We start from the raw sequence: 279,121 nt of genomic DNA, 5'->3' as shown, positions 1-279,121 counted from the left end.
GGAAAGGGAACACTTAGCTGGCCCAAATGTCTTAGCAGCTGGAGTAAAATTTCCTAACCAAGAACCACAATGGAATAATAACAGTCCTGAACACAGGGTCATACGAGAGATCTCAGGGACCTAATTATAAAAGGGATCAGAGAGTTCCCTGATTCCAAAATGTTACTAAGTCCTTTGATATACAGCAAGGAAAAGATGAAGGGCCAGCTGAATAGATTGAAAGACTAAATAAGAAAATACTCTGGATCGAATTTAGATGATCCTCTTGGCCAACGTATGTTAAAATTCGTTTTGTAACTAACAGTTGGCCATATATGTCTAAGAAATTCCAGAAATTAGACAATTGGAAAGATAAAAGTTTAGAATTATTAAGAGAAGCCCAGAAGTATATGTATGGAGGGATGAAGAAAAACAGAAAACTAAGATTATGCTTACCACCATAGAACAGGTCACTCAGGGAAGAGGTGGCCCCAAGAATCAAAAACAAAGACCACCTCCAGGAAGATTTAATGGAAGCGGGATCCAGGGGAAATCAAGTGCTACAGGTGTGGGAAGGAGGGACATTTCAAGAGGGATGCCTTTGTCCTCAGTCGAGGAAAAAAGAAAAAGTGATACCTCTCATGACTTTGATGAGGAATGGAGGGGTCAGGAGCTCTTATACATTGAAGGGTCCTACCAACAGCTCTTGATAAATTTAGAGGTAGGACCTGAAAAAAAGGAGGTCACCTTCCTGATCGACTCTGGAGTGGCACGTTCCTCTCTGACATGTCACCCTCCTTACCTACCTCTGTCCAATGAGCATTTGTTAGTCTCAGGGGTAAAAGCGGAAGGTTTCAATGTTCCTGTCTTTAAAGAGACTCAAGTATAAGACTATGCAGACTCAGACAGAATTCCAAGGGGACTAATTTAGTCCTAATGACTAAACTAGGAATCAGTTCAGTACAGTCGCTCAGTCGTGTCCGCCTCTTTGCGACCCCATGGTCTGCATCACGCCAGGCTTCCCTGTCCACCACCAACTCCCAGAGCTTACTCAAACTCATGTCCATTGAGTCAGAGATGCCATCCAACCATCTTGTCCTCTGTCGTCCCTCTCCCGCCTTCAGTCTTTCCCAGCGTCAGGGTCTTTTCCAAGGAGTCAGTTCTGCGCATCAGGTGGCCAAAGTATTGGAGTTTCAGCTTCAGCATCAGTCCTTCCAATGAATATTCAGGACTGACTTCCTTTAGGATTGACTGGTTTGATCTCCTTGCAGTCCAAGGGACTTGCGACCGTCTTCTCCAACACCACAGTTCAAAAGGATCAATTCTTTGGTGCTCAGCTTTCTTTAAAGTCCAACTCTCACATCCATACATGACTACTGGAAAAACCATAGCTTTGACTAGACAGACCTTTGCTGGCAAAGTAATGTCTCTGCTTTTGAATATGCTGTTGGTTGGTCATAGGTTGGTCATAGCTTTTCTTCCAAGGATTAAGTGTCTTTTAATTCCATGGCTGCAGTCACCATCTGCAATGATTTTGAAGCCCCCCCAAAATAAAGTCTGCCACTATTTCCCAACTATTTGCCATGAAGTGATGGGACCAGTTGCCATGATCTTAGTTTTCTGAATGCTGAGTTTTAAGCCAACTTTTTCACTCTCCTCTTTCACTTTCATCAAGAGGCTCTTTAGTTCTCCTTCGCTTTCTGCCATAAGTGAATCGTGTTAACAATCACTCACAAGAAAATTCGAGTCTCACTTAACTTTCTATCTGCTCAGGAGGAAAAGAAGATTCTCCCTGACATCTGGACCAGGGAAGAAAACCACAGGGGACTAAATATTCCCCCTATTCACACTGAGCTTAAGGATAAAAGGGAAACAGAAGACAGTATCCTACACCCCTGGAAGGGAGATTCAGATTAGAACCTGTTATAGAAGGCCTGCTCTGTGATGGCCTCCTTGAACCCTGCATGTCCGCATTCAATAGTCCAATACTACTAATAAGAAAACCTGATGGATCCTATAGATTATTTCAGGATTTGAGGGTAGTAAACCGAGAACTACTCTGAAGTAGACACCCTGTGGTTCCCAACCCTTATATACTCCTCAGCAAAATATCTCATAATCATCAGTGGTTTAGTGTTGTAGACCCAGAAGATGCCTTTTGGACTTGACCTTTAGCTGAGAACGGTAGAGACCTATTTGCCTTTGAATGGGAAGATCCTCAAACCCGGAAGGGAGCAACAAGACCACTGGAGAGACCTTTGCTAAGGATTTACCGAGTCACCCAAGTTTTTTGGGTAAGTCCTCGAACAGGTACTAGAAAAACCTGAGGTACCCCCTTCCCTTAAGACTCCTTCAATATGTAGGTGATGGGAAAACAAGGAAGGGGTCACCAGTACTAACACAGGCTTACTTAATTTTCTAGTACAGCAGGGCCTGAGGGTCTCCAACACCAGATTACAGTTTGTTGAAAAAGAAGTCAAGTATTTGGGACATTTGATCAGTGAAGGGAAACGGAGACGGCCCGAAATGACTCTCAGGGAGTACCCATATGCCCCTTTCAAGCACAAAAAGGGAACTCAGGAAGTTCTTAGGATTAACTGGGTACTGTAGGTTACGGACAGATTGCTATACACTCAAAACCAAAGACCTATATCTCAATCTCTTGGAGGAAGAAGCTGACCCTGTCCTCTGGAGGCCTGAGGAAATACAGTTAATCAGTTCAGTTCAGTTTAGTCGCTCAGTCGTGTCCGACTCTTTGCAATCCCATGAATCGCAGCACGCCAGGCCTCCCTGTCCATCACCAACTCCCGGAGTTCACTCAGACTCACGTCCATCGAGTCAGTGATGCCATCCAAGCCATCTCGTCCTCTGTCATCCCCTTCTCCACCTGCCCCCAATCCCTCCCAGCATCAGTCTTTTCCAATGAGTCAACTCTTCCCATGAGGTGGCCAAAGTACTGGAGTTTCAGCTTTAGCATCATTCCTTCCAAAGAGATCCCAGGGTTGATCTCCTTCAGAATGGACTGGTTGGATCTCCTTGCAGTCCAAGGGACTCTCAAGAGTCTTCTCCAACACCACAGTTCAAAAGGATCAATTCTTTGGTGCTCAGCTTTCTTCACAGTCCAACTCTCACATCCATACATGACCACAGGAAAAACCATAGCCTCGACTAGACAGACCTTTGTTGGCAAAGTAATGTCTCTGCTTTTGAATATGCTATCTAGGTTGGTCATAACTCTTCTTCCAAGGAGTAAGCATCTTTTAATTTCATGGCTGCAGTCACCATCTTCAGTGATCCTGGAGCCCCGAAAAATAAAGTCTGACACTCTTTCCACTGTTTCCCCATCTATTTACCATGAAGTGATAGGACCAGATGCCATGATCTTCATTTTCTGAATGTTGAGCTTTAAGCCAAGTTTTTCACTCTCCACTTTCACTTTCATCAAGAGGCTTTTGAGTTCCTCTTCACTTTCTGCCATAAGGATGGTGTCATCTGCATATCTGAGGTTATTGATATTTCTCCCGGCAATCTTGATTCCAGCTTGTGCTTCTTGCAGCCCAGCGTTTCTCATGATGTACTCTGCATAGAAGTTACATAAACAGGGTGACAATATACAGCCTTGATGTACTCCTTTTCCTATTTGGAAGCAGTCTGTTGTTCCATGTCCAGTTCTAACTGTTGCTTCCTGAACTGCATACAAATTTCTCAAGAGGCAGGTCAAGAGGTCTGGTATTCCCATCTCTTTCAGAATTGTCCACAGTTTATTGTGATCCACACAGTCAAAGGCTTTGGCATAGTCAATAAAGTAGAAATAGATGTTTTTCTGGAACTCTCTTGCTTTTTCCATGATCCAGCAGATGTTAGCAATTTGATCTCTGGTTCCTCGGCCTTTTCTAAAACCAGCTTGAACATCAGGAAGTTCACGGTTCACATATTGCTGAAGCCTGGCTTGGAGAATTTTGAGGGTTACTTTACTAGCGTGTGAGATGAGTGCAATTGTGAGGTAGTTTGAGCACTCTTTGGCATTGCCTTTCTTTGGGATTGGAATGAAAACTGACTTTTCCAGTCCTGTGGCCACTGCTGAGTTTTCCAAATTTGCTGGCATATTGAGTGCAGCACTTTCACAGCATCATTTTTCAGGTTTTGAAATAGCTCAACTGGAATTCCATCACCTCCACTAGCTTTGTTCGTAGTGATGCTTTCTAAGGCCCACTTGACTTCACATTCCAGGATGCCTGGCTCTAGGTCAGTGATCACACCATCGTGATTATCTGGGTCGTGAAGATCTTTTTTGTACAGTTCTTGTTAATAGATACCCTCAAACAAGCCTTGATCACTGCCCCTGTGCTGCTACTCCCCTCATTAGAAAAACCTTTCTGTCTATATGTTAATGTAGATAAGGGGACTGCCTAGGAGTCTTGACCCAGGCACACGGAGGTGAGAGGCAACCGGCGGTGTATTTATATAAGTTACTAGACTCAGCAACTGGGGGTCGGCCTAAATGTATTCAATCAGTAGCAGCAACGGTGATATTAACTGAGCAAAGTAGAAAATGGACATTTGGTGGGGCAGTGATTGTCATCACACCACATCCGGGCAGGGAAATTCTCCATCGGAAGGTAGGAAGGTGGCTAACTGATTCCAGGATACTGAAGTATGAAGCTATCCTATTGGAAAGAGATAATCTAGCCCTCACTACTGACACCTGTCGAAACCCAGCCGAATTCTTGACCAGAGTTGAAACATGGGTCCTGTGGAACATCACTGTGTAGATCTCATAGATGACCAGACTAAAGTTCGACCTGACCTCAAGGAAATTCCTTTTTCCACAGCGTTTCAGCTCTCTGTAGATGGCTCCTCCCAGTGCTGGAAGGGAAAAGACACAACGGGTACTCTATTACAGATGGGGAACGATCCACAGTTATTGAATCAGAAAGATTACCTGACACTTGGTCTGCCCAGATATGTGAATTATTTGCCCTTATCCAAGCCTTAAAATTCCTAAAAGAAAAGCGGAAACCATCTACACAGACTCTCAATATGGCTTTGCTGTGGTACATACCTTCAGAAAGATTTGCACTGAATGTGGCCTTATTAATAGCAAGGGATGGGACCTAATTCATAAAGAGTTAATCACCCAGGTGCTGGAAAGCTTAATGTTACTCAAGGGAATAGCAGTAGTACATATACCTGGACACCAGCGGGGACATTCTATGGAGACACAGAGAATCAGATTGGCAGATGGAGTTGCTAAAGAGACGGCCCTCAGGTCAGAGGCCCCGAATTTCCATCCTATCCCCGTCCATCCTCCTCCTTCCATTGCCCCGGTTTTCAAACCCCAGGAAGAAGAACAATTGGCCAAGCTGGGAGCCTCTAAAACCTCTGAAGGGAAATGGCTTCTACCTGACGGAAAAGAGATGCTCTCAAAACTGATTATGAGAGAACTGTTAACTCAAGTTACATAGAGGAAGTCATTGGGACCCACATGCCCTGTGTGAATCTGCCTTAAGAGTTTATGGATAACAAAGGTATATATACCATAGCTAAACAGCTGAATGAAAGTTGTATTACTTGCAGAAAGGTAAATAAACTAGTGTTAAAAAAAAACAGCCCTCGGTGGGGAAAAACCTGAGTCTGAGGCCATTTCAGAGTATCCAGGTCGACTATACAGAGGATGCCTCGAGCTGGTCGCCTCAGGTGCCTCTTAGTAATAGCAGACCATTTAACTAATGGGGTTGAAGCCATCCCGTTGTCAACTGCCATGGCTAGCAACGTAACTAAGATACTATGAGAGGTCATAATTCCCTGCTTTGGATTAATTGAGAACATAGATTCAAATAATGGAAATCATTTTATTTCTACTCCTGTTAAGGAGTACAAAAAGTCTGGGGATAAAATGGGAATAACTTCCTAAGGAAAGGTAGAAAGGATAATCCAGACACTAAAGAAACGAATAACTAAATTAATGTTAGGAACCGAACTTCCCGGACCAAGTGCCTCCCAGTTGCTCTTCTCAGAATCAGAACTGCCCCTTATAAGGATATTCGATGATCCCCGTATGAGATGCTGTATGGGTTACCATATTTGGGTCAAACTGCTGACCTGTCAACCGTGGAAATAAAGACCAATTTCTGAGAAACTATATACTTGGCCTCTCCTCTACTCTGTCTTCTCTTAGGTTGCAGGGCCTCTTGTGTCAGGACCCACCCCTTGGATTTCTGGTGCATCTTCTTTGGCCTGGTGATCATATCCTGATAAAGACCTGGAAGGAAGACAAACTTGAGCCGCCTGGGAAGGACCTTACCAGATGCTGCTGACAACTGAAACAGCTGTTTGCACTGCAGAGAAAGGTTGGACTCATTACATGCAAGTCAAAGGGACTGAATCCCCTAATCAAGAGGAGCAACGGTCCGTGGTCCAACATCCCAATCCTACACAGCTGACTTCGAAAAGACTTTAATACCCGTCTTGGTCATTCTGTATACCAAGATGCAGATTGTTGGGGGCAGCCCTTACCTGATCAACTTAATTATTAATGTGACCACAAGCAGAGATCCCCTAACTGTGAAATCTGATGCTTGCCAGGTCTTCCCTTGTGATAACCTACACAGCTATCTATAGAACATAAGTACCTTTGTCCTGAACCAGTATGGGGCATGTCAGGAAATGATCCACACCAACTCCCCTGCTCTAGTTGGGCCAAAGTATGGTGGATTACCCAGAATGGGGGTTATACGGCTGAGCCACTTAAAGCAGCTCTCACCCTAGCGGAACTAAAAGATAGATTATCCCTGACAAGGAGGGGTACCCAGAGATGATTGTGGGAATCTACAACATAACCCACTCCTATTAATGACGAAACCAGGGAAAACCAGTCCATCTCTTGAGCATTGGTATGGACTGTGCTGTGCTTAGTTGCTCAGTCTTGTCTGACTCTTTGCAACCCCATGGACTATACCCCACCAGGCTCCTCTGTTCATGGGGATTCTCCAGGCAAGAATACTGTAGTGGGTTGCTATGCCCTCCTCCAGGGGATCTTCCCAACCCAGAGATTGCAGGCAGATTCTTTACTGTCTGAGCCACCAGGGAAGCCCTGGTATGGGCTAGGGGCAGACATATCTGGGAGAGATCCACTGGGAAGATTAACTATTAAATTTGTTAAAAATTACCTTCTAATTAGTGCCACAGATGCAAAACTTCTGAAACAATTCAACCCCCAGTTCCCAATGACCCTACTAAGGTCACCATGGTAGAGGTGAAGGATTTACACCAAACCACAGAGATCAAGACTGGATATGGGAAAACAAATGCCTGGTTGGAATGGATTAAATATTCTGTCCAAGCCTTAAACAAGAGCAGTTGTTACACTTTCGTGGCAGGTAAGCCAGAAGCCCAGGTGGTACCATTCCCACTTGAGTGGACTTCAGACCCTATGGGCGTGGGATGCATGATATCCCTTTTTCAGGACAATACAGCTTGGGGCAAGAAATCCTGCAGGACCTTGTCACTGTTGTTCCCAACTGAAAGGTTCCAGTAGGACCCCAAAGACTGTCAGACCCCCATTCCATGACGCTAATCACACCTCGTGCCTCTCTCTGTTGGGGGAGCAATTAGCATTCCCGGGCAATGTATCTGGGTGCAGAGAAAGCCAGTTCTTTGAGAGCAGCAATCCACCCGCATCGTCGTTGGCTCAGATGGATGTCTGGTGGTACTGCGGAGAACCATTGCTCAGGATTCTTTGGCTGACTGGAGTGGGACTTGCACTTTAGTTCAACTGGGGGTCCCTTTCACTCTGACATTTCTACCCCCTGACTCAACCCCTGTACAAACCAGACATGGAAGCAAGAGAGATGTCACCAGCCGTGGTGGGTCATCTGATACACATGTTTACATGGACTCAATTAGAGTTCCCAGGGGTGCCCCTAATGAATTCAAGGCTAGAAACCAGATATCGGAATTTGAATCAATATTATTCTAGCGGTCCACCATCAGTAAAAATGTGGGTTGGATAAACTACATTTATTATAACCAGCAGAGTTTTGTCAACTGTACTAGAGACACTGTCAAGGGAATAGCAGAACAATTAGACTCAACCAGTAAGATGCCCACCTGGGAGAACCGACTGCCTTAGACATGATCCTGGCAGAAAAAGGGGGAGCATGTGTTATGATAGGAAGTCAGTGTTATACTTTCATACCCAACACCACCACCCCTGATGGCACAATAACAAGAGCCCTGCAAGGTCTGACCACCTTGGCTAATAAGTTGGCGAAAAATTCAGGGAAAATGATCCTTTCTCCAGTCTGATGGAACAATGGTTGAGGGGTCAAATGGAAAGGTATAATAATGATCTCTGTCCTGACCTCCCTAATCATTGTATTTGAAGGAATGGCCCTAATAGGATATTTTATAATCCCTTGTATCAGAGGTCTTCTGTTAAGATCAATAGAAACTACCCTTATGAAACAGTTTGCAGAAGCCCTATCAGAACAATCTCTTACTATTAGACATACCAGAACATGAGAGCCATCTCATGCTAACTGAATTTGAAAGAGTAAAAATGTATCATAAAAGAGGGGAAACTTGTAGGAATAATGTAATCTTTTCTATCAAAGAATTATCTTAGCTTCCTTCTTAGGAAACCCAGGCCATTTTGTAGTCTCTAAGTCCTGTGCCTGAAGAATGATGGATGGAGGTTCATGACATTGTACAGGAGGTGGTGATCAAAACCATCCCCAAGAAGAAGAAATGCAAAAAACAAAATGGTCGTCTTAGGAGGCCTTACAAATAGCTGAGAAAAGAAGAGAAGCAAAAGGCAAAGGAGAAAAGGAAAGATATACCCAGCTAAATGCAGAGTTCCAAAGAATAGCAAGGAGAGATAAGAAAGCCTTCCTCAGTGATCAATGCAAAGAAATAGAGGAAAACAATAGAATGGGAAAAACTAGAGATCTCATCAAGAAAATTAGAGATACCAAGGGAACATTTCATGCAAAGGTGGGCACAATAAATGACATAAATGGTATAGACCTAACAGAAGCAGAAGATATTAAGAGGAGAATATTAAGATATTAAGGCAAGAATACACAGAAGAACTATACAAAAAAAAAAAGATCTTAATGACCCAGATAACCACGATGGTGTGATCACTCACCTAGAGCCAGTCATCCTGGAATGTGAAGTCAAGTGGGCCTTAGGAAGCATCACTGCGAACAAAGCTCGTGGGGTTGATGGAATTCCAGCTGAGCTATTTCAAATCCTAAAAGATCATGCTGTGAAAGTGCTGCACTCAATATGCCAGCAAATTTGGAATACTCAGCAGTGGCCACAGGACTGGAAAAGGTCAGTTTTCATTCTAATCCCAAAGAAAGGCAATGCCAAAGAATGCTCAAACTACTGCACAATTGCACTCATCTCACATGTTAGCAAAGTAATGCTCAAAATTCTCCAAGCCAGGCTTCAATAGTACGTGACCCGAGAACTTCCAGATGTTCAAGCTGGTTTTAGAAAAGGCAGAGGAACCAAAGATCAAATTGCCTACATCCGTTGGATCATAGAAAAAGCAAGAGAATTCCAGAAGCATCTACTTCTGCTTCATCAACTACACTAAAGCCTTTGACTGCGTGGATCACAATAAACTGTGGAAAACTCTTAGAGATGGGTATACCAGACCACCTTATCTGCCTCCTGAGAAACCCGTATTCAGGTCAAGAAGCAACAGTTAGAACCAGACATGGAACAACAGACTGGTTCCAAACTGGGAAAGGTGTACGTCAAGGCTGTATATTGTCACCCTGCTTATTTAACTTTTATGCAGAGTACATCATGAGAAATGCTGGGCTGGATGAAGCACAAGATGGAATCAAGATTGCCAGGAGAAACATCAATAACTTCAGATATGCAGATGACACCACCCTTATGGCTGAAAGAGAAGAACTAAAGAACCACTGGTTTTGTTGGAATACCTATGATTATGGACTTCTTTAATATTTTCTCACGATTAGACTGAAGTTGAGCCATTTGGGAAAGAACCCCATAAAAGTGACATAGCATCCTTCTCAATGCATCCTGTATCAGGAGGCACTGGGATGTTGCTGTCTCATTGTTGGTGATGTTGACTTCAATTACTTACTTAAGGCAGCATCTTCTTGTTTCTCAACTGTCAAGTAACTATTTTTTTGCAATTAATAAGTATCCTATGGGGGGATAGGATATGAACCATTTGAACACCCTTGGCTTTTTAGTTGTGTTTTCTGTTGTTGTTTAGTTTTTAACATATTTTTTTGCCTTTTAGTTTTAGCACTCATCCGTCGCTCCTGGAAGCAATAATTATTACCATGGTTGTTTGCATAAAGGTGCCTTTTAATGTAACTCTATTGTAAACAAGTGCTGCCCATTCTTCTTAATTATGTATTTATTCAAGTATTTATATCACCATGACGTCATGAGTATTCTGTGGCTTATAATTAATTTCTATATTATTTATTTTGCTTCCCCTTTAAGTTCGCTCCTGTGTCCTTTTAATATGTTTCAGTGTTTCTTTGAGTATTTCCTTACTTTTGGCACCACAAGATTTTCTGTGCTTACTTTGGAATATCCCTGCTATCAGTCTTCTCTCCAAGGAGCCTAGTTCCTTTTCTTGGAGAATGGTATTTAGACACCAAGATCTAGGCGCTGGGTGTGCTCATTGCTACCCAGGTATTATTGCTTAGAAACTCGCTCATCAGTCAGAGTTAGGAAGTACATGTATGTCTAAAAACCCATGCATGAAAGTGAAAGTGAAGTCTCCCGACTCTTTGCGACCCCATGGACTGTAGCCTACCAGGCTCCTCGGTCCATGGAATTTTCCAGGCAAGAGTACTGGAGTGGGTTGCCATTTCCTTCTCCAGGGGATCTTCCCAACCCAGGGATCAAACCCGGGTCTCCCGCATTGCAGGCAGACACTTTACAATCTGAGCCACCAGGGAAGCCCTGCATACACACACCTATTTTTAGTTTTCTGTCCCCTTGTGTCTCTACCAAAAACCACGATTTATACTGAGATAGGATGCATTCTTAAGGTAGATAACCCAAGTTAAACACATAAACAAAGTAGAGCAAATAGCAATTGCTAGATAAGTGTTGTTGTTTAGTCACTCGGTGGTGTCTGACTCTTTTGCGACCCCCATGGATTGTAGCCCACCAAGCCCCTCTGTCCATGGAATTTCCCAGGCAAGGATACTAGAGTGAGTTGCCATTTCCTTCTCCAGGGGATCTTCCCAACCCAGGGATCAAACCCATGTCTCCTGCATTGGCAGGTGGGTTCTTTACTCTGAGCCACCAGGGAAGCCCTAGATTAAGTGTTAGCAAGTATCATTAGTTATTGAGGTCTTATCATGTGTATGCTCTGTATTACATGTCTAATTTTTCTGGGTCTCAATTTGTTAACTGTGAGTCTGGGTGACACAGCATCTGTCTCTTATGGTTGCTAAGAGCTTGAGAGATACACACATGCCCTTAGGCACAGGGAAGACTCTTTGAGAGCCCTAGAACAGGACATATCTGAGTTAAAATTCCAGCTGTCACACCCTAGCTGACTGTCCTTGAGCAAGTGGCTTAACCTCGTGATTCCTTCAGGATTAATTCCTTGTAACACTTGGCCCATTGTAAACCCTTGATAAACTGAGGGTTATCTGTGGGTAAACTGTATTATTACTCCCATGCTCTCCTGCCTTCATTCATTGAAAAGTTAATGCTGGTGAGGATTCTTATGCATTCTTATAGTTTAACCAACAATTTAAAAAATTATTCAGTAAATTCTAGCCACCCTTTCAGGCTTTGGCCTGTATTCTGAGGATCCAGAAAATACTCAGTCCCTGCCTAGCCTTGGGTAATGAAGCCGAGTCCAACACGGACACTCCCAGCCCTGAAGGAAACAGTGCTGGGCTAAAGGGAGGAGAGACTCAGAGCTGGAGGAGCCTGAAGAATTGGGTGTGAAGACTTTCAAGGCCAGGAAGCAGGTACATCTGAATGTTTGTTTGGCAGCTTTGGGACTTCCCTGTGGTCCTGTGGCTAAGACTCTGTGCTCCCAATGCAGGGGGTCTGGGTTAGATTCCTAGTCAGAGAACTAGATTCTGCATGCTGCAACTAAGACCCAGCGTAGCCAAATAAATATTAAAAAAAAAAAAAAAAGAAAGAAATAGCAGCTTTAATGTGCACATTTTGTTCAGAATAAGAACAAAAAGGAGGCAGACTCTTCAGGAATCTTCCCCTGATTTCCTAGCTGGGGTCTCAAAAAGCCATTTCCAAGCATCTTTATGGGATAGATCTTGGGGGTTGGGGAGGTCAGTATGCAGGTTCTCCAGATGCAGGGGCCTGTGGGGGACACTGGTGGTCCAAGATGGTGAGCCCTGCCTGCAAGCGTGTGCTCACTGCTGTGTCCCATAGAGAGCCTGGTGGCCAGAGCAGCTCTGCCAAGTCTTAGCTGCAGTGCATGAAATCTTCAATCTTCGGAGCAGCATGCAAAATCTTAGTTGCAGCATGTAGAATCTTAGTTGCGGCGTGCAAACTCTTAGTTGTAGCATGTGGGATTTAGTTCCCCAACCAGGGGTTGAACCCAGGCCCTCTGTGTTCAGAATGTGGAGTCTTAGCCACTGGACCACCTGGGAAGTTTCTTGGATGGAGTTTTGAGGTAGGATTAGGAGTTTTCTGGGTGCTGACAATCATCCAGGGCTGAAGGGACCACAGGAACAAAGACAGGATGGTGTGAAAGCATGTAGTGTAGATTGGATCTTTTACGAATATTGGAACTCCATGAGTCAGACAGCAGCCAGTGCTGAGAAGAGTCTGGGTGATGGCTGCTGGGAAAAGTAGAACCATGACTGTGTCTGCAGGCTGTAGCAGAAGAGGTCCAGACTGCAGAAACGTTTCAGTAGGTCTCTTGGGCTTTGTTGGAGGCCAGGAAACATTTACAAGGGTCCTGGAAGGGGTGGGAGCTGCACATTGAGGCCAAAAGGGACTTGCCTGGTTCCAAATGTTCTGCGCACAGTGGAGTAGAGACAAGAAAATATTTTCCTCTTTTGTGTATTTGAGAGAGAGGGTGGGAAGGGGTGGGAATGCTCAGTCAGCTCAGCGATGGTGACATTGGTTGGGGGGAAACCTAAGGCTGGGGACAGGAAACCTTTCTCTGCTACTTTTTTCAGTTTTATTTCCTGCACAGCGCTCACCAAAGCTGCAATTAGATATTTATCTACATTATTGTTTGTGCAATATCTGGCTGCCTGGCTGGAAGAGAAGTTCAATGGGTAAAAAAGACCTGGCCCATCTTATCCTTCATTAATCCGTGCCTCAGTTTCTCTCTCTGTAAAAATGAGGATAATAAAGAGTCTTACCAAAACATTCACATCCTATCTTAAAGAATACAAGAGAGAGAAAAATTAGGTGGCAAAAAACACATAAAAAGGCAGATTTAAGTCCAAATATGTCTATAATTACATTAAGTGTAAACAGACCAAATGCCCTAGTTAAAAGGCAAAGATGGGCAGACCAAATCAAAAAGCAAAACCCAGTTCTTTGCTGCTTACAAGGGGCACATGAATAACACAAGGATACATAAAGGTGGAAGGTAAAAGGTGGAAGAGAATGGAGCATTTAAAACATGCACCAATGGAGAATAGGTGTGTGATTTTTATATCAAAGTCCACTCTAAGGCAAGAAGCATAAAGAGGGGCATGTCATAATAATAAAAAGCTCAGTTCACCGGGAGAATATGACAATTGCAGCTTTATACACAGCCAATGACGTGGCTTCCAAATATCAGAGTATTTGGCTCACAAGGCTGATGTGAGGATTTCACTAAAGTGAAAGTGAAGTCGCCCAGTCGTGTCCAACTCTTTGTGACCCCGTGGACTGTAGCCTGCCAGACTCCTCTGTCCATGGGATTTTCCAGGCAAGAATACCGCAGTGGGTTGCCATTTCCTGAGGATTAAGTACACGTAAGGTGTTTGCCTCTGTGGCACCTGTCAGTCACTATTACATTACCATAATTGATGTTATCACTTTATATTTGTTCATTTTAATTGTTTTTGTATTATTGTTGTTTGCTACAGTTCCTTCTGCCCCTATAACAGAGGTGGGACTGGTTGGGTAAATGACTCCATTATGCAGATGAAACAGATTCAGAGATGAGCAGAGATTAGTCCAAGTCCCTCAGAACCAGGGTTGGCCCAAGGTTTATTTGATATTCCTTCCCAGGCAATTTCACATAATCCTGCTACCTTACCACCTCTTCTGGCTGGCCAGCCTTCCTTCCTTCCACAATGATTTCCCTGAATACCTCTCCCTGTTTTGTGCCAGGCACTATCACTATGTAGGTCTCAGGACTAAAACGATGAGAAACATTATATTCTTCCCAGATTTGGTGGTGGTTTAGTTACTAAGTGGTGTCTGACTCTTGCGACACCATGGACTGTAGCCTGCCAGGCTCCTCTGTCCATGGGATTCTCTAGGCAAGAGTACTGGAGTGGGTTGCCACTTCCTTCTCCAGGGGAATCTTCCTGACCCAGGAATCGAAGCTGGGTCTCCTGCATTGCAGGCAGATTCTTTACTGACTGAGCTATCACTATGTAGGTCTCAGGACTAAAATAATGAGACAACATATTCTTCCCAGATTTGGAGGGTCTTAAGTCAACTGATGGCACAGACAGAAGTGAATCACCAATGAAGTATACCAAGACTGCACCAATCAAAACACCTAGTCTTGCCTTGGGGAGGTCAGGGAGGGCTTCCAGTAGGAGGTGACCTCAGAGCTCCTATCTGACAAATTATCTCCAAAAGTGAGTTACCTCCCACAATCTTAGCTACCTCCAAAAGCCAGCGTTTCATTTATTCATTAATTCAGTTACTCATTCATCTATTGAACTCCCGTAGACCCTAAGCATCATTCAAGAAGGTGGTAAGGATAAAACAGGCAAAATTCGTTGGAGAATGGAGCAGAGTTGGGGGAAGCCAAAGAATTAGCAAGATCATTCTGGAAGGGGGTAACTGCCAGGAAGAAAAAAAAAATAGAGTGAAGGAGGAGTAAGTGCCCCTCCTTTCAAAACACGAGCCATGAAAACCCTTCTAATCAAAGCTGCCACCTTCTCCTTGGGGCCATGGGCACCTTATCATACTCCAGCAGGGGAGGAAGGGAGGCGGGATTCCTCCCAGTGGCCCTGCTCTTTCAGCAGTTAACCTAGCCATTATTGAGTTCCTCCAGTTTGCACCAGGCAACCTTCCCGGGATTAGACAGACCACGTTGCGCCGGGGGTGGGGGTGGGGTGGGGGTGGGGTGGGGGTGGGGTGGGGGTGGGGTGGGGTGGGGTGGGGGAGGGGTACCAAGGTTCCGTGTGCCCTTGGGCACGTCGCTCTTCCTCGGATCCTGTGATCTACAGAAGTAACTAGGGATTCATGGTGGGTTATCCAGCAGTCTCAGAACTGCCCTGACCCGCAAACCTGAGTTCCTTAAGAAAGTACCATTTAATGCTGTCCTCCCAACATCCCTCAAGGTGAGAGTGCGTCGAAAGAGGTGTTTATCCCCATTTCGCAGATGAGCCGAATGTCAGACAAGCGGTTAGTCTGGCCAGGCTGCGCGGTGCTGACCTGTGAACTGACTAGGATCTACAGCACCCCCACCCTAACCCCGCCTCCCGCCCTCGCCCTCTCCCCCGCTCCCGCCCCCGTTCGGGGGGTGGCGCGGCGGCCTCTGCCCCTTTAAGAACGCCCCGCTGATTCAAGCAGGAAGGGGGCGGTGCCTGTACCGGAGACGGATGTGCGCGCAGACCAATGGACGCTGTATTCACTACGGCGGCGTCCAATGGGTGCGGTGAGGGCGGGGCTGGGCGCCAGAGCCTGGTTCCCGAGGCGCGGCGGTCGCGGCTGGGGGCGGGGAGGGGGGCGCAGGACCCCAGGCTGGGGTCCCGGAGCCGGAGGCACGTGTCCCGGGGCGCCAGCGGGGCCGCGTCGGCCCGAAGCACTGCCCGGGCCTGGGCTAGTCCAGGGCCCGGCGCGGCGGGGGCTGCGACTGCTAGGCGGGGTGAAGGGCCGCGGGGGAGGCGAGCTGGGGGGCGCGGGGGGTCGGAGTGCCCGAGGGGGTGCTACCTGGTGGGGGCGACCAGGAGTGGGGGCCACGGAGGGTCAAGAGCAGCGGGTCGGGGCGCTGCCGGCTGAGTCGTGCAGGGCCAGGGGTGCCCGAGGGTTGCGGGGGGTCGGGAGCCCCAGACTGGTGGCGTCAAATAGGCGTGGGGCGTTGGGGACTGGGGTGGGAGGTTGACGGAGGGCCAGGCTGGGGCAGGGGGCGTCTGGAGAGCGTAGGGTGTTATGGGATTGGGAAGGGGGCGTCTGGGGAGATCAAAGTGTTTAGGGGCGACAGACCAGCTGTGGGGGAAGCTGGCCCGGGCTGGGGGCGGTGGTTGGGGTGGGGGGAGGGTTATTTATGCGAGCGCAGGGGATTGTGGGGGTTGGGGCTGGGAGGGTCTCAGAAAATGGGACCCGAGCCCGGAAGGAGCAGGCAGGTGATAGTTAGGGAGGAGATGCTGTGGGCTATCATGACGGCTTTACCACCTCCAGAGCTTGGGGCCTAGGGGAGGGAGTCAGTTCTTGATGGTCCAGGGAAGAAGCCGTGGGGGTCTCGACCACTTCTCTAAGGGGCAGGCTACTTCGAAGGTGGTCAGAAGGCCTGAGGAGAGGAGAAGGGGCTCTAGGGAATGGTTTGGGACACGGTCCCTGGTGTTGGGGGGTGGTTTGCCTTGGGGTTTCTGGGAGGCTCCCCTTAGGAGACGGGACAACTGAAGGTGGGGAGCCCTGGTAAAGATTCACTTTATTTTTCTCTTGGGCTCTAAAAATAGCCTCCCCAAAATCTCGGGGTTGTCCCCCAGAAAAAAATCCCAGCACCCAGTCTGGGCAGATAAAGCCCCAGGTTCCAAATCCTGAATCCTGTGGTTGCCTTGCTCTGTGACCTTGGGCAAATGGCTTTGCCACTCTGGGCCTGAATTTCCTTTTCTGCAAGGGGATGTTCTCTACTTCCCAGGGTGTTTATAAAGATTAAATAATAATTAACTCTAATAATAGCTACCGCTGTTTGAACCTGATGCCAGGGTTTGGTGAGTGGGTTGTTAAATCCTTGGAACAAACCAGGATTGTTACTCTACCCACTGTACAGATGAGGAAACTAAGGCCTGGAGCCCCTGAGTCACACAGCAAGTGATGGGCACTGTGGGGAATGGAGGCAGAGGAGGTTTGAGGGGTGTGGTGGGATTCTTACCCCCATCCATTCCCCCAACCAGGGCCAGTTCCCATCCCCCCAGCAGCATGGCATCCTGTGCTGAGCCCTCTGCTGCAGACCCTGAGCCCACTGCTCCGCCACCTGCTGGGGTCCCACCACTTGAGGACTTCGAGGTGCTGGACGGGGTGGAAGACGCTGAGGGCGAGGAGGAGGAAGAGGAGGACCTGAGTGAACTGCCGCCACTTGAGGATGTGGGGCAGCCCCCACTGGAGGAGGCTGAGCAGCCCGGGGCCCTGGCCCGAGAGTTCCTGGCCGCCATGGAGCCCGAGCCTGAGCCCGCCCCGGCCCCCGACGAGTGGCTGGACATCCTGGGTAAGGAGCAGGGGTGTCTCGGGTTGACCCATGGTGCCCAGACAGCTCAGGTTTGGGAGTGACCTTGGCCTAGGCCTTCTCCTCTCCTTAGCCTCGGGTTTCCCCATCTCTGTCCTGAAGGAGATTGGAAGTAAAACGTGGTAACCACGGTGATCACTAGCCACAGGCAATTGCTTGAGACACTTCATGTTTATAAGCCCTTTTCTTCTCTCTCTCTCTGTCACACACACACACACACACACACACACACACACACACACACACACACACATGACTTGCTTTCTCAGAGCTGCTAACAGGGCTCAGAGACGCTGAATCACCTGCTCAGAGCCACACAGAGCTCTCAACCCCCATTCCTCTTCTTGGCATTTGTCTGACCAGTGCCTGACCCACGCCCCCCAAAACTGTGTTCTAAGGTCAAATAGATCTGTGGAACATCCCATTCATAGTCTTCAGTAGTGTGCTCAGTGTTGAGAAAAGCCCTGGAAGAGGGAAACTAGGAGAACCCATAAGTGCTGCACCCTCCACCTCCACTCCATCACAGCAACTCTGGAAAATAAACAGTACTGCTAGTTCTGCTACCGAGAACACCAAGTAATGCTGATGTCCACACAAATGATGGCACATCGCTGCTATCACTGTTAATGATCCAACGATACAGACACCAGTAAAACCAAGCTGGTACTGATTTCACCTCCACTACAGATACAGACTTCAGTATGCCTAAAAAAACAAATACCAGGTGATGTTTACTAAGCAGTGGTTCCGTGCCAGGCCTGTGCATCCTCTAATTTTATTCTCACAGCAACCCTGTGATGTAATTCCTACCATATCCCTGTTTGACAGTTAGGGAAACAGGCTCAGAGAGGTGAAGGCACTTGTCCAAGGTTGCACAGCCCCCTTGGCTCTGTTAAAGTTTGGGAAGTTCTTCTCTACTGACGGGAAGGACTGCCCTGCTCCCTCTATGAGCATGAAGGTGGCTCTGTTTGTTTATATTCGAGCCAGCCACTCTCTGAGGCCAGAATTCAGGCTTCTAGTCAAGGAAACAGGCCTCGAGAGAAGCTGTGATTTACCCAGAGTTTCCCTGGGCAAGAGACAATGCCTAGTTGAGATCCTACCAATATATCCACTATTAGTGTCCAGAAGCCTCAAGACACGGGATCCCTCGGCATCCACTGGATAAGTGATTCTGAAACTGGATGCAGGTATAAGTGTGGGAGCACTGCAGAAAATTGGAACACTCTAGAATATTCCACAATATGAATAGATCTCCCTGCCCTTTATCTTTAGACTGGGGTCTACTCAGACTCACGGCAGTGTTTTCCAGACGTGGGGACTTACAGAATACAGGTGCTTCTTGTGCACTGGGTGGCTGCAGAGGACGTCAGTCTCTTGTGCCCCATAGGTATAAGCCCTCTATCACCCCAGCAGTTGTAATGACTGTGGGTGTCATCATTGTGGGGGCTCCTTGAGTGGCTTTGTGAGGGTCTGGGGCCTTGTGCCTGGTACTCAGTAGGTGTTGGCTGTGGCCATCTGGCCATCCCTAAAATTGTTTGGGGTATGGGGAGGAACACAGTGGTCTCCTTGGTGGCTGGAGGGGGGAACTAGGGGTTACTTTTGCTTTTAGGTCTTTCCGTGTGATGTGGTGCTTTAGTCGGGACACACTCCTGGCATCACAGGTACTCTACTAACCAAGCAGGCTACTCACTGGGTGTCACCAGGAGAAGCCCCAGCCACCCCATTTCATGGCTGGGTAAACTGAGACCCAGATGTCTCAGGGCTGAGATTGGAACCAAAGGAGAGGGGACAGGGTAGTGCTCCAGAGTCTCTTTTCTGGGCATCCCTGCTGCCTTGATTGTGATAGGCAGGAGGGCTTTTCTCAGCCCTTTGCCCTCACTGAGCCGAGATGTTTTTTCTTCTTCTCCTTTTCTGTTGGCTGCTTGTGGGATCTCAGTTCCCTGACGAGGGATTGAACCTGGGCCCCAGCAGTGAAAGTGCAGAATCCTAACCATTAGGCCACCAGGGAACTCCATTTTCTTTTTAAAAATTATTTTTAATTTAACAATTAACTAGATTTCTTTTTATACCGAAGTTTTCTTTTTAATTAATTTGTTTTTGGCTGTGCTGGGTCTTCATGGCTGCTCTGGCTTTACTCTAGTTTTGGCGAGCAGGGGCTACTCCGCAGTTTTAGTGTGTGGGCTTCTCATTGTTCTGGCTTCTCTTGTTGCTGAGCACAGGCTTCAGCAGTTATAGCTCCCGGGCTCTAGAGCACAGGCTCAATAGTTGTGGCGCACGGGCTTACTTGCTTTGTGGCATGTGGGATCTTCCCAGATCAGGGATTGAGCCCATATTTCCTGCATTGGCAGGTGGATTCTTTACCACTGAGCCACCAGGGAAGCCTCGTTTATTCATTCTTAATTTTTGGCTGTGCTCGATCTTCACTGCTGTGCACAGATTCTTCTTTGTCGTGGACTGTGAGCTTCTCTAGCTGTGGTGAGCCGGCTCAGCAGTGGCAGTCCATGGGCTTCGCTGCCCCGCAGCATGTAGGATCTTAGCTCCCCAACCAGGGATCAAACCCTGCATTGGAAGGTGGATTCTTAACCACTGGACCTACAGGGATGTCCCCTCCCCCGCCCCCGCTTGATTTTCTTAAGATAACAGACCAGCTAGCATTCACTGAGCCCATCCCAGGGCCAGTATTGTCAGTCCCCAAATCAATACTTTCATGCCCAGTGTCCAGCCAGGGACACTGGGGCCCAGAGGCATGGTGTCCCCTGCCCAGTCAGTGGGAGAGGGGCCACTGAAAACTCAGCTTGTGCCCTGGTGCTGTGCCCCGCCAGGAGAGGCAGAGCTGCCGGTGAGGGGAGAGTTTGCCCAGGGGGCAGCCACTCGTCTGAGCTGCTTGGTGACAGGCTGTTTGTTCCCCCTCCTTGGCAGGGAATGGGCTGTTGAGGAAGAAGACGCTGGTTCCAGGCCCACCGGGCTCCAGCCGCCCGACCAAGGGCCAGGTGGTCACTGTGCGGCTGCAGACGTCGCTGGAGAATGGCACGCGGGTACAGGAGGAGCCGGAGCTGGTGTTCACCCTGGGCGACTGCGACGTCATCCAGGTGAGAAGAGGGGCGGGGCGGGGGTGAGCTGGGGGATGCGCTGGTCGTGGTGGGGTGTGCAGGCACTGCTGTGCTGCGCCTCGACCCACTCCACTAGTTCTGCTCCCCCCACCCTCCCAGGCCCTGGATCTCAGTGTCCCGCTCATGGACGTGGGGGAGACGGCTATGGTCACTGCTGACTCCAAGTACTGCTATGGCCCCCAGGGCAGGTGAGAACCTGCTGCTTACAGGGGTCCCTGTGGGGATACAGGAGTGGGTGGGACAGGTTGTTCCCCCATCTCATCCCATCTGCCTGCACACTTTATAGAAAAGGAGTCTGAGGCTCAGGGAGGGGAACTCCTGCCCCAGGTCACGGAGCTCAAGGGGAGCAATAGTTAACTTTCCTTGTGTTTTACTGAGGATGGGGTGACAGCTCTTTCCCGCCCGCTCCTGAGCCAACCCAGTGTGCCTGGGGGTTCAGTCACGGCGGCCGCTGGGTCTGAGTGCTATCCCCACCCCATCCCCCAGCAGGAGCCCATACATCCCCCCACATGCGGCCCTGTGCTTGGAGGTGACTCTGAAGACTGCTGTGGATGGGCCTGACCTGGAGATGCTCACGGGGCAGGAGCGTGTGGCCCTGGCCAACCGGAAGCGGGAGTGTGGCAATGCTCACTATCAGCGGGCCGACTTCGTGCTGGCTGCCAACTCCTACGACCTCGCCATCAAGGCCATCACTTCCAGTGCCAAAGGTGACCACCAGGTCAAATCCCAGCACCTCCCTGCAGAGCCATCCCCACTAGTGCTAGAAACGTCAAGCCACAGAGGGCCCCAGATTCAAAATGTTCTAGAAAATTCTAGAATCTGGGTAGATGTTCAACTATGCCTAGCCTATAGATATCACTGGTGGTGGAGGTTTAGTCCCTCAGTTGTGGCCAACTCTTTTGCGACCCCATAGACTGTGGCCCACCAGGCTCCTCTGTCCATGGAATGTCCTAGGCAAGAATACTGGAATGGGTTGCCATTTCCTTCTCCAGGGGATCTTCCCAAGCCAAGAATCGAACCTGCATCTCCTGCTTGGCAGGCAGATTCTTAACCACTGAGCCACCTGGGTGACTAAGCCTCCTTAGGTATCTCTAGACTTATATCCCAGGTCAGTGGAATGTTATGGAGTGCAGACAGATGTTTAAAATGTGGTTGACTGCAGAAATTGTCAATCCACGTGTCCCGTGATCAGGCCCTTGTTCACTTAGGCTCCATTTTGTAGACTCCTCAGGAGTGCCCTGAGGATGGTGCTGGTCTTGGCCTGTGTTAGGATGGGAAAGCTGAGGCCAGAGAGGCCTGAGTCCCCTCAAGGAGTAGGTGGTAGAGATCCCACGGCATTGGGAGCTTCGAAATCCCTGCCTCCTGTCACTGGGACACTCAGAGACCCTTCCCCTAAGTCTCCTCCACCACCAGGTGCGGAGGAGTGGGCCTGGCCTGGGTCGCTTAGTCCCTCTGCAGCTGGATGGCTGGGGGGAGGGCTGGAGGCATGATCACAGTAGCTGTGGCTGCGTGCTGTCCCCCTCAGTGGACATGACATTCGAGGAGGAGGAGCAGCTCCTGCAGCTGAAGGTGAAGTGTCTGAACAACCTGGCGGCCTCGCAGCTGAAGCTGGATCACTACCGCGCAGCGCTGCGCTCCTGCAGCCTCGTGCTGGAGCACCAGCCTGACAACATCAAGGCTCTCTTCCGCAAGGGCAAGGTGAGCTGCAGTTCACAGGCTCCCAGCGGGCAGGCTGGCTCCCGATCCCAGGGCAGTGAGGCTGGTCTCCCACCCCAGACTTGAGAAGGGCGTAAGCATCAGCCAACCAAGTTCCCCGGGGTACAGATGGGAAAACTGAGGTTCAGATACGTGCACGAATGTGGCTTGGGTCACAGCAGTTCCTTGACTGAGGCCATGTTTGAGCCGAGCCCTGGGTCTTAGGTTCCCTCTGTTCCCCGGCACTGCCACCTGGCCCATCCGTAATTGTTCCTCGCATATAACTCTTTGTGACTGCCATTTCCCTCAGTAAAAGCTGTGTTCTTCTCACGGACTTCAAGGCTGTAAGCCATCTGGTCTTTCGCCCTGCCGTCACCTTCCAGTCTACTCTTGGTTGTTACTGGGCTAGGTCTGCTGCTGCCCCAGTGCCTTTGCATGGGCTGTCCATACCCTATTTACTCCCATGAGTCCTTCCCTCATCTCCTTAAAGCCTTTGCTGTGATGTCACCTCCTCAGGAAGGCCTCCCTACAACCCCTCTGCCCTGTCTTCCTGTGTCCCGTGTCACTGTCAGCATGGGAGGTGTCATACCTCTTGTCCATTTCCCTTCCCAGAAGGCGGGGATTTTGTATGTCGTATGCGTGCGTGCTAAGTCGCTTCAGTCGTGTTCGACTCTTTGTGACCCTATGGACTATAGCCCACCAGGCTCCCCTGTCCTTGGGATTCTCCAGGCAAAAGAATACTGGAGTGGGTTGCCATGCCCTCCTTCAGGGGATCTTCCTGACCTAGGAATTGAACCTGCGTCTCCTGTGGCTCCTGCATTGCAGGGGGATTCTTTACCATTGGGTCATCTGGGAAGCCCTTTGTATGTCTCATTCACTGCTACATCTCTAGTGCTGCAAATAGAGCCAGGCACACAGTAGGTGCTGAGTAAGTGCAGGTGGAGCATGGCGGGGAGCTTGGCCTGAGTGGACCTGACCTGATTGCTTTTGTCTCTATCTCTGTTCATCTTCTGCTGGGAGAGGGGGTGCCTTCAGTATTTCTTAGCAGTAAACTGAGGAAACTAGGCATAAGCAAATGCTGGGTCACTTAGTGGGTTTGTCAGAGACCTGGAGAAGGAAAGGGCAACCCACTCTAGTACTCTTGCCTCGAAAATCCCGTGGACGGAGGAGCCTAGTAGGCTACAGTCCATGGGGTTGCAAAGAGTTGGACACGACTGAGCGACTTCACTTTTACTGAGCAGGCCAGCCAGCGTTTTTAAAGTACTTTCTGGGTATAGAAACGTGAGGAGAGAAAAGATTCTGTCCCTGTTTTTCAGGGTTTAAAAGAATCCTCTTGTGGGAAATGAGACTGTTTGTTCTTGTAGCCTCACACCTGTTTGGGTCTGCTGGTCGAAGGTGATGGAAACCCACTCAGATTCAAGCAGAAGGCATCGATGGCTTGTGGAACTGCCAAGTTTCAGGCCTAGCTGGCTTCAGTCGCGGCTGGATCCAGGTGTTAGCAGTGTTGTGGAGATACCTGTGTCTGCCTGCTGGGTTCATTTCTCAGGCACACCCCTCTCTCCAGATGCTCCCTCCTGCTCTGCCAAAAGTGCCAGGTGTCCATCCTTTCCACTAAGCAACTGGCCTCCCAGTGCTCCCAGCGTAGTTCTGGCTGGATCTCATTGGCTGGCTTGAGTCACACGCCTGGCTCTGAACCATTCAATGTGGCCAAAGCTTTGGCAGCATCCGGTTGGCTTCTCGAGTCAGCCAAGGTGGTGAGGGAGGAGAGAGCAGTGCCTGGGCGCTTGCCCACGGTGAAACCAACATTCATGGGAAGGGGCACCAAGCCTGGCGGGCCGCTCAGGTAGTTGAGGGCTCCGGGGAGCAGTGTAGGGGTGACTGGAGCCCTGGGGCAGTTGCTGGAGATAGATTTGGAACTAGTCAGATGACCGGGAGCCTGGCAGGGCTGGGTCTCTTGAAGGAGAAGGTGGCCCAGCTTGGGTCCAAGTGATAACTCCCCACTTGCTCCCGCAGGTGCTGGCCCAGCAAGGCGAGTATAGTGAGGCCATCCCCATCTTGAGAGCAGCCCTGAAGCTGGAACCTTCCAACAAGGTGAGCAGAATGGGGGCACCCTGAGACTTGCCATGCTGACCTGTCGGTAAGTTCCTCTTGTGGTCTGCCCCTTATCTTTCTTGCTGTGGCTCTCCCCTATAGAGTTTCTGTCTGGGCAGTAGCAGGGGGTACATGACTGAAGGGCCCCAGCCTGCCTGCTGAGACCCTTTTTGACCTCTGCAGAGCCAGTCTGGGCTCTCACCCTCAGCAGGGGTTCCAGAGGTCAAGGGCACTGCCAGCCTGGCCAGTGTCAGTGTTTTCAGCTTCTTTCTCAGAATATTTCTTCTCGGAAACCTTCTTCTGGCCACCCTTGCTCCACCTCATCTTCTGGCTTCCTCGGAGGATGCAGACAGCACCCCCCACTTTGCTAATGCTTGAAGAGTAGTAGACAGCTCCCACGTCCCAGTGGTTCCAGCCTCAACGAGCCCTGGACCCCAGGGAGGCAGGCTGCTAGCAGCAGTGGTTGCCCCTGCTCTCACAAACACCCTTCTCTCACAGACGATCCACGCAGAGCTCTCGAAGCTGGTGAAGAAGCATGCGGCCCAGAGGAGCACGGAGACCGCCCTGTACCGGAAGATGCTGGGCAACCCCAGCCGGCTGCCTGCCAAGTGTCCTGGCAAGGGTGCCTGGGTGAGCAGGGGTGGGCAGGCACAGGGAAGCTCCCAGAGGAGGGCTGTGTGCAGGGTACACCATGCAGAGGGAGTTTCTTCATTTTGCAACGTCAGTGTCTTCCTGAACTGGGTCATGCTGGATCATGCTTGGGACATGGACACAGAGAATCCCCAGCACTGTGTGATCAGAGCCAGAGCAGAAGATACAACACAATCAGGAGGGCTCGGGCAGAGGAGTGCTGGCTCCCTTCAGAGGGGAAGGGGAGGTGTACCAGAGGAGGGGAGACTTGGCTTGAGTTTTGATGCAGGTGTAGGAGTTTTCCAAGAGGCAGGCAAGGCATTTTCAGGCAGTGGTTTCCTGGGAGGCCCGTTGGGACCGTAGTTTTTAGCTGAGGTGCAAGCCATCTGTCTTGACCACTATCTAGCCTTCTTCTCCCTCTCCTTTATCCACAGTCCATCCCATGGAAGTGGCTGTTTGGGGCAACTGCTGTCGCCTTGGGGGGCGTGGCTCTCTCTGTGGTCATTGCTGCCAGGAACTGACCGCCCAGGTGGCCACCATCCCCTCCACTCACCGTGGACCCCCACCCTGTGCTCCCTAACACCCCCAGGCTCCCTGTCCACTGCCCTAACTGGCCTAGCCCCCTCCTCTGGGGCGGGGGCAGTGAGGTTTGGGGGTCACATGGCCCCGCGAGCAGGAGGGACTGAGCCCTATTGGAGGAAAGCAAGGCAGGGCCCTGACCTCACATCCAGCCCGGAGCAAGGGGCCCTCATTGCTCCAGACCCGATTCCCACCCCACCCCCGGGGTGAGGTCCCAGCAGGGATCAGTCCCAGTATCCTCTTCCCAACAGGCCTGGGGGCAGCCCTCCCCCTGCCCAGCCCCTTTCCACCCTCCAGCCCCTCCTGCCCTGCCTGCTGCCCTCTCTCCAGGCCCCTTCCACCCACACACAGTGAAATAAAAGCCTCCCACCCCGCTCCCTGCTCGTTCTGGAACCTTCTTTTAGCGTCACTTGGGGCTGAGCCAGAGGCCTTTTGTGCCACGTCCAGGGTCACAGAGGACAGTGGATGTGGCCAAGCCGGGACTAGAGGGGGCCCGTCTGCTCCCAGGCCACAGCAGACCCTCTGTGCCGAGTGGGAAACAGACCTGGCCTAGCGGGGCCTTGTGCTCAGGGTGCCTGGTCAGACTCCGGAGTTCACCGCTAGGTGTGCTCCTTGCCCCACCTCTCAGTTCTGCCGCCTCATCTGCAATGGGGGACCCTGATGGGACCTCACTGGGGACTGTGCTGAGCCCGCAGTGACCACAGAGGTCTGGCCGTGCAGCAAGCAGACAGACCTGTATCTGGGCAGCAGCATAGCCGGTGCAAAGGCCCCGGAGCAGGATGGAACCCGGTATGTTCAAAGGTGATAAAGGTGGGTGCTCAGCAGAGCCGGACCCTACAGGGCCTCTGGGGAGGGGTGGGGTTGACTCCAGGAGCTGCGTCTCATCTCTTCCCGACAACCCAGGGCTATAGGAGCTTCACCCCAAAACGCTGCCCACCGTCCCAACCAGGATAGCCAAAGCCAGTGTTTGGCATCTTTATCAACCTGAGTTCCTGCTTGCTGCTTTAGCCTGCCTCCAGGAAAGGAGATCTCTGAGGTAGACCACACAAGTGTTTGGCTCATGCCCACCCCCTTACTAGTGCTTCCCAGGTGGCGCTAGTGGTAAAGAACCCACCTGCCAATGCAGGAGGTGTGAAAGAAGCAGGTTTGATCCCTGGGTTCAGAAGATTCTCTGGAGGAGGAAATGGTAACCCATTCAAGTATTCTTGCTTAGAGAACCCCATGGACAGAGGAGCCCAGTGGGCTACAGGCCATAGGATCACAGAGTTGGACGTGAATGCAGCGACTTAGCGCACACCCCCTTACAGTCCAGGAGGAGAAGCCACTGGCCACAGCCACCCAGCTGAAAGTGGCCGTCAGGCCTTGAGACTTGATCTTTGCCCTGCTTGCTCCAGGCCCTCTCGGGGCCACCTGGATTACTCTGAGGGCACATCTGGCCATGGCTTGGAACTGATCCTACTCTGCACCATTCAATCCCCTTGGGTTTCTGCCTTGGCCTCTGACGGGAACGGGGTTCCGTGGGAGGCTCTGGGGTGGGGGCCGTGGGTTGGCCAGGCCTAGGAGGCCTGCATCTCAGGCAGGATGCCCCCTCTCTGCTCGGTCTCTGTGGTTTCAGGCTGGGAAGGTGGCCTGAGGGGGTGGCCAGATGGACTATGGGCTGGCTGGGGCGACTTTATGGCCTGGCTGTGAGGGGTGTCAACCGCTGTCGCTCCTGAGTGCTGGCTGTGCAGCACTGGCGTCCGTCCACCGTGGACCCGCAGCAGCCTTGTTCTGTGCCCGTTTCATCATCATATACTCGGGGCAAGTCTTTCGTCAGGTGTGTTGTGAATATATTTCCCACCTTGTGTCTCACTTTTCATTTTCTTATCATTTATTCATTTGGCTGCACCAGGTCTTAGGCGCAGCATGTAGGATCTCTTGGTTGTGGGATGCTAACTGTGGGTTGTGGCATGTGGGATCTAATTCCCTGACCAGGGATTGAACCTAAGTCCCCTGCACTGGGAGCATGGCAGTTTTTAACCACTGGGCCCTCAGGGCAGTTCCTTACTTTTCATTTTCTGTTCATTCAAAGAACAGACATTTAAACTTTAATGCAGTCCAATTTGTCATTTTTTCCCCCTTCATTCCACATGCTTTTTGTCAAAACTTTTTGAGCCATCTGTAGAGATTTTCTGGGTTTTCTTTTAAACCTCTTATGGCTTTAACTTTTACATTGAGATCCAGGAGCCACTTTGAGTTAACTTTTCTAAGTGGTGTGAGGTTGGGGTTGAGGTTCAAATTTTTCCAAATAGCCATCCAGTTAGGCTTCCCAGTGCAGTTAGTAATGAATCTGCCTGCCAATGCAGGAGATGCAAGAGATACCGGTTCGATCCTTGGGTGGGGAAAATCCCTGGAGTAGGAAATGGCAACCCACTCCAGTATTCTTGCCTGGAAAATACCAGGGCAGAGGAGCCTGGCAGCTACAGTCTACGGGGTCACAAAGAGCTGGGCACAACTGAACACACATGCATGTGTCCAGCTGTTGCAGAAACATCTGTGGGGAAGACTTTGTTTCCTCTAGTGAGTTACTATGATAGCTTTGTCAAATATCAACTGAGGGACTTCCCTGGTGGCCCAGTGGCTAAGACTCTGCATTCCCAATGCAGTGGCCCTCGTCAGTGAACTAGATCCCACAAGCTGCAACTGAGAGTTTGCATACCACAACTAAAGATTCTGCATGCTGCAACTAAGACTGGAGCAGCCGAGTAAATAAATATTAAGAAAAAGCACCTGATCACACACCTGTGAGTCTTTTCTGAGTCTGCTCCATGCTGAGGGTTTCTGTGTCCCCTTGGCAGGTTTCACGTGTCCTGAAGACTAGCTTTTTAGTGATGATGGAGTCAGGCTGGTTGTGCCTCCTTCCTTTGCCCCTCTTGTGCACGGTTACTCTGGTTGTGCCCATTATTAGCCGAGCAGATGAAAGCTCAGAGAGGAGACAGGTCCTGCCCAGGGTCCCACTACCTGGAAGTAACAGGCAGGATTTGGCCCAGGTCAGCCTGCCTCCAGAGTCCAGGCAGCTGTTTCTGCATCTTACTGCAGGTCAAGGCCAAGAGGTGAGAAAGGCCTTGAATGCCAGGGCCAGGTGGGGACTTTAGTGTATCCATCCCCTGGGTCATCCCATCCTCAGTGGTGTGAACAGGGCGGCGGTAGGGAGCCAGAGGGGCAATGAGGTTACCCTAAGGATACAGGAGGCCTGTGGCGGGTGTCAGATGGTGCTTGCTCCCGATTCAGGCATGGTTATGTGCAAAGGTGTGCTGGCTGGACAGCGTGTGCTGTGCTCAGAGATTGGATGGATGGATTTTCTTTCTTATCAAAATGTATACCAGTGCCTTCTGTGTACCCTGTCTTGAGTGATGACTCAGCCTGGCCCTTGCCCTCAAGGGGTGCGACTTGTGGTAGGCCATGAATTGGAAGTGAACACGGAAGAATGAGCTTTGTGTGTGAAAGCTCACGTCTCCTGAACACTTCAACAGGGTGACCTTTACACGCCTCCATCTCACATCTTCCCTAAAGGACAACTTGAGTGCTGGCTGGGGTCACCCAGTGTAGCATCATCAGTGGCTTTGAATGCCTGTTCTCTATTTCTCCTCCTGGTAGAACTCAACTTTACTCCTTACCACACAGATGGGGCTGGTGCCCCACCAGCCTTCAGGGGTGGATCTGCATCTCAGGCCTGACCAATCAGAGCAGTCCAGCGGCCTGGCCACAGTGATTGGCTCCTGGGTGGTCATGTGACCCACAGTGACCCAATCAAGGCCTTCCCTGGTACCTCTGCTGGAGCCATGAGGGCTCTTAGAACCCCATCTGTAGAGCAGTAAAGAAGAAACTAAAGGCATGGGTTGTGCAAACCCTGCACATTTAAAGGACTGGCCCTTGACTGGCACCTGAGAGGTCACTTCTAGACTCTTGGAATGTCCTGACTGATAAGAGTATCAGTTTACCTGAGGCCATCAGTTCAGTTCAGTTCAGTTCAGTCGCTCAGGCATGTCCGACTCTTTGCAACCCCATGAATCGCAGCAGGCCAGGCCTCCCTGTCCATCACCAATTCCTGGAGTTCACCCAGACCCACGTCCATCGAGTCGGTGATGCCATCCAGCCATCTCATCCTCTGTCGTCCCCTTCTCCTGCCCCCAATCCCTCCCAGCATCAGAGTCTTTTCCAATGAGTCAACTCTTCACATGAGGTGGCCAAAGTACTGGAGTTTCAGTTTTAGCATCATTCCTTCCAAAGAAATCCCAGTCCATTCTGAAGGAGATCAGCCCTGGGATTTCTTTGGAAGGAATGACGCTAAAGCTCAAACTCCAGTACTTTGGCCACCTCATGAGAAGAGTTGACTCACTGGAAAAGACTCTGATGCTGGGAGGGGTTGGGGGCAGGCGGAGAAGGGGACAACAGAGGATGAGGTAGCTGGATGGCATCACCGACTCGATGGACGTGAGTCTGGGTGAACTCCGGGAGTTGGTGATGGACAGGGAGGCCTGGCGTGCTGCGATTCATGGGGTTGCAAAGAGTCGGACACGACTGAGCGACTGATCTGATCTGATCTTCTTCAGAATGGACTGGTTGGATCTCCTTGCAGTCCAAGGGACTCTCAAGAGTCTTCTCCAACACCACAGTTCAAAAGCATCAATTCTTTGGCGCTCAGCCTTCTTCACAGTCCAACTCTCACATCCACACATGACCACAGGAAAAACCATAGCCTTGACTAGACGAACCTTTGTTGCCATGGGCCATGCCAAATAGTCCACAATAACAATATGATTTAGGGTGGGGGGGACTTCCCTGATGGTTCAGTGGTTAAGACACCGCACTTCCAATCCGAAGGACACAGGTTCACTTCCTGGTCAGGGAACTAAGATCTCACATGCCATCTGCCCCCGCCCTGCCCCCCCCCCCAAAAAAAAGGGGAGAAAAATAGGGTAGGGGCTTTTGGTCACATGGTATCAGCTCAGTCTCTGGATGGGTGATTGGCCATATTTACATGACTGACCGCTCCTCCTCCACAAAAACCGTGGACAAGGCTTGAGTGTGCTTCCCTGGATGGCCGTATTCTGTGTGTGCTGTCATGATCGTTGCTGGGAGAATTAAGTGCTGTATGCATCCAGAAGCTTGTGCCTGGTTTCTCTTGGCTTCTGCCTTCTGCATCCTTTTCCTTTGCTGATCCTAGACTGTATCCTTTCACTGTGATCAACACAGCCATGAATATAAGAGCTTTTCTGAGTTCTGTGTGTCCTAGTGAATTACCAAACCTGACAATGGTCTTAGGGATTCCTGACAACAGGTGTCTTTGGCCTCATCCCGAGAAGAGATGTGAGTCTCCTATTGCACAAATAAGCTCTGAGGCCCCCGAAGGGGGACTTGCTGGCTCTGAGGTGGCCAGCTAAGAGAGCGGTGGAGCAGACTGCTTGCTGGCCACCCCACCATGCAGAGGGGCCAGCTCCAAACAGAGTTCTCAGGGATCTTCATGTTCCTTCTGTTGCAAAACTGTTTGCTTCAAAATCCCCAAGGTCCACTTGCTCTGACCTAGCAACTCAACTTTCAGGAAGCTGTGGGACAGATGTGCAGCAATGCGTCTCTCAGGGCTGTGTGTTGCAGAAATTTTAAGGCGTTCCTGAGATTTCTCATCCTGCATCATCCCTGGATGGGGAATGCAGTGTATCTCGATCCCATGATTGTGTTGTCACTGGGCACGGTTGACCTTAAGATATGGGGATAATCTGGGTAGGCCCAACCCTGCTGGCTATAGAAGAGGAAGTCAGAGGGATTCAACACAAGGGAGGTTTCTATTACTGAGATGGAGGGGGCCACGTGGCCAGTGCCTGAGATTGCCCCCCAGTGACAGCAAGGAAGTAGGGACCTCAGTCTTACAACCACCAAAAAATGAGTTCTACCAACAGGCTGAAGGAGCTCGGACACAGAGCCTTCTTCAGGTGAGCTTCTGGGTGAGGACATAGCCCACCCAACATCTTGACTACAGCCTCATGGGCCCCTGAGCAGAGAACCAGTTAAAACATACCAGACTTAGCACTCAGAAACTATGAAATAATAACTGCTCCTTTATTAAGCCACTTTGTCATGCCTCAATAGGCAGCAATAGCTAACTAATATATATATTAGCAGTTGCCAGCTAATGAATAGTGGGGTTCCTCCCAGTGTGGCTTAAAATTCCATGAACTGCAAACAACATAGATGTCTAAAGGAAAGGGATTATGTAGATTAAACTCTTGTAAAACCATTAATAATGATCCCCATGATAATGGCATCTTCTTTGGTCTAGGCCTAGGCTCTTGGGTAAATGCTGTTATTGTCCCTCTTTTATGGATGAGCAAAGTGAGGAGAAGAGAGGGCAAGACACATCCCAGGTCCCATAGGGTGAGGGTCAGGCCAGGGTCATTGTTTCCATCACAGAACTAGAACATTTTCAATGGGCTTGCTACATGGACTATATGTTGAGAGACCACCCCAAGGTAATCAACCGGCTTCCAATTTTTTGGGTGACCTAGTTCTTAGAGGCTTTTGGAGAGCATGCCAATGCCTGATGATTTCCTCCATTATTGTTTCCAGGGTCCTCTTGGGAGACACTGGGGCATTCAGTGTAAAATGGAGAAATAATTATTGCCAAGCAGCATAGCCCATAGTTGCAGTGTTCTTAATTCTTTTTAACTTCGCTAAGCCCTCAGTTTCCCATCTGGCAAATGGGACCAAACCACAGTATCCACCCCAAAGGGCAGTGGTGAGTGTCCCTGCGACAGAGCCTGGTGCATTGTAAGCGCTCATCGTGGGGTGGGCGGTATTAGTGCTGTTTTCCGTTTCTCAGCTGAAACCACTTTCAGCTCCAGGAGGGGAAGTGTCTTTCCTAATGGCACACACAAGCTGGTCAGCACTCAGAGCTGGCTCCTCCCATATTTCACTCTGTTCAGCAGTCTGGCTGGCTGTCGCTCTCCATCCTCTAACTCCAGACCACCTGCTTCTCAGTTGCCCTTCCTGACCTTATGTGGCCCTTCTTAGGGGCAGTGCAGCCCTGGCCTGCTCCTATATTTACCTGGCCTAGCCTCCAGATTAACACTTGGGCACAGCAGTGGCCAAACTTGTCAGCATGTCTGATCAGTGATGATGGAAAAAATTTTGGAAATGCAACAATGGTGATGGTTGTATAACAATGTGAATTATTGTTAATGACACAGAATTGTATATTTTTAAATTGTATATTTTAAAATTATGAACTGATCCCAGATGAAGGGTGGAGGATCCCATAACTTCAGCCCTGAACTCAGACAGGCTGGAGTTGGAATCCCTGTAGCAGTATTCATACACAGTATGAATACACAGAACTATACATAAAACATCCCAGATAACCACAATGATGTGATCACTCACCTAGAGCCAGACATCCTGGAATGCTAAGTCAAGGGGGCCTTAGGAAGCATGACCACAAACAAAGCTAGTGGAGGTGATGGAATTCCAGTTGAGCTATTTCAAATCCTAAAAGATGATGCTGTGAAAGTACTGCACTCGATATACCAGCAAATTTGGAAAACTCAGCAGTGGCCATAGGGCTGGAAAAGGTTGCTTCTCATTCGAATCCCAAAGAAAGGCAATGCCAAAGAATATTCAAACTACTACACAATTGCACTCATCTCACATGCTAGCAAAGTAATGCTCAAAATTCTCCAAGCCAGGATTCAACAGTATGTGACCCGAGAACTTCCAGATGTTCAAGCTGGATTTAGAAAAGGCAGAGGAACCAGAGATCAAGTTGCCAACATCTGTTGGATCATTGAAAAAGCAAGAGAGTTCCAGAAAAACATCTAATTCTGTTTTATTGACTATGCCAAAGATTTTGACTGTGTGGATCACAATAAACTGTGCAAAATTCTTCAAGAGATGGGAATACCAGACTGCCTGACCTCCCTCCTGAGAAATCTGTATGCAGGTCAGGAAGCAACAGTTAGAACTGGACGTGGAACAACAGACTGGTTCCAAATTGGGAAAGGAGTACATCAAGGCTGCATATTGTCACCCTGCTTATTTAACTTATATGCAGAGTACATATGCGAAATGCTGGGTTGGATGAAGCACAAGCTGAAATCAAGATTGCCAGGAGAAATATCAATAACCTCAGATATGCAGATGATACCACTCTTATGGCAGAAAGTGAAGAAGAACTAAAGAGCCTCTTGATGAAAATGAAAAAGTTGGCTTAAAACTCAACATTCAGAAAAGTAAAATCATGGTATCTGGTTCCACCACTTCATGGCAATAGATGGGGAGACAATGGGAACAGTGACATAAGTTATTTTTTGGGGCTCCAAAATCACTGGAGACAGTACCCACAGCCATGAAACTAAAAGATGCTTGCTCCTTGGAAGGAAATCTATGATCAGCCTAGACAGCATATTAAAAAGCAGAGACACTACTTTGCCAACACAAGTCCACCTAGTCAAAGCTATGGTTTTTCCAGTAGTCATGTATGGATGTGAGAGTTGGACTATAAAGAAAGGTGAGTGCCCAAGAATTGATGCTTTCGAACTGTGGTGTTGGCGAAGACTCTTAAGAGTTCCTTGGACTGCAAGGAGATCCAACCAGTCCATCCTAAAGGAAATCAGTTCTGAATATTCATTGGAAGGACTGATGCTGAAGCTGAAACTCCAATACTTTGGCCACCTGATGCAAAGAACTGACCCTGATGCTGGGAAAGATTGAAGGCGGGAGGAAAAGGGGATGACAGAGGATGAGATGGTTGGATGGCATCACTGACTCAATGGACATGAGTTTGAGTAAACTCTGGGAGTTGGTGATGGATGGGGAAGCCTGGGGTGATGCAGTCCATGGGGTCACAAAGAGTTGCACTCAACTGAGCGACTGAACTGAACTGAAAGTGTACAATACTATGCCATCTAGTACATTCACACTGCTGTGCAGCCACTCAGCTCAGTTGAGTCCAACTCTTTGTGACCCCATGGACTGCATCACCCCAGGCTTCCCTGTCCATCACCAACTCCTGGAGTTTACTCAAACTCATGTCCATTGGGTCAGTGATGCCATCCAACCATCTCATCCTCTGTTGTCCCCTGCTCCTCCTGCCTTCAATCTTGCCCAGCATCAGTGTCTTTTCCAATGAGTCAGCTCTTTGCATCAGGTGGCCAAAGTATTGGAGCTTCAGCATCAGTCCTTCCAGTGGATATGCAGAAGTGATTTCCTTTAGGATGGACTGGTTGGATCTCCTTGCAGTCCAAGGGACTCTCAAGAGTCTTTGCCAACACCACAGTTCGAAAGCATCAATGCTTTGGGGCTCACCTTTCTTTATAGTCCAACTCTCACATCCATACATGATTACTGGAAAAACCATAGCTTTGACTAGGTGGACCTGTGTTGGCAAGGTAATGTCTCTGCTTTTGAATATGCTGTCTAGGTTGGTCATAACTTTCCTTCCAAGGAGTAAGCATCTTTTAATTTCATGGCTGCAGTCACCATCTGCAGTGATTTTGGAGCCCCTAAAAATAAAGTCTGCCACTGTTTTCCCATCTATTTGCCATGAAGTGATGGGACCAGGTGCCATGACTTTAGTTTTCTGAATGTTGAGTTTTAAGCCAACTTTTTCACTCTCCTCTTTCATTTTCATCAAGAGTCTCTTTAGTTCTTCTTCACTTTCTGCTAAAAGGGTGGTGTCATCTGCGTATCTGAGGATATTGATATTTCTCCCAGCAATCTTGATTCCAGCTTGTGCTTCATCCAGTCCAGCATTTTGCATGATGTATTCTGCATATAAGTTAAATAAGCAGGGTGACAATATGCAGCCTTGATGTACTCCTTTCCCAATTTGGAACCAGTCTGTTGTTCCATGTCCAGTTCTAACTGTTGCTTCCTGACCTGCATACAGATTTCTCAAGAGGCAGGTCTGGCGGTCTGGTATACCCATCTCTTTCAGAATTTTCCACAGTTTATTGTGATTTACACAGTCAAAGCCTTTGGCATAATCAATAAAGCAGAAGTAGAAGTTTTTCTGGAATTCTTTTGCTTTTCGATGATCCAGCAGATGTTGGCAATTTGATCTCTGGTTCTTCTGCCTTTTCCAAAACCAGCTTGAACATCTGGAAGGTCACGGTTCACGTATTGCTGAATCCTGGCTTGGAGAATTTTGAGCATTACTTTGCTAGCATGTGAGATGAGTGCAATTGTGCGGTAGTTTGTGCATTCTTTGGCATTGCCTTTCTTTGTGATTGGAATGAAAACTGACCTTTTCTAGTCCTGTGGCCACTGCTGAGTATTCCAAATTTGCTGGCATATTGACTGCAGCACTTTCACAGCATCATCTTCCAGGATTTGAAATAGCTCAATTGGAATTCCATCACCTCCACTAGCTTGTTCATAGTGATTCTTCCTAAGGCCCACTTGACTTAGCATTCCAGGATGTCTGGCTCTAGGTGGGTGATCACATCATTGTGGTTATCTGGCTTGTGAAGATGTTTTTTGTACAGTTCTTCTGTGTATTCTTGCCACCTCTTCTTAATATCTTCTGCTTCTGTTAGGTCCATACCATTTATGCCCTTCATTGAGCCCATCTTTGCATGAAATGTTCCCTTGGTATCTCTTATTTTTCTTGAAGAGATCTTTAATCTTTCCCATTCTATTGTTTTCCTGTATTTCTTTGCACTGATCATTGAAGAAGGCTTTCTTATCTCTCCTTGCTATTCTTTGGAACTCTGCATTCAAATGGGTATATCTTTCCTTTTTTCCGTTGCTTTTTGCTTCTCTTCTTTTCACAGCTATTTGTAAGGCCTCCTCAGACAGCCATTTTGCTTTTTTGCATTTCTTTTTCTTGGGAATGGTCTTGATCCGTGTCTCCTGTACAATGTCGTGAACTTCCATCCATAGTTCATCAGGCACTCTGTTACCAGATCTAGTCCCTTAAATCTATTTCTCACTTACACTCTATAATCATAAGGGATTTGATTTAGGTCATACCTGAATGGTCTAGTGGTTTTCCCTACTTTTTTCAGTTTAAGTCTGAATTTGGTATTAAAAAAATTGTACACTTTAAATGGGTTAATTTTATGATATGTGACATTTTTTAAATGGGAGAGCTGGATAACCGCCATCTCCTCAAGGTCCTTTGGGAATGTAGGATTTTATTCTATAAAAAGTCTACTCTTAGAGAAGGGCAAAGTTCACTAACCCCCAGGATTCCCCAACAGCCCCGGGCCCACCTTAGGGAAGAGCCACCAGCGCAACCCAGCGTCCAATTCGGGCTCGGTTTGCATAGACACGCCCACTCACCCAGCCAGCCCCTGCTTCCGCGCCCCCACGTGTTTTGCGCAGCCCCGTCCCTCCACGCCCTCGCTGGGGCTCTCCACAGAAGCCAAAGACGGAAGACTTGAAGAGACCTCATAAATAATACATCACGTCAGCGGCTAGTGGGGCGGGGCTTCGACGCGCCTGGCTGAGTCAGGGTTATGAATAATACACATTGAGGCGGGGCCTGAAGGAGTGCGCGTGTCGGGGCGGAGTCCGGGCACGGAAGTGGACGCCTCTGGGGGCCTTGAGAGGTGGGGCCATCCATCCTTATGAATATGCAGAAAACAGGGGCGGTGACTGCGGGCCGTCTTCGGCCTGTAGCGCTGTGCGGCTAGCCGCATTCATGAATAATGCAGCACGTCGGCGGGCAATGCGGCGCCAGCCCAGCCCCTAGGGGGCGTGGCCAGCCGCGTTCATGAATAATGCAGTGCGTCAGCGGGCGGCGGGGTGGGGCGTGGCCGGCGCGCCGCTGGCCCAGGAGCCGGGAAGCGGGGGGCGGGGGAGCGATGGTCGCAAGATGGCGGCGCTGAAGGAGGATCGGAGCTACGGGCTGTCGTGCGGGCGGGTGAGCGACGGCAGCAAGGTGTCCGTGTTCCATGTGAAGCTCACCGACAGTGCCCTGAGGGCCTTCGAGAGCTACCGCGCCAGCCAGGTGAGCGTCGGACTCGGCGCGGGCGTCGGGGCGCAGGTCGGCCTCGCGCGCCCCTCTCCGCGGCGTCCTGGCTTGGGGGTGCGGGGTCCGGCGTCTGAGGTGTTGCTCGCGGGTTTCTGGGCCAGCGGGCCGCGGGGTGGGCGCATGTCCCACTCGGAGAGCGGGGAACCTCGGCTCGGGAGGCGACCCTGGCTGGCGGCCGAGGGCGGCCGAAGGGCCAGAACTCGCGCGCCTGATCCGGGGGGCGTCTTTGTCGGCACCTGGAGGCGTCCGGGGCCTTTCCGGACTCACCCGGCACCTGGGCAGGAACTAGTTTTCTCACCTGACCAGGGGAGCGGGTGGAGGTAGCGCTGTCCGAGCACAGGAGGTCGGGGGTTAGGACTTCTCTGTCTGGCTGCTTGGCAGGGAGACTGGTAAGGATGGCTGACTGCGTTCCCGGGAACAGCTTTTCCGTCTAGGTCACTGGCAGGGTGGGTCAGTGGGTCACCGCTGTCGGGGCGCCTCTAGGGTCCTGTTCACTTTGTGTGGGGAGGTTCTGTCTGCGCTTGGGAGCCGTCTTTGACGCTTTCCAGGGAGGCTCCTGGAGTTGGGTTCACTCTTATTTCTTGGGAAGGGAAGTTTGGGCAGAGCCTGACAGCGTTTCCCCAGTTCCTCAGGTGACCCTGAACCGCTGGACACCTTTAGGAAGAGGGAGTCTTTCTAAGGGGGTGTTGCTGGGGGTGGGAGTTGCTGGCTTGGAGTCTTTCCTAGGCTGGGAGCCTGGGGTGGGCACCTGGGGAGGCACTCTGGCCACTGCACCTGCCCGCTGACTCTCACACTTCACAGGGGCCGATTTGGGCCCTTCTGGGGAAGTTGGAGGCGTTTCAGTTCTGCCACCTGGCCCACCGGGGGAGGGGGTGTTGGGGATGGGCTTCTGTGCACCATCTCTCTAGGCCTGACTGGGGAGCACATCTGGGCCCGTGGTCAGAAGCTGCTTCTTCCCATTTCTGTTTGTGTCATGGCGCCCTCCTCCTGTGTTGGGACAGAAGTTGCAGGTGTCCAATGGTCAGGTCCTGAGGGGAAATGGTTGGGGGGGGTCCTTTTCCTCTTTGCCTGGAAAGTAGGGGCTTCATAGCCCGTGGTTAGGGGGTTGGGTCTGGTGTCAGGTTCAGGGAGGCCCTGCCCTGTGTGTACGTGTGTGTGTGTGTGTGTGTGTGTGTGTGTGTGTGTGTGTATACTGGGGATGGGGGGGCCTCGGGCGGGTTAGGAGAGAGACTAACTAGGAAGGAATGCGGCTTTCTTCCTGCCCTGGGCTTGTTCGGCACCATTAGCTAAGCCCGGAATTTCTTTCCCTGTTTTGTTCCCAGTGCCCACCCTTCCCGCCCTTCTTCCCACTTTGGGGGGCAGTTTCCTTCCTGTCCTCGTGTCTCGGTTTCCCCTTCATTGAACTGGGAATTCGTCTATTTTGGAAGAGCGAGTGCCCACCTTGTCCAAAAGGGATTCCCCCAGGTGAGGCTGGGGTGCCTCTGCAGGTGAGGAGGGGGCCGGATGGCCAGCTGGAGCCTCCCTTCCTTGTGGAATCCCAGCCCAAAGTCTTTTCCCCCTGGGCAATTCCGACTCGTTCTGCGGGAAGGTGGGCTTTCCTCGAAACAGCTGGGGGAGAGCTCCTGCGCCGTGTAAATAAGGTGAACTTGGCACCTGGTCACGGTGGCTTGGGAGCCCCGCCTTCCCTGCCATGCTGCCCTCCCTGGCTCCAGTCGCCCGGAAGGCCCGCCTGTGCGTCCACCTCATGCTGTCACGCTGCTATTTTTAATTTAGGGTGTTGGTTACATCCCTTAAGCTGGATCTTCCTCCTGTGAGGGTGAAGGTATAACTGCAGACTCCAGTTCGTCCCACACAGAGCCCAGCTGTGTACGTCAGTATTGGTCAGCCAGAAGGGGCTCCCTCGCAGAGCTGCTCCTGCAAGTCGGTCGTGTTAACCTGACAGGTGGGGCTGAGTTTTGGGGGTGACTCAAACTTCCATTTTTCTCAGAGGCTGACAGGTGATTTAAGTTTCTTGGCAATTTCGTAGTTAATCCTACCAGACGGGCAGTGTCGTGGCCTGAGGTAAGCCCGGGGCAGCGCGGTCATTCGGTGTTCCTGGGTGGTGGGCACGGGAAGGTGACCTGATGAACCTGTGTGCCTAGAGCTGCGTATTGGCTCTTAGCACAATACATGTTTTGTTGCATCCCCATTTGTACGACCGTCACAGTTCAGCGTTTTCTCTTTTCTAGCACTGCGACTACGTGGTTTAGCAACTGCAACCGGTGGAGAGGGAGGGTTTTCACTCTTACTTTATGTTGTCTGTGTTGTACTTTATGTTGTTACTTTATGTTTATGTTTTACTTTAAGTTGCCCCTTGGACAGCACAAGTTTGAAGTGCCCACTTATACATGGGTTTCTTTTTTTCACCAAACACATACGATAGTACTAGGTTGGTTGACTCTGCAGATGTGGAACTCAGGATATGGAGAGCCGACTGTAAAGTTTATTCAGGATTTTTGACTGCTAGGGGCTTGGTGTCCCTAACCCTGGTGTTGTTCAAGGGTGAGCTGTAATGGCAAAGAGGTCTTACAAACTCAGATGTGGCAGGGGACTGGCGAGGAGCTTCCTTCCAAACTTTCTCTGTGGCTTCCAGGAGCCTGTAATCCTAGCTGTTGGACTAGCCCAAGTAGGAGTCCCTGACAGCTTCCGTCTCTCGAGGGGTCTGGAGTCTGAGCTGCCTTTGTGTAGACCCGGTGACCAGCCTGGAACGTGGTGGAAGGTAAAGGTGAAGTCACGTGTGGCTGCCACTGTCCACACTGGGGTGTCGGGCAGTCTAGCGTGTGTCCCAAGGCACTCCCGTGGCTCTCCCTTTTTGCTGTGATGGGTTACTTCCGGGAGAGAAGAGAGAGGACGTGTAAACACAGCACATCACTCCAAGGTCACATCATGGGTCTGTTCAGAGAAGTGTCCCTGACAGTGACTCCGACGATGCTGGGGCACCTTCCTCGATCACCTGGATATTTCATCGTCAGATTTGATGGATCTGTTGCTGAGTGATCCTTTCCTCTGCTGGATTATAAGTTTCTTAATGAAGAGGAAGATGATGTTGTTTAGGGAAAATTGAGGGCTCAGGGAAGGGCCCAAGAGGCCTGCGAATTGGAGCCTGTCTGGGTTTGAATCTCTGCATCTCAGGTGTACCTGCATGAGGCCTTGGTTCTGTGCCTGACCCCTCCCAGTCCAGCTCCTCCTCCTCAGAGCATCCCAGTGGCTGCTCCGGATCCTTCTTCTCTTCAGGATTATGAGTGTCCCAGTACCTGAGCCCTCTTAGCTCCTAATCCCGCCCTCAGGGTTGGGGTGTCTCAGCGCCCAACCCTCTCTGAGCTCTGGATTCTTCTCTCGGGACTGTGAAAGTCCTAGTACCTGAGCCCTCCCAGCGGCCAGTCCTTCTCTCCAGACTCCCAGGATCTCGGGCCCTGCCCTCTCTGAGCTCTGGCTTCTCCTCTTGGGGCTTTTGGGATTCTTTTGGCATGTGCGCAGCCCTGATCCCTCACAGGTTCTCAGCACTTGGTGTGGGGACCCAGGGCCGGTTCCCACCTGGAGGTTTGAGCAAAGACTGTTGCTGCTGCTGCTGCTAAGTCGCTTCAGTCGTGTCCGACTCTGTGTGACCCTGTAGATGGCAGCCCACCAGGCTCCCCTGTCTCTGAGATTCTCCAGGCAAGAACACTTCAGTGGGTTGGCATTTCCTTCTCCAGTGCATGAAAGTGAAAAGTGAAAGTGAAGTCACTCAGTTGTGTCTGACTCTTAGTGACCCCATGGACTGCAGCTCACCAGGCTCCTCTGTCCATGGGATTGTCCAGGCAAGAGTACTGGAGTGGGGTGCCATTGCGTTCTCCGAGCAGAGACTATGGGAGGCTATCTTCCTGAATCTGATTTGAGTGCCTGGTCTGTACAGGGACACCGTTCAGGGGCTAGATGTTTACCAGCAACCAGAATGTGTCCCTAGTCTCTCTAGCTGGAATGCTAGAGGCAGGGGACAGATAATGAACAGGGTGGCACCGAAATCGGCATAAAGAGCTTGTCAGCGGTCAGTGTCAGGAAGGAAATAAAATGGGGCGGCGTGAAAGGCCGCTGATTAAGAGAGGCATGCTTAGGGCATGCCAGAGCTGAGGTCTGCCAGGCGAGGGGTCCCCAGGGAGGAAGGGGTAGGGGTTCCAGGCATGGCACATATACAGGCCTTGAAACATGAGGGGCTGGGGAGGGTGTTTGCTGAGGGTGGGGGCTGGGGGCTAGGTAAAGGGGTGGAGGCGGCTACAGGGCTCTGTCCTGGGACGGGCGTAGGAAGAGGGGCTCTGCAGCAAATACCATAAGACTGTTCTGGACTTACACTGGGGGCTGCTCGCCTGCTGCTAAGGGGCTAGCTGCGTGGGCCTCAGCTTGGACACCAGTGGCAGGAGGAGCCTTAATTTAGCCTCTGCTCCCCTCCGCCTTGGTGAGGCCCCAGGAGGTGGGTTTGTCTCCCCTTCCTGGGGTGGGGCACCCCACTTGGCCCTAACTGGTGGTGGCTTCTTGCCAGCCATGTCTGTCTGTCAGATGGGCTGTCTTTAGGAATAGCGACTGGCTAAATTCGCTGCCCCTCCTGGCTTCCAGCCAGGTCCCTGTAAGCCCTTTGTCCAGGCACATAGTATCTTCTTGACAGTCTTGGCTGGTAGACTAACTTCTTGTTCACACTGTTCTTTGTGGGCAGTTGAGGCTCTGAAGGGCAGTGTTGCTAGCTGAGGTCCCTTGGATTGTCCTCACTGGCCCAGGCTGCCTCTCAAATTAGGAGGGAATTTGAGCCACTGGGACCTAGCTCTGAAAGGGAGTCCCACTGTGGTCTCAAGTCCTTATGAAATGCCAGCATTCTAGGCTCCTGGGAGTGTTGGTGACGTGAGTGGCCATGCAGGTGCCTGAAGTTGCCAGCTTTGGCTGTCCCGTGTCCCCTCTCCTTTGAGAAGACCTGCAGGTGATGACCAGTGCCTATGGATCATGCCCCACGTGCTGGCGCTGGCCTGAGCTGTACACGTGACTTCATCTTGTCTCCTGGCTGTCAGCCCCAGGTGGGGAGTGGTTCCTATTGCTCAGATGAGGACACAGGTCAAGACTCCTGGAGGCTGAGTCTCCTGACGGCATCTCGCAGCTGAGATGGGCCAGGAGTCGGGCACCTGGCTGGAGGGCAGTGACGCGGTGTGTGGCCTTGAGCTTTGCCCCTCTGAAGGGTGGGGAGTCCCTCCCAGAAGGCGCGTGCCTCACAGGTACTGAGGGGTGTGGGGCAAGTGCTGGTCATTTCTGTGGTTAGCCTGTGAGGCTGTGTGTGAGGGGCCAAGCCCCCGTTGGCAGCTGTGACCCTTGACTGGGTTTCCGGCAGCCATTCGCCATGGTGACTGTGTGTAAACAGTCGTCGGCTCTCGGAAACCCATCCTCTGTTGACTCATCGGCAAGGCCAGAGTTCATCACCCTTGAAGTAGTTTTGACATCATACCCGGATTGTGACATCTTGAAAAACAAGACTGCTTCTCCTGGTCCCAGATCAGACTCTGGTTTTGAGAGAGCTGCCTCTTTGTGGCAGCAGCCCTGCTCGATGGGCCCGGCTCTCAGTCCCTCCTGCGCCTTGGGGTTTGCCTCCCCTGGGTTCCTCCTTTGTAGGGCCTCGCTCCCTTGCTCTACCTGTATGACCTTCTTTTTGGTCTTTCTTCTCGGTGGCTCGCGTGACCTGGAGTTGTCTGAGATGTCATCTTTTGCAATCCGTGGCCACTCTGCAGTCACCCAGAGCCCAAAGGGATGTGTTCTAGAACAGTCCCTCCAGAGACAGCCTCTGACCAGTTGTGCAGTAGGTGGCACAGACAGCCGCGATGTGCATTTCTGTCCGAGCAAAGCATCCAGGGGGAGAGCTCCTGTCCCCGCACCAAGTGGCTGCGCTGGAGTCTGATGCTAATTATATCCTCCTAGCTGGGCCCTCCCTGGCCACACTGAGCTGTGGCTCCTGGCTGAGTCACCAGGCCAGAGGGGGGTGTTGGTGACTTGCCACAACCCCTCCAGAGGGGAGGGGGCCCTCACGGGTTTGGGAAGTTTGTGGGGTCACTGAAGTGAAGTGAATGTTGCTCAGTCGTGTCTGACTCTTTACGAACTCGTGAACCACACAGTTCATGGAATCCTCCAGGCCAGAATACCGGAGTGGGTAGCCTTTCCTTCCCCAGGGGATCTTCCCAACCCAGGGATCGAACCCAGGTCTCCCACATTGCCGGCAGATTCTTTACCAGCTGAGCCACAAGGGAAGCCCAAGAATACTGGAGTGGGTAGCCTGTCCCTTCTCCAGTGGATCTTCCCGACCCAGGAATTGAACCGAGGTCTCCTGCATTACAGGCAGATTCTTTACCAACTGAGCTATCAGGGAAGCCTTTTGGGGTCACTGAGCTCCTATTTAAAAGTGACGTGGGTCAGAATTTCTTTCTTTCTACCATAAAGCAGTATAGCTCAGTGATGAATGCTAGTGATTCGCTGTTCCCATGGGCTGTGTTGACACCTTGGTGCCCTCCTCTTTCTTGCATCTAGGCACTGAGGTATCACAGTGGTGTTCTCATGTAGTATTCTTTTAATTTAAAATGTTATTGTTAAAAAATACTTACTTTTAGCTGTGCTGGGTCTTTGTTGCTGGGCACGGGCTGCTCTTTAGTTGCGGCTTGCAGGCTCAGTAGTGAAGAGGAACTAAAGAGCCTCTTGAGGGTGAAAGAGGAGAATGGAAAAAACTGGCTTAAAACGGAACATTAAAAAAACTAAACTAAAAAAACCCCCAAAACTTAAGATCATGGCATCTGGTCCCATCATTTTATGGCAGCTAGAAGGGGAAAAAGTGGAAGCAGTGACAGATTTTAATTTCTTGGACTCCAGAATCACTGCTCAGTAGTTAACCACTCAACCACCAGAGAAGCCCCTTACATAATCTTAGGTCTCAATTCTTCCCCAAAACTGTATGAGCTTTTTTTTCCCCTTTAAATCACAGTGCTAAGCTTTGCTTTTTAGTGGCTGCGTTTTCTCCTGCAGTGCAGACTCTGAACAGGTCTGTAGTCCTCCGGCGTCACACCGACCCTGGGGGTTCCCAGGTGCCTGGAGCCTTGCCCTCTGTCCTGTGCTGAGCAGGGCTGTGCAGAGATGCAGAATTGCAGAGGGGCAGAGCCGAAGCTCGCAGGTGCTGAGCAACTGAACTCTTGTCTGGCGAAACCGAGGCACAGGAGGGACATGGGCTGTTTTGTGGTGTTGGACTGTCAGCTCGGTCAGGCATGGGGCAGGGGAGCCTGGGGGTAGAAACTTGGATGCCTGAGCTGGGGTCCCCTGGGGTCAGGCGGGGGGACACACGTGGAAGTACTGGGGCTGCCGCCTGCGCCTGGTTGGGGAAGGTGCACGTACCTGACCCCTCCTGATTCTGGCCACGGAGCAGAAATGCCTTTGCGGGCCTGGCTCGTTGTCGTGCTTGAGGTAGGTTTGTGAGAGTCAGCTTTTGCAGGGCTTTTAGAGACGCTGGTGGTCACCTCTGGAGTGACTCTTGGCAGGGGAGGAAAGGCAGCTGTGGCCCATCCAAGAGCCGCTGCAGGTCTGCGGAGGGTAAACGATGAGGGGGCGAGGTGGAGGACGTGTGTGTGGCCCTGGCAACGGCTGCTGCAGGGCCTATGTCTTTCTGGGTTGCTGCCTTTGTCTCAGGGTGTGGATGTCATGAGCTTCTTGCCAGAGTCCTACCGAGTGCAATTTAGAGGTGGTTTTGGATGGATGTGACAGCCATGGAAGCCAGCAGCCTTTCTTTTCTGGTTCTTGGATTGTGTTTGTGGCTCGGGGGCAGCTGGGTGGCAGGTTTCCTCGATTGTGCTGGCTTTACCAGCTCCTGGACAGTGGATGTTCTGGATGCTGGGAGAGCCAAGGCTGGGCCCTGGACCTTAGACAGCGTTTGGGGGTCAGTGTCACCTCTAGTCAGCTTCCTGGGCAGACAACAAGTGGGCTATATTGTCCACGCACAGAGAACATTGGGTCAGGGGCCCAAAACCTGCTCAGCACTTCCTAGGGTTCCTAGGCACACTCCTGAACAGGCAGTCCTGGGGTAGTTCAGCCTGCCTTGGCCTGCTCTGCTTTCAAGAAATTAATAAGCTGCTGGTGACTGAGGGCCAAGGTTAATGCTCAGTGTCGTTGGTCCATCATCAGCGTCCTCCTGGTAGGCCTTCAGCAAGGGAAATTGAGGCGCGGCACGGGGACACCTATCCCGAGCGTGTGGTCTCCCAGTACCTCTGGTTTCTACAACCTATGCCTGTCGGGAGGGTGTCAGCTCCTCGTGGTTTGCCTGGCTGCTCTGTGTCCATCTTAGATATGCCGGGAGGATGTCCTCACAAGGAGGTGTCTCTGTTGAAGGAGGCTCCGCGATGGGATCGGGTGGCCTGGCTCCAGCCAGCTCCTGGGCTACTGGCTTCTTCCCCAGCCTCAGGTTCCCTGGTTGAAGCCACCCCTGCAGGTGTACTGGCCTCCCAGATCAGGCAGGTGAGGCACATGGACGCTGAGCACCCCTGCCTCCCCCGCTGTGAGTGTGCATGCTACGAATGACTGAGAACGTGAAGGCCTTCAGAGTATAAAACACTGACTTCTTTGTCTATACAGTCAAAGATTTTTTTGTAAAATGAAGAATGGCAATTAAGTGAATTTCCTCGGTCTTTTTGAGCTATGTTCCTGCGCCTGGAAGTCCACCACACGGTGTTGGAGGGAGCTGGGCCCCCTCGTGCCTCCCTCTTCTTGGTCCCCTCTGTGGTCTCGGTGGACAGTGGTGGTGGAGCAGGCGGCGAGCAGAGCGCAGCTGGAGTTGAGGGGGGCAGGAGGGCATGACCAGGTTTCTGGAGACACGCGGGCTGACTGCCAAGCCCTCTGGGCTAGTGGCTGCTGATGGTGGAGCGTGAGGAGTCAGGCCCAGAGTCCGGGCTGTGGTGGCTCTGTCTTTGCCTTCAGGTTGTGCCCAAGCGTGTGGCTTTGGGGACTCACGCGAGGGCAGCCTCGAGGGGTCACACCTCCCTCCATTCGAAAATGCTGGTCCCCAGGCGTGCTGCAGGGTTGGGGAGTGCTCTCCCCTCCATCGGCAGCTTGGCTGCGTGTGGCCCTGGCAAAGGTGTGTCAGAGCCGAGCAGTGAGGGCCCACCCCTGCCCTTTCCTGGGCCCTTTGGCTTCTTTCTGGGCAGGAGTGGCAGGACACGGGCATGAGGGCCTGAGGAGTCCCTGGCCTACCTCTCTGCCCACCTGGCTGCGTGCCCGTGGCCGCCATGTCCTGTTCATTAGACGGATTGAGTTGGCTTTGCCCTGCAGCCTCCGCATCCCTGTGGGGGAGGCCAGCGGAGGGCTGGGTGAAGACGCGGGAGGGAGGGAGAAACACGGTGGGGATGGGCAGGAGGTGCCCTGGGGGGGGGTGCAGGGCACGCGAAACCCCATGGGGAGTACCAGGAATGTCTGCGTGAGGTCTGAGAGAGCAGCTGAAGTAGGGAGGCTGGGAGTTGGGGGGCAGCTGGAGGAGGTGGGGGTAAGAGGTGCCTGAGCCGGAAGCTGGGGTTAATTTCGTCATCCAGGGAAGCCCTGGGTGAGTTGCTGTGGCTGCTCTTCTTTGTGTGGGTGTAGATGGCTGCCACCCCTTCCTGGGCTCCCTGTGGAAGTCTCAACCCCATGGCTGACTTCACTCTGTGTGTGAACATTTTCCCCCGGGGGCTTCCTCCTGTGACAGGCAGGACTGGGGGCAGGTTGTGGTCAGGGAGGCCTTGCCAGTGCTAAGACGAGTCAACCCCAGTCTTAAACCTGGGACCTCTCAGAGCCTTAAGATTCTTTTTTATTATTGTTCACATAGCATACATTTGCCATCTTAACCATTTGCAAGTATGCAGTTCCGTGCCACGAAGTACATTCACATGACTTTGCAGCCATCACCGTCGTCCATCTCCAGAGCTTGTTCATCTGCCCGTTTTTTCCTCCCTCAGCCCCTGGCGCCACAATTCTGTTTTCTGTCTCTAGGAGCTGCAGTTCTGTTGTCTGTCTCTACAAGTTTGCTAGGCTTCCCAGGAGGTGCCAGTGGTAAAGAACCCATCTGCCAGTGCAGGAGACTTAAGAAACGCTGGTTTGATCCCTGGGTTGGGAAGATCCCCTGGACAAGAAAATGGCAATCGACTCCAGTCTTCTTGCCTGGAGAATCCCCATGGACAGAGGAGCCTGGTGAGTAGACATCCTCACCAGCACTTGCTGTTTTCTCTTGTTGGTAGTAACCATTCTGACGAGTGAGAGGTGGTCTTCGAGCCTTTAAAATGCACTGAGATACTTGTGACTCTTACGAGAGCTGCAGTCTGAAGGGCCTCTGGTGCTTGCTGAACCGTTGATAGGCTTAGGAGTTCCCTGGTTGAGGTGGCAGAGAGCCTGGCCCCAGCAGGACAGGGGCGTGTCGGCACCCACACTTGAGGTAGGCTTGGGCTGGCTTCAAGAGCTGCCCGGGTGGTGCTAGTGGTAAAGAACCCCTCTGCCAGTGCAGGAGACACGAGAGATGTGGGTTTGATCTCTCGGTCGGGAAGATCCTCCCTGGAGGAGGAAATGGCAACCCACTCCAGTATTCTTGCCTGGAGAATCCCATGGACAGAGGAGCCTGGCGGGCTACAGTCCACTGGGTCACAAAAAATTGGACACGACTGAAGTGACTTAATACATACACGACTTCAAGGCCTGCCTGAGGGACGCGCTGGAGCAGGGTCACCCGGGAGCAGATGACAGGAAGGGCAGGGAGAGCAGGTGCGGCCCGCCCTGAATGGGAAGCTGTGGTCAGGTGGTGCTGACAGTGACAAGGCAGGAGAACAGTGGTGCGTGGAGATGGCAGCGACCGTGCGGGAGCCTGGGCCAGTCAGGACCTGCATCACCTAAGTTGGGAGGGCTAGTAAGTACCTTGGGTGATCTTCCCTGGTTGGCTCAGGCAGTAAAAAAATAATCTGCCTGCAATACAGGAGACCCGGGTTTGATCCCTGGGTCGGGAAGACCCCCTGGAGGAGGGTATGGCAACCCACTCCAGTATTCTTGCCTGGAGCATCCCATGGACAGAGGAGCCTGGTGGGCCACAGTCCATGCAGTCGCCAAGAGTCAGACACAGTTGAGCAACTAACACTTACAAGTTTTCAACTCTTTCAACTTAGGTGGTCTAGAAAACCTGTCGGGAGGGGGCAGGCAGGGCGGGGTGAGGGCCAGGGAAGGGTGGGAGTGTGTGTGACATGAGGCAGCCCAGGCAGCTCAGCTCTCGGCCACCCTCTCCACTTCCTGCCCTCCCAGAGGCAAGACTTCTGTGCTACCCCCTCCCCTCAACCCAAATGGAGGTCCTGAGCTCACGTGACAGGGAGGGGCTGGGCACCTCCCTACAGGCACCTGAGGCTGCCGGACCCTTCCCTGGTCCTGAACCTGGATGGGGCAGAATCTGCTGTGCTTTTGTGAGTTTAGCAGTTCGTGACCCATGTTGAATCACAGGGGGAATGCTTTGGAAAATGGGCTGTCTTCCAGGTGGGAAGCGGCCTGGAGACCCCAAGGGCCTGGAACTGCCCTTTGTAGGGCGCTGGGCAGGTGCAGGCTGGGCCTCAGCCTTCAAGACCTCCAGTGCTTTTGTCCCCACTCCTGTGCTTGACCTGACCTCAGGGCCTGGGTGAACGTGCATGGGGAGGGGAAGAGGAGGAACAGGGTGCTTTCCTGCACCCTGTGGGCAAATCCCGCCCGCTTACCTCTGGGTGGTGGGGCTCTCGCAGGGGAAGTTGGGCCCCCTGGCTGGTCCTGCTTCTGCCTCCCCTCCTCTTGCACGGTGTGTGTGTATGTGTGTACATGTGTACGTGTGTATCTGTATACGCGCGCCTTGGCCACACACTTTTGGTTCGCTCGGTCTAGGGAAGGCTGCTCTGAGGGGCCCATGGGCCATGGTTGGGGTGACCACCTTGTCATGTCTCCTTCCTGGTGAGGGTGCCGCTGGGGCCAGATGCACCTTGCCCTGTCCCACTGCCCTGAGGAGGGTAAGTAGGCCAAGAGGTTCCTTTTTCCTTTTCCCTTTAAAAAGGGAACGATTTACTTACTGATTTATGACCGTGCCATGCAGCTTGTAGGATCTTAATTCCTTGACCAGGTTTCTTTTTCCTTTTCCCTTTTTTAAATTGACTGACCGATTGCGACGCCGACAGGCTTGCAGGATCTTAGCTCCCCAACCAGGGATTGAAGCCGAGCCCTGGCAGTGACCAGGTCCTAACTGCTGGTGGTGGTGGGTGATGGTTTCGTTGCTAAATTGTGTCCGACTCTTGGCGACCCCAAGGACTGTGGCCTGCCAGGCTTCTCTGTCCATGAGATTCCCCAGGCAAGAGTATTGCAGTGGACCTCCATTTCCTTCTTTACCACTGGACTGCCAGGAAGTTCTTCCCTTTTAAAAAAATACTGATTTATTTGGCTGCCTTAGTTGTGGCGTGTGGGATCTTTCCTTTCCATTGCAGCTTCTGGGATCTTGAGTAGCAGCGTGTGGCAGTCTGGTTGCTGACCAGGGGTTGAACCGAGGCTCCCTGCATTGGGAACACAGCCTTAGCCACTGGATCAGCAGGGAAATACTCCGCCCGGCTTTTTAAAAAGTGACTTATTTATGTTTTACTTAACTTCTGTGGTTGTGCTGGGTCTTTGTCGCTGAGTGTCAGCTTTCTCTAGTTGCGGTGAGTGGGGGCTACTCTTCTTTGTGGTACCCGAGCTTATCTTGTGGTAGCTTCTCTTGCTGTGGAGCGCAGGCTCTGGGGGAGCGGGCTTCGGCAGTTGCAGCGTGCAGGCTCAGTAGCTGTGGCTGTAGGTCCTAGAGTATGCTGGCTTCAGTAGTTGTGGCCCACGGGCTTAGCTCCCCAGAGGCGTGTGAATCTTCCTGGATCAGGGATTGAACCCATGTCCCCGGCATTGACAGACGGACACCCATCTGCTGCACCACCAGAGCAGTCCCGCGCCGCCCCCCCACCCCGCCGTCTTTCTTCAACAGTGCTTTTTGGGGAAGTGCAGCTTCCTGCTGTGGCCTTTGCTGCTCTCCCTGCACCTGGAGGGAGTGGCTTAAGGGTCCTGGGGCCACGCCTCCACCAAGGGGAACACCCGCTGAGCCGGGTGATGGCAGCCTGCCTCACCCGGGCAGAGTGGGGGCAAGCGCAGCTGGGTCTGGCCCGTGCTGGCTGGTGCCTCCCTGCCACCTTCTCAGGGTCCTGACGGTGAGCCTGTGCCACGCCACCCTTCGGCTGCTCCCTTTGCTGTGGGATTGGTGGTAGAACTCCCGGGGCCCCTTTCTGCCCGTGAAGAAGCTGAGTCTGTTGTGCCCAGTGTTGCAAAACCAAGGTGCCGGCAGTCTGCCACCTTGTTAGGTGAGCAGAATCAGAGGATGCCGAGGACGTACATTGCTACGGCATGTTCCTTTTTCCAGTGCCAGCCTTAGAGTCTGAAAGGAGGGTTTGTAAAGCAAGCTTTATTGGGATGCAGTGGCACTGTCTGTGGCTGCTGTCACACGTGAGAGGCAGTTTTTCCATCAGGGACTGTCTGGCCGTCAGAGCCTGAGATGTTGACCCTCTGGCCCTTTACGGAGGAGGCCTGCAGTGCTGGGTCTGGAGTGCTGGGATGGGTGTGTTAGCGGACTGTGCTGTCCTGGGGCGAAACTCAGGCCTCGGCCCCTGTGCTGTTGGGTGCGGCCCCGTGAGCCCCGGCAGACAGCTTGGTGTTGTCTCAGGGCTAGGCCCGTGCTTCAGAGGGTTCTTTTGGTCCAGCCCCCCCGTGTCATGAATGGGAGTGTCTAGAGAGTGGTGGCAAGCCTCAGACCCGACGGATCCACTCAGGGCCTGCCTGTGCTCCCTGTTTCGCGCAGACTGCGTGCTTTCCGCCCCTCGAGGGAGGCGCTGACTTTCCTGGTGGCAGCTTTCCTCAAGCACAGTGTCAGGCTTGGCACAGCTTCCAGTGGGCCTGGCCTTTTTGTTTGTGACCTTCTGGTGAACTTGGGAAAACATAGCTGCGCAGCCTGGGTGGGAACAGCTGTGCATGAGTCCCTGGGAGTGCGGGGGTCTGCCTCTGATCCGAGTCAGGCTCTGGCGGAGCCCCCGGTCCCTCTGCCTCACCTCCTTGGGTGTAAGGCCGGGTTGGTGTCCAGCAAGGGGTCAGTTGTTCACACTATTTTCGAGCATGTGCTACCCGGCCTGAGGAACAGTCAGGTAACAGTGGTTTCACATGAGTCCCTGGTGTGGAGACGGTGGGCACCAGGCGTCTCCTGCTCTCCAGGAGAGAGCTCTCACCGGCGGGCCCACACTGTGTCTTTGGTGAACCTTCCGAGCTTCCTCAGTTCTGGGCCAGTGCCAGCTGTAGTTAGATTCTGATGGGCGCCATCTGCAGGTGATACTGACCTAGATCCCGGAGAAGGCCTTCTCAGGCAGGCCTTTGCTAAGGGGCTGTGGTTTCTGGGTTCTGTTCACAGAAAAGGCATGATTTTGCCGTTATCTGGTAGTGTCACTTCTTCCTTTTTAGAATTGGATGGGACTGTTGAGCTGCTGCAGGACGTGCAAGGGTGGTGTAGGGGGTAGTTTGAGGGGAGGGGGCTGTCCAGGGGGGGATGATACGGTCCAAGGGGGGACACCCCAGGGTGGAGAGACCGCCGAGAGATGTCTGAGGCGGGGGCAGGCCGCAGCTAGAAGGATGTGTTCCTTCCTCCCCTGGTTGTACTATTTTTGGTATTAGACGCTCACAGATGTCTGCTTGTTCCAACAAAATACGCTCAACTCACAGTAGATCTGGCAAGCGGGACAAGGACAGCCAGCCCTGGTGGCCTGTGTCCAGCTTGTCTCCCGCCTGCTCAGGGGAGGGCACCAGGCCCCTACTTGCTGCCTTTCCGAAGCACAGAGTCCTGCTAGTCCAGGGCCGTGTGTGTAGAGATCTGGCGATCTGGGCCAGCTTCTCCCGACAGGAAGTGGAGCTGTGTTAAGAAGGATTCTGAGGTGGTGTTTGGCTTCGAGTGTGGGATGAATGGTACGTGGCCCCTGGCCCTCCCTGGGCTTAGCCCTGCAGTCTGATGTCTCTGTGGGGAGGGCTCCTTCTGTTATTGAGTGGGTGAGGTTAATAACTGACCCCCCCTCCCCCGCCAGGTGAGCTGGGCCATGAGAGTGGGGCCAAGAGTGGAGTCTCCTAGTGTGTGCATAAGAGCGCAGGGTGAGGCTCACGGGCTGTCTGCAGAAGGCTGTCTGCAGGAATGCAAAAGTACAAGGCTCTGGACTCCTTGTCCCTCATCCTGGGACCTTCACACAGCTCCTGCCACCTGCCTCTGCTGCTCCTGGTTTTGGTCTCTTATAGGAGAGTTCAGAGGCCCAGACATTGTGTGACAGGAATTGCCAAATAGGTGAGCTGCAGGGCATAGCTCAGCCCAGGTGAGTGGCTGGCCTGAGTGCACGTGGTGTCTCTTCGCACCTCCTCCTTGGAGCTCCTGGTGCTGCTGTTTCCCAGAGCTCAGCCGTTGGAGAGGGAGCACCCAGGGTGGTGGCTCTTACTGCATAGCTCAGTGGGGTAGGCGAACTCAGAAGCACTGAAGCAGGTCCCTGGAGGACGCGTGGCCCAGGCCTGGGGCAGGCAGCAGGACGCCTCACACCGGCTGAGCTGGGGCTGCTTCTGAGCCAGCCTGGCGCCCTGGGTTGGCGGCCTCCGGCCCCACGTTCTGGGGGGCAGCCGCAGGGCTAGGTGCAGAGGTTCTGGGTGTCTGAGCGCCGCCCTCCATCAGTGAGGGCCAGGGCAGGAGACCAACTGTAGAGTGCAGTGCCCGAGCCGGCCCAGGAGGAGGGGGCTGACTGGTCCTCAGCTTAGCCCCCTGCAAGATGGGGGTCGTGTTGTGGGGGTCTGTCCCTTCCTTCTGCAGAAGTCAAGGCCTGAGGTATCTGAGACGGAGGCATTTTCTTCTCTGCTGGAGCTCTAGGCCAAGAGTCTCCCACATGCCAGCCTTGTAGACCTCAGGGAGGCCTGGCTGCTGGGCTCCATAGGCCTGGCAAGCTGGCCAGTTCTGGAGGGAAGAGGGTTGCTGCTCCTCTGAAAACCGGATGCTAGGATTGTGGGTTCTGGAGCCTCAAGTTGCTTCCCTTTCCGGCCCAGTCATAGACGAATGTGACAGAAATCAGATGTGCACCTCAGCTTCACGTAGGCGTTCGGGAGGAATCCTGAAGTCTGCGGAAAATTTAGGGGAAATTTAGAACTGCGATCCCCGTGTCATCATTGTCACTCAGGATGTGCTCTGAAACTTGATAACTCGAGAGAGTCACACGACGGCATTGAAAACCAGAACAAGAGTGGCGTTGGCCTGCCCATGCGGGCAGACCCCTCCGCAGGGCGGCTGGCCTCCTGCTTCTCCGTGGCTCCCAGGACTGCCCCTGCGTGTCTGCACAGTGGCCGAGCACCTATCTTCCAGGGCCTGAGGTGAAGCAGTGTGTGTGTGTGTCCTCTGCACACGACAGCCACCTGACAAGCCCTCCCCAGGCTCTGAGACCCAGGGGAGACCCTGACTGCAAGGAATAAACCAGTGGCATATGGACGTGGCGGGTCCTGGTCAGCCCCAGGCATCTGGCCCAGAGCGCCTGTTCTCCACCTTGGGCGGGCTGCGGCCAGGCCCCAGGAGTGGCATCCCCAATTTGGGAGTGCCTGGCCCAGTGCCAGGCTGCATGGGTTCTGAGTGAAGAGCAATAGTCCTGTGGGCTCAGATTCCACCGCAGGTCAGGAGGGCTTGCTGGAGAAGGAATATTTGCTGGGACCTGTTGAAAAGTGGAGTTCCTGGGGTCAGAGCAGGGGGTAAGGAAGAGCCTCCACTCCAGGAGGCTGTGCTGATGGGAAGCCCATCCTCCTCCAGGAGAGCCAAGATCAGGGTGAGAGGCCAGAGTGTTGGGGAGGGTGGCCAGCACACGCCACTGCAAGGCAGAGGCTTCAGGAAATGGCCTGTGTGCCTGTGCCTCAAACCCTTTTCCTCTGGGTTTTTTTTTATTTTATTTTTTTGTTTTGTTTAAACTTTTTATTTTGCATTAGACAGAGGATGAGATGGCTGAATGGCATCACCGACTCGATGGACGTGAGTCTGAGTGAACTCCAGGAGTTGGTGATGGACAGGGAGGCCTGGCGTGCTGCGATTCATGGGGTCGCAAAGAGTCGGACACGACTGAGCGACTGAACTGAACTGAAGGCCGATAAACCATGTTGCCATAGTTTCAGGTGGACAGCAGAGGGACTCGGCCAAACATACATATGCATCCATTCTCCCCCTAACTCCCCTCCCATCCAGGCTGCCACATAACATTGAGCAGAGTTCCCTGTGCTTATACAATAGGACCTTGTTGGTTATCCGTTTTCAATATAGCAGTGTATACATGTCCATCCCAAACCCTGTATCTTTCCCCCAGTTTTTCCCCCAGGCAAGTAAGTCTGTGGTTCCTCTAGGTCTTCCTGGGCTTCTCCCGCCCACCCTGCAGCCTGTATTCAGAGGCCTGCTTCTGCACGTGGCCCTGCGCTCAGGGTGTCCTCTGAGGGGTATGTGCTCCTGTCGCGACGTCTGGGGCCGCGCTGACACTGTAGCAGCAGGGTAAGCTGGGCTCGCGAACTCGGGGTGGGGCCGTGTCGAGGAGGGCCGAGGTCCCGTGTGATCCCCGTGAACGGCTTTCTCGGCACAGTCTGTTCTGTCGTTCCAGGGGCCAGCATCCTGCTCCGGATCCAGGGTGCTGTCAGCTCAGCTCCCTCTGCAGGGAGAGCCCTGCCCTGGAGGCCGCGAGTCTTCCTGGTGGGGGGCTCTCCTCAGTTGCCTGTGTCTGATTCTCTCCCTTCCCCGTCCTTCAGCTCTGCCAGATTCCTTTTCCAAAAATACAAGTCCCTGCCCCTCCTCCTCCCTGGCTTTATCCCAGCTCTCACCCCAGGGTGGTAAAGTGGAGGTAAAGTCCCCACTGGGGTTGCCCAAGGCAGCAGCACGGGGCCCTGGGGTGGCCGCTGCCCTGAGCTCTCAGACCACTGCTCATAGCACTTGCCCTGTGGCGGGCCTGGGCCTGGCCTGTGATGCTGACTGTAACATTTTTCTTTTTTGGCTGGCTTCCCTTTTTACCAAATAAAATCATCTGTTAGTGGTGGCATGCGGGGTCTTGTTGCCTGACCAAGAATCACACCTGGGCCCCCTGCTTTGGGAGCACAGAGTCTTGGTTGCTGGACCACCAGGGCCGTCTCTGTTTATTCATTTTTATGTTTTCATTTTTGTCTGTGCTGGGTCTTCGTTACTGTGCAGGTTTTCCTCTGGTTTTGGTGAGCGGGGGCTGCTCTCTAACTGCAGTGGGGCCCCTCATTACGGTGGTCTCCTGTTACAGGGCCTGGGCTCTAGGGCACTTGGGCTTCAGTAATTGAGGCTTCCGGTCTCCAGAACACAGGCTCAATATTTGTCGCTCATGGGCTTTGTTGCTCTGCGGCATGTAGGATCTTCCCGGATCAGGGATTGGATTCTGAGCCACCAGGGTAGCCCACTGTTTATCTTTATTCATTTATTTGCTCGCGCTGGTCTTGGTTGCAGCCCGTCAGGACCTTGGTTCTTCGCTGGGGCGCATAGGATCTTTAGTTGCAGCACCTGAAGAAACACAAGCTGGAATCAAGATTGCCGGGAGAAATATCAATAACCTCATATATGCAGATGACACCACCCTCACGGCAGAAAGTGAAGAGGAACTCAAAAGCCTCTTGATGAAAGTGAAAGTGGAGAGTGAAAAAGTTGGCTTAAAGCTCAACATTCAGAAAACGAAGATCATGGCATCCGGTCCCACCACTTCATGGGAAATAGATGGGGAAACAGTGGAAACAGCGTCAGACTTTATTTTTCTGGGCTCCAAAATCACTGCAGCCATGAAATTAAAAGGTACTTACTCCTTGGGAGGAAAGTTATGACCAACCTAGATAGCATATTCAAAAGCAGAGACATTACTTTGCCAACAAAGGTTCGTCTAGTCAAGGCTACGGTTTTTCCTGTGGTTATGTATGGATGTGGGAATTGGACTGTGAAGAAGGCTGAGCACCGAAGAATTGATGCTTTTGAACTGTGGTGTTGGAGAAGACTCTTGAGAGTCCCTTGGACTGCAAGGAGATCCAACCAGTCCATTCTGAAGGAGATCAGCCCTGGGATTTCTTTGGAAGGAATGATGCGAAAGCTAGAAACTCCAGTACTTTGGCCACCTCATGCGAAGAGTTGACTCATTGGAAAAGACTCTGATGCTGGGAGGGATTGGGGGCAGGAGGAGAAGGGGACGACGGAGGATGAGATGGCTGGATGGCATCACCGACTCGATGGACGTGAGTCTGAGTGAACTCTGGGAGTTGGTGATGGACAGGGAGGCCTGGCGTGCTGTGATTCATGGGGTTGCAAAGAGTCGGACACGACTGAGCGACCTGATCTGATCTGATCTGAGCTGCGCTAGACGGCCAGGGAGTCCCTCAGACCAGCTTTAACGCGCCACTTTATAAAGCAGGTGATGGGCCACCCTGGCGGGGGCCGGGAAGTCCTGCTGGGTGGCCTGTGCCCTGGGGAGTTGGGGCCAGCTCTGCCCAGGAGCTCGCGGCTGTTGGTGAGATTCTGGCCTCATGGGGTCCCGGGCAGTGTCCTCCCACTGCCAGGGTGCTCCAGCCCCTTCCGCCTGCCTGTGGTGGAGGCACCTCAGATGGCAGCCGTGGGGCGTCTGCGTGGAGCCCGGTATCATTCCCAGTGACCAGGCTCCTCCTTGGGCATCGCAGACCTCACCAGGCTGCTGAGTGCTTTCCCCTACTTTCGGGGCTCTTGGATTCTGCATTTATGGGCCCAGAACCTCTTCCCTCAGTTGGTTCAGAAGCAGTTTCCTTGCGGAGCGTTGACTGCGCCGGGTGCCCTGCATCCGTGCGCCTCTGTCCTGGAGATGTGGGCTTTGGCGGGTAGTGTCACTGCAGTTGGTCTTCCTTCACTGGATGGGTTTTGGGAAACCCCGAAAGCCGCTGTTTAGGGTCCTGACATGTCCTTGATGAGACTACAGGTTTGCACCTAATTTGGCTGGCTGCAGGGTTTTCCGTGGTGGGGGAGTCCCCATTTGCAGGGTTGGCTGAGGCAAGCTCACTGTGGTCCCAGCTGCCCCAGCGGCCTGCAACACCCCTGTCACCAGCATGCCACGGGGCAAGGCTTGCTGCTCACGAGGGCCTCCGTCTGGAGCAGGAGCTGCAGGCCTGCACCCCGCCCTCCCTGGGGGTCTGTGCCCCTTGCCCCTACACCCTGGATGCCCTCTGTTCCCTGCTGACTCCCTCCTGTCACACCACGACTCACGGAAAGCGCTCTGTCAGCATAGATAGCACTGTGGTCATGGCTCCCGGAAGCCTCTCGGCACCCACAGACACAGGGCCTGCCTTGTGTTCCCATGGCCCATCACCCCGGGGTTGCTGTGTCTCTTCTCTGGGTCTGCTGCTTTCCTGGAGCCCCGTACGTCATTGCCATTGGACGGGGTGTGGATCCTTAGCGGGATACCCAGCCGCGTGATGGGCCCCTCCTGTCCTGCAGAGCTCTGGGGTGTTTGGTGGCCTAACGTGGAGTGTCTGCCACCTGTTAACAAACCCCTCATCTTGGGCAGCTGGGGGGTGGTGCCGCTTATGGCTGCTGGGGACCCTTGCGGGCTGCCAGCTGTGAGTCACGGTTCCTGGGGTCCCGCTGCTGAGGCCCCAGCGTTCTCTCCTTGGCTGCCCAAGGCTTTCTTTGAAAATCTCCTGGGGAATTCCCTGGTGGTTCCATGGTTAGGACTCTGAGTGCTCACTTCTGGGGGTGTGGGTTTGATCCCTGATCAAGGAATTAAAATCCCGCAAGCCTGTGCCATGTGCCAAGGAAATGTCTCTCTGGTGGCAGTGCCCTTGCTGCCTCTCCTCCTTGCCCACTGGGAAGTACCCTCCTGCAGCCCTGGGCGCGTCCCAGGGACAGAGTGCATGAGAGGGCCTGGCGCCCACCAGGCCTCTGCCACGAGCCTGTGCATTTGGTTGGGCCCCTCCCCGGATCAGCGGTTCCCACCTCTGTTTGCTCTTCCACGGTGCAGCCAGCCTTTCGACATCAGCCAGGTGTGTCAGACAGACCAGTGGGAAGTGCCTCACTCCCCCGGAGCACACCCTGCTGAGCACTGAGGCCCCTTAGGTCCCACCCCAGGACTCCAGCTGAGCAACTGGCATGTACCCAAGACGTTTGGCCAGCCTGACCACAGACTCGAGGAGGGCTGGGGGGTGCTCTGCCAGCCTGTGGGTTGTACCTTGCTCCCCACCACCCCTCCCCTCCCCCAACAACAGCTGACTTGCCTTAAAATTTTTTTTTAATTAATTTATCTTATATTAATTATTTATTTTTGGCTGTGCCTAGTCTTCATTGCTTTGCATGGGCTTCTTCTAGTTGGGGTGAGCAGGGGCTGCTCTTGATTGAGGGCACTGGGCTTCAGTGGTTGCATCGCGCGGGCTCGGTAGTTGTGGCTCGCCAGCTTTAGAGCTCGGGCTCAGAAGTTGTGGTACATGGGCTTCGTTGCTCCACGGCATGTGGAAGCTTCCTGGACCAGGGATCGAACCCGTGTCCCCTGCATTGGCAGGCAGATTCTTATCACTGCGTCACCAAGGAAGTCCAACAACTGACTTGCCGCCTCTGTGCGTGTGTCCCAGGACATTCCCACGTCCTTTGCACACCAGCTTGTCTTATTCTTCCTAATTTTATGGCAGTGCTGGGCAAAAAAACCTCTCATTGTTTTCTTGCTGACTTCTGTGTTTTAGCTACTTGCACTGTCGTCTCAGCCTGTACCGTATTCATCACCTTTTCCTGTTGGGGTGCGTGTGTCTCTTACTGGGGCTCACTCCAGTGTAGATTGACCTCAGCAGCTCTCTCACAGGGTGGTGTGCTGTCTGCTCACCAGGATGGCATTGTGGCATGGTCACTCCTCCCAGGAGTGACCCATCACATTCTTGACAGAACAAGATCACCTCACCTGCTGTGAGTTTTGGCCTGGCTGTCCCTGCGAGCAGTGTGTACTCATAGGTTTTTCTCTGGCGAGTCAGATGTGTGAGGTTGGAAACCAGCTGGCCATTTGTCACTCTCTTAAGTGTGACCATGGACCCAGCTGGCTGATGACTTTGAAGCACTTAGACTGTGTTGTTAGGCTCGTTTTCAGGGTCTTGGCTTTCCTTGCGTTTATCTCTGTGACATATTAGTGGAAAAAACATGACGGTGGATTGGAAAATACTACATGCTATATGAGTCCTGTTGGTTCCCAAAGTTACTCCATGTATGTAGAGTGTTTGAGCCCATGCCAACCTCAGGAGACGCCAGTGGTCAGTTAAGGGGACTGTGCCAGGCCGTGGGAGGTGTGCTGCCTGTCCCTGGGCATGGTGAGGGCTCTCCGAGAAGCCTGGGCCCTGGTGCCAGGCCAGCCTTGACTGGGATGAGGATACACTATCCATCAGCCCCGACATGTCACCGCTTCCCCGAAGGGAGCCGTGATTTCCTCATCATTTGGTCCTGCAAGGGTGGTTCCTGTTTCTGCCTTTGTCAGAGTTGATTCCTGAGGAGGACTCTGCTAACAGGTCTTGCTTGGAGAGCACTGGATTTAGCCTGCAGGATTTCAGGTGTCACGACCGGAGCGTTGATGAGGGGGCTGTTAAAGGAATCCATGGCAGATGTCTGCGTGGTGAGTGCTTGGTGAGCACCTTCCAAGGGGACGCAGTCAGATGCTGAACGTGCACTGGGGTCCTTGCAGAGTTACCCACCACATGCATGGTAGAGGTGGAGGCAGGAAACAGGAGTGTGGCTAGTGGCCATGTTTTACGTAAATGAGCACTTTTCTCTAAGTTTTTTGGCCATACCATGTGACATGTGGGATCTCAGTTCCCTGACCAGGGATTGAACCTCTGCCGGGCACACCCCCCACCCCCCCCTCGCCCCCCCGCCCCGCTCCGCCTGCATGCATTGGAATTCTTAATCACTGGACCAGCAAGAGAGAGAGAGAGAGGGAAGTCACTTAGTCCTATCCAACTCTGCGATCACATGGACAGCAGCCTACCAGTCTTCTCCGTCTGTGGGATTTTCCAGGCAAGAGTACCGGACTGGGTTGTCATTTTCTTCTCCAGGGGATCTCCCTGACCCAGGGATCCAACCTGGGTCTCCCGCATTGCAGGCAGATGCTTTACCCTCTGAGCCACCAGGGAAGACCCTGGACTGCCAAGGAAGTCCCTAAGTGAGCACTTATTATTGACTCGTCATCACTTTGTTGAGTACTATTTGAGGTCATGAGTACAGTTTGGGGAAAGGTTCTGTGGCTCTGATGTTCTCTTGGTTTGGGGGCGGGGCGCTCCCTTTGTCCTAGTCTGTCTTGTCAGCTGTCCCTGGTGGGGCTCCTAGTGTGCCTAGGGCCCTTAAGTGCCCTTTCTCCCAGCCCGCTTCCCCTGCGGCCAGTCGTTTCCCTGATGGGAGAGCAGACTCAGTGAGATGATATGACCCAGGCTACCCCTGCAGTGCCCTTGCTGCCTTGAAAGGCAGGAACAAGGTCGTTCCCATTTTGCAGATGAGAAAACTGACTAGCTCAGGCATGAAGTCTGTCTCCCAAGACCACACGGCTGGTTAGAGGATGGGCTCCCTCACCCTGAAGGTTCTTGGAGGCCTCTTCCCCTTGCCTTCTTCCTGGTATTCGGGTTGTTGTTGTTTTAAAGAGTGTTGCAGTGGTTTATTTAACAGCATTCAAAAACTGAGAGGTAGGAGCTGGAGCTCACGTGTGGCAGAGCCGGTTTGTGCTGTTCCGTACGCAGTTTCAAGCAGCTGCTGAGTTATTGCCAGCCCCGTGTGACCAAGTCAGAGAGGTTAAATATCTGTCTTAGGTCACGCAGGTTCTAGATGGCAGATCCTGAAGTGGAAGCGAGTTTTCTGATCTTAGTTCTGGGCCCCGAGACTGAAGTTTTGTTTTTGATTCACAGCAGCTGTTGAGCGCCCCAGTGTGTCATTCTGGTTCTGAAGCCTCTGGTTCCAGCTCTCTGGGGACTGGTTGATTGGTGTGGAGGCGGGGCCAGGGCACTGCTCTGATCTCCTATTAGGGAAGGACGGGACCCCTCCCGGTGCTGCCTCAGCTTTCAGGCAGCACCCAGCCCCTCCCTGCACCCCAGCTCTGGCTTGAGTTTGAACGGCTTGGAGTGGTGTGGGTGGGGGTGGGGGTTAGCACCTTTTGCCTGTCCTTCCTGCCATCAGGCTGTGAGTTTCATGTTTTCCTTAGCCCGGACCCCGGGGCAGCGTGTTGGTGATGTGAGGCCACACCAGCCGAGGGCCCCCAAGTCCACCTGACTTCTTACCCTGCTTGATGCTGGGTTCCTAGCTTGCTACTGCTGCTAAGTCGCTTCAGTCGTGTCCGACTCTGTGCGACCCCATAGACGGCAGCCCACCAGGCTCCCCCGTCCCTGGGATTCTCCAGGCAAGAACACTGGAGTGGGTTGCCATTTCCTTCTCCAATGCATGAAAGTGAAAAGTGAAAGTGAAGTCGCTCAGTCGTGTCCAACTCCTAGCGACCCCATGGACTGCAGCCCACCAGGCCCCTCTGTCCATGGGATTTTCCAGGCAAGAGTACTGGAGTGGGGTGCCATCGCCTTCTCCAGGGGTTCCTAGCTTAGACGTTCAGAAAGGGTTTGGATTGTGCTGTGCAGTCACTGCCGCCACACACGACTCTCAGCTCCAGCGGGACCCTTCCGTCTTCCTTTCCTAAATAGACCTTCTGGTCCTGCTTCCGCCGAGGCAGCTGGCCTGGGAGTCCCGCCAGGTTCTACTTCTGTGATGGCGCAGATGGTAAGCTGCGCCCGAATCTAATTTCAGGCCTGAGATAAAATGGTTCTGTCGACCTGGGCTTGATGAGTAGGAAGGCGGGCAGCTTGAGCTTTCCTTCAGGGTGTTCCGTGGTGTGTGCTCACTCGGAATGCTAGGTGTCTGGCCACAGCGAGGGGCCAGCGCACCTCCCGTCACCGAGGCTGGCCTCACGGTGTCTCCTGCACAGACTAACCTGATAGTAACTTGAAAAAAGTTATTTCTCACATCTGACCTGGTTTTATGTATATTCAAGCCCAGGAAGGTGGGCTCTGTCACCCACAAGTGTGGCGTGGGCCTGGGCCTCTCAGGTCTGGCCTGGTGAGCAGCCGAGCAAGGCATGGAGGATCACTCCTTGCCTGGGTCACCCCTCCGGAGGCCCTGCTGCTTCCCGAGTCTGGCAGCGGCTCTGGCTCCAGGGTCTCCAAGATCACAGAATGCAGCAGGAATCTCCTGCTTCATTTGGAATCTCAGCCAGTGCCCGCGCTCAGGCCTCCTGTGGGCGGCGGAGGCGTCCGGGCGAGGTGGGCTCTCCTCCCTCTGCACGGCTTCTACAGCTCGAGGCCATCTCGAGCTGATGTTTGGCTTGGTGATGCTGAAAGGCCCCTGTGGAGGGACCCTGCCAGTCTGGGTTGAGTCCTCCTCCCCCATCATGGGCTGAGGCCTGGCCCGAGCCTCAGTTTCTCCCTGGGTGAGGAGTGAGCAGTCGCCCCTGCCCTGGAGGTAGTAAGGGATTGAGTGGAGCGTCAAATGAAGGGCCAAGTGTAGGAGCGTCCTCCGCTCACCACTGTCGCCCTGAGGAGAGGATGCCCTCGGCCACATCTCCACACCTGTCCCAGCCCTGGATTCATCTGTTGGGGTGTCCAGACCCCCACCATCAGAGCAGGAGAGGCCCCTTCTGGAACGTGCAGGGGACTGTGCTCCTTGGCCCGCCTCCCGAGCCCCACTGGCCCAGGCTTGGATCAGAAGGTCCATGGAGGCGCTGGCTGAGGTGGAATCTTCCTCACAGCCCAGGCTGAGGAGCTTGGGGCCAGCCTGCCTGTCCCCTCCCCTAGTGCAGATCCCCCCGAAGTGCCTGTGCGGGAGACCTGGCTTCTGTCAGCCCAGCCTCGGGCTATGGCCCCCTCTTGCCCTCCCCTGTCACTCTGCTCTGCCTGGCTCAGCCTCCTTAAGACTGTTCTCTCTGTCTAGGGCCCCGCCTCCCTCCCTCTGCTGCAGCGGGGAGCTAATGGGGACACTAGTGAGCAGGAGCTGCAGAGCCCAGCATCTCCCATCTGGGGCCCCCTGCTGCTGCTTATCCACTCCTGCCCTGGGCCCCAGCTGCCCAGAGCCCTGGTTGACATGGACAGGGGACCGAGCACTGCCCCTCTGGGTGCTCGGGCCCTTCTCTCTGTGCTCCCTTTCCCTGGACTGGCCTGCCTTAAGGTCTGCGCGCCTCCTGTCCTTCTGGTCTTGGCTCATCACCACCTCTCAGCTTGTCAGAACAGCCTCTCGCGGTGTCACTCTGTCGTCCGACTCTGAGACTGTGCTGAGGGGTCCTCGGTGGACAGGGCAGCTTCTCTTACTGGCTGCTGGGTCCCGCCTGCTGCCTCTGTCCTTCTGCCTTGCTGTAGTGCTTCCGCTGCTTTCTCTAGCTATTCATATTCAATCCTAGGCGAGTTGGTTCTGAGATCTCACCTGCCTGGAAGTGGCTGGTGTCCAGGTGCTGCCAGCTCAGGAGGTGGAGGAGGGAGCGGGTTCCAGTCTGGCATGGGCAGAGCTGACCCGGCTGTGAAGGTGCAGATGGCGCTGGCAGATGCAGTTAACTGATGTAGCGCTAGAGCGCTGGCAGTGGGTGTGCGGTGCAGGAGGGGTCCAACCGGGCAGAGACAGGGAGTGGGAAATGTTCTCCTGTGGTCTTTAGCACCAGGCAGCGGAGAGGAGGGACGAGGCTAGAAGGTAGAAGACCTGGGGGGCTTCGGGGGGTCTTTGGGGATGCTCTTGCCCTGGGATAGGTTTCTAGTAACGATTTTTGTTTCTGACTCCCTGCTGGGGAGAGAGGCTTTGGTCTGCCCTTGTAGGGCGGATCACTTTCTGGGGGTCTCTGGGTCTGTCTCCTCTGGAGGGCACTTACGTGCTGGGACCAGAGCAGACGAAGCACTGGGAAGAGTAGTCAGTGACCCAGCACAGCTTCCCCGGGCGGCAGGGTAAAGAACGATGTTTCCCAGGGCCCAGGTGGTGGTGGGCCCCTTCCCTTTGTCTGCAGGACTCTCCAGCTGTGGCTTTCCTGCTTGTTGGGTCACCTGGGTAGGTTAGAGATGGGAAAATATGACATATTCTTGTCATTTCGTCCTCTTGAGTGGGGCATTTCGCTCCCATTTAATGGTCTCTGCTTTTGCCCAAGATGAGGCCCCATGTCTTGCGGGTACGGAGCCCAGCTCGCTCTGTTCTGGTCAGCAGCCTCAAGGGACAAAAGCGCCGTTACGCTGCCTAGAACCAGGCGAGCACTGCAGAGCCGCAGTGCAGTGTTTTCCAGAAGATTCTGGGAACTTGAAAAAAAGTTACTTCTTACACCTGACGTGGTTTTATGTTCAAGCCCAGGAAGGTGGGCTCTGTCACCCACAAGTGTGGCGTGGGCCTGGGCCTCTCAGGTCTGGCCTGGTGAGCAGCCGAGCAAGGCGTGGAGGGTCACTCCTTGCCTGGGTCACCCCTCCGGAGGCCCTGCTGCTTCCCGAGTCTGGCAGCGGCTCTGGCTCCAGGGTCTCCAGATCACAGAATGCAGCGGGAATCTCCTGCTTCATTTGGAATCTCAGCCAGTGCCCGCGCTCGAGGGCCTCCTGTGGGCAGCGGAGGCGTCTGGGGGAGGTGGGTTCTCTCTACCCCAGCATGGCCTGCTGGGCAGTTCTGGCGCCAGGGACCCCTTCTCATCACCCTGGCCTCTGAGCTGCCCATTTCAGCCTCCTTTTTAATTCTCCTACACATCTCTGGGCTGACAGAAATGGTTTGTGTTTGGTACGTGTCCCCTCTCCCCCCCGTTACCCTCCTGGTCTGTTCCTGGTGCTGAAGGTGAAGGTAGCCTGCACTCACCTCTGTTTGTCCACGTTGGCTTTAGAAACCACACTGTGGACTTCCTGGGTGGTCCTGTGGTTAAGAATACGCCTGCCAGTGCAGGGGACGTGGGATTGATCCTTGGTCGGGGAACTAAGATCCCACGTGCCGTGTGACAATGAGCCAGAGAGCCACAGCTGAGACCTGACACAGCCAAGGACACAAAAACCAGGGGAGGAAAAGCACGGAAACCCTGTAGACCAGGAGCAGCAGTGTGGCCCCGCAAGCTCTGTGAGGCGCTCAGGGCCCTGCTTTGCATTTGGAGGATGGAGGGGGGTCAGGAACCGCTGGGTGTGGGGGGAGCACAGACTATTCTGGCCTTTCCTGGCATCATCTCAGCCCAGCTGATGCAGGCCAGCACATGGGCTCTTCCTGCCTGGATGCCTGGGGAGATGGGGCAGGAGGGACAGCCGCTCCTTGGAGCAAAGTATACAGGGTGGGGAGAGGCAGCCTGACCCTGCAGAAGAGCACCCTGAGTGAGGGTTTAGAGAGGGGCCCGGTCAGTGGGCGTGCTCCAGACAGGCCCTTGGGGGACGGGCGTTCATTTCCACATGTCCTGTCTGTTGTGTGACCTCCTGGGGCACCTTCGTGCACCTGTGTTCATGAAGTAGTAGTGAGATTTTAAATGACTGGAACCCGATGCTCCAGAACTCAGCCACGTGTTCCCTACTGCATGGAGACGCCCCTGCCTCACCCCGGTGGGCATGGGGCAGCACTGGGGAAGTTAGTCCCCCAGCAGCTCTGGTGTGGGGTGGGGTGCTGACAGTCCGTGCCCGAGTTAGCACTTGACGTGGCTTGTCTGGTGAGTCCTCACCCCCTCCCCAGCTTTCTGAGGCCAGGAGTAAATAGTGTTTTAGAAAGGTAGAGGAGCCTCCCTAGTGGTCCAGTAGCTAAGATTCTGTGCTCCCAATGCAGGGGGCCTGAGTTCGATCCCTGGTCAGGGAAATAGATTCCACATGGCGAACCTAAGACCTAGCACAGCCAAATAACTAAATGAGTTGAATGTTAGAGGAATTTTAAAAGTATAGTAATAGCGACTTCCTAGTAGTCTGGTGATGAGGAATCTGCCTGCCAGTGCAGGGGACACATGTTCGATCCCTGACCCAGGAAGGTTCCACATGCCACAGCAGCTCAGCCCGAGTGCCACAGCGACTGAGCCTGCGTGCGCTAGAGCCGTTCTCTGCAACAAGAGAGGCTGTCAAATGAGAAGCCCGTGCGCTGCAACTAGAGAAAGCCTGTGTGTAGCAAGGAAGACTCAGTGCAGCCAAAAACAAAGAATTAAAAAAACTTTAAAAACAAGGAACTGTGACCTAGTACAAGTTTATTATGGCACCCCACTCCGGTATTCTTGCCTGGAAAATCTGCAGTCCATGGGGTCGCTAAGAGTCAGACACGACTGAGTGACTTCACTTTCACCTTTCACTTTCATGCATTGGAGAGGAAATGGCAACCCACTCCAATGTTCTTGCCTGGAGAATCCCAGGGACGGGGGAGCCTGGTGGGCTGCCGTCTATGGGGTTGCACAGAGTCGGACACAACTGAAGCGACTTAGCAACAGCAACAAGTTTATTATGTCATCATGTTAAGTAATGAGATGAAGCAGAGGATTTTATTGCTATAATTTTGAAATGGTGGTGAGCGAAAGTGGCATTGGAAAACAGCAACATACTATCATTTGATAAAGCATATCAGAGTTGATACTGTTCATAACTGCTGAAGGAAATGCTAAGAAAATTGATGTTTTTGCTTCCCACCCAAATTCAAGGACAGCCCAAATGGGAGCCCTTTTCTGTCCATGTCCTCCGATGCAGGGCCCTCAGTGGCTGTTCCCGGCGTGGACTTTTGTAATCTGCTGTGATGAATGAGGAAGCCTCCCAGCTTCAGTCTCGGAAGCGAGGCTCTTTTGAGAGGTGGTTGACCCCACGGCTCTGGTCAGATCCCTCGTGGTCCTCAGATGTTAGAGAGGGCTCAGAAGAGGGTTGGGATGAGTCGGCAGCCAGCACCAAAGGTCTGGGACCAGCAAGACCATCCGAGTGTCAGGATGTGTGCTTAGTTGCTCAGTCATGTCTGACTCTTTGTGACCTCGTGGACTGTAGCCCGCCAGGCTCCTCTGTCCATGGGATTCTCCAGGCAAGAGTACTTGGGTGGGTTCCCATTCCCTTCTCCATGAGTTTTCCTGATCCAGGGATTGAAGCGGCATCTACGGCGTTGCAGGCAGATTCTTATTGTCTGAGCCACCTGGGAGGCCCCAAGTATCAGGGTGACTAAGGGCTGCGGTGCAAAAGGCAGTCCGTGAGTCTGTCAAGGTTCTCCAGAGAGGCAGAAACCCATAGGAGTGAGAGGGGGAGAGGAGACACGTGTGCATATGTGTGCGTGTGTTCCTTTTTGGCCATGCCGCATGGCTTGCGGGATCTTACTTCCCCCAACAGGGATTTAGTCTGGGCCACGGCAGTGAAAGCGTGGAAACGTGAAAGCGCTGAGTCCTGGGCGCTGGGCCTCCAGGAAACTCCATTGTATGCACGTGTGTGTGTGTTAAGTAAGTTTATTTAGTTCTGTGTGTGCTCTTTGGTGTTGCATGGACGTTTTCCCTAGTTGCGGTGTGCAGGCTTCTTGTTGAGCGGCTTCTGTTGTACGGAGCATGCGCCCTAGCGCGCTTGGGCTTCAGCAGTCGCAGCAGGTGGGCTCAGTGGCTGCACTTCCCAGGCTCCAGGGCACAGCCTCAGCAGTTGTGGTGCCCGAGCTTAAGCTGCTCCAAGGCACGTGGGATCTTCCCGGATCTCCTGCATTGGCAGGCAGACTCTTTATGACTGAGCCACCAGGAAAGCCCCCCTTGTGTGTGTGTGTTTAATTTTAAAGAGTGAAGTATAATTGGTTTACAGTGTTGTGCTAATTTCTGCTGTACAGCAAAGTGATTCTGGGGTGTGTGTGTATGTGTGTACACATTCTTTTTTTTTTTTTTTTTTAATTGATTTGGCTGCATTGGGTCTTAGTTGCAGCACATGGGCTCTCTGATTGTGGTGGGGGGCTCCAGAGTGCCAGGGCTTGGAGTGTGGTATGGGGTCTTAGCTACTCCGTGGCATGTGGGATTCTTTTTCCCTGATCAGGGATCGAACCCACATCCCTTGCTTTGCACGGCAGATTCTTAACCACTGGACCACCAGAGAAATCCCTATATGCTTTGTTTTTAAACTGCATCGTCCATTATGGCTTATCGTAGGATATCGAATATAATCTTCTGCGCTATAGAGTGGGACCTTGTTGCCATCCATTCTGTACGGGGTAGTTTACATCTGTAACCCCAGCCTCCTGCCCCAGCCCTTCCCCGCCCCTTCCCCACCCCTTCCCCTCGGCAAACACAAGCCCTTTTTCTGTTCGTGAGTCTGTTCTGTTCGCAGGTTCATTCGTGTCAGAGCTTAGATGCTACATATAAGGGATGTCATATGGTATTGGTCTTTTTCATTCTGATTTACTTAATACGATAGTCTCTGCTTGCAACCATGTTGCTATAAATGGCATTGATTCATTTTTGATGACTGAGTAGCATTCCGTTGTGTATATGCGCGACATCTCCTTTACCCACTCATCTGTCAGTGGGCATTAAGGCCGTCTCCATGTCTTGCTGTTGTGAATGGTGCTGCTATGAACCTAGGGTGCATGGATCTTTCTGAGTTACAGTTTTGTCTGGTTATGCCCAGGAGTGGGATTGCTGCATCATATGGTAATTCTATTTCTAGTTTTCGGAGGAACCTCCACACTTTTTTCCATAGTGGCTGTCCCAACTTAGATTTGCGCCAGCAGTGTAGGAGGGCTCCCTTTCTCCACCCTCTCAGCACTTGTTTTGGTAGAACTTCTAACGATGGCCGTATGACCAACATATGAGGTGGTGTGCCCCAGTGTGGCTCTGATTTGCATTTCTCTAGTAGTTAATGTTATTGAGCATCTTTCCATGGGTCTGTTGGCCTTTTGTGTTTGAGAAAAGACATTAAAGAATTGGCTCATGCATCTCTGGCGGCTGTCAAGTTCAAAATCTGTAGGGCAGGTTGACAGGCTGGAGACCCAGGGAAGAGCTGAAGTTGGATCTTGAGATACTGATTGGGAGACTAGTGGAAGCTTTTGATTTAAATGTTAATCTAGTCTAAAAAAATGCCTTCACTGCAACTGGTATTTGACCAAACAGCTCAGTTTTGTGACCTAGCCAAGTTGACACATAAAATTCAGCATCACGTTGCTGATGATAGCATGTAAATAAATTGGTGGGGAAACGGGAGAGCTCCTGCTTATGGTGGGATGCCGCAGCTGGCAGAGACAGGAGCTGTGTTTTACAGCTGCTGCCATAAACCTGTGGACGGTGAGGTTGGCTGAACCTGGGCTGTGGGTGGGGAGCAAGCATCTGTTGTGAGTTGCATGGGCAGAAGGCAGGCCAGACAGGTCTGGGGGATCAGAATTCACGGTACCACAAAGGCAGGCAGACACCTCTGGGAGGACCTCTGGGTGGGGCGCCACTGAGAAGGACGGTCCCCTCCAGGCACGTGCCTGGAGCACAGCACAGCACAGCTCATCACACTCACACTAGGTGGACCCACAATACTGGGGAGCACGTTCTAGTAAAGGAGGGTGGGCGGAATCCTCCAAAAACGTCCGCGTCTTAAGCGTCAAAGAACAACCGAGAAGCCTCCAGGAGAAAGGTGGCTGGTGAGACGGGGCAGCTCCTTGCTGTGTGAGGCTCTCTTTGCTGGACGGAGGGCAGTGGGGGGACACCACCGAGCCAGGTGGCGATGCAGAAGGGAGGCAGTGGTGCAGAGCGGCCTGTCGATAATGGACACAGTGCAGCTGGCGGCTGGCGTGTGGCTTACTCCTCAGAAACGCACCACGTGTTTAGGGTGAAGCGTGGTGGTGTGTGCATCTCCCTCTTAACTGGTTTGAGGAAGCAAGTAGATGCACCCCGATCTATATGCTACGGGGTGCATGTGTGGGGCAGAGAGCTTGTGGGTTTAAAGGTACTTGGGTATTCTTCGTGCCGTGGCAGCTTTTCTGCGAGTTTGGGAGAGAGAGCCAGGCAGGGTGTTTATTCCCTGCTCCTGGAAGCAGCACCTCGCCTGCCGTGCGTGTGGTCAGGGCCGGCTCCCGTCTCTGCTCTGCAGGTGGCTGAGCCCCGAATCAGGTGACCTGGTGCACGCCCTGGAGGCCAGCAGTGGTGGGACATCTTCCCTCTCCTGGGACTCAGCTTCCCGTGGGAGAGACCAGCCCAGCATGTCGGTCAAGTCCTCCCCTGGTAGCAGGGGTCCGAGTGAGCATGCCCCCCTGGAGCCTTTCTGAGGAAGCCTCAGTGGAGGAGGCAGCTGGCTGGATCCAGGGAGGAATGCCCTGGACAGTGGCTTGGTGTGGGGAGTGGTCTCACAGTGCTGGTTTGAGTGTTGTAAAGGGGGTCACCATGGGCCCCCGGGCTGTGGGGTGTGATTTGACGGATGCTTGTGAGCGTCCGTGAAGGACTCCTCATTTCCGTCTGCTCTCTGTTCTTGCGGGATCCGCGGTTCTCTCTGCAGCACTCTAGCTCCCTCCTGATTTCTGGGGCACCTCAGCTCCAGGCAGATACACAGTGCTTGATCTTGTCACTCTGAGCCAAGATTAGTCACTTGTTTTTCAGCAGGTGACAAGATGTTCTGTAAAAAGGTGGCTGATGGTTTCAGACTTCTGGCTCATTTGTGCTTTGGGGGCAGCGCAGGCTGGGGAATGAAAACCGACCTGCAGGAGCAGGAGTGAGTGCCCGGCACCGGCAAGGACTGGTCAGCCAGCTGAGGGGGCGGGAGCGCCCACGGCAGCATGACCCCCCATGAACGCTGAAGGAAAGGCAGACTCTGGTCAGCCAGCTGAGGGGACAGGAGCGCCCACGGCAGCAGGACCCCCCATGAACGCTGAAGGAAAGGTGGACTGGGGAGAAGTGCTGTCCTAAAGTAGTAGAGGGCCCCCTGCCTCCTGATTGGGGGGGCAGTGCTGGGTTTGAGTGTGGGCTCTGCCACTTCCTGAGCTGTTGACCTTGAGCAGAGCTACTGGCTTCCCTGAGCCCCAGTTTCCTCATCCACTCCGAGCTGGTCAGGGAAACACGTGCCTTGTCCACGGGAGGTCCCCAGACTCAGGCTCCTGAGGGCCACTGGGACACCAAGGCTCTGGCAGGACACACACTGCTCCCACCCCAGAAGAGACTAGCGTCTCTGCCCTGTCAGCTCTGCAGGACGGGCCGTTTGGTGACATTTCTGATTGCGTGGTTCACTCTGAGGGCCAGTCATGTTTCCAGGGAGCAGTCAGTTGGCAGACCTGGGTGGACACCAAGGTACAACGTAACCCTAGAATGGGGCTGATCCTTGCCTGATGAGAGCCGGGGGCAGCTGATGTGCATGGAGGGCAGCCCGCCAGGTGAGCAGCGGCCCGCAGGCATGTTTCTCAGAGCTCCAGGGCAGGTGGAGGGCAGTCAAAGCCACCCACCTGGCCAGCTCTTTCCAGTTGGCCCATACGTGCCCCGAGAGCGCCGTCCTTATACCTGCTGGGGGCAGCAGAGAGCCCCTTGAGGGCTGGGTCTGAGCCAGTGGCTGGGATGACAGCTGGATGGGCAGCCGGGCCCCCACCCTCCTTGGGCTCCAGCAGCTCGTGAGTGTCCAGAGTTGTTCCAGGAAGGTCCGTTCTGTCTGCTGGCTGATAGAGGACCCTGTTGTTCTGAGAGACTAACACCTGGGTGTGTTGGAGTCCAAGCAAGGATTGGAAGGAAACAGTTCATCCTTGGCTCTGGTAAGGATGAAGCCTGAGCCTCTGACTGCCGCTCGGTTCCTCACCGTGGAGACGCTCTGCGGGTGCAGGACTCCAGGTAGTGTTTGGTTCCTGGGCCTCCCTGTGGGTCCAGCACAGCCAGCCTCAACCAGGTCAGGAGCTGTTTCTCAAAGCAGTTTCCGGTAGCCTTCTCCGTGTCAGACCCTGTGAGGGTGAGGACTTTGTTGGGACAGGTAGCTGGTAACTGGGGACCCACGTCTGAGCCTGCCACCTGGCTGCTCCAAGCACTGTCCTGAGCTGGAGGGCGCTCCCCAGCCTGGCTCTGCACACGGCACCCCCGTGCTCCGCCGGAGAAGAAAGGGCATGGACTGAGCTCAGCCGGCTGGCTTCTTGAGACGTGGCTGCCTTCCACGTGTTTGTCACATTCGTTCTGCTCTTCCCTGCCCCACGCATTTGAGGAGTGGCCAGGCTGGGCCCTGCACCCAGTCAGTGCCCGCTCTGTGCCACAGAAGCGCACCAGTGACCAAGGCTGTGGGAGGGTCCTGAGCCCCGGACCATCTTTTCTCCCACATTAAGTGTGTGTGTGTGTGTGTGTGTGTATGGATGTGCTGGGTCTTAGTTGCAGCATGTGAACTCTTAGTGGCCACACATGGGATCTGGTTCCCTGACCAGGGACCAAACCTGGGGCTCCCCTGCATTGGGAGCTCAGAGTGTTAACCACTGGACCACCAGGGAGGTTCCTTCTCCCAGATTTTGATGGCTCTTTGAAACTTCTGGAGTCTTCTAACTCAAAATATCAGAACTACTTGAAAGAGAAAGGTTACCAGCTCTCTGGGGAGGCTGACTTGTCCAGCCATTTCTCCATGCCTCTGGGATGTCTCTGGAGCCCCCAGGAGGGGTGTCTCAGCCTGTGGTCCAAGGCCATGTCTGTGACCTGACCTTGTGGGGAGGCAGCCTTCACAGCCCAGCTGGTCCAGAGTTGGCTCTGCTCGGAGGCAGTCCCCTTCCCTGGGGTCCCCAACTGGTGAGTGGTGGGGTGTTCAAGGCAGGGTCTGCGTGGTGGGGCCTTCTCTGTTCCTGAGCAGTTAGGATTTATTCCAACGACGTGGTGGCTTCCCAGGGAGCGCAGTGGAAGAACCCACCTGCCAGCGCTGGAGACGAAAGAGACGCTGGTTCAAACCCTGAGTCTGAAAGGTCTCCTGGAGAATGAAATGGCAAGGCACTTCAGTGTTCTTGCCTGGAAAATTCCATGAACGTGAACAGAGGAGCCTAGCAGGCTATAGCCCATGGGGTCACAAAAGGGGCGTGGCCAAGCACAGTGCAGCACTACAGTAACGGCAGCGGGGCGTGCTGAGCATGGCGGAGCCGCCGCCTGCGGCTGCTAGAGGCTACTGGGGCGCAGAGGTGCGGGAGCTTGGAGCGTGTCCAAGGTAACCTCGTGGGACTGATGCTGAGTGAGCTCCTAGGCTGGGCATGCGGGTCCCTGACCCGGCAGCTCCTGGCTTGCTGTGTGTGTGTGTGTGTGCATTAAAAGTGGATGCGAGTGAGTGACCCTGCTGTAGGCACCAGCTGGAGGCTGTGGGGTGGGGTGGGAGGGTCTCATCCTAAAGGGAAGAGAAGGCTGAGTTCTCAGCCACAGCTTTTGTTTTTCTGCGACTTGTGCCTGCATCTCCTGGGACGGATCTGGGGCACTTTGTAGAAGATGAGAAGGGAGAAACTTGAGCTGAGCCCTGTGCTGAGATGCAGAGCATCCGGGCAGCCCACATCCTGGGCTGCACCCCCAGAGGGCCTGGGCCATCTAGGTCAGGCCCTCAGCTTCCTCTGCTGGAAGATTCCATCCTAGTCACTGCTGTCTGGGTGGGGGTGTGTGTGTGTGTTTTTTGTCATGGTGTTCCCAGGCTGTGGGCGAAAGACAGGTTTGGGCAGAGTGAAGTTTGGTATCAAGCTCAGGGCCTGTTGATAAGTTTTATTAAGCAATTAAAAAGGAAAAATAGGGCTTCCCTGGTGGTCCGGTGGTTGAGAATCCTCCTGCCAACGCAGGGGACACGGGTTTGATCCCTGGTGCGGGAAGATTCCACAGACCGAGGGGCGCTAAGCCCATGCACCACAGCTGTTGCAGCCCACCCACCTAGAGCCCGTGCTCCACACCAAGAGAAGCCACCTCAATGAGAAGTCCACATGGCACAGCTAGAGAGGAGCCCCACTCACTGCAGCTAGAGAGAGCCCGCTCACAGCAAGGAAGACCCAGCGTAGCCAAAAATAAATAAACAAGTACAGTTTTTAAAGAAGAGGAAAAACAAGCCCACTCAGCACATAGGCTCCTGGCGAGGCGCATCAGGAGCACGTCGGTGCAGAGCGCCCTGTGCACTGTCCCGCCCACTTGTCCATTTCCCCAGGGCTCCCATTAGCCTCATCGGGGCTCCCAGGGAGAGAGTGGGATGAGGCCAAGGACGCACTCTGGAGTGGGCCTCTGCTGGGAGCAGGGACTCAGGTCCCCGGGGCAGAACCAGGGCGCAGACTGCAAGCCCCAAGACGTGCTGTTGGTGCGCAGCTCACTCTGTGCGCGCAGGGCCCAGGTGGCAGAGGAGACGAGACCCGCGGTTTGGCCGCCTGCACTGCCGTGGGGACCAGGGACCGAGCCCAGCGTGTGGGCCTGGCCCTCCACAGCCAGTGCCCAGTGCTGCAGGCTGCGTGTGCTGGGGGCGTGCAGCAGGTACTGACGTGGGGCGGCTCCTTCATTTTTCTATTTGAGGAAAGGCAGATGGGAAAGATGAAATAGTAATGAGGCAGAGGTGTTGAAAAGAGGGCCTGGCGCAGGCGTGGGTTGCAGAGCTCGGTGCGGTGGCAGGGGTTGGTGGCTCACGACAGCCACACTTCTCTGGGGCCAGGCCTGGGATGGGCTGCCAGCAGCCGTGGATGGAACAGGGCTTGGTGGAATAGAGCCACTTAGAAATGCATGTTTATTTTTATTTATCTGTTACTGGCTGCGCTAGGTCTTCATTGCTGCCTGTGGGCTCTTCTCCAGGTGCAGCAAATGGGGCTGCTCTCTGGTTGTGCCACTTTATCGGAGTCTGTAATTGTTCTTGGAAGGACATTGTTATCAGAACGAAAGGACAAGCCACAGACGGGGAGGAAAGTCCTTGTAAAAGTCATCTGCTAAAGCTTAAGTATCTAGAATACATGAAGAACTCTCAAAATGCAGTAGTGAAAAGTTGACCCAGTTTTTAAAAAATGCATTGGAGATTTGTATAGCTTCTCCATAAAGATGCGGGATGGCAGATTTGTGCATGAGAACGTTCTTCACGACATCAGTCATTAGGGAAATGCAAGTTGAAACCACGGGATGCCACTTCACAGCTAGGAGCATGGCTCAGGTAGACCCGAGAACACTAAGTCCTGGCACGGATGGGGGCAGGTCTCATGAGGTTAAGCATGCACTTGCCACTAAGATCGGCCTGTGCTTCTGGCTGTTCATCAGGCGAAATGAAAACGCATGTCTGCACAGAACCTGCATGTGAATGTTTATAGAAGTTGATTCCATGTCTGTTCTAACTGTTGCTTCTTGACCTGCATACAGGTTTCTGAGGAGGCAGGTAAGGTGGTCTGGTACCCATCTCTTGAAGAATTTTCTTCAGTTTGTTGTGATCCACACAGTCAGAGGCTTTAGCATAAAGTCAGCTGCATAAGAGCCCCCAGTAGATGTCCAAGTCTTAACCCCTGGAACCTGTGAATTTGGTCTTACATGAAAAAAAGAACTTTGCGAATGAGAAAATGTTAAGGATTCTTTAGCTGATTCACAGTTACAGAGAGCACGCTAGTGATTACCAGTGAGGAGAGGGAATGAGAAGGGGCAGATAGGAATAGGGGATTTTACAGAAAGGGTTGTTCTGGGATTATATGAAACCATGGATATGAAGCTTTTGAAAATTGTGAAGCACTATGGGATTTAAAGACTCATTAAGTTTGTTGCATTGTTCAGTCATTAAGTCGTGTCTGACTCTTTGTGACCCCACGGACTGCAGCCCACAAGGCTCCTCTGTTCTCCACTGTCTTAGAGTTTGCTCAAATTCATTCAATAAAGAGCTTTAAAAAGTTAAAAAAGATATGATACATGTAAATCTATATTTAGATGCCAAAAAAAGCCAGGAAAAAATTTTTTTTTTAAAGTTAAGCGTTCAGAGATGGGATTATCCAGGATTCTTGGGCCCTAAATGTGATCACAAGTGATCTTTTGAGAGCAGAGAGAGATTTGAAGCAGTCAGAAGAAAAGGAGGTGATGTGACCCTAAGATTGGAGTGGTGTGTCCAGACGCCACGGATGCCTGGGGCTGTCAGAGTTGGACAAGTCAGGGACGGCGCCTCCTCTGGCGCGCTCAGGGGGAGTGCAGCCCTGCCGGTGACAGCCCGACCTTGGCCTCCAGGACCCAGGGAAGAAATGCATTTCTGTCGGTGTAAACCACCACGTTTGTTGTGGCTTGTTCCATAGCCACAGAAAAACTAATACAGTGTGACCCCATTGGTGTGACCATGTAGAAAAGGTGCGCCCAGAGGTCGCTGGGGGTGAGGGGAGAGTGGCGTCCAGGTGGGCCCATGGAAATTCCAGCAGAAAGGAAGGTGGGCCGTCCAATGCTGGCTGTGCTGATTTGCTCATCCAGGAAGAGCAAAACAGAAACGCACGGCAGGGTCAGGGCCAGTTACGGGTGATCTACATCTGTTTTTCTAATCCCTAAGATGTCTTAAATTATTTTCCCCTAAGCTTTCTGTGTTCTTTGGTGACACATATTTTGACACAAATATTTGTTTGCTGGCAACCAACATGGGTCCTGGCTCCTGTCCAGAATCCCTTTTTTCTTGCCTTAGGTCTCCCTTCACTTAATGATGAATGTTGTGCCCTCCTCCCAGCTAAAGGGAGGAGCTGCTGTGAGCCCTGGTGCTGGCCTGCCACGCCCTTGATCTCTGCCCTCAGCCAGGAAGGGTAGAATCTGTGTGTCCACTCAGGTTTCCCAGCCTGGCCCGGAGCCGGCCTCGCCCACTGCACTGAGCTGGGGCTGCATCCCAGGCCTTTCTTCCTGCCTGTGGTTGCCCCCCTCTTGGTCCCCGACGCCACAGTCTAAACTCTCCACAGCCTTGCCATCCCCTTGGAACCTGCCAGGAAGCCGCAGGAAGGATTCCTGAAAGGCGTTTCCCAATCGTCTCTGCTTTACTGGAAATGGGTGTGTGGGGTGGTGGGCAGTTGCCAGGAGATTAGCAGCCAGGCCTTGTCTCAGGACTTAACCTCCCCCTTTGCTGACCACACACTGCCCAGGGTAAGGGGCATCCCAGCTCTGAAGAATCAGCTCAGGAACTTTGTGCTTCATAGAGTTGGAAAGACAAACTCTTCAAGGAGAGGCAGAAGCCTTCGCCTTCATCACTTTGTGCAGGCACCTCTGAGTTATGAGGGCCTCAGGCCACAGGGAAGGTGCTGCCTGGGCACGGTCAGCACCCCCCGGTGGGCAGTGGAGGACCCGGAGGGTGATGTTGGGTACCGCTCCCCACGCTCAGTCAGCGCTGAGCGTCCTGCCGCTGTGTCCAGATCTGCCCTGAGCGCAGCGCTCCTTCCGCCTCGGCCCCTTTTTCCCTGAGGACACAATGGTCTGTGCTCACAGACAGGACCCTGCCCCCGGCTGCTCTGTGCAGGTGAGGGGTGGGGCAGGTAAACCTTTCACTTGGGAGTGTTCTGAGGTTGATGGGACAGGGCTGAGAAGAACAACTGCCCCCGGGCCGAGATTCGGTCTCACCCTGTGAGCTGTGACCTTCTTCTCTCAGCTTTGCCTTGTGCCCTCGTCTCCCCATTTTTGGTTTCTTTGGTTTTGATAGAACATCTTTAGAACAAGCCCAGGTGTCTTTTCATCTCGCCCGTGGCTTTTTTCAGTCACTGTGTTGAATTTCAAGAGATACAGACGTGTGTGTTTCAGACATCGCCTCTGTGCAGCTCCCTGAGAGCACCCTTGCTGGGACTAGTTCAAGTAGCATCCACACAGAGCCACTCGGGACAGTCCCGCCAGTCTGTGGTGGCTTCAGCACTCTGCTCTTCTTTCCCTGGAGCCTCTCATTGAAGAAGCTAGCTTATTGGTCCCGTGGAATTTCCTATGTTCGGCTCTGCCAATCGCTGTCCTCGTTGCTTTCTGCCCACTCGCTCAGGGCTTCTCGGCCTTGGCTCCACTGGCGTGTGGGGCTGGGTGACTCAGTGGTGGGGCCGCCCTGCGCACTGTAGTCTGCTGGGCAGGGTCTTCTGTCAGATGCCAGGAGCAGTGCCCCACAACCAAGTGCTGACACCCAAACGTGTCTCTGGACGTGGCCAGTGTCTCTGGGCAGTCACCCAGTGAGACCCACAAGCGTAACTGGATGCCTTAGCCACTGCGCTTCCTGCAAACTGGTCGCTAGACCTGGAGGTGGGTTTCGTAAGCCACTTCCTGTTGCTTCACCCTTGAAGCCTTCTTCATGGGGAGAGGAGGGGATTTTGGCCATCAAGTTCCTCCTCACCCTCTCCTTGCTCCATCTTAGGCAAGAGGAGTCTAAGGCCAGTGCCCACGCCTGCCCCCCGCACCCCAGGCCCTCCTGTCTCCCTGCCTGACACTGTCCTCTGCCCACCCTGTATTTTTTACGTCCGTCAACATCTTTATTACATGGGTTTCTTCATCCAAGTTGTACGGAGTACCCTGGGTGCCGAGTGACCTCGGGGTGTGGACACCACCTGCCCTGCCGTGTGGAGGCCTTCCCGCTGCTCAGCCCTGCCAAGCCTCCCAACTTAGCCCTGGCTGTCAGCTGCACCTTGGTATGTGGAGTGCCACTGGCCCCGAGAAGCTCCTGGTCTCATCCCCCCTGCACTGCTCATGGGAAACGGTGTCCTGCCACTCTGGGTGCTGACGGCCCGTGCAGGGGTCGGCGCCTGCTGCTCAGGTGGTGCCGCAGTGGACAGCTTGGCCCCAGAGGGGTGTGTGGCCTGTGAGCCTGCGGTGAGCGGTGTGAGCCCTCAGAGGGTCTGAGGAGACACCACATGTCGTGTGTAATGCTGCCAGCCTGAGGCATCACCCGTGCAAGTGCCAAGAGCGAGAGGCATGGAAATGGGCTGTGTTGAGCCTGGACGGGGGTGTCGCAGGAATTACATTACTTGCCCGCTTGCTGGTCACAGTCTGGGGCTGATCCGAAAGCTGCTCCCAGGGAGACAGGGAAATGAGCAGTCCTGGCCTACAGACCTGCAGGGGTGGTGACAGGGTGGCGGGGCTCCCGAGCAGGCGGTGTGTCCCTGACCCTGTGCGCTGTCTGCCCTGCAGCAGAAAGGAAGGGCCGTGTTTGCCTGGTGAGCCCGCGTGCCCCGGGGGCCAGGCCAGGCTGGGTGGGTCCGGAGGCTGACCCTGATGCTGCTATGAGGACACCACCAAGGCGGGCTCTCCTGCGTCCTCAGAAGAGCCTGGTAGTACAGTTACCTTCTGGGGGCACGAGCCCAGGGGAGCCCTGTCCCCCTTACATTGCGGCTGTGCCCTACACTGTGCATTCTCACTGTGCGGTCTTTGCCCCCTTTGCTGCCTGCATCCAGCTCAGTGTCTCAGCTGTGTCTCCCTATGCTGTGTGCGCTCTCCCCTCAGCCTCAAGGCTTGGGCAGTACCCCTTGGGCGCAGGAACAGGACAATGATCCAGTCAGGCCGGAAGTGTCGCATTTAGCGTGTCCAGCAGGCAAATATTCGAGTGCGTCTGCTCTACATCCCAGAGCCGAGGTGCAGGGAGGTCAGGGTCAGCTCTGGCACCTGGAGACTACGCCCTCCAGTGGATCAGATGGCGTCAGGATCCTGGAACGGCCTGCTGCTACCCCCCACCCCCCATCCTTGCACCCAGTGCCACCCGTTCAATGCTGCACGTGCCAGTCCCGCACGTCGTTCCCGTTATTTACACCTTAACCTGTCAAGCCTTTTACAGAAGCATCACGACGAAGAAGTCTTTCATATTCATACATGCTCACCATAACCCAGCCTTCTTCATCCTCTGTGCAGATCTGCCTGCCCATCTGGTGTCACTGTCCGTTCTTCCTAGAGAGCTTCCAGAACCTTCCTCATAGTGCAGAGGTGCTGCAAGCAGAGTCTGTCCCCCTTTGTCTGAACCAGTCTTGATGTTGCCTTCTCTTCGCACTGTATGTGGGCTGTTAGGCTGGCGGTCTTCTTTCCTCCATAGTTTGCAGGTGTCTTCTGTGGTCTCTGAGCTTGTTTCTCACATTTGATCTTGTGAGTTTTATCTTAGCTTCTCCGATTGTGGGCCTCAGCCAGCTGCTGCACCAATTTGCAAGGTGTGTTGCCATGTGGCTCTTTCTTTCCCTGCTGGAGTTCTTTAGATCTATGGGTTTATAGTCTTTGTCACATTTGGAGGTTTCAGGCCGTTATTTCTTTGGATACCATGGCCTTGGGATTCCAGTTACGTGTATAATGGATTTCTTAGTACTGTCCAGCAGTTGACCAAGGCTTTGTTCCTTTTCCTAATAGATTTTTTTCCCTGTGTGATTCATTTTGGATACATTTCTGTTGCCTTGTCATCAGATTCACTAACCTTTTCTTCAGTGTCTAATATTAATCCCACTCAGTACCTCAAGATACTGTATTTCTCAGCTCAAGGCGTTCTTTGTGACTCTAGAGCTCTGATACTTCATATTCTTCTTTGCATCAGTTCATGTTTCCCTTTAAGCTCACGAGCATTTTAAGTTTAGAATAGTTGCTCTAAGTGAAACACTTGTCTGATAATGCCATCTTCTCTGTCCTTTCTGGGTCTGTTTCCGTTGACCGATGCTTCTCACGTTTTCCTACAGCTTCCCACATCTGAAGGCTTTTGGTCTGGGGTACTGAGTGTTGCAGAGTTTATGGGATCGTGTGCTGGATTTGGTTGTCTTTTCTTAGAGCCTGGTGGTTCTGGCTACTGACAGGCAGTTTGGTTAGCGGTGGATCAGCTGATCTTGGGGAAGCTTGCTTTTGAAATTCCTTAGTAAGAGGAATGAGAGAAGCCCTTAAATGAGGGCTCGTTGAGCTCCACTACTGAACGGGGTACAGGGAGGACTCCTCTGGGCTGGCTGTGGATGGCATCTCCTGACCCCAGGCTTGGGGCCCCACCGCAGCGAGAGTCCTGAAGCCTTCCTCTGCAGCAGCTCAGGCCCCGTGCTGGTGCCAGGAGCAGTCTCTCTGCATCATCTCTCCTTCATGGGCCTCTGCCCGCACTTCCGGTTCCGTCAGCCTTCCCACCACGGTCCAGAGCCTCAGGAGGCTCCCTTGGCCCTTTGGCTTCTTGCAGGGCGTCTGGTCTGTGCTGCCCGTGTTCCCTTTGAGAGCATGCTTGTGTGTCTGTCCAGCACCCTGCTTGTCAGCGGTGGATGGCTTGTCTGGCCCTGACATGGGTGCCTGCTTGGGAAGAATCAGAGAAGATTTAGCAGGACTGCTCTCTGTCCGTTTGCTCTTCATCCACCCAGTGGGTATCTCCTGGGCTTGGGTGGCCCATCGTGGCCTCCCTGAAGTGGAAAGGCCTGCCCCTCGGAGTGGAGGGCGTGCATCACGGACCTAAACACAGCAATCTCCAGGGCATGCACCACCGACCTAAACACAGAAATCTCCAGATAAAAGGTTGGAGGTGACTGCAGCTGTGTCCTCCTGAGGTCAGCTTCCAAGTCCTCCTCTGAGAAAAGGAGGCTGCGAGTGTGTGTACCATCCCTGCAGAGAACCTTGGAGGTGACAGGTAGAGTTGGCTCCTGGCCCTGTGTGGGTTTGGGCAAGTCCTTTGACCTTTTCTGATCCTTGAGGTTTGTGATAGAGTTTAGTGATAACAAGCCTAAAATGCAGCTCTCAGCCTGGGACCCGCAGGCCGTGCTCCCGGGAGCTATGTGCCCTGGTCCCGGCTTGCCCCCCACTCAGGATGGTTCTGGGGGTCCGAGCCGTCACCAGCCATGGAGGCTTAAGTCAAGGGAGGTGCAGGCGGGCTGTTTCTCAGGGATCCTAGGCCTTTGGCTTTCAGTGTCCTGCCTGTAGGAGTTTGGAAGTTGTTGGCCTGGGGCCTTGAGGCTGCTCTGCCCAGGGTTTTCCAGAGCCTTCGGGAATGGCCAGCGTCAGACCTGCACGCAGTCCAAGCAGACCTGCAGCCGCTCCTGCCCCCACTGGCCCAGTGGCCAGCTGCTGGGATCAGGCCCCTGCCTGTGATGGTGGAGTGTGTGTCCTGAGCAAACCCAGTGGACACCCAGCAACCTCCCACCTGAGAGTCCCCTTTGGCACCTACTGCAGCTTGCTGGTTGGTGCAGGAAGAAACCCAGGTGGTCCTGCCCTGCCTGGTATAACAGTGGAGGGAGGAAATGCGGCCACGTTCCCAGGGGCCAGAAGCCCCCTCTGACAGTGTGACCGACCCATGTGGCAGAGGGACCCATGGCACTTGGGGTTCCCCTTGGCCTGCCTGCCCCACTTGGAACGTGACTCAGAGGGAACGGAGAAAGCTGGCAAGTTATCATGCAACCAGCTTCCTTCCAGGAGGTTCTTGGAGGTAATAGGGCTAGATGCACTTTGAGTCATTCAGATGAAGTGTATGTGCTTCACAGTAAATACCTGTAAACTTTGGTTTGACAAAATAAAAGCCTGGAACTTCGCTGGTGGTCCAGTGGCTAAGACTGTGCTTCCAGTGTGGGGGGCCTGGGTTCAACCCCTGGTCAGGGGACTAGACGTGTCACATGCCACAGTGAAGACTGAAGATCCTGAGTGCTGCAGCGGAGAGCTGGTGCAGCCAGATAAATAAACATTCAGAAAAGAAAGGAGAAACCTTACTGTGATCTAAAACAGACCGCATCTTCACAACAAAACAGTACGTGCCAAAGGCCACTTTGGTCGATGTTGAAGACACACAAGTAATTTTAGTACATTTTAGAACTCTTCAGGAAATTCCCTTTTCTTGTAACAATTTTAATTTTGTTGTGGTTCATTAAAATGTCATTGGGCCTCCGAGCCTGAGAGTCCGTGACAGGTGGGATGGTCATGTGCCAGTGCAAAGGGCACTCCAAAAGCAGAGGCTCCTGCAACCCTTGGAGAGGCGCCCCGGCCAGTGCTAGCGCTGCCTCCTGGAAACCTGGTTGGGGGGAGCACAGTGGTGAGCAGGCAGCTTACTGACAGGCACCCCGGGGGGAACAGTCTACACAGAAGGTCAAGGCTATCGCCCCCAAGACCGAGGATGAGAGCCACAGGGTGGACCCTCTGGTGCCAGCAGATGTGTTTTTGACTGCTGTTGAGCGGCAAGGGCTGAGTGCCATTAGAATGCACCTCAGGAGGGGAAATGCCCTGGTGGAACAATGGTTTGAACTCCATGCTTCCACTGCTGAGGGCCCAGCCGCAGCCCCTGGTTGGAGAACTGAGATCTCACAAGCCTCCGGCTGCAGCCGGTCAGTCAGTCAACAAACAGACAGACAAGCACATACCTCAGGGGAATTCCCTGGTGGTCAAGTGGTCATGAAGTGAAAACGTCATGCTTTTACTGCCGAAAGTGTGGGTTCCATCTTCGGTCAGGGAGCTAGGATCCCATAAGCCATGGGGCACGGCCAAAAAAAAGGAATACACCTCAGTCATTGACCAAGTGTTATTGACTCCTCCTTTTGTTCTAAGATCTTCCAAATGGGGCTCCTGTCCTCTCTGCCTGCCACAGGGGCTGGTGTAATTTAGGTTTCCACATGGTGTCTCTTGCTAATGGCTATAGACAGGTGACTTGAGTGTGGGGGTCACTCGTGTGTGTGTTTGTGTATGCACGATGGTATGAGTGAATTGCTCTGTTGTTAACAGGACTGACCTGGCCTGGTCCTCCTGCTGGAGGGAGGAGACACTACGAGAACCTCTGTGGCCCAGAGCCTGGTTCTGCAATGAAAGTCGGGCGACACGGGGACACACACTGGAGACCAGCCCTCTTGGCATCGCGGTCCTTTTAGCTTGAGCTTTAGGCTTGGCCAGCTTCCCTGCAGTATAAAATCTTACTAGCAGTGCCCTTGGTGAGTGAATGACTAGGCGTGCTGCGGTGAGCCCTGGGCTGGGTTCTGGGGGTCTGGGCTGAGGGCGTGAGAACCAGGTGCTGCGAGCCCTTTGCTTCTGTGGCACCCCGTGTCTCTGCTCCAAGTTTACACCTGCTGCTCCCCAGCGAGAGCGGCCTGCCTTCTTGGCTTTGGGGCCAGGTGGGGCGCTAGAGAGCTCCGTAAGGGTGGGGGGCGCCGCTCTGCCCTGCTGTGTCGGCTGCCCTCTCGGCTGCCTTCTCATGCGCCCTGCCCTGCCATCTCCCTTCATTCACTTTGCATCGCTGCTGACTGACACTGGTTAAGAGACAAGAGTCTCCCCCCGCCTATTCAGTAATTCTCTGTATGTTCAGGTGACGTTCCTCAGCACCCACATGAGGCTCCGGAGTGCTCTAGGGGTCGTTGACAGCCCATAGAACTTACGCCCACTTTAGGTGTAGAGTCAAGAGTGTTAACACTCCACCCGAGAAGTTCCCTCCAGCCCGTCTGCAGCCACTCCCCGCTTCAGGCTCTCACAGTTATGCTCTCTCGTTAATTTGGCCTTTTCTGGAGATATACATAGGTGGGGTCATCCGTTGTATGGCGTTCTACATTGGGCTTCTCTCATTTAGCTGGTGGCTTTAAGGTTCGTCCGTGTCCTGTCCACTGGGGAGTTCATTTCTTTTTATTTCTAGGTAGTATTTTGTTTCTCTACCAACTGATGGACATTTGGGTTATTGGCTATTTTTTGAATGTTGTTTAGTCACTAAGTCCTATCCGACTCTTTGCCACCTCATGGACTGTAGCCCATCAGGCTTTTCTGTCCACGGGATTTCCCAGGCAAGAATACTGGAGTGGGTTGCCATTTCCTTCTCCAGGGGATCTTCCCGACCCAGGGATCAAACCTGTGTCTCCTGCATTGGCAGGTGGACTCTTTACTGCTGAGCCACCAGGGAAGTAAAGAGTTATTTCTGCTGTGCACATTTATGTATGTTTTTGTGCATTCCTATGTTTTCATTTCTCTTGGGTATATCCCTAGGAATTGGAATTGGTGGGTCATGTGATAACTGTGTTAAACCTTTTAAGAAACTGCCAGGGGACTCCACCGCCAGGTGGCTCAGTGGTTAAGAATCTGCCTTACTGTGCAGGGGATGTGGGTTCAATCCCTGGTCAGGGGACTGAGATTCCGCATGCTGTGGAACAGCTACGCCCGTGTGTCACAGATACTGAGCCCGTGTACCACAGCTAGAGTCTGTGCCCTGCAACAGAGGTCCTGCGTGCTGCAGCTAGGACCTGACGCAGCCGAGTTAATGGATATTGAAATAACCTGCTGGACTTCTCTACAGGACCTTGTATGCTCCCACCAGTAAGGGACGAGGATTCCGGTGTCATCTTTCTTCCTTTAGCTATCCTAGTAGGCACCTGCGTAGTCTGCACCGCACTGACGAGACACGGCTTCTCCCGTGCTTACTGGCTCCCTGCAGATCTTCTTTTGGGTCTCTGTCTTTAACCTAGTTCCAAGCAAAGGCTGCTTAAATGTTGCATCTCCAAGGGCCCAGCTAGACGGGGCCGCCCTGGTGCTGCCCCTCTAATCCTGTGAACTGCATTCCAGGCAGCAGTCTGACCATGGTTTAGGGGGCAGATCATCTGGTCTCGAGCCTGCCGTGAAGAGAGCCTGGCCCCTGTCTCAGCAACGCAGTAGCCCTTGCACCTGCAGGGGCTGGAGGACATGCTGTGTCTGCCCTTTTGGCAGTGAGGCGTGATGTGCTTTGAAAGTGTGGGGTGGGGACTCCCCCTGGCCCAGTGGTTAAGACTCCATCTTCCAGTGCACAGTACGTGGGCTCGATCCTTACTGTAGGGGGCACGGGTCAGGGGCTAAGGCCCCCAAGATAAAATAAATCCTGACATTCTTTCTCAGATTTAAAAAAAAATTTAAAAATGTTTTCAGTCTTTCTCAAATTAAGGAAAAAAAAGTGTGACTGGCTTCTGGGGTGTCTGATTCTGTGGAGGTGAGTGCCAGAACTGGGTGTGACCGCTCAGGTCTGCTCCAGGTGCGTGAGTGAAGTCTTTGGAGACTCTTGGCCAAAGGGGAGGCTCCTGTAAGCCAAGCAGGGTGAGCGTGTGGCCCCCATGGTCCAGCCTGGCTGAGCGCGGTCCCCCTCACCTGTGGACGCCTGCCCGGCGGTCTGACAGGTCAGAGGCACTGAGAGGCCAGCCTGCCCGCTGCTTGGCTCTCCCCCGTGTGTGCAGCTGCTCTGCCCACCCTGGGCCTGTGGTGGGCCTGACATTCTGGGTGCAGAGCAGACAGACAGTCACTGCAGACTGGACCTGGGGTCCAGGTGGTGGGGCCTCCCTTACACCTGGGGGCGCTGGGGCGGAGGCCTGAGAGGTGGGCTCTATTGAAGACTGGCGAGCCCAAGATCTAGGCTGCCGCGTGGAGGAAAGCTGAGGAGAACTACAGGCCCAGAGGCTGATTTGGGCCCTGTGGGTTTGAAGATGGAGGGGAGGGGGTTGTCGTGACGAACCAGCATCACCCTGTGGGGTGAGGTCTGCTACACAGAAAGTGCCAAGGGCCCAGGATAAATGAGAAAGAGAAGTGTGACCCTCCGTCTGGATCCGTGTTCTTTCTAAAATTCCACCAGAAGGCTGATCTCCGAATAGCTAAAGCTTAAATTAGTAGAGGTTTTGGTGTATTTTTTTCCTGTGACATTTGGAAATTCCGCCTCCCCAAGCATAGGGACAAGCTGCTCTGAAGCTGTGACGTGGGAGCTGGGCAGGCGTTGGGCTGTGTCCTGTCAGGGCCTTGGGGTGGAGGGCATCACCTCATCAGCCTGCCTCCTGGTGGGCGGTGCTCCCCGCGCACAGTTCTGTTCAGCGTGGAGCGCCCCTGGGCGGGGTGGCCTGGGCTGGGGCCGGTTTGCGGGAGGATGGTGAAGTGCTGCGCGTTGCCTCTCATGCACCGTCAGCCCTGGCCCCTGGGCCATCTGAGGAGCTCTTACTGACCGTCAGAACCCTGCTTCGGTGACTCTTCCTGTCATTTTCAACACGTGTAGTTTATTCTTTTCACCTCTCCTGAAAACACTGTCTTTATCCTGCTCCTTATATGACTGGGAAGTGAGTCTTTGGATTTCCAGGTATCTTTTTTTTTTTTTTTTTTTAGACTTTAAACTTTTTATTTAGCCGATTAACAATGTTGTGGTAATTTCAGGTGAACAGTGAAGGGACTCAGCCATACACAAACATGTTCCAGATATCTTCATTGACATTTTCCCATTTTGCTTTTTTGCAGGATTCTGTTTCACTGAGACCTTCGATCCGATTTCAGGGAAGTCAAGGGGTGAGTCTTTTTTTGGTCTTAATCATACTTATTTAGAATTGTGGCTTGCTGGGCACAGCAGCCCGTTGGGAGCAGTGTTTTGGCCCCATCCCCCTCTGTGCCAGGCAGGGCCCTCTGCTGAGCCATGGTCTGCCTCTCGTCGTCTCCAGGCTGGCCCCATGGCTGGGGCCACATCAGTAGGCCCTCTGTGGGCTGAAGGCAGCTCTTCTGTCCAGCAGTTCCCGAGTTTCCCCACTTCCTGTCGTTGCCAAACTCCTGTTCTGACTTGATCTTTGTGCTGTTTGGAAACTATGCCCCCTGAGCCCAAGTGAACCTGGAAATGTGCCCGCCCCCAAGGGTGGGGCGCTTCTCTCTGTCGGTGGACCTAGGACCACAAGTATTTAACTTTTTAGTACCGGGAAGTATACAAACTCAATATTCCAGTTTTTTCGTGAAAGATACTTGATCATAAATGACCATCTTACAGAAAAATTGAGGAATGGGAGAAAGGGCACGTTGTCCATAATCCTTGCCACCCAGGTCCTAGGACCCATATCATCCACCCACTAAAGATGCTTTGCAACACTTTAGTTTTTTTCCTAGTCTTTATTGCAGGTCTTTTTTTTTTTTTTTTCTTTAAATCTGAAGAGTTGCCACACACGTCTAAGTCAGTTTCCACCTGATAGCCTGCTGGCTTCTTTCAGAAGCAGGGAGATCTGTAGGTTTCGCCCCAGGCAGGGTGCTCCAGAGAGATGGAGCCTTGAGGAGATAACATGTCTGCAAGTGCAGATACAGCGATACCAAGAGATATATTGCAAGACGTTGACACAGGTTTGTGGGGCTGATGAGTCTGAATTCCATGGGGCAAGCAGAAGCTGGCCCCGAGGTTCATGGGCGAGCTTCCTCCTCATCAGGAAAGCCTCAGTTTCCCTCTTAAGGCCTTCCACTGATTGTATGAGGCCTGCCCAGACCTGGTCATGGATTTACTGCGTCTACAGAGTACCTGCACAGCACACCCAGGTTACCTTTCATGGAGTCACTAGAGGCTGTGGCCTGGCCAGGGGAACACCATCACACCAAGACCAGTCAAGGTTAACGAGATGCCCTTAAAGGCCCCAGGGCACACGCCCTGCCCTGTGCCTTCTCTGGGGCTTCCATACCTTCTTTGGCCCTGGCCGCCTGCTTCTGCTTTTTCCCCTGAGATGTTTCCCCAAGGGGCAGGGCCGGCTGGGCTTGCTGCCAGACTGGCCCAGTGGCGCCCTCTTGTGGCCCATGGTCACAGTGTGCCCGTAGCAGCTGTGGGAAGATGAGGAAGCCAGGCACAGATTGCCGTTCTTTTATCCGTGAGCAATGCTTTCTAGTCAGCAAGACACCACTGGGATGCTCATAGAAGCGCAGTGAGGGTCTCCTGGGCTTTACGCTCTGTCGCCCAAATTCCTGTGCCAAACTTAAGAGCCACGTCCATTCAAGAAAGGGCCCCTGCCTCTGTATTGAGAATTACGCTTTGCCCACATTTTTTTCCTTCTGGGCATTCTCATGTGTCATGGACTTCCTAGAAGGTTCTGAGGGTGTGGAGGCCGTGTGCTACAGCCAGGAGCAAGCCAGGCCGTGAGTCTCCACTAAGAGGCTCTTCCCTGGGTGGGACCATGTGAGGACTGGAGGAGGCCTGTTCTTTCCCAGTTCGCTGTGAAGGACCACGCGCTCGGTCTGCCCCTCCTGACCTCTGGGCCTTGTCCTGGGTATTAATAGACCATGACCGTTCCTCCACGCCAGGTGTGAGAGGCCTGGCCTGGGGCAGGTGCACAGCAGATGCTGTCGTCGTCACTCGGAGCAGTGGAGGAGGAGGCAAGACCCTTGCATTCTGCTCCCGATTCTCCTGGTCGTGCCCTCCAGTATCGAAGTTGGAGACAGCAGGGGGTGGGCCGGGTGGGTTGGCCCAGCTCGTTCAGCACTCCTGGTGCCTGTGCTGACTCCATGTTCTGGACCCCGGGTAGGTAGGCAGGGCCTGCTTCCCAGAGGCCCGTGAAGCTGGCGGACTGAAGATTGAGACCCTCTTTGCTCCTTCACTCAGGGACCTCGGCCAGGTCTCCCTCTGGTTGTTGGCCTCCCCGCCCAGGAGAGGGGCCGCGCACCTAAGGGCTGGACGCAGGTTAACATGGCCTTAGGAGGGGGCCTTCCTGGCGGCCCAGTGGCTGAGACTCAGCGCTCGCAATGCTGGTGGCCTGGGTTCCATCCCTGGTCGAGGAACTAAATCCCACATGCCTCAACTAAGAGTTTGCATGTCGCAAGTGAAGACCCCACCTGCTGCAGCGCATATCAGAAATCCCAGGTGCCACAGCTGGGCCTGTGAGACCCTGTGCAGCCAACAGAATAAACCATGGCCCAAGGAGCAGCAGAGCCTCCTGCGGCCCAGAACACGCTCACCCGCTTCCTGGTGCTCGTCCCCCCCGGTGTGAATGCAGCCCCCCGGCACAGGGTCTCGTGTCTCCCGGCTCCTGGGGTGGGAGTCAGGTCCGACCTGGCTTCTTCCCCACTTGTGCAGGGAGTGCTGCGGGGCCTGGCCATGGTGGTGTGCGGCCAGGCCCTGGTGCTGGCTGCTTCCTGGGGGCGACCGCATGGCAGCCTGTGGCACGCCCAGCATCGGGGCGGTGGCGGCGGCGGCGGCACAAAGCACTCACCTTTGTTTCGTCTGCTGTGTCTGTGCCTGTGTGTGTGTTCTCTGCTCTCTCTCAGACACTGGAGTGGCTGCCCTGGGCCCCTCTGCCATCAGGGGTCACTGTTGAGCTCTCAATCCCTGACAGCTGGTGAAGCATCAGCCTCGCGAGGGGAAGAGAAAACCCCCTCGCGGGCCGGCCCTACCCCAGAACTCCTCAGTTGATGAGGACAGAAAGGGAGGTGGGGTCCGTGTCCAGGGCTGTGTGAGGCATTTCTGTGTGCTGCAGCGGGGACCCAAAGGCGGTTTCTAGAATGAGGTTTGACGGCCCTGGTCAGAGGCCGTGACCAGCATCTGTCTGCAGTCCAGGCGCCGGCTCTGCAGGAGTTCGTAGGGCCAGCCTGCGCTTGAGCCCAGGGCTGCCTGTTGCTGCGAGGCGGGAGTGACCTGGAAGCCTGGGAAGTGGTGGGCAGGGGGCGGTATGTGCTCCCCCTCCCTGTCCACAGTGCGGGGCAGCTCTCAGAAAGGAAGGAGGTGCTCAGAAAGCACCTGGGTTTGGGGCTGCGGACGTGGGCCGTCCAGTGGGCGGAAGAGGCTGCTTTGCTCTTGGAAGGCCTCTTCAGCCATCCAGGATGTGTGTGCTCACTTGTGTCTGACGCCGTGGGACCCCCTGGGCTGTAGCCCGGCAGCTTTGCTGTCAGTGGGATTTCCTGGGCGAGAATCCTGGAGTGGGTGGCCATTTCCTCCTCCGGAGGATCTTCCCGACTGTGCAGCCGTGCAGTAGTAACTCTTGATCCAAAATATATTTTATGCTGAGGGTTCCCTGAAAATAAAGACAATAAAACAACTGTTCCCTGAAAACCCTCTGGCCAGAGTCTGGCTAGGCAGTGTTTGGTTCCTGGATGCCCTGTTTGGTCTTGCTCTCTCCCAAAGAGGATTCCAGGTGCGTCCTCACTGTTTCTTCCTGCCCACAGCCTGCTCAGGGCTTCATTTGTCTCTCTGAAGCCCTCACTTGCACTGCAGACACATCAGACCCCGCGTACGTGGGATGAGGGCTGCCAGCCTGACTTGGGACGAATTTCAAAGGGGCTTGACCTACCCACGGTGGAACCAGCACGCTCCTTGGCTTCAGGGTTGGATGTCAGCCACTCGGGTCCTCTGGGTGGGACATGGCTGTTTGGAGGGCCAGGGCTGCCTGTGCATCTCCGCGTTCAGGCACATCCATGAGTCTGTGGCACCTCCCTTGGCCTCCCCATCCCAGAAGTTGGGGCTGACATCAGATGCACTAAACCTGCCCTGCCCAGGCCTGCTGTGGCCCCATGGTGGCCCCTAGGAGAGCCAGGACTCAGTCCAGAAGACTGCGGAGTGGAGGCCGAATTTCAGAATGCGGGTTGCGCTCTCTGCCATCACAGAGAAAGCTAGGTGTCCTGGGCCATTCGTGCCCAGCGGACTGGTTTCCCTCACTGGTTCCCAGGGACTGGTAGCCATTAACTAGCATTGTAACAGCCCGTTAACCAGAGGATTCCGTGCACTCTGGTGCCAGAGAGCTGGGGAGGGGCTGAGGCTTCAGGACTGCTGTGTCAGGCTCCACGCAGGCCTTCCCCTCCCTGTCTTGCGGCCCCGGTGGCTGCACAGACCCTCCTCTGGGTGCTGGCCGGTGCCCCCGCCCACCCCGACTCAAGGATTTTGAAAGGGCCAATACATACCTGTGTGGAAAAGTCCTCAATGGGCTGAAGAATCATAGGGAATGGTCCCCCATGCCCCTGCCCAGAGAGGAACACCGTGGTGTCGGGACCTAGGCTGTACCCCTCTCTTTTACTCTCCCCGACGGGGGCTGTGGCAGGCAGTCAGGGCAGCCACTGCCCTCTGAGCAGCCAGAGATGGAAAAACGTCACTGGGGGTGGCTGGGTCTCCGCCGGAGCCAGCACGTGGTGAGGGAGAGGCTCAGGGTCGGGCGTGGGGGGGAGCCGCGTGTAAGGGCTCAGGCTCCATCAGAGGCACTTTTGATTTTGCTGACGTCATGGTGCACACTCCTCCCGCCGTGTCCTGGGTAACTGCGTCAGTGTGTACGTGCCTGCGGTGCCTGTGGGGTCCTCTCCCGCGGTGACCCTCAGGAGTGTCTGGGCGCTGGGTGTCCAGTTACTTCCGTAATGGAGAGCAGAAGTCGCGTCTGCCTGGGAGTGTGTGCGGCCGGCGCAGGGTGGCTGCCAGTGCTGGACAGTGCGATGCTGCACGTGGACTCCAGTGTGTGTGTGTGTGTGCGTGTGTGTGTGTGCATATAGGTGTTTTCCTGCCCAAGGGTAGCAGGCGGTCCAGGTTTATAGTAAAACACACTTGCCAAGTGTGAGCTGCTTCGTCCCATTTTTGACCCTTACAGAAACGTGTGGAGATCAGGGTCTGTGTGGCTGGCCAGGGCTGACATTGGTGCCCTGCTGGTCTCCCTGCCGCTGGCTGTGCATCCTGACCGGGCCCTCCGCCACCTGCTGCGTGCATAGGGGGATGCTGGAGGACCAGGAGATCTCGCTGGGCAGACACCAGCTGTGGGGCGGGGAGCTGGGGGACGGCGTGATCGTCAGCCCAAGGTCATCTGCAGTCCCTGGACAGCCGCTGCAGACTGCCCCTCTCCCCCAGGCCAGGCTCTTCCTGTCCCGAGCAGCTGGGCCTGGGGGCTGCTCTCTGATGCCTTGGCTCTCCCTGTGCGAGGAGGGAGCTTCTCCTTGCAGCAGAGACTGGCTGTGCATGGAGGGGGTTCTGCAGCATTTGGAGCCAATCCTGGGCTGTGTGCCCTCCCAGCTTCCCTCGAGGGTTTCCATACCCCACTGAGGGCTGGGGTGGGAGAGCTGCTGCTCTCGCTGTGGCCGGAGCTTCATGTCCTTGATCACACAGACTCTACTCAGGCAGGCCGAGCTGGCTGTGTTCGCGTGTAACAGCCGGGCACGGGGAAGGAGGCATTCAGCCCAGGGTCGCGTGCTGTCCAGCGCCGATGGAGCATGCTGTGTCCTCACGTCACCTCAGAGGAGGCGGCCTCGGCTCGGCCTGCGGAGGCGGCACGACAGCCCAGGGACAGCTGGCTGCCCCCTTAGCCCTGGTGCTGCCCCTTCTTGACCATTCATGACTCCTCCCGGCATGTCTCCCTAACTCTGACAAGCCCCGGTGGTCCAGCCCAGGGCGGACCTTAAGGCTGGTCTCCTCTGGCGACAGGGCTCTGGAGGCCCGTCCCCGTAGCCCAGGAGCTGGCAGCTGGAGCGTGAGGTTCTCCTGTCTGTGTTTCTCAGTGGCCGCTGGCCGTCGCCCAGGGTAGGCAGGGGGCCAGAGGGTCGGCCTGGAATGAAGCGGCCTCTGGGTTTCCTGCCTTGCGCTGAGCACTGCACCTCAGCCAGGGCTAGTGCCATCTGTCTGTCGGCCTGCCAGGCCGTCTGTCTTTCCTCTCTGGCGGCTGTGGCTTGCCTAGTTAGGCTCCAGCGGTGCCGTCTGCTGTCAGGGTTAGGTGACTGTGTGTACGCATCCCGTGTCGTGGTCGGCGGGGGCACGTGCTGCCCGTCTCTGCACCCCTCGAGGCCCGTGCCTGCCTTCTTCCCAGACACCCAGGTGGACAGTGGCTCTGGCCTGGAGGAGGTGGAGAGGGCCTCGCCATGTGGGAGAAGGGGGAGTGTGCGCCAGGGTATCTCGGCCGAGCGTGCCAGCCTGCTGCTGACGCCCACCTGTCTTGCCCCATTTCAGCTTTCCGGGTTGTCTCAAGCCTGGTCTGCCCAGCTTGGTGGGGGATCTGAGCCGTGGCCCAGGTTGGAGTGGGCCCCTGCCCCCGGCTGTGTGCTGAGGGATCGTGCTCCTTAGCCCACAGTGCCATTGCTGCGGACACGGGAACCCGCACCCCCACCCTGCGCTGTGTGGGGCCCAGGACCCACCAGCAGCCTGGCCATGTTGACAGGCTGGTCTGTCACTGACAGGGAGACCAAGGGGGTGCATTCACATATCGCCAGGGACGGGCCAGGATCGTGTGCTGGCCCTGCCTGTGGGCCCCCCAGTGACACCCCCTCTCCATGCAGCACATCTCCATCCCTCAACCTGACTGCCCCACGGAGGCGCGGACGTTCTCCTTCTACCTCTCCAACATCGGCCGCGACAGCCCCCAGGGCAGCTTCGACTGCATCCAGCAGTACGTGTCCAGGTGAGCCTTGCCCAGACTGCCCCAGCTCTCACGGGGCCAGGCCCACCTCCCTTGACCCCCACCGTGGCGTCCCCCGCGCCAGCCCGCCGTGCGGATGTTTACCCCCACCTCCAGCCCCAGCTCTCCTTCTCAGATGAGCCGTCCTGGCTCTTACAGTGTGTCCAGGGTGCAGGCGTGGGTCCTGGCGTGCCCCCTCTTGCCCAGGAACCTGGGTTCCCTTGCTTCTTTCAGGTCAAGACGTGCCTTGCAGAAACCCTGTTGCCCAAGTCAGCACCAGACCCTGTTTCCTAGCTGGGAGTGTCAGGCAGGGGCGGTGTCGGCCCCGAGGCCACCTCTGTGGTCATCCCAGGAGCTCGCCTCACCTCTGGCCTCTGTCTTGCAGCCATGGGGATGTCCACCTGGACTGCCTGGGCAGCATCCAGGACAAGATCACAGTGTGCGCCACTGACGACTCCTACCAGAAGGCGCGGCAGAGCCTGGCGCAGGCTGAGGAGGAGACGCGCAGTCGAGGAGCCATTGTCATCAAGGCCGGAGGCCGTTACCTGGGTGAGGCTTGGGGGCCGGGGCTTCACCCGCGGGGGTCTTGTGCCTGCTGGGCAGATGTCAGGAGAGCTGGCGCGTCTCAGGGCCCGTCAGGAGCAGGAACAGGAGTGGTGGGCTGACAGAGGCCAGGGGAGCTGGGTCCTTCTTGGGTGGTGTCTGCTGCATTCTGAATCCAGGATGGACTAGAGGGCCTGAGAGTTCCAGGAATTCTGAATCCCAGGGCCCCTTCCCCAGGCTGTAGCCTCAGGCACATCTGCCTCTCACCGTGCATGAAGCCAGAGCTTCAGCCTGTCCCTTCAGTGGCCACCCCTGCCCTCACCTGCCCAGGTGTCTCTTTCCCATGGCTGACCTGGCCAGGGCACAGTGCAGATGGCAAGATGCACTCTGCTGCGGGCAGCCTGCTGCTGTGTTCGGGCCAGCGAGGGACCATGGGATGGAGACCTGGAAGGAAACACGTTGATCCCTGTTTCCTAGGACCTTCCACCCCCTCAGTATCTGCTTGGAAACAATTTCAGAGACACTGAGACACTGACCATATTAAAAGTGCGGAGAAAAGTACTGTTTATTTAGAAAGCTCCATTGCACTGCCTCAGTCTTCCCACCTCTGGGTGTAGACGGAGTCTCCAGTGAATTCATTGTCAGGCAAGAAAGGCCTGAGAGAGGCATGAAGCAAAGGAGAACCTTGATGGGTTTTGGAGTTTTTTTCTTCTTTAAGAAAAAGTCACTCTTTCACATTGCTCTACAGAGCACGCAGTCTCCCTTGCCAAGCGGTGGGGTTGGCTCTGAATGGAACCCTAGATGGTGCTGGTCCTCCTGTCAGCACGGGGCCCCGGTGGGCGTGGCAGTGTGTGCCTGGGGAGCCTGGGCCCCCGGCTGTCAGCCACCCAGGAGGTGCCAGCCAGAATCCCAAAGGGCTGCAGCTGCCTGCTCCTGCCTTACGATGCAAATACAGACATTTGTACACATTTTAATAAGTTTTGGGTGGGTCTCTAGCCAGAATTTATCTTACTGTTCCACTTAAGACACAATGAAGGCTTTTACTGTTTTCTGGCCTCAGAAGCCAGAGACATGCAGTCCTGGCTGTGTCAGGCCTCTCCCCCACTCCATGTCATCAGGGTTCTCTGGGGACGAAGTCTGGCCCTGCAGGTTCTAAAAGCTCTCCTTCTTGTGTTCATTTGACAAGTCAGAGTTGAGGGATATGTGCAAAAGACAGTTGTCATGGAGAGCTTTGTGGCCCAAGGATTTAAGACCTGCACTGACTTTGCTCAGAGGTCCTCCTTCCTGCGGTGGCAGGGGCGTCGTCCAAGGTGGAGTGAGCGACTTTGGATGGAAGCCCCCCTCCGTCAAGAGCACCCCGGGGGGCTCCATGGAGGACCCCCTCACACGTCTCTGTTTGCACCAGGAGGGTGGAGAGAGGCCTGCGGCCCCCGGGGCTCCGAGCACAGGCAGGTCTGCCCAAGTGACCTGACACTTTTTCTTTTCTCCTTGGTCATAAAAGAGCACGGCGGGGCCCAGGGGACCAGCAGAGAGCTGGGGACTGCAGGCTCTGGGCTGCTTCTCCTGCCATTCTGGGACTCGCTTTTAACCATCAGCCCCCTTCCCCATAGGGGCCAGGGGTTTGGATGAAGTTAGTTAAGGCTCGCCGGAGAAGGCAATGGCACCCCACTCTAGTACTCTTGCCTGGAAAATCCCATGGACGGAGGAGCCTGGAAGGCTGCAGTCCATGGGGTCGTTGAGGGTTGGACACAACTGAGCAACTTCACTTTCACTTTTCACTTTCATGCATTGGAGAAGGAAATGGCAACCCACTCCAGTGTTCTTGCCTGGAGAATCCCAGGGATGGGGGAGCCTGGTGGGCTGCCGTCTATGGGGTCGCACAGAGTCGGACGCGACTGAAGTGACTTAGTAGTAGTAGTAGTAGTAGTAGTTAAGGCTCTCAGCCCACTTCTGAGACTGGGGACCCACAAGTGCCCTTTGATCTGCTTGTGGTCAGCAGGTGGCACTCTCACTGGACAAGTGGGCTGCACGAGGCTTAAGGTGCCTTGGGCGTGGTGAGAGCTCGGTGCTGTCGGCCGTGGGCCATCCATGGGTGTCCGTGTGCTCGCTCAGGAACGTGCCATCGCTCCAGGCAGGGGGACACGGCGACCACCCCTCAGCCCTTCCCATCCCTGACACCTGGCTCTTACTGTAGGCAAGAAGGTTCAGTTTCGGAAACCGGCCCCGGGGGCAGTGGATGCCGTGCCCTCCCGGAAGCGGGCAACCCCTATCAACCCGGCCAGCGCCATCAAGAAGTGCAGCGCTGGCAGCGCTGGCGGGGGCAGCGGGGTGTCTCAGCGGCCCTTCCGGGACCGCGTGCTGCACCTGCTGGCGCTGAGGCCCTACCGGAAGGCCGAGCTGCTGCTGCGGCTGCAGAAGGACGGCCTGGCACAGGCGGACAAGGACGCGCTGGACAGCCTCCTCCAGCAGGTGCGTGCTGCCCGGTGCGGGGCGTGGGGCACTTTTACTGTCCAGGGCTCGTCTCCTCATAACTGTAGGCTCGCAGGCAGTGGGTGTAGCATGGGCGACCCAAGACTTGAGATGCACAAGGTTTTTGGAATTGAATGAAGCCTGGGGAATCCACAAGTGCAAGTTAGCAAGAACTCAGGCTTCATATCAGGTGGGTCTCCTTGTGGCTTATCAGTTGTGGCGCTAGGCAAGGGACTTCATGTCTGGACCCTCAGGTTTCTGTCTGTGGCTGGGAAGTGACTGCAGCACCTCTCTTTGGGATCAAGAGGTAATCAGGCAGGAATGTGGGGCCAGCAGGCAGAGCCTGCTGTTAAACAGCCAGGGCTTTGGAGCGACAACGCTGGTCCCAGAGCCGCCCTGAGGGAGGCAGCTCACAGACTCCTGAGAGGGTCGGTGGCTTGCTCCCGATTCACTGCCTTAGCTGGGCCGCGTGCATGCTGCTTGGCCGTGAAGTGGCAACAGGCCACCTCAGAGCACTGCTGCTGTGAGGACCCACAGCCAGCGGCAGTCACTCCAGTGTTCTGGGAGGAGCTGTGGCCTGCCTCAGACACTCTGGGCTCTTGGGTGCTGCCTCCTATGGTCTAAAGTTGATGCCATGACCATCCGGAACTGTGTCTGAGGAGTTTCCACGCATTTCTGAGGATTTCTGATTGACCGAGTTCTCCCGTGGGCACCCTGCTGCCCCTCTGCCCCTCCCTGAGCGCAGTCCGAGGCTGGGGTGACCACACACACCTTTGGTAGGAGAACATTGGCATGGCTTTTGTCCCCCCATTGTCCGACTGGCATCTCTGTGTCGTCATCACCCCCCAGCGAGTTCAGGGCGCAGGGCAGGGGTGAAGAGGGGCCTCTGTGACCAGCCCCGCACTCCGAGCACGAGTGCTGATCTGGGGCTGGGCCTGCCCCACAGGGCAGGTGCCTCCCCTCCCCGTCACCATGCAGAAGCCCCCTGTGTCCTGAGAGAGGAGGTGCTCCCCGGAGCCTTTGTTCCCGTCAGGGGCTCCTCCGTGTACTCACTGGCAGCCTTTGTGCAAACTTGGCCTCCTGAGCATCCGCCCCCCACGTGGAGGTTGTGCTGGCGCTGACTGAGTGGCAGTGTTTCTCCCGGCAAGTTCGGGAGTCGGCTTGGGGCCTGGAGAAGACAGATACGTTACTCTGTAGTCCAGTTTTCTTGGGGCTTGCTAGAGCATCCAGAAAGCTCTGGAACCAAGAACATTTCCCAGGGTGCTCATTTCTTTGGAAAGTCACATGTGTTGGCTCACCCTTGGGAAATTGGGGGAAGCATACGGGAGGCCCTTTCCCTGGGCTCGGGGCCACCCAGAGCTGCCTCTTGCAGCATAGGGTGACTGAGGCAGGGCTAAGGGAGCTGGGCAGGGTCATCAGCCGTGAGCCGAGACAGGGCAGGGGTGACAGCCACGCCTGCCCTGGCCGGTGCCTGGACGCGAATCACCATCCAGCCAGGTCCTTAGCCCCTGGGGTAGCATTCTGAAAAATGCCCTTGCTCCTGCTCTCCAATCTTGTTCTCTTCGGGCCCAGGGTAAAAAAGCAGCACATGCAGAATGTGAACCTTGGCCAACCCAGCACCTGATGGCACCTGAGATTTACCCACTGAGTGACCCCTAGACACCGGTGGCGCCAGGCTTAGTGCTCTGGAGAGAGAGGGGGCTGGCGGTGCTGACCTGGGTCTGCCCGGGGCACCTGCTTCACTTTTAACCGCCAAGGTGTTCTCACCGCTCCTGGTCCTCTCCTGGGGCTAGAGAGGCATCATGCTGGGTGCCAGCTTCCCCAGCCAACTTGGGTTTGGCAGCTCCCCGAGGCGGCCCAGGCAGTGTCTTGCACTAGAGTGCTAGAGCATCCTGGGTGCCCGCTCTGATTTCTCCTATTCTCTGATTTTCTGTCCCATCTGCCTTGAGCTTCTGTGTTTGCTACCAGACTTGTTCTCCCCAGCAATTGTGGGAGGGGCACTGGGACCCCACCAGCGTGAGGATAGGTATAGGGGGCTGCACCTCACAAAGGATGCTCATTTCCCAGCCCTCCCGCCCCTCACCCAGTGACTCTGACGAGCAGCACTGTGCAAAGACACCTCCTCTTTCACTTTTGTGAAAACATCCGGAGAGAAGATTTGAGGCCTTCCACCTTCCTGGTGGGAGTGTGGATGGGTGGATGGCTCTTCTGGAGAGCATTTTAGCGAAGCGTCTCAGAAGCCATAAAAATGTTCAGTCTTTGACCCACTAATCCCACTTCTGGGAAGCCAGCCGAAGAAAACCATCACCAGCGTGGAAAAACCTGCACAAGTGACATGTGTTTATGCTCCAGAGAAGCTGGAAACAGAGTCCACGTCCAGCAAAGGAGAGCGGGCTGAGTGGGTCACAGTGCAGCCTCTGGTGGAGTGTTACTCAACCACTAAAAATGCTCCTTGTGGAGACTGCCGTGACGTGCAGAGTAAAGTCATAGTCTCAGTTGTAGTGAAAAACAGCAGCTGCCGTGCCAATCACCCAGCTCCACACGCGCGTTCTGGAGATCATGGTGCCTGACGAGATGCTTGGGAAAGTGCCCTCTGCGGGTCGGGGGCCTGAATTCCATCAAGCACATTAAGGCAAATGTTCTAAATGCATCTTTGCACAGTCTTGAAGACGAACTCAGCTTGTGTTAACCAGAAGCAGCAGGGTTGGCTGGTTGCAGGGAAGGTGGGCTCAGCTTGGGCCCTGAAGGCACCCCTCCCCCAGCTCCCCCAGATCAGCTAACTCTGCCACAGGAGCTGTGAGTTAGAGAGCGTGTATCTTAGTCCATAGGCTGCTGTCATAGAACACCATGGCCTGGGTGGGTTAGACACCACAGACCCGTCACACAGCTTTGGAGACTGGGAGGCCCAAGGTCAGGGCACCGGGAGATTGGGTGTCTGGTGAGGGCCTGCATTCTGCCTTCTCATGGTCATCCAGGGGAGAGGGGTAAGGAAACTCTGGATTCTCTTTTATAAATAAGACATTTGGGCTTCTCTGGTGGATCAGTGGTAAAGACTCTGCCTGCTATTCCAGAAGACAAGGGTTCAATCCCTGATCCAGGAAGATCCCACATGCTGCAGAGCAGCTAAGCCCCTGTGCCACTGCTGTTGAGCCTGTGCTCTAGCTCCTGGAAGCCACACCTGCTGAGCCCATGCACCACGACTGCTGAAGCCCAAGAGCCCTAGAGTTTGTGCTCTGCAACAGAAGCCACCACGGTGAGAAGCCCGCACACTGCAGCTAGAGAGTGGCCCCCAGCCTGTCACATCGGGAGAAAACTCAGAACAACAAAGACCCAGCACAGCCCCTCCCCCAAAAAGACACTCCCATGGGGGCTTCACCCTCATGACCTCAGCACCTCCCAAAGGCCTCACCTCCTAATACCGTCGCCTTAGGTTAGCAGGAGGTAAGACTTAATGTGCATTTGTAGAGGACAAACATGGTTCAGTCCATAGCAGGGGGATGGGCTGCTGATGGAGTCTTGGGAGTGTAGATGGCAGCACCCCCTTGTGGAGCCAGCCTGGCCTCCAGCAGCATCTGGGCCTGCTGCTCTGACCCTTCGGCACCCCAAGGGCTGCCGTCCTGGCCTGCAGAGGAGTTGGGGGGCCAAGTGTTGGCTTGGGCAGAAGTGTGCTGTCTTCTTTCCCCTTTAATGTCTGTCTCCGCCTCTCCCTGCACCACCCCCCAAAATGCTTTCGTGATCATCTCTGGCTCTGTCTTGCAGGTGGCCAACGTGAATGCCAAGGACGGCACGTGCACGCTGAAGGACTGTGTGTACAAGGATGTGCAGAAGGACTGGCCCGGCTACTCGGAGGGAGACCAGCAGCTGCTGAAGCGGATGCTCGTCCGGTAACACTGCCACCCCATCCGTCAGTGGGTCCCCATCCCCTGGGCCTGGGGCACGTCTCATCTCCAGGAGGCTGGGGGGGCTTCCCGTGGCGCCAAAGCCCACAGGGCCTGCAGGCAGGATGGAGGGGGTCTCTAGAGACTGCTTGGGTGGCCCACCGTGGCCTCCTGTAGGAAAAAGGCGAGCCTTGCTGAGTGGGGTGGAGGGCATGAGTCTCTGCGTTGAACATGAGAACTTCAGGACAGAAGGCCCCAAAGCAGCCGTTCCTGCTGCCCCTGCTGCCCATCCTATCAAGCTCCTTCTGAAATCTGCGTGTCCCCACAGGCTACTGCTGCAGCCGCCTTTCTTAAAAAGGAAGTCTCAAGGACTGGAAGCAGAAAGGAACAAAGCAAAACAAACCTCCCCACAGACACTATTAAGCAACATTAATTAAAAGGATCCCCTCTTGGGTTAATGGGGACCCGAAGTCAGGAGTAGCCAAGGTGGCTCTGGGGAGAAGTGGTTAAGTCGGCCCCTGTCTAAGGCAAGCAGTTAATGATTTCCTTCTCAATTGATGCCTGGGAGCCCCGGCTATGAAGCGCCCTTCAGAGCAGCCTGAGATGCTAATTAGTCCTTAAGTGGTTTCTCAGGGACTTGGAGCAATTTATGAAGGTTTTTTTTTTTTCTTTTTTTTTTAAGTTGTTTAAACCAGTAACTGCATCTGGAGATCAGAGCCAAGTTGGGGCCACTCTAGGTGAACCATGAGTCCCTCCTTGGCCCTGTGGGGTGCTCACCTGCTGTTCCGGGGTCACTGCTGTGGCTCTCTAGACATCTCTAGGTGCTCAGGGAGGCTGAGGGGATGGTTTTGGCAGAAGACGCTCCCCCTCCCCTCTCTGGGCGGCGGCTGCTGCCCACCAAGCATGTCTCAGACACTGTCACCTCCTGCAGGTGTTTGCATCAGCAGTAAAGAATCTGCCTGCAATGCAGGAGACGCAGGTTCAGCCCCTGGGTTGGGAAGATCCCCTGGAGGAGCACATGGCCACCCAGTCCAGTATCCTTGCTTGGAGATGCTCATGGACTCTAGTGGCAGGCTGTAGGGCGTGGAGCTGCAAAGAGTTGGACTTGACTGAAGTAATGGAGCATGTGTGCACGTGTGGCGGTAGTGTTGAAATAGTAATTTACACCCACCTGAGTGCTTTGAGGTTCCAAGGGGCATGTGGGGGTGGGGCGCCTTGAGGCTGCTCCCACCCTTCCTTCCTTCAGAGCCTCTCACTGCCGGCTGATCTCAGGCCCCCAGCCCTTGGCCTCCCAGAGCTATCCAGGAGGGGCATGGCCAGGAGCCAGCAGCCTGTGGGCAGTCTGCCCATGGGTGGGTGCGGTCCCTAGGAAACTGGGCTGAATACTGAGGGGTATCAGGAGGGAGGTTCCTCAGGCTCTTGACTCCCGGCGCTCAGGGCCACGCCAAGCTCTCCTTTCCTCTCTCATGTTTGCCCTGGGCCGTCTTGGCGCTCTGTTCTCGGGCTGCGTGGGCCAGCTGGGGGGTGGCCTGGCCCGATGCCTCTCCAGAAGCTGGCAGCATCTGCTGCTCTTGGGAGCTTGACCTGATTGATGGGCAGAGGTCAGGGTCAATATCACTGATACCCACAACCCAGCGCTGCTCTGCACAGCTTTTTTTTTTCCATGTTTAGGTTGCTCCCTCCCTGAAGAAGGCCCTCATTACAACCGGTCTTCATGCCGTGGGTCTCATGGCAAGAAGGAGAAATGAGGTCTTAGGGTGTTCCTCTTGTTACAGGCTGGGTGTGGGGGCTCGTGTTACCCCAGGGGCTGCAGCTGTCCTTATCCTACAGCTTGTTCTGAACTTGGACCTGAGTTGAGCACGCTTGTGCTTCCAGGGTCTGCCTGGGCCCCCGTGGCTTTGCTCTGCAGACAGGCAGTCAGGCTTCTCGTTGCAGAGTACTGACCCGGGGGCGCGCACCTCACTGGGCGCAGCACTCGGGCTCTGGAGCACGGGCTCGGTGGTTGTGGCACATGGACTTAATTGCCCCTCAGCATGTGAAATCTTCCCGGAGCAGGGAGCAGACCTGTGTCCCCTGCCTTGGCAGGTGGGTTCTTAACCGCTGGCCCACCGGGGAAGCCCTCAGCTGTTTGCTCGGATGCTTCCTCTGTGCTGTCAGTCCCCATGTGTGCGGCTCAGGCCTGGCACGGCCCAGGCAGAGTCTGGATGTCCCAGTGCAGGATGAGGCCTGGACCCCGTTTGGCCTTGAAATCAGTGCCCCGACCTGCCCTGTCCTGGCCTCCCCTCCCCCAGGGCATAGCCTAGACAACCCGAGCCTCCGTCCGTCTCACAGGCAGTGCACTTTCCCTGTAGTTGGTAACCTGCTTGCCAAGTGCTCAGCCTTCTGTGTCCTTCACGTCCAGCCACAAGCTCCCTGTCTTTGTCTCATGGCCTTTCATCACTTTCAGGGGACCAGGGCTTCCACAGGAGCTTCCTCCCTCCCTCGCAGGTCCTCCTGTTTCCGGGTCTGGGATTCTGCCCTGATGCTGAAGGGACCCAGCTCTTGGAGCGTCTCTCCGAGGAGAAGGCTTTGGGACGGCCCTCTGCCACAGCTCCACACCTGGGTGGCCAGCACACAAGCTGGCAATTGACCACATCTAGCCTTTAGATTGGAAGGCGTTTTCCCTCCACACTGAAGGTCTGGCCACAGACGCCTCGTCAGTTCCCTCCCTGGCCTGTGCGTGTCCCCATGGTCACCCGATAGCGTGGAGGGTGGCTGGAGCCGGCAGTCTGCACGCTTGCCTCACCCTCTTCGTCCTCCCGCGGGCTTCCTCAGTCTGCCCCGACGGGCCCTGCCTCTACACCATTCACCGTTGTCCTCCTGGTTGTTTCTTTTTATTTCTTCTACTTTGGGGAGATTTCTTCAGCTTCTCCCATCTGTCTCTCTTTTTGCCATCATTTCTAGTTCCCAAGGTGCAACCACCACCTCCATCTAGTTCCAAACCATTCACCCCCCCAGAAAACCCAACAAGCTGCCTTAGCAGTCGCTCCCACCCCGCCTCCCCAGCGCCTGGCAGCCACTGGCAGCCCCGACCTCTTGGATCCGCCTGTTCTGGACACTGAGTATCAGTGGAGTTGCGTGCTGTGTGGCCTTTTGTGTCTGGCTCCTTCCACTCAGTGTTAGGTTTTCAAGGTTTCTCCACATCATAGCGTGTGGCAGAGCTTCATTCTTTTCTACGGCCAGGTTCTTGGTTCTTTTCTATAGTCTATTGTGTCTGAGTTTTTGCTTATTCTTCTGCCAGTGGACATGTGAACTGTTTCCGCCTTTTCAGGATTGTGTACAGTGATGCCGTGAACATTTGTGTACGAGGACACAAATATAACTGACACAGATTTTCAGTTCTCTCAAATGAGTCCTGAGGAGTGTAATTGCTGGGCCATGTGGTAATCCTGTGTTTAACTTTCTAAAGAACTGCCAGACTCTCTTTCCCAGTGACTGCCCCATTTCACGTTCCCACCAGCAGTGCCCAATTCCATTTTTTCCACAGCCTCACCAACACTTGTTATATTTTCTTTTTCTTTTTTTTAATTCTAGCCAGTGTGAAGTGGTATTTTATAGTGGTATCGATTTGAGTTTCCCTGGATGAGCAGTGAATGATGTTGAGCATCTATTCATGCAGTTATCGGCTATTTGTATATTTTCTTTGGAGAGCTGTGTATTTCAGATCTTTGTCTTTCTGAGGCTGTTAAGGCCGGTGTGTTTCTGGTGGATTTAACATTTTCATCCTCTTAGTCTCTCTTTCCTTTCTTTTTAAAAGTTAATTTATTTGTGGCTGTGCTGGGTCTTCGTTGCTGTGCGGGCTCTTCTCCAATTGCGGCGGGGGGGCTGCTCTCCAGGTGCGGCTCTCAGGGTTCTTGCTGCGGCGGCCTCTCCTGTCGTGGGGCTCAGGCTTCGGTAGTTGTGGCATGCGGGCTCAGTAGTAGTGGCACAGGGGCTTGGTTGCTCTCTGTCCTGTCAAATGCATAGTCTTGTCTGCTTCAGGGCCTGACAGTTGTTGCCTGGAAGCCAGGGTGCCGCCTCCGCAGAACTTTGCTGTTGGCAGTCCAGCCTCCCTGGTAGCCCTGAGGCATCTCTGGGTCCCTCCACAGGCCCCTCTGTTTCCTTTCCTCTGGAGGCCATGCTTCTGTCCATCCTGTGTGGCCCGAGCAGCCTCCTGGCCCCCTGGGGAAGACCTGGGCTCCTTTACTCCCAAACATGCTGGGGGTTCCCTTTGCAGCTGGCCCCAGCAGGCCAGGTCCCAGAGCAGGGCTGCTGGGGGGCAGCCTGGAGGGCCCCTCCACTGAGGTCTCCGAGGCGCACACTGTGGCCTGCGGGCTCTGCAGCCAGGACTCAGTTTCCTTGGCTCCTCCAGGACAGTCACCACTTGTGCTTCTGCTTCCCACGTTAAGTAGCATTGCTGTCTTTTTTTTCCCCTTCTCTTTTATGCTTTTTTAGTGGGGACTTGAGAGAGAATGGATGTGAACACCTGATTCTCTGTCTTTGACTGAAAGTTCTAGATGCTTCCACAGTGCTGGACAGTAGACTTGCCCCACCCACTCTCAGAACCTTCCTTTCATCTCTCCTTGCATTTCAGGCCGCTGTGGGGAGGGCAGCCGCTGGAGTCTGGAGTGCAGCTGAGGCCGGGGAGGTGCTCTGCTGGCCACTGGTTGGAGCAGCGGACGTGGCCCCAGACCTCAGCTCAGCTTCCTGCAAGGCTTGGGGGGCCAGCTGGGTGCCTGGGCTCCCCTGAGACTCTCAGCCTCTAGGAGTTCAAGGGGCCAACCCCACCCAGCCAAGATGACTCTCAGGGCCTCCGTTTTTCTGTCAGGCGTCGGGGCGATTCTTCTCTCGTCCCTGGCTGCGCTGTTGAGCTGATTCCAGTGGTCTGCTGGCTGCTCCTGCCATCCCTGGAGGTCCTGGGGCCTGGCTCCCAGGAAGATGGGAGCTGAATCTGGGGGGGTCCTCCCACCTCAGAGCAGGGCATCTCAGCCCTCTTTTGCATTCTGTTTCTGCAGTGAGTGTTGTTATTGGGATGACAGTTGTTTATAAAAGTAAGGACCAAATGTTTTTTAAAAAAGGGCCAACACCCAATGTCTGTAGCTCCTGTGGGGACACAGCATGGACCCTGAGTGTCTGGTCAGTTTTGCACCAGGAGTCCTTGGTCTCCATGGTCATGAAGGTCGAGATGAGCATCTGGTCACCTGGCCCTTCGCTGGGCACAGAGCATCCAGTGTGGCCGGCCTTCTGGTGGTGAGGCTGAGGCCGTGGCCACGGGGCTGCTGTGGATGCACCCAGGGCTGGGTGTGCTCGACTGCTCTCTGCCTGCCGGGCGTGCCCATCACACCCAGCACTGCCCTGCTTCAGCGGGGAGCCAGGCCCTCCCCCAGACGCTGGGTGCAAAGTATCAGTGCAGAGGTGGTTGGGCCTGGGTGCGCCTCGCAGGGAGGGCATTGTTTCAGGACCCTCCAACCTGCCTTGCTTCTCCTCTGCAGGAAACTGTGCCAGCCACAGAGCACAGGTGGCCTCCCTGGAGACCTTGCTGCCAGCAGTCCTCCGGGTGAGCACGGGAGCTCAGCCTCGCCCCCTCAGGTAGGAGCGGCTGGCGGGGAGGGTGGGCGGGCTTCAACAGAGGCGGTGGGCCTGACCTTGCTTCTCGGGGAGCCTGTTGGGCCTGTCACTCAGGGCTGGCGAGTTTTCTCGAAGGCGTAAGCAGCTGACTGGGTGCTGGGGGTCCCAGGCCTGGAACCTGGATAGGTTCCTTGGGTTGCCTTTCGGGGTAGTGTGGCTGAGGGCGCGCGGGCCGCTGGCCACTCTGGCCACTGGAGCCTCTGATTCCTAGGGCTGCTTTAAAACTCAGTGTGTCCCCAGCAGGCTCTGCCGTGTTAGTAGGCAGGGAGGGCCTTGCTGTTGGGGGCTTGATCTTCAGCAGTGGGGTCCCTCACCGTTGTCGGAGCTGTTTGGTGACAGCTGTCTCTTCCCCCCGCATGCTCTGACCAATGAGTCCCATGTCTCCATCCCCTACTTGGCCAGCCACTCTCCTCCCCGCTTTGCCTGCCCCTGGAGGCATCCGGCCTAGGTCCTGAAGCCTCCCAGGGCACCCCCGTGGCTGTGGCGTGGCGGGCAGGGCCTCATTTCACTCTGGCCCACACTGCCGCACCCTGGGCCCGGGCCGACTGGTCTGATCCTGGCTCCGTTCCTCTACTCTGGCCTTGCCTTCCGGACCTCAGTCTTCTCCTTTGTGAATGGGGATGAGGCCTGCACCATGTGACAGGGTTACCACGGGGATTCAAGGGCCCTTGGGGAGAACGGTCCTGGCCTGTGGGGCCTGCCCTGTGTCACTCAGACTGGGCTCCGTTGCTCTTACTGTCATCAAGGGGGGATGCTGAGCACAGTATTGTTTTAGATCAGTTCCCAGGGGTGGCCCTTATGGGCTGAAGCGGGTCCCCTAATGGCCCAGCCGCCCTTTCTCTGCCCTGCTGGCCCGCGGTCCCACCGGGTCCCTGGGCAGGCAGGCCCCGGAGCTCTGGGCCTCTTGGGCCTGCTGTGGTGTTCGCGCGCCCCCTTGTGGCCGGAGTGGCCCTGCCTGTGGGCGCTGGTCCCCTCAGGGCCTGCGGTGGGGCTCCTGGTCAGCTCAAGTTTGGCCTGTTGCTGCACAGCCTCTCCCTGGGGCACAGAGTGACTCCAGGCACAGGCTCACTCCTGAAATTCTCTCCTCTCCGTCACAGAAACGGCCGCAGCCTCCTGATTTCATTGACCCTCTGGCCAACAAGAAACCCAGGATATCGCACTTCACCCAGAGAGCTCAGCCCACAGTCAACGGGAAGTTGAGCACGACCCTCGGCCGCGAGGGCCTGCTGCCCACCCCGGGCCCTCTGGCTGGTACGGACACCCACCTGCCCCTGCGACTGGAGCCGCCGCGGGCCCACGACCCCTTGGCCGACGTCAGCAACGACCTGGGCCACAGCGGCCGGGACTGTGAGCGTGGGGAAGTGGCCGCCCCAGCCCCTACTGAGCGCCTCAGCATGCCCCTGCTGACAGACTGTGCCCAGCCCAGCAGGCCCCACGGCGGCTCCTTGCACGGCAAATCCAAGAAGAAATCCAAGAAGCACAAAGACAAGGAGAGGGCAGCCGAGGACAGGCCCCGGGACCGGCCACTTAGCCAGACGCCAGGCCCCCCAGCCCCTCCAGTTGCCCCACCAGTCGCCCCGGGTAGGTGTCAGGAGGTTGAGGGGCAGAGGGCTCTGCAGAAGGGGGGTCAGTGGGGGCCTGAGCACTGGCCCTGTGCCTGCGCACCCTCACTCCACAGGATGCCGAGAGGGCTGCCTCCTGAGTCCCCACTTGGGCCCACCCTGCACATTAAGGCCCTCTGCGTCTTCGCACTGGCTCACGTGACTGCCCTGGCGGTGTTGTTCTTGAAGGCTCCTACAGTCAGGTGTGTGCCAGGCCAGCCCTGAGGGCCAGGGGCACGGAGCCTGATGGAGCTGAGGCTCACAGGAGGGGATATTTCACAGGGAGAGGAACAATTCCAGGGCCCGGTTCTGGCTGCAGGGAGACCCCAGACACAGCACACAGCAAGGGTCTGGGGCTCAGGGATGGCTGCGGGGGGCAGGACTTGGTGGGGAGGGGGTCCCTGGATCACTGTGTTCCTGCTGTGACCTGCAGAGCAAACCTTTGAGCCTGCAGAGAGAGGGTCTGAGAGGCAGGTCCAGGAGGAGGTGGGAGACTCGTCTACCGAACAGCAGTTGATAAGAGCCAGAGCAAGGCCTCGCCTGTAGGGAAGCTGGCACTCGGGAGACCCTCAGTGGGATGAGGGGTGTGAGGCTGTCGGGACTCTATGCTGACCAGGGAGACCTTCGAGGACCTGGGGCTTGTAGGGGCGGCGTCCTTACCCCCAGAGCCTCCCCACTCCCAGTTAGAGCCCCGGGCATCTGAGCTGAGCACCCCTTGTGGCTACTGGCAACCCCAGAATAACTCTGGAGGCTGCACATAGGGAAATGGTTTCTGTAGGGTCTTGAGAATTACCATTCGAGAGACATAGGTTCAGGTGACCATGAGAGTTCTCAGGAAGAGCAAGAGTTGGGTTTATGAAGACTGAAAGCCTTTAGTTTGTTAAAGGTTTCTGGTGAGAACGGTTTAACTCTGACGCAAGTCAGACGAGTCAGAAAACATTTGTTTTAGGTTGGGGGCCCAGTAAGTTGACAGTGTCGCGTGGTTTGGGGGTGGGGGTCTGATAAGTCCATCAGCTGGCACGAGTTCTGGCAGACGGGGGTCACAAGGTCAGATGCCATGCAGGCTGAGCCGTGCACAGGTCACACTTCCTTAATGGCTTCTTGATGCCATTTTTAGAGAGCTCTCTGAGCAGTACTGACTCCATTGTGATTTTCCTCTCACGTAATTTAACCTAATCAGCATGTCACAGCAACAGAGGCGCAGCCCTGGCGGCCCTGGGGGCCATTTCATCTGGTGTGGCTTTCAGATTGTTCCCTCAGGAGGATCCCCAGCAGGGGGCATTCCTGGACCAGAGGTGGAGCCCCTGCTCCTTCAGGCTTTTGAATGTGCCTCAGCTGTCCTCCAGAAAGGCCATGCCCGCTCCTCACTCTGCAGCTGGAGACCGGGTCCGGGGTCGGTCTGATGAAGACAGACCTTGCAGCTCCGTCAGTCTTCTGGGGCCCCTCGGCCCTGCCGCATGCTAGGCTTCCCAGAGGGGAAGGGAGCCTGGCTCTCTAAGCACAGGCCGTCTGACCCAGGTCCCACCCAGGGACACAGACCTGAGCAGCTGGGCTCAGGGAGCCCAGACAGCAGAAGTGAGGTTCCATGTGCTCTGGCAGGGTCTGGGGAAGTAGGACCATGGGGCCAGGCAGCAGACCAGGCCAGGAAGATGCTGCCCAGACCGGCCCCCCATGCAGGGCTCAGAAGGCGCTGGCTCCTGCCCAGTGTGTGTCAGCCACAGGCAGCTTGGCCCCAGGCCAGGGTGAGAAGGAGGTCTGGGATCAGGAAAGCCAGGAGAAGGGCCCCAAGGGGGAGGGGAAGGACAAGCGCGCACCAGAAGTTGGGATGGCACCGAGCGAGCCCCCTAGACTGGCCTCTCTGGCAGCTCAGCTGATAGTGATAACTGGTGGGTGGGGGCCTGCCTTGCCTCCTGAGCCCCACCATACACAGCCTCCTGCTGTGGCTCCTTCCTGGGTGGGCGTCTGTGCAGGCTAGAGCTCCCCGCCCGCCTTTAGCAGCAGCATTGTTCTCTGAAGTTTCCCCTGCCTCGCTGGCCAGGGTTCCAGGCCGGCACCCAAGTGCAGAAGTGCCCTCACCCTTGTGTCCCGTGAGGTGGCCCACCCTTCTGCCTGCTGCTGTCCCCCTCGTCTGGCCCGTGGTCCCAGCCCTGCCCTGTGACCCTCATGGGTGTGGCAGCTTCCTCCAGTCGTGCAGACTCCTCAGCCCAGCCCATCTGTGCCCCCCCGCCCCACCCCACCCCTCCAAGGCCCCCCTCCGCCACCTCCCTCCCCCTGTGCTGCGGGGCCACTCCTGGGTCCTAGACCCACCCTCGTGCCTGCCCCCAGCTTTCGCTCAGACTGTGGACCCCACCTGTGGCCCAAGGGTACCTTCCTGGCCAGGCCACGTGCTGGGCATGGGGGTGCTTCGGTTCATCCAGGCCGAACTCAGGCCTACTGACCCCTATGTGGGAACTGGGTCACCCTCTCTCATTGGCACCCAGACCTGGGTCCTGCAGGGTGACCCTACAGACATGTCCCTGCACCCACTGCCCTGGGAGGGAGCACACAAGTGGGAAGCAGCTGGGCTGGTCCAGGGGTGGCCGAGTGCGGGCAGGGGTGGGGCCCACAGAGGGTTGGTTGCCACAGGCAGGACCCCAGTGGTGTCCTGCCAGGTCCATCTGATTCTCAGGCTCAGGGTGAAGCACCCCGGGATGCCTGACGTGGCTGGGCTGTGGGAGGTGGGGTGTAGACTAAATCTGCGTGTGTGTGCCTATTGGGCTGCATCCCAGGGAGGCCACAGCCTTTTCAGAGACAACACCCGGATGGGGGTGTGGGTGGGCTCCATCCACTGGTGGGAATCTCCCCTTGCACTGGATGGAGTATAAAACCGCACGGGGGCTCGTCAAACCACTGATCCCCTGGAGGGCTATTTTCTGCCAAGAGAGGCACCAAAATGGGTGCTCAGCAAATGCTTCAGAGTGATAACATCGGTTGTGTCTCGGGATTACAAAGGTCATCTGGAAGAAGTCCCCGGGGAAAAGGAGCAGACTGTAGCCCGGGCAGGCCTCGGGCACTGTCTCAGGACAGTCTCGGGTCACAGTCCCAGGGCTGACCCTCTGATGTCACAGTCCTGGGTCTGGTGGGAAGAATGGGAGGATGGGTGGGGTGGCGGGGTGGGGGTGGTCAGGCCAGAGACCAGAGCCTGCAGGGCCTGCAGCTCCATCCACAGGGAGAGGAGGGGGAAAACCCTGGCAGCCATCCGGCTTTGTCCTGTAGGGCCCAAGAATGGTATGCCCCTGGGACTCAACTGGCCAGGGGTCACCGGTTTTCATCTTCACGGCTTTTACATGGGGTCAGCAAAGGCTCTGGACAAGCTTCCCAGGCTTTAACCCTGCAGTGAACCCATACTTTTGGGTGCTTGCTGAAGACTGCGCCCACGATGCTGTCTCTGCACGGCTGTGCTCTGGGGATGCACACCGTGCTGGCTCACCACCTCTCCCACTGCGCAGGGGGCACTTCCAGCTCCAGGCAGCCCCCCACGGTGGCCAGATGGTGCTCGCCCTAACTCACGCCTCCTCTGCCCACCCTGGCTCCCTCTGCGTGGCTTCCCCCCTGAGGCCTTCAGACAGTAGGGCATCAACCTTCTGTAGGTCTCATCACAGACACACAAGGTACAGACTCAGGAGGCACGTTTTCTCTTTAAGGTTTAAACGGGACCTGCAGCAGCTCAAGTGTCCCCACGTCGACCTCGGAGACGCCCGACTACTTGCTGTGAGTACTTCCCTTGCCGGCTGCTCCCCACCCCCACCCCTGCAGGTTAGCAGAGGCAGCACGGACCTCGTGGCTGTGTGTGTGTATTCCTGTCTGTGTGCACACGCGTGTGGTGACTTGACTCCGTGGCTGTGTGTGTATTCCTGATGGCCAGTCTGCTCGGAGTTAGGGCTGCTTCCTGGTTGGGGCTGGCCACTTGGCTGTGGACACTTCCAGGCTCTCTGCTGCAGCCCCCTAAGCCCCTCTGGCCCTTCTTTCCCATCTCCCCAGAAAATACGCCACCATCTCCTCCTCGGAGCAGCGCCAGAGCTACAAAAATGACTTCAACGCTGAGTACAGCGAGTACCGAGGCCTGCACGCCCGCATCGAGCGGGTCACGCGGCGCTTCACGCAGCTCGACGCCCAGCTCCGGCAGCTCTCGCAGGGCTCTGAGGAGTACGAGGTAGTGCCCTGCCTGGCTCCTGCGTCCTCAGATGCGTCCCCTCCTGTTCTGGGCGGGGGCGCTGCCCACTCCGAGTGAGTCAGGCCTGTTTAGGGAGCTCTGCCGTCTCAACCATGAGGCTGGGCAAGACCAGCGCTGTAGGTGGGAGGTGACCGTGGGGCTGGGGGTGGCCTCAGCAGTGGAGACAGCCAGGAAACCAGGGGCTGGGGTGCGTGCGTCCCCCCCGACCCCCGAGCACCTGGGGCTTCTCTGCAGCCCACTATTGTGTCACCAGAGAACTCTCAGCGCTGCCTCCCAGCAGGAGGGGCGGGCCCTGGCCACACCGCACAGCCCGTCAGAGCTGTCACAGCCTCCGTGGGAGGGGGAGGGGATGGAGGGTCCCTGGGGCCCCAACCCCTTCCCCCACCTGGGGCACTTGCGTTTCCCCGGCCATCCCGAGTGGGACCTTACCACAGGGGGCTTGGTCCCTGCAGGGGGCCTTGGGATACCAGCCTCCCCCTTGAGACCCCTTTTGGAGCTGGTTACCTGATGACAGGGCCAGCCCTGATGAACTGTGGTGCTGGGCTCTGTCTCCCTGGTGGAGGTCAGGTTGATTTCCCAAGGAGACGGCTTGTGATTGGAGGCACAGTGGGGGTTCTGAGGGTCTAGGACAGGCAAGCACCCCCTGGACTCCCCCATCCTCCCGTCTCGTTGCAACCCCCGCAGGTGGTCAGGGGGCCTCTGTGCTTGGCCTCGACCTGGGCACCAGCCAGCTGGGTGCAAGGGAAGGCGCCTCCCAGCTGCCCCTGCCTCTCCCCGGCCGCTGTGTAGCCTCCTGCGTGTCCCCGAGTCGTCCCCTCTGGCCCAGCCCCTGCTCTGTACACCCTCAGGTGCCATGCCACAGCCGCAGCCATTGTCCCCAAGCATGCAGTGACCTGGCAGGCCACCGTGACTAAGGAGAAGGGGTCACTCCGTTGGGGTATCCTGCAGATAATGTATTGTTGACTTTTTCTTTTGTTTTTCATCCAGACTACTCGTGGGCAGATCCTTCAGGAATATCGAAAAATCAAAAAGGTGAGCCTCCATCCCCTTGTGGTGTTAGGGCGGGGTGGGATCAGGTCAGTAGCGCTGCGGTCTAGAGGAGGCAGGGTGCGCGGGCGGGCCTCCCTGGGTTGGTCTCTGGTCCTCAGAGTAGCTCCTCCCCTGATAGCTGAGGAGCTTAAGTCTGTTCTGGGCACTTGGGTGCCCCCTCCCCTGAGCACCCCACACACTCTCCCGCTATGGGTGAGCACAGCCCAGGCCCTTTGCAGCTCCCTCAAAGGTCCGGGGGAGGAAGCACAGTTCCCCACCCCATCCTGGCCCCGCTGAGTCCTTCAGCGCTCGAGTCAGGGAGGAGCCGCGGTCTCGGCTCCGGCCGCCCCCAGCTCGGGCTCCCTGACCGTCTCCTGGGATGTGGTGCCACTGCAGCAGCTCTCGTTCCCTAGGGCCAAGTGTGCCGGGGCTGGTTCCCGCCGGCCGTGTCCCAGCCCAGCACGGAAGCTGCGTGACCACCTCCTCTCAGCCTCTCACCCTAGCCGTGACCCTGTTTCCCAGGGTGGAGCCTAGGGGCAGCTCAGGGGTCCCTGTCAGGGCTTGAGGGCTCTGGCCTGTGAGTGGGGGCCAGGGGCAGCCAGGTGGGGCGGCTTGGGTTGGCGTTGAGCTCTCCACCCTGGCCCTGTGGGTGAGGCTCACCCCAGCCGCTCTCTCATAGACCAACACCAACTACAGCCAGGAGAAGCACCGCTGCGAGTACCTGCACAGCAAGCTGGCCCACATCAAGAGGCTCATCGCCGAGTACGACCAGCGACAGCTTCAGGCATGGCCTTAGCCCCAGGCCACGGGGCAGGAGGTCCCACTCGACCAGCCAGGCCAGCTCACCTCACCGGGCTGACTGTTCTGGATGGTGGGGGAGCTGGGGGCAAGGGGGAGCTAAAGACAAGAAAACAGAGATTTATTTAACACAATAAACATGAGGAAGAATACAGTCATCTGAGCCAGCAACACCGGCTTTCAGGGGAGCCCACGCAGGCCTGGCCGCCCACAGGTCACACAAACCCAGGTAGAGTGTCCAGCTCCCCCCAGGCCCCCCACACCTCCTGTGCAGGCCCCCTGCCTAGGACGGGCTCCCCAAGAAGCCCCCCTCCTCGCCAGCCACCCCACGGGGGACTTCAACTTTTTGTCAGAGAAAGACTCCCAAGGCCAGCCTGCCTGCTTGCCTTTTCTAGTTTTATACAAAGACAGGCTACTGCTGACGAGACTCGAGTCTATTTTTGTACGAAAGAAAAGCATCTTTTTTCTACACCTGTGCCTCCCCTCCTTGGACACCCGGGGTCTAGACGCTGCCCTGGGCCCTTCCTACAGTATTACAGATGCTCCGGAAGGCTGGCCTTGCCTCTGCGAGCTCGGAGGAGAGAACCGGTGGGGGGCGCCGGGGGCCCCTCTCCTGCACTGGTCTCCCTCGCACACGGCCTCTGCCTGGCTCTGAGTGGGGCGGGCTGGGCAGTGCAAGCCCTGCAGCTCTATTTGGAAAACCCCAGCTGGCCCGGGAGCAGCTGCGGGGAGCACCAGGCCCGCTTGCTATTCCAGGCCCTCAGCTGTCGGGGTCGCCGGGAGCTTCTGTGCTTGTAGCCCGCGCTCTGCAGCGCCGGCGTCGGGTTTTCTCTCTCTTCTCCATTCTCTCCTGCTGCTGCTCCTCACTTTGTACTGCTGAGGCCAAGTGGCCTCCGTGTTCTTGACCTCGCTCCGCCCCTCAGCCCCATGTATGGGTTCTGGGGTCGTCTTTGCAGAGCCACCACGGGGTTTGCACTCAGGGAGGGGCTGGGGGTCGAGGGAGCCAGGGAGCCCCCGGAGAGTGAGCTCAGAAAAGGTGCCTGATCCCCCCTCTCTGGGGGTGCTGGCCCAAGGACACCCCAATTGCTGCTTAGTCACTGTGCCTAGTCTAATGTCCCTGAAAGCGTCAGGGGGCATGTATATGTTTGTGTGTGTGTGTGTGTGTGTGGGGCCCCGCCAGGGCGTGCTGGGGTCTAAAGCGCGTGTTCACGTTAATTCAGAGCCACGTTCAGCGAAGCCACGATGGGGGAAGGCCGTGGGGCTGGTTGCAACCCCCAGCCCAGGGGTCACTGTCGGGGGCGGGGGCAGGGGTTGCTGCCAGGATCCTAGTGAGGCAGGGAGAGTGGAAATGCTCATAGTCATGTCTATTTTTCTAAGCTGTGGGGGTGTCTCCTAATGGCTTCCCAAAGAGCAGTCATGCCTGCAGTGCCCCCACCCCACCCCAACGTCTCCGCGGGACCCCTGGGGTGCCCGGAGCACTGAGGAAGCTGATCCTTTATGTTTCAGTAGCTGTCCTTTTGTTTTTCATTTGGGATGGAGGAAGACAGGCTGAGCAGACCCTGGGGCCCTGAGTTCTGTGGACAGCCATCATGCACTCAGCCTGGACTCGCAGACTCGGATGGTGCGGGATCGCTCAACGGGCCCCACCCGGGAGGGCCCACCTGCCCTCTGCCCTGGGGTCCAGTTCGAGGGACTCTCAGTTGAATTTCCTCTTCCTCCTCACTGTTTTTTGTTGTTGTTTATTTTCTCCTTTTAAGGAATTATGAAGCTAAGAGGAGTTTTGTGCTTGGGGCGGGGTTGATGGACAGAAGCTCTAGCTGATTAAATATGGTCTAACTTATTGATACTGTTTTTTTTTCTTTTAATATTGTACTGTGGAGAAAAACTATTTTGAGCCATGGAGTTGGTGTTTACAAGAACTTTTCACTTTTGCCAAAATGTTACAATTGAAAGACGTCTGCATCTTCAGTTCCTAATATTTTCTTAAAAGAACTAGTGTCCTTTTTGTACACTAAAGAGGTGAATGCTGATTTTTTTTCAACCTACAATAAATTCACTGAACTGAATCTGTGAGCCCAAGCTGGGAGTACATATGTCATTCCCCAGGGGTCAGGGGGACTGGTTCCGTCTTGGGGTGGGCTGGGGTCAGGAGGCCACCTGGCCACGGGGCAACCGTGGTGGTGGGGGGGCATGGGCTGAGCATGGAGAAAGCTTTCTGGGCAGCCTGCCACAGCCGCTGCCCAGGAATGAGGTTGGCAGGTGGAGGGCGGACCTGAGGCAGCAGGCCCTGCAGGTGCCAGAGCAGACCAGCCAGCCTGCTCACGGTGAGGACTGACAGATGGGAGGCGGAGGCACTGGGGAGCCGTGGTCAGCACAGGAGCAGAGCGCCGCTCCTGTGGAGTGCACAGAGTGGGCTGAGCCGGGCAGGGGGACCCCAGGGCTCCCACAGGTGGAGCCGTGTGCAGCACGGGGAGTATCTTATTTGGGCTGAGGAGCTTTGGCTGATGGAAACGGCAGTGAGTAACGGCACTGTTTGATGATTCCTCCCGGACGCACACTGGGGTGGGGGTGGGGTTCCCCTTGCCCCCCAGTGGGGACAGGGGTACCGAACCTGAGGCCTAGTGGAGCCCCATAGGCGCAGGACACCAGCCGGAAAGCCATCCTTGCCCTGGGTTACAGGTGAGGAGCAGAAGGCAGGGGGCAGTTTCTACCCTCCAAGGACACAGTGGAGGGGAATGTTTATTTTAGGAAGGAAAAACAAAGAAGAAGACCAGGATTAAAGGGGTCCAGGGGTCAGGGACTGTGGGCCTTAGCCTCCCTGGTGGCCCTGCTGGCCAGTGGCCTTGGCCTGAGTTCTGAGGCGGCCCAGGAATCTGAGGGGCGCGGGAGGGGAGGTCAGGCAGGCCCTGTGGGGCAGAGTGTACCCTGCTCCCTAGGCAGCCTGGCCACGCTGTTCTAGTGGATAAATCTCTGTCCCCACACCCCTGCCTTCTTCAGCCTCGTCTCGCCTCAGGCTCGCCTTGCCCACCCGCCTCCCCCAGCCTTCCACCGGCCTCCCTCACAGCCCTGTGGCCACAGGCAGTTCCCTGACCATCCTTCCTGAGCCCAAGACACCTTGAGTCCAGGTCTCCAGGGGACTTCCCGCCTTCACAACCCACACCATGGCCACAGGGCTGAGGGGTGCCCAGCAGTCCCTGCCACTTTCTGGACAACATCTGCCAGCGCCTGGATCCGTCAGTGCCTCCCGTGCACCGGGCTCTGGCCGGGTGCTGGCACTCAGCAGTGATGGCGGCGGTTCTGCCCTCGCCCTTGGAAGCCTGCGGTCTGGTGGGATTGGGGATCCCTGGTCATTCAGTACTCACCTGCAGGCAGCACACTCACCCCGTGTCACACCCCCAGCTGGTCCCTACTAGGAGGAGTAGTTAGTATGAGTAGTACTAGTAGTAGCCGGAACTACTCCAACACGGCCCCTCCAGGGAGCCTGCCTGGACCTGCTCAGCCCACACCCCTCCTGCCAGCACCTCCCACAGGCTGCCCTGTGAATGCTGGGCTTCCCCAGGGCTGGGTCTTTTTACACAGTCCTGTGGTATGTATGACATGTGGCCTGGAGGGCTCCAGCTCCTGCAGATTCTCCAATACCAACTAGGGGTCGAACAGTTCCGTTCCCAGGTTATGGGGCTCAGGTCCCCACTTCAGACAGCAGCCTCAAGTCCTTGGCCACCCATACTTCTGAACAACCCGCCATAAATCGGGTTCCCTCCCACCCGCTCAGAGGTTTGCCAGAATGGCTCACAGAGCTAAGCAAACACTCAGCAGCTGAATGGAGGAGAGCAGGGTTTGGGGAAAGGTACAGGGCTGCCACGACTTCTCCAGGTGTCACCCTCCCAGCATCTCCATGTTTTCACCTGCACCCTATTGTTTAGGAGCTTTTACAGAAGTTCCATGATTGAATAAGTCACTGGCCATTGATATTTTTTTTTTCTTCTAATTTCAGGCCACACTGCTGGGCATGTGGGACCTTAGTTTCCTGACCAGGGATCGAACCCCAGCCCCCTGCAGTGGAAGTGCAGAGTCTTAACTACTGGACTGTCAGGGAAGCCCCTGGCAATTAATGATCAAACTCAATCTCCAAGCCAGAAAGCAGGACAAAACCCAAATATTTATTATACTAAATGCCCTGTCCCCAGCCCTGAGGGTCTGCCTTGGTCCCCAAACTGCCTCCCTCCCCCTCGCATCCAGCCCTTTTTCATCTGCCCCTGAAACCAGTCCCCCAGGTTTTTGTCTAGGCAGCTCTTCATATCTTTCTTTGATAAGATGTCTTCATGATCTCAAGACTGTCCAGCAGCCACCTCTTCCAGGCAGCCTGCCCTGTCCACCGCTGCCTCTCAGGTCCCTCTGGTTAGGAGTGCGCCCCTCACTGCTCTTTACTTATTCTTGGCTATGCTGGGACCTCATTGTGGTGCTCAGGCTTTCTCTAGTTGTGGCGAGCCAGGGCTTCTCATTGCAGTGGGGCTCTGAAGCGCAGGCTCCGTAGTTGAGGTGCACAGGCTTAATTGTATTGTGGCATGTAGAATCTTCCTGGACCAGAGATCCAACCCATGTCCCCTGCATTGGCAGGCAGATTCTTAACCCTTGGGCCACCAGAGAAGTCCCCCCAGTTCACTTCTGACTCCCCCACAACTGGAGCCCCTTGAGGGCAAAGTCTGGACTAGTTTTAGAGCCCCCATTCCCCAAGGCCAGACTCTGACCATGTTTCCTGCAAACGTTCCCAACTATCCACCTTTTGGGTCAGTTCCAGGGGTGGAAACTTTCCAGCCGGAGGAGGCCGCTTGTTTTGGAAAGTTCCTGGGGGAGCCGCCCCCGCCCGCCTGCCGGGTTCCCACGCTCCTTTATCACTGGGCGCTTAGAGGGGCTCAGAGCTGTGCAGGCCTAGCTCCTCCCAGCTGGCCGCCTCTGCCCTGCCCATCGCCTTCCCTCGCTTCCCCACGGAGCAGTCTCTCCCCCCGCCCCCACCCCAGGCCTGCCCTTGATAGGCTTGCTAGCCTTCCTGCTACAGGTGGGGGCACCAAGAACTCACAGCCCCCCCTTACTCCCTCTCCTTAGTGGAAAGTGACCGCTGCTCAAGAAGGGGGAAGAGGAGGGAGCCTGAGCTGGAGGAGTGTCACGCTTTGAAATCCGATTCCTCGCTTAGTCTTCTGCCTCAGTTTCCCGTGTCTTAGTTTCTCTAGAGACTCCTCCTCCTCCAACCCACCAAATAATGAGTTTCCCAGCCTAACTCAAACTACTGCCTCTGCCTCCTGGCTGGGGCTTGGCGCTCCCTTAGAGCTTTAAAGTCCTCTTTTGTACAGTGGGGATAGGCGGCCGGGGGTCCTAAGTGACTCACGCGGGCCGAGTTAGGGCCGGGGGCCTGGGGCCCAGGTTATTTGCCCGGCCGGCCAAGAACCAGACAGCGGCGGAGGCTCGGGACCAAAAGGCCTCGAACCCGAGCCCAAGGTCGGTGCGCGCCCTCCCCCCGCCGCGAGCGCCCCTCCTCCCGCGCGCGGGCGGAGCGAGGGGCGGAGAGGGGGTGGAGCCGCGGCTCTTTTCTCTGGAGTTCGCGCGCCCGGAGCCCTAGCCGTCTGCCGCTGCCCCAGCCGACGCTGCATCGGTGAGTGCCGCCCCGGGAGGGGTGCAGGCTCCCTGGGGACCGAAGTCGGCTTGGCCCGGCCAGTTCTTAGGACCCCGCTGACCTCCTGCCAACCCCGCGCTCCCAGACTATCGCGATGGAGGCCGCAACTGAGTTCGTGGTCGAGAGCCCCGACGTTGTCTACAGCCCCGAGACCATCGAGGCGCAGTACGAGTACCGGACGACGAGCGTCAGCCGCGAGGGCGGCGTCCTCAAGGTAGGCGAGGGCCCGTCCGGCGGGCCACAGGGCTGGGGGAGTCAGGGAGCGGGGAGGGAGCGGGAACTGCCCAACGTCTGCGACCCCCGGCCCAGTAGTAGCGAGCGGGGAGGGGCCTGTGGCTCCCGGCTTACCCCGCTGCCCGCCCCCAGGTGCACCCCACGTCCACGCGCTTCACTTTCCGGACCGCCCGGCAGGTGCCCCGGCTCGGGGTCATGCTCGTCGGCTGGGGCGGCAACAACGGCTCCACACTGACCGCTGCCGTGCTGGCTAACCGACTGCGCTTGTCCTGGCCCACGCGCACGGGCCGCAAGGTGGGGGGTCGGGTGGGGCTCGGTCGGAGAGAGGGCTTCGCTGGAATCCCTGCGGCGGGGGAGGGGCTCCAACGGAGGAGTGGGCCCATAGGGGGCGGGGTTTCTGGCTGCGGGCGGACTCCAGGCGGGGCTTCCACGGGGGGCGGGGATTCCTCAGGGGTCTTTCGGGGGCGGAGCCTAAGGTGTGGGAGGGCTTCAGGGTGGGACCTCCCGAACGGAGCGGCTTCCGCCTAGGCTTGGAGCTCCGAGGGGAGGTGCCCAAAGGCAGGGCGGAGCTTTCGGGTGCCGGGCGGGGCCCTGGCCGGCTCGAGGCCCTCCCCACGCCACGCCCACCTTTCACTCAGCTCCCACTGCCGCCCCCCAGGAGGCCAACTACTACGGCTCACTGACGCAGGCAGGCACTGTTAGCCTGGGCCTGGACGCCGAGGGCAAGGAAGTGTTCGTGCCCTTCAGTTCACTGCTGCCCATGGTGGCGCCCGACGACCTCGTGTTCGACGGTGGGCGGAGCCCTGGGCCGGGGGTGGGGCGGGAGGCGGGGCCGAAGCTTGGGGCCGGGCCGAGCTTGAGGGTACCCCCCAGGCTGGGACATATCTTCGCTGAACCTGGCGGAGGCGATGCGGCGTGCACAGGTACTGGACTGGGGACTGCAGGAGCAACTCTGGCCGCACATGGAGGCCATGCGCCCGCGGCCCTCCGTCTACATCCCGGAGTTCATCGCAGCTAACCAGAGTGCGCGCGCCGACAACGTCATCCCGGGCACGCGCGCGCAGCAGGTGCAGCCCCGCCCCGTGCCACTTGTCCTTCCCAGCCACTTGTCCTCCCCACCCCCCGCACCTGCTCTCCCTCTTTTGTCCTCCTGCTCCCATCCCGAGGGTCCAGCGCACTTGGGAAACTGAGTAGCCCAGGCCTCCACAGGTCGGAGGAGCCTGTACAACCTCCCCTTACCTTCCCCATCCCCAGCTGGAGCAGATCCGTAGGGACATCCGCGACTTTCGGTCCAGCGCCGGCCTGGACAAAGTCATCGTGCTGTGGACAGCGAACACGGAGCGCTTCTGCGAAGTGATTCCAGGCCTCAATGACACTGCTGAGAACCTGCTGCGCACCATCCAGGTGGGTGCGCCCAGGGGCGGAGTGGGATCAGGGCCAGCCCCCAAGGACTCCTCTGTGCTGACTGGCCCCCTCTGCCTGCAGCTGGGCCTGGAAGTGTCGCCCTCCACACTCTTTGCCGTGGCCAGCATCTTGGAGGGCTGTGCCTTCCTCAATGGGTCCCCACAGAACACGCTGGTACCCGGTGCCCTCGAGCTCGCGTGGCAGCGCCGCGTTTTTGTGGGTGGAGACGACTTCAAGTCGGGCCAGACCAAGGTCAAATCTGTGCTCGTGGACTTCCTTATCGGCTCTGGCCTCAAGGTGTGTGGGCCTGGGGGACTGCTCAGCTCAGGAGGGGAGGCCTGGACCCCCGAGGGCTGGGCTTGTGTGCTGCGAGGCCTGCAGCTACCGCGGGTCCCCTTGTCCCCCCAGACCATGTCCATCGTGAGCTACAACCACCTGGGCAACAACGACGGGCAGAACTTGTCAGCGCCCCCACAGTTCCGCTCCAAGGAGGTGTCCAAGAGCAGCGTGGTGGACGACATGGTGCACAGCAACCCGGTGCTCTACTCGCCGGGCGAACAGCCCGACCACTGCGTGCGTGGGGCGCGGGAGTGGGGGCAGGGGCCGGGGCGAGGGCGCGCCCAACCGAGGGCCCCGTGTGACCTTGTGCCGCCCCCCAGGTGGTCATCAAGTACGTGCCATACGTGGGCGACAGCAAGCGTGCCCTGGATGAGTACACATCGGAGCTGATGCTGGGTGGTACCAACACGTTGGTGCTGCACAACACGTGCGAGGTGTGGGGCGCGAGGGGGCAGGAGCAGCGGGGCGGCCGCCAGCCCGGCCCACCTCCTGACCCGCTGGCCCCCTAGGACTCGCTCCTGGCCGCACCCATCATGCTGGACCTGGCCCTGCTGACTGAACTATGTCAGCGAGTGAGCTTCTGCACCGACGTCGACCCGGACCCGCAGAGCTTCCATCCGGTGCTGTCACTGCTCGGCTTCCTCTTCAAGGCGCCACTTGCACCACCCGGCAGCCCCGTAGTCAATGCGCTCTTCCGCCAGCGCAGCTGCATCGAGAATATCCTCAGGTGTGCCCCAGCCTTGGGGGTTCCCGTCCACGGCCCGGATGTCCGCTGGCTGGGCTGTGCACAGGGCCTAGGGACTGCACGGCAGTCTCCGGGTCTGGCCCCGCTGAGCCCTGATCATCCCCCAGGGCCTGCGTGGGGCTCCCGCCGCAGAACCACATGCTTCTGGAGCACAAGATGGAACGCCCTGGCCTCAAGAGAGTTGGGCCCTTGGCCACCACCTCTCCGGTGCTTTGCAAGAAAGGATCTGCGCCGACCGCACCCAATGGCTGTACTGGTGATGCCAATGGGCACTCGCAGGCTGAGGCACCCCAGATGCCCACCACCTAAGGCCATGGCCTTAGGAGTTATGGCTCCCCCATAGCTCCTGCCCCCATTGATTCCCAGGACCCGACCCTTCGAGGCCCCCTGAAGACAATAAAGCAAGTACCACTATGAGCCACATCTGTATTCTTGGCGCCTGCAACCCTAAATCGGCCCAACTCCAGCCCCGTCTCCATTTTTTATCAGTAGACTTCTACCTCCCCTTCCCAACTGTTGTCCCTACCCTCCCGAGCTTTCTAGAACCGCCCCCCCCACCCCCACCCCCACCCCGCCCCGTGGGAGGAGGGGAGAGGAGCAGGCGGCTTTGCCTAACCACAACACTTGAAGGCTGGGCTTATAAGTAGGGTGTGGCTGCTGCAAGCCAAAGAAGAAATTTGAGACCAGATACCAAAAACCAAAATCAAGTTACATTTATTGATGGGGCCCACCCCTGCTGTCCAGGGGAAAGGAAGGTTCCCCAAGGAGCGCCCCCCAGGACAAAATAGAAATGACGGGAAGGGCCCAAACAGGAAAGAACATCTCTGAGGTCCTTGTGTGTTTGTTTATATATATATATATATAAAATGAATGAGTCCTTGGCGCGGGGCCTCCCAGCCATCCAAGCCTTGACTGGGAGTCCAGTTGCCCGCGGTGTGACCTCAGACCCTCACCCTGCGGACCACCCGAGCCCCTGGACCGTGGCCCCGGGCAGGGGCGCTGGGCAGAAGCCGAGGCCGGCAGTGGGCAAGGGTCTGCGGCCCCATCACACGCTCATGGTCATCCCGGGGGAGTACTGCGGAAAGACGAGGGGGTGGCGCGCGGGGGCCGGCTCAGTTCCGGCCTAGGCTGGGACCCGCCCCCCGGGGGGAATGGGGGACAGGGCGGTGTGGACAGGGAAGAGGAAAGGATCAGGTGGCGGTGCGTAGGGGAAGCCACGGGTCCCAGGGCTAGGGGTGGTAATGTGGACAGGGTGGTGAGATGGGGCGGGCCGGGGGAAGGGGAGAGGAGGAAGGGAAGGATGCCGCGGCCGCCCCCCCACCTGGCCCGCCGCGGTCACGGTCTTGCTCTGGCCCCCCGGCCGCCCCGCCGGGGTCTGCCCGCCAGGCCCCTCCGGCCCGACGCCGCCGCGGGGGGGGAGTCGACGCAGTCGCTTACGCTTTCGCTCGGGAACGGGTGCAGGAAGGTCCCGGCGGCCGCCATCTCGCCGTCGTCCCGCGGGGTGCCCGGGGTGTTGCTCAGGCCGGCCACGGCGCCGGGGGAGCTCTGGGGGCGGCCGCGGTCAGCGCGAAGACTGGCCGCGCGGCCCCGCCGGGCCTCTGCTTCTCCCACCCGGCCGACCCCGCAGCCCCACCCCCCCCCCCCCCCCCGGAGCGCCGCCCCCTCACCTTCGGCAACCCGTCCAGATCGCCCGAGCCTGTGGACCGACAGACGGCGGACACGCGGCTCAGACGCGCCGGCGCCGGCAAATCCGCTCCCCTCCGCCCACCTCAGACGGCCGTGTCCCCTCCCTCCGCCCAGCCCATTGGGAGGGCCCAGATCGGGGCAGGCATCAGGACTGGCGGCCGGGCCTCCCCACAGTTTAGATGCTGGATCCTCCCCCAGCGCAGCCGGTCACCCAGCAGCCCAGACAAGCAAAGGCGCCTTCAATACCCGGCCAGCACACAGAGGCGGACGGGCTGAAGGAGGCCGCCAGGGGGCGCACGAGGCTCGCGGAGCAGCGGGGCGGGGGCGGGTGTGTGGGTGTCGGTGTCCCCGGACGCCCACTCACCCAGGGATCCGTTTACGTGGTGAGGCTCCATCGCGCTCATGGCGGCCATGGGGCCCTCCGGACCAGGGCCAAGCGGGAACTGCAGGCAGAGAAACAGCCTGGGCCTCGGGCCACCGGCTCTCCGCCCCCCAACCAACCCTCTCCCAAGCCCTACTTACATTAGCCCTGCCGGCGCCCGGCCCGATGGGGTTCATGATGGTGTACATGTTCTCGCTAGAGTTGGTGGAGTCTGAGACAGCATATGAGTGGGCGGGGTGTCAGAGGGGCTTCCCCCACCAAGCACACCCCTCCCTATGCCCTGTTCAGGCTGTCGTACCTCCAGGGCTAGGCATGATGGGGGTTCCAGGGGGCCCGCCTCCTCCTGGGGGTCCCTGCACAGAGGGAGGCACAGACGGTGAGAAAGTCCCCCCTTGTGTCACCCCATAGCCCTTGCGCTCAGGTCCCAGGTGTCCCAGCTTAGGCCCCACTCACCGAGTAGCTGCCGGGGGAGGAGGAGGAGTAGGGGATCTGGGGACAGAGGCAGCTGTGAGCAGTCCGCCCACTCCACCACCCCACCTGCTTTTAATCACCCCACACCCGTCCGGGATACTCACCGAGTTGCCACTGGGGCTGGCCCATGGGCCGCGCACTCCGGGGCCCCTAGAAGAGACAGTGGTGGCCCCGGGTCTAAGCCCGGTGGTACCCTGTCCCCTACCACACTCCCTGACACACCTACTCTGCCCCACGTGCCCTCAGAGCAGCAGATGTTGGCCGGGAAGTAACCAAGCATAGCCTTCAAATTCCAGGCCAGCCTTCAAATCCCAAGCCAGCCATGGCTCACAGATCTTTGAGCCTGAGCTTCCCCACCCAGCAGTGAAGTCAACAGTACCAGGGACTGCCGTGTGGGTCTGCCTCAGTACACCCAGCCCGTGAAGTGGGGTGCTGCCCATCTGGGCTCGCTCCTATGGGTCCCTGAGGGCCTTACATGTTCATGGTGGGCAACCCAGGGCCAGCAAGAGAGTTGGGTGGGGGCCGCATGCCACCTCCTCCGTAGCTCTGCGAAGGCAAAGGGGCCGTGAGTGCAGGCTTAGCGGGGGCAGCCCCTGAAACTCCCCAGTCACCTGGGCCAGCCCTTACCTGGGGCCCAACGCTGGTCATGCCCCGGGGAGGCGTCACCCTCTGCATGGGGCCCATGCTCGAGTGCCCTGGGGGCAGAAGGAAAAGCGGGCTCAGGTCTGGACTATTTCCCAGCGTGGACACGCACTGTGCTGGCGCGGGGGGTGGGGTGGGGGGGGAGGGGGTGGTCCTGGTTCTGGGGTCCTGATTGGCTGGAGCTTCCCTACTTACCCTGAGCTCGCGGGGAGGGCTCCATGGTGCCAGGGAGGAGGGGCTGGGAGCCGGGGAGGCCCACGGGAGGCTGCAGATGGGGAGTGGCAGCACTGAGTGGAGGTGCCCCCACCCCGGCCCAGCTCCTGCCCCCCCTCCCCACATCCCTCTCTCACCTGACTCGGCATCCGCAGGGTGGGCCGGGGGCCCCCTGGGAACCGCGGTGACATGAAGGGCTGGAAGAGGTGGGCCAGGGGTCAGCACCTCCCCCCACCTGCCCAGCCCTCAAAACTACCCGGTTCCTGCTGCCGCCGGGCCCCCAGCCTTCCTCCAGCACCAGCCAGCATACCTCAGCCCGCGGTGCTTGGGTGTGTGGAGCTCAGCGGTACGCGCCCAGGGGCCCTGGGGAGGGGTGTGCGTGCGCGAAGGGGCGGGGCGTTACAGGTCCTTACCTGAACATGAGGCCCCATCATGGGGGCGTTGGGATTGTGGGGGGAAGGCTGGGAGCCGGGGGGGCCCTAGGAGGACAGAACCAGGCAGGTTGGGAGGAGCGAGGTCACGCGAAGTTCCACGGTTTCCTGTGGCTCTGCTGAGCCTGGCAGGGCAAGGGCGGGGACGCCGTGGAGGCAGGAGAAGGGGCCAGCTAGCCCCCTCTACGGGACCCTAAAGGTAGGGTTATGGGCAGGACCCCTGGCTCAGAGAGCCAGGCTTTGTGGCCCTAAGCACCCTGACACAGAAGCAGTCCTAGCGCAGAGCCCCCGCCCTCCTTGGCACTGGGGCCCAGGCAGCTCCGCCCCTCTCTCTGGCCCTACCACGGACCGCACAGTACATACCCACCCTGTCACTGCCCACCCAGGGAGACAGGGGTGCCACCCTGGCTGTACCTGGAAGAAGCTGGGTGCCATGGGGCCTGATGCCATTGCATCACTGGGGGCCATGCTCCCCATCACCGGGCTTGGGGCCGCTGCAGCACTCTGCAGGAGCGGGAGAGATGGCAAGACCCAAGTCAGGTCCCTTTCTGAACCAGTTTCTTCTCTTCTCCCCAGATAGCCAGCCCCACAGAACAAGGAACCCAAGCCATCTAACTACTCAAGCATGGAAGGAGGGGGGCTAACACTGAAGAAAGAGTCCTTGTTCCCCCCCAGGCTTAGCAGCCCCATATGCTGAGTGGCTCTAAGCAAGGGCTCTGCCTCTGTGCTGCACTCATGACCTGCAGGTGATCAGGGCCCCGACCTGCTGAGACCCCAGACTAGGGAGGAGGCCAGGGACCCCAGCCCCCCGAGAGTCTCCACCCTGAGGATTCTAGGGGTCTGAAAATGCCGTCTGCCGAGAACTCCAGTGTGTGCTTCATCCTTCTAGCACAGGCTTGTTCTTTTGGTCTGAATCCAACTTCAGATGGGTGGGGGCACAGTCCCCCACTTCCAGCCCATCTCAACCAGCCCTGAATCCTTCTGGCTGGCAAGGCAGCTTAGCTGGGCCCCCAAGACCCCTCAAACCAACAACAAAAATCAATAGGCAGCTTGGAAATGAACCTCCCTCCCAGAGGGTTCCTTCTTAGAGCAACTGTACAGACCACTCCCCTCCTCCTCCAGGAAGGAGGGAGAAGGAAGAGCAGCACTCCACAGTGCCTCTCTAGGCCCCACCACCACCACCCATCTCTCTTCAGATGGAGGAGGGGACAAGACTGGGAGCCTGAGAAGGGAGTTCTCCTGTCTGCCAAGGGTGGGGATGCTGGTGGCAGGCCCAGAGTTGGCAGGGGGACAGGCTGACAGGCCACTTCCTCTGGCTGGTTCCAAGTCCCAGGCTTGCCTGCCTTTGGGGCCCACAGAGCAGGGGGAGGGGGCAGAAAGAGGCCTAGTCTTCAGGGCAGAGGAGATCCATCAAAGGACAGGGAAGGGGGAGGACGCTGCAGGCACTCAGAGCGCTTCTCCTGAGGCCCCTTGACGCGTGTCTCTCGCTGGCCGGAGGGAAACAGCTCTGGGCCCTGCGTCTGTCTACCCTCCCCAGCCCACAGGGAGGGCAGCCGCACCCCCCCCCACCCCCGCCCCCTTCTGAGCCGCGGCAGGCGGCGCCAGAGCATTTCCTGGTCGGGGAAGGTGGCTGGCGGTGCGGGTGGCTGGCTTTCCAGACCTTGAGGTGTGGGGGTGGGGAAAAGATGGGGCTCCCCAAGTCTAGGCCTTGAAGGGTTAATCCGGGTGGGACGGGTCGGGCCCACTCTTCCCGGTGGGTGACCTGAACTGGACCCCCCACGTCAATCATCCACCCGGAGGCACCAGCCGGGCCCGCGTTGCCATGACGACAGGCTGGGCGCGCTACCGTTTCCTGGAGACGCCGAGGTCGGCCCCCAGCCCAGAGGCGCTAACTGAGCCCCCTCAGAAGCTGGGGGGTGGGAGGGAGGAGGGAGCCCCGACTGCGAGGGGGAGGCGGCAGGACGCCCCTCACCCCACCGCCACTAAGTGCGGAGGTGGGGCAGAACATGCAGCCGGCTCCAGTCTGCTGACACAGGGACCCTGTCACCCCGGAGCCGAGCCGCGGCCGGGGCGCCGCCCCCCTACCTTGACGCGCCCTGCTGCCATGGTAACCAGCGTGCTCCCGGAAGCGCGCTCACTCCTGGGAGACCGCGCACTCTTCCCTCCCCGGGGGACGTGAGGGCGGGGACGAAGCCGGGGGCGGAGAGGGAAGGGCGGGCTGCTCAGCCCGGAGGAGGAACAGAGCCCCAGGGACCCCGCAGAGGCACAGGGAGGAGTGGGGTGCACTGGGGCGAGGGAGTCGGACCCACGCCGAGTCACACGAGCACACAGCTCCAGACACGTCTGTTACCCCCGTTCTGGCCGGACCACAACAAGACCAGTGGAACCTGACAGGGGTGAACAGCAGTGACCGCCCCTCCCGTAAATGCGCATACAGAGTGCCCGGGGCGTCTTCGGGGACACGGTGAACCCCGGCCTTTTCGGATGCACCTTGGCCCTCCTGTCCTGGGGGGGCCCTCTGTCGGGAGGCGGTGCCTGGTGTGGGACTCCCGTTAACTGCAGAGAGGGAGGGTGGAGGAAGGGTGGAGGGGGCACAGCGGAGCGGAGGGCTAAGGACGTGAACGCGCCGGCTGCAGGGGGAGGAGGGAAGGAGGAGGGGGGAAGGAGGAGGGGGGAAGGAGGAGGGGGGAAGGAGGAGGGGGAAGGAGGAGGGGGGAGGACAAGGGGGATGTCTCCGCGGCGCTGGGTGAGCAAGCCCCAGAGACCAGGAGGAAGAGGGTAAACGCAGGGGGCGGCCAACGCCTCCCACGTGACCACACGGTGCCGCCGGCCCCCTCTTGTTACCCAGCCTCTGCTCTGGACGACACTGAATTCAACTTGCACCGAAACCCGAGGCCGAAGAGGTGAAGAGAGCAGCCCCAGTCGCCGAGCAAGGCTGGGAGGTCTGCCAAGCTAGGCCTCTCTAGCGCCAGGGTGCACCCCTGCCTGGGCCCCCACCTCAGAAGGCTAGCGGGGAGGGGGCCAGCTGTGGGGGACGGCCAGCCCCACCCTGCACACAAAGAGGCAGGGAGGCAGAAACTGGGGTTCTGTCTATCGGGTTCCACATGGGGCTCACAGGAGGGGAAGCAAAGGAGGGGCTGGGCTCCGGAGGGTCTCGGGCTTATGGGGACCCGCAGGAGCTGGGTGCAGTGGAGGAGCATAGGACCCCCCACAAAAGCCACAATCTCAGGTCAAACCCCATAGCCCGGCCCACTTGCCCACTGGAGCCCCTCAGAGCACAGGCCCCTGCCCACGCCCACGAGCCCTGGTCCCAGCCCCTGGGGCGGGGACTCACGTAGTCCTGGAAAGCCTTGGCTTCGCTCGAGTGCTCACACGCCTCTCTGCGGTCGGGCGCTGCACAGTACAAGTCCCAGAACACGCTGTGGGCGGCAGGGGGGGGAGATGGTTTCCCCATGCGCCCCCGCCCAGCCCCCCTCCAAGGCCCGCCCGCACTGCCTCGCACGCACCACCACCAGGAATGCAGGAAGCCCGGGGGCTCCCCCAGCGTAATGTTCTTCTCCCATCGGATCTGCAGGGGAGAGGAAAGAAGGTGAGGCACTCACTGCCCAGCTCTGCCTGACACCCTCCCCTCCCAAGAGGCAGCGCCAGCCCCGCTTGGGGGCACAGGGAACAGTGGGGCAGGAAAGCTGGGGGCCAGAGCCAGGGAGCCACAAGGAGGGCAACTTGGTGAGGAGCCCAGTGGAGAAGCGGGAGGCAGATCCTCAGATGGATGGACAGATGCCAGGATGCCCATCTGTGGGCCCAGCCCCAGCCCAGCACTCAGCTTCCAGGGCATGACCTGACCCTACCACCAGAGACCTGATAAAAAATGGGGTAGGGAGGCCCCCAGGGTGTGGGGGCTGAGGAAGGGTCTGGCTGTGGGGGGTCCCTGCCTGGCTGGGCCAGCTTACCTCAGACAGGAAGGTCTGGGCTGACTTCTGGGCACCGACATGTAGCAGGTACTCATACACGTACAACGCCAGCCTGCAGGCGGTCAGGTAGGGGCCAGGTCAGAGGCCTGGGCCAGACTCAGTGCCCCGCCCCAAGGGTCCCTGGGAGGGGCTCTCAGACCAAGTACCTGCGCTTCCAGCCAGCCTCACTCCCTCCCCTTCACTGGTCCCCCGCTGTCCCGCTCCCCCACTCCTCAGAAGAGATAGACGGCCTCCATGCCAGTTGCTCAGCCTGACCACCTCCCACATCAACACCCAGCCTGCAGGCCCCTCGTCTAGGCAGCCCTCCTAGGAGTCCCCAGACCCACTTCCAGGTCAAATTCTGTTCTGTTCAACACCCCCTGATGGACCAAGTCCTGGGCCCATCCCACCAATCCCGAGACCTCCGAGCAGCCTTGACCCCAGAGAGGCCCTCTGCTTGGAGAAGGGCTCGTGGGCTCCATTCCAGACTATGCTCTGGGTAGGGCCTCCCAGCAGGCACCCTGGGCCACGTGGCCAGGGGCCAGCGCCTAGTACATGCCCAGCCTCAGCTGCCGAGAAAAGAGAGGGGCTCTCTGACCTGAGGTCTTCCTCCTCCAGGTCTCCCTGGACCCCTGTCCTTCTCTAGGGTCAGTCTGCACCCACCAGTGGTGGCTATGACACACCCGTGCCAGCCCCCTAGGAGGCTCTGGGGCACGGGACGTAGGGCCAACAGTGCCACTCAGCTGTCACAACACCGCCTTGTCCAAACGCCCATGGCGCCCAGCACCCATGGACACAGCAGCTCGGCTACTGCCCCGGCCAACAGCACGGGCCACGCTCCAACCAGCAGCACCACTCGGCCACACAAGGAAGCCAGCCCATCCATGTTGCCTTCCAGGCCTTCCATCCTTAGCCTCCGCCACCCCTCAGTCTGTCTTCCACACCAGCCAGCAGAGGGACAACTCCCCACCCACTGGGCTCACCCAGTCACCCTCTACCGTCCCAGCCCCTTGGGGTGCCCCCAGGGTCCTCCACTGCCCAACCAGGCCCCAGATGGGCTGAGGGAAGTCTGGGTCCGAGACTGGAGGCTCCCCGAGGGCCGGCCTGAGGTTGCTCTGGTGAAAGCTGGAGCCCTTCCAGATGCCTGCCTTCTCAGCTGGCCGCCCTCCCCTGGCTGGCAGCCCCATCTTAAAATAACCTTGCTTTGACTCATGCTCCTGTTTTCTCTAGATTTTCCTAGCCAGGCTGCTCAATCCTCCCATCCCAGCCCCTTCAGCAGACCACCCAGGCCCCGGACCGCAGCAAGGTCCTTCTGTCCCAGCCCCCGCCCCATGGCTTCCACCCTTGTACTGGACCTTCTTCCTTTCTTCATCCATCCATCCCTTCATTCATTCAACACACGTTCACGCAGCGCCTCCCTGAGTAGTGACCACCACAGACTCCTGTCCTCCCAGAGGCTACCAGCTTGCAGGGAGAGATGGAGGAGCAACAATTCAAAGGAGAAGGTAAGCGACCTGGTGGGCTGGAAGGCGGTACATGCTACAGGAGGACGAGGGGGGCTGTTAGGGAGTCAGGGTGGGCAGCTGGCCCAGGGCAAGGTATGTCCGCAGCTCGCACTGTACCCCGAATGTGACAGCCATGGGAAAGACAGAAGCGGGACGCTGAGAGGTAGGATTTGTGGGGTTCACGTAGTTCTGAGTGTGGGCTTCCCCCAAGACTAGCCAAGGTCCCCGCCTTGTCATCACACTCCTCTCAGTAGCTCCTCAAGGCCCAGGCGACCCCAGGTTCCAACATCGCACCCAGCAGTCCTCAGCATCCTCCTTCCTCCGGCCCAGTGATCTTCCTCACCCTTCAGCCTCGGGGCTCATCTGTCCAACTCACTCCCAGAGCCCGCTCCCTTTCTAGAGGCCCCCTGAGCCTTCACCAGTGGTCTGCATCCGCCTGGTTGCATCCGCCCGGTCCAAGCCCATCAGTACAAGAATGAACACAAAAAGCCGATGGGGCCAGAGCAGAGCTGACCAGCTCCAGCCAGCTCACTTCCTCACCTTGCAGGCAAAGACAGAGGCTGTGAGAGGCCCAGCCGACCCGTCACCTCGGCTGGGCAGTGCAGGGAGCAGGAAAGGCAGGGGCATGAGACACCCAGAGACAGGGAGCAAGACAGGCTGCCCCAGCAGGGAAGCAGGGGGCTGCAGTCTGCTACCCCCAACCCACCCCAAGGGCAGAGGCTCTCCCAGGGCTCTGGAGTCCTCTGAAGAACATGCTGGCTCCCACCAAGGGGTCTACGCCGCCAGCCCACCATGTCCTTCTCCATCGCCTCTCACCCTCCACCCTCAGGGTGGCATGTGACCTAGGACACAGGTCCGGGAACCCACCCCTGCCTGCTCTCCTCCTCTCTCCCTGGGTGGCCTCCCCTCCTGCTCGGATGACTGACTGCTGCAGCTGCCCACAGGCTTGCTCAGAACTCAGTGTCCACTGCCCACTTGGTATCTTAAAGGCCCAGCCCCACCCCAGCTTCTTCTCCTCCCCTTCCCCTCCTATTCCCCAACCTGGGTGGTCTGAACACACAAGTGTGCAGTGCAAGTGTGAAGACCCACCCAGCTATCCCCCAGAGATCACTACGTTTTACCGAATTTAGGGGAAACAACTTGAGGAAAAAGCCCTCTCTCCTCATCCTGAGCCTTCTCCCTGCCTTCCTCCACACACTCTGGGTCCAGGCTGCCACCATCACTTACCTGGACTTCAACAAAGGCTGCTTCCTTCCTTCCCCACCAGCACTCTGCACACAGACCCTCCCCTACTGCCCCCTCCCACATACATACACTGACCACTCACTACTTCTCCACCCCAGGGCCTTTGCATAGGCTGTTTCCCTGCCTGGGGCACTCCAGCTAGAGACCCTCATGGCTCCAATGTCACCTGTAAGAGACGTCATTATCACTTCTAACCCCAGCCCCGCTCCAGTCTCCCCTCGCCCCCCATCATTTTATTTCTCTCTGGTTTGACACTGGGCTCTCCGCTTACTGCCTGCAGCCTCCACTGAATGTGGCTTTGGGCGGGCGGGGACTTCATCTCGCTCTTGAGCTTACCTAGCACTGGGCCCTCAGCCATCCAGAGGAATGGACCCTGAACCCCTTGGGGATGTCGGGAAAGCGTTGCAGAAGGTAAGCACCTACTATTCTGATGTTAAGGATTTGGAGTTTTATCCCAAAAGCACAGAGAAGCCAGAGAAGGTTTTCAGTTTTGCTGAAACCTAAAACCTTACATGCTCTGTACTTTTCATTTTCATCTGGATCAAGTCTCAGAGAACTGGGAGCATTTTGTTTGCCTGAAGCCTTTGGGGGACCTCCAGAGCCCTCCCCTCTGGGGCGCTTCTGGCTTGGGGGGGGGGGTCCCTGTCCAGGCTTTGAGCGGGGTTGTGGGAAAGGGCCAGGGCTCTGGGTTCAAATCCCGGTCCCGCCCCAGCCCTGGTCAGCAAATGACCTACAGAACGAAGAGCCCATCCATCGGGGGATCCCCGCTTCAAGAGGGCAGGGGACGGGAGGGAGCAGGGCCTCCCTCCAGAAGGACCAGTGACCTGGAGCATGCGGGGTGCCTGGACTGGGAGTGCTTATGGGGAGAAGTGCCCATGGGCCTCCCTGCAGCTGAACATGGAGTAGGGGCAGAATGGGGTACTGGAGCCTCCCAGACTGAAACTCAGCAATGCCACCTTCATTATCAAGAACTGCCGTAACTGGCCAAGAATTGAGGTAACAGGTGCCCCCTGCTCAGCTCCCCCTCCCCCAGAGCCCCTGGAGGTGTGTGCCGCTGGGGGCTGGGAGCAGCCCTCTACTCAAGGCCTTCGGTCACCCCTGCACCCTCGCCTAATCCGTCACCAGTCCCACCTTCGCCCTTCAGGGACTCTCACCCACACGTTTCCTCCCGCCTCTCCACCACCCACAGGGCCAGGGCTTCAGCTCTCCAGAGGCCCCCTCCTCACCAGCCTTCATGGTATGGCCTTCCCCCCACCCAGCAGCCAAAGGAACGACCCCCACTCATAAACTCCACCCCAGCATTTGCCCCCAGATACCGCCTTCCCAGAAGGCTCCCCTGTGTGGCTGGCTCCGCTCAGCCTTTCTCAAGAACCTCTTCCCAGGAACTCCTCTCCAACAAGGGTGCCCAGGGCCACACCTGGATGCTCAGCTAGGGATGGGACAGACACACGGTCATTCCCTGATCCACTGGGAAGACGGTCGAACTACTTGAGGTGACATGCTCATATCAAAACAAATTCTGGTGGAAAAACACACAAGATGCCCAGTGACACTGACCACGACTGTCGTTCATGGAACTATTCTAATCCCAGCTGGCAGCGCTCAGAGTGTCCCAGAAGCTAACGTTGTTTAGACGTTGCCCCCCAATTTAGGACAATAGAGCCTCTGGGGCTGGAAGGGGGAAAGGATGCCAAGAGGACATAGGAACCTTCAGCTGTCCCTGTCACCTTCGTCTCCTTATTTAAAAAGACCTGAAACCAATGACTAAACGCAGGTGCTCATTCTGGGTGGGAAGTGCTCCGGGGACCTCCCTGTGGGTTGGTGTTCATCATTTACAGAAGGAGAGGCTGTGTCTCCCTGCAGGCAGCCCACTCAGATCCCACCTCCCTCCGGCCCACCCTGCCCTCCCCTCCCCTGTACCCTCCGGCCCACCCTGCCCTCCCCTCCCCTGTACCCTCTGGACCCTGCAGTTGCCACTGTGTGCCTAGAGCCCCGAGTGCACAATAAGCGTCCGCTCTCTACCCAGCCTTGGGGTCATTTTGGAGAAGAGATTCTTCCGGCCAGAAGATGCCAGACAGATGACTGTCTTTCTGGCCCCCTCTTATCTAGCTGCACAGTTGTGAGGTTGGGCTCCATTTCCAAGCACCCTTAAGCAGGAGACTTTTTAAAATTGACACCTGTCTTCTGCCCAGGTTGGAAGCAGGAGGTGTCTGACCACCCCACTCCTGGAGATCCTGGCACATCTCCAGCCATCCTTGTACCCTGGCTGGGGTCTGGGGGCTACCACTCTCCCGGTGGGAATGGTCTGCTTGTTCAGACATGTGCTGGGCTGAGTCTTGGGGTGTAGTGAAAGGCAGATGCTGGCCGAGAAGAAGCCCACATCCTAGCTAAGAGGTAGGTGAGTTACTCCACAAGCTGGTGGGGGGATCTGGTGCTGTGCGATTAAGAAAGTGAAGTGGAAAAGTGGGTGGTAGTGAGGTGTGGGAGGGATCAGCTATGTGGAAGGTCTAGAGGAAGAGCCGTTTACTAAGGGCACAGCAAGCACAAAGGCGCTGGGGTGAGGCCGGGCCAAAGAGCTGGGGCTGGTACCCAGGGTGGGGGCGTGCCATGTGGGCTGGAGAGGTTTGTGTTTTAAAGTACGCTCCAGCTCCTTTGTGGAGTGGGGCTTCTTGGGGGTCTGCCGGGGGGGGGGGGGGTGGAGGGCCAGGAAACCTGGGGGAGGCAGGCACAGTTATCTGGAACAGAGCTGATTGTGGCAGCTTAGGGGACGGCCGTGGAGATAAGAGAAGGGAAGAGACAGGTTTGTACCATATGTAAAATAGACAGCCAATGGAAATTTGCTGTGTGACTCAGGGAACTCAAACTGGGCTCTGTATCAACCTAGAGGGGTGGGATGGGGTGGGAGGTGGGAAGGAGGTTCAAGAGGAGGGGACATACATATACCTATGGCTACTTCATGTTGATGTATGACAAATCAAACCAATATTATAAAGTAATTAATTATTCTTCAATTAAAAATAAATCAATTAAAAAAAAAAAAAGAAACAGGTTTGAGCTGGGGAGGAGGGCTTTGGAGTTGAGTTTCAACCCCACTGGACAACCCAGGGGAGATTCTGCTTCTTTGAATCCAGCCTCAGTTCTTGGCCAGGGAGGGAAGAGGGGGTTATCTGAGTTCTTGGTCCCCCTCCCCATCATTTTTGGCCCGAGCTACCCTACACTCAGCCATTTCTTGTCAGGAGGGTCCAGCAGAAGTGCTGGCTTGGAGACAAGGTTTTCTGCTGCAAAAAAAGTTAGGAAGACAGCAGATGGTGGCATCTGCTTCACTGACGGGGATGATGGGCTCTAGACAGGAAGGACCCCATCGAAAACTCAAGTTCAGGGGCACAGGAGAGCTCTTTGAAGCGTGGGGCTGATACACTAGGGAGGCAGACTGGGGGCTCTGAGCCCGGTTCCGTCTCCCATTTGAAATGCGGACAGCCTTGCAGGATTCTCACCAGGGCTTGGGGAGAGGCTGCAGGCGGAGCATCTCTCACACACAGGCCACCAGCAACTCAGCTACTTCCATCTCTGGCCTTCGTTTCCTCCTCTGTGTAATGGGGTGAAGGGGGTTCCACTGCTCAGGTCCTTAACTCTCCAGGCCTGTTCTTTTCTCCCTGATTTCACCTTCCTGCCTCCTCCTGCCGTTCTTCTCCTTCCTTCTCTGGCCCCTGTCCTGAGCCCCGTCTGGCTCCCCGTCCCAGAACGACGTCTGGGCCAGCCTGTCCTAGCAATGGACTTAACGTCTGCTGGGTGCACAGATGGTGGGTCCCTGCCCTTGGGGGTTCACAGCACACAGTGGTGACTGCAGGATCCAAGGAATACAGGGGAGGGAAGGCAGGGTGGGCGAGGGGGAGGTAGGGTCTGAGTAGGCTGCCTGCAGGAAGACACAGCCTCTCCTGTAAATGAAGAACGCTCCAGCTTACAGGGAGGCCCCAAGAGCACCTCCCACCAAGACCTAACTAGCGCTTGCATTGGGTCATTAGTTTCAGATCTTTAGATAAGGAGATGAGGGCTTCCCTGGTGGTTCAGTGGTTAAGAATCCACCTTGCAATGCAAGAGACACCGGTCTGATCCCTAGTCTGGGAAGATCCCACATGCTGTGGAGCAATAATCGGTGCACCGCAATGACTGAGCCAGCACTCTCGAGCCCAAAAGCCCCAACTACTGAGCCTTCAAGCTTTGCTTGTCCTCAGCCAAGAGAGAAACGGTTGCCCAACTGTAAGAGATGAAAAGCCTGCATACTGCAATAAAGAGTAGCCCCTGCTTTCCACAACTAGAGAAAGACCCACCACAGCCGAAAAATAAAATAAGTAAATAAAGCTTTAAATAAGGGGATGAAGGTGACAGGGACAGCTGAAGGTCCCAGTGGGGGCGGGAAAGGGTCCCAATGTCAGCCCAGGCAGGAAACACAGGACAGGAGAGGGCCCGTGTTTAGGGTCCCTTTTCACTGCCCAGACTTTCAAATCCTCACTCTTGCTGTGTCCCTTGAAGAGTCATCATGGGACCTCTCCCTGAGAACCCAGTCTCCTAATATCTCCAGCAACTGGTTTCCCACACTAGGTGGCTTGACTTCTACGATCCTGCAAATCGGCCCTCGCAAGCCTTCCGTTTTCCCTGGCACTATAACAATATCACAAACCACCATTGGGCGCCCTTGCTGTGATAGTCACAGGTCCTAGCACTTTTCAAAAGCTCCCTAAACCTAAGAAATGGAACTGTTATTATGTCTGCATTTCTCAGGATAAAGAGTGAGCTTAGGAGGCTGTACTCCCTCACCCAAAGTCACACCACAGGTAAGTGGCAGTGCCAGGAGGCAGGCGCAGCAGCTCAGCTACCACCCCACTCCAAGAAGCTCGAGCGCCCCCAGCCCCTCATCGCAGAGTCTGGGAGTTAGGTTCCTGTCCCTCTAACAGCCAGAAAGCATCTGCCACCCAAAGCCCAGCGCCATGCCCAGAACAAGTGGGCGCCCCAAGACCGTGAGCCCTGCGGCTTCCCTAAGGGCCCCACCCAGCTGCCCCAGGCCCCGCTGGACAGGTGTCTTGTGGGGGTGGGCCCGCCGCCCCTCAAGCTTTCACCAAGGAGCGGAGTAGGGGGCGGGCAGCAGAGTGGCCAGTATCGCCTGCCCGGGAAACTTCCCCCAGAGGAATCGCGAGCGCGCACACCGGTGGCAACCTCGCACACCCAAGTCTCGACGTCGGGGAGGTCTCGCGACCCTTTAGTACCCCTCGGATCTCGCGCGCCCCCGCAAATCTCGCACCCCTCGGGTCTCCTGCACCCCTTCTACTCTCACGACCTCTCGGATCTCGCGTGTCCCCTCAAATCTCGCGACCCCGTAAAGCTCTCATGCCTCTCGGTTGTACCGCGCTCTCACTTAGCTCGCGACTCCCCGAGCCCCTCCGGTCTGGCGCACCCCCACAAACCTCGCTCGGACCCGCACCCACGTGCCCCACGCGATGCCCGCCCGCATTGGGGCCCACGGAAGCGGCGCGGTCGCCGAGCCCCGCCCCCGGCTCCCGACCCACCGACTCACTTCTCTCGTGCCTGGCTGTCGGAGGGCACGGCGGAGCCCTTGCCCCCCTTGGCGTACATGCTGCTCCGCACTGCCGCCGCCGCCGCCGCCGGGGCCCCACACCTGTCAGGCGGCGCCGCGGGCCGCGCTCCCTGTCGCCATAGCTACCCCGCGCCCCGGGCCTCACCGCCCTGAGCCCCGTGCGGGCATCGCGGGCATTGTCCGCGCGGGGGAGCTCCAGACGGCGGCGGCGGCAGCTCCAGCTTTGGCTCCGGCCGCGGGTTTTATTTTCTTCCTCTCTTCCCTCAGCGCGGGCTGTTCCGGGAAGCGCGCGCCCCCTCCTCCTGCCGCGCGCGCCCCCGCCCGCCGCCACCCCGTCGCCCGCGGGCGCCGCTCTTAAAAGGGCGATGGCGGGAGCGCGGGTGGGTCCCGCTGCCGGGACCGTGGGCCGGGCGCGCACGCGCACTGGCCGCCGCGGGGGGAAGGGGCGCGGGGCTACACACTCTGAGGGCGCGAGTAGGGACTGCCACTCGAGGACGAACAACAGGACACAGCTGATAGCTGCTACACACGCAGCGTCCAGATAAGCCCAAATTGCACACAGGAACACAGCCACACACTTAGCTGCGGCTACACTCGCCGAACACAGGACTCGTGAGTCCGTATGGCTGCTGGAGCAACTACCGATAGCCCCATAAAGCTACAGGCAGTCACACTGGGTGTATCGCCCCCGCAGAGCTACCCACACCCAGCACGGGAGGGAACTGCCATACACATAGCCCGCCTTCGGGACACACTGTCATTCACGTAGGTATACACAGCTCAAAGAGTGGCTGTTACAAAACACTGCAACACACTCCACACTCACATAGGTACTGAGCCACACGGAGACACGCATAGGCACCGCTATGCTACAGCTTCCAACAGCTGTGCAAAGAATCCACGCAGCTACCCTGGGGCACACCGTCGCAGCCTCCTGAGGGCTTCACACAGGGACCTGGGGTCTCACCGAGCCAGAGATGACTCAGTCACGTGCAACACACAGTCACACAACACAGATACACGCAACACAGACACCACACGGACAAGATGCTCCTGGGGTATCCAGGCCACCTCCTGGGAACTACCCCGCACTGCCTCACAGTCACACCTGTTGTCAGTAGCAGTGCTGGGTGACTTGACTGGGGCACTTTCGCTGGCTCCACCTCTCAGCCTGTCCCCGCTGTGAATATTCAACCTTAATAGCACCTCTGCAGGAGTCGGGGTGCAGGCAGTAGGCATCCCATTCTCCCTCCTAGGACCTCTCTTCTCTCCCCTGGGGGAGTGCAGAGGAGGTGGAGGCCGACACCCGCAGGACAGGGGCGCCTGGGGTTGGGGGGTGGAGACCTGTGTGCCAGGGTACCCGTGCGCAGTGTGCGCTGGACCTGCTTGCGCTGGGTGGGGGCTCCGTCCAGCTGTGACTGTGGTCTAGATGCTTCTGTGAATGTTTGCCGTGGAGATTCTTTTTCCTTGCTTTGTACAGCCGCGAGTGTGTGTGTAAACACGCGGTTCCTCTGAGTGCACGTGTTCGTCTTTGTGCATGGGGGGTTGGCGGGGACCCAGTCGCTGTCCGGGCAGTTGTTCCTAGCTCTGCGACGGTGGCTGTGTGCGCGGCGGTCATGTGCTGACCGAGTGATGCCTCGTTAGGTTTTGTACACAAGTGTGTGTGCCTCCGCGAGTGGGTGGATTGCTTGCCCCCTGGGACCTGTGTTGTGTGTGGTTGTACGCTCAGATTTCCTGTGTCGTGTGCGTCTTGATCGAAGCTCCTCAGCCGCTGCCGGCCGACCCCCTAATAAGCTTCCCTCTTAGTACCCCTCCCCTCCAGTGGCCTTCCCCCGACCCAGGCCTTCTGGTGGGCGGGAGTCTGGAGCCGCTGGGGTTCAAAACAGGCGAAGAGGAAGGGAAGGGCTAGGCCGGCTCCAGCCCCGCCTCCATCCCGAGGGGCCCAGGCCTGGGGTTGGGGGTGGGGGACGCCAGCCCTTCCCACTTCCTGTCCAGCCGGTCGTCCCCTCCCCCAACTTCCTCTCCCGCGGGCCTCCCGGCCCCCGGCAGGCGCGGAGGAGGGGCCCGCGCTGCGCGCTAATGGGGGCGCGGCCCGCCCGCTTCCGTCACACGGTGAGCTGGCGACTGTTCAATGTCCCGGGGGCCACCGATGGACGTTGGCATCAAGGACACCCTTGTCGTAATACCGGTTCCCATTACTGCTTTCCAGCACCTACTCGCAGCCAGGCACACAGAGGGTGTGACTCACCCAAGTCACACAGTGTATTGGTGACATCTGTGACTCCCAGGTCCCCCAGACTCTCCAGTCGCTACCCTGGACGCCCCCATTTATCTCTTAAAGCTCGGTGGCTCTCCAGAATTCTGTGTGCCCTGGGCAGGTCCCTGGCCTGCTCTGATCTGCGGTTCCTTGAGTCGATGTGAGTCTTTCTTCTCCTCACAAACATTGAGCGCCTGCTGAATGCTGACTCTGTGGAGCCAATCGGGACACACTGCTACAGCTTGTGGAGCACAGGCTTCTGGCGAACAGGAGGATAATTTCAGAGAGTGCCACGTGCTGAGCAGAGGGAAGGGACCCCGGTGAAGAGGACGGGGCGACCGCTGAGGCAGAAGGCGGCGGGAGGGAGGGAGGCTGGGAGGCGGAGGCGCCCGCGGCCGGGCTAGCTGCGGAGGGGGGAGGCGCGGCGGGCTGGAGAGACAAGCACGGTTCTCATGGCAACGGGGACGGATCTGCAAAACAGCCTCGGCGCCGGCGGAAAAGTCCGAGAAGAGCAAGATCTGAGTCCCAAGCGGCATCCGGGAAGCTGAGCCGAGCGCCTCAAGAACCGGATCGCACGCCTTGCAAACGCAGAACCCGTAGAAACCCCCCACCCCCATCCCGCACCCTTGCAAGGGAGGGGCATGAGGAGAAAAGGATTTTTTTTTTTTTTTTTTAAACAGGGGGAGGGTGGATCTGAGAGATCTGGAGGAAGAATATTCGGATTGCAGTGGCGGCAAGTGCAAAGGCCCTGAGGCGGGCACACGGTTAAAGTGCTGGAGGCAGAGCGAGGAGGGCAGCGTGACGAGCCGGCAAGAAAGGAGCAGAGGAGCCGGGCCATTCCCGGTGGGGACGGATTGGGCTTTGTTTTGAAGGGAATTGGGAGGTCGCAAGGGGCGGGGTCTACATCAGGATTTTAAGAAGCTCCAAGGGGCTGGCGGGTGGGTAGGGATGGCGTTGAGGAGGCAGGGAGGTTGTTTCAGGAAGAGGCCCAGGTAAACAGAGCCGACGAGGGAATTGGTTTAGGAGCGGGAGTGGGGGCTGGAGGGACGGTAAGCGAGGAGAGCTAAGGGTCAAGGCTGGGTCCCAGACCTGCGGCCCCTTTGCCGGCTCCCCGTCGCCCCCGTGTGGCTGCGCGGGGACTGCAGCCCTTAGCCCGGTCTCTGACTCGTGGTACCACTGACTCCCCCAAACCCCAGGCCCGCGAGGTCGTGGTCGTTGTCCGCGGGAGCTCGGAGTCGGCTCCGCTGGTACGGCAGGGAGCTTGCCTGGAGGAGGAGCCATCCGTCCCCTCACTTCCTCCCCTCCGGCCCTTGCATTCTGCAGACCCTACTTCACAGGCCCACCTCCTGGCCTTTGCACTAGCCCTTCCTGCCGCCTGCAGCGCGCTTTCTCTGGTTACTAGCCTGGTCAGTTCTGGTCTCCTCCTTCGGCCTTTGGCCGCAGTATTCCTTCTTCTCCCCACCCCCACTTCTCTTCCTCCTCTCTCTCTCTTCCCTCTTCCCCTCCCCTTCTTCTCCTCCTCCGGCTCTCCCTCCCCTTTCCTCCTCGCCTTCCCTGGCCATCTCCTCCAGATTACTGGTTCTGCACTAGCCTTGGTTGGATTTGTCACTGTTGTGATAAAATAATGCCTAAGTCATCTGTTGGCAGCCCTCGCCTCCCTCTGAATCTGCCCTCCCTGCAGACACAGCGGCACGGGTTCATGAATATGTTGCTTGCGTCGTTGGGAAGGCTAGTTTGGGTTTTCCCGTTGGTGGGTTTCCTTTCCACAGGAGGTGGGTGCAGCCCGTTAACGGGATGGGATAGGGGTTCAGGTAGGGTCCAGGATCCGAACCCGAGACCCCTTCAGCCCCTCCCCAGCCGAGCGTGGGAGGCGGCCACAGCTGGGAGCAGGGTCTGCGCCATGAGACGTTTCCTCTTAGAAACTGTAATTATGGGTAATTATCTAACTGCAACACAAAAATTAAAACCCAAACAACATCGGGAGGGAAGAAGCCATAGCAGCTGGTGAGCACCGGGGCAGGCTGAGCGGCGGGTTCTGGCCTAGACCCGGGGGGTGGGGGGAGGATCGAGCACGGGGGAGGGGGGAGGGAGGTGCGAAGGGACACAGGGTGGAGGGTCGCTGAGACAGGCTGAACTCTGGAGAGCCAGCAAGTCCTTGTAGTCTCGGGTTATACCCCAAATCGATCACCTGGAGGCGGAACTCCCCGGATGGAGGGTCTCCACCTAGGGTTGGAAATCTGGCGGTGTCGGGCCAGCTGGAGCCGATTGAAGTTCAGCCCCCAGGCTCTCGGTGTCTTGAGAAACTCCAGGCGAGAGGAGGGACACTGCGGGACCGAGTGGACGCGCCTCAGTCTGACCTACAGACCGCCCCTCCCCCGCCACACCCTGTTCATCTTCCACAAAGCTTAATCTGAGCCAGTACACAGACTGCCCTGCTTCCAGCACTTTCCTTGGCTCCGCAACCCACAAATCAAGACCCCGCCCCTCCGCTCTGCCCTTTCCAGAGTCAGACTAATCAGTAGGAATTGGTGCACCCAGCTCTGATAATCCCGTAAATCCTCCCAGCAGCCTCAGGAGAGAGGCAGCCCTTTGTTTTCCCTCCCCAGGTTACAGAATGGGAAGACTGAGGCTCAGAAAAGCATAGGCAGATACACTGGACGCCCAGAGGCAGCACCTCACTAGCTGGAGCGCCCTCAGCTCCCCGTCCGGATCTAGAACACTCTGGGAAATTGGAGGCATTTTGTGGAGATCTCAAGAGCAAGGAGGGAGAAACCTATAGCAGCTGCAGAGAAAGTTCTGCAGGTAAAACTGAAGCTCAGAGCCAGGAAGCAACTTGCCCGGGACACACAGTAGAGAGTGGAGGCACTGGGTCCCACTTTGGCGTCCCCTGGCAACGCCCCTCCGTCACCTCCTCTTTGAAGCTCCCCCTCTTTTCCTGTGGTGGAGGCGTTTCCATGGCAACCCAAAGGCCCAGGATTCCCAGGCAGTACAAGGAGAATGCTGGGGACGCTGGGCTCTAGACAGGAAGGACCCTGCCGAAGACTCAGGTTCGGTGCACGGGGCTGATACACTAGAGAGGCTTTTCTTCCTTTTTGAGGGGCTTCCCTGGTGGCTCAGCTGGTAGAGAATCCGCCTGCAATGCGGAGACCGGGGTTCGATCCCTGGGTTGGGAAGATCCCCTGGAGAAGGGAACTCCAGTACTCTGGCCTGGAGAATTCCACGGACTGTACAGTCCATGGGGTGGCAAAGAGTCGGATACGACTGAGTGACTTTCATTGTCACTTCACTTTTCTCTGCTGAATAACAGGAGTAGATGCTTGCTAAGTACCAGAAACTGGTCACTTCTGTTCATACTACTGTTGCAAGCACGCAGCTCATTTTCCCACCCCGAAGCCTCAGCAGGGTTTGTGCCCCCCGCCTCCCACACCCTGCCCAGCCCTTCCCCTAGCCGGCCTCTCCTCGTCCTTCCGGTCTCAGAGAGGCCCTCCAACCATCTGGGGCACATTGCTGTGTTGGATTTCCCGAAAATCATGGTTTTGCGCGTTGATTGCCCATGTCCCCAGTAGTCCATGAGTTCTAGGAGGGCAGAGAATTCGATGATTTTGTTCAGTGCTGTGTCCCTAGCACTTAGAACAAGTCTTGGCATACAGGAGGTGTTTGATAAATACCTGTTGCTGAACCAGTGAGTTAAAAATTACCAGTGTCCCCTCTGCCGGGAGTGGGGAGCAACACAGATCGTCACCAAAGGGCGACCTAGACCATCGTGACCTCGCCCCACCCTTCCCGTTTTGGTCGAGGTGGAGTCTGGGGATCAGAGTGGGAGGGACCAGGACATCCCTGGTGGTACAGTGGATAAGAACCCGCCAGCCCATGCAAGGGACACTGGGGATCCCTGATCTGGGAAGATTCTGCATGTCTCAAGCAAGTAAAGCCCGAGGGCCATAACCACTCTAGAGCCCAGGAGCCACAACTTAATAAGCCTCTGTGCTGTAATTACTGAAGCCCCCGCCCCCCCCCGCTCCCCCAGGGTCCACATGCTGCTACTACTGAAGCCCATGTGCCTAGAGCCTGTGCTCCGCAACAAGAGAAGCCTATGCACCACAAGGAAGAGTAATTCTTGCGCCCAGCAACTAGAGAAAGACCTGGTGCAGCAAGGAAGACCCAGCAAAGCCAAAAATAAATAAATTTTTAAAAGAAAAAATAAAAAAGTGGGCGGGACCATTTTTTGCCTCTGTCAAGGCCACCCAGATTGCAATCCCGAGAATAGCCACACGGGGGCAGCAGAGACTCGCAAGTTAGATTCTGGGGGACCTGGCAGGCCCCGCCTTAGCGCCCCTTTGGAGTGGCTCTTGAGACCCCAACTTTCAGGCTTGAAACCTAGTCCACCTCTCTTGATCTAGCCCATGCACCCAAGTAGGTTTCCAAATATATATTTACATATTTATGTGCCAAATTAGTTCATGGCATAAATGAAGAAAAAAATCAACTCTGTTCTTCCATCCCTTCAAAAAAAAAGTTCCCATTTTGAGCTCTTCGCTGCGCATCTTTTGTTTTTTTTCTCGAGAGGCCTTTGATTAACTCTCTTCAAAACTGCAAACCTCCCTGTCTTGCTCTCTGAATCTCTCAAATTCTGCTTAACTTTTCCTCTCCAGGACTATTATTTCCTAACCTCTTTGAAATTTACTAATTTACAGTTCATCGCGTCTTCCCCACCCACCCCCGAATGTCAGCTTTCCAAGGGCGGAAGTTTTGCTGCATCCAGGGGACGCTCAGTAATATTTTTGGAACGAACTAAGAAATCTTACTCAACTGTAAGAAACAGATAAAACCTAGCAGATAAAGCTAAATAACCTTCTTAACCCCTCTCCACGCCCCCCCCCCCCTCCCCCGCAGGCAGTCACTGCCACGAAGTCAAGTCTAAACCCGCACATCCAGGAGCAACTGATTACCATCCTGTGCCATACAGTGGCTCTGCACTCTTCCAGGTAGATTCAGACAAATGAACTTGTCTGAGCACAGTGCAGGCTAATAGTGAACCACACGATTTGGGGGCTGACTCTCAGTTGCTGTAGAGCTTTGGGCAAGCTACTCAAACATGCTGTGGCTCAGTTTCCCCATCTGTAAAATTTTCGTGGGGGGAGGGTGGATAATGACGCTTCCTGCCTCAAGGAGATCATGTGAAGATGACATCATTTCATGGTACTTAAATAGCCAGTGCTTGGCTGCTGCAATTTATAATTCTTAGAATGTTTTAAAAATATGACTGCTTATAGTATTCCTTTATACTCCTCCACCTATTTTTTCTTTTTTTCAATTTTTAAGTATTTATTTGACTACAGTTGGGTCTTTGTTGCAGCACGTGGTTCCCTGACCAGGGACTGAACCTTGGACCTCCTGCTTTGGGAGCGAGAAGCTTTAGTTACTGGACCAGCGGGGAAGTCCCAGTCGTCCACCTATCTTAATTTGGGGTCCCTGGCAGGAGGAAAAGGGGACGACAGAGGATGAGATGGCTGGATAGCATCACCGACTCAATGGACGTGAGTTTGAGTGAACTCCGGGAGTTGGTGATGGACAGGGAGACCTGCGTGCTGCGATTCATGGGGTTGCAAAGAGTCGGACACGACTGAGCGACTGAACTGACTGACTGACGGAGGAGTAGGCCAACGGAGTAGTTGGCCACCCCACTCCAGTACTCTTGCCTGGAAAATCCCATGGATGGAGGAGCCTGGTGGGCTGCAGTCCATGGGGTTGCTAAAAGTCGGACACGACTGAGTGACTTCACTTTCACTTTTCACTTTCATGCATTGGAGAAGGATATGGCATCCCACTCCAGTGTTCTTGCCTGGAGAATTCCAGGGACGGGGGAGCCTGGTGGGCTGCCGTCTATGGGGTCGCACAGAGTCGGACACGACTGAAGCGACTTAGCAGCAGCAGCAGCAGCCGCAGTAGGCGAAAGATCGGAATTAAACAGAAGAATTATTTGGAAAGAAGTCCTGGTCCAAGTGAGAAGTGAGACGGTGGCCTGCAGGGGGCGCCAATGAGCATGCTCCACGCGGCCGCGTTCCCAGGAGGCCCTCAGGGAGCCCGCGCAGAGCACGTGCCTCAGAGACTTCCTACCCGAGGAAGGCAGGGGCTGAGGCGTTTTTAATCAACTCTCCTTCGGTCTGTGGTCAGGGTTGCTCCCAGGAGAGCAATCTGGGCCAACGGCGTGGCCTCTTGTGACCAGAGCAACCTCAGCAAAGAAATACCCCTCTCGCAGGTGGAGCGCGGTTGCTGACCGCAGCTGCCCTGGTGCCACGTTTTGTTTGCCAACCCCTCTCCCAGAGGCATTCTGTGGCTTCTAAATTTTTACTATCACCAGCGAAGCCGTGTGACCTCAAACAAGGTCTTTCCATTTCCTTGAAAATCAAGCTTGGCCTTCTGAATTCGATTTTTGTGCCTGATGGACCCTCAGCTGGTGTACGCGTCACACACGTCCCCGGTACCCGTCACATGCTCACGTCCACCTCTGTCTCCCAGTCCTTTCCTATAGTTGTTTTACAAAGAAGGAAACAGAGGCACAGACAGTTTACTGGCCCCAGGACACACAGCAATGAAGTGGCTGAACGAACCTGTCACTGTTTGCTGAATTAATGCACAGAGATCCGCAGTTGCCCGAGCTTGCTCACACTCCAGGTTTGTCCCTAAGTTGGCTTGGCCATCTTAGCCCAGCACTCGGGCTTCGTACCTGGCTCTGGTCCCAACCTGCCAACTCCATAGCCCCTCTGATACCTCAAGATCCCCAGGGCCTGTAAACAGCTTCCACTGTGCCCCGGCTCCTAGCACCGTGTCCCCCACCCTCCCTGGGGTGAAACTGAACCCTGAGAGTAGCTAGACCAAGGCCAGGGGATAGGGGGGTTGGTGGTTCAAAGGCCGTCACAGGGGACTTCCCTGGTGGTCCAGCGGTTAAGAATCCACCGGCCACCGCAGAAGACAGGTTTGATCCCTGGTCCAGGAAGCCTCCACGTGCGGAGGGGCAACTAAGCCTATGACGCCACAACTCCTGAAGCCCGAGTGCCTAATGCGCATGCTCCACAGCAAAAGCGGTCACCGCGATGAGAAGCCCAAGCCCTGCAACTAGAGAGGCGGCAACCAAGAGCCCGAGCAGCCAGAAATAAATAAATAAGTAAAAGTTTAAAAGCTTAGCTACAAAGGCTGTCACAGGAGGTAAGGAGGTGGCAGGAAGGGGCTGGGGCCAGATATGGGGAGGGCTGGCCCTGGGGAGGCTCGAGGTGGAGAGGGGCTGGTTCTGGATAAGAGTGAGCGCCCTGGGACAGGGCTGGAGCTGGATGTGGGGGAGGGGAAGCCCTTGGCCCCACTCCGGCTCTCCAGACTAGGGGCCTCTGGGAGCAAACCGAGGCCACACCTAGCACGGGGTGGGGGTCGGGGGGGGAGGTACAGGGAGATCAGAAGGTGTCGGGTGCATGTGACCAAATCGAGGGACCACGAGTTGGTGACCCCAAGGCTGGGTTACCCCAGACAACCCCCTGCATCTCTGTTTTTGTCTTTGGGGGAGACCTCTGAATCTAGGTATCTCTGGGGTCTTTGGGATGTCTGAATTTTTGTGGGTATCTGGGAGTTTCTGAGGGGCTTCCCAGGTGGCTCAGTGGTAGAGAATCCACCTGCCAAAGCAGGAGCTGCAGGAGACTCTGATTCGATCCCTGGGTAGGGAAGATGCCCTGAAGGAGGAAATAACAACCCACTCCGGTATTCTTGCCTGGGAAATCCCATAGACAGATGAGCCCGGTAGGCTACAGTCCGTGGGGTTGCAAAGAGTCCGACAGACTAAGCGACTGAGCATGCACACATGGAGGTCTCAGAAAGTCTCTAGAAGTCTTGGAGGCTCTCCGAGGTCTCTGTACTGACAGGCTGGGCTGCGTGGGACTCAGATCAGCAAGAAGGGGAGCATGAAGACGTGTCTTCTGGAAGTTTCTGGTTCCTCTCAGCCAGGGTAGGGGCCGCAGATCCCAGAACCGTCCCTCTTCCCACAGCCTACCCATGGCCTGGGGGGGCGGGGGCTGAAGCAGGAAGGGCCAGGCCCCAGCTCCCCCCGCCCCCCATCTCTAGCACCCACTCTCTCAGGCCGCAAGTCCGCTTGTCCCTCCCCACCCCCCACACCAAGCCCGAGTGCCTTGAACCTTATTTCCTCATTTCCTTCACTTCGTTTCCTCATTTCCTCCTATTCTAAGGGGCCTCAGCATTGGAATCCACCCAGAGCCGCAGTGACTGGTGCCCCTTTGTCTCTCTCCTGAAAGCCCGAGCGCTTGTCTGTGCCTCTTGGCTGATCCCAGTGTTTGGACTGAACCGGCTGCCTGGGATTTGTTCACATGATATGATAAGATTCTAAGGGAAAACATAAAAACGCATATGGGGAGCTTGTCCCTCCCATTCATCTGCCACTAAGAAGTAACCCCAGGTATTTGTTTTTTCTGTTTCATCAGAAGTCTTTTTTAGGAAGCTGCTTTAAAATTATTTATTTATTTGTTCCAATTAACACACTCACTGAGAGGCATTTGCTCTCACCTAGATCCACTCTCTCCCCAGGGCTTTTGCACTGGCTATTCTATCTCCCAGATGCCCTCCCCAATCCCTTTATTTAAACAAGCCCCTTTATTCTTTGCAATAAAGTCTCCTTTGATCATCGGGTTAAAATGTTGTCACCTTCCCTGCTTGCTTCCCAACCTTATTTTCTCTGCCACCTGTTACATATTTTCTTGATAGATTTTTGCATGTTGCCAGCCTCCCTGATTCTGCAAGAACTCCACAGGGACTGGGAGTTGTCTGTTTTGCTCATGGCTTTATCTGCAGCTCTTAGACCAGCGCCTGGCACACAGTAGGAACTCAATAAAGGCTTATGGAGTAAGTGAACGAGTGTTTCCTGATTGTTTCAGAGATCTATAACTTCATTTTCATGACTCTGTGGCATCTCCCAAGGTAAACAGCCGTTACTGATCTAACCAACTCCTTAGGTTGCTTCTGATTTTTTTTTTTTTTTTAATAGAGTACCTCAGTGAATCACCCTGTAGCTATGCTATGCTTTTTGGCTTTTTTTTTTTTAATTTATTGAAGTATAGTTGATTCACAACGTCACGTTAAGTTTCAGGTGCCTTTCTGTTTTTAATTGTGCAAAAGTACATTAACATAAAATTTGTAATTTTCCCACTTTAAAGTGAGCAATGCAGTGATTTTTATTACATTCACAGTGTTGTGCAACCACCACCCCCTGTCTAGTTCCAGAACATTTTTATTACCCCAAAAGGAAATCCTGTGCACACCAGCAGTCACTCCCCATTCCCTTTCCCCAGCCCCTGACAGCCACAAATCTACTATCTGTCTCTGTGGATCTGACTGTTCTAGACATTTCCTACCAGTGAAATCATACACCGTGTGGTCTTGTGTGTGTGGCTTCATTCATCCAGCACAATGTTTTTGAGGTTCATCCACGACATAGCGTATGTCAGAGCATCACTCCTTTTTTAAATAATTGATTTATTTATTTTAATTGGAGGCTAATTACTTTACTATATTGTAGTGGTTTTGCCATACATTGACATGAATCAGCCATGGGTCATCCTGAACCCCCTCCCACTTCCCTCCCCATCCCATCCCTCAGGGTCATCCCAGTGCACCAGCCCTGAGCATCCTGTCTCATGCATTGAACCTGGACTAGTGATCTATTTCACATATGATAATATACATGTTTCGATGCTATCTCTCAAGTCATTCCACCCTCGCCTTCTCCCACAGAATCCAAAAGACTGTTCTTTAAATCTGTGTCTCTTTTGCTGTCTCGCATATACGGTCATCGTTACCATCTTTCTAAATTCCATATATATGCATTAGTATACTGTATTGGTGTTTTTCTTTCTGGCTTACTTCACTGTACAATAGGCTCCAGTTTCATCCACCTCATTAGAACTGATTCAAAGGTGGCTGAATGGTACCTCACTGTGGTTTTGATTTGCATTTCTCTGATAAGGAGTGATGTTGAGCATATTTTCATGTGTTTGTTAGCCATCTGTATGTCTTCTTTGGAAAATGTCTGTTTAGTTCTTTGGCCCATTTTTTGATTGGGTCATTTATTTTTCTGGAATTGAGCTGCATGCTGCTGCTGCTGTTGCTGCTGCTAAGTCACTTCAGTCGTGTCCGACTCTGTGTGACCCCATAGACGGCAGCCCACCAGGCTTCCCCGTCCCTGGGATTCTCCAGGCAAGAACACTGGAGTGGGTTGCCATTTCCTTCTCCAATGCATGAAAGTGAAAAGTGAAAGGGAAGTCGCTCAGTCGTGTCCGATTTTAGCAACCCCAAGGACTGCAGCCTACCAGGCTCCTCCGTCCATGGGATTTTCTAGGCAAAAGTACTGGAGTGGGGTGCCATGAGCTGCTTATATATTTTTGAAATTATTTCTTTGCCAGTTGCTTCATTTGCTATTATTTTCTCCCATTCTGAAGGCTGTCTTTTCACCTTGCTTATAGTTTCCTTCATTGTGCAAAAGCTTTTAAGTTTAATTAGGTCCCATTTGCTTATTTTTGCGTTTATTTCCATTACTCTGGGAGGTGGGTCATAGAGGCTCCTGCTGTGCTTTAGAGCGTCACTCCTTTTTGAAAAGTTTATTCATTTGGCTTCACTGGGTCTTAGTTGCGGCAAGTTGAATCTTCAGCTGAGGCATTCAGGGTCTTCTCTTCGAGGTATGCAAACTCTTAGTTTTGGCATGTGGGATCTAGTTCCTTAACCAGGAATTGAACCCAAGCCCCCTTCATTGGGAGTGCTGCGTCTTAGCCACTGGACCACCAGGGAGGTCCCAGAGCTTCATTCCTTTTAAAAAATGTATTTATTTACTTTTGGCTGTGTGGATCTTCGTTGCTGCATGTGGGCTTTCTCTAGTTGTGGTGAGCGGAGACTACTCTTCATTGCCATGCACAGGTTTCTCATTGCGGTGGCTCTGCTTGTTGAAGAGCGTGGGCTCTAGGACTCTCGGGCTTCCGTAGTTGCGGCTCCCAGGCTCTAGTGCGCAGGCTCAATAGTTGTGGCGCATGGGCTTAGTTGCTTTGCGGCATGTGGGATCTTCCCGGACCAGGGACTGAACCCGTGTTTCCTGAATTGGGAGGTGGATTCTTTACCTCTGAACCACCAGGGAAGCCCCAGCATCATCCCTTTTTATGGCTAAATAATATACACTGTGTGGATGGACCACATTTAGTTTATCCCCTCATCAGTTCGTGCTCCTGTCATTTTGTAAACACGCACCTATTTGAGAGTCCCAAGAGTGGGATGCTGGATCTGAGGGCCCGGGCATTCAAAATTCCCATGACAGGATGCCTTCCATTGCTCTGAGCCACTGATGCTCCCCCAGCAACGTGTGGGGTTGCTTGTCTCCCCACATCCTGGCCAGCACAGGGGGTCATCACACTTTTGAATTTTTGCACATCTGATAAATATGCAAAGCTCCTCAGAGTTTGAAGACAGAAAGGGGCAGAGTCTGAGGAGAGGGGAAAGCATGGGGGAGTAGACTCCAGCCTCCCAGAGTCCAGGAGAAGACTTTTGACATTTATCCCATTTTACAGATGTGGAAACTATGATAAAGAACAGTTAAGGTCAAGCCATGAGCCAGGGGCTGGAAAGGATTTGAACCTGGTCTGCCTAAAGCCAGGACCCCAGTGAGGCAGAGACCCTCTCCCAGCCCACCTGTGCCCATTCCCTCCTCAAGCCCTCATTTTGTTTTTTTCCACACCACAGAGGATGAGACGGTTGGACGGCATCATCAAGTCAATGGACATGAGTTTGAGCAAACTCTGGAAGTTGGTGATGGACAGGGAAGACTGGCGTGCTGCAGTCCTTGGGGTCACAAAGAGTCGGAGACAACTGAGTGACTGAATAACAATGTGGCATGACTAGAGATTGAACCTGTGTCCCTTGCATTGACAGCACTGAGTTTTAACCGCTGGACCACCAGGGCAGTCCCCCCAATCGCTCTTGTGTTATATTCCTGGGCTCTGACTCAGGCTGCCCTCTCCTCCTGAGACTCCAGGCTCCTGGAAGGGTGCCCCACCTCCAGAGCCCAGGCTCCCTTCAGAAGGATCTTTTCACACAGTGGCCCTCCCCTGCTCACACACCTGCCTTGGTCCTGGGAATAAAGCCTGGCTTTGGAGGCCTTCGCTGCCTGGCCCCAACCCATCGCCAGTTCCTCCACTTACCCTCGCCCTCCAGCCACCCCACTCCTAACGAGGCTGTCACTCCTAACCACTCTAGCCCAGGCCGGCGTGGCTTCTCAAGCGACAGCACATGTGCTCCTGCTGTGCCTTCTCGCTGCAGTCTTCGCCACCTTCATTTCTGCCTGCGACTGCAACTCTTGCTTCAAGCCCCAGACCCAAAGTCCTCTTCCCAGCGAGCCGTCCTCTCAATGCCCCCCACAGCATGTTCATACACAACGAGAGCTCTGAGTCTGTGGGAGAGGGTAAGAGCTTGGAAAATCAAAGGCAGGTTCTAGGAATCCTTGGCAAATTCCCATTCATGTGTTGAAACCCCACCTCTAATGCCTCCTTCTCCAGGAAACCTTCCAGTACCCTGACCCTCACTCTGACCTTGACCTGACTCCGTCAGACTGGGGGTGTCTGTGTCTAGCTTTATCTTTTTCCAAGACTGGATGCTCCTAGAGAAACCGACCAGGGGCGGAGCCTCTTGGGGGGCTCAGCATGGATGAAGTTTGTTGAATGAATAAATGAACGCGTGGGTTGGGAGTCAACTGAGCTGAGACTGGGAAGTGAGAGTGAGTTGATGAGGTAGCAGTTAGTTGGGGTGTTATTGGGGGACATATAGTCATTGAGTCTCAGCAAGAAGGAAGCAGGCCTGCCGCCCCTGCCCCTCCCGTGAGAATCCCGATTCTTGAGGCCTTCCGCGGCGGGAGGGGAACGGGGGCGGGTCTCTGGGTCTTCTTTATTCTTCCCCTCTGCACTTCACTCGGCACCAGTTCCTCTTCCCCATGAGTAGCTGGGTGCAGAGTGTGAGGAGCGCCAGGCATCGCAGTGGATCGGAATCCGGGGAGGGTCGGACCCTCTGACCCCCCACGTCCAGGTGAGCCACCACTCCGCCGGCAACTTCCAGCACGACCGAGGCCAAGGCCAGGCAGTAGGACCAGAAAGGTAGGAAGGAGGCATTGGAACTTGGGTCTGTGCAAACCAGAGCCGGGGCGGGGGCGGGGGTGGGGGTGGGGGGGGGGCGGTACTCGTTAGCGCTGCAACCCAAGACTCAGACCCAGACTCCCAGTCCCCTGCAGGTCAGTAGGAAGGCAGAGGGGCGGGGTCGTTTCCGGGGCAACAGCTCATTTGCATATAGTCCTGTCTTGGCCGGCTAGCTCTCCCGAAATATTTGGGGAAATTGGGCAACCTAGCCCGAAGGGGCACATCTGAAAGAAAGGGAAGGGGCTGACTGGGCCAAGTCACCTCTTTGCCTTTCAAGCCCCTGAGGCATCAGGGTTAGGTACCCATTCCCCAGAAGGGGAGACTGAGGCCAGAGCCAAAGAGGAGCAACCAGCGAAAGGCTGCGTTTTAACACTTCAGAAGTGGCCTGAGCTATAAAAATATATACATCTATCTATCTATCTATCTATCTATCTCTCTCTCTCTATATATATATATATACAAGCGGCAAGGGGGAGGGTGACCACAAGCTGAGGTCGGGGCTTGGATTCCCGTGTCTCTGCCTAGGTTGCCTGAATGGGGGGTCCCCTGATGTGGGCGCTCCTGTTGCCACTGCTGCTGCACCAGGCAGGCAGCCAGACGTCGTCATGCAGCGTGCTCTCGGGGTACATGGACTGGACCAAGGAATACTTTGACACTTGCCTCAACTTCAGTGGCAAAATCCTGACCCAGCTACCTCAGAACCAGTCTCTGCGGGCCAGATCCGTGCAGCTCCTCGACCTGTCTGCGAACGGCCTTCAGCGGCTCCCGTGGTCCTTCTTCAGGGACCTGGAGCAGCTGCAGTTGCTGATTGTGACCAACAACTCCTTGGACTTCGTGGACAGGGCGCTGGCCAAGCGCTGCGGCCTCGAACTTCTGGCTGACTGCAGCTGTGCCCTGTTAGACTGGCACACAGATCGGCAGGATAACTGCTCTGGCCCAGAGCTTCCAAGGTGCCTGGATGTGCCCACCGGTGCCTGGCACAACCTCTCTGTCTTCTTGGACGTGAGCTGCCCCTCTGGCCTGACCAAGATAGCCATTGGTGCCCTGGCGGCCAGCGGAAGCCTGCTCCTTGTGCTTGCTATTGCTGGCCCGGTACTGGCCTGGAGATTCTGTAGACATCGGATGGACCAGAACCTGAGCAAAACCTGGGCTTCTCAGGATGGCTCCAGGTCTGGCTCGGGCCGGCAGCCAAGGTACAGTAGCCAAGGCCGCAGGCCTAAGTCCCCAGCCAACACCCCGCCCAGATCTTCCACCCCTGACTACGAGAACATGTTCGTGGGTCCACCGGCTGCCAGACACCAGTGGGATGAACTCAGGTGAGTGACCCACACACGTGTGTCTGTGAGTCTCTGGAGCTGGATGGCCAGGGTCCAACTCCTGGCTCTGCCTCTCATAGGCTGTGTGATCTAAGGCAAGTAGTTTCCCCTCTTTGGGCCTCAGTTTCTTCCTAGATAAAATGGAGTTAATAACAGCCCTCTGCCTCACAGAGCTGGGATAAGAATTAAGTGAGTTCCTGTATAGAAGACACATGTCCCCCCGCATGACCTGCAAACCCAATTTCTGGCTGACAAGGATGTGGAGGGAGGAGGCAGGTGTTCAAGGTGGTGGGGGCTCTGTGGTCGTGGTCAGCAGCCTAGGCTTAGATCTCGTGTGACCCCAGGCTGCCTTTGAACCTCTGTTTCTGTCTCTGTAAAATGAGACCACATCCCCATCTCCCCCTGACACATAGGAGATGCCAAGAAAGCCATCTGTATCTCTCTACCCCCACAAAGCCCTGCCCCCCAAATGGGCTAGGCTTAGACAGATGGGTCTGTTTCCAGGTTGGATGAGAGAGGGGGTTTCTGGGGGGCAGGCACAAGGAGGAACAAAGCCCTGAAGGTGGGAGAGGACAGAGACTGCTATGAATGTGTTTCAAGAAGGCAAGACTTCAGGGCTGAGGTTGGAGGGGGCTGGGAGGACCCAAGCAGGAAGGGAAGAGGGTCACAGCAGAATCCAAAAGATGGGGAGGCCTGTGGGAAGTTATTGATGAGAAATGAGAGCACATGCAAAGCAGATACAAATACGGCTCAAAAGCAGAAGTGGTCTGCGGTAGGGAGTAGAAGGCACCAGACTTCCTAAGGCAGTGTATGTTCTGATGCCCGCCTCTGCTTCGCTGTCCCCAAGATCTCAGGTCCAGGCTCCTCTAAAAACATTGTTTACAACAGAATGTGTCAATCTCACCCTACACCTCACAGTTGCAGAAATAGAGTTTCTGGAAATTCCCTGGTGGCCCAGTGGTTAGGACTCTGTGGTTTCACTGCTGAGGGTACAGGTTCAATTCCTGGTCCAGGAACTAAGATTCCACAAGCTAGGCGGCCCAGCCGGAAAAAAAAGAAAGAAATGGAGGTTCTGGGGGGCAGGAGAATGGCTTGCTCAAGGTCAGAAGCAGACACTAGAACAAACCCTGACTTCCATCCCCATACAACCATTTATGTATTTTGGAGTAATTTATACTAAAGTATAAATGACTGATAGACACCACTTAGTCTATAGGGCCTTTGTTCCAGGAGGAGCCAGGAGTGGGGTTAGGATGTTCTGGAGGCAGGAAAGTTCTTCTCTGGGGTCTTGCCCACCATAGCAAGACATTCCTAGAAGCTACCTCCTCCCCAATCTATTCAATGGGGAAACTGAGCCTCAGAGATTTATTTTTGTATTGAGGCCCAAAGTCAGTTGCTTCAGGAGACCTGGGGGAAAATTTCCCATCTGAAGGGGCACTGATTCAGCTCCAGGCACCAGAGCTTCCAGTTTTTCAAGAGGAAACCAAAAACTAAATTTGAATGTAAAAAAAGGGCAACTATCTCAGCTTTAAGGAAGAAAAAAAAAAAAAAAAAAAAAAACCCTGCCATGACTCAAGGTCCTCGGACCACAGCATTACAGTGCTGAATGCACAGAATCTTCCCCGAATCGCTGCTCCCTGCTTGTTTTCCTCACAGAAAGTTGGGCCAGGCTGGGAGACCACTGCCAGGGTCCTCACTCCTCTCATATGTAATTTCTCCAAGGGATCTTCCCGACTCAGGGATCGAACCCGGGTCTCCCGCATTGCAGGCAGACGCTTTAACCTCTGAGTCACCAGGGAAGCCCCATAGGTAATTAGGAGTGGACTCAATCACCATGAACTACTTTGCCTCTAAAAGCTGATGTGCCTGCTCCCTGAGTCCTGCCTGACCTCCCATCTGTCTTTTCCCCATAGGTCTCCCCCTTCAGAGGGCGGCGACTTCTACATGACCTATGACAGCCTCCAGCATGAATCCCAGCCTGTCTACTGCAACCTGCAGTCGCTGAGCCAGGTCCCATTGGATGACGAGGAGTATGTAGTCCCTGGGCGCTGAGCAACATCTTAACCATCTCAAACTCCAGCCTGTCCCCTTCCAGGTGATGGGGCATTCTGGCTCCTCCCTGACTTCAGTCCTCCCGTCTGAGGAATGGGACCAGGGGAGGGTCATCCTTGAGGCCCCAGAGCGGCTCTAGAGCCCCATCCCTAGCCCACTCTGCCCCCCCAGGCCACTCGGCTGCTAGAAGGGGAGGAGAGACCCCAATGCGGATGGGGATGGGAGAGTCAATTTGTGAACTCTGTTGGCATTCCCTGTCAGTGTGCAAGCATTGCCCAAATAAATTCTTCAGGACAGACGAGGCTTGGTGAGTGGGCTCCTCAGAGTGCGGATTTCTTGAGCTCCCAAGACAAGAACTCTGAGACTCCTCAATTGCTCCCAACCACCCAGTCTCTCCCCTCTGTCTCTTTCAGGCCCCCTTCTCAGATGCCTGGTATCCAGTCTTGGCCCCCAAGGCAGCCCACACCAGCCTCAGAAGGGTCTTTATAACTCAAGAATAGGACTGTGCTCCTCCCCTGCTCACACACCCTCTATGGCTCCCCAGTGCCCCCAGATTCTCAGCCTGGTGGTTGAGACCTGCGTGGACCCAGCCCTGTCCAACTCACCACCCTCTCCCATTCCTCTGACCTTCTGATCTGGGCCTCCTCTCCCATCAAGCTCACTTCCCTCCTGCAGCTTTCATTTCCTGACACCCCTTACGCATGCCATCTGTCTGCCCAGATTGCCATCCCCTTCCACATCTTCTTACTCTTAAGCATCTGTATGCAGGTGTAGAACTCTGGCCTGGGCATCAGGAGGCACGGGTCCAATTCCTGACCCCGTCATGAAATCTCTGGGCGTCGGTTCCCCCACGTGTAAAACAGGGTGATTAGAATTGGTCTCTAAGGTTGCTTTAGCTCTAGTATCTTGAGACACCGTAATCATCCTTCTGGGTCTAGGTACAGAGCCACTGCCACTCCAAGAAGCCGTTCCTGGTTCTTCCTCAGGCGGTTTCATCACTGCCCAGCTCATGCCTCAGCTGGGTTTCCTGTCAGCTGTCCCCAGCCTGGCTTCTGTCAAGCCCTCAAACTACGGGAGACAGAGCTGGACACAGACAGCCCCAGTCCTGGGAGGTCAAGCCTGGACCAGAGGGAAAGTGAGAGCCCAGATCCCCAGAGAGAGATGAATGAAGGCGTTTTTAAAAGGCTGTATGTAAGAGGGGAATCTGGAGTGGGTTTTGAAGGATGCATAGGTGTTTGAGAAGTAGAAAGGACAAGGCACGCTGGGCAGGGGGACCAGCTTGGAGGCATGAAAAGACACAGGGGCAGTGGCGTCCAGCAAAGGCAACACTTGGTGTTTGGGGAAAGACTCAGCGTAGCCTCTGCTGCCTTTGGGTCATCCTGACATTGAGTCTTATTGAATCACACCACCTGGGAGTGATCCAAAGTGGGAGAGGTGACCTATGAGGGTCTTCAGCTTCCTTGCACCCCTGCATCCCGGTCCGACATGGCTCAAGCCCCAACTCCTGCCCCCAATCATCTATCTCCGTCCGTTCACTAATGCATTGCCTGGGTTGACTCCTTGGCGCAGTCCTTACTGCAAATCAGCTGCTCCCCTATGACTGCTCTCTTACTCATCTATCTTGTTCTCATTTGTCTCCTGCACTTGACCGAGCTGGAATGGAGTGGTTTTTGCCTACCTTGTCACTTCCTCTCCTCAGGGTGCAGCCAAGGCCTGGCACAAAGTGGGTACACATTAAATACATTCAGGGGCACCTAGTCATTCCAATCTGCCTCTGGGTGGGGGGCTTCTCGGGACACGTTGCCCTCACTGCTGGAGCTGGAACTGTCTCCTCCAGACCCCTGTTCCAGTTCCTCAGGGTGAACAGGCAAGTGAGGAGGGGGCTGGACTTGGCACATCTCAGCAATTCCACGATCCTAAGTAGAAAAGGATTTAACCTGGGAGATATGACGTGCATGAAAATTTCACACCTTTTATCTCCCTACTCTCTCTTTTTTTTTTTTTGACACTGGCATGAGGCATGAGCCATGCTCAGCTCCCTGACCAGGAGTCGAACCCATGTCCCCTGCAGTGAAAGCATGGAATTTTAACCACTGGACCACCAGGGAAGTCCCTCCATGCATGCTCTTTTTATATGAAAGGATAGACGCACCATTAACATGAAGGGAGGTGCCACAACAGCAGAGGGAAGGGGACTCCTCTGGGTCGGTGGTGGATTCACACACAGTGCACTTGATGGCAGATGGACGTGACTCTGGGCTGCCCATGTTTGGTAGGGGACCCCCATGGGGGGAGAGACTGCAAGATGGTGATCAAGACGGGGCCAGATACCTACAGAGACAGGAGTACCAAGAGAGAAGACATGGAGGGAGAATAAGACCCCAAAGGGTCTCAGAAACAAAAGCAGAGGAACAGGGAGGTAGAGAAACACAGAAACAGCAAGAGGGATGTCCCCGGCTGCCTGTGGGTCCCATGGATGTCCTGACAGTGAAAAGAAAGTGTCAGTTGCTCAGTCGTGTCTGACTCTTTGCCACCCCATGAAATGTACAGCCCACCAGGCTCTTCTGTCTTTGTCTGCAGGCAAGAATACTGGAGTGTTGGGAGTGTTGACAGAAAACAACAAAATTTTATAAAGCAATTATCCTTCAATTAAAAGATAAATTTTAAAAAACAAAATCACACACACAAAGAGTACTGGAGTGGGTAGCTATTCCCTTCTCCAGAGGATCTTCCTGACCCAGGGATCGAACCCCGCCCCCCTCCTGAATTGCAAACAGATTCTTTACCGTCTGAGCCACCAAGGAAGCCCACTGACATCATGAGCATCATCCAGTTTCCCGGCATCCCCAGAGAACGTCCTGCCACCCATTCCCTGGCCTGTTTCAATCATCCCATATCAGATCCCCTGGGGGAACTGAGGCCAACGGGGCTGGGGGTGGGGCTCTTCCCAAGGTCATTGACTCCAGCCTGGACACCACAGAGGGCTGGTCAGACAGCCTCACGTTTATTACCAGGGTTTTTCGTAAACACACACCCTGTCAGACCACCCCTCCCCAGCCCTCTAGTCCCCAGGCAGACGACCCCAATAAATTAATAATAAATAGAAATATAAATACATAGGTTTGGGGGGGGGGAGGGAGCAGACAGCAACGGTTATGAATAGGGTATTTCAGGTTCCAGGAGCCCACTAGACAGGGAAGGACAACTAAAGTCTTTCCAGTGCGTCCATGCCATAAATGAAGGACCAGGGCCGCTCACACGCAGTGACAGTCCTTGGCCACGAGGTCGTCAAAAGGCGTGAGTGACACGCGGCCATCGCTGTCTTGGTGCATGAGCACCACCGGCTCGTAGCTGGCAGGCACGCAGCAGGGCGCCGGCGCAGCATCAGGGTTCAGCCCATGTAAGCGCGCCTGCATCTGCGCGTGCGTGTTAGCGGACCGGAAATGGCTCGGGCACGCGCCGATGCACATGCGCACGTCCAGCTCCCGCGGCGCCAGCACCCAGTCGGCCCAGCCCAGGTCCTCAAGCGACGCGCGCAGGCTCTGCAAATGACAGCAGCGCCCCTCCCCGAGCGGGCAGCCGTCCCGAGTGTGAGCATGCGCGTGACGGCGCCCCCTGGTGGCGCTTGGCCGCCAGTGCAGCTCAAGCTGGGGCGGTGCAGAAGGCAATGCCTCCTGCAACTGGTCCGGTCTTGCTAACAGTCGCAGGCGTATTGAGGGACCCCGGGAGCCTCCGAGTCTGAGCTGTCGCCGTAGTGGCCGCGTCACGTCCCACGAGCTCCACGCCTTCGGGGACAGCCGGAGAAGGGCCCGATGCAGGCGGGAGGCTGCAGGGAGCCCCTCAGTTAAGTTGACCCGGGGGATGCGCAGATGCAGGTGGCCGCCTGGCCCAAGTCGCACTATGGAAAAGAGGAAAGAAAGCTAGTCACTCACAGGCCTACTGTGTGCTGAGCGCGGGACGGTGGTGGTGGTGTTTGTGCCATTTCCTCCAACACCCCAAGCTGGATCCTACCTCAGGGCCTTTGCACAGGCTACTTTGTCTACCGGCCACATTCTTCCCCTGAATCTCAGCGTGGCTGGTAACATACCCCTCCAGCCTGACTGAAATTGGCATCGATCGATTTCATTTGGTTGTCTATCATTTGCCTCCCCCAAATGAGAATCACAGCAGCGACTTCTGTCTCCTTGGTCACCACTGTGCCTGGCACACAGTAGATGCTTAGTATCCGCGGGAATGAATGTATATCTGATCTTTAGAGAGTCTGCGATTCCAACACTGTCTCTGCCTCCTTTCTCCTGGAGTCCCACGGCACAAGTGGGATTAAGGTGGGATAAAAGCTCTAGCTTCTGACTTGACTCCTCCCAGTTCCTAACGCAGCCCAGATCTTGCGCCTGCTCCGCCTGCTGGAGGCTCGGTGGAGAGAGTGAATATACTCCACTCCCTCGCTAAGACACTAGTCACATGCACCTTTAGCAGAGTCTTGGCGCGCGATTGCATCAGATTCGGAACCAGCCCAGGGAGGTTTAGCGCATCTCAGTGCACCGCTCAGTCCTCCCCGCTTCCCTTTCTTCCGCGGGACACCTGGATCTTTCCCCCCCGGGAAATCCCCCGTACAAACAGCCCTTTCCTTATATCCAAGGGCAGGGACCACACCCCCTCGCCCGACCTTGTCTCTGGGTTCTCCTGGGTTCTTTGAGTCTTCAGCGGAGGCGCTGGATTCTCTGGCCTTAGTTTCCCCATGCGACCCCGGGAGGTGTTGTAACATCTCAGATTGGCTAAGCCTCGCCTGGTCCCGCTGCACATCCGGTCTTTTGCTCCCGCAAGGGGCAACTTTCTTGCCTGGTTCACGGATGGGGAAACTGAGGCTCGGCGGTAGGTCTAAGAACCACCAGTTAGATGATTGGAGATGCCCAGGGTGGGGTCTCCGAAATTTTACTCACGTTTTGAAGTCACTATCCGGACTTGAGGAGGGGGGATGAGGTCCGGGTTCGAGTCTTCCCAGGTCTGGTTCGCTCGAAGCCGTGTCAGCAGATCTTCGTAGCGTTTCCGCAACTCCCGGAATCTGGAGATGTCCGGGCTGGAGTGCACGTTTGAAGGTCCCTGGAAAGTCTGGAGGTGCTCCTGGGTCAGAGACAGGGCGCCTCCCGACCGCAGCCAGGAGAACATGAGCAGCATCAGCAACATCCGAGAGCGATGTGGTGCTGCCGGTCTCTGACCAGGCATGGCTATGTTAGTTAAGTTCTAAACTAGGACTGACCGGTCGCTGCTGGACCGGCCTTTATATTCCCTGGACTTTGTCCGCCCCCGCCTGCCTGGTCCCGCCTGCCGTGGGTGCAGAGTAAACACTCCAGGGACCAAAACTGGGCGGGGTCTTCCGCTGCTTTTCAGAAGGCAGTGCTTTTGATGTCGGGGCGTGGGTGGGGGGGGATTGCTCCTAGGTATGCTGGGGAACCCCCCTCAAGAGCCCTCTGAGCCTCAGTATTCTCTACTGTGAAATGGGGTCATCATCCCACCTGGACTGGTGGGAAGAATAATTTTCTCAAAAAATATTTATTATTTACTATGTGCTAAACCCCATAGCAGGGATTTAAGAGGTGGTTTTCTTCTCTGATGAGATTCCCCCTCTCCTCTCTGCTCAAGTCAAAGGCTGAAGATAGTGAAAAGGAAAGAAAAAAGAGGAAAAAAGGGCCAGAAATAGCCAGAAAGTGCAAACTGGGGCAAATCATTCCTATCCATCACACCTCTATTCCTTCACCTGGAAAGTAAAGATTGAGACTTTCACTTGAGAGAAGGTCAAACAAGGTATAAAGGACAGGGCCAGGCACAGAACAGATGCTTGATAAACTGGGTGTTTTTGCAGTTACTCATCCTCAGCTGGGGAACTCCTATCCATTCCTCAAAACCCTACTCAAAAAGCCCCTCCTCCAGGAAGTCTTCTCTGACATTACTTTTCCAGGCTCAGCAGTGTGCTTCCAACCTCATTCCTTCCTCCAGCCCTGCCTTGACCACACAGTACTGGGAGTGCGTGTACTTGGCCCTGTCTGCTCCAGACTGGCAGCTTCTTGAAGGCTTGGACAGGGACAATGGATCTGGGCCCTGATCCTTTGGCTGGGCCTGAAAAGGAGATGGCAGGGAATTAGGGTGGTGAGGCTTGGTGAGGTGGTGAGGGCAGGGAGGGCTGCTGTCAAATCTAGCTGCTAGATAATGGAGGGGCAGCAGGTACTCCAGGAATACCCTTCCTCCTGGGGCACCCAGACCTTGTTCTACTGCTTGGGACTCCTGGCCCCAGGCATCCTTCCCTGTGCGGGCTCCCAGCTCCCTGGCCTCAGAGAGGGTGGGCAGCTGTTCAAAGCAGATCGTGGGGGTGTGTAAAGTGTGAAAAGGATATGTGCAGGGAAGGGGCTCAAGGACTTATTAGGGGTCACACAGAAAGGATCCCCGTGAAAGAATGGAGTCCAAGTCTCTCCCACCCCTGGCACACACCCACTTGCTGTGTGAGCCAAGCTATGCCTCCAGCACCCCCTGAGGCTCAGTCTCAGCCTTTATGCAGGGATTCAGAGGTTCCCCTGGCGATGCTCTGGGCTTAATAAACACACGAGTAAATGCACTACCATCCCGACTGTGGCTGTTCGGGAGGCTGGGTCTTCTGCACCCACATCTTGGCACACAGAGTAAGTCCTCAGTAAAGGGTGCAGGACTGAAGGGACAGGGATGCCCCACAGCCACCGCACCACACCCTCCTCCCGACCCCCACCCCCCCTGCAGAGGCCAAACCCTGGAGGCAAGGCAGAACGCTGAGTAATGCTTAACACGGCAGGGGCTATTCAGCCAGGATCATCATGCCCAGGCTTGACTAGGGGTGGGTGGGGCAGAGGGGGCGCTGTCTGGGATGGCATCACTGCAAGGTCAATATGGTGAGAAGCCAACATTTACTGGACTCCAGGCTGTGGGCACAGTTCACACGCACTCCCGTTAATGGATAAAGGAACTAAGCCCCGGGGGACTGGTGTGTGTCTAGGGCTGAAAGGTTGGACTCCACAATGGGCTTGGACTCATCAAGCCTTCAGCTGGGCCATCTGTTACCTGGTATTTCTAGGCTTGTGAGGGGTTTCTGAGATTCCTCCATTTGTTACTGGTTTTCCTCCCAGTTTAAAAGCCTCATGAAGACTTTGCCCTGATCCTTGATCCAACAGTCTGGACAGCTCTTGGCTTCAGAGAGGTGCGTCTGGGTCCACGTTCCTGTCCCTCTTCTCCCTGACTGTGACACCTGCAACAAAGGATTTCAACCTCAGTTTCCCCATCTGTAAAAGGTGTAAGAGCACAGCCGCGCCCCCGCAACATACACACAGGGTCGTGTGTGAGTGGGAATTTTTGCACACACTGGGTATCAGTGTGTGTGTGTGTGTGTGTGTGTGTGTGCATGCTTAGTCACTCAGTCGTGTCCAACTCTTTACCCCGCCATGGACTGTAGCCTGCCAGGCTCCTCTGTCCATGGAATTTTCCAGCCAAGACTACTGGAGTGGGTTGCCATTTCCTCCTCCAGGGGCTCTTCCCTACCTAGGGATTGAACCCACGTCTCGCATTGCAGGCAGATTCTTTACTGCTGAGCCTTCACGGAACGTAGGGGGTCAGGGTGGCCAGGATTCAAATCTCAGCACCTACCCCCACCCGCACCGCCTTGCTGTGTGACCACAGGCAAGTTACTCAACCTCTCTGGGCATCAGAACCAAGGCAGGGGGTTGGTTGTAGGAGAGAGAACAATCGTTACAGAAACCCTTGTATAGTTTTTACCCATGGCACCCATAGCCGCTGCTATGGGTCACACAGGTCACACACCAAGAAGAAACCCTGGTGATGTGGGCCCCCTCTTCTCACTAATGACCCCAGGCTGAGGATGACCTTGGTGGATGCAAGCTTCTCAAAAAGACGTGCCGGAAAGCTGATATTTCAATGTTTTACTTGCTTTCTGGGGTGTCAAGTTTAGTGTCTCCTGGGGCCCAGCCCCCAGCAAAGTCCGGCAGACCCTTGCCCAGCCTGGGGTCCCAGACATGGGGCTTTCAGACAAGGCACTCAAGGGTGCCCTAGGGTCGGGGAGAGGCCACCCCAAGGCTGCAGGGGCTGGTCTCTCCTTTGGGGATAGGACACAGGGTAACCTCCAGGAGGCAGGGTTCTTCCTGGAGAGAGATTTAGGACAAGACTGAAACCTGAGATGTGGAGGGAGCCCTGGAAACATGCCGGGTACCCCCAAGACCCAGATGGATCTCCTGTGGCCTCCAGCCAGGCCCTGTGAGCAGAGAGCCCTATTCCCCACCAGCTTTCCCTGGGGCTTCCTCAAAGCGTGCAGGACCCAAAAGCCCCTGGCCCAGGTCCCACCCCTGTGAAGGGCTTGGGTGAGCCCCACCCAGAGAAGTGGGAGCCAGGGTCTGGGGGTGTTTGTCTCTTTCCTGTCCTGTCTCCCCTCTTTGAGCCCCATGTGTACTGCGGGGGCAGGCACTTCTGTGGATCTCTGGGCAGCTGAAGGGAAGGCTTGGGTGAGGAGAGGGAGGAGGGGAAACGGATTTCAAGTCAGGGGAGCAGCTCAGGCTGGACTGGAGCCCCTTGAGGTCTGGAAGCTCCTGAAAGTCAGCTGTGACCACTGAGCCTCAGATTCCTCATCAGTAAAAGATGTTAGTTAATGTTACCCGTGACCGGGCTGTGGGAGCTCTCACAGGGACTAAGTCATGGGACAGGGTCTGTTGGAACGTTTACTTGGCATCTGTTAGAATTAAATGTTGGGAATTCTCTAGCGGTCCAGTGGTTAGGACTCTCTGCCTTCCGATGCCAGGACCACAGGTTTGATCCCTGGTTGGGGAACTAAGATCCCACAAGCCTTGAGCCAAAAAAAGAAAAGAAAAGAAAAGAATTAAGCTTCAAGGCGTGGACCCTGGCCAGTATCTCCTCATTTTAAATGCTGCCATTCTGACCTGTGGGCCTAGCATGGACTCAGACTCTTGGCTGGCATCATGGCTGTGGTCAGACAAGGGGCTGACAGGAATCCCAGACTGGGTGACGGGTACCCTCTCTGGCAGATCCAATGCTTCAGGGGCCTGAATACAACCTCTGGATTGGGCGATGAGTGACCCCCACCTGGTGTTGTAGGGACCCTCAGATTCCTGTTGCAGGAAGGGGGACCCCTTCCAGGGGCTGAAAGTGGGCTCTTGTCTAACACTCGGAAATGAATTGTCCGAGGAGATACACGTGCTGACAAAGCAAGAGATTTTATTGGGAAGGGGCGCCCGGTGGAGAACAGGAGGGTAAGGGAGCCCAGGAGGACTGCTGTGCCACGTGGCTCGCAGTCTCGGGTTTTATGTTGATGGGATTAGTTTCCAGGTTGTCTTTAGCCAATCGTTCTGACTCAGAGTCCTTCCTGGTGGCACACAGATCGCTCAGCCAAGATGGATGCCAGCGAGAAGGACTCTGGGAGATGGCTGGGCACATGACCTTTCCCGAACTCTTCCAGCTGGTGGCAGCTTATTAGTTCTGTGTTCCTCACCAGGACCTCTTGTCGTAAAACAACTCCTACAAATGGTTGCTAGGGTGCCTGGCCAGGGTGGGTGATTTTAGTCAGTGAGCTTCCCCTAATACTCCCAGTAGACTTGATGCCACTGGAGACAGAGGAAGCAGGGTCCAGAGAAGGTGGAATTTCTCATGGGCAAGGGGGATGCTGGGCTGGAAGTTCCTGGGGGGACAAAGAGGGAAGCACCCAACAGACCCATTTCCTCCAGCGTCCTGAGCTGGATCCTGCCTCAGGGCCTTTGCACAGGCTGCTTCCTCTGCCAGTTACGCTGCCCCCCTGAACCTGAGCATGGCTGCTTACATGTCCCTCCAACCTTCCTAAAATAGACACAACCCTATTTTCCCTGACTGTCCATCATTTGCCTCCCTCACTAGAGTCACAGCAGGGATTCCTGTCTGCTTAGTTGCCACTGTGCCTGGCACACAGTAGGTGCTTAGTTAATGCTTGCAGGAATATTGAATGTATGTCTGATCTTTAGACAGAGAGATCCCAACACTGGCTGTGCCTCCTTCTGGTAGCCAGAATAATTTTTACTGAAGGTCTACTAAGTGCCTGGGGCTGAGGATGCAGCAAGCAGCTACTGTGTTTTCAGCTCTCTGGGTCTCAGATGCCATAGCTGAGAAACGCTGGGTACCAGACCACACACCTTAGCTGCCATGGATTCTGGAAACTAGGCACCTGTGTGGTCTGCGTGCATGCTAAGTCGCTTCAGTTGTGTCTGACTCTTTGCGACCCCATGGACTGTAGCCCACTGGGCTCCCCCATCCATGAGATTCTCCAGGCAAGAATACTGGAGTGAGTTGCCATGCCCTCCTCCAAGAGATCTTCCCGACTCAGGGACTGACCCCACGTCTCTTACGCCTCCTGGATTGGCAGGCACATTCTTTACCACTAGCACCACCTGGGAAGCTAACTTTACGCTGTGCTAAATTCCATAACAGGAGTTTAAGAGGTGGCTTTCTTCACCCATGGGATTCCCCCTCTCTTCCCTCTGGTTAGGATCAAAGCCTGAAGATGTTAAAAAAAAAAAACAAAAACAAAAACAGGAAACAGAGGGGAAATGACCAGAAAGAGCCAGAAAGGATAACCTGGAGTAAGTCATACTTCTCTATCACACCTCTATTCCTTCACCTGGAAAATAAAGATTGAGACTTTCACTTGAGAGAAGATCAAATGTGGTATAAAGGACAGGGTCACATCACAGGTGCTCAATAGACTGGCTATTTTTGCAGTTACTCATCCTCAGCTGGGGAACTCCTATCCATTCCTCAAAACCCTACTCAAAAAGCCCCTTCCACCTCTGACATTACTTTTCCAGGCTCAGCAGTGTGCTTCCAACCCCATCCCTTTCTCCAGCCCAGCCTTGACCCCACAGCACTGAGAGTGTGTGTGTGTGCTTTGCCCTGTCTCCTCCCAGTTAATGGAGGAGGATACTGAGGCTCTGAGTGGTGCCTCAGCTTCCCCAGGAGCACATCCCTGGTACCAGGCCCAGCTTGGGCCTCTTGAGTATTTATTCTTCACACAAGGGCAAGCAGAAGACCCCGGGCAGGCCAGAGTGGATAAGCTCAGACTATGCAAGAGGTCCGAAGGTGTCAGTTCTGGCTCAGAGCACTCCAAGCACAGACATGCCTGGGCTTATCACCAACCTACTCTCTGATGCTGCTGATGCTCTTGGGGTGATGGCTGGGGTGCACCCAACACTGGCTGATGAGGGTTTTCTGGCTGTCCCAGGACTCTCAGAAGTGCCATCCAGTCCAGACATCCCCAGATTCCAGGAGCTGCAGAAATCATACAAAGATTTGCTGACTAGGCTAAGAATGAAGGGGAACTCAAAAGACTGGAACCCAGACCTCAGACTAAAGCCCAAGCAGAAGTGCTGAGATCCCCCTGGGAAGCCCCCACATCTGACCAGTGGTTCCGTGTCATAGAGAGCTGCCATTCAGCCTCAGTTTCCCCATCTGCGAATCCTGCGGGAACATCCCACTCATCTTTGGGACTGATGGGGAAATCAGCGGTCTCCTTTGTGGCTGGACAGGGTGGGACTTGGCCACTCTAGGATTGTAGTAACCCCTCCTGGGATCACAGATGGGGATACTAAGGCCCAGAAAGCCCAGTGACTCTCCTGAAGGGGCACAGCACCCAAAGAACACAAAGGCGGGGTCTCCAGGAGGGCGCAGTTCCTAGCCCTTGGCTGCGGGGAGGAGGGAATCTAGGAGCAGGGATCTGGGTAAGCTTGTAGGGGGCATGAGGGTGGGCGGGGGGAGGCAGAGCTTGCCCAGACTAGCTCTGGATTTGAAGCAATTGCGTGTCAAACACCACTGAAGCTGCCAGCAGCAGAAACCCTCACAATTTCCCCTAATTCCTTGCATTCCAGGGAGGCTCCAGGGGGGTGGAAGGAGATATGAGCTACACCAAGATCTGGAAGGACTTCCTGTGTGTGTGTGTGTGTGTGCGCACACACGCGCATGTGTATGTGTGTGTATGTGAGCGACTTGGTGGGGGGAAGGGCTGTCACACCTCAGAAAGCGCATTCACCCCTCTCTAACCTCACCTGTTCTGTGTGACTCCAAGCAAACCCCCGTCCTCTCTGAGCCTAGTGACAACACTGAGGGCCCTAGACCCACAGCTCCGCCCCACACTTAACTCCAAGATCTGGACCACTCTGGGAGAGGGGTCCTCGTCAGCCAGTGTTGGGTGCATCCCAGCCATCACCCCAAGAGCATCAGCAGCATCAGAGAGCAGGTTGGTGATAAACCCAGGCATGTCTGTGCTTGGAGTGCTCTGAGCCAGAACTGACACCTTCGGACCTTGTGCATAGTCTGAGCTTATCCACTCTGGCCTGCCCGGGGTCTTCTGCTTGCCCTTGTGTGAAGAATAAATACTCAAGAGGCCCAAGCTGGGCCTGGTACCAGGGATGTGCTCCTGGGGAAGCTGAGGCACCACTCAGAGCCTCAGTATCCTCCTCCATTAACTGAGAACATCATTCCAGCCTGATGGGCTTGGGGAAAGAATGATTTTGTCAAAAAACAAAATAAAAAGCCAACTTTACGCTGTGCTAAATTCCATAACAGGAGTTTAAGAGGTGGCTTTCTTCACCCATGGGATTCCCCCTCTCTTCCCTCTGGTTAGGATCAAAGCCTGAAGATGTTAAAAAACAAACAAACAAACAAAAAAACAAACAGGAAACAGAGGGGAAATGACCAGAAAGAGCCAGAAAGGATAACCTGGAGTAAGTCATACTTCTCTATCACACCTCTATTCCTTCACCTGGAAAATAAAGATTGAGACTTTCACTTGAGAGAAGATCAAATGTGGTATGAAGGACAGGGTCACATTGCAGGTGCTCAATAGACTGGCTATTTTTGCAGTTACTCATCCTCAGCTGGGGAACTCCTATCCATTCCTCAAAACCCTGCTCAAAAAGCCCCTTCCACCTCTGACATTACTTTTCCAGGCTCAGCAGTGTGCTTCCAACCCCATCCCTTTCTCCAGCCCAGTCTTGACCCCACAGCACTGAGAGAGTGTGTGTGTACTTTGCCCTGTCTGCTCCAGACTGGGGGCGTCTTGAAGGCTTAGGGATGAAGTTTCTTTGGTTTTTTGTTTTTAACTTTTTGTTTTGTATTAGGGCATAGCAGATTCACAATGTCATGACAGGCAGACAGCAAAGGGCCATACATATTACATGGATCCATTCTCCCCCTAACTCCCCTCTCATCCAGGCTGCCACATAACATTATCCAGAGTTCCCTGTGCTATATGGTAGGATCTTGTTGGCTATCCATTTTATTTAAAAACTTTAAAACAAAACTTTTTAATTTTGAATTGGAATATAGCCAGTTAGCAATGTTGTGATAATTTATCTATTTTAAATATAGCAGTGTGTACACGTTGATTCCAAGCCCCCTAAGTCTGTGAGTCTGTTTCTTTTTTTTTTAATGTTTTATTTTATTTTTTGGCCACACCATGGCCATAACGTGGCATCTTAGGCACGTGGGATCTTAGTTCCCCGCCAGGGATTGAACCCTGGCCCCCTGCATTAGAAGTGCAGAGTCTCAACCAAGAGACCACCAGGGAAGTCCTTGTGGGTCTGTTTCTGTTTTGTAAATAAGTCCGATGAAGCTACTTTGGACCCTAATCCTTTGGCTGAGACTGAAGAGGAAGTGGCAGAGAATTGGGGTGCTGGAGCCCGGGGCAGGGGAGGCTGGCGTCAGGTCCAGCCACCAGAGGATGGAGGGGTGGAGGGTGCCCCAGGAGCATCCTTTCCCGAGGGATACCCAGTCTGTGCTCTGTTGCTCAGAACTCGGCCCCAGACACCCATCCCTGCACCTGCGCCCAGCTTCTGGGCTTCACAGAGAATGGGCAGCTGTGGGAGGCAGACTGTAGGGGCGTGTAAAATGTGACGGGGTGTGTGCAGGTTACAGCTACAAGGGGCGCACAGCAAGGCTCTCTCACTGGAGGAATGACGTCCAGGCCCTCCCCACCTACAGCTGTGTAAGCACCACCAGACCTCGGGCTCCATTTGGTCTTAGCCTCGGATTGCGTGTGTGGGATTGCACTACGGCAGGGGGCAGTGGAGGGAGGGTTGAGGCTCTCCCTGTGATGCCCCAGGTGCTCAGCACGTGCTCCATAAGACATCTGTCTGCTCACGTCACCATCACGTCCATGTGACTGCAGCTGTTTAGGAGACTGGACCAGTCTTTTTCCCATACGACTCATTCCTTTTCTAGGGATAAGGAAACCAAGACTCTGGGGGAAGTAAGGTGGGTAGAGTTGTCAGGGACAATTCCACTCTGGGATCGTGCACGTGTCCGCACAGGCCACGACTTCATCCAAGTGAGTCTTGTCAGAATGCCTAGGTTCCCTGGGAACCCAGACCTTGGATGCCTGGGAGGAATTTTGGGGAGTTATTTTTGCTCCCCTCCCTACCTCTCCTGGGAAACTTTCACAGGACTTATGCCTCCCAGGTATGCGCCTCCCCAGAAAATTAACAGAAATTCACCTTTTAAAATGAACAGTCGAGGCTGGTTTCCTGGAAGGCAAGCTCTCTCTCTCCCCATTGGTGTTTCTGTCAGGGCCCTTGCCAGAAGTAAGGGCATCCATCAGAGCAAAGTAAAAATCACCCCCTCGAAAAATAGTCTTTGTTTCGTTTGCAGTAACCCTATGGGACTGAACCCCCCCCAAAAAAATTGAACAATCGAGTGACTTTTTGTACATTCACAATGCTGTACTACCATCACCCTATAGTTCTGAAAGATTCCGTCACCATGAAAGGAGACCCCACCCCTGTTAGCCGTCACTCCCCATCCTCCCGCCCCTAGCCCCCAGCAACCCCTAGTCAGCTTTCTATCCCTATGTATTTGCCTGTTCCGGACATTTCACATTAAACATCCTTTCCGCATGTGAACAATTCTCTGATGCCAGCTGGGTGCCTTCTGCTACTGCTAAGTTGCTTCAGTCATGTCCGACTCTGTCTGACCCCATAGACGGAAGCCCACCAGGCTCCCCCATCCCTGGGATTCTCCAGGCAACAACACTGGAGTGGGTTGCCATCTCCTTTTCCAATGCATGAAAGTGAAAAGTGAAAGTGAAGTCGCTCAGCCGTGTCCGACTCAGTGACCCCATGGACTGCAGCCTACCAGGCTCCTCCATCCATGGGATTGTCCAGGCAAGAACACTGGAATGGGGTGCCATTGCCCTCTCTGGGTGCCTTCTAATTCAACTCAATTAGGGTTTCCTGGTGGCTCAGACGGTGAAGAATCTGCTTGTAATGTGGGAGACCTGGGTTTGATCTCTGGGTCAGGAAGATCCCCTTGACAAGGGAATGGCTACCCACTGCAGTATTCTTGCCTGGGAGAATCTCACCGGACAGAGGAGCCTGGCCGGCTACAGTCCGTGGGGTCGTAAAGAGTCAGACACCACGGTTTCACTTTACTTTATGTGACTGTCCACCCAGAGATAGGGCTTCCCTTGTGGCTCGGTGGAAAAGAAACCGCCTGTCAGGAGACGCAGATTCGATCCTTAGGTCGGGAAGATCCCCTGGAGAAGGAAATGGCAACCCACTCCAGTATTCTTGCCTGGGAAATCCCGTGGACAGAGGAGCCTGGCGGGCTACAGTCCACGGGCTGGCAAAAGGGCTGGACACGACTTGGTGGCTAAACAGCAGCAACCCAGACATAACAGCAGACCCCACAGCTTAAGGGCTCGGCCCCACAGACTGCCCTCCATCACCATCTGTCTTCAGATGCCCATCAGAAGTCCAAATTGCCACTGTACGTCTGACCAAATGGCTGTATCAAAGGTTTCCACCATCTCCTTTTTGGGTTTGATTAATTCGCTAGGGCAAGTTAGAGAACTCAAGAAACCCACTTACTCACTAGACCACAGGTTTATTACAAAGGATATTAAAGGAAATGGATCAACCGGCAGATGGAAGAGATGCACAGACCAAGGTGTGCAGGAAGGGCATGGGTTTCTATGCCCCCAAGCGCACTACTCTCCCAGGACCTCCGTATGTTCATCAACCCAGAAACTCTCCAAAGCCCATCTTTTGGGGCTTTATGGAGGCTTCATTCCACAGGCACAGTTGACTAAGGCATTGGTTGGTGACTGAAATCTAGCTTTAGCCCCTCTCCCAGCCCTGAAATTGGCAGGAGGGGGTGGAGCTGAATGTTCCAGGCCTCTGATCACACGGGTTGTGCTCTTAGCAACCAACCCCCACCCTTGGGTTGTTTCCCCAAAGTCACCTCTATGCCGTAACAAAAGACACCTTTGTCTCATCACAGAAGACTCCAAGGACTTTAGGAGTTCTATGCCGGAAATGGGCGGAAGACCAAAAATACCTTATTGTAAGTCACATCGTGAGGTGCTCTGTGCTGTGCTTAGTCGCTCAGTCGTGTCTGACTCTTTGCGACCCCGTGGACTGCAGCGCACCAGGCTCCTCTGTCCATGCGGATTCTCTAGGCAAGAATACTGGCGTGCATTGCCCTGCCCTCCTCCAGGGGGTCTTCCTGACCCAGGGATCTACCTGGGGTCTCCCGCATCGCAGGTGAATTCTTCACCAGCTGAGTCCCAGTGAACACATATAAATAGAGTCACACAGCATGTGACCTTTTGAATCCGGCTTCTTTCACTCAGCGTGTTTTCACGGTTCATCTCTGTTGGACCGTGTGTCTGTGCTTTGTTCCTTTTTATGACTGAATGATATTCCAGTGTGTGAAGACGCCACGCTTTGCTCATCAGTTCATCCACTGAGGATCATTTGGGCTCAGTCCACCTTTTGAACTACTGCTGAGTAGCGCTTTCTTGAGCATTCATACATGAAGATTTGAGGATCTGTTTTTAATTCTTGTGAGGTCGTACCCAGAAATGGAATTGCTGGCTCATATAGTCATCCTGTGTTTAACTTTCTGAGGCATGACCAGAATGTTTTCTATAGCCCTCTGTCTTTTATTATTATTTATTTTTTAGTATTTTTATTTACTGCACCGTGCTAGGTCCTGTTCCCTGACCAGGGATTGAACCCAGGCCCCCTGCCTTGGGAGCGTGGAGTCTTAGCCACTGGACCACCAGGGTAGCTCCCGGATGCCTTTTATTTATCAAGATATAAGTTATGGAAAGAAAAAAGGACTAATCTTAGCTGTTAATCCTGATGACATTTCACATAACCACTTCCCAAAATGAGTTTCCAGGACATTCCCAGCTTCACCACTCTCCCCACCTCCTGTAACAACTGTGCCCACCTCTGTTACCATGGGTGAGCTTTCCCAGTCTCTAACTTGATATAAACAGAACCAGCCAGTGCAGCCTCTTTTCTGTCTGGTGACTTTCACTCAAAACCATGTCTGCGAATGGCTGTGTTCTTCATCTGTCATGGGGCTCATTCTTTTTCCTTGCTATATAGTATTCCACTGGGCATGTCCAGGAGTGGAGCAGATGACTCATGAGTGGGTGTCTGTCACTTTACAAGCAGGACAGTAATTAGTTCCCTTTATTCCTGGAACTTCTCAAGGGGACACAGCCCATGGGTGGTCCCTAGGGACAGGAAAAGGGAACATTAGCTCCATGGTGTTTCCACTTTATCAAATTCTGGAATGCTGGCAACCAGGCCAATTTGGCTCCCCTTCACAGCATCTTTAGCTGATGACCTCACAACCTTGGCCAAGCTGGGAGGACCGATGGGGCAGACTGCAGGAAGCCAGCCAGTGATGAGCTCTGTAATCTTCACTGGCAGCTTCCATGGGTTCCGGAGGCCAAGCCAGGGCAGCGGTATAAACAGGGCACGGCGACCGGTCACGCTGCTCCCTCCACTTGGCTTAGCTCCCAACTGCCTAGAATTTTCCCCACTACCTCCTGCTGGCCATAGACACCTTCCTCAAACACACTCCCCACACAAGGAACAACCCAAATCCAGCTGTTTGTTTCTCATGATGTAAGGCAAACATGGTCATGTCACGAAATCTGGAAGAGGTTAAAAAGCAGGTTATTTAAAAATCTCTGAGTTCAACAGGCAAGGATAATCACTGTCGTATCACTGCAAACATGCCTCCAGGTCAACGTGTGTATGTGTCATCGAGGGGAGTCCATGGGCAGCCTGGGTTCGAATCCTGGCTTAGTCCTTGAAATGCCAAGCAGATTGGGGAACCTCACTTCCTCTCCAAACCTCCTCTCTCAGTGCAACCTGCTTTTCTGCGTTACCGCCTTATAGGGTAGTGCTGGTTAGATTGGTTGAAGTGTGATCCCAATGTTTTAGAACTAATAACTCATTATTTTGGGTAGCTGACCAATCAATAATGTCTCAGCTTCAGCCAGAGCTGGGTTCAGACAAGCCTGGGTAAGTTTGCTTACAAAGAATGGCCCCCACTGGCAAACTCCTATTTATCTCTTCAGCCCCAGCTTTGATGCCCTGTCTTCCCAGAAGTCTTCCTTGTTCTCGTCCCCGGATCCCTCAGGGCCTCCATCTGGCTCCATCCTGACCACACAGAGCAGGAGTGTCTCAGTCTGGTTGTATGTCCTGCCAGACCAGAGCTTTCTCAAGGACCAAGCCCCTCTGTCACTATGTCAGTTTCCTGCAGCTGCCATAACAAATTGCCATAAACCGGGAGGCTTAAAAACAACAGGAATTTACTCTCTCACAGATCTGGAGGCCAGAAGTTTGAAACTAAGGTGTCAGCAGGGCCCTGCTCCCTCCAGAGGCTCTAGGAGAGGAAGCGTCCTTGTCTCTTTCAGCTTCCGGGGCTCCAGGCATCTTGTGCCTCCATCACTTCAGTCTCTACCTCTGATTTCCCACGTCCTTCCCTTCTTCTCTATCTTCCCTCTTTTCTTTTAAAAATAACTTTATTTATCTATTTTTATTGACTTATTTTTATTTTTGGTCGTGCTGGGTCTTCAAAGGCTTTCTCTAGCTGTGGCGAGTGGGGACTACTTTTCGTTGTGATACGCGGACTTCTCATTGCGGTGGCTTCTCGTTGCAGAGCACAGGCTCCAGGTGCGTGGACTTCAGTAGTCGCAGCACGCAGGCTTAGTAGTTATATTACGTGGGCTCAGCTGTTCCTCTGCTTGTGGGATCCTCCTGATCCAGGGATTGAACCCATGTCCCCTGCATTGGCAGGTGGACTCTTGGCCACAGCACCACCAGGGAAGTCCCGTGTTTTCTTTCTTTTTCTTTTTTTTTTTTTAATATTTATTTACTTATTTGGCTATGCCAGGTCTTTAGATTTGGGTTTCAGCATGTGGAATCTACTTGCCTGAGCAGTGATCGGACCTGCACCCCCTGCACCCCGAGCTCGGAGTCTTAACCACTGGACCACCAGGGAAGTCCTTATCTCTCCTCTTTTCTAAGGACAATCTGTCAGTATATTTAGGGCCCAGTGTAAATCCAGAACAAAACAACCTCATTTCAAGATCTTTAATTTAACTACATCTGCAAAGACCTTTTTTTTTTTTTTTTCCTCAAATAAGGTCACATTCACAGGGACTGAGGTTGGGTATGGATCATTAGGATAGGTGTGGTCCAGAGAAGAGCCATGAAATTCCCTAAGAGACATCACAGCAGTGAATGGCAGTGATGGTGTGGGGATACCTAGGTCTGCAGCAGAGTGTGGAGCAAAGAAATAAACACCAGGTGAAAAAGTTTTGAACACCTACTGTTGCCAAAGTGAACTCAGGTCAGTTCACTCTACACGCAACATGGCTGTATTGAAGGGAAGTACAGCATTCATTGCGGGGCTCCAAGCAAGAGAAGGGAAGACAAGCCTCCAAACCACTGCACCTTGGACCTTGAGTTAGGAGTTGATTTGTTGTTTTTTTTTTTAAGGGGGAGAACAAAGAGGCTGAAATTAATCATCTTGTGGCATTGTTGTGACTTTTTAAAAAATTTAAATCTTTTCTTTGTTGGTGAGTGTGGGCTTCTCTTTAGTCGCAGTGCGGGGGCTTAGCTGCCCTGCTGTACGCAGGATCTTAGTTCCCTGATCAGGCATCGAATCTGCATCCTCTGCCTTGGAAGGTGGCTTCCCTGGTAGCTCAGACGATCAAGCATCTGCCTGCAATGCAGGAGACCCGGGTTCGATTCCTGGGTGGGGAAGATCCCCTGGAGAAGAAATGGCAATCCACTCCAGCACTCTTGCCTGGAAAATCCCATGGATGGAAGAGCCTGATAGGCTACAGTCCATGGGGTCGCAAAGAGCCGGACATGACTGAGCGACTCTGTCCTGTCCTGGGCCGCCAGGGAAGTCCCGCTATGACATTTCTTCCTTTCTTTTATTATTTATTTATATTTGTGTGCTCAGTCGCTCAGTCGTGTCTGACTCTTTGCCACCCCATGGACTGTATCCTGCCAGGCTCCTCTGTCCATGGAATTTTCCAAGCAGAATACTGGAGTGGGTTACCAGTTCCTATGCCAGTGATCCTCCCAACTCAGGAATCAAACCTGCGTCCCGTGTGTCTCCTGCACTGGCAGGTGGGTTCTTTACCCCTGCGCCACCTGGGAAGCCCCTATTTATTTTATTCTATTTTTGGTTGCCCTGGGTCTTTGTTGCTGTGCTGGGGCTTTCTCTAGTTGCAGAGAGCAGGGGCTACTCTCTCGTTGTGGAGCACAGACTCTAGGCACGTAGACTTTAGTAGCTGCAGCTTGTGAACGCAGGAGTTATGGTGTACGGGTTTAGTTGCTCCGAGGCATGTGGAATCTTCCTGGACCAAGGATCAAACCCGTGTCCCCTGCGTTGGCAGGCAGATTCTTATCCACTGTATCACCAGGGAAGTTCCGCTATGACATTTCTTAATCATAGTTCCAAGCATCAGATGTTTATGGTTTTCCGGCCAGGTGCTCCATGCCTCCAGGACCTGTGAGTTCACGTTGCCCTGGAGAAACAACCTGAGTTTGTACATTAGCAATATTATCTCCAAAGATCATTTTGGTACATTAATGCTGTTATCGACATCAGCAGTTGTAATCATCTGACTGGTTGATTAGTGTTCAGTTAGCACAGGATTGAGGTCACACGGGACAAGAAAGGGAATAAAGTTTGGGACAGATGAATTAATCACAAACTTGGTAAGGGAACTCTTTTTTTGGGGGGCGGTAAGACATAATCCTTGTAAGACCTGATAAAGTGGAATCAGTGTCTTCGTTTCAAGGGTGACAAATTGAGGCCAGAGAGGTGGGTGTGCCAAGGCCAGAAGTCAGTGAAGCTGGGCTTGGAGCCCAAGGCAGTCAGCTTACTGGAGCCTTTAAAACAGGGGATATGGCTGCCCTCAGGGATGAGCATGTGATGGCGGGTGGGGAGGGAGATGAATTTGCCCTCCTCCCTTCCAAGTTACTGGCTGAGACCCCCTGTAATAAAAATAGACTGGCAAGAGAGAAACACACAGAAGTTTGACATATGTACTTCAGACAGAAATGAGTAAAGCTCCCCAAAAGTGCCTAAGCCACTCCCTTAAACACCGTCTTTCAGTTCGGTGCAGTTGCTCAGTTGTGTCTGACTCTTTGCGACTCCATGGACTGCAACATGCCAGGCTTCCCTGTCCATCACCAACTCCCAGAGCTTGCTCAAACTCATGTCCATCGAGTTGGTGATGCCATCCAACCATCTCATCCTCTGTCGTCCCCTTCTCCTCCTGCCTTCAATCTTTCCCAGCATCAGGGTCTTTCCAATGTGTCAGTTCTTTGCATCAGGTGGCCTAAGGATTGGAGTTTCAGCATTCAGCATCAGTCCTTCCAATCAGTCAGGACTGATTTCCTTTAGGATTGACTGGTTTGATCTCCTTGCAGTCCAAGGGACTCTCAAGAGTTTTTACCTAAAAAACTACTTGGTGTTGGCTACTATATATAAAATAGATAACTAAGGAGAACCTAGTGTATAGCACAGGGGGGAAAATCGTAAGAAGGTATTGCTGAGTCCTGCCCCAAGGCCACAGGTGTGAGGCCTTGTACCCGGGCCTTGGAAGCGGAGCCCAGAACCCAAGTCACCTTTGAAGCTGACTGAGACCCTTTGTAACTGTTGTCAAAAGTCCTTGATGATCACTAACAAGCTTCCTGACTCCCAGTTAGGTGAAGATGGCCACTCCAGCAACACCCTATAGCCCCCCAACCAATTATCTAATGCCAACCATCTGGCAGGAATTTTCTTTGTTTTGAGGCTATAAAAATTGGCTGTTAACCCATGACAATTGTTGACTCTCCCTGGTCAGGAGGTCGGCACTGCACTCGCAGTGCCCACTTTATCTCTGTTCCTTGTTCTTAATAAACTCACTCCCTTCTGAAATGCTCTGTGTCTGGAAATTCTTCTCCAACCTGCGCTCGGACTGCCTCAGCAGGTATGATCTGTTTGCAGGACATATATTAAGTTAACCTTAAAAATGCATTCCAATATACTGTGTGTGTGTGTGTTTAATCATGTCCATCTCTTTGCAACCCCAGGGACTGTAGCCCGCCAGGCCCCTCTGTCCATGAAATTCTCCAGGCAAGAATACTGGAGTGGGTGGGCATTTCCTCCTCCAGGGAATCTTCCAGACCCAGGGATCGAACCCGAGTCTCTTGTGTCTCCTACATTGCAGGCAAATTCCTTACCACTGTGCCACCTGGGATTGATGCCACTTGTGGGAAGTACCTAGAATAGTTAAATTCATAGAGTCAGAAAGTACATTGGTGGATGCCAGGGACTGGCGGGTGGAGGAGGGGAGTTAGTGTTTAACGGGAACAGAGTTTCAGTTTAAGAAGGTAAAAATTTCAGGAGACGGATGATGTTGGACAACACTGTGAATGTATTTAGTGCCACTGAACTGTATGGTTAAATATGGTTAAAATAGTATGTTTTATGTGACTTTCATCAGAATAAAAACACATTTTTTTCTTTTTTTTTTTGAAAGGTGTTGGTGGGGGCTATTGAAGCCAATTCTGGGAAGTGACCAGGAAAAGCAGAGTAATAAGGATTTGTTCTGCAGTTTTTTGGGATTTTGTGTGTGTGTGTTTAATTAAAAAAAAAAAATTTTTTTTTCCACTGCATCATGCAACTTGCAGGATCTTAGTTCCCCAACCAGGGACTGAGCCTGGGTCCCTTGCAGTGAAAGCGTGGGATCCTAACCCCTGGAACTTCAGGTTTTAATTAATGCTTTCTCCGTGCAGAAGAGTCTCCCTTCCTTCGGAGCCGTGCGTCTCCTCCAGGTACACAAAGGGACCCACACTTACAAATGGAGACTTCCTTTATAAACGGAAATGGAGATGTCTCTTACAAAAGCATAACTTCTACTCGGTTTCCAGAGCTTCTCCAGTATCTGCAGTTTTCCAAAAGAATCCTTGTGCTGAAGAGGCGCCTTCTGCTGCCTTCAAATGGGACTGAAACACTGGCGATGTCAGGCATAAAATAGGCTCACAGCACCTGGGCGCTGTGGGGAGAGCCCAGGTGCAGGGAAGGGCGATCCAGGCTCGAATCCTGATTCTGCCAGTTCCTGGCCGTGGGGCCTTGAGCGGGTGGCTCAGCCTCTCTGCGCCACTCTCCCTTCAGCGTCCCGAGCCCTGGACCGGGAGCAGCTGTGAGGATCCACAGGTCCTTCTCCTTGTGCTCACTGGGCGGTGTTTTAAGGGAACACATCCGTTCATTTAGCCATTCACTCCTTCATTTGTTCATTCCACAGATATTTCTTTCACCTCTATTATGTGCCTGGACTCCTTTCAAGTAGCAAAAGAAAGGCTCTAGGCATGGGAGAAGGAGAGGAAAGGGGATCCTGGCAGGGGAACACAGCATATTCAAAGGCCCTGAGGTCAGACAGGCAATGCCAGGCACCAGGCTGGCAAAGGAACTTGAAAGTTGACCCAGGCCCATGAGGCCATTCACAGCAAGCAGGCCTGGTTCGAATCCCAGTTTAACTTCTTGGCTCTGTGACCTGGGCCAGCAAGCACTTCACGTTCTGTAATCTTTTGCTTTTCAAAGGTAGTTTTCCTCACCTGGAGAGGTGTTTTTTAAGCTCTTCATAGTCAAGGTAAGTTTAAAAAAATCTGTGAGTATGTGAATGCACCCCCAAAAGTACCCAATTGATGGCCAGGGCCACGTGAACAAAGTCATAGTTAATAATCAATGTATTATTGATGTATTAATTATTAGTTATATTAATTAATAACTATAGTAATATCAATAATGAAACATAATGGAAAAGAATTTTTTAAAATTACATTGATATTAATATTGAATATCATTCTTTATGCTATACAATAGGACCTTGGTTTTTGGTTTTGTTTGTTTTGGCTTCATTGTAAGGTGTGTGGGATTTTAGTTCCTGGACCAGGGATTGAACTCATGTCCCCCACAGTGGAAGCTCAACATTCAGAAAACTAAGATCATGGCATCTGGTCCCATCACTTCATGGCAAATAGATGGGGAAACAGTGGAAACTGTGGCTGACTTTATAGGCTCCAAAATCACTGCAGATGGTGACTGCAGCCATGAAATTAAAAGATGCTTGCTCCTTGGAAGGAAAGTTATGACCAACCTAGACAGCATATTAAAAAGCAGAGACATTATTTTGTCAACAAAGGTCCATCTAGTCAAGATTATGGTTTTTCCAGTGGTCATGTATGGATGTGAGAGTTGGCCTATAAAGAAAGCTGAGTGCCGAAGAATTGATGCTTTTGAACTGTAGTGTTGGAGAAGACTCTTGAGAGTCCCTTGGACTGCAAGGAGATCCAACCAGTCCATTCTAAAGGAGATCAGTCCTGGGTGTTCATTGGAAGGACTGATGTTGAAGCTGAAACTCCAATACTTTGGCCACCTGATGGGAAGAGCTGACTCATTTGACAAGACCCTGATGCTGGGAAAGATTGAGGGCAGGAGGAGAAGGGGACGATAGAGGATGAGATGGTTGGATGGCATCACAGACTCAATGAACATGGGTTTGGGTAAACTCCAGGAGTTGGTGATGGACACTGAGGCCTGGAGTGCTGTGGTTCATGGGGTCGCAAAGAGTCGGACACAACTGAGCGACTGAACTGAACTAAACTGAACAGTGGAAGCACCGTCTTAACCACTGGACCTCCAGGGAAGTGTCAATAGGACCTTGTCTTTAAAAATTTTTTTTAATTGTGGTAAAGTGCACACAGGGGCTTCCCAGTGGTAAAGAACCTGCCTGCCAATGCAGGAGATGCAAGAGATAAGGGTTTGATCCCTGGGTCAGGAAGATCCCCTGAAGTAAGAAATGGAAACTCACTCCAGTATTCTTGCTGGGAAAATTCCATGGACAGAGGAGTCTGGTGGGCCCCCACAGTCCATGGGGTCGCACACGATCCAACATAACTGAGTGACTGAACACACACACACAAAATACAACATAAAGTGTATCGTTTTAACCATTTAAACATGCACCTTAGTGGCATTTAGTATATCTCAGTGTGGTGTAACCAGCACCATTATCTATCTCCAGAACCTTCCTATCAGCACAAAAAGGAAACCATGTCCCCACTAGCTGTCACTCCCCATGACCCTCCCCCAGCCCTTGGTAACCACTGAAACGGCCTTAGACACTGGAGAGATAAGAGAAGCAGATGAAGAGCAGGGATTCTTGAGTTTGTCTTGCCAAGCAACACATAGGGGAGCAGCTTGTTGAAACCCCGCTGGCTGTAGCCTGCTTTCGCTGATTAAGCTTGCTGTAGCGCTTTCTTCATTTCATTCTTTTCTCCTCTCCGACTGCCTGCCTTCCCGAGTGTCACATAGCCCAGTTGCTTTATAGGAGCTTGCGGTCAGCGCTTGTCCAACTAAGGCTGATGGGGACCACTGACCCTAAAACTGGGCCCGCGTAGGTGTTGGATGAATGACCTTTTGATGTCAGAGGATCAGAAAAGTCCACACTCAGGTCATGCTAAGTACCTCCACGTTTGAAGATGCGGAAGCAGGTAACCCGTATACACCTGTGCAGAACACCAGTTACGTCACCTTTTCTCCTACCTCCAACCTTTCATGCCCAAGGCCACGCCGCTTATCCTATAAATATCCCAGCCCCCTCACCTTGTTCTTCCGTCTCCTCGCTTGACTGCCTGGTGAATAAATTCTTTCTCTGCTGCAAACTTCAGGATTTCAGCATCTGGCTTGCTGCGTGCCAGGCAGTGGACCCAGTTCTGTAACACGGGGATCGACATGCGCGTACAAGTTTCTGTTTGAACACCTGTCTTCAGTTCTCTTGGGAATACACCCAAGCATGGAATTGCTGGGTCACGTAGTAATTTTATGTTTAACTTGTTGAGAAATCACCAAGCCTTCTCTTGTCAGTTTTATTTTTCATTATGAAATATTCCAGGCATACAGCAAGGTATCAATAGTAAAATAACAAACACCCATGTACCTGGTGCCCTGATGAAAAACATTCCCAAGACAGTTGAAGCCACTGTACCCCGCTACCGCTCATCAAGCCCTTGTCTAAAATTGGGATTTGATCATCCCCATATATATGTGTATATATATATAACCTGCATGCTCAGTTGCTTAGTCGTGTCTGACTTTTTTGTGACCCCATGAACTGTAGCCCTCCAGGCTCTTCTGTCCATGGAGTTCTCCTGGCAAGAATACGGGAGTGGGTTGCCATTTCCTTCTCCAGGGGGTCTTCCCAACCCAGAGATGGAACCCACGTCTTCTGAGACTCCTGCACTGGCAGGTGGATCCTTATCTCTGAGCTGCCTGGGAAGTGCGTGTGTACATATAAATATACATGTGTGTATGTATGTATCCATGTATCTGTGTATGTATGTGTGTGTTACTTTGCTTCAGTCACATCTGACTTTTTGCAACTCTACGGACTGTAGCCCACCAGGCTCCTCTGTCCACAGAATTTCCAGGCAAGAAAACTGGAGTGGATTGCCATGCCCTCCTCCAGGAGATTTTCCCAGCCCAGGGTTTGAACCTGAGTTTCTTATGTCTCCTGCATTGGCAGGTGGTTTCTTTACCACTAGCGCCATCTGGGAAGCCTATATATATACACATATACATACATACATATATACAGTAAGTGTATTGAAAACTTTATCAGCAAAATGGTGCAGTGAAAACATGGGAATACCACACCACCTTACCTGCCTCCTGCGAAACCTACATGCAGGTCAAGAAGCAACAGTTAGAACCAGACATGAAACAGTGGACTGGTTCAAAATTGGGAAAGGAGTACATCAAGGCTGTATATTGTTACCCTGCTTATTCAACTTATATGCAGAGTATATCATGAGAAATGCTGAGCTGGTTGAAGTACAAGCTGGAATCAAGATTGCTGGGAGAAATATTAACAACTTCAGATATGCAGCTGACACCACCCTTATGGCAGAAAGCAAAGAGGAACTAAAAAGCCTCTTGATAAAAGGTTAAAGAGTAGAATGAAAAAGCTGGTTTAAAAACTCAATACTCAAAAAACAAAGATCATGGCATCCAGTCCCATCACTTCATGGCAAATAGTTGGGGAAACAATGGAAACAGTGACTGTTTTCTTGGGTTCCGGAATCAATGCAGATGGTAACTGCAGTCATGAAATTAAAAGATTTTTGCTCCTGAACGAAGAGCTATGACCAACCTAGACAGCATATTAAAAAGCAGAGATATCACTTTGCTGACAAAGGTCCATGTAGTCAAAGTTATGAGTTTTCCAGTAGTCATGTGTGGATGTGAGAGTTGGACCATAAAGAAAGCTGAGCGCCAAAGAATTTATGTTTTTGAAATGTGTTGTTGGAGAAGACTCTTGAGAGTCCCTTGGACTGCAAGGAGATCAAACCAGTCAATCCTAAAGGAAATCAACACTGAATATTCATTGGAGGGTCTGATGCTGAAGCTGAAGCTCCAATTCTTTGGCCACTTGATACGAAGAACTGACTCACTGGAAAAGACCGTGATGCTGGGAAAAATTGAAGGCAGGAGGAGAAAGGGACGACAGAGGGTGAGATGGTTGGATGGCGTCACTGACTCAATGGACATGAATTTGAGCAAACTCTGGGAGTTGGTGAAAGACGGGAAGCCTGGCGTGCTGCAGTCCATGGGGTCACAAAGAGTCAGACACGACTGAGCGACTGAAGAACAACAAGGAAGGTCAAACCTCTCCTTCCCCTGCAGGATCATCAGACAAAACCCTCAGAATCCACTTTGTTAGACCTCTGGAAAACAGAAGTTAGCAGCAACAAAGCGAATGTTGAAACAAGAAAGAGGCAACTTGAAAATGGTAGGAAGGCTTTGCAGCATCTCCACTTGCCCTCACCACACCCACCCTGCAGCTCGGCAGCAGTCTCGGTTACCCCCGTTTGCCAGAACAGGAACCTGGTCCCCGGATCTGGAGGGAGCAGTGCAGATCTCATTCACAGACCATTTTGTAGGTCTATTCCAACCTGTCTGGAAACTTCATGAAGGACTGGCAGGGGTGCTCACTTCTGAATTGCCTAACTTGAAGCTCAGGCTGGAAAAGTGGTGGGCGTTGCTCAAAAGCATTGCAAGCTGAACAAACCACATACAGACACCTAGAGTAAAAGGTTATGGCAAAGCATATTAACAGCCACTTAATCCCCGGGAGGAAAAGCTGGGGGGATATTCTTTAGGAAATTAGGCCATTCAAAAGGATATGTATATACAGGATTTCCCTGGTGGCAGAGCGGATAAGAATTCACCTGCCAATGCGGGGGACACAGGTTTGATCCCTGGGCCGGGCTTCCCCGATGGCTCAGTGGTGAAGAATCCACCTGCACACAGAATACTCGGGAAACGCAGGTTTGATCCCTGGGTCCGGAAGATCCCTTGGAGGAGGAAATGGCAACGCACTCCAGTACTCTTGCCCGAAAAATCCCATAGGCAGAGGAGCCTGGCAGGCTACAGTCCATGGGGTCACACCGAGCTGGACACAACTGAGCAACTAAACATACACTGGGATGACCCCACTTGCCACAGGGTAACTAAGTCCCAGCACCACAACTACTGAGCCCACGCTTCCTAGAGCCCACGCTCTGTAACAAGAGAAGCCACCACGAGAAGCTTGTGCAGCACAAAAGGGGAAGTCCAGTTAGCAACGAAGACCCAGTGCGGCCATAAGTGGTGCACGAACAGAATGAGATGATCAACTACTCAGGCATGAAGTTGAGTCTGACTCTCTGCAACCCCATGCACTGCAGCAAGCCAGGCTTCCCTGTCCTTCACTATCTCCTGGAGTTTGCTCAAATTCATGTCCATTGAGTCAATGATACCATCCAACCGTCTCATCCTCTGCCTCCCCTTTCTCCTCCTGCCCTCAATCTTTCCAAACATCAGGGTCTTTTTCCAATGAAAAGATCACCTTTTGCATCAGGTGGCCAAAGTATTGGAGTTTCAGCTTCAGCATCAGTTCTTCCAATGAGTATTCAGGGTTGATTTCCTTTAGGATTGACTTTTTTGATCGCCTTGCTGTCCTTTTAAAAGTCTTCTCTGGCACCACAGTTTGAAAGCATCAATTCTTCGGCGCTCAGTCTTCTATACAGTCCAACTCTCACATTGGTACATCACTACTTGAAAAGCCACAGCTTTGACTATATGGACACTTGATGGCAAAATGATGTCTCTGCTTTTTAATACACTGCCTAGCTTTGTCATGGCTTTTCTTCCAAGGAGCAAGTGTCTTTTAATTTCATGGCTGCAGTCACCATCTACAGTGATTTTGGAGCCCAAGAAAATAAAATCTGTCACTGTTTCCACTTTTCCTCCATCTATTTGCCATGAAGTAAAGGGACTAGATGCCATGATCTTTGTTTTTTGAATGTTGAGTTTCAAGCCAGCTTTTTCACTCTCCTCTTTCACCCTCATCAAGAGACTCTTTAGTTCCTCTTCACTTTCTGCCATTAGAGAGGTATCATGTGCATATTTGAGGTTGTTGATATTTTTCCTGGCAATCTTGAATTCAGCTTGTGATTCATCCAGCCCAGCATTTTGCATGATGTACTTTGCATTATAAGTTAAATAAACAGGGTGACAATATATACTTGATGTACTCTTTCCCCAATTTTGAACCAGTCTGTTGTTCCATGTCCAGTTTTAACTGTTGCTGCTTGCTTGATGTACTCTTTCCCCAATTTTGAACCAGTCTGTTGTTCCATGTCCAGTTTTAACTGTTGCTGCTTGACCTGCATATAGGTTTATCAGGAGACAGGTAAGGTGGTCTGGTAGTCGCATCTCTTTAAGAATTTTCCACAGTCTGTTGTGATCCACACAGTCAAAAGCTTTAGCGTAGTCAATGAAACAGAAGTAGATGTTTTTCTGGAATTCCTTTACATTTTCTATGATCCAGTGGATGCTGGTAATTTGATCTCTGGTTCCTCTGCCTTTTCAAAATCCAGCTTGAACATCTGGAAGTTCTTGGCTCTTGTATTATTAAAGCGTAGCTTGAAGGATTTTGAGCATTATCTTGCTAGCATGTGAAATGAGTGCAATTGTATGGTAGTTGGAACATTCTTTGGCATTGCATTTCCTTGGGATTGAAATGAAAACTGACCTTTTCCAGTCCCGTGGCCATTGCTGAGTCTTCCAAATTTGCCGACACATTGAGTGCAGCACTTTGACAGTACCATCTTTTAGGATTTTAAATAGCTCAGTAGGAATTCCATCACCTTCACTAACTTTGTTCATAGTGATGCTTCCTAAGGCCCACTTGACTTTCACTCCAGAATTTCTAGCTCTAGGTGTGTGACCATACCATCATAGTTATCTGGGTTATTAAGATCTTTTTTTTGTATAGTTCTTCTGTGTATTCTTGCCACCTCTTCTTAATTTTTTCAGCTTCTGTTAGGTCCTTGCCATTTCTGTCCTTTATTGTGCCTATTTTTGCAAGAACTATTCCCTTGGTTTTCTTGAAGAAATCTCTAGTCTTTCCCATTCTACTGTTTTCCTCCATTTCTTTGGTTTGTTCAATTAAGAAGCCTTTTTTTTTTTTTAATCTCTCCTTGCTATTCTCTGGAACTCTGCACTTAGTTGGGTGGGTACATCTTTCCCTTTCTCCTTCGCTTTTTGCTTCTCTTCTTTTCTCAGCTGTTTGTAAGATCTCTTCAGACAACCACTTTGCCTTCTTGCATTTCTTTGGGATGGTTTTGGTCACTGCCTCTTGTACAATATTATGAAACTCCATTCATAGTTCTTCAGACACTCTTGTCTACCAGATCTTATCTCTTGATTCATCACCTCCACTGTATAATCATGAAGGGTTTGACTTAGGTCATACCTGAATGTCCTAGTGGTTTTCCCTACTTCCTTCAATTTAAGTCTGAGTTTTCCAATAAGGAGCTCATGATCTCAGCTCCAGGTCTTGCCCCAACTTGCCCCACTAATGCCAAAGAAGTTGAAGTTCAATGGTTCTGTGAAGACCTACAAGACCTTCTAGAACTAATACCAAAAAAAAAAAAAGATATCCTTTCATCATAGGGAATTGGAATGCAAAAGTACCAAGTCAAGAGATACCTGGAGTAACAGGCAAGTTTGGCCTTGGGGTAACAAATGAAGCAGGGCCAAGGCTAACAGAGTTTTGTCAAGAAAACACACCAGTCACAGCAAACACCCTCTTCTAATAACACAAGAGATGAACTCTACACATGGACATCACAAGATGGTCAATACTGAGATCATCAGTAAAGAGATACAACTTATAAAAAGAAACCAAACAGAAATTCTGAATCTGAAAAGTACAATGACTGAAGTGGAAAATTCACTAGAGGCACTCAGTAGATGATCTGAGCAGATAGAAGACAGAATCAGCAAATCTGATTGAAATGGTCAAGCTGAAGATCAATGATCAATTGAAGAGCAGAAATAAAAAGAATGAGGAAAGGTGAACTGAGTCTAAAAGACCTGTAGGTAAAAAGACAAAAAATAAAAAAAGACCCGTAGGGCACCATCAGGAGGATCAACAAATACACTGTGGGAGCTCCAGAGGGGAGAGAGGAAGGTCAGAAAGAATATTTGAAGAGATAATAGCCCCAACTTCCCAGATTTGATGAAAGATACAAAACCACCCTAGTGAGCTTCCCTGGTGGCTCACTGGGAAAGAATCCTCCCGCCAGTGCAGGAGATGTAAGAGAGCAGGTTCAATCTCTGGGTTGGAAAGATTCCCCTGGAGAAGGAAATGGCAACCTACTCCAGTATTCTTGCCTGGGAAAGAGAAGCCTGGCAGGCTACAGTCCGTGAGCTCACAAACCAGTCGGACACAACTTAGTGACTGAGCAACAAGAAATCTACACATCTCAGAGGCTCAGTGAACTCCAAGCAGAATGCACTCAAACAGACCTACACTGAGACACATTGTAACCAAACTGTTGAAAGCCAAAGAGAAAAGTGAACTCTGAAAGTAGCAAAAGAAAGCTACTTATCAAGTACAAGGGATCCCCTATAAGATCAAAACCAATTTCTCATCAGAAACCCTAGAATACAGAAGGCAATGAAATGAGGTACTTAAACTGCTGATCAAGAATTCTATATCCAGCAAAACTGTTTCTCAAAAATAAGGGAGAGAGAATTCCCTTGTGGTCCAGTGGTTTAGACTTGGTGCTTTCAATGCCAGGGCCTGTGTTCAATTCCTAGTCAGGAAACTAACATTCTGCAAGCCGTGTGGCATGGCCAAAAAATAAGAAAGAAAGAAAGAAAAGGGAGAAATCAAGACATTCTCGGGTCAGCAAAAATTGAGGGAGCTTGTTACCATTATATCTGCAATGCAAGAAATGCTAGAAGGAGTCTGGCTGGTTGAAAGTTACCCTAAATAGTAACTCAGAGCTGTTACTCAATCTAAGAATTGAGGGGAGAAGTAAATAGTTCTATGATAATAGTTGGAGACTTCAATGCCCTACTTTTAATAACGGATAGAACATCTAGACAGAAGATTAAAGATATGAGGATTGATCAACACTCTAACTAGCCCAAATGGACATCTATAGAAAGAACACTCCTTCAACAGCACACACATATCCCTATCAGATGCATCTAGAACATGCTCTAGTACAAATCAGTTATTCAGCAAAAAAAGAAACTCTCAATACACTTTTGGGCATTTAAAATTTTATTTTTATTGAAGTATAGTTGATATAAAATATTATATGTTGCAGGTGTACTCAATACATTTTAAAAGGCTGAAATCATTGCCAACAGCAATAGAAGTCAATAACAGAAGGAAAGGTGGCATGTTCACAAACATGTGGATATGAAACCACATACCATTCAAAGAACAACATATTAAAGAAGAAATCATGAAAGAAATTGGAAAATACTTAAGGATGAATGAAAACAAAAATACCACATGCTAACGAGCCCAACTTGGGTCCACTCACCCTCACGCAGTAAAGTCAATCTATTGACACCTGGTTGTAGGGAAGGAAAAGGCAGCATTTATTGCAGTATACCAAGCTAGTGTTCAATACACCTGAGCTCCCCTGATAGCTTTCAGTGAAAGGTTTTTAAGGACAAGGTGAGGGAAAGGGATTGTGGGTTTGTGATCTGCTCATGGCTGGTGGTGAGGTAATCAGGAGTCAACATCATCGACCTTCTTGTTTCAACTGTTCTGAGGTCTCTGTGCTTGGGGACATCATAAGGTTAACTTCTTCCACCTGGTGGAGGTTTCACTATCTAAAAACCAGCTCAGAGGACGTGACTCAGAATATTATTTATAGCCCTTGAGATGGAACTAAAGATCCTTGACTTTGTTTAATGGCTAAACTATTATTATTTTGTCTTGCTTGGCTATTTTTCCTTCTTTCTGCCTTTTCTCACATCTCTGATTAAATTTATTCTTTGGAACTTGAGGAAGGACGGGGAGGCTAATGTTTTCCTGGAGACAAAATGCAGGCAGAAGGTATGGTGAGGGCGAGTGGGGGGTTCTGTCCCAGGAAGCCCCATAGAGTCCTGATCAATTACAAACTTACTAAAAGTTATGGGGTGCAGCAAAGTCAGTGCTCATAGGGAAACTGACAACTGTAAATGACTACATTGAAAAAGAAAAAAACTCAAATCAATAGCCTAAATTTATACTTTGAGGAAGTAGAAAAAGAAGAATAAACTAAAGTCAAAGCTAGAAGAAGGAAGGAATTATTCTAATCTAAAGATCAGAACAGAGACAAATTAAGTAGAGAATAAAGAAATAATAGAATCACAGGAATTAATGAAACCAAAAAGTGCTTCTTTGAAAAGATTAACAATATCAACAAACTTTTAGCTAGGTTGACAAAGAAAAAAGAGAGAAGACTCAGAAAACTAAAATCAGAAATAAAAGTGGGGAATAACTACTGACTCAAAAGAAATAAAAAAGATAAGGGACTTCCCTGGTGGCCCAGTGGTTAAGACTCCATGCTTCCAATGCAGAGTACACGGATGGGTTCAATCCCTGGTCAGGGAACTAAGATCCCATATGCCATGCCACTCAGCACAGCCAAAATAAATAGAGAAGATAAAAAGGAAAAAAAAAAAAAGGTAAGATAATATCATGAAAAATTGTATGCCAAATTAGATAACCTAGATGAGATGGACAAATTCCCAAGAATATCAAATTACCTAAACTGACTCAAGAAGAACTAGAGGGTGTCCCTGGTGGTCTAGTGGTTAAGAATCTGCCTTGCAATGCAGGGGACACCAGTTCAATCCCTGATCCAGGAAGATCCCACAACCCTTGGAGCAACTAAGCCCAGGAGCCACAACTACTGAGCTCATATTTCTCAAGAGAGTAGCCCCTACTCACCGTAACTAGAACAAGCCTGTGTGTAGCGGCAAAGACCCAGCACAGCCAAAATAAATAAATAATAAAATGTTTTTTTAAAAGGGAAGAAGTGGAAAATCTGGAAAGTGAAAATGTTAGTCCCTCAGTCATGTTCGACTCTTTGTGATCCCATGGACTGTAGCCCTCCAGGCTCTTCTGTCCATGGAACAAGAATGCAGGAGTAGAGAGACCCATAACAAATAAGGAGATGGAATCAAAAGTCAAAAACCTTCTAGGGGGGATCCCGGTGGAGGAGGGACCAGCACGCTGAGCTTCCTCAGCGGTGTGCGGAGCCAAGCGCCCTGGTTAAAAAAAAAAAGAAAAGAAAACCTTCTGGGACTTCCCCGGTGGTCCAGTGGTTAAGACCCAGATTCCAATGCAGGGGACACATGTTTGAGCCCTGGCTGGGGAACTAGGATCCCATATTCCTTGAGATGCAGCCAGTAATAAACTTTCCAACACAGAAGGCCAAGACCAGATGGCTTCACTGGTGAACTCTGAGTCATTTATGGAATAAAACCAATTCTCCCAATTCTTATCATATTCTTCAAAAAAAATGGAAGGGGAAGAAACAGTTCTAACAATGCTAGAATGACTCTAATAATGACAGATAAACATGCCACCAGAAAATAAAATTATACACCATGAGATCATAGAAAATATATATGTGTGTGTATCTATGTTGGTCTCTGCCCCCCAGGTTCCCAGCACAGAACTCCTGAAACTCTTGTAACTTCCTACTATGAGCATTTTTTGTGCTTATATTTGGTCTTTAACCCCCATTCCCCGCACAGATTTCCTAGATCCTCTGGAATTTCTTGGGTGACGGAAGTGTCTCTCATTGTAATGAGGTGACTCTGGCAGGGCATGTGGATGGCTCTTGGATGGGAGCCTGTCACCACAGGGGCCAAGCCATGATTGCTGCCGCTAAGTCGCTTCAGTTGTGTCCGACTCTGTGCGACCCCATAGACGGCAGCCCACCAGGCTCCCCCGTCCCTGGGATTCTCCAGGCAAGAACACTGGAGTGGGTTTCCATTTCCTTCTCGGGAGTTTGGAATTTGCAGCCTCATTCCCTGCCCCCTCCCCCCATTCTCCTGTAAATGGAGTTAATGATTGACCATGCTGATGTGATGATGCCACCATAAAAATCCCCAAAGTACCGGGTTCAGAGAGCGACCATGTGGAGCTGCTGGGAAACGGCATGGAACCCCTGAGCCTCTTCCTGCATGCCTTGCCTTCTACATCTCTGTATCCTTTTTTTTTTGCTTGAAATAGTAGCAATTTCTTTGGAAGGACTAATGCTGAAGCTGAAGCTCCAGTACTTTGGCCACCTGATGGGAAGAACCGACTCATTGGAAAAGACCCCAGTACTGGGAAAGATCGAAGGCAAAAGGAGAAGGGGGCAACAGAAGATGAGATGATCGGACGGCATCACCAACTCAATGGACATGACTTTGAACAAACTTTGGGAGACAGTATAGGACAGGAAAGCCTGGTGTGCTGCAGCCCATGGGGTGGCAAAGAATCAGACCCAACTTAGCAACTGAACAACAACAAGTAACAGCTTATATTTTCATATTTCTGGAGGATACAAGTCTGCAACTATGGCACTGATAGGGCCTTCTGAGAGCTGTAGAGAAGAACCCCTCCTTGTGTCTTCTAACCTCAGGCACTTGCTGCCAATCCTTGGTGTTCCCAGGCTGGTTGCTGCTGCTGCTGCTAAGTCACTTCAGTCGTGTCCGACTCTGTGTGACCCTAGAGACGGCAGCCCACCAGGCTCCCCCGTCCCTGGGATTCTCCAGGCAAGAACACTGGAGTGGCTTGCCATTTCCTTCTCCAATGCATGAAAGTGAAAAGTGAAAGTGAAGTCGCTCAGTCTTGTCCAACTCTTCGTGACCCCATGGACTGCAGCCTACCAGGCTCCTCTGTCCGTGGGATTTTCCAGGCAAGAGTACTGGAGTAGGGTACCATTGCCTTCTCCTCCCAGGCTGGTAGATCAGTTCAGTTCAGTTCAGTGCTCAGTCGTGTCTGACTCTTTGCGACCCCATGGACTGCATCACGCCAGGCTTCCCTGTCCATCATCAACTCCCAGAGCTTGCTCAAACTCATGTCCATTGAGTCGGTTATGTCATCCAACCATCTCACCTCTGTCATCCCCTTCTCCTTCCTCCTTCAATCTTTCCCAGCATCAGGGTCTTTTCCAGCGAGTCAGTTCTTCACATCAGGTGGCCAAAGTATTGGAGCTTCAGCTTCAGCATCAGTCCTTCCAATGAACACCCAGGACTGATCTCCTTTAGGATGGACTGGTTGGATCTCTTTGCAGTCCATGGGACTCTCAAGAGTCTTCTCCAACACCACAGTTCAAAAGCATCAGTTCTTCAGCGTTCAGCTTTCTTTATAGTTCAACTCTCACATCCATACATGACCACTGGAAAAACCATAGCCTTGACTAGACAGACTTTTGTTGGTAAAGTAATGTCTCTGCTTTTTAATGTGTCATCTAGGTTGGTCACAGCTTTTCTTCCAGGGAGCAAGCATCTTTTAATTTCATGGCTGCAGTCACCATCGACAGTGATTTTGAAGCCCCTCAAAATAAAGTCTTTCACTGTTTCCATTGTTTCCCCATCTATCTGCCATGAAGTGATGGAACCAGATGCCATGATCTTAGTTTTCTGAATGTTTAGTTTTAAGCCAACTTTTTCACTCTCCTCTTTCACTTTCATCAAGAGGCTCTTTAGTTCTTCTTCACTTTCTGCCATAAGGGTGGTGTCATCTGCATATCTGAGGTTATTGATATGTCTTCTGGCAATCTTGATTTCAGCTTGTGCTTCATCCAGCCCAGCGTTTCTCATGATATACTCTGCATATAAGTTAAATAAGCAGGGTGACAATACACAGCCTTGATGTACTCCTTTCCCACTTTGTAACTAGTCTGTTGTTCCATGTCTAGTTCTAACTGTTGTTTCCTGACCTGCATACAGATTTCTCAGGAGGCAGGTCAGGTGGTCTGGTATTCCCATCTCTTTCAGAATTTTCCACAGTTTGCTGTGATCCACACAGTCAAAGGCTTTGGCATAGTCAATAAAGTAAAAGTAGATGTTTATCTGGAACTCTTGTTTTTTTTTGATGATCCAGCAGATGTTGGCAATTTGCTCTCTGGTTCCTCTGCCTTTTCTAAAACCAGTTTGAACATCTGGAAATTCACGGTTCACATACTATTGAAGCCTGGCTTGGAGAATTTTGAGCATTACTTTGCTAGCATGTGAGATGAGTGCAATTGTGTGGTACTTTGAACATTCTCTGGCATTGCCTTTCTTTGGTTTTGGAGTGAAAACTGACCTTTTCCAGTCCTGTGGCCACTGCTGAGTTTTCCAGATTTGCTGGCATACTGAGTGCAGCTCTTTCACAGAATCATCTTTTAGGATTTGAAATAGCTCAACTGGAATTGCATCACCTCCACTAGCTCGTTCATAGTGATGCTTCCTAAGCCCACTTGACTTGGCACTCCAGGATGTCTGGCTCTAGGTGAGTGATCACACCATCATGGTTATCTGGGCCATGAAGACCTTTTTTGTATGGTTCTTCTGTGTATTCTTGCCAGGCTGGTAGAGGTATCACTCCAATTTCTGCCTCCAGGAAGTGCCCTGGCTGTCCAGTGGTGAAGATGCCTCACTTCCACTGCAGGGGTTGAAGGCTCGAGCTTTGGTGTAGAAGTCAAGATCCCACATGCCGCAGGGTGCGGTGCCCCCCAGATCGCTTCTGCCTCCATTGTCACATGGCCTTCTTCTTCCCACGTGTACCTATGGCTGAGTCACATTGGACTAGGGGTCCATGCTACTGCAGTATGCCTTCATTATAACTTGACTGCACCTGTCACTCAGCTCTTCAGTGGGTCCTCCCCATGGGGAGGATGCCTTTTCACAAGTACTTCCCAAAAAGAAAAGCGAAGAGCTTAAAGAGCCCGTCTGAGTTACCCTCTGTGAATCTACCATTCCAGTGATGTCATTCCAATTTTTCTCTTATTTTCGCCAAAGGAGTAAGCAATTTACCATGGACTGTGTGGCCTTAGGGTTGCAAATTTTTGTGAGCCTTCAGCTCTTATGGTGTTCTTTTATTAATATAATAAACAGATCTATACTAAGTGAAGTGTTTCCCTGGTGGCTCAGGTGATAAAGAATGTGCCTGCAATGCAGGAGACCCAGGTTCCATCCCTGGGTTGGGAAGATCTCCTGGAGAAGGGAACGGCTACCCACTGCAGTATTCCTGCTTGGAGAATTCCATGGACGGAGAAGCCTGGCCGGCTACAGTTTATGGGGTCACAAAAAGTCAGAGACACTAAGTAACCTGTTGTACTGAGCTCTGTGATCTGCTCTAACTAACACAGCCTGGACGTGGGACTGTGGGAGACTTCAGTTCATGACCAGTGGTCAGAAGCACAGGTGACCACCTGGACCTGCGATTGGCATCTCAAGTGGGGCCCGTCTTGCAAGACTGAGCCCTGTGGAATCTGATGCTATCTCCAGGTAGAAAGTATCAGAATGGAGTTATATTATCACCCAGGTGAGTTGCTTGAGAATTGCTTGTTGTGGGGGAAACACAGAAGCATTTTTCGGGTCAGAGGTGCTCTGAGGGGGACAGCAGTGAGAGTAAAGGAGTGGCGCGGAGGGTCTGCCTGGCGATCCAGTGGTTAGGACTCTGAACTTCCGATATAGGGATGCAGGGCTGTGGGTTTGAGCCCTGGTTGGGGAACTAAGATCCCATGTGCTGGCCCGCTGTGTGGTGTGATGGGAAAAAAAAGAGTGAGAAGCAAAGGAGGAGGACAGAGGTTTTTCTTAAGACGCAGATCAATATCCCTTACAAATAAAGGTGAAATACTGCTAAACCAAATGTTAGCAAACCCAAACGGAATCCAAAAGCATAGTAGAAGAGTTACCTATCATAACCAAGGGGGATTGATCTCAGGAAGGTTAGCATGTCTCAACATAAGGAAACCAATCAATGTAATACATCCTATTAATAAAATGAAGAGAAAAAAACCCACATGATCATCTCAACTGATGCATTTAAGGCACTTGAAAAAATCCAATATCCTTTTATGATAAACACCCTCAGAAGAATAGAAATATCATACATATAATAAAACACATTTATGAAAATGCCACAGCTAGCTTCATCATCAACAGGGAGAGGCTGAAAGCTTTCCCCCTATGACAAGGAACAAGCCAAGAATGTATACTTTTACCCCTGCTATTTCAACGTGACATTTGGAAGTTTCAATGAGAGCAATAAGACAAGAAAAATAAATAATAGACATCTAAATTGGAAAGGAAGAAGTAACACTATCTCTATGCATGACATGACCCTATGTCATAGAAAACCCCAAAGAATTTACAAGAAAGCTATAAAATATTTACATATCATATGTATCATGAGGGTTCATTATCCAAAATATATAAAGAACTCCTACAACTCGACAACAAATATCCAATTTAAAAATGGGCAAAGAATTTTACATCCAAGGAAAATATACAAATGGCCATGAAGTAGGTCAAAAGATGCTCACATCATTAATCCTTAGGGAAATGCAAATCAAAACTACAATGAGATATCACTTTATACCCATTAGCATGGCTGTTAGGAAAATAGCAAGTGTTGGTGTGAAGAAATTGGAACCCTCTTGTGCCTCTGGGGGAATGTGAAATGGTGCAGCTGCTGTGGAAAATGGTTTGGCATTCCTCAAAGTCTAACCATAAGATGACCATATAATCCAGCAATTCCACTTCTGGATATTTTTCTAGAAGAACTGAAAAGCAGGGACTCAAACTGAGCTTGTACACCAATGCCCACAGCAGCATTATTCACAATAGCCAACGGTGGAAGCAACGCTAATGTGCTGCTGCTGCTGCTGCGAAGTCGCTTCAGTCGTGTCCGACTCTGTGCGACCCCAGAGACGGCAGCCCACCAGGCTCCCCCGTCCCTGGGATTCTCCAGGCGAGAACACTGGAGTGGGGTGCCATTTCCTTCTCCAATGCATGAAAGTGAAAAGTGAAAGTGAAGTCACTCAGTCGTGTCCGACTCTTCTTGACCCCATGGACTGCAGCCCACCAGGCTCCTCCGTCCGTGGGATTTTCCAGGCAAGAGGACTGGAGTGGGGTGCTACTGCCTTCTCCATGCAAATGTCCACCAAGAGCCAAATGGGTAAACAAAATTTGGTGTGTCCTCACAATGGAATACTACTCAGCCATAGAAATGGAATGACATTCTGATCTGTGCCACAATGCAAATAAACCTTGAAAATTATGCTGAGTGAAATGTCAGTCACAGAAGGACAAACATTTTACGGTTCCACTGGTATGAAATATCTAGAAAATGCAAATTCATAAGGCAAAGTAGATTTGAGGTTACTGGCAGCTGGAGGAGGGGGAGAAATGAGGGATTATTGCTTAATGGTTACAGAGTGTCTGTTTAGGTGTGACGGAAAAGTTTTGGAAGTAGATAATAGTGATGTTTTGTGCTTTAAAAAAATGTTTATTTATTTGGCTGCAGCAGGTCTTGGCAGGATGTGGAATCTAGTTTCCTGACCCACTGGACACCAGGGAAGTCCCCAGTGGTTATGTATGATGTGTGTGCTCAACATTGGGAACATACTTAAGTCACTAACAGTCCACTTCAAAATGGTTAAAATGGCAAATTCTATGTATATTATATATATTTTTCATAACACAAAAACGCAAATTAAAAAAACTTTATAAAAAGGTATCACACTCTTACAATTATTTTCACTAAATGATCTGAGTTGGACATTTTTGCCTGTAAGTCTGGCTCATCCTTTTTCAGTGCTGTATAGCACTCTGTTCATAGGAACACACTCTAACCTTTCCCTAGTTTCCAGATCCTCCTTATTATGAACCATGCCGCTGGGAAGGCATGCACATGTAGATTTCTCTGGGGTTCACACCAAGACCAGAACGGCCAGGAGGGAGACTCAGCTATACTGGAATGAGCAAATTGTTCTTCTCAATGGTCAATTCAATTCTCAGGCCTAATCACCAGTGACTTTGTCCCCTTCCTAAGAGTGAAGAGACGTCTCAGTGATTTCTGTTCACTGATGACTAGATTGAGTTTCTAGTTATTGGTTGTCCTGGGTTCATCTTCCTGGAATTACCTGTTCATTCCTGCACTGCACTGAATGTGTGTATGTGTGTGCTTAGTCACTCTTTTGTATCTGACTCTTTGTGACCCCATGGATGGTAGCCCGCCAGGATCTTCTGTCCATGGAATTTTCCAGGAGAGAATACTAGAGCAGTCTGCCAGTTCCTATTCCAGGGGATCTCCCCAATTCAAGGCTCAAACCTATGTCTCTTGTGTCTCCTGCATTGGCAGGCGGATTCTTTACCGCTGTGCCCCCCGGGAAGCACAATGAGTCCCCAAATTCATGTCCACCCAGAACCTCAGATTGTGACCATGAGGGTCTTTGTGGATGTAATTATGTTAAGCTGAGGTCATACTGGAGTAGGGTGGGCCCTAAACCCCCACTACAAGACTGATTTCCTTCTAAGAGGTCATATGAAGATGGAAGCAGAGATTGGAGTGATGCAGCTACTAGCCAAGAGACCCTGAGCGGTGCCGGAAGCCATCAGAAGCCAACAGAGAGGCCTGGGACCAGTTCTTTTTCATAGCCTTCAATTGTGCTGACACTTTGATTTGGGACTTCCAGCCTCCAGAACTGTGAAGGAATGAAGTTTCTGCTGTTGTAAGCCACCGAGTTTGTGGTTGTTGTTATGGCAAAAAAATACCATTTGCCCATTTCTCTTTCTTTTCTTTTTTTGGCTGCATCACACAGCTTGTGGGATCTTAGTTCCCTGACCAGGGATCGAACCTGTGCCCTGGCAGAGACAGCACTGAGTCCTAATCACTGGGCTGCCAGGCAATTCCTACCATTTACCCATTTTCCTGTCTGGTGTGTCTTGTGGGGTGGGGGTGGGGCTCACATGTCCTGGAAGTTATTTCTTGGTTAGTTAAATGCATGACAGATATCAACCTCTCCTGGATTATCTTTTCATTTTTTTAAAATGAATTTCTTTGGTCGCTGGAAAGTTTGAAATGGATCCTAATAGACTATCCCTAAAGTATTCATTTTCTTCCTTATCAAGGGCAGGTTTTCATTTGTCAGGCAGTTAAGTCTGGGGTATGGTTCTCCTCTGTGATGCTTCCAGTCAGCCGTGACTTCCCTGCCTTCTGGGTTTGGGGCTCTGCCAGACCCCCCAGATCAGCGCTTAGTCGGGGAAGGATGAGGCCAGCTGAGTATGAGTCAGCAGGGTGCGCCGGACTCAGAAGGAAAGGGGGACGGAAGTGGTCAGCTCAGACCCTGGGACCAGCTGTGTGGGTTCCTGGCCACGGCAGGCAGGGGTCACCAAGACAGCCCAGGCCAGGCAGGAAGTGGGTCAGCTGAGGCCTCGGGCTTGAGGCCCCACATGCTCACTGCCTGGAACCCCAAGCCGCCCCCACACGGCCTGCTGCAGCACCCTGGTGTGCATGCCTGTTCCTGTAATGGTTTCACAGACCATGGGCATTTATGGAGCGCCTGCTGTGTGAGCATGTGGAAGTCAGCTCCCTGATACAGGGGAATCTGAAGCCCAGAACGGGCTTGACTCAGTGTGGAGGTCCAGTCACCCAGTACCCCAGGTCCTCCTCCTTGGCTGGGTGGGGACCTCTCTGTCTCTGGGTGTCCTCACCCTACACATGGCCGCTGAGAAGAAAAAACAGCTAGGAAGTGTCCACATCTCTTCTGCCTCCCTCGCTCCCTCTGCCCCACCTGCACCTCACTGCATTGCTGTTTTTCAGTTTCTCACCACCAACACCACAGTGTGTGTGTGTGTGTGTGTGTGTGTGTGTGTGTGTGTGTGTGCACGCGCATGCGCTGGGGTGTTGGGAGGGCAGCCTGAACCCACCCTTCTTGTCTTCTGGGGGACCAGGACATGTCCAGGCAGGTCTGGGCACTTGCAGAAATTGCTGAATGCCTGGCAAGCTGCCAGGGCAGGAAGGAGCTGGTAGGAAGGTTAGAGAGGGTGTGGGAGAAGGACTAGCTTGGGGTTTCCGGTGTGGTACTTTGCCCTTCTCACCCCTTCCCAGACCCGTCCCACTCAAAGTGTCCCAAGATGACCTCAGCATCTTCCCCCAAAACTTAGGGTTTTGCGGAATGCATAGGAGTTCTCTAGGTATAAATGGAGGAGGGGGCACTTCCAGGAAGAAAAGACAAACTGGGATCAGCAGAGACCAGGAAAAAGGGGTTCAGATGTCCAGCATAAGAGTCTAGCTTCTCCTGTGGGCCAACAGGAGCCACTGAGAGTGTAAGACTTGGAGAGGGGCCCAGGCAGATCGGTAGAACTCGAAGGACGCTAGCCTGAGACCCTCACCTTTAAGATGGAGAATATCCAGGCAAGAGCTGAGGGAAACTCTGTTGAAGGGGGCCAAGCCCTACCCTTGAATGAGCCTCCCTGAATAGTCCCCGGACCCTTCAGCTGCCTGTCTGTCCTTCATCACAGCTGGCACCCCCTGTACTGTACCCCCAGACCAGGAGCTACTGGTTTCCTGGTGTCCAAAGCCCAGCGCACAGTAGGCAATTCTTAGGTGGCTCAGCCAAGAGAAGTCAGGGCTCTAGAGGCAGAGAACTGGCAGGACGGGGCCTGAGCTGGAGGAGGTGCGGACCTTCAGCGTCTGGACATCCTCTCCCCTTCCCTGGGCGCCTACGCCTCTCTGCGCCCCCTGTTGGCGGAGGAGTGGAACACCCAGCACTCCCGCCTCTCCTCTCGCCTAGTCGTGAGTGTGCGCTCCCTCAGCCTGTCCGACTCTGTGCGAGCCCCATGGACTGTAGCCCGCCAGACTCCTCTGACCGTGGAATTTCCCAGGCAAGAATACTGAAGTGGGTTGCCATTTCCTCCTCCAGGGGTTTTTCCCGACCCCAGGATCGAACCTCGCGCGTGGCTCCCCAGGTAGCTCAGTGGTAAAGGATCTGCCTGCCGATGCAGGAGACACAAAAGCGACGCGTGTTGGATCCCTGGATTGGGAAGATCCCCCAGGAGGAGGAAATGGCAACCCAGCGATACCCAGGAAACTGCTGGCAGGGGGTTACCTCTGAGATAAAGACCTGGTTTCCAGAGTGGGAGGTGGGAAAGAGACATTTCATCGGAAAGCCTTCCACACTGTCTGATTTTTGGGGCTTCCCAGGTGTTTATTGTAGGCTAGTACATACCCAGGGCTTCCCTGGTGGCTCAGTCGGTAAAGAATCTGCCTGCAAATGCAGGAGACACAGATTTGATCCCTGGGTAAGGAAGTTCCTCGAGGGAAGGAAATGGCAAGCCACTCCAGTATTCTTGCCTGGAGAATCCCATGGACAGAGGAGCCTGGCGGGCTACAGCCCATGAGTCACACAGAGTCAGACGTGACTGAAGCGACTTAACACACACACATATATACATATACATATGTGTATGGGCTTATATGTACACATGGGCTTCCCAGTTGGCTCAGTGGCACTGGCTCTCCAGTGCAGGAGCCACAGGAGACATGGGTTCCATCTCTGGTTTGGGAAGATCCCCTGAAGAAGGAAATGGCAACCCACTCCCATATTCTTGCTGGGAGAATCTCATGGACAGAAGAGCCTGGAGGGCTACAGTCCATGGGGTCGCAAGAGTCAGACACAACTTAGTGACTAAACCACCACCACCATTACATACCCTGTGCTGTGCTGGGTGCCACACACACAGGGGACCCCAGAGAGATCTGACTGTGCTCAGGGCTCCCACAGGACCTGGTACTACCCAGAGCATATTGGCATGGGGATGGGGTGGGGAGCAGGCAGCTGTGGGAAGCAGAAGAGGTACCTAGACAGTCAGGAGGGCTTCCTAGAGGAGGAAGTAATAATATCTGTACTTATTAAGTAACTACTATGTGCCAGTAACTACCATCTTTCCTGGTGGCTCAGAGGTTAAAGCGTCTGCCTGCAATACGGGAGACCTGGGTTCAATCCCTGGGTCGGGAAGATCCCCTGGAGAAGGAAATGGCAACTCACTCCAGTATTCTTGCCTGGAGAATCCCATGGACGGAGGAGCCTGGCAGGCTACAGTCCACAGGGTCGCGAAGAGTTGCACACAACTGAACGACTTCACTATGTGCCAGAGCTCACTCAAGACGCCTGAGTATGGGGAAACTCAGTGAAGTGGGACTCAGATTGTGCCCTACCTCCCGTACCTTACTTATGCATTGGGAGGTGTATATACCCTGGGACCTCAGGGACTCGGAGCCGGCACCCCCTCTCCTGGGACCCATGTTCCCAAAGACAAGCCATTTCCTTATTGCTGAAGCCCCTTCTTAGAAGGCCATTGATCCTGGAATATCCTCATTCTGCCTGAGGACAGACACAGGGGGATGACTGAATCCTGTTTCTAGAATTTAAGATTCTCAGCTCCAGGGAAGCCAGCTTGGGTTCCCCTTCTCACTCCTCCTCTCCCTGGGATCAGGGTTTCAACTGACAAAGGCTCATTTCCCCATCTGTAAAAAGTGGCAACGGCATCTCCACAGGGGGATTCCACACATCCTGGGGATCAACGTGATCATGATTCAAATTCCTGCACGCCGCGCATGCCCCTTGCTGTGTGACTGTAGGCAAGTTACTCAACCTCTCTGGGCATCAAAACAAAGGCAGGGGGTTGGCTGTAGGAGGAAAAACACTCAGCACAGAAATGCTCTCATCATTATCCATTCGGCACACTCGTAGCAGCCACTACAAACCAAGCACCAGGTCACACGCCAGACAGAAACACTGGTGCTTCGGGGCCCCCTCTGCCAGCCAATAACCCCAGGCTGAGGGTGACCCTAGTGGATGCCAGCTGCTCATAAAGACACACAAGAGATTGCATATTTTAACTGTTTTATTTGCTTTCTGGGATGTCAAGTTTGGGGTGTCCCAGGGCCCAGCTGCCAGCAAAGTCCGGCAGAACCTTGGCTGGCCTGGGGTCCCAGACACAGGGCTTTCAGACAAGGCACTCAAGGGGTCTCCCTGGGGTCAGGGAGAGGCCACCCCAAGGCTGCAGGGGCTGGTCTCTCCTTTGGGGACAGGACACAGGGTCACCTCCAGGAGGCAGGGTTCTTCCTGGAGAGAGATTTAGGACAAGACTGAAACCTGAGATGTGGAGGGAGCCCTGGAAACACGCCGGGTACCCCCAAGACCCAGATGGATCTCCTGTGGCCTCCAGCCAGGCCCTGTGGGCAGAGAGCCCAATTCCCCACCAGCTTTCCCTGGGGCTTCCTCAAAGCGTGCAGGACCCAAAAGCCCCTGGCCCAGATCCCACCCCTGAGAAGGGCTTGGGTGAGCCCCACCCAGGAAAGCGGGGAGCCAGGGTCTGGGGGTGTTTGTCTCTTTCCTGTCCTGTCTCCCTGTCTGTGCCCCATGTGTACTGAGGGGGCAGGCACTTCTGTGGATCTCTGGGATCTCTGGGCAGCTGAAGGGAAGGCTTGGGTGAGGAGAGGGAGGAGGGGAAACGGATTTCAAATCGGGGGAGCAGCTCAGGCTGGACCGGAGCCCTTGGAGGTCTGGGAGCTCCTGAAACTCAGCTGCGACCACTGCCCCCGAATTGGAGGATGGGGTCTCTGAGTGGCGTTCATCCAAGAAGCGACTCACAAGACGTGGAGTCGTGAGGGGGATCCTGGCCTCTAACACACTTTCTACAGAAATGGAGACGCTTCTCCTCCTGGCGGCAGCCCCAGGCCCTTTACCAGGCACTTGTTCCAGGAGAAGAGAAATTTAATTGGGGATATAAAACCAAAGCCCTTTGCGGCTGCACAGAAGCCTGGGGATGAAGGCCACGGGGCTCGTGGCCACGACGGGAGGCACCTCCATCAGTGCCCCATGCCGGCTGCAGGCTCAGGAGAGCGTCCAGTGGTCTCAGGGGGGAGGCTGGGGCCACAGAGAAGAATGAGGCTTTGTTCCACCAACCCCGACAATGACAAGGGACTTCTGGGTTCACACACTCCAAGGGGCGGGGAGGTCAAAGGTCAACAGTCTAGACAGCAGCAGAGAAAAAGGAGGCCTGTGTGGTGGGCCGATTTCCAGGAGCAGCTCCCCTCCCCATCCTGGGTACCCCTGAGTCGGGAAGGGGGCGGGGAGCACAGGCCTGGGGGTGCACAGGCACAGCCTCTGGCCTGGCTTCTTGGCAGAAACTTCCAAGATGACAAAAAGGCATCACACGTGTACTTTCTGAGTCATCCCCCTGAGCAGGTCCTTTCTAATGTTAGAGAAGTTTTCGCACCAGGGCAGCGAAAAACTATCTTCCTTGCCGAAACTATCAGAGAGGTCAGAGTCTGACGTTTCCCCCAGAGACGTGGCACTGATGGGGGTTCCCGCCCCCGCCCCCCGGGCCCTGTGTCTCTCAGTGGCCGGGACCCTGGCTGTTTCTTGACTGGACCACATGAGCCGGGTGGCAGCAAGCCCTCACCCACGGGGGTTGCTGCTGCTTCCCGCCTTGCTTGCTTTCTATCCACTCTTTTAAGTTTCTTTTTCAAACTACTTACGCACAGACCACCGGCCTTCTCTTTGGTGGGAAGTGGGGAAGCAAAGGGGCTGAGAGAAGAATAAAGGTATAAGGGGCCAAGGCTCTGGCATCCTAAGGGAGACGCCATTACCTGACACCACCCCCCACCTCCGCACCCTCCACAGGAGCTTATCAGCGACAGGACCCCCTCCACTTTCCAGCAACACTTTTCACATTTCCTCCACCAGCCTTCCCACGACATCGCTCAGCCCATCTTCCCACCCTTAACACTCACTGCACCCACCCCTTCTGGCATTGCTCACCTTCATAGCTGCCAGGCTGCACCCACTTCACAGAACCATCCCTTTGCCTATTCTGTGCCCCCCACCACCACCCCCACAATCTGAGACTCTGAAATGACAAGGGAGAAGTAATGGGACTTGGCCCGCCTTTCCTACACAAGGACATTTCAGTCCAGGACCCAACAAATGCAGACAGATACGGCATGGAGTGAATGGATGAATTTGCCCAAAAGGAAAAAGATAAAAATAATTAAAACAGGAACATTAAAAAGCTTGCAGGGAGCGAGTGAAATATTTAATGGCTGTCTAATTAAATAAAAACGAGCTATATGCTCTGCATCATGAAAAGGACAAGGTTTTGGCTTGACTCGCTGAGGAAATCTAACACCATCGCAGGAACAGAACAATGACACACACACAGTCGATAATGATCAGATGATAAGTCACATCTCTAAGTGGCTGAATCTCATGGTGCTTTAAACAGAAGAAATAAGGACAAAAGAAAGATGGAAATGCAGAACCTGGGGATGGTGTGTCTGGGTTCCAGTGGGTACCCAGCTTAGCTCAAATCTGACTCACTTCTAGTCCCCTGTCCCCTCTCCAACTTGCCTAGATCCATTTCTTCCTCAGAGTCCCCCAGATCAGACCTTTAGAGAACAGAGCTCATCAGAGTTTAATGCCATTCTGAATGAGACCTCTGGGAGACCCTCATATAAAAGAGCCGCAAGCTCTGCTCACGGAAGCTGGCTGACTGAGTGGATGCAATGGCATCCTATACTCCTGATTCCTCAGGAGACTGCAAACACAGACTTGTTTTTGCAGAGTTGTGGAGGAGGGGTTTCTGGAAGAGGGAGGGCTGGCATGGAGGAGGGAGAAGGTCCTGATCATTTCACCCTGCAGGGCATGCTCCACACACTGCCATATGCTGACCCCACATCACGCTTCCCTTCCAGAGAAAACACAGGACTCAGAAAATGCATTTCACTCAGAAACCCACCAACCTGGTCTCCGAGTGACACAGCAGCTCAGCGGAGGCAGCAACTACCCTGGGCATTGGAACAGGAGGGAAAGAGGGTGAACATATAAGAAAACAAAACAAAAATCTCAGCTGTTTTCAAAAGAAGCGCCTGCTGGGAAACACCAAGATGATCTAACACCACATCAGACACCAGCACGCCTCACACGTAGGGAAGTGATAAAACTGCGTGTTCTCCAAAGAAACAGAAGAATACTTTCCAAACCGTTGTTTTCCTCATGGTTGCTGCTGCCAACCCCCTCTCTCTGATGGGTGTCAAGGTCCAGCTGAATTTAGTTGCCTTCTGGGAGATGTGCATCCCTGGCTGGTCAGTTCAAAGTCATCAGGGAGTAAGATAAAAATTTACCAAGTCCAAGGCATGTCCAAAATCCAGCTACACAAAAGCTCGCTGGCTGCCCCGCAGCCCTTCTGGCCAAACACACCAGCACACACGGAGCTCAGCCCCCAGACTCCAGTCTGTCCCCCTCTTAAGGAAAACAAGAAGCTGGTCCCCAAGACCAAGACTGAAAATCCAGGCCAGATGTGGGGTAGGTTTGTAGTTGCTACACACTTTTCCATATTAAAAAAAAAAGTGTGTGTGTTGAAATGACAGTCTGCTTTCCCACCAGTGGCCTAGCTCCGGAGGTCCTTTGGGTACAGCTCACAGCTCGGTTGTTGAAAGGATTAGCCAACCCTTTTAGTCTCCTGGGGCAGCAGCAACCCCCTCTCCCCGTGGTCTGGCCAAGGGCCTAGCCTCCACCCCCTCTGAACAAGGGGATCTTAATGTCATCCCAAAAACAAAAAATGTAGGTCCAGTGTTCAAAGCCAGAGGCAGAAGCAGCTGCACTCTAGGAAAGAGAAAAGACACTTTTGTGTTCGGCTAAAGCCCTCATTTTAACCAAAGGGAATATAAATAACTCTGTGCCCAAACTGGCGCTATTGCTTTTAAAAACAGAATAAGAAAGAAAGAAAAAGAACCCACGCCAGATCCCAAGCTGGCCCTTGCCGGAGCTATCCAGGCTGTTGGGACATGGATCAGGGCAAAGGGTCTTCATGAGGATTTTCAATTTGGGAAAAAAACAGTCACGGACAGAGGGAATTCTGGAATCCTTCCACCATAGACTCAGAAAAGCAGGTGGCCCCAGCCACAGGATCGCAGAGTAGAGACCCACCTGAATGGGGTTCTTGGTAGAAATCAGGACTTCCCAGCTTCCTGACTGCCCCAGCTGTATCCCCAGGTGCAAAGAGAAATAGAAAAAAAAAACTTCAGTTGCTGCCTTTAAACCAACCAGTGAGTACACAGAGAAAAAGGGAGAGGAGGTGTGCAAGCTGGCATATTTGATCCAAATCAGATCCCCAGCTGGATGGGCTTGTCTTTCCTGGTCAGGGCCTGGAGGGTGGACGTCTCTCTCAGGGTCCTTGGCAGGATGAGGTCTTGGGAGGCCTGAGCAGCAATCAGTGTTCATGGCAACAGTTGATTTTGCCTTCTGACTGCTCTAGGAGGTCCAGCATCTCCTCAATGATGGCCCGAAGTGCCCGGCCCAGCTGGTCTGCATTGTACGGCTTGCCCAGAGGGGGCACGTGAACAAAGGCTGAGCGGCCGTGACTCTGGTACAGAGAGGTATAGTAGGTGAAGTCGCAGAGGTACCTAAGCCACAGGGCGTTGGGGATGGGAGGGAAACCAAAATGGGGTTAGAGAGTGAATGTTCCATCCAAATCCACCATAAGACAGCCCCTCAACCTCACCAGTCATCTGCAAGATGGAATGCTGCTCCTCCCTCCCCAGGCAGCAAAAATGAAAAAAACAAAAGAGTAACTCCCAGGCCTGGTGTACATGTGGAGAAAGAAGCAGTAGGAGATGCTGTTGGTTGGGATGCAAATTGCCCCAGGGGAGGGCCATCTGGCAGGCTAGTAAAATTACAGGTGTAAAGTACTCAATGTCCTGCAATAAACCATGATGCAAAAGAATACAAAAAAGAATATATGTATATATATACCATGTATGTGCACATGCACACAGCTATGGGCTTCCTAGGTGCTCAGATGGGAAAGGACCCACCTGCAATGTGGGAGACCTGGGTTTAATAGTTGGGTTGGAAAGATCCCCTGGAGAAGGAAACGGCTACCCACTCCAGTATTCTGGCCTGCAGAGTTCCATGGACAGAAGAGCCTGGCAGGCTACAGTCCACGGGGTGGCAAAGAGTCAGACATGACCGAGAGACTTTCACACATATGCGCACACACACGTAGATAAGGTATGTACATATATATATATATATATAAAACTGAATCACTTTGCTGTACAGCAGAAATTAATACAATATTGTAAATCAACTATACTTTAATAATTTAAAAAAAAATAATTTTCAAAAAAATTACAAATGCACAGACTTTATGACCTGATGTTTCAAGTTTCTGGAATCTATCTCAGGAACCATGTGCACCAGAGCAGGATGATGAACAAGGTATTTGTTGCAGTGTGATGTGTGAAAACAGAAAAGCAGGAAGCAAATTGGTAGATGTGAGCACTGGTGGCCCCTCCCACACTCCTCCCACCCTGTAGAGGACACAGCCAGTCAGCAGTCTGTGACCTGCAGGGAGGCCTCCATCAGAATGCCACTGGGCTGCCACCTTGATCTTGAACTTCCCTGCCTCCAGAATTATAAGCGATAACTTTCTGGTGTTTACAAGCTACCCAGCTGGGATTTTTTGGTTATAGAGGCCTGAATAGAATAAGATGCCCCCTAAATGTCCACTGACAGAGAAAGTGAAATTCGCTCAGTCGTGTCCGACTCTTTGGGACCATGGACTATAGAGTCCATGGAATTCTCCAGACCAGAATACTGGAGTGGGTAGCCATTCCCTTCAGGGGATCTTCCCAACCCAGGGATCGAACCCAGGTCTCCCATATTGCAGGCAGATTCCTTAACAGCTGACTCACCAGGGAAGCCCGTCCACTGACAGAGGAATGACTTAATAAACTGGTTCATCTGCACAGTGGGATACTATGCAGTGGCTTACACGCATGTGGTGGATCCAGAGGAAGACAGAACTCACCAAGACCCCTAGCACATGCCCACAGATGAAGCCGAGGAAGGGCACTCTCATGAAATCCACACCATATAGCCTCATCCACGTAAAAGCAAAGCAAAAACAGAATGAAATACAAAAGCAGCACACCAAGTGTCCTACACATGTATAGAAACACGTGTGGCTAAGAAGGAAGTGTCACAATTTAAGTCTGATTTAAGAGAGGGATCACTGCCAGGGAATGAGGTGGGGAGAGAGAGTTCAAGAGAATCCTTCACAACGGGAACACATGAAAATATATTTCAGAATTATCTGAGTAACTTAAAATTAGCTTCAGGAGAGTTTCCTGGTTGCCTAGTGGTTAGGGTTCCAGGCTTTCATTGACAGGGTCCGCAAGGTGTGTGGCCCAGTCAAAAAGAAAAAATAGTTTTAAAAAAAGACTAATGGGAGAAGGGAGGGACAATGCAAGAGTAGGGAATTAAGAGGTACAAAATAAGCTATTAGGTATAAAATAAGCTACAAAAATAGAGCATATATTGTACAACACAGGGAATATAACCAATATTTTATAATAACTATAAATGGAGTATGCTGCTGCTGCTGCTGCTAAGTTGCTTCAGTCGTGTCCGACTCTGTGCGACCCCATAGACGGCAGCCCACCAGGCTCCCCCGTCCCTGGGATTCTCCAGGGAAGAACACTGGAGTGGGTTGCCATTTCCTTCTCCAATGCATGAAAGTGAAAAGTGAAAGCGAAGTCGCTCAGTCGTGTCCGACTCCTGCGACCCCATGGACTGCAGCCTACCAGGTTCCTCCGTCCATGGGATTTTCCAGGCAAGAGTACTGGAGTGGGGTGCCATTGCCTTCTCCAATAAATGGAGTATATACACCTTTAAAATTGTGAATCACTGTACTGTACATCTGTAACGTATAATATTATACGTCAACTACACTTCAATTAAAAAAAGAAAAAAAAAAAAGACTGATGGTAAATTCAGTTACTTCTTCATTCTGTCAACTGGATTTGCTCCCTGCTGCCTTTGGGCTGGTGAGGTGTACACGGTGTTGAGAAACTGAGGCACTTGGTGTTGAGAGCACACAGAACAGAGAAGTCTGGGAGGCGGCGGAGGCCTTCCCAAAGAGCCAACACACGGAGTTAAGACCTGACACAGTCTTGCCAGCGGGAAGTGAGTTCTGAGCAGAGGCCGTAGCATGTGCAAAGGCCCTGAGGCCAGACTGAGCTTGCGGTGAGGACAGGAGGAGAGTGGTTTGCGGGTGTGGAGGCAACGGGTGAGGGGAGAAGAGGCAGAGGAGGCTGGAGAGGCGGACAGGGGCCAGGCCACATGGGCCCTGTGGATGGCAGAGAGTTGGGATTTTATTTGCGGTGCGGTGGGAACTGCAGGAAGAATTAAGCAAGTTAGGGACTTCATCTGCCTTAAATTAATAAAAGACTTTCTAATAGGCTGAATAGTTAGTTTCTCCTCCAAATTTCTGTTCACCTAGAACATCAAAATGTGACCTGATATTGGAGATAGAGTTTTGCAGACATAATTGGTTAAGAGGAGGTCACACTGGATGAAGGTAAGTCTTATATCCAATGACTGGTGTCCTTGTAAGAAGGCCATGTGAAGACACATACCAGGAGGAAGCCATGTGGAGATGAAGGCAGCGATCTGGGGTAAAGTGTCTCAAGCCATGGAGCATTCAGGGCTGTCAGAAGCCACCAGAAGCCAGGAGAGGGTCTGAGATTCCCCCTCAGGCCCTTCAGAAGGAACCAGCCCTGCTGACACCTTGATTTTGAACTTCTAGCCTCCAACTGGGAGAGAATAAATGTTTGTTGTTCTAAGCCACCAACATGGTAATTGGTTACAGCAGCCACAGGAAACTAACACAGAAACTGACTGCTTAGGGGAGGAGCCCATCCGGGCTGGAGCAGAGGCGGCGGGAGGAGCAGTAGGGAGGCAGCCGGAGCCACGGCCAGGGGATGCCAGGGGCCTGGGCTGGGAAAAGTGGGCAGAGCCACGCATAATGAGTTGCAGATGGGACCTGTTAGGAATACATACTTAGCTGTGTGCCTTATGCACATGGAGAATTATATACTGTGACATCCCATGTAAAGTTTACTGTGTAAAATACCATGTGTGTGTGCTGGGCTTGCCTGGCGGCTCCATGGCAAAGAATCTACCTGCCAATGCAGGAGATGTAAGAGATGCTGGTTTGATCCCTGGGTCGGGAAGAAACCTGGAGGAGGCCATGGCAACCCACTCCAGTAATCTTGCCTGGAGAATCCCATGGATGGAAGAGCCTGGTGGGCCTCAGTCCAGGGGGTCACAAAGAGTTGGGCATGACCGAAGCGACTTAGCACGTGTGTATATTAAGTCACTTCAGTCATGTCAGACTCTTCTCGACCATACTGTTTAAATAGTCTGTGCTTTGATTTCAATACCTTTAGACCATGAAATTTTTGTACCTTGTTTTACATCCCTGGATATGTCCCAATGTCTCCTAGTTTACAGTCTATGGGAACTTGAATGGAATTTGTATCCTACTGCTCTGTGCAAATTGTATAAATCTTAATTATGTTGAATTGGTTCACAGTGCTTTTCAGGTCTACTATATCCTTCTACTTCTCTGTACATTTACTCTATTAATTTTTGAAGATTTTATATTAAAATTCCAACTAAAAAAATCTTAATTTATCTACTTAAAAAATAATTGTAATATATAGAGGACCTGGGCTTCTCTAGTGGCTCAGGTGGTAAAGAATCTGCCTGCAATGCAGGAGACCTGGGTTCGATCCTTGGATTGGGAAAACCCCCTGGAGAAGGGAATGGCAAGCCACTCCAGTAATGTTGCCTGGAGAATTCCATGGACAAAGGAGCCTACAGTCCATGAAGATCCCAAAGAGTCAGACGCAAATGAGCGACTAACAGGTAGCGGAACTATATGTAACCTTGTTCTGTATCTTCCAAGTCTCCTGTAAATGCGTTATTGCACTTTCATAATTAAAAATTAAAAATAAATAAATAGTCCATCAAGTGGTAAATCAATGACCTTTCCAAAAGTAAAAATAAATAAATAAACAAGTTAGCACTTGGCCCAAAGAGGTCACAGTCAAACACACTTGGCTTATTCAACACTCAGCCTGGGCTGATAGGAGGGAAACCCCATTCACACCTACACCACAGGAGCCCCATGGTGCCTTACCTGCCTGCATCTTGTGAAATGGTCACTGACACATCTAAGCCCAGTGTAGTGACCCTCTTACACACAGCATCCATGTCGATGATGGAGTCAATGCTTTCCGGCCCGTCCTCCACACAGCACTGGGAGCCGGGGCAGAATCGGCAGTTGTCCAGGCCCTTGTAACCCTTGTTGTGTCCACACTTCTCCAGTGTGACTGCGGTTGCCATGCCTGACACGCCTACGTGCACCACCAGCTGCAGACAGATGGGTACAGCTTAATAAGGTGTGTCAGGGGGCTGGGGAATCCCCCCAGGCCAAGGAGAGGACAGTGGCCTCACAGAGCCCTGCTGGCGGTTATGTGCTTTCTGACATCTTGCTGCTGGAATAGATCCTGCAATCACTCTTACAGAAAGGTGTGCCAGTCGAAACACGCAAGAATGTGAAATACGCCAGGATGTTCATAGCAGCGTTGTCATTACAATACTGGAAACAACCTAATTGGCCATTCATGGGGAGGGGGGTTGACTAAATAAATTATGAGCTACTGTGCTCACGGCAAGTTTGTATGGAATAATCTTCAAGACATATTGCCAGATGCAAAAGGCAAGGTATAATTTCCAAGGATCTAACCTAAAAATAGTCAAAGAGATAATAATCTGCCAATGGTCACTTCAGTGTAATTTATAAAAATGAGAAAAAAAAAACATGGAAATGAAGAGCAAGCCCCAAAATAGAAGAATGGCCATATTAATTACTAAATATAAAACCCAGCTATTAAAATAATGTTGAGGGAGAATTTTTAATGACCTGTGCGATTACAAGCTCCTGGGCTGCTTTATCTGCTACTGGCTGCCTGGCACTAACACTGTTACCTGGTGCTCCATAACCAGCAGGACAGATGACACAGTGATCTCCTGTGAACGTAAAAACACACTAGCAGCTGCAGTGTGTACTTTATAGGGCTGAGTGGGGACTCTGCCACCATCCCACACACACGAAAAAGGTATGTCCCTCTGCTAATACCTAGAAATTGTGACTGGGACCTTATTTGGGAAAAGGGTCATGCCAGATGCAATGAAGTAAAGGATCTTAAGATGAAGTACTCCTGGATTATCTGGATAGACCCGAAATCCGTTGACAAATGCCCTTAAAAGAGACACACAGAGGAGGGACAGAGGGAGAGGGAAGGAGAAAGTCATGTGAAGACAGTGACAGAGGATAGAGTGACACAATCACAAGCCAAGGAATGCTTGGAGCCCCCAGGAGCTGGAAGAGACAGGCAGGATCCTCCCCTAGAGCCTTTGGAAGGAGCCACAGCTCCAGTCATCGTGGACTTCTGCCCTAAAGGACCGTGTGCAGATAAATTTCTGCTGCTTTAAAATACCTCGTCGGCAGTCAACTGTTAGAGCAGCCACACTAATCCATGTAGCGCATGCTCAGTTGCTCAGTGGCATCCGACTCTTTTCGATCCCATAGACTGTAGCCCACCAGGCTCCTATGTCCGAGGAGTTTTCCAGGCAAGAATACCAGAGTGGGTTGCCGTTTTCTACTCCAGGGGATCTTCCTGACCCAGGAATCAAACCCGCATCTCTTGCATCTCCTGCGCTACAGGAGGACTCTTTACCACTGTGCCACCCGAAAGCCCTAGTCGAGAAGGACCCTGCTTAAGTACTACTTGCAGGCGGGCACATTTGTATGCGCAGATACGTGCGAGAAGAAGATGCGAGTGATGGCAACAACCCTGGTATCAGTCAACCATTATTGAGAGCCTACTGTAGGCCAGGAGTTCTCAACCAGTGGTTTGGCAATATCTAGAGACATTACGGGGTATCAGACTGGAGACAGAGACCTCCTGGCATGTGATGGGTGGCGGCCAGGTAAGGTGCTTAGCCCCACTCACAGTGCACAGCACGGCCCATCCCAGGGAAGGCTCTGGCCCCAGCAAGGCTGAGAAATCCTGGGGTAGGCTAAGGAACCGTTTATCGCCCTTCTGGCTTCATCTCCCTCATCACCACCACAAACTCAGGATGTTGGTACTGGTGATATTCTGATCTATAATAAGAAATATAGGGACTTCCCCGGCGATCCAGTGGTTAAGACTTCGACTTCCAATGCAGGGGGTGCGGGTCTGATCCCTGTTCCAGGAGCTAAGATCCTACATGCCTTGTGGCCACAAAGCCAAGCATAAAACAGAAACCATATTGTAACAAATTCAATAAAGCTTTTAAAAATGGTCTACATCCAAAAGAAAATCTTAAAAGAAATATTTATTTGTTCTTAGTCCACTATTTCAGGCACAGAGCTCTTAAAACTCCTAGAGTTCCCTAAGTGATGAAAGCAATAAAGGTGTCCTGCTGTGTTTTCTGGGGGGTCGCGTGGCATCGAGATCTTAGTTTCCCAACCAGGGATCAAACCCATCCCTCATGCAAAATCTTAACCACTGGACTGCCAAGGAAATTCCCTGTTTTGTTAATGAGGTAATTAAAAATATATTTTAAAAATTTATTTCTGGTTGCACTGGGTCTTCATTGCTGTGGGCCTCTTCCCTAATTGCAGACAGCAGGGGCTCCCCTCTGGTTGTAGCGCTCAGGCTTCTCACTGCAGAGGCTTCTCTGGTGGAGCACAGGCTCCAGGTGGACGGGCCTCAGTGGTCGCGTGCACGAGATTAGCTGCTCTGCCGCCTGTGAAATCTTCCTGGACCAAGGATCGAACCCGTGTCCCTGCACTTGCAGGCAGATTCCTACCCACTGAGCCACCAAGGAAGCCCAATGAGATAACTTCTGGAAAGCACCTTAGAATGGGGGCTAGTTGCCAGGGGAACCAGCCACATGATTAGAACACTGAAACTTTCAACTCCAACCCCTGTCCCCCAAACCTCAGAGGAAGGGAGAGGCCCCGGACGGAAAGTCCAGATGTCAGTGGCTAAAGAATTAATCAGTCATGCCTATGTCATGAAGCCTCCATAAAACCCTTAAACAACAGGGTTGGGAAAGCTTCTCACTTAGTGAACAAATGAAGATTTGGGGAGAGTGGGGCACTCAGAGAGGGCATGGAAGCTCTACACACCTCCCCCCATACTTTGCCCTAGGCATCTCTTTCATCTGAGTGGTTATTCCTGAGTTACGTGCTCTTATGATAAACTGGTAATCCAGTGAGTAAATGGGTTCCTGAGTAGTGAGCTGCTTCAGCAAAATTAACTGAACCCAAAGAAGGGATCTGATTTATAGTCAATTGGACAGAAGCACAGGTAACAGCCTGGACTTAAGACTGCCATCTGCAAACTATTCTATATAAAATGGACAAGCAGCAAGGTCTATATTCAATATCTTATAATAAACCATAATGGAAAACAGCTTTAAAAAGAAGTGTGTGTATGTGTGTGTGTGTATAACTGAACCACTTTGCTATACAGCAGAAATTAACACAACATTGTCAATCAACTGTACTTCAATAAAAAAAAGATTGGAATCTGGAGGGCAGTCCTCAACCTGTGGAATTTGATTCTTTTTATTTTTTATATTTGTGGCCACACCCAAGGCATGTGGGATCCGTTTCCTAACCAGGAATCTAACCCACAGCCCCTGCGGTGGAAGGGCGGACTCTTAACCGCTAGAGAGCCAGGGAAGTCCTGGAGTGTGAGAACTGAGCTGAATTTTAGGACTCCCAGCTGCTGTCCAGGAATTTCATGGTGTGTGGATAATCCCCTACACACACTGAACTGGGTGGTAGAATTTCAGTACTACAGTCACCCCTTGGCTTGGTATCTACCAGTGATAGCTTCCGGGTTGCCTCTCCTCCCTTGGATACCAAAATCTGGGGGTGCTCGAGTTCCTTATCTAAAATGGCCTAGAATTTGCATAACCTACTCATATCTTCCTGTATACATGACATCACCTCCAGATTACGTATAATACCTAACAGAAGGTAAGCACTATGTAAATAAATAGCTTCCTAGTCAAGGAAATTCAAATTTTGCTTTTTGGAACTTTCAGGAATTTTTCTTTTTTCTGCACTGCACTGCTTGTAGGATCTTAGTTCCTCAACCAGGGATGGAACCCAGGGTGTGGAAGCATAGAGTCCTAACCACTGGATTACCAGGAAATTCCCTGGAATTTTTTTTTTTTGAAATATTTTTGATCTGTGCTGGGTTGAATCTTGACTATCTTGACTTATTTCCACCTGTAACAGAAGGAAACTGAGGCATGTGGAAGGCTTTCTGTATGGTGAGAAGTTTCCTAAAAACATTTTCATGCATGAGGTTTTCTTTTTAACTAGGATAAGGCAGGGCTGCCTAGACACAGCAGAGGAAAAAGCTCATTCAAAGAAACTTCAGCCAATTCTCACTAAGCCTCCAGGCCTGCCCCAGTAAAAACAGGCAAATTCCACTTGAGGGGCAATGAGAGGGCTCCTTAAAAAGGAAGATGCCTCTAGCCAGCCCTGGAGAATCTGAAGTAACAGGCTAGAGTGGAGAACTGGGGCCCCCATAGGAGACTGGGACCCCACTTGTCAGAGACACCAGCCAAGCTCCTGCCCAGCTTGTGCCCAGGGTCTTGACTGGGCCACCACTACCTCTGGTAGGACGGTGTGATCCCTGCCTGTCCGGCCTCCAATCCATCACATGTGGTTAAAAACCATAGCTCCCTCCCACAGCCATTCTCCCTTTGGAAACACCACCCCCTCCTCCGACTCCTGCTCATTCTAGGAGGTTTGGAGAGAGGTGACACCACCCCCTGGCCACCAGAGTGGGCATTCACAAATTACAGCATTCCCTCTTCCCCAGCATAGTGATTGGCTCAGGGACTGGACTGTGACCCAAGCTGGCCAGTGAGAATCAGCTATAGACTTTGGGGAATTATTTGGAAGACAGGTGTTGTCTTTTTGCTGAGGGGCTGAGTCGATAAAGGACAGAAATGGTATGGACCTAACAGAAGCAGAAGATATTAAGAAGAGGTGGCAAGAATACAAGAAGAACTGTACAAAAGCTGCACTCAATATGCCAGCAAATTTGGAAAACTCAGCAGTGGCCACAGGACTGGAAAAGGGCAGTTTTCATTCCAATCCCAAAGAAAGGCAATGCCAAAGAATGTTCAAACTACTGCACAATTGCACTCATCTCACACGCTAGTAAAGTAATGCTTAAAATTCTCCAAGCCAGGCTTCAGCAATACATGAATCATGAACTTCCAGATGTTCAAGCTGGTTTTAGAAAAGGCAGAGGAACCAGAGATCAAATTGCCAACATCCGCTGGATCACTGAAAAAGCAAGAGAGTTCCAGAAAAACATCTATTTCTGCTTTATTGACTACGCCAAAGCCTTTGACTGTGTGAATCACAATAAACTGTGGAAAATTCTTCAAGAGATGGGAATACCAGACCACCTGACCTGCCTCTTGAGAAACCTATATGCAGGTCAGGAAGCAACAGTTTGAACTGGACATGGAACAACAGACTGGTTCCAAATAGGAAAAGGAGTACGTCAAGGCTGTATATTGTCACCCTGCTTATTTAGCTTATATGTAGAGTACATCATGAGAAATGCTGGGCTGGAAGAAGCACAAGCTGGAATCAAGATTGCCAGGAGAAATATCAATAACCTCAGATATGCAGATGACACCACCCTTATGGCAGAAAGTGAAGAGGAACTAAAAAGCCTCTTGATGAAAGTGAAAGTGGAGACTGAAAAAGTTGACTTAAAGCTCAACATTCAGAAAACGAAGATCATGGCATCCGGTCCCATCACTTCATGGGAAATAGATGGGGAAACAGAGGAAACAGTGTCAGACTTTATTTTTTTGGGCTCCAAAATCACTGCAGATGGTGACTGCAGCCATGAAATTAAAAGACGCTTACTCCTTGGAAGGAAAGTTATGACCAACCTAGATAGCATATTCAAAAGCAGAGACATTACTTTGCCAACAAAGGTCTGTCTAGTCAAGGCTATGGTTTTTCCAGTGGTCATGTATGGATGTGAGAGTTGGACTGTGAAGAAAGCTGAGCACCAAAGAATTGATGCTTTTGAACTGTGGTGCTGGAGAAGACTCTTGAGAGTACCATGGACTGCAAGGAGATCCAACCAGTCCATTCTAAAGGAGATCAGTCCTGGGTGTTCTTTGGAAGGAATGATGCTAAAGCTGAAACTCCAGTACTTTGGCCACCTCATGCAAAGTGTTGACTCATTAGAAAAGACTCTGATGCTGGGAGGCATTGTGGGCAGGAGGAAAAGGGGACGACAGAGGATGAGATGGCTGGATGGCATCACCGACTAGATGGATGTGAGTTTGAGTGAACTCCCGGAGTTGGTGATGGACAGGGAGGCCTGGAGTGCTGCAATTCATGGAGTAGCAAAGAGTCGGACACGACTGAGCGACTGAACTGAACTGAACTGAGTTGAGAGGGTATCAGTCAGCAGCCACCTATCATTGCCAAAACAAAAGCAAAGTGCAAAGCAAAGATGAGTGGTCAAGAGAGGAGGCTGATGACATTGGGTGAGCACCTGGATCAAGCTGTACCTGAAGCACACAAACATTGATGCTCAAGCTGGGTTGAGGTGTGTTTTGACTGTCACTTATAATGAAACACGTTGTGACTGATACAGAACTCTAGTGGGACAGAATCAGCCTCTGTGAAGTTTCAGATGCTTGCTTTCCTCTCTCACCTCCAAGGGTAACCCAGAAAAGTGTGGCACTTGGGGGGATAAGACTGTGGCATCAACCATGTGATCAGAGCAGGAACAAAGCCGCACAAGCCATCCATGCCTGGGGCCACCAGCTGCAGATCCTGCTAGGGAAGCACCTGCCTTTACCCCACTCACCTCTGCCCCACTCACCTGCGGACTGTGCTTCTCCCACAGGGCAGGGATGAGCCTCTGGACCGTCTGATACTCCACTGGAATCTCATACACATGTAGGTCCACGCTGTCCCCAAGCCCTAGTTTCTCCAGCTCCTGAAAGCAAAGCAGAGGAAACGCTGTGGTCTTAGGTCCAGGCTGCAGGGATAACACAGTCTCTGGGGATAAGCTGACCTGTCCTCAGAAAACAAGCAGAGCTCCTGACTCACGGCAGAGCAGGAAGGCACCCATGCTCATCCATCCCAGAGCTCCTCCCTCAGCCCCTTCTGCACCCATTCTCTCAGCATCTCCCTGGGCAGCAGCACGGTGCTGTGGCCTCTGAAGCTAGGATCCTGGATTTGAACCCTCCCTGTGTGACCTTGGACTTCCCAGGTGGTATTAGTGGTAAAGAACCTGCCTGCCAATGCAGGAGACTCAAGAGACGCAGGTTCAATCCCTGGGTCGGGAAGATTCCCCTGGAGGAGGGTGTGGCAACCCACTCCAGTATTCTTGCCTGGAGAATCCCATGGTCAGAGGAGCTTAGCAGGCTACAGTCCACGGGGTCGTGAAGAGTCAGACAGGACTGAGTGACTGAGCACACGTGTGACCTTGGGGAAGTCACTTAACCTCTCTTTGACTCAGTTCTCTCGTCTGTAAAATGGCGATAGTGACATATTTTCTTCACCAGGTAGTTGTAATAATTGAAGGAACCAATTCACAGTAAAGAGGTTCAAGCAATGCTGCAATGCTTAGCATATTATAAGTGCTCAAATAATATTGGCTGCCATTACTCCTATTATTTTTGCTGTTTGTTATTACGATCTTCCTTTGTTATACCTGTTAAGAATTATTTATGATCTTGGTGCAGGGTATACCACAGGACCCAACATATTTACAGATGGACCCAACTCATTAGAGAGTCTCTAACCATCTCAGGATGGAAGAGGTGTAAGAACGTCATGGATTATAAAAGAAATGGGCTCTGATGACCCCAGTGTTCATAGCAGCACTGTTCACAATAGCTAAGACATGGAAGCAATCTAAATGTCTATCGACAGGTGAATGGATAAAGAAGACGTGTGTGTTATATGTATGTATATATATGGACTACTAGTCAGCCGTAAAAAAGAATGAAATAAGGTCATCTGCAGCAATGTAGACGGACCTAGAGATTATCGTGTTAAGTGAGGTAAGCCAGACAGAGAAATACAAATATCGTATGATGTAAGTGATATTATCCTTATCACTTATCTGGATGCTAAAAAAAAATGACACAAATGAGCTTATTTATAAAACAGAAACAGACTCACAGACATAGATAAAAACTTATGGTTACCAAAGGGGATGGGCGGGGGGGAGTCAAGGAAAAAGATAAACTAGGAGTTTGGGATTAACATACACGAACTACTATATATTAAACAGGCAAACAATAAGGACCTACTGTATAGCACGGGAAACTATAATCAATATCTCGTAACAACCTATAATGGAAAAAATCTATATGCATAGATACACATATGGATACACATATTATATATATATTTACATAAATAAAAAATGGGGCTTTCCAGGTAGCTCAGTGGTAAAGAATCCACCTGCCAATCCAGAAGGCACAAGAGACGCAGTTTCGATCCCTGGGTCGGGAAGATCCCCTGGAGGAGGAAATGGCAACCCACTCCAGTATTCTTGCCTGGAGAATCCCACAGACAGAGGAGCCTGGTGGGCTACAGTCCATGGGGTTGCAAAGAGTCAGGCACTGACTGAGTACACACGCACGCATATAAACATATATCTGGGAAAAGGGGCTATTAATGGACCACCACAGGGGTACTTTTCTGGGGAAACAGGGGTTTTCTTCAGATTCTCAGTGTGGCAGTGCTCATGACTGGGCTTCTTCCCCCAGATTGGCACAAGGCCCAGTGCACAGCAGACCCAGAAAAATTTCCTGGAGAAGTTGATGGCAACTCACGCCAATATTCTTGCCTGGAGAATTCCATGGACAGAGGAGCCTGGTGGGCTGTGGTCCAAAGTGTCACAAAGAGTTGGATACCTAACACTTGTGGGATTCACTAGAGGTGAGTTTTTATGTTTTTTTTTTTTTTTTTTTTGTCATGCCACATGGCTTCTGGGATCTTAGTTCCCCGACCAGGAATCGAACCCAGGTCCCTGGCAGTGAAATTGTGGAGTCCTAACCACTGGACTGGTAGGGACAGAATAGGATAGTTAAACAGGTGACTGTGGAAGTTCCAGGAGGGGACTATGGGTAGAGAGTAGAGGGAAACCCAAGAATTTTGGGGAGATTACTGTAAGTTAATGATCACTCATGTAAGCTATTGGAATGTCACGGAATGAAACAACATGCTTAACTATAAAGTCAAAAATAAGAGCATGAGATATGCCCCAGGCCATTAGGTGGAAGAAAAATGTCACCACCCTTTTATGTATGTATATATGCTCAGTCACGTCTGACTCTGTGACCCCAGGGACTGTAGCCCGCCAGGCTCCTCTGCCCATGGAATTTTCCAGGCAAGAATACCAAAGCAGGTTGCCATTTCCTCCTCCAGGGAATTTTCCTTACTCGGGGACTGAACGCGTGTCTCTGGAGTCTCCGGCATTGGTAGGATTCTTTACCACTAGCGCCACCTGGGAGTTGGTGACAGACAGAGAGACCCGACAAGACTGAGCGACTGAATTGACTGAGTGCCACCTGGGGAGTCCTACCACCCTTCCCCTGATTTGAACAAGCATCACAATATTCTGAGTTGACCTCAGGGGGTCAGATATTCTCCTGCCCAAAATGAAGGAAGAGCTAGTGATGTAAGCCTCATATCTACTAGAGGGAGACAGTCTTCCCTGCCCCCTTTCCTCTGACTATAAAATTGTAGCCAATTAATCCTCAGGGTAGAGCTCCCTCGCTTGCATCTCTTCCAAGCATGCTATACTAATAAATCTACTTCTTGCCTCACTTTGTCTCTCACTGAATTCTTTCTGCGCTGAGACCTCAAGAACTCGAGCTTCATTAAGTCCTGAAACCCGGTGTTGTGATCTCAGTTGGAAGACCGTGAGTTCTGGCCTGATTCAAGTTGCGGCACATGGGTTCAAGCCCCAGTCAGAGGTGAATGGTTCTGGGAGCACCAGGGGAAGTCCCCAGAGGTGAGTTCTTGCATCTCCTACAGCGGCTGCAGGATTTCCTTCTCCAGTCACCTTGACCTTGCTACCCACACTATTCCAACTCTGTGCCCCATCGACTGAAGTTGCTCTAGAGAGTGTCCAGGAAAGGCGGGTCTCTCCTCACTGATGTGCTGTGTGCTAAGTCACTTCAGTCGTGTCCGACTCTTTGAGACCCCATAGACTGTAGCCCGCCAGGCTCCTCTGTCCATGGGATTCTCCAGGCAAGAATACTGGAGTGGGTTGCCATGCCCTCCTCCAGAGATCCTCCCAACCTAGGAATCAAACCCACGTCTTTTATGTCTCCTGCGTTGACAGGTAGGTTCTTAACAGTACCACTAGCATCACCTGGGAAGCGCCCCCTCACTGACAGATAACTCCAAATTGCTCCCCAAAGAGGGTGTGTCAAGGTCATCTGGAGACCAGAACATCTAGAGGGTAGTGGCGGGTGTAGGGGGGTCTCAAATGCCAACACCAGGAACTAGGACCCCAACCCTCTTGCCAAGCCCAGTGACATGTAAGATCAGGAGGGGTCCCCCAAGAAATTCCACAGCCGGAGAGATAAGGGCAGAATGCAGACTTGGTGCACGGTGAGCTGCAGACACTGGTGGATAGATGACTGGGGGGCAAGGGGGTTATATTTTATGTGAAATCTATTTTAAAACACGCTAAAGAAAAAACTTTGTAAAATATGTAATTTCTCACACAATCATTTTTCTTGGTCACTAATAGTTCTGTTCTTCATGCTCCCTTGTCCTCTCAACTCCCCGGTCTGTGGAGATGGGAATCAGGGGGGACTTTCCTTAAAGGTTTGCAGATCCAGAGATGAGACAGGCCTGGTGTTCCCGGCACACAGACACGATCTCTACCTGACCATACTGTTTTTTACACCATTGAACCCCTGAGAAGAGCTGGAAGTTTTAGCTCTGTGCTCCCTGTTCCCATTCCCATGATTTTATCAATATTCACCCTGTTTCTGCACACTGCATGCCCAGGCCAATTATTCTGAATGGCCACACATTAAAAATAACAAGATTTGGGATTTCCCTGGAGGTCCAGGGGTTAAAACCCCGTGCTTCCACTGAAGGGGGATCGGGTTCAATCTTTGGTTTGGGAACTAAGATTCCACATGCTGCTCGGTGTGGGCAAAAAAAACCAAAAAAAGACATTACAGACCACTTTGCTTGAGGCTTATTGGATACACCCAAGTTTTGTTTGGGCTTCCCTGGTGGCTCAGATAAAGACTCTGCCTGTAATGAGGGAGACCAGGGTTTGATTCCTGGGTTGGGAAGATTCCCTGGAGGAGGGCATGGCAGTCTACTCTAGTGGTTTTCTTTTTTTAGAAAGAAAATCACTTCATTCTAATTAGTTCACAAACAATAACAGCAGAAAATCACGTTTAAGAGGGCATAACTGCTTCTTCTGCCCAAACCCAAACTCAATACCATCCCAATGAACTTCCATATAGTGACAACGCCCTCTTCCACTGCAGTCCTGAAGCACAAAAGCTATTAATAATTAAGGAGAAGTTTAACGGGTGGTCTCACACTTCATATCTTCACTATTAATTTTACTTTATTGCTAAATCAACACGGTCAAGAGAGGTGATTTTTACGTCTTCAATTGGCACTTCTTGATTAAGCTAATCCGTTGGCCAATCTGCACTGTTTGAGCACCTTGATGAAACCCTCGCAAAGTTTAAGGTCACCCTGGCTCTGGGCACACTCTAAAAACTGTTTCACCGCATAGAAGCAGGGGCCATTCTGCTGCAGCTGTGCCGGCTGGGTTCCCTGAGGCTCCTGCTAAGTGATTCAGGCCTTGGGGACTCAGCTCTGCTTCCTCCACTGAAGTCCCCCGTGATGGTGTGACCCAGAGCGCGGCCCAAGGCAGAAGCCACAGCCACACTGGCAGCAGTGTTGCCAGCTGGGCCAGCAGACCTGACTGCTGGGGAGCAGCGGGGGAGCCAGCGGCAGGTGGGGGAGCCGCTGCTGGCGGCTGAGCTGTGGGCCCTGGCCTGGGCGCTGCTCTCATCTCAGGCTGGCAGGAGGGGCCACGCAGGAAGTGTGGCCTCGGCTTCCACGAGGCATCTTGACTGCACTGCTAAGCCCACTCTAGTGTTCTTGCCTGGAGAATCATATGGACAGAAGAGTCTGGTGGACTACAGTCCATGGGGTCGCCAAGAGTCAGATATGACTGAGCGACCAGGCACAGCACAGCACAAGTTTTGTTTGGCAAGTTGACTGGAGACCAAATCTCCTCTCCTCTCCTGAATTGCCCCTCCTCTGTCTTTGGAATTCTCCAGGCAAGAATACTGGAGTGGGTTGCCATTCCCTTCTCCAGGGGATCCTCCCAACCCAAGGCAGAATCTAAAATCACATCATGAGACTTCCCTGGTGATCTGGTGGCTAAGATTCTGTGCTCCCAATGCGGGGGATCCAGGTTTGATCCGGGGGATCCAGGTTTGATCCCTGGTCAGGGAAATAGATCCCACATACGACAGCTGAGAGTTCTCATGCCACCACGAAGATCTCATGTGCTGCAACTGGGACCCAGCTTGGCCAAATAAATAAATAAATATTAAAAAAAATAAACCAAGTCATATCACAGCCCTTCCTGCTTCTTCCCTGCTGTGACTCCTGCCACGCTCAGAATACAACTCTTCACTCCCCACCATGGCCCATGACGCCCGGGGGTCTGGACACTGCCCTCCTCTCCCTTCTGCTCCATCCCCCCAGTGCAGTCGCCTATGTACCAGACTCACTCCTGCCTCAGGGCCTTTGCTCTGGCTGTTCCTTCTGCTTAAAATGCTTTTTCCCTCTCTTTGAGGAGTCAGTTGACTTCTCAGCCCTCATGTCTCAGCCTCCCAAGACCTTCTGGAAGTCCAGCCCACTTTACATGCTCTCTTGACCCCACAGGGGTCCCAGCCACAGCCCAGGATGTGCACGCATTCGATGCTGATGAATGTCAGCTGAACAAGTGAGCAGCTCAAGCGTGGGCTGACAACAAATACAGAACTAGCCAAGCCTAGGCAAGTACTCGGTGCCCCTGAGGGTGCCTTGCTTTCCTTAACTGTAAATGGGTTTGGACTTGCTGTTGGCTAAGACGCTTCTTTCCTTTTTATCCTTTCTTACATCTAAAAGCCACCTCATCCATATGACCCAGGAATCTCACAACTGGTCATAAATCCTGAGGAAACCGTACTTGAAAAAGACACATGTACACCAGTCCTCACTGCTGCACTATTTACAATAGCTAGGACAGAAGCAGCCTGGATGTCCATCAACAGGTGAATGGATAAAGAAGCTGTGGTACATACACACAATGGAAAACTGCTGCTGCTGCTGCTAAGTCACTTCAGTCGTGTCCGACTCTGTGTGACCCCATAGACGGCAGCCCACCAGGCTCCCCATCCCTGGGATTCTCCAGGCAAGAACACTGCAGTGGGTGGCCATTTCCTTCTCTAATGCATGAAAGTGAAAAGTGAAAGTGAAGTTGCTCAGTCGTGTCCAACCCTCAGCGACCTCATGGACTGCAGCCTACCAGGCTCCTCCATCCATGGGATTTTCCAGGCAAGAGTACTGGAGTGGGGTGCCACTGCCTTCTCCGCAATGGAATACTACTCAGCCCTAAAAAGGAACACATTTGAGTCAGTTCTAATGAGGCAGATGAACCTTGAGCCTATTATACAGAGTGAAGTAAGTCAGAAACAGAAAGACAAATGCCATATATTAATGCGTATATATTCCATAATCTAGAAAGACGATACTGATGAACCTACCTGCAGGGCAGCAATGGAGACGCAGACACAGAGAATAGACTTGCGGACACAGTGGAGGAAGGAGAGGGTGGGACGAATTGAGAGAGGAGCACGGAAACATGCACGTTACTATATGTAAAATAGATGGCCAGCGGGGACTTGCTGCATGATTCAGAGAGCTCAGCCCAGCACTCCCTGACGATCTAGAGGGGTGGGATAGGGTGGGAGGTTGAAGGCAGGTTCAAGAGGGAGGGGACAGATGTATACCTATGGATGGTCCATGCTGATATATGGCAGAAACCAACACAATACTGTAAAGCAATTATCCTACAATTAAGAATAAATAAAATTTTTTTAAAAAGTAGCCTCAGGACTTCCCTGGTGGTCCAGTGGCTAAGACCCTGCACTCCCAACGCAGCGGGGCCCGAATGTGATCCTTGATCAGGAACTAGATCTAGATCCCACGGGCCACAACTAAGACTTGGCAGAGCTAAATAAACAAACATTAATGGAATAAAATAAAAGTAGCCTCACTGTTCACAACAGCTGAAAGGCAGGAACAGCCTGCGTGTTCATCGACGGATGAAAGGATATAAACGAAACACAGTCCACCCACACAGTGGAATTTTACTGAGCCATGAAAAGGAAGGAAACACGGACACTAAGACGTGGGCGAGCTTTGAAAACATCATGCTGTGTGAAAGAAGTCAGACGCAAACGGTCACGTGTTAAGTGATTCCACTTACACGAAATGTCCAGAGCAGGCAAACCCACAGAGACAGAAAGCAGATCGGTGGTGGCAAGGGCTTGGGGCCCAGGGGTGGGGAATGACTGCCAATGGAGACAGGACTCCCTCTCTGGATGATAAAAGCATCCCGGAATTAGAGGCGGTGGTTGGACAGCATGGTGAATGTAATAAATGCCCCTGATTTGTATACTTTAAAAGGGTTAATTTTATATTATGTAAGTTCATCTCAATTTTTTTTTAAGAAAGGGGAAAAAAGCAGCTCTTCACTGTGCAGATGGTGGAAGGTGGGAGTTGGGGCAGAGCCTCTAGAGCCAGGGGGCTGGGTCTGTTCTCCCCCTGCTTCCTGGCTGGGTGACTCCAGGCAAGGCACTCACACTCCGTGCACTTTAGTTCCCTCACCTGGAAATGGATGAACAGTGGTGCCCATATCACAGGGGAAAAATAATAAAACAACACATGTGAAAGGCCTAGTGCTGAAAAGGGCTCAAAACATGTTAAATCATATTTTACAACAATAATGTGTTTCCTTTAAAAAAAAAAAATCAGGGACTCCTCTGGTGGTCCAGTGGCTAAGATTCCATGCTTCCAATGCAGGGGGCCCAGGTTCGATCCCTGGTCAGCGAATAAGGATCCCACATGCCATGGGGCATGGCCAGAAAGAAGAAAAAGAAAAAATTACGCTGAATGAAAGAAGCCAGACACAAAAGGACAAAAACTGAATGATTTCACTTATATGAGGTCCCTATTACCATCTGAGCCACCTAGGGCTTCCCAGGTAAAGAATCTGCCTGCAGTGAGGGAGACCTGGGTTCAATCCCTGAATCAGGAAGATCCCCTGGAGTAGGAAATGGAAACCCACCCCAGCATTCTTGCCTGGAGAATTTCATAGATAGTACAGTTCATGGGGTTGCAAAGAGTCAGGCATGACTGAAGCGACCGAGCATGCACAGAGCAGTCAGATTCATAGAGACAGAAAGTATTTAAAATGATGGGTGTCAGAGACTGGGCAGAGGGGAAGATGGGGAATTGGTGTTTCAGGGTTTCAGCTGTGAAGATGAAAAAGTTCGGGAGATGAACGGTGGTGATGGTGTGGTGCTCAGTCGTGTCTGACTCTTGTGACTCCACGGACTGTAGCCTGCCGATGGGGCTCCTCTGCCGATGGGATTTCCCAGGCAAGGATACTGGAGTGGGGTACCATTTCCTCCTCCAGGGGATCTTTTCCCAACCAGGGAAGGTCAAACCTGCATCTCTGGAGCATCCTGCATTGGCAGGCAGGTTCTTTACCAGCAGCGCCGCCTGGAAAGCCCACGGTAAGGATGGCTACACAACAGTGGGGATGTACTTAGTGCACTGATTTGTACACCTGCAAACGGTTCAAAGGGCAACGTTTATGTTCTGTATATTTTATTGCAATTTGAAAAAGAAAAAGCTGGAAGCTACAGTCTGTGTCAATCACCTTACTGAGCAGGGACACTAAAGGCATCTGCTGAAGTGCTGACACCAAGGACTCTCAGGCACTTGTTATCAGGAAGACAAACAGCTTCCGTCAGGCCTCCTTCCCTGACTGTGGGATCTTAGCACATGATTCCCTGTGGTCTGAGCTGTTCCCTGCGCACCGGACTCTCCACATTGGAGATTTCTAATTTGGCTCTTTACCAACTGTACTTCATTTGTTGAAAGCTGGGAACTATTAGATTCCAATTATAAATCCTCCAGAACTTTCTGGAATTCCTTCCTGCTTTTTCTCTCAAGCTCAATGGAAAAATCTAAAATCTACACAGGATGGGACTTCCCTGGCTGTCCAGTGGTTAAGACTCTGAGCTTCCACTGCAGGGGGTGAGAGGGAACTAAGATCCCACATGCCGCGCAGTATGGCCAAATAAATCAATAAAACAAAATAAAATCTACACAGTAAATGGGCTTCCCTGGTAGCTCAGTTAGTAAAGAATCCACCTGCAACGCAGGGGACCCAGGTTTGATCCTTGGGTCAGGAAGAACCCCTGGAGGAGGACAAGGCAACCCCCTCCAGTATTCTTGCTTGGGAAATCCCACGGACAGAGGAGCGATGAGGTCACAGAGTCAGACACGACTGAGTGACTAAACCGCCACCACAGAGTAAACATCCACTTCCAAGCCCGCCACACACTCACGATTTCAGTCTCCCACAGGAAGCAGCCAGACATGCGAAGGCCCCGGTGTGGAGTCCCCCTCGGTTTCCTTAAATGATGAACTGTGTCCCTTTGTCAGGATCTTGAACGTGTAGGGGAAATGGGGATGTACAAACTTTTCATTTGCAAGGAATGTGAATTTCCCAGAAAGCCATGGGTTCAGAGCACAGTGCACCTTCGCCCAAGCCTCAGGCCGGACAGTCCACCACGTTCAGTTCCTTCTCCCAGTGGAGCTAATACTACTTAATATTTTCCTCAAGCGCAATCATTTAATTTTTTCCCTTAAATACATTTAGCTGTATCCCTAGGTGCCCAGGTGGCACAGTGGTAAAGACTCACCTGCCAATGCAGGAGACACAAGAGTTATGGGTTCGATCCCTGGGTTGGAGAAGATCCCCTGGAGAAGGAAATGGCAGCCCCTTCCAGTATTCTTGCCTGGGAAATTCCAAGGACAGAGGAGCCTGGCGGGCTACAGTCCATGGGTCACAAAGAGTCGGACACGACTGAGTGACGGAGCACGTGCACACACACACACATGCACATACAAATACTAGGTGACAATACCCATGAGTTACAGGGCAACTTTAATATAAGATACATTATATATTAAAGACGTGCTTTGTGCTCAGTCGACCAGTTGTGTATTATTAAAGACATGGCCACCATAATTTCACGATTGACCTATATACAGTGTGCGTATACTTTTCATAAAAGAAATATTTCAAAAATAATTTCAAGCACTGCTCTCTTCCTCCAAAAGTATTTTTAAGTTATTCCTTTAAAAATTAACTCGAGTTAAAAAAAAAAAAGAAAACTAACTCAAGTAGATAAACAACAAAGTCCTATTGTATAGCACAGGGAACTATATTCAATATCTTGTAATAAACTATAATGGAAAATAATTTGAAAAAGAATATATACATGTATATAATATTGTGTGTATATATATACATATCATTTTGCTATACACCAGAAACACAACATTGTAAATCAACTATATTTCTACTAAAAATATATAAATAAAAACTAACTGAAGCCTCTCTCGCTCCCTGGCCATCTTGGCGGCTGCTCTTGGTTGGAGGCGTCCCGCATCTAAGGCAGGAAGCTGGTGGCCGCAAAGAAGACGAAAAAGTCACTGGAGTCGATCAGCTCTAAGCTCCAGCTGGTTAGGAAAAGTGGAAAGTACGTACTGGGGTACAAACAGACTCTGAAAATGATCAGACAAGGCAAAGCGAAACTGGCCATCCTCGCCAACAGCTGCCCAGCCTTGAGGAAATCTGAGAGAGAGTATTCGCCATGTTGGCCAACAACACTGGTGTCCATCACCACACTGGCAATAATACTGAACTGGGCACAGCATGTGGAAAATCCTGCAGAGTACGCACGCTGGCTATCGTTGAGCCAGGTGATTCTGATATTACTAGAAGCATGCCAGAACAGACTGGTGACAAGCAAATCATGTACAATTTTTCCTTAATAAAACTGGCCAGAGCTTGTTTAAAAAAAAAAAAGACTAGCGGAAGTAATTTTTTTGAACACAGTGTTCGGACTCTGCCCTCAGGTTAAAGACAAAAAGAACCGTCAGCAAATACTAAATTCTAGTGAGTAGGTTTTCCTTGGGGGAAGTGTGGGTTAGCCATTCTGAAGTTTCTTTCTATTTATTCTGGGATCGATCAAAGAAGTGAACACACCGGGGATCATGGCAGGGGAGGGCCACACTGTCGGAGGAAGGCGTTATATGTCTGTGATGTTGGATCCAATTTGGAGGTATCCGTGCAAATTTCAGGGTTTTGATACAGAAATGGGTGTGAGTTTGGATGCTCTCAAAATACCGCTATTGTTAAAACGGATAACCAACAAGGACCCACTGTATAGCATAGGGAGCTTTACTCCATATTATATAACAATCTAAATAGGGAAAGAATTTGAAAAAAAAAAAAACAGATATATGTGTATGTATAACTGAATCACTTTGCAGGTGATTAACAATTAACTCATTGTTCTGCGACCCCATGGACTCTAGCCTGCCAGGCTCCTCTGTCTATGGGATTTCCCCAGCAAGAATACTGGAGTGGGTTGCCATTTCCTTCGCCAGGGGATCTTGCCAACCCAGGGATCGAACCCACGTCTTCTGCATCGCCAGGCAGATTCTCTACCACTGAGCCACCAGGGAAGCCCTAATCAACTGTACTCCAATATAAAATAAAAAGTGTTTGTTTTTTTTTTAAAGAAGGAGGTGCAGGGGTGGGTGAGTGGGTATGAATGTACACACCTCCACTTTCTGGCTCTGCCCACTGACAGAGCTCAGAAACAATGACATCCGAGTAGCAATGAGCACACCCAGCTCCCCGATTCCAGCTTTATGATTTTTTTTAAAATTTTTAATTGGAGGATTTCATTATTGCTTTACACTGTTGTGTTGGTTTCTGCCAAACATCAATGTGAATCAGGCATAAATATACATATGCTCCCTCCCTCTTTAGCCTCCCTCCCACCCCACCCCCATCTCCTCCCTCTAGGTCATCCAGAGCTCTGGACTGAGCTCCCTATGTTATACAGTAACTTCCCACTAGCTATCTACTTTACACACGGTAGTGGATATACGTCACTGCCAAAATATGGAATGCTTAACGAATTCGCCTGTTATCCTTGGGTGGAGGCCATGCTAATCTTCTCTGTATTGTTCCAATTTTACTATATGTGCTACAGAAGCGAGTTCTAGCTCTCAGTTTTAAATACTATTATCCACTAAGAATGAAGGCTTTCTTGGAGAAGTGGCTCATTTCAGGGATGGGGCAGGGAGAGTATAAAGGTGGTCCTGGAGTTACTATATGACCCAGTAACTCCCCTTCTAATACAAACGTACACACCAAAGATAAATGAAGACCTTCATCCACACAAAAACTTGTGTGTGAATGTCCATCCAGCATTACTCTTATAACCAAAGGGTGGAAATAAGCCACATGGCCGTCAACAGGTGAACAAATAAATGAAACACGATCTCATCCACACAGTGAAATATTACTCAGCCACGAAAAGGAGTGAGGCACCGATTCATGCTACAGCAGGAATGGATCTCAAAAATGTTGTGCTGAGAGGATGAAAGGGACATAAAAGGCCACGTCTTATATGATTCCATTTTTATGAAATGTCCAGAAAAGGCAAATCCATAGAGACAGAAGGTAAATGAGTGGCGACCCGAGGAAAAGGAGGAATGGGAATGACAGTCAGTGGGTATGAAGCATTTTTGAAGTGATGAAAATGTCCTGGATTAAATTGAGGTGATGGTTGTACAACTCTGTGACTATAATTAATAAATCGCTAAATTATACACTTTAAGAGGGTGAAATCTATGGCACATGATTATATCGCAATAAAATTATATCTCAACTTTAAAAAGCACACAAAGCATCTGACATCCAACACTCAGGCAGAAATCAGTAGATCTAAAATTACTGGGAAATTAAATATGTATTTCCAGGGACTCCACTGGTGGTCCAGTGACTAAAGACGCCACGCTCCTGGAGCAGGCGACACAGGTTCAATCCCTGGCCCAGGAAGATGCCACATGCCACAGAGCAAATAAGCCTGTATGTGACAACTACTGAACCCGTGCTCTGCAACGAGAGAAGCCATCACAGTGAGAAACCTGCATGCAGCAATGAGGACCCAGTGCAGCCAAAAATAGATTATTATTTTTCTAAAAAGTGTATTTTCAAAAAGTGAGCATGGAATCAAAAAAAGAAGAAAGTGCTCAAGAATAATGGGCTTCCCAGGTGGCACTAGTGGTAAAGAACCCACCTGAGAATGTAGGAGATACAAGAGACTTGGGTTCAGTCCCTGGATGGCGAAGATCCCCTGGAGAATGAAATGGCAACCCACTCCAGTATACTTGCCCAGAAAATCCCATGGACACAGGAACCTGGCAGGCTACAGTCCATGGGGTCGCAAAGAGTTGGACACAACTGAAGCGACGTGACACAACACGAGAATGACAGGGACATGGACCACAGACACAGGAGCCAGCCTGAACAGGCTGCCACGGGCCAGATGTGGGACAATCTGAACATCAAAATTAAGACAGTAAGAAAAGAATCTGGAAAAGAGTGTGTGTGTGTGTGTGTGTGTGTGTGTACAACTGAATCAGTTTGCTGTACACCTGAAACTAACACATGGTCAGCCAATTCTACTCCAATATAAAATAAAATCTTTTTAAACAAATTAAGAGAGGGATTTCCCTGGTGGTCCAGTGGTTAAGATGCTGTGCTCCAAATGCAGGAGGCCCAGGTTCCATCCCTGGTCAGGGCACTAGATCCTGTTTGCCACAACTAAAAATCCTGCATACTGCAATGAAGATCCATGTGCCGCAACTAAGACGGAGCGTAGTCAAAGAAAAAGTAATTTTAAAAATAAAGACAGTAAGAGATTATCATCTGTGGAGGACAGTCAGTACCCATGAATTCACACAGATACAAATACACTTCCAGTAGAAAGCCATAAAAAGTATCGAAGGAAAGAAGGAATTAGAAAACCATCATTTGGCAACCATCATAGGAAAATAAAAACTAATTGAATGAGACTCACCAGGAGATCCTAATATGATCTCGATGTAACTCTCTATGGGATACTTTTTCTTTACAAAGGGCAAGAAAGTAACTTTGCAGAGAAGAAACCCATCAGAAAGTAACTTTGCAGAGAAGAAACCCATCAGAAAGTAACTTTGCAGAGAAGAAACCCATCCTTTCTCACCTTTAACAAGTCAACAGCGCATCCAGTGCCTCCTGATACCATCCCTGCAGAAGGACACAACATCACTTCTGTGGGATTCTTGCCCCAAGTACACAGCCTCCGGTCTAGTCTTGAGGAAACACCACCCGAGGGACGTTCTTAGCCAACAACATCATCCGTGAGACTCAAAGGAAGACTGAGGAACTTTCCAGATCACAAGGGATTAGAGAAATGGAACGACTGAACCCTATGCACAATCCAGAATTCTCTTTCGCCATGAAGAATTTTAATACGATGCGGGGCAAAATCTGAATCAGAGCTGTACATCATAGAATTGTGTCAGCGTTCAAGGATTCTGATTTTGATCACCGTGCTGAGGTCGTGTTTTAGGAAACATACAGTGACATATTTAAAGACAGAGGGGTCTCGCGCCTGCAGCTGACTCCTAAACAACACAAAGCATGACAGTTCCTCAAAACATGAAACACAGAATTATCTTACGATGCAACCATGCCACTTCAGGGTGCATACCCACAAAAGCTGGAAGCAGGGTCTTGAAGAGATACTCCCTGTTTGTGTTCATGGCTGCATTACTCACGGGTGCTCAAATGTAGAAGCAACCCGCGTGTCTACTGACCCATTAATGGATAAGCAAAATGTGGTATATACCTGCAATGGACTGTTAACCAGCCTTAAAGAGGAAGAAAATTCTGACACATGTTACTGTATGAGTGAACCTTGAAAACCCTATGCTAAATGAAATAAGCCAGACACAAAAGGACAAAACTGGATGGTTCGACTTACATGAAGTCCCTAGTGTGGTCAGAGTCTTAGTGACAGAAAGTACAATGATAGCCGCCAGGGGCCATGGGGAGAGGGGGAGAATGGGGAGTTAGAGTTTAATGGCAATGGAGTTTCAGTTTGGAAGATGAGAAAGTTCTGGAAATGAATGACAATGATGGATGCAAAACAATGTGAATGTATTTAATGCCATTGAATAATAGCACACTTAATAACAGTTAATGTGGTAAAGTTTGTTATATATATTTTACCACAATTAAAAAAATTACTTAGCAGTAAGAAAATATTTTAAACTATATTTATCTACCTACTTACCTATTTATCCACCTGCTGCTGCTAAGTCGCTTTAGTCGCGTCCAACTCTGTGCGACCCCATAAACGGCAGCCCACCAGGCTCCCCCGTCCCTGGAATTCTCCAGGCAAGAACACTGGAGTGGGTTGCCATTTCTTTGTCCAGTGCATGAAAGTGAAAAGTGAAAGTGAAGTGGCTCAGTAGTGTCTGACTCTTTTCGACCCCATGGACTGCAGCCTACCAGGCTCCTCGATCCATGGGATTTTCCAGGCAAGAGTACTGAAGTGGGGTGCCATTGCCTTCTCCCTATCTATTTATCTATGTGCTTAGTCATGTCTAACTCTTTGTGACCCCATGGACTGTAGCCTGCCAGGTTCCTCTGTCCATGGAATTTTTCAAGCAAGAATACTGGAGTGGGTTGCCATTTCATTCTCCAAGGGATCTTTCCAACCCAGGGATCTAACCTGAGTCTTCTACATAGGCAGACAGATTCTTTACCATTGAGCCACCTGGGAAGCCCCTAATTATCTATAGAGAAATGCAATATAATGTTAACATTTGGGGACTCCGGGTGTGAAAAGACTTCTTGGCACTATCCTTATAACTTGTCAAAAAATAAATTTTTTTAAATGAATGGGGTTAAAGACGGCTTTCTCTCCCACCACTGCTGAGAGGAGAAATCTCCAGCAAAGACCTTCTCTCGACATAAGGTAAATAATTTCGTCTATCTTTATATCCTGTCAACGACAACCTCATTTCTCCTTGCCCTCCTGCCCCCTGCAGCTTGAAATTGCCCTGTCTCCTCTCCGGCTTTTCTTCCCCATGGACCTCGCAGCCCTTTCTGGCAACAGAAGATGAAAGGGCAGTAATTAAAAGAATCCATGACTTCCCTGGCGGTCCCGGGGTTAAGAATCCGCCTGCCAATGCAGGGGACACCGGTTCAACCCCTGGTCCGGGAAGAATCCACGTGTAGCAGAGCAGCTAAGCCCGCGTGCGGCAACTGCTGAAGACTGAGCCCTAGAGCCTGTGCTCAGCAACAAGAGAAGCCACTGCAGTGAGAAGCCTCCGCGCCGCAACCAGAGGGGAGCCCCACGCTCCAGCACCAGAGAAAGCCTGCACGCAGCGACGAAGACCCAGTGCAGCCGAAAATAAATAATTTGTTAAAAGAATTCTAAAGAAAAAAAATCCATCTCCCAGGTTAAGTGAGGACTTCAAAGGATCACCTTTATTCATTTAGAGTTTCGCTTGGGGACTTGTCCTCAAAGCGAGACTGCAACGGGCCACCCAATGTGCGGGCAAGTCAACTGGTGGAACCATCTCTGTGGGTGGGGGGCTGGGAGACTGAAGATGCTGCTGACTCGGTTAGTAACCCAGCCAGGAAAACTCTAGAGGGCACAGGAACCCCCTCGGTGGCCACCACAGTGTGATGTGCCAGACAGACGTGCAGCAGCCCCACCCTGTGGATCCTCTCTTTGCCTCTCTTCACCTAGCAGACTGGTTCCCGCCTGCTGATCACCCTCATTTGCACACAGTAACTCAAGGGTCACTCCCACCCACTGGGTGATGTCTACCGGGCATTAGTGGGAACAACTGTCCACATGACTGCTGATGATTCAAAAATCACCTGATGCCAGCAGGGTGTCATGGAGTGGGTCACCTTCTTGTTCTAACCTTTTCTCCTCATGTCCTCTGGGTCCTCACCCACCCCCTCCCCAGCTGGGGGTAAAATAAACTAAGAAAACCATCCCTGGGACTTCCCTGGTGGTCCAGTGGTTGAGAATCTGCCTTCCAATGCAAGGGACGTGGGTCTGATCCCCGGTTGGGGAACCAAGACTCCACATGCCTCAGGGCAACTAAGCCCACGTGCTGAGACTAGAGAAGCCTCCGCACCGCAATGAAGACCCAGCACCGACGCTGAAATTTAAAAAGAAAAGAAAATCATCATTGAAGATACACACACGTCACATGGCCAGCATCCCCAGAGAGGCAACCACATGCTCATCAAAGACCCTGAGAGGGGCGTCCTTGCTGCTGTATTCCTGGGGAGCAAACCCTGAAGGCCCCAGTGCCAGTGCCAAGGGGAAGAGGGGGGGTCGGGAGACAGGACAGCTGTCCCTGCCCCCAGAGACACACCAGTGCAGGCTGAGCAAAAGCAGCCAGTGGGAGAGGATCACGGAGCCTGCTCCAAGGACCACCTCCTTTGCTTGCCGCTTGAGACCAGGCAACACCCATCTGTGGTGACAGAGCTCGGGAAGCAGCTGCCTACAGGGCAGGATGAGGCGATGGGGGGCAGCGGGTGGGTACTGAGCAGGAAAGAATGTTCGGGGTTGATGGGAATCAAACAACTATCTTGCTCAAAGCATTAGTGACATGGACATGGATACTTTTTTATTTATTTGTTTTTTTATTTTTTGCCACACAGCATGGTATATGGGGATCTTCCTGGGCCAGGAATTGAACCCAAGTCCCCTGCAGTGGAAGCACAGTGTCTTAACCACTGGACCACCAGGGAAGTCCTAGGCATAAATACTTTTCACCAAAGTGATGGGGGCATTGAAGACATGGGTACATGATTTTAAACAAATGATTCCCCAAATTTTAAGAAGGGCAAGGGTGGGAGAGGAATAACTACACTTTTCATTTGAAGTTTGGAAAGGTTAGGAGAAGCTAAATTCTTGGCTTCTGAATACTTTCTGCTCCAAAAGGTCTGGACGGTTCTCCTGGGGGGGAGGGTAACAGTGCACCCCGAGTCCGCCAGGCACATATCGTGAAAGGAAAGGGACTTGGGCGCCCCAGACAACGCATTGTCTAACACCCATCTACCTGACAAGACCCTGCTGCTCGGCTGCGTCTGACCGATTCCCTTGACCCCACAACAAAGACCCCCTTTGTTCCCTGGTTAATATCCTTAGCAGGTCTGTCTAGACTCACTGTGGCAGTAATTGTCCCGTGATGTCACTAGGACCTGTGACCCAGTTCCTCCTTGCCCTGCTTGGTCAGGGAAGGCTCCAGACATCCCCAAGCTAAGGGGTCCCAGCCCTTGACACCCACCTGAGCCTCCTAGGGAGAGACACACCCACAGCTAGCATCCCATGCTAACCACCCAAGACCTGAGAGGAGATATGACACTTGAAAAATGCACTCCCCTCCTGCTTGAGGTGCTGAGAGGTAGCGGCGTCTTGGGCAAAAGGAAAGGGGGGTGCCCCTCTATCCCCAGAGCTCCCACCTCCCCCATGGAGCTGGTGGGAAACAGGTCACCCTCTGCTGGGGCACAACTTCACCCAGGGCGTGAGGAAGGAAGGTCAGATGAGAGAGAGAAGAGAGACAGAAACAGACAGAGAGACAGAGAGCGAGACAGACAGAGAAAGAAGTGGGGAGAAGGAGAGAGAAAGGAGGGAGCGAAAGACAGAGGTGGAGGGAGAAGGGGAAAGAGAGAGAGCTTGAGCGACAGAGACAGGGGAAAGACAGAGACCCAGAGAGGCCACGGGAAACTGGAAGAGAGAGAGACAGAAGGGAAGAGAGATATGAAGAGAGAAGGGGAAAGACAGAGGTCCAGAGAGCAAGAAACAGAGAAACAGAGACACCCAGAGAGAAGCCGAGAGAGAGAGAGATGTGGAGAGACAGGCTGAGAGGGGCAATCCGGTCCCTGGCAGAGGAGGAGGAGTTCCTTCCCCAGGTGGCAGCTTAAGCTTCAGGAAAAAGCAGTTGGGACAGGAGGTGACTGCTGCTCACCTCCCCTCACCCAACACCCATCTTCAGCTTGAGGTGATGACATCAGTGGTTGCCCACAGCTACCAAATGTCTGGGCCACACCAAAAGCACTCCTAGGCATATTTTCTTGAGGAATGGGTTAGACCCGTCCAGTGGCTACACCCCTCCCATGGGCAAATGTGTTCCATCCAGAGTAACTGGAAAGCACCACCAGCAGCTCCAAGTTACCCCATGGGCGGATCCTGCAGATGCCCTGCTGTACAGCAGGTGTGGGTTGCTGTTCAGTCGCTCAGTCATGTCTGACCCTTTGTGACCCCACGGGCTGTAGCCCACCAGGCTCCTCTGTCCATGGGACTTTCTAGGCAAGAATACTGGAGTGCAAAGGCATGCGCCACAACTGCAACTGCATTGACACCAAGTTCTAGAATAGGCAGAATGCACCTATGGTGGCCATAAAGGCTGCAGAGACGTCTGCACCTGGGTGGGGGGCAGGGGGTGGTGGGAGCAGCTGGGGAAGGACATAAGGGGATTCTGCAATGCCGAAGAGCACAGAAGGGGCTGAGAATGTTCTAGATTTCAATCTGGGCTCAGGCGCCACAGAGGTGCACAGGCGTCAAACATCATGGAGTTAGACAGCTGAGTGCACTCAGGGTACCTGGGGGCGGCTCCAGCTTTTTAAAAGGGAAATGATCAGGTCTGGGAAGGTTGGCATCTTTTTAGCTGGGCAATGGTGGAGAACCCTCTCTTGCTGTCTCATAAAGTAAAGGAAGAAAATTCAAAGACTTCTAGAGGCGAGGTCTGGAGAGAGGGTTGACTGAAATAGAAAGTGGATCTCCCCTCCGGCAGCAGGAGGAGAAGCTGCCATCCTTCACCATCCGAGTCCTGATGCTCTGAGGGATTTCCAAAGATTGTTTAATTGATTTTTCTCCTATTTAGATGCAGATCATAGTGTCTGGGGGCCCGGGAATTCAGACACACGGCTTTGTATCCACTCAGCCCCGTGAAGGCTCCTGTCTGAAACTCGCACAAAGCCAGACACACACGCCTTGAGAAACACGCTGTTTCCTTTTTGTCTGGGGCTCCAGGGAGCGGGTGCGACGAGCAGGGCCTCAGACATGCTCCCATCTGTGGAGTCCCGGGGATCCCGTCCCTCTGTCCTGCTTCCAAAGTGGGGTGAAATTTTTTTTATAAAAGAGAGACAAATGTGGCTGAGATTTTGAGGTCTGGAAGAAGGGTGATAAAAAAACATGGGGGTTTCCCAACTAGGTGTTGATACACTGAGGTTTCAACTTGGAGTATGCTCCAAACTCAGGGCTCTGGAGTGGAAAGCCAGGGCGGGGGGTGCTTTAAATCAAGCAGCTAATGGGCTAGGATTAACACTAGTTTGGCTCCGGTCTCTGCAGATCTGATTTATATAAGGAGAAAACGTTTCTCTCTTTCTCTCTGCCCATTGTTCCCCAGTCTGTCTCTCCAAATGCCCCAGCTGACAAAGAAACCAGAAGGCTTGGGACAACAGGAAGGACTCCCCCCTCCCCGCCCTCAATATGCAGTCTTTGCTTCCTTCAGCTGCCAGGAGGCAACACAGAGGATCACTGCAATCCCCTCTACAAGGTTGCCACAATTCCCAATATCCGTGCTTGGTCCCCTCTAAACCTGGCTGGAGCATGGGAACTCTTTTGAAGAAAGACCATTCTGGTTTCTGAGCTGGATGACCTCAAATAACTCTGTGGGCCTCAGTTTCCTCATCTGTAAAGTGGGCACAAGAATAAACACACCTAAGGGTTGTTGGAAGAACTCAGTGCTCTAGGCAGAAAAAATGTCTGGCGCAGAACAAGCTCTCAACAAACAGTACAGCAGTAACTATCTGAGCAGGAATATCTGTCAGACTGCTAACATCTCTCTCCACGAAGCTTCACAGGAGACACTCTCTTCTTAGGCTGCTCACTTTCCTTGGCACCAAATATTTCCAGGGGAAGCCCAGCCTGATTCCTCCCCTCTGGATTCAGTTACCTGGACCGCAATCCAGCTGGCATTCACAGTGTGTTCCCCAAAAGGGCCGAATCCTGAAAAAAAAAACAAAAACGAAAAGCAGCACATCACCACCCAGTGGCCCCTCCTGGCCTGCCCAGGGCCAGGCAGCTGTGTGTATCCACAAGAATGGAGCACGGAGCTTCAGGAGCAGCCATCCCCGGGGACAATGTCAGGGGCCTGGTCCAAGTTCTGGGGTACACCCAGTGGTCCCTTCAGAGCGCCCTGCCACATAATTGTTCTTAACTGAAGTTGTGAGTCCTATCTTGTTCTCACTCTCACCTACCTGATCTTGTGCCAGCAAGGGGCCAGTGCCCCGTTTTTGCTCCAGAAAAGGCTGACTTTGTTCCTCTCCCAGTTTCTTCCCCTATCCTTGATCCCCAAATATAACTATTCCATCACTGTCTTTGTGCACCTTTCCTGGACCCTGGAATTACAGGGCTGGAGGTGCTCCGTGATTCACGGTCTGATAAGGAATGGCCCTTAAGGAATGTACATAGGTATCTCCCAGGTCAGGCTGTCCAGGCACCATCCCATCATCCTCCTCCCCATTCATTTACAAACCAGACTGTACCTGAGGAGGTGCCAGGTGCTCTGCATGCCCTGTGGCCTTCAGCCCCCCTGTGCCTCCCTTTCAGGCAAGGGTGTTTCCTGACTGAAGCACAGAGAGGTGAAATCAGCTGTCCAAGGTCACACAGTGAGAAGACGGAAGAGCACGGATTCAAACCCAGGCCCAGCAGAGTCTGTGGCCTGCCTCTTCTGACCAACCCACACACACTATCTAAAACATAAATCTCTTGAAGAGAGGCTGTCCTTGATCACGAGTCATGGGTCACTCCAGCTGGGCCAAGTGCCCCTGGTGGTATCATGGCCCTGGGAGGAATACTGTGCCCTGGAATAGAAGGGGGCCCCCCAAGTAGGGTCAGAATCTCTACCCCTTTCCTCCTCCTGCATGGACCAAATATGGGTCCCAGCTCAGCCACTGACAAACAAGGGCACCTCTGTGACCCTCGGTTTCCCCTTCTACAAAATGAGACGGTAAAGATGTAATAACCTCAGGCCAGAAAAATGTCCCTCCCAGGGCCGCCGCCAGAGTCAGCCCTAAAGTAATAAACAAGCAGACACAGGAGGGCTGCAAGGGAAAGTGACCCTCTGGCAACTCGACACACCTGCCAGGTAAGTGGCTTCTTCCATCTTCCTAGGAGTTCCAGGACCAGCCCGGACCTTCCTGGGCCACACACCACCTGTTTGAATCGTGGCCAGATTTCTCACTCTCACCGCTCATGACGGTCCCCCACCCCCACCCCCCGGCAGAGGCCCGGCGGAAGTTGACGCCCACGAGGCTCCGAGGCGGAGTCTCTCGGAGGGGGAGGCGCAGTTAGTTTCGGGGAGTTGGTGACAGAGGAGTGGGTCGGGGGGAAGGGGGAGCAGGCTTATCCACAGGCAGGAAAGATTTTGATCAAGACAGTCCCTGAAACAACCGGAAGAACTGCCGGCACCCGAGATCTCCCGAACTCCGCCTGCCCCTGCCTCGGGGGAGCAGCCCCTCATTAGGGCAGGGTTCGGGGAGCAGTGTCTGGCAAGACGTTCATTTGTCACCGGGGCACTTCCTGCCCGCAACTCGGCCTTTGTCCCCTGGGACCGGGGGTGGTGACAAACCTGACCTCGGGAGGGCAGACACAACAAACAGGTGTCCGAAGGGTCACTGTCCCCAACGGGGAAAGGAAGGACGCCCAGGGGCCTGCTCCGTGCGGGGCGTTTGCCAGGACCCCCCACGTCCTTGGCTGCCCCGACCCCTGACAGTGGGACCACAGGGGCGCCCCCTTCTCCACGTTCTCCGTTTCGCGCGGACTGCGCTGGGCTGCCGCGGGCGATGACACCTTCCAAACCTGAGGCGACTTCTAGCACCCACCCCACCCGGGCCGCCGCGTCCCTCCCCGCGACGCGCCTCGCCGCCTCCCGAGCCGCCCCACCCAGCCCTGCCCCGGGCCGCCGCCGCCGCGGCCGCCATCCGCGCGATGCCCTCGTACCCGTCACCACCACCGCCTTCCTGGGCTGCTCCATGGCGGGTTCAGGCTGTGCCTCTGACCGGTTCCCGGTCGGCGCTGGCGAGTCAGCTGCCGCCGCTCGGACCCGCGCCGCCCCTAACCCTAACCCCGAGCTCGGCCCCGCCCCCGCCCCCGCCCCGCCCCTGCCCCCGCCCCGCCCCCGCCAGGCCCCGCCCCCGTCCGGGCCGCCGGTCGTGCGCGTGCCCGGGCCCGAGACGCAGCGTGCGCGCCGAGTCCATAACTCTCTGCTGAGAAGTGCGTGGCTGCTCCAGGTCCCCAACCTGTTTCCCCACCTGCCGAATTCGGACGGTTCGTCTCGCAGGCTGTGGCCTCTCGAACTCACTGAGTCATGCCTTGGGGACGAGCTGGTCATTTAGTACACAAATGTTCACTGATCGCTTTCTGTGAATTATATCGGAACCCCCCTCCCATCTCCCTGTGAGTAAGGCTCTTTTTCTCCGTCCCTTTGACAGAGAAAAACTGAGGCATAGTTCGGAAAGCCACTCACCTAAAGCCTCCTGGGGCCACAGATGCGGCATTCAGGCCAGGAGTTTGAGGAGGGGAACGAAATAAAGTGAAAACATGGCACAACTGGGTGGTGCTTAAAGCAGGCTCCTACGTTGAGAAACGGAGAAGGCAATGGCACCCCCACTCCAGTACTCTTGCCTGGAAAATCCCATGGACCGAGGAGCCTGGTAGGCTGCAGTCCATGGGGTCGCTAAGAGTCGGACACGACTGAGCGACTTCACTTTCACTTTTCACTTTCACACATTGGAGAAGGAAATGGCAACCCACTCCAGTGTTCTTGCCTGGAGAATCCCAGGGACTGGGGAGCCTGGTGGGCTGCCGTCTGTGGGGTCGCACAGAGTCGGACACGACTGAAGCGACTTAGCAGCAGCAGCAGCACGTTGAGACGGAGGCTGATGTGGCCCCAGAGACCAGGCCTTCCCCTGCTTGTTTCTCCAATACACAGCTGCTCTAACCCCAGCAGTCCTCCAAGCGCCCAACCTCAGGGCCTTTGCAACTTGATGCTCCCTCTGCCTGGAACGTGTTCTGAAGATTCCTGCGAAACCAAATGCTTCTCCTTCAGAACTCAGCTGGAACATAAACTCCCCCTAGGTGTCCGCCTCACCTCGGCTGAAATCCCTACCCCACTTCACGACCACCCTGCTAGGTCCATCTCATTTCCTTGTTCCACTCTCTACAGAGCAGCAATCACATTCAGAAATCATCCCTTTAGAGGCACTGCTGTTCTGGTTTATTTCCCACTTCCTGCCCTAAATTCCAGAGCAGGGGCATTAGAGCCTTGTGCCTGGCACACAGTAGGTCCCCAGTCCACGTTCATCAGAGGTCAGAATTCCTCCCAAGATAGCCAGAAAAATAACGCTGAGTTTCTGGCCACATCCTTAGAAACAGGGCTGGACCTTGGAGTTGGGTCACTGACCTCTCATTCCAAGCAGCCTTGGCCTGGATTAACCAGGGTGCTGACCAAGGACCGTCTGTCTCTGAAACCAGGCCTCAGAATACCCAATGCAGCATTCTCTGAACTGCCCAAAGCCTTGTTTGTAAACTCAAGCCCGAGATCACATACTTAGTGGCTATTTTGGTCTCTGGCAGCTTCAGGTAGAATTCAGAAAATCTTGAGATCTTGCCTGGGCTGGCTTGGGAGTGAGACCTCAGCCAATGGGAAGAAGAGAACAGAACTAAAATCTTAACCAAGAATCAGATTTTATCATTCAAACATGTAATAAGTGTCTGGGATGGAGTGCATGATTTGCTAGAAGCCGGGGCTTTGGAAAGAGAGAAACCACAGTGGGTGTCATTTTCCCCCCATTGCACTGGGGAAATAAAGGGAAACTGTTAACACCCAGAGTGAATGGTGATCAGAGAAACTGAGTCACGCGCTACTGGCACGAGTGGGGATAAAAGTTCCTGGTCACTGGATGCAGTCCCCGTTTAAGCATATCACTAGTGTTCTTTTTTTCTTTTTAAGGTCTTTAAAAAAAATTATTTGGCTGTGCCAGGTTTTAGTTGCGGCACTCAGGATCTTCGTTGTGGCATTCAGGATTTTTAGCTATGGCATTCAAAAACTTAGTCGCAGCATGTGGGATCTAGTTCCCTGACCAGGGATCAAACACAGGCCCCCCTGCGTTGGGAATGCAGGGTCTTGGCCACTGGACCACCAGGGAAGTCCCTAGTGTGTGTGTGTTTGTTTTTAATATCACAAACCCCTGGAGGGAGGAACTGTTCTTATCCCATTTTGCGAGTGAGGAAAAGGAACCTAGAGCCGCTCAGTCACTTGTCCCAAGTCACACATGGAAGGGGTTGGGCCTAGGATCAGGAATAACTGAGTCCTTAGAGAGGGACAAGCAGGGTGAAAGAAAGTTGGCTGGAAGAGCCAAATTGTGAGTTCACAGTCTGGCTTGGCAACAGTGTAACCAGCAGCACAGTGCCTGTGACACCCCTAGGTAAAGGGAAGGGGTGGGATAGAGAGCTTTTTTATTTAAAAAAAAAAATATATATATATATATATTGTTACATTGGAAAGCCACTCCTGCAAAGTCATAGCTACTGTGGAAAAGTTTGGCAATTCTTCCTGTGTTCTTGCCTGGAGAATCCCAGGGACGGGGGAGCCTGGTGGGCTGCCGTCTCTGCGGTCGCACAGAGTCAGACACGACTGAAGTGACTTAGCAGTAAGAGGCTAAACATAGTTACTGAAGCCCCCGGCAATTCTACTCCTAGGGATGCTCCCAAAATAATTACAAATAAGTGTCCAAATACTGTGAAAGTTTTTGAATATGTTCATGGCAGTACAATTCAGGATCACCAAAAGGGAGAAGAGAAAACAAATGCTCATTAGCAGATTAAAAAAAAAACAAAACTGTTTACTTCCCATCATTCCCAACAGTGGAATACTGCTTAACAGTAAATGAAGCATGGACACATGGTACTACCTGGAGGAACCTTGAAAATATCATGTGAGTAAAAGAAGTCAGACAGGAAAGGCCACATAGCGTATCATTCTAAGTATACAAAATGTCCGGAACCGGCAAATCCGTGGAGGCAGATAGTGGATTAGTAGTTGTCAGGAGCTAGGGGAGGGGGATAGGATGTGACTGCTAATGGGGACAGGGTTTCTCCTGAGGGTGATGAAAGCATTCTGAAACCAGATAAGAGGCGATGCTCGTGCAGCATGGTGAATGTCTTTGATACCAGTGGATGAGACACTTTAACATGGTTGACATGTGAAGTGTTACATGTATTCTGTCATAACAATAGAGTCAATAGAGTTTTGCCAAGAGAACTCACTGGTCATAACAAACACCCTCTTCCAACAACACAAGAGAAGACTCTATACATGGACATCATCAGATGGTCAACGCCGAAATCAGTTTGATTATATTCTTTGCAGCCAAAGATGGAGAAGCTCTATCCAGTCAGCAAAAACAAGACCAGGAGCTGACTGTGGCTCAGATCATGAACTCCTTATTGCCAAATTCAGACTGAAATTGAAGAAAGTAGGGAAAACCACTAGACCATTCAGGTATGACCTAAATCAAATCCCTTATGATTATACAGTGGAAGTGAGAAATAGATTTAAGGGCCTAGATCTGATAGATAGAGTGCCTGATGAACTATGGAATGAGGTTCGTGACATTGTACAGGAGACAGGGATCAAGACCATCCCCAGGGAAAAGAAATGCAAAAAGCAAAATGGCTGTCTGGGGAGGCCTTACAAATAGCTGTGGAAAGAAGAGAAGAGAAAAGCAAAGGAGAAAAGGAAAGATATAAGCATCTGAATGAAGAGTTCCAAAGAATAGCAAGAAGAGATAAGAAAGCCTTCTTCAGCGATCAATGCAAAGAAATAGAGGAAAACAATAGAATGGGAAAGACTAGAGATCTCTTCAAGAAAATTAGAGATACCAAGGGAACATTTCATGCAAAGATGGGCTCAATAAAGGACAGAAATGGTATGGACCTAACAGAAGCAGAAGATATTTAGAAGAGATGGCAAGAATACACAGAAGAACTATACAAAAAAGATCTTCATGACCCAGATAATCACGATGGTATGATCACTCACCTAGAACCAGACATCCTGGAATGTGAAGTCAAGTGGGCCTTAGAAAGCATCACTATGAACAAAGCTAGTGGAGGTGATGGAATTCCAGTTGAGCTATTCCAAATCCTGAAAGATGATGCTGTGAAAGTGCTGCATTCAATATGCCAGCAAATCTGGAAAACTCAGCAGTGGCCACAGGACTGGAAAAGTCAGTTTTCATTCCAATCCCAAAGAAAGGCAATGCCAAAGAATGCTCAAACTACCACACAATTGCACTCATCTCACCTGCTAGTAAAGTAATGCTCAAAATTCTCCAAGCTAGGCTTCAGCAATACGTGAACCGTGAACTTCCTGATGTCCAAGCTGGTTTTAGAAAAGGCAGAGGAACCAGAGATCAAATTGCCAACATCCGCTGGATCATGGAAAAGCAAGAGAGTTCCAGAAAAACATCTATTTCTGCTTTATTGACTCTGCCAAAGCCTTTGACTTTGTGGATCACAATAAACTGTGGAAAATTCTTCAAGAGATGGGAATACCAGACCACCTGAGCTGCCTCTTGAGAAATCTGTATGCAGGTCAGGAAACAAGAGTTAGAACTGGACATGGAACAACAGACTGGTTCCAAATAGGAAAAGGAGTTCGTCAAGGCTGTATATTGTCACCCTGCTTATTTAACTTCTATGCAGAGTACATCATGAGAAATGCTGGGCTGGAAGAAGCACAAGCTGGAATCAAGATTGCCAGGAGAAATATCAATAACCTCAGATATGCAGATGACACCACCCTTATGGCAGAAAGTGAAGAGGGACTAAAAAGCCTCTTGGTGAAAGTGAAAGTGGAGAGTGAAAAAGTTGGCTTAAAGTTCGACATTCAGAAAACGAAGATCATGGTATCTGGTCCCATCACTTCATGGGAAATAGATGGGGAAACAGTGGAAACCGTGTCAGACTTTATTTTTTGGGGCTCCAAAATCACTGCAGATGGTGACTGCAGCCATGAAATGAAAAGACGCTTACTCCTTGGAAGGAAAGTTATGACCAACCTAGATAGCATATTCAAAAGCAGAGACATTACTTTGCCAACAAAGGTTCGTCTAGTCAAGGCTGTGGTTTTTCCTATGGTCATGCATGGATGTGAGGGTTGGACTGTGAAGAAGGCTGAGCGCCAAAGAATTGATGCTTTTGAACTGCTGTGTTGGAGAAGACCCTTGAGAGTCCCTTGGACTGCAAGGAGATCCAACCAGTCCATTCTGAAGATCAACTCTGGGATTTCTTTGGAAGGAATGATGCTAAAGCTGAAACTCCAGTACTTTGGCCACCTCATGCGAAGAGTTGACTCATTGGAAAAGACTCTGATGCTGGGAGGGATTGGGGGCAGGAGGAGAAGGGGATGACAGAGGATGAGATGGCTGGATGGCATCACTGACTCGATGGATGTGGGTCTGGGTGAACTCTGGGAGTTGGTGATGGACAGGGAGGCCTGGCGTGCTGCGATTCATGGGGTCGCAAAGAGTCGGACACGACTGAGCGACTGAACTGAACTGAACTGAACTGTATTCTGTCATAATGATTTTTTTTTAAGTGTGGGAGCATTGTTGGGATGAAATACAAATGTCAGAGAAAGAAAAGATTTGTTTGCAAATGCAGAAAATATCTGAGGAAGAAAGAGTAGGAAACTGATGGCAGTTGGGCCTTTGGGGAGGGAGCCAAGGTGTGGGGGCGAAAGTGGTGGGAGAGGGAGACACCACATTTCTCCCACTGGTGTCACTGACTCGATGGACCTGAGTTTCAGCAAGGTCTGGGAGTTAGTGATGGACAGGGAAGCCTGGCATGCCACAGTTCACAGGGTCACAAAGAGCAACTGAACTGAATTGTACTACTCAGAAATAAAGATGATATGGACACTCTCTTCTTTGAAAAACACCGCTAGATTTTTTTTTTTTTTTTGGCCATGCCACATGGCATATGGGATCTTAGTTCCCTGACCAGGGATTGAACTCATGCCCCCTGCAATGGAAGTGTGGAGTCTTAACCACTGGCCCACCAGGGAAGTCCTAGATTGTGTGTGTGTGTGTGTGTGTGTGGTAAAACACAGATAAAATCGACCATTTTCAAGTGTACATTTCAGCGATGCTTAAAAGAACATTCTTCACATTGTTGTGCAACCAGTCTTCAGAACTCTTATATTTTTGGCTGCGCTGAGTCTTCGTCGCTTTGCTTGGGCTTTCTCTGGTTGCAGCGAGTGGGACTACTCTTTGTTGTGGTATGTGGGCTCTGGGCACGTGGGCTTCAGTAGCTGCATGCAGCGCACGGACTGAGCAGCTGTGGCGCACGGGCTTAGCTGCTCGCAGCATGTGAAATCTTCCCAGGGACTGAACCTGTGTCCTCTGCATTGGCAGGCAGATTCTTACCCACTGCACACCAGGATAGGCCCTGAGCTCTTTCCATCTTGCAAAACTGAAACTGTATCCATGAAAAAGCAACAGCTCCCCATTCTCCCCTCCCCCAGTGCCTGGCACCTACCATTCTACTTTCTTAGTGAGTTTGACTACTTCTAGGAAACTCATAAGAGCAGAATCATACAGTATTTGTCCTTCTGTGCCTGGCTTATTTCACTTAGCATCATGTCCTCAAGTCTCATCCAAACTGTAGCATGTGTCATTCCCTTTTAAGTGGAGTCACTCAGTCATGTCTGACTCTTGGCGACCCCATGGACTGTAGCCCACCAGGCTCCTCTGTCCATGGAATTCTCCAAGTAAGAATACTGGAGTGGGGTGCCATTCCCTTCTCCAGTGGACCTTCCTGACCGAGAGATCAAACTCAAATCTCCCACATCGCAGGCAGATTCTTTACCTTCTGAGCCACCAGGGAAGCCCCAAAACAGTAGTCACTCAGTTGTGTCTGACTCATTGTGACCTCATGGACTGTAGCCTGCCAGGCTCCTCTCTCCATGGGATTCTCCAAGACAGAATACTGGAGTGGGTTGCCATTTTCTACTCCAGCGGATCTTACCAACACAGGGGTCAAACCCACATCTCTTATGTCTCCTTTATTGGCAGGTGGGTTTTTTACCACTCGCACCACCTGGAAAGCCCAATAGATTCAGGAACCACATATTATTTCCCAGAGTTGTTAAAAAATAAAAACAACAACAACAGCAAAACATTTCAGGAACTTCTCCGCCAGTTCAGTGTTTAAGACTGCACTTCCAGTGTAGGGAGTGTGGGTTCCATCCCTGGTCTGGAAACTAACATTCCAAATGCCACAGAGTCACAATACAAACAAAAAAAGTTCTTTTGCCAAGAATTGTTCCTAAAAAAAGAGAACTGTCCCTCTTAAAATTATTATGCATTTTTCTCAGGGAGAGAATGGAGGGCAAGAAGTAGAGTGGCTAGAGCGAACTGACCTGGGTTCAAATTCTTCCTGGCTCCTCATACGGTGTGCACTCTTGGATGAGTTATTTTCACCTTCCAAACCTGTTTCCTCATCTGTAAAATAAGGATCAAAGAGTGCCGAGGCCCCAGTGAGTCCTGGGAAGGAAGGTAAAGTCTGTAATAGGAGTGTCCTTGCCTGAAGAATCCCGTGGACAGAGGAGCCTGGTGAGCTGCCATCTGTGGGGTCGCACAGAGTCGGACACGACTGAAGCGACTTAGCAGCAGCAGCATAGATAAAAATGTGGTCAGTGTGTCTTTGTGGGACATATTTTTGTTTAATGTATTTTAGTATAGTTGATTGACAGTGTTGTGTTAATCTCTACTGTACAGCAAATGATTCAGTTATACATATACATTTTTTTTCATATTCTCTTCCATTATGATTTATCACGAGATATTGAATATAGTACCCTGTACTATACAGTATTTTTTTTTAATAGAATGGTCTGCGTGTTTGGATGTGGAAAGATGAGCGTGGTGTATTGCTTAGTCAGTCAACAAACCCACAGCCTACCCAGTGTCTTCCACATGCCCTCCCTCCAGATCCCACCTCCAATCTCTCTTAACATGTGTCACTACTGTAATTTCACACTTCTTCATGTGCTTATGCAACTACAGGCTCTTTCCCTCTGGACTGTGAGCCCTGGAGGGCGGGACCGGGTGTGACTTGGTCACTGCTGTACACGGGGCCCAGCACACAGTAGATGCTCAATAAATGTGCTAAGTAGAACAGAATCCACCATGCTGGAGGTTGGCTTGGGAAGGGAGCTGCGTTTTCCTGGGGGCTCCCACTGTGACAACACTGGGAGATTAGAGACACGTGGCCACACAGAGCCAGGTTGGGGAGGTTGGGACTGGACCTGGGTTCAGACCCTACCCCTGGGATCTTCAAGACTCTTCACATTGCCAGCTGCTGCTGGGTGTGGCCTTGGGGGAGGGGGGAGAGAGTGGAAGCCCAAAGGACCCCATGACTCCTTCTTGGGGATCCTTTCTTTAGACTCTGTGTACTCCTTACAAGAAAAGTTATGACCAACCTAGATAGTATATTGAAAAGCAGAGACATGACTTTGCCAACAAAGGTCCGTCTAGTCAAGGCTATGGTTTTTCCAGTGGTCATGTATGGACTGTGAAGAAAGCTGGAGCACCGAAGAATTGATGCTTTTGAACTGTGGTGTTGGAGAAGACTCTTGAGAGTCCCTTGGACTGCAAGGAGATCCAACCAGTCCATTCTGAAGGAGATCAGTCCTGGGTGTTCTTTGGAAGGTCTGATGTTAAAGCGGAAACTCCAATACTTTGGCCACCTCATGTGAAGAGTTGACTCATTGGAAAAGACTCTGATGCTGGGAGGGATTGGGGGCAGGAGGAGAAGGGTACGACAGAGGATGAGATGGCTGGATGGCATCACTGACTCGATGGACGTGAGTCTGAGTGAACTCCGGGAGTTGGTGATGGACAGAGAGGCCTGGCGTGCTGCGATTCATGGGGTCCCAAAGAGTTGGACACGACTGAGCGACTGAACTGAAGTGAAAGGGCAGACTGGGCCCAGTTCAGGGATGTGGATGGCATTTTGATCAAATTAGACAGAGGGACAGTTGGGTAGATATGCACGTTTAAAAAGGTGAATGCTTCTTGTACTCCAGGTGGTCTTGATACCTGTGAGTCCTTTAGGGGTCTCAGGCTAGAAAATGGAAGGGGTGCTTTTGTTAATGAACCAAACTTGGGTCCGCTCACATGCACACAGTAAAGCCAATCTACTGATACAGGTTTGTGGGGAAGGAGAGAGTAACAATTATTGCAAGGCACCATAAAGGAGAGTGGGTGGCTCCGGCGGCTTGTGCTCAAAGACCCTGAACTTGTGGAAGAGCTCCTCCTTGTCACAGTTACTCCTCATCACAGTTACTCCATATAGTGCATCTGAACATCATAACCTGCCCTACATGTAGCATGTATGTTCCAGGTGCCTTTTTAAACTGAAGTATGGTTCATTTAACATGGGTGTGTTTATTTCAGGTATACAGTGAAGTGATTCAGTTATACATAGACACATACTCTTTTTCAGATTCTTTTCCATTACAGGTTATTACAAGATATTGAGTATAGTTCCCTGTGCTACGTGGGAGGTCCTTGTTGTTTTCTTGTTTTATATGTAGTAGTGTGTGTATGTTAATCTCAAACTTCTAACTTCTCTCTTCCCCATCTACCACTATCCCCTTTGGTAAGCATAAGTTGTTTTCAACGTCTGATAGTCTATTTCTGTTTTGTAAATAAGCTCATCTGTATCTTTTTTTTTTTTTTGGTTCTACATACAAGTGATATCATATGATATTTGTCTTTATCTGCCTTACTTCACTTAATATGATAATATCTGGTCCATCCCTGTTGCTACAAATGGCGTTATTTCATTCTTTTTCATGGCTGAAAATGAAAGTCGCTCAGTCGTGTCCAGATCTTTGCCACCCCATGTACTATACAGCCCATGGAATTCTCCAGGCCAGAATACTGGAGGGAGTAGCCTTTTCCTTCTCCAGGGGATCTTCCCAACCCGGGGATCAAACTCAGGTCTCCCGCATTGCAGGTGAATTCTTTACAGCTGAGCCACCAGGGAAGCCCAAGAATACTGGAGTGGGTAGCTTTTCCTTTCTGTAGCAGATCTTCATGACCCAGGAATCGAACTGGGGTCTCCTGCATTACAGGTGGATTCTTTACCAGCTGAGCTACCAGGCAAGCCCTTTTTATGGCTGAGTAATATCCATCTCACATCATAAATGGATGTGAGAGTTGGACTGTGAAGAAGGCTGAGCGCCAAAGAATTGATGCTTTTGAACTGTGGTGTTGGAGAAGACCCTTGAGAGTCCCTTGGACTGCAAGGAGATCCAACCAGTCCATTCTGAAGGAGATCAGCCCTGGGATTTCTTTGGAAGGAATGGTGCTAAAGCTGAAACTCCAGTACTTTGGCCACCTCATGCGAAGAGTTGACTCATTGGAAAAGACTCTGATGCTGGGAGGGATTGGGGGCAGGAGGAGAAAGGGATGATAGAGGATGAGATGGCTGGATGGCATCACTGACTCGATGGACGTGAGTCTGAGTGAACTCCAGGAGTTGGTGATGGACAGGGAGGCCTGGCGTGCTATGATTCATGGGATCGCAAAGAGTTCGACACGACTGAGCGACTGAATTGAACTAAACTGAACTGAATATCCATTTTATTTATTTATATATGCAATATATCATGTCTCTATCCATTCATCTGTTGATTGACATTTAGAATGCATCCATGTTTTGGTCATATGATTTTGAAATTTTGTTTTGCTTTTTGGTCTTTTTGGCCCCAACCCTGTGACATGCAGGATCTTAGTCCCCAGACCAGGGATTGAACCCGTGTACCCTGCATTAGGAGCTCAGACTGCCAGCAAAGTCCCCTATGTGACTTTTTAAATAAGTTGTTTATACTAGAATAAGTTCGGATCTACAGAAAAGTTGCAAAGACAACACAGAGAGTTCCCTATGTCTTCACCCATAGTCATCAAATAGGAACAGCTTACATGATCAGTTCTAATGTTTGTACAACTAAGAAATAGACACCAGCGCACTGCTGTCAGCCAACCATCTGGCCTTATTCAGATGTCACCAGTTCTTCCATTCACGTCCTCTCTCTGGCCCAGGACCCTGGCCAGGGAACCTTGTTCCATTAAGTCCTCACAGATCCTCAGTTTCCTCTGGCTGGGATGGCTCCTTATGCTTTCCTTGTTGCTCGTGACCTTTGAAGTCTTGGGGAGGACAGGCCAGGCGTCCTTCCTGCTGCCCCCGGTCTGGGTCTATCTGGTGTCTTTGTCATGATTAGAATGGGCGTTTGAGGAAAGCCACAGAGCTGAGGCACCCTTCCCATCTCGCCATATCAGGGATCCCTGACTTCCGTGTGACTTGTCACAGTGACATAATCTGAATTACTTGATGAAGGCGGTGTATGAGATTCATGATTGCTATATCAAATGACCACAAACTCTGGCTTAAATAACACACATTTATTCTCTTGCACTCCTGGAAGCCAGAAGTCTGAAATCCAGGTGTTGACAGGGCCACATTCCCTTTAGAGGCTGTAGGGAAGAATCCTTCTTTGTCACGCCCTGTTTCTGGGGGCTCCAGGTATCCCTTGGCTTGTGGCCACATCACTCCAGTCTCCACCTCTGTCTTCTCTGTCTGTGTCTCAAATCTTCCTCTGCCTTTTCTTAGAAGAATATTAGTCACTGGGTTCCAGCTCCAACCTAAATCTCAGATGACCCCAGGCTCCTTAGCTGAATTACATCTGAAAAGACTCTTTATTCAAATAAGGTCACTTTCACTGGTACTGGGGTCAGGACTTGGACATGTGTTTAGGGGGCCACCATTCAACCCACTGGCTTCCCAGGTGACCCCTTGGTAAAAAATCCACCTACCAATGCAGGAGACATGGGTTTGATCCTTGGGTCAAGAAGATCCCCTGGAGGAGGAAATGGCAACCCACTCCAGTATTCTTGCCTGGAAGATTCCATGGACAGAGTAGCCCGGCGAGCAAGGCTGTTCATAAGGTCACAGAGAGTCGGACACGACCAAGCACGTGAGCGCATGCACACCACACACTCAACCCACTGCAGGAGGTGTTGCTAGTATTTTTGCTGTTGAGTTTCTATTTTCCCTTTTCTCTATTGTTTAAAATCTAACCACTAAGTTCAGCCCACTGCAGCCTCCCCACCAGGGTAGGGGTGGGGGAGGATTAAAATATAAGTTTTTAATGAATGGAAAATATTCTGTCTAGTGGAAGAAATATAGCTTACTCGACTAGTCCACTGTTGTTAGATATTTATATTCTTTCTGCTGTTTTAAAATTGGTGACATTGCTGCAAGGCCTTGGCACAGAGCAATTCCCTTCATTTGCAAAACCTCCCTAGTGTAAGTCTTCAGAAATGAATTAATGAGTTGCAGGGTGTGACACTTTTATGGATTTTGAAACATAATGCCATTTTCTTCCTTAAAAAAAAATATATGTCTACCAGTCTCACTTTGTCAGTATGGAGTTTTACAATCCTCCTCCCCTCATTTTTAAAGTGGAGGGTGGTGTATCTTTTATTATTATTATTAATTATCTATTTATTTTTGGCTGCGTGGGGTCTTGGTTGCACACTCAGGCTTAGCTGCCCTGCTGCTTGTGGGATCCTAGTTCCCAGATCCATCGACTGAAACCTTGTTCCCTGCATTGAAAGGTGGATTCTTAACCGCTGGACCACCGAGGAAGTCTCTAGTGTATCTTTTTTAATTTGATAGGTTTAGCAGAAACTCTTTAGGTTTCTACTGTCAGAAATATAATTTAAACTGGACCACAAAAAAATGGAGGAGTATTTTCAAGGGATAGGAAATGATGAAAATTTATGAAGTCTCAGCTACAGCTGGATCTAGGATTAAACAGGACCAAGATGCCAAGATGGAAAGATGGCTATGTCTGTACCTGACTCACATTTCTCCAGCTCTGCGATTCCAGAAGCTTCCCAGGGAAGACCCCTGATTGGCTGAACCTGTGTCATGTGTCCATGATAGAGGGGAAGGAAAAAGTGTGCTGACAGCCTTAAACAGTGACCCACGCAAACTCTCACATTGTCCCTATAAGTCAGGATCAAGAAAGATTAATTGTGCAAGCAATTACAACCTGGGCCAAACCAGGTATTGATTGAAAATCAATACAAGATACTGAAGTTCAAAGTATAAGAAACAGAATGATTAGATTTTGGGGGGACAATCACTCAAGAATCCAGAGCAGCTATACATTAGTGGAGGGCTTGCCAATTGCTAGGGACAGAGTCTAAACTCCAAGTGGATTAAGCAACAAAGGACAACTACTTGTAATATATGTAGAAAGTAGACCTATGACTTCAGGAGCTGAAAACATGCCTCTTTTCCACAGAGGAAAAGAGTATGTTAGTAGAGAGCTTCTTCCAGAAGATCAGTTGTAATAGCCCTGGGCCTTCACTATTGCATTTTCAAAAACCTCTCTAGAAAGTGCTTTTCTCCCTTCTAGCCCTCGGTATCCCTTTCAAGGGAGAGTCTAATTGGCCTTGGTTGGTCACTTCCTCCTATTAAACCAGTCACTTTGCCCAGGTGGCAGAGAACTGATTTGGTGTTGTTGTTCAGTTGCTAAGTCATGTCCAACTCTTTGTGACCTCATGGACCGCAGCACACCAGGCTTCCCTGTCCTTCACTATCTCCTGGAGTTTGCTCAAACTCAAGTCCATTGAGTCAGTGATGTCATCCAACCATCTCATCCTATGTCGCCGCGCCCCCCTTCTCCTGCCCTCAGTCTTGCCTAACATCAGGGTCTTTCCCATTGAGCTGGCTCTTTGCAGTAGGTGGCCAAAGTATTGGAGTTTCAGCTTCAGCTTCAGCTTCAGCATCAGTCCTTCCAATGAATACTCAGGGTTAATTTCCTTTTGGATTGACTGACTGATTTCCTTTAGGATTGAATTCTAATTGGCCACCACTATGGAGAAGGCGATGGCACCCCACTCCAGTACTCTTGCCTGGAAAATCCCATGGATGGAGGAGCCTGGTAGGCTGCAGTCCATGGGGTCTCGAAGAGTCGGACAAAACTGAGCGACTTCCCTTTCACTTTTCACTTTCATGCATTGGAGAAGGAAACGGCAATCCACTCCAGTGTTCTTGCCTGGAGAATCCCAGGGACTGGGGAACCTGGTGGGCTGCCGTCTATGGGGTCACACACAATCGGACACGACTGAAGTGACTTAGCAGCAGCAGCAGCAGCAGCATGTTGAAAGAGCTGAGCAAAACTGTAGTAACCACAGTATGCCACAAGGGGTCACCCAAGCAGAGTTTTCAAGGATGAATACGAGTTTATTAATTGCGCAAAAGGAGAAAGACTGCACATAGAAAGATCTAGAAAAGTCAGGAAGAGGTGAATGACCATGCAATTTTCTGCCAGCACCATGTTGATGTTGGAGCACATCATGTGCCCCAGTTTCTGTTGTTTACATCAAAGCGGCCTTTACCCTTGCCAAACACAGCTTGGCTGGTCACGCTGATCCCTCTAACCCAGTTGGCATATCACTGTTGCCCGCTACTAATGTCCTAAACACTTCCCAGACCCCACCAGCACCCCTGGGATCATCCCCAAGCCCATGATAGAGAGGAAAATAAACACGGCCCTGACCTGGGTGGGACCTCTTTGAGACACAAACTCTTATGTTGTCTCCCTAAGGTCCACAGCTGGACTAACCCTCAGGCGCCCACTTTGTCATCTGCTCAGTGGCGCCCACTGCAGGGATCCTTCCCTCCGTGTCTCAGGTCTCCGTCTCCAGTGGGGATTTCCTAGGGTCATGTCTTGAGTACTGTATGTACCCTTGAGTTCTCATCTCAGGGTCAGCTTCTGAGTCAGGAAAGACCCCAAACAAAGATATGAAAGACAACTGTGGGTCCAGGGCTATCTGCTGCTTCCATCTTTATACGGGTTTCACATTTGATCCCTCCACACAATAACCCTGATTGGTAGAGATGATCATAGACAGTCCCCAACTTTGATAGTTTGACTTCAGATTTTTCAACTTCATGATGTGGGCAAGCAATCATTCAGTAGAAACCAAACTTTGAATTTTGATCTTTTCCTGGACTAGTGATATGTGGTAAGATGCTCTCTCATGATTCTGGGCAGCTGGCAATGAGCCACAGCTCCCAGTCAGTCATGTGGTTACAGTGGTAAACAACAGATACACTTTTTTTTTTAATTTTCAGTATAGTATTCAATACATTATATAAGGTATTCAACACTATTATCCAATAGGCTTGTGTTTGATGATTTTGCTCAACTGTAGGTTTATGTGAGTGTTCTGAGCACGTTTGAAATAGGCTAGGCTAAACTAAGCTACGATGTTTAGTAGGCTAACTGTATTAAATGTATTTTCAATTTATTATATTTTCAACTTACGATGGGTTTATTCGGACATAACCCCATCACAGGGCTTCCCTGGTGGCTCAGTGGTAAAGAACCCACCTGCCAATGAAGGAAACCTGGGTTCAGTCCCTGCATAGGGAAGATCCCCTGGAGAAGGAAATGGCAACCCACTCCAGTATTCTTGCCTGGGAAATCCCATGGACAGAGAAGCCTGGTGGGCTACAGCTCATGGGGTCGCAAAAGAGTCGGACACGACTCAGCGACTAAACAACCACCCTATCACGAATGAAGGGAAATCTGTATTCTTGTTTTTAGCGAGAAGAAAGAGGGAGGAACAAGCCTGAGCTACTCAGTCCCTTCATAACAAAACTGACCCCCAGACCGTCTCCCCCCACTAGGTCCTGGAGAGGAGATTCTAGTGCCCTGCCCAGTGGGATGTGGCTGGGCAGTTCTCATCCTCTTCTGCCCAGGTCTCTGAGACCTGATGCAGGGGAATCTTTTATTGAGAAGCGGAGCATCAGGGGCTCCCAGCTCTGAGAGGCATCGGGTCTTTTCAGCTGGAAGAGCTTGGCTCTGGGCTCTTGGGAATTCCCTGGTAGTCCAGTGGTTTACGACCTGACGCTTTCACAGCCAGGGTCTGGGTTCAAATCCTGATTGGGAAACTAAGATTCCACAAACCATGCAACGCTGCCAAAAAAGGAAAAAATCTCTCAGGCCAATGATGACACTAAGGAGGGCTGGAAAAGGGTAGTCCTGGAGAAAGAAATGGCAACCCACTCCAGTATTCTTGCCTGGAGAATCCCACGGACAGAGGAGCCTGGAGGGCTACAGTCCATAGCGTGGCAAAGAGTCAGACACGACTGAAGCAACTTAGCACGCACAGCACACACTAAGAGAAAGGAGTGTCCCCATAAGAAAAGAAGAGGAAAGAGAAAAGCTATGTGATGACAGGCAGAGATTGGAGTGACATGTTTATAACCAAGAACTACAAGGATTGCTGGATTGCTGGGGGAGAGGCTTGGGATGAATTGTCCCTCAGATCCTTTAGAAGAAACCAATCCTGCCCACATCTTGAGTTCAGACTTCTGGATCAAGTTCTGTGGTTTAAAGCCACCCAGTTTGATTGCTCTGTTATGGCAGACCAAGGAAACTAATACAGTTGCCAATTTGTCTTGTTTACCAGCTGTCACCCCTCCTAAGCCTTGGGAGGGCCAGGAGTTTCGTCTGGTTTATTCACTTTGTGTTTCCCAGAGCAGGCCCATAGTAGGTGCTCAATAAATACTGCACATCTGAATATATCAAGCAGATACTGTTTTATGTGCTTTCCCATGGCTTACCTCATTTCCTCCTCACTGCAACCTTCTACAGCACTTATTACGCCCATTTTATTTTTTTGTTAGTTGAATAAACAAGTTTATTTGTAAATTTAGTCAACATACATAATTGACCTAAAAACTTCAATAGAAGGATAAATTTTAAAGCCACTTGGAAAGCCATCTCTATGAAGTGATTTTCCCAGAACCTATGCCACATGAACACCACTTTAACTGGCAGAGGTTCCATAAGCTGAAGCTGTGTCCCTCCCCAACAGCAAGTTCCCCCTAAGTTATAATACAAACCCCACAAGGAAAAAAAGTTCGGTGTTGTTCCCCCTTGGTAGAGAAAAGTTCAACCTAGTTATGAGACCAATCACAACACAAAGAAAAGCTGCACTAACTACTATATTAGTAACAGATGATGCTGGTGTGAATAACTTGTATTATAGTCTAGAGCCCTTAGAAATAAATCCCCCTCCCCGTTAGTGTTTGCATTATCAGCTAGAAGGTTAGTTTAACATGTGGTAGAATGAGGACTTATGCAAGGTATAACGTGCAAAGCATTTTACTACATAAACAAGTGTAGTCTACTCAGGAGAAACCCAATCAAACTCTAAATTACACGCCTTAAAGACAACACGCCCCACCACATGTCAGTGTAAAACATTTAATTTAAAAATGTTGACACTACAATATATAAAATAGCTATTATAAAGGCACATAGTGTATTCTATAGCTGCCAGGTTTACTTTTTTTTTTTTAAGGAAACTGTAAGTTACACTGTGGTTAAGACTTGTATCTTCACCCTTGAAAAAGCCCACATTCTATCATAGTGATGTATGGTCAGACTTAACAGCCCCAATTGTTAAACACTTGGATCAAGTCATAACCAGTTTTATTGCAAAAGGACCCTGTACACATTTATCAATTCTAGTACCTTAATAGCTACCCAACAAGTCATTAACATACAGAAACATGCATCATGAGAAGCAAGAAATATCACCCATCCCTTCTGCATATTAGCAACTTGTCACTCCTGAGCAACAGTGCTCAGATCACTGAGGTCTGTGAACAGTCACTTTTCGCATTCATCCTGAGTGAAAGATGGAATGACTTAAGTACAAATGCAACATATGATAAACAATTTCTTACAAAAAAAGTCACAAATTAAACCGAAGTATTTTACAGAATTTACTACAAAACAGCATAAAAACTGCCTTCACTTAAGCTCTCTCTCCCCGTATCCGGCGAGCCAACTGGATGTCTTTGGGCATGATGGTGACTCTCTTAGCGTGGATGGCACACAGATTAGCATCTTCAAACAAACCTACCAGGTACGCTTCGCTAGCCTCCTGCAGCGCGCCGATGGCGGCACTCTGGAACCTCAAGTCGGTTTTGAAATCCTGGGCGATCTCCCTCACCAACCTCTGGAAAGGCAGTTTCCGGATCAGAAGCTCGGTGGATTTCTGGTAACGACGGATTTCTCGAAGCGCAACAGTCCCGGGCCTGTAGCGATGAGGTTTTTTTCACCCCGCCAGTAGAGGGGGCGCTTTTCCTGGCCGCTTTGGTGGCCAGCTCCTTGCGGGGCGCTTTCCCACCCGTTGACTTAACGAGCAGTCTGCTTGGTTCGGGCCATTTTCTTTTACCTAACGCCGAAGTTTTAGGCCGCTTCTCCGACCACCGCGCCGCCGCTGCTGCCCAAAGAGCCGCAGTAGCTGAAACACGGGGAAAGCTCCCTCCAACGAACGACCAAACCGCTCTGCCTATTACGCCCATTTTAAAGGGAGGTGAACTAAGGCTCCGAGGGACAAAGCCAGGATTCCAACCTACCAAAAAGATGGTGACCGTAGTCATGAAATCAAAAGGCACTTGCTCCTTGGAAGAAAAGCTATGACGAACCCAGAGAGCGTATTAAAAAACAGAGACTTCACTTTGCTGACATAAGTTTTCCAGTACTTATGTACAGATATGAGGATTAAACCATAAAGAAGGCTGAGCGCCAGAAGAATTGATGCTTTTGAACTGTGGTGCTGGAGAAGACTATTTAGAGCCCCTTGGACAGCAAAGCGGAGAAGGCAATGGCACCCCACTCCAGTACTCTTGCCTGGAAAATCCCATGGATGGAGGAGCCTGGAAGGCTGCAGTCCATGGGGTCTCGGAGGGTCGGACACGACTGAGGGACTTCACTTTCACTTTCATGCATTGGAGAAGGAAATGGCAACCCACTCCAGTGTTCTTGCCTGGAGAATCCCAGGGATGGGGGAGCCTGGTGGGCTGCCGTCTATGGGGTCGCACAGAGTCGGACACGACTGAAGTTGACTTAGCAGCAGAACAGCAAAGAGATCAAAGCAGTCGATCCTCAACCCTGAGTATTCGTTTGAAGGACTGATACTGAAGCTTCAGCTTCAATACTATGGCCACCTGATGCGAGGCCGACTCTCTGGAAAAGACCCTGATGCTGGGAAAGACTGAAGTCAGGAAAAGGGGACGACAGAGGATGAGATCGTTGAATGGCATCACCGACTCGATGTACATGAGTTTGACCAAACTCCAGGAGACAGTGAAGGGCAGGGACGCCTGGTGTGCTGCAGTCCATGTGGGTCGCAAAGCGTCCGACTCACTGAGCGACTGAACAACAGTAATGAGAATCAGAAAAGGGGCGGGAAGGCAGACATTAAGCACATTCCAATAATAACCGATAATAACCGAAGAGCCTCCATTTCTCAAGGAAATTGGAAGTAATAACCGACTTTGCCCACAGCGTGGAGCCGATGAGATCCTCGAGCGTTTGACCTGCGCAAGCGCCTTTACCCACAAGGCCTCCTGCTCAGGCACATTTTGTTCCGCCCCCTTTTGCAGCACTCACGGCGGCACTTTACGACTCTGGTACTTATTTCACTGGTGAGAACACGGCCCGGCCCGCCCCTCGGGCTTAGTAGGCCCCGCCTTACTCTGAGTGGATTGGTTAGCCTTCCCACGAGCCCCGCTCTGACTGGCTCGCGTCGCTGCCACTCTATTTCAGCCTAGTGGCGCGCAGCGGCGGCTACCGGCGGGAACGTGAGCGGCGGCGGCGGTGGCGGAAGTGGCCGGGGAGGCCGGTCCCTACCGACACCATGGTGAGGCGACGGGGGATCCGGCCGCCAAAGGCCTTCGGGGCGGGTGCTGGGGCAGGGGCGATGCAGAGCGAGTGTGTCATCCGGGCCTCGAGTCCTGCCACCCGGTCGGAGCAGGGGAAACAGACCGGAGAATGCAGGGGTTTCTCTCAAGACACCTGGCACGTCGGTCTCAGGGGAACAGAGGATTGGACGAACGTGTAATCATAGTATAGCAATCTAGCCGCAGTCTTCTCATTTTTTGGATGGGAAAAATGAGGCCGGAGAGGAAGGGGAACCCCCCCCCCCCCCCCCGCCACGGCCTCCCAGAACCCCAGTGAATGAAACAGAATGACTTCTTAGTTAGGGAAGTGACTCCGAGTGATCAGACCCAGTCTGACCTCGTAGAATGTAAAGCTAGACCGCCAGGAAGTAGAGACCCGTTGTGCGTTCTCAGATTAAGCCAACTTGGGGAATTTCAGAGCTTGTAAGGTCCTTAGAGGGCTTCCCTCGTGGCTCCGTGGTAAAGAACCCGCCTATCAGTGTAGGAGACGCGAGTTCCATCCCGGGGTCAGGAAGATCCCCTGGAGAAGGAAATGGCAGTATCTTGCCAGAGAAATACCGTGAGCAGGTGCGTCTGGCGGGATACAGTCCATGGGATCGCAAGAGTCGGACCGACTTAGCTACTGAACAACAAGGCCCTTAGGATGCTAGCCTCACAATCTCCTGTGCCTCTCCTTTTCAGGCTGAAAAACACCCAGAGATGGGTTTGCTTTTCCCAGGGTCACACAGCATGCGGTTCAGAGGGAGAGGGGTCATTTTGAGCCAGATTGAGCCAGAATGGGCTAACTCCTCCCAGTTCACAGAAGGAAAAACTGAGACCCTGTCAGGAAACCTCTCCAAAGGCATGCTATTCACAAGTTGTGGACAAGTTATAGATCTAAACCAGAGAGTGCGTGTACCCCCGCCCCCTCCAGTGTATGACAGGGAAACTGTGGCCCCACAATGGAATTGAGAGCTGAAGGCTTCCTGAGAGAGTACCTGGCCTGTCAGCACCCAGGTTGCTCTGAGGTGGTCCCTGCACATTTCTCTGAGCCAACCCATGAGGGCTCATTACATTTCTCCTGGTCAGTGTAAGGCTAGAGAGAAGGGAACCGGTTCCTCTCTGCTCAAGGGTAGAGTTGGTCTCAGGGAATGAGCAAAACTGGAAAAATCCATGTGTTAAGCTCTATGGAGACAGGATTTTCGATTTTTTTCTCATGGGAGTCCCAGAGCCTAGAGTAGTGCCTGCGTGAAGGACAGACTCGTTCAGCCTTTTCCTGCCTTCTGCGGAGTGTTGAGGCCATCAACAAGGCTTTTTCCCTGTGGTCCCCGAAGGGCCGGAAGCAGAGGTCTGGGTGAAGGAGTGGGTGGTCTGCAACAACTTCCTGAATTGGGAGCCTCAGGATACTGTTAGATCTAGGCCTGAGGACCAGGCCCCAGGCATTCTGAGAAAGGCCAAAGAAAGGCCTTTCTTTCCTCAGCCTTTTTCCCCTGACTTCAGAGGACCCTATCTCCCCCAGGACTGAGTGTTCAGCCCTCTCCTATCTCGCTGGCACCTTCAAGCATCTTCCATCCCCCACCTGTGCTACTGTCCCTTCCCCTTGGCTTTCAGGTTCATCAGAATCCTCCCCTTCCTCTCACCCCTGTCTTCAGCACAGTTTGGGGTTGTAGAAGATGGTGAGATGTGACCGTGGCTCCAGGCCCTGGGCTGTCCCAGCTCCACCTCTCCCTACCCAAGCCTCTCCTTTCTTTGCGGGGTGGAGCAGGAATCCCCCCACCCCACGTGCCTCCGGGGGGTGGTGTGTGCTGTATTTGTTCAGCAAATATTTACTGAGACCTTCTCGTGTGCCTGACCGGGTGTTCAGTGCTGGACAAAGTCCACACCCTCCAAATTTTCCAGTCTAGCAGGAGGTTTGGCGTTTCCAGTCTAGCCAGGGAGACATAATAAATAAACAAGTTAATTAGAGACTGGCTGTGTCCTGTAATAGAAGCAGCAGAGGGTGACCCAGGTGGAAACCTCCTTTCTTCCCTCGACAGGGTTATAATGAGGACCTGGCTGAGGGGACAGTCGCCAGCTGGGGGCAGGGCACCCCAGGCAGAGGGAGCCTCAGAACAAGGGCTACCAGCAGCACCAGGCGTGGTGTGTGAGGCGCAGAGGGGGCCAGTTTGCTGGAGCTGGATCGGGTCTGGCTCTGTGGGCTGCCTAGGGAGGGGTGCACAGGGAGGGTTGTGAGCAGGTGCTGGTCCCATCTGTGTCGCAGCCATCTGAGGGCATACTGCCAGCAACAGCTGTGGAGGCTGTGGGTCCTGCAGGTCTGTGCTGCTGGTAGCTGGGACAGGGTGGCAGCCTGAGAGGGACCAGCCTAGAGGCTCTGTGTGCCATAAAAGGACATCTGTGGGTTCCCTGCTGACAGGCATCAGCCTACTCTCCTCAGCTTTACCAGGACCTTGCTCTGTGGCCCTGGGTAGGTTCCTCCTGCTCTAGCCGCTGGTGTCTCATGTAGAGGCTCCTTGGTTGGACTGCTCCGACCCTCCACCTCTCAGAGTCCATCTTCATTCTCGCCTTCCAGGGCTAACCTGGTGATCTGGGAGGAGGACCTAGGTGTGCCCCCGTCCAGATTCCCATTGTGGACACAAGAGAACAGGCTTGCCCAGGAAGAGTGCGAGGCTTCGCCGCTGTAAATACCACCTGGGTGTGTGGCTGCTGCATGCGTGTCTGAGCCTCCGGCTCACCGCACTCGGGCAGCCTTGCACAGATTCATTCCAGAGTAGAGGGCAGGTTGGCCACCCACGTGTCCTTCTGGGAACAACCACCTCCTTTCCACGTAGCCCCTTCTTCCTCCTTATCTTGCCCTTCCAGGAAGCCTGTGCAGGAAGTGGGCCTGGGCCTAGCTTCCTGCTGCCACTGGACCTCCCCCCCGGGTGGCTTGTAGGGAAGGCCCGTGGGATGTGGAATTCCCCTCCCTCCAAGCCCTTCCACAGGGAGCCTTCCTCTGGAGATTGAGGGCCATTTGTGGCCTCCTGACAGAGAGGCTCACAGCCCCCACCACCTGGAGAAACAGCTACCCCCTATTCGATAGAGCCTGAGGGTAGGCTGGGACTCCCCAGCAAAGAGCTCCTAGGGGTCAGGCCAACTTAGAGCTCCCCAGTTACTGGGGCATGATAAGGTTTTCCCTGAGGTAATTTCCTGTCTGGTGGGGCCCTTGCTCTAGAACTTTCACCTACCTATGCTGGATAGGCTGCCACTGGACCCTGAACCCAAGCACTGCCCCTTGAGTCACCCTTCTGGAGGCCCAGAGACAGGCCCCAGGGTAAGGCTCAAGATTTGTGTTCCAAAAATGAAAACTAATTTCCGCCGCCCACCGCGCCCCCCCCCACCCCCAGTTAACACTATATGGTGGTTTTTTTTTTTTAATGAAAAATTCAGTAATAAAGGAAACAGAACTATCTTGAAAGTTTACCTTATCTGGGTGAGTTTTTAAATCCCATTGTTTATCTGCTGTCCCTTCCAGTAACCACAGACTTTTTCTGAAATGTTTCTTCCTCTCACCTGGTAAATTCCGCTCACATGCCCAGCTCAGATGTCACCTCCTTAGATCATGAGGCCAGTTGAGCCTGATGGATCACTCTGCCAGGGGACAGTCAGGGCTGCCCCCCAAGGTGTAGGCCCAGGATGAGCTGGCTTCTGACAGATAGGGTCGAGCCACACTCCATCTCTAGGTCTCTGGCGCTGGGCAAGTTCCTCAGTCTCTAAGCTCATCATCCTCACCTGAAAAGTGTGTGTGATGATAACCATCTACCATACTGAAAATGAAAGGCTTAGCTAGAGCTGCATGTGTTAACCTGGATGTATCTCTGAAGCAGCAGCAGAGCGAAACACAAGCAGCAGCAGGACCCATGTGCCATGATGCTGTTGATAAACCTAGAGGGCTATGCCTGGTCCTGTCAGGCATGAGCTACAGAGAAATACCCAGAATGATCAGCCCCAACACCGGAGGGCAGCTGCTGCTGAGATTGTCAGGGGAAAGATCAAACCGTTTTATTGAAGGACTTCAGGGGAGGGTCAAAAGGCTGGGAGGACAAAGATCTAACGTCCTCCTGGCTGAGATCTCCCCAGCTGCAGAATTGCTGAAATGAGATTTTCTAGACCTGAGTGCTAACCTGGGAGGTGGGTATGTGGCCTGGGGTTGGGCAGAGTTCAGAGGCTGTGTTTCTGTTGAGGGATATGCCAGCCCTGCCTAGAGGCCGGGGCCACGGTGCTGATGAGCCAGACAGGTCATGCGCTTTTGTTTGCCTTTCAGCTTCCCTTGTCGCTGCTGAAAACGGCTCAGAATCACCCAATGGTGAGTATGTGCCACTCTGGAGTGGTGCCTTTCAGCAGGTCCCAGCCTCAGCACAGGAACAGGGACACTGGGCAGAGGGCGAGGTGCCTCCAGACAAGCCCGCCTCCTGCCTGTCCACGAAGCAGCAGCTTGTCCTCTCCTCCCTCCCACACGTCAGGGCCTGTGTCATTTCTGCTCCTGTTCCAAGTCATACATACTTATTAAAAGTGTCAAATACTGGAGATTCAGAGGAAGGGGAAGCCCCTCTTCATTAATCTTTCCAACAATTTATTCTTTGGTTTTTACACGTTTTGACTTTTAACATGTGTGTATAAGCATGACTGAATTTTTAAAATGTGGGTGGGTTCATGCAATACACATTCCCTAATCTGCTTTTGTTCCTTTGTGATAGAGTGTGATATCTGTCAATATATTCTGTTGTCTTTCCTTTTTTTAATTCAGATATTATTCATACAACCATACGGTTCAGCCTTCTCAGGGGGGACAGTTTAGGGACGCTCAGCACGCTCACAGGGTTGGGCAACCCCCACCTCTGTGTCATTGCGGAGTAATCCTGTCACCCCAAAAGGTGGCCCAGGCCCCACTAGCAACCACCCCCACAGCCCCCTCCCCCAGCACCTGGCAACCACTCCTCTGCTTTCTGTCTCTGTGGATTTGCCTGTTCTGGACATTTCCCATAAATGGGCTCACACAACACGTGGCCTTTCATGTCTGGCTCCTCTCACTCAGCATGCTGTTCTCGGGGTTTGTCCACATTATAGCGTGTGTCGGAGCTCCATCCCTTATGGCCAGGTGCTATTCCATTGTGTAGATCATGTCTGGCTCCTCTCACTCAGCATGCTGTTCTTGGGGTTTGTCCACATTATAAGGTGTGTCGGAGCTCCATCCCTATGGCCAGGTGCTACTCCATTGTGTAGATCATGTCTGGCTCCTCTCACTCAGCATGCTGTTCTTGGGGTTTGTCACATTATAGCGTGTGTCGGAGCTCCATCCCTATGGCCAGGTGCAACTCCATTGTGTAGATCATGTCTGGCTCCTCTCACTCAGCATGCTGTTCTTGGGGTTTGTCACATTATAGCGTGTGTCAGAGCTCCATCCCTATGGCCAGGTGCAACTCCATTGTGTAGATCATGTCTGGCTCCTCTCACTCAGCATGCTGTTCTCGGGGTTTGTCACATTATAGCGTGTGTCGGAGCTCCATCCCTATGGCCAGGTGCTACTCCATCGTGTAGATATATCGCACTTCATCCATTTGTCCCGGTGGCTTCCCTGATAGTTCAGATGGTACAGAATCTGCCTGCAGTGAAGGAGACCAGAGTTTGATCCCTGGGTTGGGAAGATCCTCTGGAGAAGTGAATGGCAACCCACTCCAGTATTCTTGCCTGGAGACTTCTGTGGACAGAGGAGCCTGGCAGGCTACAGTTGATGGGATCACAGAGTTGGACACGACTGAGCTGCTAACACACATCCCTTTGTTCTCTGATGACGGACGTTTGGGTTGTTTCTGCTTTTTGGCTACTGAAAATTTGAGCTGCCGGAAACATTTGTGTACTCATTTTTCCGTGGATACATGCCTTCATTTCTCTTGGGCAGATAGCTGAGTTGATTCTTTTTTTTAATTTTTTCAAACTTGAAAGTGATGACTTTCTAAATCATGTTTAAACCTTAAAGTGGTTGCCAAGGGAAACAGGCAGAGTAGCTGAAAAATGTCTACAGCACCATGGAAGGCAGGGGAGAGCGCGTGATGACTGCCGGTGGCCATCCAGGGACTCAGCTGAGCTGTCCCACAGGCCTACCAGGGTCTCACCCTCATGCACGTCACTGGTCACCCACCAGCAGGAACTTGAGCAGGAAGTCACAGGCATGGGCTGGGCTGCCGCTGTTGCTCATCATGCCAGCACCCGGCATCATGCCAGCGCTCAGGCCCGGCCTGCAGAACGGTGCAGAGGTGGTGTCTGGGCAGCCCAGTGCCTCTCCAGCCCCAAGAGTTGATTATTTTTTAAAATTTTTATTTTATATTGAAATATGGTTGATCCACATTTTGTTAGTTTCAGGTGTACAGCCAAGTGATTCAGTTATGTATACACAGGTATCTGTTATTTTTAAAATTATTTTCCCATTTAGGTTGTTACATAATATTGAGCAAAGAATTCCCTGTACTATAGAGTAGATCCTTGCTCAGTTTTTTATTTGTTTGTCTTTGGAGTATAATTGGTTTACAGTGCTCTGTTAGTCTCTGCTGTACAATGAAGTGAATGAACTATATGTGTACATATACCCCCTCCCTCTTGGACCTCGTCCCACCCCACCCCCTTCCCATCCTGGAAGGGGGAACACCCATCACACAGCACCCAGCTGAGCTCCCTGTGCTATACTGCAGGTTCCTGGTTATCCATGTTAAATATAATTGTGTGTACATGTCAGTTCCATACTCCCTAACTATCCCTCCTTGCCCCCATCCCCTCTGGTAACCATAAGTTTGTTCTCTGAGTTGGTATTTTTTTAAGACAGGCTTTTCTAGCAAAAGCATGTCTTCTGAATGAGGTGCTTTTCCCCAAACACATCAAGACAGGCAAGTAATTCCTGCAATGAAAGACTATCTCCAGACCACCATAGATCACACACGTGGCATCACTGGGCACCTGGCCACCCTGTTACTACTCATTCTTTTAAAGATGTGTGGGTGTTGTTCATTTCTTCCACACACAGGAAAACGATTTCATCATAGAAAGTGTACAATGCCCAGCAAAGTGTACTGAGAAAGCAGAGCACATCTCCTGCAAGATGGGCCCCTGGGGGCCTGGGTACCGGGCGCTGTGCCCACTGGGTCCCAAGAGGAGCCAAGGCCGTGTCTGAGCAAGGCCCGATGGTGGCGACCTGCTCCTCGGGGTAGGTTTGTACCTTCCTTGGGGCCTGTGCCTGATGTGGGGCCTGTTTCTCTCCAGTTGGTGGAGCTCAAAAACGGGGAGACATACAACGGGCACCTGGTGAGCTGCGACAACTGGATGAACATCAACCTGCGCGAGGTGATCTGCACGTCCAGGGTGAGCGCCCTGTGCCCTCAGCCTGTGCCCCTTTCTGGGGACCTTCAGGTGGTGCTGGTCTGGTGGGCATCTTGAGTGGAGGCTGTGTGGCCAGGGTCATGCACTGGGACCTGGGGTGACCTTCCAGAGCCTCGGCCTTCTCACTTCCAAGTCCGGTACAAGCCCTCTGCCTGGACCGGACGGCCCACACCTCAGCCTCTACTGCAGTCTATCCTGCCAGGGGCAGGGCTCTGTGGAGGGGCGGGGCCCGAGGAACTGGGCTGGGTGTGGAGCTGGGCAGAGGGACAAGGCTCCAAGTCTCTGGTGCCCTGGACTTTGCACCTGTGGATGCTGCCCAGCAGTTACTGAGCTGCTCCTCCACCCCCCAATCCCAACGCCACTCCTGACCAGGAAGGACTTGGGCCTAGGGATGCCCCTGGCTGTAAACCCGTTCTCTACAGGAAGGGGGTGGCCTCCAGGGCAGACTCCCTCCCCTTCCCTGCACTGGGTTCCGCTAGTTAGTACTTTCCTTTCCCCTTGATTCCTGTCTCCATCACCTGCCCAAGGCAGCCCCCCATGTTATGGGGAAGAAGCTGCTGGGAGGCCCAGGCTGTCTTGAGCCAAGGACAGGGTACCCCCAGGGCTTGCCCTGCCAGCATTCAGCAGAGCACGAGGCAGCCTCTCTCGTCCTTGAAGGCAGACGGGGGCGGGGGGACCACCCCCCCTCCCCCTCAGCTGCTCAGCTCTGTAACTTATTTCTTGGGACCAAACTCCAGGCAGCAGGTGGCTGGGGATTTCCATTGTGGCTGTGGCACATGGTGCCATGGTGCACAGCTGGGCACATGTCCTTCTGCACATGGCCAGTAGGTTTCTGTCCACTTTGAGGATGTTGAGCCAATCACTGGGTCTTGGGGCAAGGTCAGTCCCACCTCCATGGCCAAGCCTGGACACATGGCTCCCCCTGGAAGGTTCCCCTTGGGACCCAGCGGTTGGGAGGAGAAACTGGGTGTGAGGAACCAATCTATGCAGCCATCAGGCCTCCTCACCTGTAAACAGGTGACAGCAGCCCCTTCTCCCCTCGAGCAGCCGATGCAGAGACCCCAGGGGCTGAGAGTGTGCAGGAGAACAAGCGTCTGGAGGCACGAGCTGCCCCCGTGGAAAGCACATAAGCCTGGTTCCCCCAGGGAGTGCGCTGGGCTGGGCCTGCCCTTGGCTGGGGAAAAGCCTCACGCTGAATGGCTGCCCCGGTCCCAGCCCTGAGCTTCCACAGAATCATCGTTTTGCCTGGCTGTACTCTGCATCCCCACGGACTTGGCTGCTTGCCTACCCTCTCTGGGAAAGGAATGCTCTGAGGCCTCTTGGGGCTCCTGTATGGGTTGGGGGCTCTTATGTATGTTCCTGGGAAGAGCTGGCCCTCAGACATTCCGCTTGTCCCCGCCGAGCGCCTGCACTGGGCTGGGCTGAGTGGCCCAGGCACCACTGATGTCATGCAGGAGGACTGAGGGCTTCAAGGAGGCTGCAAGCGAGGCCTGTTGAGGGCTGCAGTTAGCCAGACACGAAAAGGCGGGAACAGCGTATGCAAAATGCAGGAGGCCAGAAGCCCATTGTGTGTGTTCCAGAATGTTCCATCTGGAAGGCACATCGAATGCTGAGAGAGGGCAGCCAGAGTGGGGCGGGATCTCAGGCCCTCTGGAGCCACACTGAGAGAGTTGGACCTCGTCCTCGGCCAATGGGGCCCTGATTGGGATCTAAGCAGGGAGATGTCTTGGTCTGATTTCTAGGGTTGTGGGGGAGGGGTTGGCTTGGGGCAGCAGGGGTGGGGCAGGATAAGCAATGTGATGGACGAGGTCCCGGGCTCCTGCCCAAGGGCAGCAGGAGGGTGGGGCGAGGCCTTGTGCTGGTCACAGGGTGTTTGAGGGTCAGGGGGAGACAGCATCCTGAAAACTTCAAGGTCAGCATTGCTCAAGAGTCTACAGCTGTACAAGCCCCCTTGTCTCTCTAGCTTCCATTAGCTCCCCTGTAAACTGGCATCACTGGGGTGCTGCCCCAGCTGGCCGCAAACCTGCCTCCCCACCCCCTCCTGGCCCTCTTCACCCACCACACAGGGTCTGTGTCCTGCTCACCTGTGTCCCATGCCCAGCTCAGACCCTGCCACGAGACACTTGTGTGAATGAATGAGTCACGGTGCATGGAGCGGACTCCAGGAGAGTTTGGGAACACTGGGAGCAGAAAGGGGAGGAGCTGGGCTGTGGCAGCACCTGGCCCGTGAGGCAGCCTCGCCCCTCTCCAGGCTTTGGACGGCATCCCCCACCAGAGGACAGGCTGAGGACACAGGCTGCTCACGAGGCCCTGCCCTGCCCGCCCGCCCTCGTGCATGAAGGGCTGCCAAGGGTCTGGAGAGAGCCTGCTGGAGGGCGGCCCCTCCCATGTCCTGTGCAGAAGGAAGAACCTCATACCCTGCGGGGGCGACGCCAGGTGCAGGAAGCCTGAGCTGATTGATGCTGCCCCGGCTGACTACACGTCCCTCCCCACGGCTCTGACATGTACCCCCTCTTGCAGGACGGGGACAAATTCTGGCGGATGCCTGAGTGCTACATTCGCGGCAGCACCATTAAGTACCTGCGCATCCCCGACGAGATCATCGACATGGTCAAGGAGGAGGTGGTGGCCAAGGGCCGTGGCCGCGGTGGCCTGCAGCAGCAGAAGCAGCAGAAGGGCCGAGGGATGGGGGGCGCCGGGCGAGGTAGGCCCTTCTCTCCCCCTTCTCCCCTGGCAGGCAGCTGGGGCCTCCCCACTGGAGGGTGACTGCCGCACACGGCATCTGGCCTGGCCCAGTGTTGACATTCTCCACTGGTGTCGTCATGTTGCCGAGGGCCTGGCTCTGTGCCCCTCCTCCATAGCACTGGGGGGCCGTGACTCACAGGGCTCTTCTGTGGAACAGCTGATGCTGCTGGTTGCCACCTGAATGCCCCGTGTCCCCCACCCCAGGAGCCCAGCTAAGTCCTGGTGGTCAGTGCTAGCTGCGCCCATCCCCGCAACATGGGCCCTCCTCCCCCCAGTGGCTCTTGGTGCTCCCTCAGCTCCAGGTGCCGCCCGGCAGACTAACCTGGTACCCACACAGACCTGGGACTTGAGCCCCACCTGTGTTTCCTGGCAGGTGCTCTGGGCACCTCCACAAGGCTCAGATTCCCCGCTGCAGAGATCTCCATGGTGCCCAGCCTGGGACCCTTCCCTGCTGTGACTCCTTTAGACAAAACCGAGGTCACGCCTTTTGGGTAGATCACCCCACGCCACCCTGAAATGATAAATCTAGCATAAAACTAAACGTGCAGTCAGCTAGAGCCGGAGCCCAGAGGCCAGCGGTGGGCCCTACCCTTCCCTGCCTCCCCACCCGACTTCCGTCCTTGGAGGGACCTGGCTTTGTCTTGCCCACCTGGAGGGGCTTGTATGCTAGGTCCCAGGAACCCACCTTGGGGGCTTATATGCAGAGCCAGGAAGGACATAGGAGCCCTCCCTGAGCTGAGGCTTGAGTGACAGAAAGGAGCCAGAGAGAAGAGGGCACCGCAGGTGGAGAAGAACCTAGGATGGGGGTGAGCAGGGCCCCAGGGGCCCCAGGACCTGCCCCCAGGGCTAGGCTCTCCACCCAGGGTGCCATCACTGTCGAGTAAACTGCCTGAAGGAGCAGGGAGGACAGGGAGAGCAGCTTGCTTGCACAGGGGCCCCTGCATGACCAGGCTCCCCTTGGCCAAGCTGGGTCTTGCTCCGTTAGAGATGAGGCCAGGCAGACCCTGTCAGCACTGGCTCTGTCCCCTGCATGTGTGTGGAGGAAGGGGACCCTGGAAGGCCAGGCTGCTGCTTCTGTGACTTCCTGGGCAGGGTCTGCACCCACCCTTGGGCTATTCACCTTCCCCAGCAGCAGTGCTGTGTGCTCCATGTAAAATGTCTTTCGGAAACAGCCCCGCCTGTGGCTGCAGAGGTCAGAGCTCAGGAGGCTCCCCCGCCCCATCTCTGGGCTGGACACACAGAAACCCCACCCCACCCCATTGTTTCTCTGGGGCCAGCAAGGCAGGCTGGGGTCCCTGGTGCAGCCCCAGCCACAGCTGAGCATCGTTGCTCCACCCCTGGGCTGAGTCCAGGCCTCATTCTAGCTTGTACTCCCTCCTCCTCCTCCTGGAAACCCTCTGACTTTGTCCTGCTGATGACCACCCACCCCCTCACCTTGGCCCTCAGCCCTCTCTTCCAGGAAGCATCCCCCCCCCGCCCCCGCAAGCCCCAGTGTGACTTGGTGCCAACCTCTGTCCTCCTTGGCATCCTTCGCACCCTTGGAGCGCCTGGTCTGATATCCCTTGTCACACTGAGAACGTTGTGGAGCAATACCCCTGCCCAGTCCTGGTCAGACGCTCCACCTCAGGTTTTCAGCCTGCTCTTAGAAGGTATGGTCACTGCCCCCACTTCACAGAGGTGAAAGCTGAGGCTCAGAGGGGTTCAACGACTTGGCTATAGTCTAAGAGTTCCAGTTCCTGGTCCCTGCCTACAGTGACCCTCCCAGCCCAGCTCTACTGAGGCCCCCCTCCTCTGTCTCACAGGTGTGTTCGGTGGCCGGGGCCGAGGTGGGATCCCCGGGACTGGCAGAGGTCAACCAGAAAAGAAGCCAGGCCGACAGGCGGGCAAGCAGTGAGCCGCCCCTCCCTCCATTCCCGAGACGGAGCTGCCACATGGAGCATCTGCTCCCACCCAGAGGCTGCTTTCCTGCTCTCCAGTTTATGACTGTTCAGAACAAAAAGAAGAGGCAGGGGTCGGGGAGGACCCCCTGCCTGTTGTCTCGTGGTCCTCCTCTTTTTTTGTTAGCCAGCAGTTCTGTGGTTGGAAATGTTATTCTGTGCTTCTGGTTTTGTGAAGCCGCAGCCAACTGGGTTCCTGGAAGATTCTGTGTTTAATGCATCTGTAAAGCCCTCACTCTTGTTTTAAGGGCAGGCATTTTCCAAACAGGTTTGTTTTGCATTCTGTATGGTGAACAGACAGGAGGTTTTTATTTTCAGCTGTTTGCACTGAGATTGACAGCCTGGAGGGTCTCCTGAAACACGGACCCTGAAACTGCCTTTTCGAAATGAATCCAGGCAAACGTGTGCCTCAGAAGCTGTTCTGGGGGATGATGCCCTGTTCCGTCCCTTCTTCTCTCCCTCTTTGTCTTAGAAAAATAAAAACAAATACAACTACAAACTGCGAAATCCGTGATTCCTTTAAACCACTGGGCGCATCTAGTTGTAGTGTCCCCAGGAAATCACAGCCCCACGCAAGAAGTTTCCTTTTGCACCCTGTGGCCTCTCACCATGGGGAAGTATTTCAATGCGACACTGGTTCCCATGACCCTCAGCAGCCTCCTACCAAAGGTGGAAGGCAAGATGGGGGTCTGGGCAGTAGGGGACCCCCTTCCCCTCTTCGTGGGGAGGTGGGGGAGGGAAGTCCTAGGCGGGAGCCAGTGGGACACCCACACTGCCTGTCCTCAGCCTCCGTTCCTGTTGTGTAAGTACTGTTCACAGCAGAGCTCCCTGAGAAGCTGTGACAGGGAGCTGCCTCCAGGAACACAAGAGGAAGGCTTTTCGCGAACCTTTTACCTCCTCTTAGAGTCGGGGCTCTTGCCTGTCCATGACTTAGCGATTTGTCTGAGACGCTGAGCCAGCACTTGTGCAGAACACTTCCGGCGATGTGGTCCTTTGACCGATATTCCTGGACAGCCTGATGTTAAGAGGCTGGTTCCTATGGATGTGAGGTCTGCCTGGCCTGAGGTCTACTTGTCACCGATACCGTATTGAGACCGGTTCTGAAGGGTGATTGGAAGAAAAGATGGTGGTGCCTGTAGAACTCCACTTAGGTCTGCAAAGTACTGGCCTAGCTATTGCAAAGATGCTCTAAGATTTCTCAGTCTGATCCTATCTGGAGAGTGCTGTTCCCTGCCACTTCCTCATCATTGCTTCTCTCCATTTGCACCCCCTCCAGGGACCTACTGCTGCCTGAGTCCTTGTTTTGGCATAGGTTGGGGACAGGGGTGTGGGGTCTGAGTTCCACCTGGGCCCTGGGAACCCACCTCCCTCAGAGACGGCGGTGCCAGGCCAGGCTGGTAGGAAGACACAAAAAGAATGGCGGGGAGGGAGGGCCTGTGTTCACAACTCCCCTTCCCACAGCCCTGGACACAGAATCCCATAATGGCCTTTGGGGGCCTTGGTCTGAAGTCTGGGTTTTCCACTTGCCAGGGGCGTGATGTCTCTGGTGAAGCTTTGATGGAAGCCGGGGGCTGTGAACGAGAAACCCTTTAGAAGCCCCGCCCCTTCCTGCTGTTCGCCGTTTGGTTTTTCTTCCTTAGCTCTGGACCAAGAACATGTTCAGACGTTCCCAAGGGCCCCTTCGCCGCTCAAGGTCTTGGGTCTCCGACGCGACCGGTCTCCACACAGGGGCGCATCCCCGGCGGCGTGCGTAATCGCGGCTTCCTGCCAGCCGCCCCTGACCTTTCCATCCAGGCAGCTCCGGCTCACGGCCCAGTTCTCTGCGAGCCGGCTGGTGACGTGAGCCGCCTCCCCGGCACTGGCCGCTTAGATGCCAAGGGGCTGCCGGAAGGCTCCGTCCTCCTGAGTTGGGTGTCAGGACAGCCCGGTTTTCCAGTTCTTCTTCCTGGTTGGTTTCAAGAAACCAGCCTCAACGCCCTGAACAAGAAGAGAAACCAAAAGTACCGTGCTGGTTCCCACAAGTCCGCCTCCTTTCTGCCCTCCTGATGGTCTGTCTCTGGGGGCTGGCGCCCCCATCAGCTGACTGCTGCATGACCTGAAGCCTGCGGGCTACCTTAAGTGTGGGTGGTGAAGTGTAGGTGTTTCCCGCAGGCCAACCGTCTCCCTTTGGAGTTTGTTCCAGCTGTCAGGCCAGGGAGGCCCACACACCCAGGTGTGACTCAGCCTGGGGCCTGCCTGGATTGCCCTGTTGCTTCAACCTGAGCTCAGGACTCAGCTCCCTGAGTCCATTTCAGGGAGCTGGATCCAGTGGGCAGCCGTAAGCAGCAGCCCCCCAGGGAGTGGTGGGCAGGAGGGCGACTCTTGCCTTCCCGTGTCAGTCCTGCCTGCACACCCCTCAGCACTGACTCCTCCTCTACTGGGCCTCACCTGCGGCTCTGCCAGCACCTCCCCTGGAAGCCCTGCACCCAGCCTGCTGCCTCCCACTTCAGGCAGGCTTGATGGCAGGCGCCCTCCCCAGCCATCCAGCTGGGCCCTGGGGTCTGCGTGTCCCGGCCTGTGTGTCCCTACCCACCCATCGCTGTCTGTGTCCTCTGACAGCCCTCCGTGGACAAGGCTGCTTGGTCTGTGGGAGTTTCGGGAGGTGGTCTGATGTCCACTCAGACAGTCTTAATGGGGGCAGCTATTCGCCCTAAGAGGAACAGAGGCCTGGCTGGGGGTGGAGGAACTGGGGCCACAACCGCATCCTAGGCACTGGAGACTAAGCTGTGAATTAAACAGAGTCCCCCACCACAGGGACCCTTACCTTCCAGGAGGGTGAGCTGGCAACGAACAGGCCAAATGCATAAATGCCAAGAAGAAAATGAGGGTGGGGAAGAGAGGCGGTCAGGGCAGGCCAGGGGTGACATTTTGAGAAAAGGGTTGGAGGGAGGCAGAGGAGTCATACCCCTGGCGAA

General features: G+C 53.0%; 8 protein-coding genes, 2 long non-coding RNA genes, 1 other non-coding gene and 3 pseudogenes across 41 annotated transcripts in view; 7 read left to right on the top strand and 7 right to left on the bottom strand.

Annotated features, from left to right (window-relative positions):
* The first annotated feature begins 15,827 nt into the window (after positions 1-15,827).
* FKBP8 (FKBP prolyl isomerase 8) lies at positions 15,828-26,087 on the top strand. Of its 4 annotated transcripts, none has more exons than XM_027548309.1 (9): positions 15,828-15,923; positions 17,277-17,587; positions 20,525-20,694; positions 20,815-20,903; positions 21,202-21,422; positions 22,241-22,413; positions 24,424-24,501; positions 25,000-25,131; positions 25,566-26,087. In XM_027548309.1, the coding sequence occupies exons 2-9, from the start codon at positions 17,302-17,304 to the stop codon at positions 25,650-25,652; spliced, it is 1,236 nt and encodes a 411-aa protein (XP_027404110.1). In that variant the 5' UTR covers positions 15,828-15,923; positions 17,277-17,301; the 3' UTR covers positions 25,653-26,087. The 4 variants fall into 4 exon arrangements, with proteins under 4 accessions (XP_027404110.1, XP_027404111.1, XP_027404109.1 ...); XM_027548310.1 differs by having other exon boundaries at positions 15,836-16,027; XM_027548308.1 differs by lacking the exon at positions 15,828-15,923 and having other exon boundaries at positions 16,444-17,587; positions 21,205-21,422.
* Positions 26,088-37,524: 11,437 nt separating this feature from the next.
* On the top strand, positions 37,525-116,848 carry ELL (elongation factor for RNA polymerase II). Its single transcript, XM_027548305.1, has 12 exons — positions 37,525-37,696; positions 87,754-87,801; positions 94,480-94,601; positions 94,984-95,147; positions 97,336-97,610; positions 101,370-101,494; positions 106,999-107,095; positions 108,232-108,715; positions 112,419-112,485; positions 112,756-112,927; positions 113,936-113,980; positions 114,657-116,848. The coding sequence occupies exons 1-12, from the start codon at positions 37,562-37,564 to the stop codon at positions 114,771-114,773; spliced, it is 1,851 nt and encodes a 616-aa protein (XP_027404106.1). The 5' UTR covers positions 37,525-37,561; the 3' UTR covers positions 114,774-116,848.
* A 3,464-nt stretch (positions 116,849-120,312) lies between these two features.
* On the top strand, positions 120,313-123,582 carry ISYNA1 (inositol-3-phosphate synthase 1). Its single transcript, XM_027548283.1, has 11 exons — positions 120,313-120,422; positions 120,529-120,657; positions 120,810-120,971; positions 121,336-121,468; positions 121,551-121,744; positions 121,932-122,081; positions 122,163-122,378; positions 122,490-122,654; positions 122,741-122,854; positions 122,930-123,147; positions 123,273-123,582. Exons 2-11 carry the CDS (start codon positions 120,538-120,540, stop codon positions 123,472-123,474), a joined length of 1,674 nt encoding a protein of 557 aa, XP_027404084.1. The 5' UTR covers positions 120,313-120,422; positions 120,529-120,537; the 3' UTR covers positions 123,475-123,582.
* A 271-nt stretch (positions 123,583-123,853) lies between these two features.
* Positions 123,854-140,534, bottom strand: SSBP4 (single stranded DNA binding protein 4). 20 transcript variants are annotated; one of them, XM_027548304.1, is made up of 18 exons: positions 139,260-139,591; positions 130,941-131,013; positions 130,497-130,558; positions 130,325-130,409; positions 127,405-127,494; positions 126,973-127,038; positions 126,697-126,756; positions 126,542-126,611; positions 126,332-126,399; positions 126,180-126,250; positions 125,809-125,854; positions 125,687-125,722; positions 125,532-125,586; positions 125,374-125,444; positions 125,216-125,294; positions 124,833-124,861; positions 124,603-124,710; positions 123,854-124,240 (listed from the first exon to the last, which is right to left on the bottom strand). In XM_027548304.1, exons 1-18 carry the CDS (start codon positions 139,316-139,318, stop codon positions 124,211-124,213), a joined length of 1,158 nt encoding a protein of 385 aa, XP_027404105.1. In that variant the 5' UTR covers positions 139,319-139,591; the 3' UTR covers positions 123,854-124,210. The 20 variants fall into 20 exon arrangements, with proteins under 20 accessions (XP_027404105.1, XP_027404086.1, XP_027404093.1 ...); XM_027548285.1 differs by lacking the exon at positions 139,260-139,591 and adding an exon at positions 132,986-133,346 and having other exon boundaries at positions 124,487-124,710; positions 125,809-125,881; XM_027548292.1 differs by lacking the exon at positions 139,260-139,591 and adding an exon at positions 132,986-133,335.
* A 21-nt stretch (positions 140,535-140,555) lies between these two features.
* Positions 140,556-145,654, top strand: LOC113896167. The gene is made up of 3 exons (XR_003512010.1): positions 140,556-142,380; positions 144,144-144,339; positions 145,565-145,654. It is a non-coding gene; the product is annotated as an uncharacterized LOC113896167 (long non-coding RNA).
* A 7,813-nt stretch (positions 145,655-153,467) lies between these two features.
* On the top strand, positions 153,468-158,425 carry LRRC25 (leucine rich repeat containing 25). 3 transcript variants are annotated; one of them, XM_027548280.1, is made up of 3 exons: positions 153,468-154,647; positions 155,280-156,070; positions 157,984-158,425. In XM_027548280.1, exons 2-3 carry the CDS (start codon positions 155,289-155,291, stop codon positions 158,120-158,122), a joined length of 921 nt encoding a protein of 306 aa, XP_027404081.1. In that variant the 5' UTR covers positions 153,468-154,647; positions 155,280-155,288; the 3' UTR covers positions 158,123-158,425. The 3 variants fall into 3 exon arrangements, with proteins under 3 accessions (XP_027404081.1, XP_027404083.1, XP_027404080.1); XM_027548282.1 differs by having other exon boundaries at positions 153,468-154,715; positions 155,280-155,947; XM_027548279.1 differs by having other exon boundaries at positions 153,468-154,715.
* Positions 158,426-160,884: 2,459 nt separating this feature from the next.
* On the bottom strand, positions 160,885-163,359 carry GDF15 (growth differentiation factor 15). Its single transcript, XM_027548278.1, has 2 exons — positions 163,063-163,359; positions 160,885-162,020 (listed from the first exon to the last, which is right to left on the bottom strand). Exons 1-2 carry the CDS (start codon positions 163,343-163,345, stop codon positions 161,377-161,379), a joined length of 927 nt encoding a protein of 308 aa, XP_027404079.1. The 5' UTR covers positions 163,346-163,359; the 3' UTR covers positions 160,885-161,376.
* Positions 163,360-204,781: 41,422 nt separating this feature from the next.
* PGPEP1 (pyroglutamyl-peptidase I) lies at positions 204,782-244,324 on the bottom strand. Of its 3 annotated transcripts, XM_027548275.1 has the most exons (6): positions 244,186-244,321; positions 243,325-243,399; positions 242,138-242,190; positions 220,755-220,871; positions 213,950-214,182; positions 204,782-209,363 (listed from the first exon to the last, which is right to left on the bottom strand). In XM_027548275.1, the coding sequence occupies exons 1-6, from the start codon at positions 244,217-244,219 to the stop codon at positions 209,171-209,173; spliced, it is 705 nt and encodes a 234-aa protein (XP_027404076.1). In that variant the 5' UTR covers positions 244,220-244,321; the 3' UTR covers positions 204,782-209,170. The 3 variants fall into 3 exon arrangements, with proteins under 3 accessions (XP_027404076.1, XP_027404077.1, XP_027404078.1); XM_027548276.1 differs by lacking the exon at positions 243,325-243,399 and having other exon boundaries at positions 244,186-244,324; XM_027548277.1 differs by lacking the exons at positions 213,950-214,182; positions 243,325-243,399.
* LOC113896160 lies at positions 225,480-226,246 on the bottom strand (annotated as a pseudogene).
* Positions 229,499-232,161, top strand: LOC113896683 (annotated as a pseudogene).
* Positions 233,208-233,310, bottom strand: LOC113896698. The gene has a single exon (XR_003512077.1). It is a non-coding gene; the product is annotated as a U6 spliceosomal RNA (small nuclear RNA).
* Positions 244,325-261,824: 17,500 nt separating the features above from the next.
* On the bottom strand, positions 261,825-262,717 carry LOC113896157 (annotated as a pseudogene). The gene has a single exon (XR_003512009.1). The product of XR_003512009.1 is annotated as a histone H3.3-like (transcript).
* Positions 262,718-263,955: 1,238 nt separating this feature from the next.
* On the top strand, positions 263,956-276,666 carry LSM4 (LSM4 homolog, U6 small nuclear RNA and mRNA degradation associated). The gene is made up of 5 exons (XM_027548273.1): positions 263,956-264,062; positions 268,382-268,423; positions 271,369-271,467; positions 274,006-274,189; positions 276,033-276,666. The coding sequence occupies exons 1-5, from the start codon at positions 264,060-264,062 to the stop codon at positions 276,122-276,124; spliced, it is 420 nt and encodes a 139-aa protein (XP_027404074.1). The 5' UTR covers positions 263,956-264,059; the 3' UTR covers positions 276,125-276,666.
* Positions 276,453-279,121, bottom strand: part of LOC113896156 — a 10,698-nt gene continuing 8,029 nt past the window's right edge. For all 4 annotated transcript variants that reach the window (XR_003512005.1, XR_003512007.1, XR_003512006.1 and 1 more), the window contains exon 3: positions 276,453-278,144. This is a non-coding gene — a long non-coding RNA (uncharacterized LOC113896156). The remainder of the gene's footprint in view (positions 278,145-279,121) is intronic.

This window comes from Bos indicus x Bos taurus, chromosome 7, assembly GCF_003369695.1.
Source record: "Bos indicus x Bos taurus breed Angus x Brahman F1 hybrid chromosome 7, Bos_hybrid_MaternalHap_v2.0, whole genome shotgun sequence".
Lineage (NCBI taxonomy): Eukaryota > Metazoa > Chordata > Mammalia > Artiodactyla > Bovidae > Bos > Bos indicus x Bos taurus.
This window is presented reverse-complemented; position numbering and strand designations above follow the sequence as displayed.

Excerpts from the sequence above, each read along its gene's own strand:
- FKBP8 (XM_027548307.1), top strand. The coding sequence starts at position 17,197 with ATGGGCACTGTGGGGAATGGAGGCAGAGGAGGTTTGAGGGGTGTGGTG. Across the intron at positions 17,588-20,524 it reads CGAGTGGCTGGACATCCTGG|GGAATGGGCTGTTGAGGAAG; the intron begins GTAAGGAGCAGG and ends CCTCCTTGGCAG. Across the intron at positions 20,695-20,814 it reads GCGACTGCGACGTCATCCAG|GCCCTGGATCTCAGTGTCCC; the intron begins GTGAGAAGAGGG and ends CCACCCTCCCAG.
- ELL (XM_027548305.1), top strand. The coding sequence starts at position 37,562 with ATGGCGGCGCTGAAGGAGGATCGGAGCTACGGGCTGTCGTGCGGGCGG. Across the intron at positions 95,148-97,335 it reads GGCCGGAGGCCGTTACCTGG|GCAAGAAGGTTCAGTTTCGG; the intron begins GTGAGGCTTGGG and ends CTCTTACTGTAG. Across the intron at positions 97,611-101,369 it reads TGGACAGCCTCCTCCAGCAG|GTGGCCAACGTGAATGCCAA; the intron begins GTGCGTGCTGCC and ends TCTGTCTTGCAG.
- ISYNA1 (XM_027548283.1), top strand. The coding sequence starts at position 120,538 with ATGGAGGCCGCAACTGAGTTCGTGGTCGAGAGCCCCGACGTTGTCTAC. Across the intron at positions 121,745-121,931 it reads CGGGCACGCGCGCGCAGCAG|CTGGAGCAGATCCGTAGGGA; the intron begins GTGCAGCCCCGC and ends CCCCATCCCCAG. Across the intron at positions 122,655-122,740 it reads GCGAACAGCCCGACCACTGC|GTGGTCATCAAGTACGTGCC; the intron begins GTGCGTGGGGCG and ends GCCGCCCCCCAG.
- SSBP4 (XM_027548284.1), bottom strand. The coding sequence starts at position 133,251 with ATGGAGAAGGACATGGTGGGCTGGCGGCGTAGACCCCTTGGTGGGAGC. Across the intron at positions 126,400-126,541 it reads GCCCTCCCCGCGAGCTCAGG|GGCACTCGAGCATGGGCCCC; the intron begins GTAAGTAGGGAA and ends TTCTGCCCCCAG. Across the intron at positions 125,587-125,686 it reads CCTCCCCCGGCAGCTACTCG|GGACCCCCAGGAGGAGGCGG; the intron begins GTGAGTGGGGCC and ends CCCTCTGTGCAG.
- LRRC25 (XM_027548280.1), top strand. The coding sequence starts at position 155,289 with ATGGGGGGTCCCCTGATGTGGGCGCTCCTGTTGCCACTGCTGCTGCAC. Across the intron at positions 156,071-157,983 it reads CACCAGTGGGATGAACTCAG|GTCTCCCCCTTCAGAGGGCG; the intron begins GTGAGTGACCCA and ends TTTTCCCCATAG.
- GDF15 (XM_027548278.1), bottom strand. The coding sequence starts at position 163,345 with ATGCCTGGTCAGAGACCGGCAGCACCACATCGCTCTCGGATGTTGCTG. Across the intron at positions 162,021-163,062 it reads CCGGATAGTGACTTCAAAAC|TGCGACTTGGGCCAGGCGGC; the intron begins GTGAGTAAAATT and ends TCTTTTCCATAG.
- PGPEP1 (XM_027548275.1), bottom strand. The coding sequence starts at position 244,219 with ATGGAGCAGCCCAGGAAGGCGGTGGTGGTGACGG. Across the intron at positions 243,400-244,185 it reads GAAGGCGGTGGTGGTGACGG|GTGGTGTGTGGCCCAGGAAG; the intron begins GTACGAGGGCAT and ends CGATTCAAACAG. Across the intron at positions 220,872-242,137 it reads CCAGCTGGATTGCGGTCCAG|GAGCTGGAGAAACTAGGGCT; the intron begins GTAACTGAATCC and ends CTTTGCTTTCAG.
- LSM4 (XM_027548273.1), top strand. Across the intron at positions 268,424-271,368 it reads CGGCTCAGAATCACCCAATG|TTGGTGGAGCTCAAAAACGG; the intron begins GTGAGTATGTGC and ends GTTTCTCTCCAG. Across the intron at positions 274,190-276,032 it reads GATGGGGGGCGCCGGGCGAG|GTGTGTTCGGTGGCCGGGGC; the intron begins GTAGGCCCTTCT and ends TCTGTCTCACAG.